This window comes from Anomaloglossus baeobatrachus, chromosome 8 (assembly GCF_048569485.1).
Source record: "Anomaloglossus baeobatrachus isolate aAnoBae1 chromosome 8, aAnoBae1.hap1, whole genome shotgun sequence".
Classification (NCBI taxonomy): Eukaryota; Metazoa; Chordata; class Amphibia; order Anura; family Aromobatidae; genus Anomaloglossus; species Anomaloglossus baeobatrachus.
Genome location: NC_134360.1, coordinates 223,497,021 through 223,785,378, shown reverse-complemented (window position 1 = coordinate 223,785,378; position 288,358 = coordinate 223,497,021). Strand labels below are relative to the sequence as shown.

General features: G+C 47.7%; 1 protein-coding gene and 1 long non-coding RNA gene across 2 annotated transcripts; one reads left to right on the top strand and one right to left on the bottom strand.

Annotated features, from left to right (window-relative positions):
• Nucleotides 1-54,843: 54,843 nt before the first annotated feature.
• Nucleotides 54,844-196,469, bottom strand: LOC142249454 (vitellogenin-1-like). The gene is made up of 35 exons (XM_075321114.1): nt 196,424-196,469; nt 196,244-196,264; nt 187,600-187,751; nt 182,314-182,565; nt 166,826-166,987; nt 166,576-166,724; nt 164,503-164,656; nt 161,427-161,584; nt 153,139-153,298; nt 150,519-150,644; nt 141,593-141,811; nt 136,267-136,484; nt 133,440-133,537; nt 130,739-130,863; nt 130,549-130,656; nt 115,377-115,496; nt 113,901-114,084; nt 112,438-112,528; nt 111,976-112,161; nt 108,097-108,244; nt 94,906-95,119; nt 92,099-92,282; nt 87,393-89,805; nt 87,209-87,265; nt 86,577-86,681; nt 84,898-85,098; nt 83,021-83,163; nt 82,797-82,935; nt 79,877-80,009; nt 73,654-73,843; nt 71,274-71,371; nt 67,445-67,539; nt 66,963-67,122; nt 65,056-65,214; nt 54,844-55,113 (listed from the first exon to the last, which is right to left on the bottom strand). Exons 1-35 carry the CDS (start codon nt 196,467-196,469, stop codon nt 54,995-54,997), a joined length of 7,287 nt encoding a protein of 2,428 aa, XP_075177229.1. The 3' UTR covers nt 54,844-54,994.
• A 48,300-nt stretch (nt 196,470-244,769) lies between these two features.
• On the top strand, nt 244,770-253,771 carry LOC142249453 (uncharacterized). Its single transcript, XR_012725054.1, has 3 exons — nt 244,770-244,857; nt 244,980-245,067; nt 253,598-253,771. It is a non-coding gene; the product is annotated as an uncharacterized LOC142249453 (long non-coding RNA).
• The last annotated feature ends 34,587 nt before the right edge of the window (nt 253,772-288,358 follow it).

Below are 288,358 nucleotides of genomic sequence, written 5' to 3'. Positions count from 1 at the left end.
TCTGGATAAATTGGCACAGAAACTGAAAGCACATAATAATATTATTCAGAAACTTTGTGGATCCTCATGGGGCTCGGCAACATCTGTTTTGAGAACATCTACTCTTGCCCTGGTGTACTCTGCTGCAGAATACTGTGCTCCAGCATGGTTAAATAGCTGTCATGTAAACTTAATTGACACACAGCTGAACAACTCTTTGCGTATAATATCTGGTGCTATTAGACCTACACCTGTTCACTGGTTACCTGTGCTGAGTCATATCGCACCCGCAAATCTAAGAAGACAAAAGCTCTTACTTAAAGAGTACACTAAAGTAGTGAATAATGAAAAACTTCCAATACACCAAAATATCAGAGATGTTACAATACAACGATTGAAATCAAGACATCCACCCATCCGAACTGCAATCACCTTGCATGAACAAGACTTCAATTTAGAGGAGAAATGGTGAGAACTTTGGGTCAATGTAGTAGAAGGTGATCCCCAAATGTTACCTAATTTACAAAACCCTCCACCGGGCTTCAATCTACCGAGGAAAACATGGCTTACTCTAAATCGTATCAGAACAAACTTTGGCGTCTGTGCAGATTTTATGTATAAGTGGGGAAAATATGACTCTCCGACCTGTGACTGTGGAGCAGATCGTCAAACTATCCAGCACATTGTTGAGGAGTGCCCCCTGAGATCCTACCATGGTGACAAGAAGGATTTCTATATTGTAAATGATAACGCTATTGCATATATAGAAAATCTTGATATTCAAATTTGATTTTTATCCTTTTGATATTTTTCAATCACTGTCTATTGTCTGGTGTTTATTTTTATATGATGGTAAGATATACGTTCATACGATTAAATAAAAATCACTTTTTCTTGTTTTTATCTTCACAGTTCTTGTCCCTCCTTTTTTCTTGTTTTTATCCTCACAGTTCTCATCCCTCCTATTTACCACTTTTTCTTGTTTTTATCTTCACAGTTCTCGTCCCTCCTTCTTGTCACCTTTTTCTTGTTTTTATCTTCACAGTTCTCCTCTCTCCTTCTTGTCACCTTATTTCTAGTTTTTGTCTTCACAGTTCTCGTCTCTCCGTCTTGTCACCTTTTTCATGTTTTTATCTTCACAGTTCTCATCTCTGCTGCTTGAGATTTAAAGCAAAATTAGCAAAATCCAGTTTTTACTTTAAAATAATAAAAAAAAATCCCTACATACTCAAAATTGAAAATAAAAACTTCTTATCTCCCCTGATGCTTTTATGGAAACACTTTCCTAGTCCTCTGCCATCTCTGCCTTCTAGACGCATGATGGCTGCAGACAATCACAGGCTGCAGCAGTCATGTGACTTCTTGTCATCGCTATAAGGGGATACAGAGATTGTGGAAGACCAGGATAGTATTTGACACTGAAGCAGCACAGGATTTGTATGGAGCAGATTTTGTGGTTTTTTTTTTCAATTTTAGGCACTCAACTTTTTTACGTAGAAATTTTTATTCAAAAATCTACATAAACGTCTGTACAGTTTTGTTCTTATTTTTCATGTCGATTTCCCCAGCTTTTTTCTTTGCATTTCCTGGAAAAATGCGACACATCTGAGCCGACCCTACCATCCAGTATGATTTCTGCCCCTTCCTTACTGACCATTGACCAGCATGGGGCTGGATATATCACCTACTCCCATGTTTACAGTCTATCGTGCTGCTATCCTTCTTTATTTAGGCTTCTAGTAGCACAATAGCGCTAACACATCACCTATTGCATCCCCACCCTCTAATAGTAATGAGATGACTCTGCTGACTCTGTCTCAGTCTACACAGCAAAGCTGAAAACTGAATTACAGAACCTTGAAATGTCATTTTATCGCTAAGCTGTAGCGATTTGTATAAAAACTGGAATATTTTTTTTCTGTACGGAAATTCATCCAAATTTTAAGAGAACGCCAAAAGCTGCCAATAATATGTCGTATTTTTTTTCCACAACCGTTAAATTGCTCTATTACTGAACACAATTTCCGCTCCTATTTTCGGTGGAATGTTTTACTGTCCATGGCTCACCTTCCCATCAGTTTCTCTTATTTTCTAACCCCGAGGATATTTTTGTACATAACCTTCTACAAAGATGCCAACGAATATTTCCCGAAACATCAGCGTAAATGAAGTGTAATCTGCTGCAGAGATCGCCAAAGTCGGATGCCAGCGACATCACAATTAGCCAGTGATAACAGATCGGGCCGCTCAGTCTAATTACCGGCTAAACATTCGTGTTTGATGTTCGGGACACAACGCCAAGAAGCATCCGAGCTGCGCCGCGTATCACATCCTTTTCTTTAGAAATGAGCCGTTCCATAGAACACGATGTATCCAGAAGTCCTTCAAGAAGAAGTCGGGTCACGTAAATAAGACATAAAAATGAGTCTTTAATTGTGTTTATCTTTATTACAAACATTTAGGTTTTAACCGTCGAGAGCGATCATGGAGGTTGTATACGTCGTAACTTATTCTGCACCGCTTAGATTTAGTATCCACCATATCTCACTGCATGAAAAGTAAAAAAAGGAAGTATCTTTGTGCAAAAGATTAAACATTTCTTATTGTTTTATTTACATTTAATATTTCCATGGTAATAGAAAACAGCTACGTAGTCAGATGTCGTCCATCGTTCCTCCATTTCTTGATATCTGTACCATGTGCGGTCAGCAGGAGTGGAGCACGATGGCAAAGGATGTGCCCCGAACAACATTACATCACCTTACAGATGCCTTGCTATATTTGCCATTTGTGATGCTAGACACTACAAGCAGTATGAATAGAAGGGTAGTCAAACAGGCCAGGATCATAAGCCAAAAAGTAACGTATAAGATTCAGAGAGCAGACAGACGTGGTCAGGAAGAGGTCCGAGGTCAGAAGCCGGGAGGTAACATATAAGGTCCAGGAAGCAGGTAGAGACGTGGTCAGGAAGAGGTCCGATGTCAGAAGCCGGGAGGTAACATATAAGGTCCAGGGAGCAGACAGAGATGTGGTCAGGAAGAGGCCCGAGGTCAGAAGCCGGGAGGTAACGTATAAGGTTCAGGGTGCAGACAGAGACGTGGTCAGGAAGAGGTCCAAGTTCCGAAACCTGGAGGTAATGTATAAGGTTTAGTGAGTAGACAGAGACATGGTCAGGAAGAGGTCCGAGGTCAGAAACCAGGAAGTAACATATAAGGTTCAGGGAGTAGACAGAGACGTGGTCAGGAAGAGGTCCAAGGTCAGAAGCCAAGATCAGAACACTTACACCAGACAGGAGCCAAGAGTACACTGAGAAAACGGGAAGTTCAGACAGAGCAAGCCCACCAAAGAAACAGCGCAATCACCAGGAACGAGGCGCATCTGTGAAGGCACTTCCCAGAACCAGCGTGGACCCTAGTGCTGAAAGACAACCTGTCAGCAAATGCACAAGACACATAGCAGAGCATTTTCAAATGCAAAATGCTCCGCAAACAGAGCCATGACAAAAGCATTCCAAATACAAAATGCACCGCACAGCAGAACCGTGACAAAAGCATTCCAAATGCAAAATTTTCAGTGACACCATGCCCAGTATTGTTTGGAAATATCTTGTGTCCAGGGTTGGCCGTAGCCTGAGTGGTGCCCTGTGCAAATTTGTCCTTATGGTGCAAAAACTTACTTTACTTTTAACGAACGAGAGCTGGTTGTCTTTATCATCTTCCTTCATGCCTGAAGTAAGGAACATTATATTTTACTATTATACGGAGAGCGCAGGCGGTGGTGGATGCGCTTTGTAGTGGTGTAGACTCAGGGATGGGGAAGCACAGAGTCGGGGGGAGGAATAGCCATCTAATGACACTGGCTGTGCAAAGTCTTGGACTGGATTCTGGAAACCAGGACAGTGGATGTGGGGTCTGGAGTCCCACCGGAGTATTCCTGATTCCTGATGGTGGTGGAGCAGGTGGCGTGGACATGGGAGGTAATGAGGACGCAGAGTGCTTTGCTGGACCCAGTATTCTCCTGCCTCTCTGTGGGGGCAGAATGAAGCAGCCACCGAGTGTCCGAGTGATGTGCTGGCGAGACCCGAGAGACTGCAGAGCAAACTGTGCAGCAGATGGAGGAGAGGACGTGTGGCCTCCAGCCTCAGAGCCTCCTCTGAGGGAAGACTTTCACGTTGCATCCTTGTTACCTCCTTAAGTTACTCCACCATTGGCTTTTCCAGTTGGACACCTATTTTGTCCCCAAAATTCAAGGGTCTAGCCAACCTCGGGATCTGCCTGCACATGGACCTTGTTTGTAGTCCGCCGCTCTGGAGACACATTGGTCTGCAGAGAAGCTGAAGGAACGTAGCTGCAGAAACAGCGCCACAACTGCCCGCAGGTTATACACGGTAATGCAGCTCAGTCCAATTCATTTTAGTGGGGTTGAGCTGTAATTCCAGACACGACCCATGGACAGGTGGGGCAATGTTTGTAAAAGAAACCAACCAGGTTTGTCAATTTCTCTACAATCCTATTAAAGGGGATGTGCAGGGCTTAGATATTAATGACCTATTCTTAGGCGCAGTCATTAATATAAGATCAGTCGGGGCTACAGTCTCTGAAAGTCCATAGCGTACAGGACGGATCAGCACAGCGCCACACAGTGTGTGATGGCCGTTCTCAGTACTGCAGCTCAGCTGCCATTGAAGTGAATGTGATCGGAGCTGCAGAGCGGCCTCTACACAGCTGCGGTTTCCCTGCTCCGTACACTGCGCACATCCAGCCGCCGTCAGAGCTGCCAGCGGCTGATTGATCGGGCTGCAGGGCATCGGACCACCACCCATCTGATATTGATGATCGAGTCTAAGGAAAGGTCATCGATATCCAAGTCCCGGACAATTTAATTGTTTTCCCTCTGAGGAGACGCACTGACAGGCGAAAAGGTCAAAGAGAAATGAAAAACCTCAAGCGAAAACTATAGTTTAAGGGAAAGAGGGAAAGAGATCCAGAAGAATATGAAGACGCCCGAAGAATAAAAAAATGTTTCATTGTCTCATTGTATGAGAAAAGGGATTGTGGCAGAAAATTATCATCTGATCATCTGAGCTCAATCAAATATGAACGATCCGGGGGCCGCACAGCTCGGATGTGAACGATCCGGGGGCCGCACAGCTCAGATATGAACGATCCGGGGGCCGCACAGCTCGGATGTGAACGATCCAGGGGCCGCACCCTTTGAAATGTAGTTTGCAGCCTTCTTGTAATTTCAGATTTTCTTGTGTGGGAGCGACCCTCCCAGTAATACATGCTGAATGTAAGGTTTGCGTGTATAGGATTGGTATTCATTTATTTGCTCTAATATATCTGCACAGCTTCATTCCTGCACTGATTTCCCTTTCTATATGAGGAATCTCTTCTCCCTTGTGCTGAGTGATATTCTCATGCAGTCTTGACTGTTTTCTTTTTCTAAACTTATAAACACCCTCGTCTTTGAGTCCTCTCCCTCCCTTGTTCCTTCATAAATATTGCATGATTTGCCCTCCCTTATAACGTAGATGCTTTCCTCCCTCTCCAAAGTGTGGTCTGCGCTGTTCAATTTCCTCTACTTTTCAGCAAGAAAGCAAACTGCATCTCCAGGGTGAATCCACCTTTACTAACCCCAATGTGTCTGCACAGCTTCATTCCTGCACTGATTACTATAAATTTCATCATTTTAAACTTTACTCTGAATGCAGTTAATGTCTGTTTATCACATTATTGTTTATACCTGCTGTCATAACCATTTATTACAGTTTTCCAATGTGTCCGTAAAAAATATTGTCTGTCTGTGATTTTTTGATGAGATGTCCATAAAAAAAGTATGCAAATTGTCTCTTCAGGGAGGAAGGAGGCGAATTCTAGTGCCACCTACTGAAGGTGGGGCAATCACCCCGAAACACCGCATCTGTGAAATTGGGGTTCTGATCTGGTATAAATCCTAAGTCATATGAAAAGGCTCGTTAAAGGCCACTTGTGACTTTTAGGATCGCTACCTCCAATAGGTGGCGCTAGAGTTATTTCCCAGAGGAGCATTGCCGCTAAAAGTCTCCTCACTGGCAGCCAGATTGGTTTGTCAGTCGCCACAAGCAGAAATGTTTTCCCCTTTAACCCCAGAAAAAAGTAAAAAGTCAACTTGGAAACCAACTGATCTCATGTTTGACTCCTGCTTGCCAGATATCAGAAGGTATTATGCATTGAGTCATTGTCTTCAGCCACCAGGAATTGTTCTCAGCCACCAGGCATTGTGCTCGATCACCAGGGATTATGTTCGGCCACCAGGCATTGTCCATAGCCACCAGGCAGTGTGCTCAGCTACCAGGCATTGGGCTCAGCTACCAGGCATTGTGCTCGGCCACTGGGCATTGTGATCAACCAGCAGGCATTGTGCTTGGCCACCAGGCATTGTGCTCGGCCACCAGGCATTATGTTCGACCAACAGGCATTGTCCATAGCCACCAGGCATTCTGCTCAGCTACCAGGTATTGTGCTCAGCCACCATGCATTGGTCTCGCCACCAGGCATTGTGCTCAGCCACCAGGCATTGTGTTCGGCCACCAGGCATTGTGCTCGGCCACAAGACATTGTTATCGACTAGCAGACATTGTGCTCGGCCACCAGGCATTGTGCTCGACCACCAGACATTGTGCTCGGCCACCAGGCATTATGTTCGACCACCAGGCATTGTCCATAGCCACCAGGCATTCTGCTCAGCTACCAGGCATTGTACTCAGCCACGAGGCATTGTGCTCGGCCACCAGGCATTGTGCTCGGCCACCAGGCATTGTCCTTAGCCTCCAGGCATTGTGTTCGGCCACCAGGCACTGTGCTCAGCCACCAGGCATTGTGCTTGGCCTCCAGGCATTGTGCTCGGCCACCAGGCATTGTGCTCAGCCACCAGGCATTGTGCTCGGCCACTAGGCATTGTGCTCGTCCACCAGGTATTGTGCTCAGCCACCAGGCATTGTGCTGGGCCACTAGGCATTGTGCTCGTCCACCAGGTATTGTGCTCAGCCACCAGGCATTGTGCTCGGCCACTAGGCATTGTGCTCGTCCACCAGGTATTGTGCTCGGCCACCAGACATTGTGCTCGGCCACCAGATAGTCTGCTCGGTCACCAGACATTGTGCTCGGTCACCAGACATTGTGCTCGGCCACCAGACATTGTGCTCGCCACCAGGCATTGTGCTCAGCCACCAGACATTGTACTTGGCCACTAGGCATTGTGCTCGGCCACCAGGTATTGTGCTCGGCCACCAGACATTGTGCTCGGCCACCAGATAGTGTGCTCGGTCACCAGACATTGTGCTCGGCCACCAGACATTGTGCTCGCCACCAGGTATTGTGCACAAGCTATATTTTATTTAATAGGACAGCTGCAGACTCCGGATGTGTATGTGAGGGGCACTGAGTGACCTTTTTGAGAGGTTATTGAATTTATTATACACACTGTATGCAGTGAGCTCCTGAGCTCCCCCTGGTGGTGCCAAAGTATGTCTTTTTTAGCTATGTACTGACGTTTTCTCTGTAGTGAGCAAAACATAAGACACAAATCAGGTTTATTTTGCCGTCTCTTCTCTTCGGGGATCAGAATAAACCGTTCATTGCTTTGTCCGGGGGCGGCGCGGCTGATCGCCTGTACTCTGTATTACGGGGGCCTCATTTTCTGCTGATCCATCCCGCAGTTAGAAGCCGGCGTGCGTCCGGCCAACGACAGCGCACACTGTGAGGTACAATATTTGGGTAAATTGCAGTCATTTTTGCGCCTTTTGTCCGCTCGTGTCTCGGCATTACCGGGCGCTGTGTTTTTGTTGTTTCTTTTCCTATTTTTTATTTTCTGGAGATTCTTCTCATTTTTCTTTTCTTTTACCAGGAATACTTTTATCTGATGATGGCTCATGGAGGATGACAATTTTATCTTTATATGGGAAATGAAGCTAAGTTGTTGTAGAAGATCTTGTCTTTTATGTTCCTTCATAAATCAGACGGCACTCTCCCTCCGAGGAACAGATACAACAAAGCACAGAACTGAACTCCCTCCTAAGTACAGCAAAGATTTCATTCGTTTTTTTTGTATTAAAGGCATGGCCGGCGAGTTTATATGATCTGACTGTAAAGCCTCTGCAAACCAAGACGGCAGAAATCTGAGCGGATTACTTTCTATATCTTTTTATATTTTTATTTTTTACAATAAAGATCTCCCAATTTCCTGCACTTTTCCTAAGACCCCAACACTGGTGGCTGTGTCACGGGCAGAGGAGGGGACGCTGCGCTCACCCACTGCTCGGGTCCGGCTGCTGCTGCTCGGTGGTGGCTCGAGCGGTGGGCCGGATCCCGGCGACTCGACCGGCGTTCCTCGCCCGTGAGTGAAAGGGGGGTGGTGTGTGGTTTGGGGATATTGTCCGTGACACCACCCACGGTTGTGGTGAAGTTGTGACACCACCGCTGCTCTGGACGGGGATCCCAGGAGCGATGACAGGGAGCAGCTTGGATGTTGGCTCTCCCCTCCGTGGGTAGGGGGTTGGTTGTCCCGGAGCCCGGTGAGGGTTGGGGATGACAGGCGGGTTACGGGGCCTGATGAGGTGCAGGGTCGCGGGGGCAGCGCTGTGCCGCACGGCACGGTGGTACTCACTCAGCCAGTAATTTACACGGAGTCTCTGGTCAAACAAACGGCTGGATAGACGGGTCCCACAGACGGCTGCGGTTGTTCTCCTCCGGTAGGTTGATGGTGACTGCCTTTCCCTACACCTGTGTTGTGTTTACGGTTTCAATGGCTTCCCACCGGAAACCCGCTCCCCAGCTTGGATGGATGCTGAGGGAGCCCCTTTTGCCCGCAGGCACTGGCCCTGGGAACTGTAGCCTTGGCGGTGACTGTGTTTCCTTTTACGGTGTGAGCTGTTGCCTTCAATCGGGTCTTGACTGCTGGGAAACCCCGGAGGTTCCCTTCGCTAACAGTTTTGACCGGTTTTACGGCGACTCCTAGCCTGGTCGGGGTCCGTAGGCCCTGCCAAATGGTGCTGGCTGCTCTTCACTCCCCGATCCGGTACCGGCGGGCCACCGCCCGTCCCCGGTCCTTACGGTTCACTCCAATCAGCCTCTCCTGCAGACGGTCACCACCGTCTGCCAACCTTGCTGTATGTGCCCGGGCCACACACCCGGACACAGTCAGGCTGCTCCTCTACCACTTCACTTCTCTAACTCCAAAACTCATCTGCCTACTTTTCCCGCCTCCAGGACTGTGAACTCCTCGGTGGGCGGGACCAACCGCCTGGCCCACCCCCTGGTGTGGACATCAGCCCCTGGAGGAAGGCAACAAGGATTTGTGTTTGACCTAGGTGTGCAAGCCGGGGTGTGGGGTGTGTTGGTGTAGTACCTGTGACGTCCTGGCTTGTCCAGGGCGCCACAGCTGCAGGGAGCAAGAACTTTATCAGTTTAAGCAGATCTGTCACCATATTTTTTTGTGACATAAACATAAAATATTGTATTGATCTTTTAGACCTGAGGAGGCTGGTGTGTTTACTTTAAAAAATGTTAGTAAGTGTAAACTCAATTTCCACCAAGCTCGGCTGATTGAGAGCTCCTCGTGCTCCTTCTCTCTCGCCTATCCTCCACCTACCTATCCTGATTGACAGGTCTTCAGTGTCCCTCTTCCCGGCTGCTGAATTTCTACCCATGTACTGTATAACGCATGTAATCCGCAGATAACTGTACCAATAAAGCTTTGTCAAAGCCAAATACCAGGATGTTAAAAAACAAAGCCGCTTTATTTAAAAAATTACACCAAAAAGAGACAAAATCCACAAAAATGTAATAAACAGCGCGCTCAAAAATGGAATGAAAAAGACAAAAGTAACAGAATTTACATAATAAGTACAGAATATCTGCAACATTGAACTCCAACCACTCATTGTGGGAATGTAGCTGCAGCCAGGCTTTAGTGGGGAGATGGAATACGCTCATCCATTCTGATATGCAATAATTAAGTAAGTACACCTGCCTCATTAGGTCTAAGAGATCTACTTAACAATGGATGCAGGTTGGATTGTGAAATCTGGTGACCGTTCTGCTGAAATTCTAAATCTTAGAACTGGAACTTTACATCAGTAAATATTTGATGACATTAATAAGCACAGAGCCAAAAATAGAGTTTTTCATTTATAAAGCAGTTCAACCTAGAAATGCAAAAAGAAGCATGTAAAATAATAGCATTTGCCTGGTTTCTTAGAGACCCCTATGGTTGCAGCTACTACATGAACCTTTCAGCCTTACAGTGAAGAATCCATACTCTTACTGCGAATCAATACTCTTACTGCTCTTATCCATAGTCTTACTGCTCTTATAGTGAAGAATCCATAGCCTTCCTGCTCTTATAGTGAAGAATCCATAGTCTTACTGCTTTTATAATGAAGAATCCATAGTCTTACTTCTCTTACAGTGAAAAATCCATAGTCTTACTGCTTTTAGAGTGAAGAATCCATAGTCTTACTGCTCTTACAGTGAAAAATCCATAGTCTTACTGCTTTTAGAGTGAAGAATCCATAGTCTTACTGCTCTTACAGTGAAGAATCCATAGTCTTACTGCTCTTATAGTGAAGAATCCATAGCCTTCCTGCTCTTATAGTGAAGAATCCATAGCCTTCCTGCTCTTACAATGAAAAATCCATAGTCTTACTGCTTTTATAATGAAGAATCCATAGTCTTACTTCTCTTACAGTGAAAAATCCATAGTCTTACTGCTTTTAGAGTGAAGAATCCATAGTCTTACTGCTCTTACAGTGAAAAATCCATAGTCTTACTGCTTTTAGAATGAATAATCCATAGTCTTACTGCTCTTACAGTGAAAAATCCATAGTCTTACTGCTTTTAGAGTGAAGAATCCATAGTCTTACTGCTCTTACAGTGAAACATCCATAGTCTTACTGCTTTTAGAGTGAATAATCCATAGTCTTACTACTCTTACAGTGAAAAATCCATAGTCTTACTGCTTTTAGAGTGAAGAATTCATAGTCTTACTGCTCTTACAGTAAAAAAATCCATAGTCTTAATGCTCTTACAATGAAGAATCCATAGTCTCACTGCTCTTACAGTGAAGAATCCATAGTCTTACTGCTTTTAGAGTGAAGAATCCATAGTCTTACTGCTCTTACAGTAAAGAATCAATAGTCTTACTGCTCTTACAGTAAAGAATACATAGTCTTACTACTCTTACAGTGAAAATCCATAGTCTTACTGCTTTTAGAGTGAAGAATCCATAGTCTTACTGCTCTTACAGTAAAGAATCCATAGTCTTACTGCTCTTACAGTAAAGAATACATAGTCTTACTGCTCTTACAGTAAATAATCCATAGTCTTACTGCTCTTACAGTAAAAAATCATCCATAGTCTTACTGCTCTTACAGTAAAGAATCCATAGTATTACTGCTCTCACCCTCTGCCCTCCATGATAATGGTGGAGAGCACCCACTATGTCAGGTTCAAAGCCAAGATGGTCCCTCAGTACTGTTCATCACCAACCGGGGGGCACTGGATGGAATTGAAGGGGATTCCTGATATTACAATAATTGATCATCTCCTAATAATACCACATCTCCTTAATACTCCTAGAAAACCCCTTTAAGAAACTTTACTTGATATTGATCTATAGTAAATGACGTCCTGGCTAATTTCACATAGAAGGACTTCATTGATATCATGATCCTTTTAATTCTTGGTAAAATTCTACTTCATTTACTAATAATAAACCATTTAAGAGAAGCGGAAGAGACGTTTGTGGGGTCGCGCCTCTTACTGACGTCCCCTGCACTCTCCATCTCCGTCTCGCATCCTTTCATTAGTTTGTGCCTTTTCACTTTGACTCTGAGCCAGAAAAGATCTTAAGTAATAAATGTATCGAAATGTAACAACAAGATGAAAAGAATGTAAACACTGCAGTGAAGCGGTCAATAAAGACTCCATCATTGTTATTAAGTAGCTGGAATATCCTGCAGACATTTCCTTTTCTTTCTCTTTTTTTTTTTTCCTAATAAATTCCTGAAAGAATCTTAAAAATGCAAAAATGTACAGAAAAATGTAGGATAAAGCGTAGGAGCAAATCGGGGAATTTGGTATGACTTTACACAGATTTAAATGATTAATATTATTATTATTATTTATTATTATTATTATTATTATTATATAATTTATTATTATTATTATTTTATTATTATTTATTATTTATTATTATTATTTTATTATTTTATTATTTATTAAATTATTTACAGAACAATGCAATTTATATTAATCAACTGTTAATGGAAGAATATGGAATTTCCAGGTAAAGGATGTTGCACAATTTGCTGTAGATTTAACCCCTTACCGTATATTATCAGCCCTTCTTATATATGTAAAAAGGAGGACAGCAGAACAATTACAAATCTAAATGTTAAAAGACACAAGTTCATAGAGATCAACCTATAACTTAACATATTCATCCAGATTAAGATAAAAACTCCATGAGGCAAATACTAATTGTTCCATATTAGAAAAAAATCCTTCACAGCTTCAGATACGGCAATCAGACGCGTTCTCTGGACCGATTCCCAGCTCCAGAGTCTAATACCCATAATATTTATCATAATAATCATTATATTTTTCAAGAAAGGCATACAGGCCTTTCTTGAAAAAATAGTAAAGTCTTCACAGTATCACTGCTCACACAGTAAAGAATCCATAGGGTCACTGCTCTTACATGAAGAATCAATAGTTTCACCGCTCTTAGGCCAGGGCCCCACTTTGCGTTTCCACCTGCGTTTTTGGTGCTTTTTAGGTCCGTTTTGAGAAGCACCTTTTTCATGCCAAAAGGCATGCGTTTTGATTTCCCAGCAAAGTCTATGGAAAATGGTGATTATCAGACCCCACTTTGCGTTTCTAAACGCTGCGTTTAATTTGCATATTTTGTGGCAAAAACCATGCGTTCAAAGAAGCCACATATCAATTGTTTTTGCCATTTTGGGTGCGTTTTGCTAACATTGAAGTCAATGAGAAATGGCAAAAACCAAGATTCCAGCAAATTCCTGCGTTTTACCTGCTTTTCCAGTGCAGAAAACATGCGTTTTGGACTTCAAAATAATGATTTCATATGTCCCTTTACACACGCACATAGTCCGGCAATTAAAAATAAGAATTTAAATAAATTATTGCAATTTTTCCATTAAATATCATATTACCGCTATAATTTCATTAAATTAATCTATTTTCATTATTTTTCACAAAAATATAGATTTGTTTCTTTTTTTCCAATTTTTTCATTGAGTTTGACTATTTAAACTTTATTTAGCAGTGTCATGATGTTCAAAACGCATCTATGAAAACGCAGGTGGAAAAGCAGGTAAAAAGCTGAAAACGCATCTAAAACGCGGTAAATACGCATGAGTTTTCAGCGCTAAATTTCTGAAAAAGGCAACTTTGGTCAAATCAATTAAGCCCAAAACGTGCGTTTAGAACTGCAAGTAGGAGAACGCAAAGTGGGGCCCTAGCCTTACAGTGAAGAACCATAGTCTTATTGCTCTCACAGGAAATAATACATAGTTTCACTGCTCTTACAATGTACAATGCATAGCCTAAAGGGGGCTTTACACGCTACGATATCGTTAATGTTTTATCGTCGGGGTCACGTTGTTAGTGACGCACATCCGGCGTCATTAACGATATCGCAGCGTGTGACACTTACCTGCGACCTTAAGCAACCTCAAAACTGGTGAAAATCGTTCACCATGGAGAGGTCGTCCCAAACTCAAAAATCGGTAAGGGTTGTTTTTCGTTGGGGTTCGTCGCTCCTGCGGCAGCACACATCGCTATGTGTGACACCGCAGGAGCGAGGAACGTCTCCTTACCTGCCGCCGGCCACAATGCGGAAGGGAAAGGTGGGCGGGATGTTTACATCACGCTCAGCTCCGCCCCTCCGCTTTGATTGGCTGGACGCTTAGTGACGTTGCGGTGATGTTGCTGTGATGCCGAACGTCCCTCCCCCTTGAGGGAGGGATTGTTTGGCAGTCACAGCGACGCCACCGACCAGGTAAGTGCCTGCGTCGCTGCCGTAGCGATAATGTTCGCTGCGGCAGCGATCACATGATTTTGCTTGTACGACGGGGGCGGGTGCTTACACGCTCGATATCGCTAGCAATTGCTAGCAATATCGTCCGCGTGTAAAGCCCCCTTTACTGCTCTTCCAGTGAAGAATCCTTAGTCTCACTGCTCTTCAAGTGAAGAATCCATAATCTCACTGCTCACAATTTAAACAATCCATAGTCTCACTGCTCTAACAGTAAACAATCCATAGTCTCACTCTCACTGCTATTCCAGTGAAAAATGCCTAGTCTGACAACTCTAAGGCGGCCTTTGTACGTTGCGACATCGCAAGCCGATGCTGCGATGTCGCACGCGATAGTCCCCGCCCCCGTCGCAGGTACGATATCTTGTGATAGCTGCCTTAGCGAAAATTATCGCTACGCCAGCTTCACATGCACTCACCTGCCCTGTGACCGTCGCTCTGGCCGGCGACCCACCTCCTTCCTAAGGGGACGGGTCGTGCGGCGTCATAGCGACGTCACACGGCAGGCGGCCAATAGCGGTGGAGGGGCAGAGATGAGCAGGATGTAAACATCCCACCCACCTCCTTCCTTCCGTAGAGCCGCCGGCGGCAGGTAAGGAGATGTTCCTCGCTCCTGCGGCTTCACACACAGCGATGTGTGCTGCCACAGGAACGAGGAACAGCATCGTACCTGTCGCAGCAGCATAATTATGAAAAAGTCGGAGCCTGCACCGATGATACGATAACGACGCTTTTGCGCTCGTTAATCGTATTGTGACGCCCTGGGCAAGCCAGGGGTCACAGGTCACAACATCACATGCACCCCACATTCCCGGCAGGTACATCTAGGCTAACCTAAAATCCTTGTTGCCTTCCTCCAGGGGCTGATGTCCACACCAGGGGGTGGGCCAGGCGGTTGGCTCCGCCCACCGAGGAGTTCACAGCCCTGGTGGCGGGAAAACCAGGCAGTCAAGCTAGGGAATTGAAGGAGTGAACAGTGAAGTGGTAGAGGAGCAAAGGAGAGGAGCTTGAGTGAAGAAGTAAAAAGGAACAGTTAAGAAAGCCTGAAGTTGGTCCGGGTGTGTGCCCCGGACTGAGATAGCAAGGTCAGCAGACGGCGGTGATAGTCTGCAGGGGGACTGCTCGGAGGTTGCTGGAAGGACCGCGGACGGGTGGTGACCCGGCGGTACCGGAGCAGTATACGAAGAACAGTCAGCACCATGGCAGGGGCCTTTCGGATCCCGGCAAGGCTAGGAGTCGCCATAATTTGCCAAATCCGTCAGTGAAGGGGACCTCTGTCTCCTAACAACCAAGTCCCGATTGAAGGCAACAGTCCGACCGTTAAGGGGAGACACCGCCACCGCCAAGGCACCAGTTTCCCAGGGCCAGCGCCTGCGGGCAAAAGAGGGGCTCCTCCGGCCCATATCCAAGCCGGGGAGCGGGTAACCGGTGGGAACCCATCGCTACCAAAAAGACTTTACATAGGTGCAGGGAAGAGACCGTCACCGCTAACTGCAGGGAACATCAGCACCGTAACCGTCCGAGGGACCCGTCCAACCAGCCGTTTGTTTACCGAGAACTGTGTCGTGTTTACTGGCTGAGTGAGCACCTCCGTGCCGTGCGGCACAGCGCTGCCCCTGCGCACCTGCACCTCCACAGGCCCCATACCCGCCTGTCCACCATACCAACCCCATCACTGGGCCCCGGGAACACCAAACCCCCTACCCACGGAGGGGCAAATCAACAACTGGCTGCTCCATACCATCACTCCCGAGCTCCCCAGACAGAGCAGCGGTGGTGTCCACTTAATCACCACAACCGTGGGTGATGTCACGGACAATAAACTATCCCAAAACCCAATCCCCTTTCACTCACGGGCGAGGAGCGCCGCTCGAGTCCCCGGGATCCGGCCCATCGCTCGAGCCACCGAGCAGCAGCAGGCCGCAGCAGCCGCAGCCAGTGGGAGAGCGCGACGTCCCCTCCTCCGCCCGCGACAACTTGGCGTCACGAACAGGATCTTACCGCTCTGCCGTTGGGTAGAGGTGCGCCTTGTGACCGCCGGAGGTATCCGGCCGGAAAATTTCAGAAGTCGCCATCTTTGGCGCGAAAAGCTCCCGCTCGAGCGTCTTCTCGAGTAGTAGAGGCGCGACGGCCAAAACCCCGCCCCGATAGAGGAGGGGCCTAAAAGAGGCTGAAGGAGACGGAATGGCGGCTAGCTGCATGTAGCCGCGGCTATAAAAGCAGAGACGCCAGGACTCTGCAGCAATACTGGGTTCCTGGAAGGCACGATTGCCAAGATGTACAACCCAACTCCCAACGAGGAAGCCCCCGCGCCCGGCACGGCGACGTGGTTGAGGGACCGGACCGTCCCGCTGAGTAACCGTCTGCAGGCCCACATGCAACTCCTCCTGGAGGAGTGGGAGACCGACATGGCGGACGTGGTGGCTGCTATGCGGAGACACGAGGTGGAAGAGGATTTGGAGGAGCGGGTAAGAGACCCACGCCCCTGTATTCCCGAGGGATCGGCCATTGAAGCTGAGGGGCCCGGCCTGCCTCCGCTCACCCTGCCTCTCGCCCCGCTACCCGCGTTAGCTGCTGCCGCCCCACCACTAGGCCCGCTACCTGCCCAACTGGTAGCGATACCCTGCCAATCCGCCCCGGCGGACCAACCGGCTGCAGACACTCAGGACGTTCCCGAATCGTTCCTGGGGGAACCGCTGGAACTGCGGCCCTGTAATGAAAGTGTGCCCGAAGCCCCGGCAGTGATGGTGCCAGACCCCGAGCCCGGGACCGTGGCATGGATGAAAGCCCGGGTGATTCAATTCCACCAACGTCAGCAGGATCAGATCTTCAGGATGATGGAGCAGTGGACCAACGAGGTGGAGATGCTGATTGCAACTGCCCCGATGTACGGAGGGGGAACAGATGTAGCAGAACCGACTGGTGACCCACGTCCCTATGTCCTACCAGGACCGGCCGCTGCGGCTGAGGGGCCCGGCCTAGTCTCGACCTATGCATCATCCTTGCCGTTACTTCTGGGGTGCCTCAGTGTAAACTCGCCTGACCTGCTGCCCCGTGCTACTGCAGAGGGATCTGATGTGCTAGATGCTGGAGGCCAGGAGACTGCGGCAGCTGGCGGTAACCCGCCTGGCGCAGGAACAAGAGATGATGACTCCGGCCCCAGCCCCGGGTCCGTTGCTGAGTTTGAAGAGGCAAGTGAGCGTTCCCGCTATGTAGGAGACCCCGTGGTTTTCCATACCCCGCGTACCAGTGGAAATGGGTACCGGGTATCCCTGTCACAGCAGGCATGTCAGTGCATGTTTGATATGCTGGTGGCGGAGGATGGGTCCGCCTCAGCAGAAGAATCTGAGTAAGGCAGCGGAGCACCATTGCACTGTCCCCGTTGGGACCACCAGTGTGTTTGAAAGTTGTTGCAAAAATGATAAGTAAATGGAACCGAAGCTTCACCTGATTGCACTGTGATTTGAAACCGGCCGTTGCCGGCACCGTTGTCCCCGTGGGGACCGTTTGAAAAATTTGCATAGAGAACTTTCTATGGATAAGCCCGTGAACTTGCAGGGCAACCACAGACGCTAGTGGCTTGTAAATAAGTTGTGTTACCGTTACCGTTTCCGCATTTACCGCCTCCGGAGAGGCAGGTTGGAGGGAGGGCCCACAGCAGAGCAGGCTGGGGCCCAGCCACCACAGGAACCGGTGGCTACCCTCTGGAGGGGAAGGACAGATCCCGCTCAGGTAACTTGTGCTGGACTGGGGTCAAGGGGTGCTGCCTGGGCTTTAGGGGCAGCATCAGGGCCAGGTTACTTGGGTGGGAGAGAGCGGAGACCGTAACCGTTAACCGTTTTAATGTTTGCAACGTTTAAGAACCGAACCTCCCAATGTGGGATGATGTCATAACTTGTATATATGTTACCGTTTTTGTCTTACAGAAAAACAAAAGGAAAATAAAACCGGTGTTGGATGGGCAGCCCGAGGACGGTCTGCGTTTTGCTAAGGGGGAATGTGACGCCCTGGGCAAGCCAGGGGTCACAGGTCACAACATCACATGCACCCCACATTCCCGGTAGGTACATCTAGGCTAACCTAAAATCCTTGTTGCCTTCCTCCAGGGGCTGATGTCCACACCAGGGGGTGGGCCAGGCGGTTGGCTCCGCCCACCGAGGAGTTCACAGCCCTGGAGGCGGGAAAACCAGGCAGTCAAGCTAGGGAAGTGAAGGAGTGAACAGTGAAGTGGTAGAGGAGCAATGGAGAGGAGCTTGAGTGAAGAAGTAAAAAGGAACAGTTAAGAAAGCCTGAAGTTGGTCCGGGTGTGTGCCCCGGACTGAGATAGCAAGGTCAGCAGACGGCGGTGATAGTCTGCAGGGGGACTGCTCGGAGGTTGCTGGAAGGACCGCGGACGGGTGGTGACCCGGCGGTACCGGAGCAGTATACGAAGAACAGTCAGCACCATGGCAGGGGCCTTTCGGATCCCGGCAAGGCTAGGAGTCGCCATAATTTGCCAAATCCGTCAGTGAAGGGGACCTCTGTCACCTAACAACCAAGTCCCGATTGAAGGCAACAGTCCGACCGTTAAGGGGAGACACCGCCACCGCCAAGGCACCAGTTTCCCAGGGCCAGCGCCTGCGGGCAAGAGAGGGGCTCCTCCGGCCCATATCCAAGCCGGGGAGCGGGTAACCGGTGGGAACCCATCGCTACCAAAAAGACTTTACATAGGTGCAGGGAAGAGACCGTCACCGCTAACTGCAGGGAACATCAGCACCGTAACCGTCCGAGGGACCCGTCCAACCAGCCGTTTTTTTACCGAGAACTGTGTCGTGTTTACTGGCTGAGTGAGTACCTCCGTGCCGTGCGGCACAGCGCTGCCCCTGCGCCCCTGCACCTCCACAGGCCCCATACCCGCCTGTCCACCATACCAACCCCATCACTGGGCCCCGGGAACACCAAACCCCCTACCCACGGAGGGGCAAATCAACAACTGGCTGCTCCATACCATCACTCCCGGGCTCCCCAGACAGAGCAGCGGTGGTGTCCACTTAATCACCACAACCGTGGGTGGCGTCACGGACAATAAACTATCCCAAAACCCAATCTGGCGACTCATATTGCAGGGTGGGGTGCGGATTCCACCATCAGAGCGTCTTTCTATGGTCTGTGGTCTTGTTTTACGTGGTTGTGATGACACGGAGCTGTATTTCCCTATAAGATGGATGGTTTATGGCTGGATGACTAACGAACCAACCCCGGCCCCTAGAATCCTAGAAATATATTGAGTCTTGTATACTCAGTACTAACACATGGCTGCAGGATATAAATGTAGATAAACGCTGGTCCTGTCATCAGGGTCCATGAAATAAGGGTCTCAAAGCAAAATGGGCAAAAAGGGAAAAGGCTCTGGGTATCTCTATCATTTATGTCTCCACCTCTGGCTCCAGTAGTTCTCTCTACATTTGCTCCCTGGAATCACATCTTAATCTGACATGATTTCGGTACTATTACCTGGGTACTATCTGGCTGTATTATGCTTATTGCACTTCTTTTGGCACAAAATTGTGGAACCATTTGGATAGAGTAAGGCAGCAGAAAGTATCATGGAGGTGCAGCTGAAGTCAACCTCTTTCCATAGCAAATTTTAAAGAATTACTTCGCTCCAGATCGGTTACGTGCAACAGTCTGAGAGTGTTACGTCACCGCCGGAGTCTGCTCCAGCAACTTCTGCTCCGATCACCAGGCGACGCCGTGTTCCTGCCGTGGATGGTGCTGGTGGTAGGAGAGGAGTCGATGCCAGCGGCATCGGTGGGCGCAGGCTCCAGTCATCCACTGGGCTGGTTTATCTTGGGATCTGCAGTACCGCTGGCTGACTATAGGTGGCATGTGTCTTCCAGCTGAAGTTGCCACCGTTCGGCTACAGCCAATGGGAAGACACCACAGCCTTCTTATTCTCCCTCCTGTCACATGACCACTGCCAGAGATAGTTCTGATTCTGGCTCCTGTTACGTCCTATTCTGTTTGGTGATTCCTGTGTGCTGACTACTGCGTGTTTTCTGACTACCCTCCTGCCTGCTGTTTTTGTACCTCGCTGCCCGATCCGGATTTGACCTCTGCTACGTTTTCTGATTACGTGCTTGCCTGCCGACTCTGTCCCTGTTCCGCAATTCCTGTTTGACCCTGCCTGACTACTACTCTCATCAGACTGCAGCCTTCCACAGGTAGTGATCACCAGAGCCCTGTGTAATTACAAATCCCTGTATAGGGGTTAAAGGTTTTCAGGGTTCTGGGGGTCCTGCTTGGTGAGTGGCTTCCCTCTAGCCTCCCCATTACAGCCCATCTGAGTCTGTGGATGCAGGCAGGCGTTACAGAAAGCGTCTCATGGCTTCTCTATTAAATATGACCAGGGTTTCTGCAAGAACCTGAACCTCCTCCGATCTAAAATATAGAGACGTGGAAGTACCAGCCACCTGAGTGTCACGCTAGGTACGGGAGAGTACTAAGCGAATGGCAAAAGGGAAGGGAAACCCTCTGTCTAGGGAAGGGGGAGATGGGGACCCCTGACCAAACCTACTGCTGGTCCCTGGGGTTCCTCACCACCCTAGATAGGTGCTGCACCTATGTGCCAAGCCAGATACCTGACCCTAGGTATCCCTAGTGCTGGGCCCTAAATAGGAAATGGATGGGATGAGATCTTCATCAACTCCACAAATCACTATAGACGACACAAGGAGGATAAGCATGAACTACTTATCTACAGATGACTCAGGTAGAAGTTCAGCAGAGTTTTCTGCAACGATACAACAGAGGAGTACAAGGCACCTGCTTGCAACCAGGGCTTGAATGAACTGAAAATATCACCAGCATCAGTTCAAGGAAGGAAGGGGTATTTAAGCACCAAGATAATGCTGATAATTAGCAGCTGAGTGATAGGCGAGCTCCTGCTGGGTCCAAAAGGGGGGGGGGGATAAATCCAGCAGGAAAGTTACCTATACCAATGAATATTGACAGCAGGAATAATGGAAAGTCAGGGAGCATTCTGCACAGCCAAACACTGTGACCTTCTATTGCCAGAAACCACATGACTGTCACCCGTGACACTGAGATCCATGATTGCCCTGTTCCAAATGCATTCTAGGGGTCTTCTAACTTTTTTAATGTTTCAATGTTATTTTTTTTTAAAGTTTGCAAACCCAAAGTATTGTATTGTTGGGTAGACCTCCAGAGGGTCTCTCTCTCAGGGTCTCAGAGGAGGATTCCAAATCAGAACTGCGCAGATGAATCAGGAGAAATGACCGCACAGAGACATGTCTCTATCCAGGAGAAGCTCAATGCTCTTCTGACCCTTTTATTCAAAACATAGCATATATATACAGCTTACTCAATACATCCACGTTTGTTGTGAATGTCAGTTATGCTTTTGCTGCTGTGAGGCTCCCTCTTGTGGCCAGGAATGGTTTGGACAGAGACCAGGTGTGTTGAGCAATGGGCATTTCCATTGCTAACTCTCTGCCTATTTAAACCATGGTCTGCTGGCAGGTTGAGCCGGATGTCATTTGTTCTTTGTTCACCAGCCAGCTTCATCCTGCCCCAGGCCACATCTACCCCAGATAAGTGCTTTGGCTCTTTATTTGTTGTTTTGTTCTTTTTGCTCTTATCTGAGTTTGTCATTTGCTGTGGTTGTTTTCAGTTTATTTGCATGCAGGGATCTTCCCTCTCAGTTGCTTAGCAGGGAAGCTCCCTGCAGCTTTGTTTGAAGTATTGCTCCTATAAGCCCATGTGTTTGTTGCTTCTTGAATTTGTAATGGTTCCTGCTTTCTGTTCATTTATATGATAAGAGCGCCTGGTATAGGACGGAGTTCAGATCTAGTGATCTGAGGGCTTTTTGTACTATCAGGAATTTGGATTTTTGTAGGGTTTTTCTCTGGCCACCATCAGCCCCTTTCCTATCCTGTCCTATTTAGTCAGTAGGGCCTCACCTTTGCTAATCCTATCATCTATCTGGGTATTGTGTTTTCCTATATCACCGCAGTCTTTGAATGTGGGGGGCTTGTTATTCTTTATCTGTTTTCTGAGGCAGAGAGTTATTCATCTTTCCTTCCTTTAGGATAGCTAGTCCTCCGGCTGGGTTTGCGGTGCATAGGATGTTAGTTCACCCCTCAGCTACTTCTAGTGTTGATGGTTAGTAAGGGGATGGCGGCCAGATTAGTTGCCAATGCTCTTGTCACCTTTTTACCAAAGATTTATGGTGATCTTCCATGGTTCCGGATCATAACACACGTTATCTATTAACCAAACAGCTAGCCGGGCATAGTTCATTCCTTGTTGAACAGTCTTAGCAACATTCGTTAGCAAAACATTCAAGTGTGTTTAGACATAGATGAGAGTCTATGAATAGAACAATGTCTGTTACTTATTTGAAACTACACTTGAATATCTCTTCTATTCATGAATGTCAGTCCTTATTCTCTTCTATCCATGAATGTCAGTCACTTATTTGAAATCACAGATAAGCATTCCTCTATGAACAGAAGAATGCTAGTTACCTATCTGAAATCACAGATAAGTATCTCTTCCATTCATGAATGTCAGTTACTTATTCATGAACTAAAACTTATTCTACTTAGCCCTAAGCATAATTTGTTTTGGTTATACATTCCGTTAATATTTCAATTAGGTATATATGGAGAAGCAATACATAAAGCATTCAAAGGACAGATTATCTTATTATTATACTGGACAAACGATTCATAGCCTAGACCGTCACAGTATCTACAGTATATCCATATTGTATGTGCAGAGTGTAAAGTTCAGAGTGTTTCACAGTCTCTAAAAATATCACCACTAAGAAACCCAACCAAAACCATGGCCACCATCCAGTCCATCGCGAACAGAAATAGGTGAGAACGTTGGACCCTCCATATGGCAATTATTATTTTGCAACATTTTGACACATTTTTGGCACCAATGGGCTGATAATGTCTTGTGTATCCATTTGTCGATGCCACATCTGAAGTCATCTGGTTTCTGAGATGTGAAGTGGTCGCATTTCTTACCTTTGGTAATAAGTCACCTGATTTACAAGACGTTTTTACGTGTTCTTCCGTACTTGTAGATTAAATCTACCCGCGCTCGGCATGAGGAGCTCATAAACATGGATGGATATAATAAATTGAAGCCTGACATATTGCCGCTCCCCTATATACACTGCCGTCTATTTGGCTCCGTACGTTGTGGGATGTCACCACATGGGGTTGATTAAAAGAGTCTAAGTAGGACGAATTTACAGCCTATTTTATGTATTAGGGCCTCACGGAAAGCACATAATTTATACAAATGATGATAGGATGGCATTTATAAACGTATTTACTGAGTATTGAGAACGCCGTTAAATCGCTGCTGACTGCAGACGGCTCAATATGACCTTCACAAGCTGCAAACTATCTGAAAACTCACCATCTGCTTTGGTTTATCCTATCTATCCCCCATCGTCATGAATTACTTGCATATTTCGTGCTACTTTTAATTTTTCTGTGTCCCTTTTCCAAAAATTAATGTCACGAGTGTATTCCTCCCTGCTGAGATGTTGGGGGGATCAGGGATCAGAAGGTCTCAGCGTTTGATTGATTGCAGTTTATCCATTGTAGAATTCGCTCATCGTTTTTCCTGATTAGGAACATATTTAATTCCATTTGGTGGCGAAGGAGTTAAGGTCTCTTTTCTATCATACTGAGATTGACTTGTAGCTGTTAATCTCGGCTGCAACCACTCCTTTCCACTATATAAACCCATGCCTCACTCTCTCCTATGCTGGCTATAGCTCACTCTATACCTGACCACTTTGAAGTATTCTGGCTCTGGAGAAGCTGAGGTGTCATTTCTGTTGCAGATGAGAAGTTTCCTGTTTGAGTAGCTGTGGAGAACTATTTGTTATGTCTTTCCCCTGTATGTCTTACCTTCCTCATGTTATTTTATTGAAGTGGCAAGACTGGCGTCTCACTGGCCTTCTCACTAGTCAGGGTGAGTTCAGGGCCAGCGAGGAGCTAGGCATGTGACGGCACACTGTGGGTAGGACTTTTCTTGGACATTAGGGAGTGCAGGGATTAGTATTAGGAGAGTATTAGGAGACAACCTTACTCCTCTCTCCCTAGTGTCAGGGCTATCTGTTGTATTACTTCCCTGGTGTACGCTTTGTGTTGCGTTGGGGGTCCTCTCATACCCGGCAATTAATGAACGCTGTCGATCTTTAGATTTTATGGAGGAAAGCAAACGCAAACTATACAGTGGGCCCTAAAATTAGTGACAATTGGTGGCACATCGACGATTTGTAACTATTTGCATGGAATATGGATGTCCTGCAATTGTAGCAAATGTTCATGTCAGGTCCTGGAAGTATCACACTAGTATTCCAGAGACTGTCAGCAAATATGGAAAAATACTCATCCAGATTGTTACTTCTCTGTCCTGGCTCCGGCATTGGGCTCCGATTCCATCATCCTGCCAGTGTGCTAGTGTCCGTCAGGTTTCTATAACGCCATCATCTAAGACGGGCTCTGGCGGCTGTGCGCTGCCTGAGTATTGCGGGAGCTGCACTCACTGCTGCCATGTGCTGTCCAGTAGTCCAGTCACTGGTTCTACCCAGCTCTGCTACAACACAGTGCCTGACTGTCTACTCAGCTCTACTGTTCCCTAATGCTATCCACATATCTAGCTCTGCTACAACACAGTGCCTGACTGTCTACTCAGCTCTGCTGTTCCCTAATGATATCCACACATCTAGCTCTGCTACAATACTGTGCCTGTCTACTCAGCTCTGCTGTTCCCTACTAATATCTACACATCTAGCTCTGCTACAATACTGTGCCTGTCTACTCAACTCTGCTGTTCCCTACTAATATCTACACATCTAGCTCTACTACAACACAGTGCCTGACTGTCTACTCAGCTCTGCTGTTCTCTACTGATATCCACATATCTACAACATAGTGCCTGACTGTCTACTCAGCTCTGATGTTCCCTAATGATATCCACACATCTAGCTCTGCTACAACACAGTGCCTAACGTCTACTCAGCTCTGCTGTTCCCTAATGATATCCACACATCTAGCTCTGCTACAATACTGTGCCTGACTGTCTACTCAGCTCTGCTGTTCCCTAATGATATCCACACATCTAGCTCTGCTACAACACAGTGCCTAACGTCTACTCAGCTCTGCTGTTCCCTAATGATATCCACACATCTAGCTCTGCTACAATACTGTGCCTGACTGTCTACTCAGCTCTGCTGTTCCCTAATGATATCCACACATCTAGCTCTGCTACAATACTGTGCCTGTCTACTCAGCTCTGCTGTTCCCTACTAATATCTACACATCTAGCTCTACTACAACACAGTGCCTGACTGTCTACTCAGCTCTGCTGTTCTCTACTGATATCCACATATCTACAACATAGTGCCTGACTGTCTACTCAGCTCTGATGTTCCCTAATGATATCCACACATCTAGCTCTGCTACAACACAGTGCCTGACTGTCTACTCAGCTCTGCTGTTCCCTACTAATATCTACACATCTAGCTCTACTACAACAAGGTGCCTGATAGTAATCTCAAACCCACAGCTGAGCCAAAGTGTCTGTCCAGCTCAACTCTGCTGACCCCTACTGCTATCCACACATCCATCTCAGCTATAACACAGTGTCTGACTGTCTACTCAGCTCTGCTGTTCCAGAGAGTTGTTATAAGGCACCTGAACTTTACTCATCTCCACTGTTTCTGAGTACCACATGCACATCCAGCTGTTATAACAAGGTGTCTGATTATCCACTCAGCTCTGCTTTACTGTGTCCTAACTGCTCTTCCCGCTCTGCTACAAAAAGACACTTGATTACCTTCTCAGCTCTGCTGCTCCCATGTGCTACCTGCATATACAGATCTGCTGCAACAAGGTATCTGATTGTCTTCTCAACTCTGCTGTTCCTGTGTCCTATACGCACACTCAACAATACTGCCTCAAGCTCCCTGCCTACTCATCTCTACTGATATCAGGTGATGTTTGCACACTCAGCTCTGCTGCATCCAGCACTTTAAGCTTTGCTAAGCCACGTGCCGTCCTGCATATCCAGCACCATTGCTTCTCATTTATCCATGTGCCGTTTACCTAGTCCAGCTTTGCTGTATCAGCGCCTCTGGTCCATGCTGCTCACCCTGACCTTCCTCCATCTTCATCCATCTTCCTCCATCTTCATCCGCCTTCTTCCATCTTCCTCTGTCTTCTTCCATCTTCTCCATCTTCCTCCATCTCCCTCCGTCTTCATCCATCTTCATCTGTCTTCCTCCATCTTCATCCATCTTCCATCGTCTTCCTCCATCTTCATCCGTCTTCCTCCGTCTTCCTCCATCTTCCTCCACCTTCCTCCGTCTTCCTCCATCTTCCTCCACCTTCCTCCGTCTTCCTCCGTCTTTTCCTCCACCTTCATCGATCTTCCTCCGTCTTCCTCCATCTTCATCCGTCTTCCTCCGTCTTCCTCCGTCTTCCTCCATCTCCCTCCGTCTTCCTCCACCTTCCTCCGTCTTCCTCCATCTCCCTCCATCTTCCACCACCTTCCTCCGTCTTCCTCCATCTTCCTCCGTCTTTTCCTCCGTCTTCCGCCGTCTTCCTCCGTCTTCCTCCACCTTCCTCCGTCTTCCTCCATTTTCCTCCGTCTTTTCCTCCACCTTCATCCGTCTTCCTCCGTCTTCCTCCATCTTCCTCCGTCTTCCTCCATCATCCTCCGTCTTTTCCTCCACCTTCATCCGTCTTCCTCCATCTTCCTCCGTCTTTTCCTCCACCTTTACCCGTCTCTCTCCGTCTTCCACCGTCTTCCTCCATCTTCATCCTCCTTCCTCCATCTACCTCCATTTTCCTCCGTCTTCCTCCAGTCTTGCTTGTTATTGATCACTCTTTCGCTGCTGATTTGTAGATATTCATTGATGGCTGTGACAGTTTTCTGATGGGTTTATATATAGAGAGTTGTATTTTCTTATAGTTTAGGCTCCAAGCTGCTCGGTAAATTGTGTGTAATTTCCTGACTTGAGTATGAAGTCGATAGTGACCTCTGCAGTGAGAAATTACAGAATATATTGATCTCGAAGTATTAAGAGTGATGTCCAATCAATGTGTCGGGAGATCGTTATCACTTTACCGTCTCTGTAATTATACGGTGTATGATGTGTTGTGCAGGACATTAATAATCTGATACAATACTTTCCTATAGCGGTTTGGGTTGATCATCAATATCAAATTTTTCATCATCAATTTGATGGGGTCACAGGACACCGCCAGCAGCACAGCGCCATGTATGTGTAGTGGCCGTGAATGGTACTGCAAGCGCTCGACTGTTCTCTTTTATGTGTAAGGAAGGATAGATCATGAGATGAGCGAATCGTCACCATTTTTATGATTTGTAGAAGGCTGATGAAGGGGTGAAAAAAAAAATGAATTCCTAAGCGTTCACCGCTGCCTCAGTCCCCAGGATGGAGTCACCTGCGCGGAGGACCAGGCAACGACGTCTGCGCAGCGGCACAAGGACAAGTGAGCGGAGAGGTATTATTCATCCCCCCCCCTAAGTTTATTATTTAATGGGGTCTGGAGAGACCACAGAACATAAAAAGACAAATCTTAATCACACTGGATAAATTCGATACGGATCGCATTTCCTGTCCAAATTCAAGAAAATTTGCCAAATTTGACCTTTGACCTATCCGATCATCACAAATCCTGAATATTAAGCTCCAGGAAATCCACTGTAATGAATGAAGCGCACGACATCAGCGCCAGATTTATTTAGGGCGGATGGTTCCGGAATTCTGACTCATAACTTAGTAAATGAAGTTGTAAATCGTGAGCTTTATTTGTTTCATTCTTTTCATTCTTTTTATTCTTTTAAGTTGTTTCCAAAAATTCCTGAAATCTGTAGATCACGCCCTGCGATCTCACACTGGTCCAAACGACGTGATAATGGATTCCTGCATCTCCAGACTCCTCGTATCTTTTCTTCAACGTCTTCCCATCACTCGATCTTCCTGACAATCAGTTTTTCAGTCTTATAGCAGCTTATTCCTTCTGACATTGCACCAGCGTCGGCCGGGAGCTATTGTTCACCTGTGATATGGACTGATACTTTACTATCAATCCCATCCACCATGTCATTAATAAAAACATTAAAAAGGATTGGTGCTAGCACAGATCCCTGCGGTCCCCACTGCTCCCAGTACAGATCCCTGCAGTCCCCACTGCTCCCAGTACAGATCCCTGCAGTCCCCACTGCTCCCAGTACAGATCCCTGCAGTCCCTACTGCTCCCAGTACAGATCCCTGCGGTCCCCACTGCTCCCAGTACAGATCCCTGTGGTCCCCACTGCTCCCAGTACAGATCCCTGCAGTCCCCACTGCTCCCAGTACAGATCCCTGCAGTCCCCACTGCTCCCAGTACAGATCCCTGCAGTCCCCACTGCTCCCAGTACAGATCCCTGCAGTCCCTACTGCTCCCAGTACAGATCCCTGCAGTCCCCACTGCTCCCAGTACAGATCCCTGCGGTCCCCACTGCTCCCAGTACAGATCCCTGTGGTCCCCACTGCTCCCAGTACAGATCCCTGCAGTCCCCACTGCTCCCAGTACAGATCCCTGCAGTCCCTACTGCTCCCAGTACAGATCCCTGCAGTCCCTACTGCTCCCAGTACAGATCCCTGCGGTCCCCACTGCTCCCAGTACAGATCCCTGTGGTCCCCACTGCTCCCAGTACAGATCCCTGCAGTCCCCACTGCTCCCAGTACAGATCACTGCAGTCCCCACTGCTCCCAGTACAGATCCCTGCAGTCCCTACTGCTCCCAGTACAGATCCCTGCGGTCCCTACTGCTCCCAGTACAGATCCCTGCGGTCCCCACTGCTCCCAGTACAGATCCCTGTGGTCCCCACTGCTCCCAGTACAGATCCCTGCAGTCCCCACTGCTCCCAGTACAGATCCCTGCAGTCCCCACTGCTCCCAGTACAGATCCCTGCAGTCCCTACTGCTCCCAGTACAGATTCCTGTGGTCCCCACTGCTCCCAGTACAGATCCCTGCGGTCCCCACTGCTCCCAGTACAGATCCCTGCAGTCCCCACTGCTCCCAGTACAGATCCCTGCAGTCCCTACTGCTCCCAGTACAGATTCCTGTGGTCCCCACTGCTCCCAGTACAGATCCCTGCGGTCCCCACTGCACCCAGTACAGATCCCTGCAGTCCCCACTGCTCCCAGTACAGATCCCTGCAGTCCCTACTGCTCCCAGTACAGATTCCTGTGGTCCCCACTGCTCCCAGTACAGATTCCTGCAGTCCCCACTGCTCCCAGTACACATCCCTGCAGTCCCCACTGCTCCCAGTACAGATCCTTGTTGTCCCTACTGCTCCCAGTACAGATTCCTGCAGTCCCCACTGCTCCCAGTACACATCCCTGCAGTCCCCACTGCTCCCAGTACAGATCCTTGTTGTCCCTACTGCTCCCAGTACAGATCCCTGCAGTCCCCACTGCTCCCAGTACAGATCCCTGCGGTTCCCACTGCTCCCAGTACAGATCCCTGCAGACCCCAGTGCTTCCAGTACAGATCCCTGTGGTCTCCACTTCTTCCAGTACAGATCCCTGCGGTCCCCACTGATCCCAGTACAGATCCCTGTGGTCCCCACTGCGCCCACTACAGATCCCTGCGGTCCCCGCTTCTCCCAGTACAGATCCCTGTGGTCCCCACTGCTCCCAGTACAGATCCCTGCAGACCCCAGTGCTTCCAGTACAGATCCCTGTGGTCTCCACTTCTTCCAGTACAGATCCCTGTGGTCCCCACTGATCCCAGTACAGATCCCTGTGATCCCCACTGCGCCCACTACAGATCCCTGCGGTCCCTGCTTCTCCCAGTACAGATCCATGAGGTCCCCACTGCTTCCAGTATAGATCCCTGCAGACACCAGTGCTTCCAGTACAGATCCCTGTGGTCTCCACTTCTTCCAGTACAGATCCCTGTGGTCCCCACTGCTCCCAGTACAGATCCCTGTGGTCCCCACTGCTCCCACTACAGATCCCTGCGGTCCCCGCTTCTCCCAGTACAGATCCTTGTTGTCCCCACTGCTCCCAGTATAGATCCCTGTGGTCACCACTGCTCCCAGTATAGATCCCTGTGGTCCCCACTGCTCTCAGTATAGATCCCTGTGGTCCCCGTTTCTCCCAGTACAGATCCTTGTTGTCCCCGCTTCTCCCAGTACAGATCCCTGTGGTCCCCACTGCTCCCAGTATAGATCCCTGTGGTCCCCACTGCTCCCAGTATAGATCCCTGTGGTCACCACTGCTCCCAGTATAGATCCCTGTGGTCCCCACTGCTCTCAGTACAGATCCCTGTGGTCCCCGTTTCTCCCAGTACAGATCCTTGTTGTCCCCGCTTCTCCCAGTACAGATCCCTGTGGTCCCCACTGCTCCCAGTATAGATCCCTGTGGTCCCCACTGCTCCCAGTATAGATCCCTGTGGTCCCCACTGCTCCCAGTACAGATCCTTGTTGTCCCCACTGCTCCCAGTATAGATCCCTGTGGTCACCACTGCTCCCAGTATAGATCCCTGTGGTCCCCACTGCTCTCAGTATAGATCCCTGTGGTCCCCGTTTCTCCCAGTACAGATCCTTGTTGTCCCCACTGCTCCCAGTATAGATCCCTGTGGTCCCCACTGCTCCCAGTATAGATCCCTGTGGTCCCCACTGCTCCCAGTATAGATCCCTGTGTTCCTCACTGCTCCCAGTACAGATCCTTGCGGTCCTCACTTCTGGCTATAGCCCATTAGAGTTTGTACCTTTGTAGCAGTTTTATCTCTCACCCTGATATATAGATTGTTCTCTTCATTCTCTGGATATCGGCTTTTATTGCAGCGACATTTCCATTTATTGCGCTGATATTTGTGCAGCCATTGTTCTAACGTTCCTGGACGTTTTACAGATTGTACCTGGGAGATAATGGAGATCGCGCCATCGTTCTATGTCTCCTTCTCACCTTCGTAATTACGACACTTGAATTGTAAAATAAATGATCTGGGACATGACTGTGGACAAAATATCGATACGTCCATTACTATCGCTCCATGGAGGGGTCTCCAGGGGTCTGTGGGGGTCTCCTTTATTTTGCCGGACAGTTGTCTTTTGCACATTACATTCTGTATAATGGCCTCATAAGGAGCTTTATATTCCGTTATCTTTTATATCTAACAATCACTTTATGGACATTTTTACTGCAATATTCAGATCCCGATAAAATATTCATGACAATTTATTTTAGCACACAAAGTAAACGTTCGGTTCAGACGTCCGTGCCTGTGGCGTTCACCCATCCTAATTCCAGACCCGGTGTTTTTTTCCTTACAAGCAGAATTAATTAGCTGCATAAAATCCCCCACAGTCACTAAGTGCTGCACTGATCTATAGGGGCTGGAGCATTAAAGGCACGGAAGCCGCGAACATCGATTGGCTTAAAGGGAGACTCCAGTATACGCAGAACTGCATGACACCACTGAAGGAGAGTGATAGCCTGGGGAGAAGTGGCTTTGTGGAAAACATTTAATTCAAGCATTACTTCAAGGTGACATTTTTTCCATCAATTCCTTTTCCTTGAAAAAAGGCATAGAATTAGTCTATGTGCACACAGTGCATTTTTTTATGCGTTTTTGATGCATTTTTTTGTACAGCAGGTGGGGGGTGGCAGGATAGTTAAAGGTTTAAGAAAACGTACCTCCCGATGTGGGAAGATGTGTGGTTGTAATGTGTTAATTTTTTCTTTTCCCGCTAAAATAAATGTCAGCGGACGGGCTGTATTCAACCAAGGGGGAGTGTGACGCCCTGGTAAAACCAGGTAATCACAGAAAGAGTTAATCCTCCTTGGCAGCTACACAATCCCCACACAGATGTACAGCAGCAGGCAGCAGCAGGCCCTACTCACCCCCTCCACAGGAAAAGGGAGGGGGCGAGAGGAGTTAAGGAAGTGACAGAGCAGAATTTAGTTGAGTTGTGCTGTAGCCAATGGAAAGCTGACAGGGGAGGCTCGCAGCTCCCCGGAGAAAGTGGTAGCTGGGGTTGGAGCCCTGGACTACCGGACTAGGTGGCTGTGAGGGCCACAGGCGACGGAGATCCGGCAGCGGGGAACCTGAGGTGACCGGGACAGGGTTGTAGCCCGCCGGTGCCGGGAGAGGGACCCAATCCGGAGGCCGTTCAAACAGACTAGTCCAGACAAGAGAGAGAGACAGACAGAGAGTGTGGAAGGAAGGGCCCTTGGCTGTACATCTGGGTGTGGGACCCAAAGACACTCGCCAACGGTGACTGGCCATTTGGCAAGTTGGTTTACAAAGGACTCTGTGTTTTCTGACCACACACATCAGTCTAGCTTCATCCAACACCAAACAACCGAACTGTGAGTTTCCTGCTCCCTGCAATCCCTGTCACCACCACAACTCCCAATTGGGCCCCGGGACTACAACTCCCCTACCCGTGGGGGGGATCCCACCTTGCTGCCCCACACCATCAGTCCCGGGCATGGTCCCCAGAGGCGGTGCCACCATCTCATCACCGCAACCCATGGGTGGCGTCACAGACAATTTCCCTTGTAAATAAACCCTTTTTCACTTGTGGGCGACGGACGGCTGCGTGAGCCCCGGATCCAGCTGCCACTCCAGCCACAGCCACCGCCCAGATCCGAGTGCCTCGAGTGGCCCCCCGGTTGTGATCTGTCCCCCGCCCGCGACAAAAGCATGAAAAGAAGCATGAAAAGAAGCATGAAAAGAAGAACGAAAAGAAGCATGAAAAGAAGCATGAAAGTATGAAAAGAAGCATGAAAAGAAGCATGAAAGCATGAAAAGAAGCATGAAAAGAAGCATGAAGCATGAAAAGAAGAACGAAAAGATGCATGAAAAGAAGCATGAAGTATGAAAAGAAGCATGAAAAGAAGCATGAAAGCATGAAAAGAAGAATGAAAAGATGCATGAAAAGAAGCATGAAAGCATGAAAAGAAGAATGAAAAGAAGCATGAAGAAAGCATGAAAAAAAAGCACAAAAAAGCAGCTTTTTTTCCTGCCAAGACATGCTTTATTTGTGCTAATGTGTTACCCAGAGGATTCCATTCTCACAAGTTTATGGATTAGGATTTTGGACAGGATCCAGTTTGGGTCATTATATACATACTTGTATGTTTTGTTTATGTTGTTTATCTTTTTATTCCCTGTAGTTACATGCAAAAATCTTTTACTAAAAATAATATTGAAACAATGGATCCCCTATTCTGTGAGTCTATGAATATTCTGCGTTTTCTCTCTTCGATCTCCAACTAAATTTTATAACATTCGCTGATTTACAGTTTTGAGAGAACCTGTTCACGTCCGATTCTCATCCATTTATAATTGAACCAATACATAAAGAAAAAAAAAGACAATGGATGTTACAAATGGAGCAAATAAAAACCCTAACCTTGATTTCGGAATAGCGACTGTTTTTCATCCATTTGTAACGGATCTTTTTTTACTAACAGCGTCTCCATCACCTCTAGTGTTCTGGGCACGCAGGGACCTAAAAACGGATCCATCAACAGGCGACCGTCCGCTATGACTCATTTTACAAAGACTCCAAGGTTAAAAATAAACCAGATCCAGTTGCTATTTGTTTATTTTTCTTTGGCAAAACAAAAAAAGTTGTGGAGGCTACTTTTTGTTTTTGTTACGGCTGAAAAATTGAGAGAAGAAAGAACGGAAGATGTTTTATGACATTTCAGATCTCATTCAAATGAATGGATCTTGTATCAGATCATTTGTGTTAAACAAGTGGATAAAATAAAAGATCTGTGGACGCTGTGAAGCGACAGGAGGCGCCAAAAGCTGCGTAAAGCCGCGCATCGGTAAAAAGGTAGAATGTGCAATAAAGACCCCTGTGGATCCAGTGATGAAGATGTGACGCTTCCTTCATTCCAAACCATGCACCCAAATGAGCAGAGGAAATATTTTTGCAAACCTGTGCAGATTTGCAGAATCTTGACAAAAGTGGATGACCATATTGGTGTGACGGTGCGCTCCGGGAAATTACCGTATTGGTGTGACGGTGCGCTCCGGGAAATTACCGTATTGGTGTGACGGTGCGCTCCGGGAAATTACCGTATTGGTGTGACGGTGCGCTACGGGAAATTACCGTATTGGTGTGACGGTGCGCTAAGGGAGAATGATACACATGTGCCATAAGAGGACAATATGAGCGTATAGGTGCAGAAGTAATATTACATTGATGGCGCCATGCTCTGTAAATATCTGGGGATGGCAGAAGAAAGCCTGCGCTTGTGAGCCACAGTTAGATTGGACAATGGCGCCCTCTAGTGGGAAGAACATAAACTGTCTGTTTTTAGAGATACATATTCTTCAGGAGTAAATTGAAACTTATGAATAAGGATTCGTAACATTAAAAATGTGATGAATATTAGAATATTATTAGTGATAGTATGCAACGGAGACCATTCTTTATACCCATTTGCTGCATTTATCTAGGAGTTTGTGATTTCTTGTGAACTGAACTGTTAAAATGTTGCAAATCATAGGAACAAGGAATTAAGCATTTTTTTATCTCTAAATACTCTTAAAAATGTTGCCGACTATAACTGTAAAAATTGCTCTTTGGAGAAATGTTTTACGCACAGATGGGCCGAATCCATGAACTAATGTGCGGGACTTTAATAGTCTTACTGCAAATAAAAGCAAATGACTCCAGCAAAACTGAGTGATGTCCTCCCCTCGTGCCTTATTGGGTATTTTACCCTTGACATGCAATAGGATTCGGCTGTAGGAGGAGGTGACGTTATATCCAGCGGCTCGCGCTGCTTGTAGGATATAATGTCTCCGAAGGTTAAATCTGTGTTGTCTTCTGTTTGGAGTTCGCTTTCATACATCGCAGTGAACACAATTTACAAGACCAAATACAGTATTATAAGTTAATAATTGCAACAAATCCATAAAAATTGGATACTCGGATGATATGATTTTTTTTGCCCCCCCCCCCCTTTGACTTGAATAGGTGATTCTCCCGCAAAATACTGCGACACCTGCAATAATGGGTAGAAAGCCCCTGTGCTGCACTACAACTGATCCACCAGGAAACAACAAGCAAGAAGCCCCTGTGCTGCACTACAACTAATCCATCTGGAAACAATAGGTAAGAAGCCCCTGTGCTGCACTACAACAGATCCACCTGTAAATAATAGGTAAGAATCCCCTGTGCTGCACTGTAACAGATCCACCTGGAAACAATAAGCAAGAAGGCCCTGTCCTGCACTACAACTGATCCACTGGGATGCAATAAGGAAGAATTCTCCACCTGCAAACAATAGGTAAGAATCCCTTGTGCTGCACTACAGCAGATTCACCTGGAAACAATAGGTAAGAAGCCCCTGTGCTGCACTACAACAGATCCACCTGGAAACAATAGGTAAGAATCCCCTGTGCTGCACTACAACTGATCCACCTGGAAACAATAGGTAAGAATCCCCTGTGCTGCACTACAACAGATCCACATGGAAACAATAGGTAAGAAGCCCCTGTGCTGCGCTACAACAGATCCACCTGGAAACAATAGGCAAGAAGCCCCTGTGCTGCACTGTAACAGATCCACCTGGAAACAATAAGCAAGAAGGCCCTGCGCTGCACTACAACTGATCCACCTGGAAACAATAGGTAAGAATCCCCTGTGCTGCACTACAACAGATCCACATGGAAACAATAGGTAAGAAGCCCCTGTGCTGCGCTACAACAGATCCACCTGGAAACAATAGGCAAGAAGCCCCTGTGCTGCACTACAACTGATCCACTGGAATGCAATAAGCAAGAATTCTCCACCTGGAAACAATAGGTAAGAATCCCTTGTGCTGCACTACAGCAGATTCACCTGGAAACAATAGGTAAGAAGCCCCTGTGCTGCACTGTAACAGATCCACCTGGAAACAATAAGCAAGAAGGCCCTGCGCTGCACTACAACTGATCCACCTGGAATAAATAGGTAAGAAGCCCCTGTGCTGCACTGTAACAGATCCACCTGGAAACAATAGGCAAGAAGGCCCTGTGCTGCACTACAACAGATCCAACTGGAAACAATAGGTAAGAAGCCCCTGTGCTGCACTGTAACAGATCCACCTGGAAACAATAGGCAAGAAGGCCCTGTGCTGCACTACAACAGATCCAACTGGAAACAATAGGTAAGAAGCCCCTGTGCTGCACTACAACAGATCCACCTGGAAACAATAGGTAAGAAGCCCCTGTGCTGCACTACAACAGATCCACTTGGAAACAATAGGTAAGAAGCCCCTGTGCTGCACCGCAATCCTCTGCTAATCCAGTGCAGGTGACTTCCAGCCGGTCTCCAGAGCACGGTGGGGCCACGGATTCTTGGATCTCCATCATCCCTCTGCAGAGACAGAACATGGCAGCGCCAGGAGACCACAAAGAAGGTATGATAATGATGTACTTGCCAACATTTTCAGACTCCTGGGAGGTCAATGTCACGGTTCCCTGAAAAATGCCCACAGGAAAATTGCCCACAGGAAAAATGCCCACAGGAAAATTGCCCACAGGAAAAATGCCCACAGGAAAATTGCCCACACGGAAAATTGCCCGCATGGAAAATTGCCCACACGGAAAATTGCCCGCATGGAAAATTGCCAATTGCAGCATCACAAAGTTTCAGATCTATCTATGATATTTGAGGTGCAAGGTGAGGATGTTCACATAATAGGTCATCAACTTGTGATTTACAGTTGACCTAGTGCAAAACTGCAAAAATGCTGGAGATCTGTGGTTTGTAGCAGTCTGTCATTATCAGCGATAGATAGATACAGTCTGCTCTCGTCTCTCACTGATTCTGCCTAAGGGTATGTGCGCACGTTGCTTTTTACCTGCTTTTTACCTGCTTTTTTGCTGCTTTTTCTTCTGCGCTGTTTAATGCCAAAATGGATGTGTTCTTCTATTCAAGCAAAGTCTATGGGAATTTGGGTTTCTTGTTCACACTATGTTGTTCAAAATGCTGCCTTTTTGTGGGAGAACTTTGGTCAAAAACTCAGCTTTTCAAAGAAGCAACATGTCAATTGTTTTTGCCATTTGGGTTTTGCACTGCAAAGCTGAGTTTTTGACCAAAGTTCTGCCACAAAAAGGCAGCATTTTGAACAACATAGTGTGAACAAGAAACCCAAATTCCCATAGACTTTGCTTGAATAGAAGAACACATCCATTTTGGCATTAAACAGCGCAGAAGAAAAAGCAGCAAAAAAGCAGGTAAAAAGCAGGTAAAAAGCAACGTGCGCACATACCCTTAGGCTACTTTCACACATCCGGCTTGAGCCGTGCGGCTCAATCCGGCTGTGAAACCTATGCAACGGATGCGGCGAAAACACCGCATCCTTTGCATAAGTTTTTACATGCGGCCCGTCCGTTTTTTTCCGGTTGCGGCACGCTACTGAGCATGCGCAGTGGAAAAAACCGCATGCGGCGTCCGGATGCGTTTTTTCCACATCGCGCCGCATCCGGAGTCCATAGGCATGCATTGAAAATGCGCCGCTGCGGCGCGATGCGGCTATTTTTGCCGGAGCAAAAAACGTTGCAGGGAACGTTCTATCCGGCCGCCGCATCGGCTAAATCTGCCGCATGCGGCAAAAACCGGACCGAACGCAAGCCCCTGCGGCACAATACGGCACTAATGTAAGTCTATGCAAAAAAAAACGCAACCGGCGGCAAAAAAAACGGTTGCGGTTTTTCTGCAGAGCGCCGTATTGTGCCGCAGAGCAAAAACCGGATGTGTGAAAGTAGCCTTACTCCTTCCACCAGCCCAAAACAGCAGCACATGCAGAACCAGCAGCAGTGTGATCCAGAGGAGCAATCACTACTATCTGTGCTGTCAAAAGTATCACTGTATTATTTGTTGAGTTACATGTGACTGCAGGTCACATCTAATACATTATCATCTCAGGGGAGCCCATCAAAAGCAGGGTGCTGCTGGCAGAGATAGGCTACTTTCACACTTGCGTTCATCGCAATCCGCCACTATGGAAAATAGCGCAGTCCGTTAACGGACTGCGCTATTCTCCATAGACTTATATTGACAACGCACTGTGACGCAGTGTCTGTGTTTCATCCGCTGGCCGACACTGAGTCGTTATTTTGACTGAGCACCGGGAGGAGGGAACGCAGCATGTAGCGTTTTTGGTGTCGTTTAAACAACTCACCTTGGCGGATTCCGTTGGAATCCGCCAAAGTGTCTAATGATCGTCTATGGTGGCGAATTCCGCCGCTATGCGCTAAGCAGCGGAATCCGCTGATGGATTCCATCACATTCTACTGAGCATATGTACCGTCCCGGGGCTTGGCCGGCTGCCGAGACGCTCGGATCCGGGCTCATCGGTCGGTGGCTCGAGCTCCTCCCGGACCCGGGGGTCACATCACTCTGAAGGGATGCTGACACTACGTGAGGGGTGGTGTTCGGTGGGGAGGTCCACGGCCGAGGCCGCGGTTGTTTTTGGGGGTTAAGTTCGTGACGCCACCTACGGGTTGTGGTGAATGGATGGACACCACCGCTGCCGTTGACTAGGCTCCCGGGGATGGTGTTGCACAGCTTGGTGTTGACCCCTCCATGGGTAGGGGGTGATGGTCCCGGGGGCCCGAGGTGCTGAGGAGGGGGGATGCGTGCTGGCTTGTTGGTGTGATAAGGTGCGCGGCCCGAGGGAACTGTTGTACTCACTATTACAGACACACTGGAGTCTGGTAAACCAAACAAGATGGTGGACGATGCCCGCGGGCGGCTGCGCTTCTCCCCTTTTTTCAGGTTGGTGGTTTCCGCCTTTCTCCTGCACCTCACTTTTAGTAGAATGGTGACTCCTATGCCTGAGCAACAGTAGTCCGCTCCCCAGCTTTGTGTGTGCCAGTAGAGCCCGTTTGCCCGCAGACACTGGCCCGTGGGATCTCGATGCCTGGGCGGTGGCTTTCTATCCCTCTGGTTGGGCTGTTGTCTTCAGTCGGGTCTTGGGTGGGAAAGGACCTAAAGCCCAATCAGTGAATTCAACTCGGTCCAGTGGCTTCTGGGCCTCATACTGGGTCTGAGTACCCCTCCTGGTGCTCTGGTTTCCAATTGGTTCCCCGGTTCGTTACCGGCGGGCCACTACCCGGTCCCGGTTCCTTACGGTTCCACCGGCTGTAATCCCTGCTCCTGTAGGCGGCCACCACCGTCTGCCCCCTGGCCACAGGGTATCCGGGCTCCAACCCAGATCCCTGACAGACGTGCACACTTTGCTACCACTCTCCTCCACTCCTGTCACTGAACTCTCTGTTTTTCCCGCCTCAGGCTCTCCGAACTCCTCGGTGGGCGTGGCCAACCACCTGGCTCCACCCCCCGGTGTGAACGTCAAGTCCTGAGAGGGGTGACTCAAGGTTTTAAGGTTGGCTGCTGATACCTTTTTAGGGGAAGGTGTTTGTGCAAGGGCCTACCTGTGACTACCTGGCTAATCCAGGGCATCACACATGCTAAGCATGTCCAGCAGAACGATCTAAATTGTTTAAAATCACTCCTGGTCTCTCTATCGCTCTCTGTCGGTTGGTCTCTCCCTCTCACCCCCTCTCTCATAGTCACCAATCATGGGCGCGGCGCTGCACAGCTGTCACCATGCTCTGGTGGCTTCTCCTCTTTTGAAAATGTCGGCCGTTCATTATTCCATCTCGTATTCCCTGCTTCCCCCGCCCACCGGTGCCTATGATTGGTTGCAGTCAGATGCGCCCCCACGCTGAGTGACAGCTGTCTCACTGCAACCAATCACAGCCGCCGGTGGGCGGGTCTATATCATGCAGTACAATAAATAAATAATTTAAAAAAAACGGCGTGCGGTCCCCCCCAATTTTGATACCAGCCAAGGTAAAGCCACACGGCTGAAGGCTGGTATTCTCAGGATGGGGAGCCCCACATTATGGGGAGCCCCCCAGCCTAAAAATATCAGCCAGCAGCCGCTCGAAATTGCCGCATCCATTAGATGCGACAGTCCCGGGACTCTACCCAGCTCATCCCAAATTGCCCTGGTGCGGTGGCAATCGGGGTAATTAGGAGTTAATTGCAGCCCATAGCTGCCACTAAGTCCTAGGTTAATCATGGCAGGCGTCTTTGAGAAACCCCCCCATGATTAACCTGTAAGTGAAAGTAAATAAACACATACACCCAAAAAAATCCTTTATTTGAAATAAAAGACAAAAATACACCCTTTTTCACCACTTTATTAAAATCCCCAAATCCCCCTCCAGATCCGACGTGATCCACAGAGGTCCCATGACGCTTTCAGCTCTGCTACATGAAGCTGACAGGAGCGGCCACAGACCATTACCGCTCTCTGTCAGCTCCACACAGCAACTGAAGTGAATCGCGCTGTCAGCGGGGATGTCACTGAGGTAGTGCTGGTGTGTGCATTAATGATGGGGGCGGTAGTACCTGCGTGTGTGCGATGATGATGGGGGCGGTAGTGCCGGTGTGTGCGGTGATGATGGGTGCAGTAGTGCCGGGGTGTGCGGCGGTGATCATGGGGGTAGTAGTGCCGGGGTGTGTGCAGTGATGATGGGTGCGTTAGTGCCTGCGTGTGTGCGGTGATGATGGGAGTGGTAGTGCCAGGGTGGGGGCGGTGATGATGGGTGCAGTAGTGCCGGGGTGTGTGGTGATGATGGGGGCGGTAGTGCCTGCGTGTGTGTGGTGATGATGGGGGCGGTAGTGCCTGCGTGTGTGCGGTGATGATGGGGGCGGTAGTGCCTGTGTGTGTGCGGTGATGATAGTGGCGGTAGTGCCGGGGTGTGTGCGGTGATGATGGGGGCGGTAGTGCCTGCATGTGTGCGGTGATGATGGGGGCGGTAGTGCCTGTGTGTGTGCGGTGATGATGGGGGTGGTAGTGCCTGTGTGTGTGCGGTGATGATGGGGGCTCTCTCTCCGGCTAAAGAAAACTAATGCAATGTGTTATTACACAGGAATCTGTTGCCTTTATTATCACACTATTTACAACGCATCCGTCACATGCGTCACACAACGCATTGTCACGGATGCCAAACAACGCAATTGTGAAAGTAGCCATAGCTGGTCCTGAAAGCCCCAAAGGCACAGCAGAGAGGTTAGACTTTGTCGCTTGTACCACCTTGTGTTCGTGCTGGGAATGTATGATATGTTTTTGCAGTGGTGTAACTAGAGTCCAATGGGCCCCAGTGTGAAATTTGGACCTGCCCCCCCCCCACTCACACATGTTCTCACATGTACGGGCCCTTGTAGTGTTCTAACTTCTATCAAGACTTATGAACTGCCTCCCCTCCCCCTTCATTATGTAGTAATGTCCTCTGTCCTGGTATATATGCCCATCATCCTGGTGAATATGTCCTCATCCTGGTGTATATGACCCAATGCTGGTATATGAGGTCCTCATCCTGGTATGTATGGTCCACGTTGTCTCCATCCTGGTATATATGTTCCCATCCTGAGTTACATGGTCCCCAATCCCTAGTGGGCATTCATGTCTGTTGGCAATTTTCTGTGGACATTTTTCACATATCATGTGAACATCCTCACCTTGCACCTCAAATATCATAGATCTGAAACTTTCTGATGCAGCAAATGGCAATTTTCCATGTGGGCAATTTTCCGTGTGGGCAATTTTCCGTGTGGGCAATTTTCCGTGTGGGCAATTTTCCGTGTGGGCAATTTTCCGTGTGGGCAATTTTCTATGTGGGCAATTTTCCGTGTGGGCAATTTTCTATGTGGGCAATTTTCCGTGTGGGCAATTTTCCTGTGGGCATTTTTCCTGTGGGCATTTTTCCTGTGGGCAATATTCCTGTGGGCAATATTCATGTGGGCATTTTTCCTGTGGGCAATTTTCCTGTGGGCATTTTTCTGGTCACCCAATGTCACATAGCACGTGTGCACAATCCCCCCTTCCCTCAACAAAATACCAGATGTACGTAAGACCCCTCATATGGGAAGGCTGACGGGTCTGCTCAACAATACTGACACTTTATAAAAAGTCACAATTGATAAATCTGTGAAAAACATGTAGGAACCCAAATCATAACAAATGTAAAAAATGTCGAATACATAAAAATAAACTATAAAAAAGCCATAAATTAATAGATGAATATGGAGTAAATCAACAATCAAAAAACACCAAAAACTGGACAAAAAATGGTGCAACTGCAATAATGAATCAGGACCAGAATCTGCAAATGAAGACCCTCGGTGCTGGTTTCTGGTGCCCAGAAGTTTGGCCAAGTATTCAAGGAGTCCTGGGGTCTCTCCTTTTTCCGCGATCCCCCTTGACTCTCTGGGAATAATGACAAGTGTAATGTATTCATGATGGAGTCTGTGGCATCTTCTGCCCCCAATGCCATTAACAATTTATATGATTGGTGGTCCTCCTATATACGTTTTCCTTTGTATCCCCCCAGACTCCAGATCCCCAGTGCCGCTGTGGCATTTGCACTTCTTATAGTCTTGCCCTGTGTATTACTGCAGTGGGTTCTGTAGGAGAGCTGGCCTGGGCTCAGTTATGGATGGAAGTGTCGGAGCAAATAATATTGGCTCTGGTATGTAGATACTGCAGTTTACACCCCCTCCCCCAATCCTCGAGGTCCCAAAGTCCCCAGTGTGAATATCTTGATAGTGAGCATGTGCGACCACCAATTGTATATGTGGCGCCCCAGGACCTGGTCGCCACAACAGCATTGCCCTCCCAAAGGGTTAATGCTGAGCCTGGAGGTAATTGGGAGGTCCATTGGCCAGCAAGTTTAACATCCAACGCAGTTCTCCCTCCGGCCAGCAGGGGGAGCTCTGAACCTGGAATTCCAGGGAGCATTCCTTAAGTCTGACCTGAGGGAGGAAGTAGTGTTCAGTCTGTAGAGAGAAGTGAAAGGAAGCAGACGCAGAGTGTGCTGTCCTGTGGATCTGGGGCCTAGAGCTGGAACAGCTTGGCCCAGGGAAGCAGGGGTAGCAGAGAGGCAGAGAAGAGACTCGGACATCGGAGTCTGTGGCCACCAGGGCTTAAAATACTCCCTGGTAGCCGAATCCGAAGGGCAGGAGAGCTGCAAGCACCTGGCCCATAAACAGCCCGAAGGTACAGCTGCAGCATCAGGGCCCGGTGTGGACTCCAGCAGAGAAGCACCAGAGAGGGCCTGCGCAGCCTGCTACAGAGGGAAAGGGACGCACCAACAGTCCCAGCAGCACAGAGGGCCATTGCTGGATCCAGAGAAGCAGGGTCCTATCGTAGTAAAGAAAGGAACAGGAGTAGGCCTCATACTCAGCTGGCCAGAAAGATCACCCCAAGTACTTCCAGGCCGACCGGATCCCCTTCACCACCTGTGACGGTCTCCCAGGATTGGACTGTTCCTAAAGTAAAAGAGGAGAAGGTAAAGAGACTGTTGTTTGTGCCTGGTTCTTTCATTGCCTGTCGGCCCTGCACCGTGTTATCCACACAACACCATAGACTTCCACGAGCACTAACCGTGTCCCCGGGGCTCCGCTCCACCTGTGGGGAGCAGTACCACCATTGCTGCCGTATCATCACCCCGGAGGCATCACACAGCAGCGGCGGCTTAATAGACGCAGACCACAGGTGGCGTCACGAAACAAATACTTTAATTGCTCCCAAGTCACCAGCCATATTTATCTGACACCCACCAGGGCCACGGAGTCGGGCCCCGCCACCACTGACGTCCCCCGGACTAGTCCGGCCCGGCACCGGGTGTCCCATAGCCCTGGGGTGGGCGAGTCATATATCCAATGATCGGAGCAGTGGTCGCCCATGCTCACTACTGCTCCATCCACACAAGGACTTTTGGGACCCTGGTACTCAGATTGTTACCCCTCTCCCAGTAGTCAGACCCCTAGTGAATAATCATATATCACCTATACTGTGAAAAATTGATACATATTCATTAATTTATTCCTTTCCTTTAAAAAGGGTTATTCCTCAAAATTTAAGTTATTCCTTATTTTTTGGGATAGGAGATAACTTGAGGATTGCTGGGGGTCCGATCACTGGGATCCTGATCTGAGAGCTCTACCGTTCAGTCCTAAATGCAGTGGGGATGCACAAGCTCGAGCTCCATCCATTCATTGTCTATGAGACTGCTGAGATGAGAGGTCTTCTATTTGTGACAGTCCCATAGACAATGAATGGATGGAGGTTGAGATTGTGCCTCTCTGTTCCATTCAGGGCGGGGTTCTTGGGTTCACTGAGTCTCACTGAGCTCTTTGAGTTAAATTGGAAAACAGTCAAAGGAAGAAGTGAGAAGTTTCCCACCCCCGACTGGAACTTGGGTCGATGTTTCCTTCCATCCTATAAAAGCCAAAATTCCTCCCTTCAGTATTTCTTCTTGTGCATAAGTCCTAAAACTGATGGGACATTAATGGTGAAGTCACATACACCCCCCCCCTCCTCTGCTGTATATTGTGACTTATTTAAGGTGTCGGTCACCCCCATCTTTCACTGTATATTGTGACTTATTGGAGGCATCGGTTTCCCCCCCATCCTCTGCTATATATATTGTGACTCTTTTGAGGTGTCGGTCACCCCCATCCTCCACTGTATATTGGGACTTATTTGAGGTGTCGGTCGCCCCCCCCATCCTCCACTGTATATTGTGACTTATTGGAGGCGTCGGTGGCCCCCCCCTCCTCTGCTATAGATTGTGACTTATTTGAGGTGTCAGTTGCCCCCCTATCCTCTGCCGTATATTGTGACTTATTTGAGGTGTCGGTCGCCCCCCCTTCCACCACTATATATATTGGGAGTTATTTGTGGTGTCGATCATCCCCCATCCTCTGCTATATATTGTGACTTATTTGAGGTGTTGGTCGCCCCCCTCATCCTCCACTATATATATTGTGACTTAGTTGAGGTGTTGGTCCCCGCCCCATCCTCTACTATATATATTGTGACTTATTTGAGGTGTCAGTCGCCCCCCTCATCCTCCGCTATATATATTGTGATATATTTGAGGCGTCAGTCACCCCCCCATACTCCACTATATATATTGTGACTTATTTGTGGTGTCGGTCACCCCCCCATCCTCCGCTATATATATTGTGACTTATTTGAGGTGTCGGAGATCCCCCCATCCTCCGCTATATATTGTGACTTATTTTGTGGTGTCGGTGCCCCCCCATCCTCTCCTATATATTGTGACTTATTTTGTGGTGTCGGTCACCCCCCATCCTCTCCTATATATTGTGACTTATTTGAGGTGTCGGTCACCCCCCATCCTCCGCTGTATATTCTGACTTAGTTGAGGTGTCGGTCGCCCCCCATCCTCCGCTATATATTGTGACTTATTTGAGGCGTCAATCGACCCCCCCATCCTCTGCTGTATATTGTGACTTATTTGAGGCGTCGGTGGCCCCCCCATCCTCTCCTATATATTGTGACTTATTTGAGGTGTCGGTCACCCCCCATCCTCCACTGTATATTGTGACTTATTTGAGGTGTCGGTCACCCCCCATCCTCCACTGTATATTGTGATTTATTTGAGGTGTCGGTCACCCCCCATCCTCCACTGTATATTGGGACTTAGTTGAGGTGTCGGTCACCCCCCATCCTCCACTGTATATTGGGACTTATTTGAGGTATCGGTTATCCCCCATCCTCCGCTGTATATTGTGACTTAGTTGAGGTGTCGGTCACCCCCCCTCCCCTCCACTGTATATTGTGACTTAGTTGAGGTGTCGGTCGCCCCCCCTCTCCCCTCCACTGTATATTGTGACTTATTTGAGGTGTCGGTCACCCCCCCATCCTCCGCTGTATATTGTGACTTATTTGAGGTGTCGGTCACCCCCCCATCCTCCGCTGTATATTGTGACTTAGTTGAGGTGTCAGTCGCCCCCCCCCTCCCCTCCACTGTATATTGTGAATTATTTGTGGTGTCGGTCGCCCCCCCATCCTCCGCTGTATATTGTGACTTATAGGAGGCGTCGGTCGCCCCCCCATCCTCCGCTGTATATTGTGACTTATTTGTGGTGTCGGTCGCCCCCCCATCCTCCGCTATATATTGTGACTTATTTGAGGCGTCGGTGACTCTAAAGCTGAAAGAAATGGTGAAATATAATATAATGTTCCAGCGTCTGACAAAATAGCAAAACCGTGTGACCTTTGTGTAATGTATTCGGAGCCGGATGTGGATTGATCGGCAGGAATCCATTCACTGTCGCATTACACCCACCGCTCTGCCTTTCTCTCGGTCACTGTATATATCGAAGTGTTTGGCAAATAAATGGCCCCTGAGCGTAAAAAAAATGAATATTTAGAAATGTAGAAATTACCCAGTTACAGTTTGGCTTCTTTTATGAATGTTCCTTTTATAGAAATGGCAGCGGATGAATGTTTCCAATACACAAGAAAGAAGGAAACGGACAAAACTGATTATCCGCCTCTCGCCATAAAGGGCGCACACATCCAGAAAACTGACGTCAGCAAATCTCAGATCAGCGGAGCCCTGCAGGAGCGAGAGTGGGTGCACAATACCGGAGAAATCCAGGGGATGCAGGGGTGTACGGGACAAACCACTGCAATCAAGATGACCCCCCCATTATTAATAAGATTATTAGTAACATGTCCAAACTTTCTGCTGTTTGTGATCATTGAAAGAAGAGCAAAGTATATATCTAAACATGATTAATATAGCAAGAAATTCTCCAAATTCAGCACAAAATGCCACTGTTACTGAATATTCACCGCTTCCTGACCGGCATCTTTAGTAGTTAGTACAGCCCCACTGGCTGTTAGAACCTGCTTCGCTTCTGGCTGTTGTAACCTGCTGTCCTTCTGGCTGTTAGGATTGGCTGCCCCTCTGGTTGTTATGACCAGCTGCCCCTCTGGCTGTTAGGACCTGCTGCCTTTCTGGCTTTTAGGACCTACTTTACCTCTGGCTGATAGGACCTGCTGCACCACTGGCTGTTATGACCTGTTGCCCCTCTGGTTGTTAGGACCTGCTGCCTCTCTGGCTGACAGGACCTGCTGCCTCTCTGGCTGACAGGACCTGCTGCCTCTCTGGCTGACAGGACCTGCTGCCCCTCTAGCTGATAGGACCTGCTGCCCCTCTGGCTGATAGGACCTGCTGCCCCTCTGGCTGTTATGACCTGCTGTCCCTCTAGCTGTTATGATCTGCTGCACCTCTAGCTGTTATGACCTGTTGCCCCTCTGGTTGATAGGATCTGTTGTTTCCCTCTGGCTGATAGGACCTGTTGCCCCTCTGGCTGTTATAACTTGCTGCCCCTTGGGTTGTTAGGACCTGCTGTTCCATCGGCTGTTAGGACCTGCTGCCCCTTTAGCTGTTAGGTCCTGCTGCCCCTCTGGCTGGTAGGACCTGCTTCCCCTCTGGCTGTTAGAACCTGCTGCCCCTCTGCCTGTTAGGACCTGCTGTTCTCTGCCTGTTAGGACCTGCTGCCCCACTAGCTCTCACGACTTGTCAAAGCTGTCAATGGTTGCCACCTGATACCTGAGCAGGCAGTGCAGGACCCTGGTTGTGAAGAGGTAAAATAATTGGTAAAAGTGAAATTTTGTGCTGAATTTGGAGACAGCTCTTGTAGTTATTTTGGAGGAGGGGTTGTAATTTTTATTAACTTATGGAACTTCTGCAGACTGGTAAATCCTGGTGCTCGGCGGGTGCAGCTCCTGTGTCAGAGAGGTGTCAGGTGAAGTTGGGCTGTAGCTGCACTCTTACCAGGTTGTTATTATATTGGCCATATTGCCTGTATAATTTTGCATTGTATAGCTCTACAATCCATTGCATTTGATTCCCAGGTCACAACACTGTCAGGAAAATGACCACCATTGAGATTTGTGCTTCTAGGTCTGACAAGGCTTCTGTTCAGTGCACTTGTCATGTTCCAGGCCTGACATGGTGTTATACAGAGGTTTTTACAAACATCGTTAACTGTCATGATGTCATCGGAATGTGTTCAGACTACAGATTCTGACAGTCTGCCTAATAACTTCTCTGATGTCTGTGATCAGTGCAGGCAGATTGGTAGTTCATAGGCAGGCTAGCAAGAGTTAATCTCTGTTAGTCTGCTTGTTAGTCTCCTTTGATCACATGCTATGGTGGAGCCAATCACACCTGCTCTTCTCCTATATACACTGGCTGATCCTTCCACTCATGCCAGCTATAGTTTATCTTAGCTGGTCTGATGAGGTGTTGTGATCCAGACAATCTGGTGGTTGTTATACTGTTTTTTTTGTGTTTGTGGATTTAACCCTTGTTGTCTTTTGTCGCTACCTTCCTGCTCTTGCTTTTCTCCCGAGTCTCTCATTGTTTGTTACTGTGTGTGTGCAGCGTGTCAGAGTTTTGGTTTCTCCCTGTCTAATTTATTTGTGTTTCCATCTCACACCTGCCCTTTCCTTCCCTGGTGGGAGGGGGGATTCAGGAGCCTAGCCAAACATGAGACTCAGGCATCTTCACCATTAGGGGTAACCCTAAGGTTAGGGATAGCCTAGGGACCCCTGGCGTGAGGGACAGCATAGGAACCCATGTCCCCTGCTATTCTACAGTCACATTGTGACTTATGTTTAGTGCACTTGTCCATATTTTTCTTAGCCGTTCATTTTCCAGCCATGCATTCAGTGTGTGCTGCGCATCTGACAAAAGTTATTGTGGCGTCACCATACTGGATAACGTCTGCTGCATTGTCCAGGGGAATGGAGAGGCCGGGCCGACAGTGTGAGTGACAGATGGACTATACATTGGGGCTGGGTTCCTCCTCGACATTTTCAGTAACCGAGAGTCTGTATAAGTAAAGGCCTATGTAGTGAGCAAAGAGCCCTATCTCCGAGCAGAGTCCGGCAGGTTGATGCTTCTTGACGTCTTTGCTGCATCAGGTTACAGAGCTGAGATTGCTGCTGTGACTGTCCAGGGTGGAGGAGACCGGCTGCCCGTAATGGAGGTGACTGAGGGTGTCCCCGAGAGAGGAGATGGGAAGCAGGGAAGGAGGGTGGGTGCATACTGCCTGGAGAAGGTGCAATTGAGCCCTACTGCCACCGGTGTGTAAGCTGCATCACTGAGGGGGCACAACTCCACACAAAACCTGCCGTATACCGGGAACACCCCACAAGAACTGCTGTCTACTGGGAACACTCCACAAGACCAGCCGGATACCAGAAACACCGCACAAGACCTGTCGTATACCGGAAACACCCCACAAGACCTGTCGTATACCGGGAACACCCCACAAGACCTGTCGTATACCGGGAACACCCCACAAGACCTGTCATATACCGTAAACACCCCACAAGACCTGTCGTATACCGGAAACACCCCACAAGACCTGCTGCATACTGGGGACACCCCACAAGACCTGGTATATACTGCAAACACCCCACAAGACTTGCCGTATACCAGGGACACCCCACAAGACCAGCCATATACTGGAAATGCCACGCAAGAACTGTCGTACATTGGAAACACCCCACAAGACCTGCTGTATACTGGGAACACCCCACAAGACCTGCCGTATACCAGGAACACCCCACAAGACCTGCCGTATACCAGGAACATCCCACAAGACCTGCCGTATACCGGGAACACCCCACAAGACCTGCCGTATCCCGGGAACACCTCACAAGACCTGCCGTATACCAGGAACACCCCAAAAGACCTGCCGTATACTGGGAACACCCCACAAGACCTGCCGTATACCGGGAATACCCCACAAGACCTGCCGTATACCGGGAACACCCCACAAGACCTGCCGTATACCGGGAACACCCCACAAGACCTGCCATATACTGGGAACACCCCACAAGACCTGCTGTCCTGTATAATTTCTGCCTAGTCATCTAAACATCACTATTTGCCCTTTATCAGTATTTTTGATCCTTAAATTTGCCCATTTTTCCTCCTTCCAACACTTTAGTAACTCTTCGGCCTTATATGTTCCCCCTGACAGGCGATGTCCCCGGTTAATCTTTCCGCTGATCTGTATGTGCTATACAGAGAAACTCATCAGGAATGACTCCTCTCACATTTGACTTTCAGGTCATTGACTAATGACCTAAAGTGAAGAATTGAATAGATCGTTCTCATGTATCAATGTGCGCACAATGTAGAAATGATACAAACACTTGGCCACAATGCTAGACCTTCTCCGTACACACTGATCACTGATTGTACTTGTTGCACTCGATACATTGTATCCAACACTTTTTAAATTAAATTTCAAAATTACATTCCGCAACTAAAATAACTGACGATCTTCGAAGCCGCTTAATTATTTATCTGCCCTCTGGTATAAGAAAAACAAATATATACCGAGGCTCCGCATATTCGCCTAGGCGGGAAAGTAAAAAGAAAAGAAATACACTTGATATCTCGTCAGCGAGGGGTAGAAATTGTCAAAACTGTGATCCGCATACAAAGAAAAAAATAACACATAATGCATATGGAGGCTGCGAGCTGTGCTAAGCCGGCGGAGCCCTCCCCCTCCCCCGTCCATGTAATGCATCTGTAATTCTGTATATTCTTGAGATATGACAGCGGTATAATCCGTACCCCCCGCCGAGGAGAAGCAGCCGGGCTGCAACGTTCTGCCTCCGAGATATACAGACACATTACACTTGTCACTGCTATGAGAATCATTTGCAAACTGCCAGTTGTAAGAATTGAACTGTAACCAAACTGTGCGCCCGCTGTGAGCTACAGATGTGTGAAAATAAAAGAAGGCTTGCATCGGAGGCATTCTCCCGCTAACGCTAATGTTCCGTAACAAACTTGCTGTACCGGGTGACAGCGGGCGATGGATCGCGGCGCACAAACTTGTAACATATTACATCATTTGAATTTTTCTTCCACTTGCAATGAGAGGCCGGTATTAAATGTTAAGTAATCACGGAGGCGCTACAAGATTTCAATTACCGACCTTCTGTCAGGTTACCTGATGTTTATTGTACCCCGTGATAAAGAAATGCAGACACCGCCACAGACCTGAGGTTCCATCAATTCATTGGACTGGAATGTTTTTGTGTGCAGCAGAGGTGAGTGTGCGCGATGTAGAGATGCTGGGTATGTCATTAGACATATCATGATAAACATAAAAACCCAACTGACAAACAAAATGAAAAAAAGCTACAAAACTGAGTGTCATTTGCTAACTTGTTTCTGCATACCATGAGGAAAGTAGCTTGTTCCCACTCGGGGTGCTGTTGCATTCTAGTAAGTGTTTTATCTCACCCCCCCTGAGCTGGAGTTACAGCTACACAGCTTAATTCTGCTGTATGTGGTCCTTAATCAGCAGTTTTCTAGTAAATATTTAATCTCACACCAGTGCTGGATTCACAGCTACAATGCTCAGTGTAATATCCCAAAAGATGCTACATTCTAGTAAGTGTTTTATCTCACTCCAGGGATGGATTGACACCTATATGATGCCAATGTATGTAAAGAGCTGTGGAATTAATAGCGCTATATAAATGAATAAATATGATTATTATTATTATTATTATTATATTATACAGTTTAGTATTGCTGTATAATATCCCTCATGCTCTTGAAGTTTTCTAGGAAGTGTTTTCTCACCCCAATGAAGTATTGACCGCCACACTGATCATTCCTGCTTTATGCTGTCATTAATACTGCCGCTGGCATTTTTTAAAGGGAACCTGTCACCACGTTTTTGGCCTATAAGCTGCGGCCACCACCACCGGGTTCTTATATACAGCATTCTAACATGCTGTATATAAGAGCCCAGGCCGGGGGTAGAACATAAAAAAACACTTTATAATACTTACCTAACGGTCACGCTGTGGGCCTTATGGGCGTCTCCGTTGTCCAGTTCCGGCGCCGCCTCTTTCGGCCATCTTTGTTCTCCTTCTCTAGCCGCGGCGCATGATGGGTCCGATGTCATACACACTCGCCGGCATTCAGGTCCTGAGCAGGGCAGATCAAAGTATTGTATTGCACAAGCGCGGGACCGGCGAGTGTGTATAACGTAGCCGCGTCATGCACACAGGCTTCAGAAAGAAGACGAAGATGGCCGAAAGAGGAGGCGCCGGCACCAGACAACGGAATCGCGCATAAGGCCCACCGCGCGACCGTTAGGTAAGTATTATAAAGTGTTTTTTATGTTCTCACAGCAGCCTGGGCTTTTATATGCAGCATGTTAGAATGCTGTATATAAGAGCCCGATGGTGGTGGCCGCAGCTTATACGTCAAAAAAGTGGTGACAGGTTTCCTTTAATCTCACACCAGTGCTGGATTCACAGCTACAATGCTCAGCGCTGCTGTGCAATTTCCCAAAAGATGCTACATTCTAGTAAGTGTTTTATCTCACTCCAGGGATGGATTCACACCTATATGATGCCAATGTATGTAAAGAGCTGTGGAATTAATAGTGCTTTATAAATGAATAAATATTATTATTATTATTGTTATTATTATTATATTATACTATACAATTTAGTATTGCTGTATAATATCCCTCATGTTCTTGCAGCTTACTAGGAAGTGTTTTCTCACCCCAATGAAGTATTGACCACCACACTGATCATTCCTGCTTTATGCTGTCATTGATGCTGCCGCTGGCATTTTTTAAGCTCACCCCAAAGCTGATTGAAATCCACACTGAGCAGTATGGCTGTGTTTTATGTCACCCTAGGACTGAATTAATAGCGGTAATGCTCAGTACTGTTGTATAATGTCCACCATACTGCTATTGCTTTTTAATACGTGTGTTATCTCATCTTGGTGCTATATTCACAACTACATTGCTTAGTACTGCTGTATAATGCCCATAGTATTTCTGCTAGTAAGTGTGGTATATCACTCCTGTGCTGGATTCACAGCTACACTACTCAGTACAGCTGTATAATGTCCTCCATGCAGCTGTTCACAAGTAAGTGTTCATCTCACTCCAGTTTTGAATTCACAGCTGCTCAGCTCAGTACTGGTGTATAATGTCCTCCATGTAGCTGTTCACTAGTGTTTATCTCTCTCCAGTGCTGGATTCACAGCTACACTACTCAGTATGGCTGTATAATGTCCTCCATGTAGCTGTTCACTAGTGTTTATCTCTTTCCAGTGCTGGATTCACAGCTACACTACTCAGTACGGCTGTATAATGTCCTCTCTGCAGCTGCTCATTAGTGTTTATCTCTCTCCAGTGCTGGATTCACAGCTACATTGCTCAGTACGGCTGTATAATGTCCTCTCTGCAGCTGCTCATTAGTGTTTATCTCTCTCCAGTGCTGGATTCACAGCTACACTACTCAGTACGGCTGTATAATGTCCTCTCTGCAGCTGCTCATTAGTGTTTATCTCTCTCCAGTGCTGGATTCACAGCTACATTGCTCAGTACTGCTGTATAATGTCCTCCATGCAGCTGTTCACTAGTAAGTGTTTATCTCACTCCAGTTCTGAATTCACAGCTTCCCAGCTCAGTACTGCTGTATAATGTCCTACATGCAGTTGTTCACTAGTGTTTACCTCTCTCCAGTGCTGGATTCACAGCTACACTGCTCAGTACTGCTGTATAATGTCTTCCATGTGTCTTTTCACTAGTAAGTGTTTATCTCACTCCAGTGCTGGATTCACAGCTGCCCTGCTCAGTACGGCTGTACAATATTCTCCATGCTGCAGCTGCTTCTGAACATGTGCAATGTATAGACAGGAGAGCAGGTATCCCTCTCTGTGTGTGCTGTATATGGAGACATCAGAGCACTAAAGGGTGCTTTACACTCTGCGACATCGCTAGCGATCTCGTTAGCGATGTGACACGCCAGATCGCAGATACAATTTGCCAAGATCGCACATAGGTCGTTTTTTTTAGTGCCGGTCACATGTGCGATCTCGGCAAATCGTATCTGCGATCTGGCGTGTCAAATCACTAACGAGATCGCTAGCGATGTCGCTGTGGGTAAAGCACCCTTTAGGGGTACTTTGCACACTACGACATCGCAAACAGATGCTTGCGATGCCGAGCACGATAGTCCCCGCCCCCGTCGCAGCAGCAATATCTTGTGATTGCTGCCGTAGCGAACATTATCGCTACGGCAGCTTCACATGGACTCACCTGCCCTGCGACGTCGCTCTGGCAGGGGAACCACCTCTTTACTAAGGGGGCGGGTCGTGCGGCGTCACAGCGCTGTCACACGGCAGGCAGCCAATAGAAGCGGAGGGGCGGAGATAAGCGGGACGTAAACATCCCGCCCACCTCCTTCCTTCCGCATAGGCGGCCAGGACGCAGGTAGGAGATGTTCCTCGCTCCTGCGGCTTCATACACAGCGAAGTGTGCTGCCGCAGGAACGAGGAGCAACATCGGACCGTCGCTGCCGCGTAATTATAGAAATGTCGGACACTGCACCGATGATACGATTACGACGCTTTTGCGCTCGTTAATCGTATCATAAAGGATTTACACACTACGATATTGACAGCGACGCCGGATGGGCGTCACTTTCGATTTGACCCCACCGACATCGCACCTGCGATGCCGTAGTGTGCAAAGTACCCCTAAGTCTGCACCCACCAGCTCAGAGACAACTGAAAACTAGAGATAGAGGCTGAGTGGGGAAACTGTTGAACAATGCAGAATGCAAGTCATATAAAGACCAGAGCCAGTGACATCCCTCATGTACACACAACATATTATCCTAAACAGTCACCTGAAATGAGGGCTTGAAGCAATGACGGAGTCTCTACCAGGTGTCAATTACTGACCTTTTGTCAGGTTACTTGATGTTTATTGTTCTATGTGATACACAGAAATCTACAAACCTGGCGGCCGAGACTAACAAAGACCTGATTTTCCATGAATCAATTGGATTCTACTCGTTATCTTCTGATAAGCGTTTCCGGAGAGATAAATGACGCACTCGGCTCTGCTACATGTGTGCAGGTTATTTTTCAGCACATGTTTCGGTGCACGCACAGCTGGTGTGAGCCTCCACCTCTTTCATGAGGTCCTCGGATGACACTTTGGGGTCTGCTCTCCAGTCCGCCAGCCTCACTGCTGAATCTACCAAAGGAAACACAGGACACAATGTATCAGCATCCAGAGGATGGGAAGCGCTTACTGTACATTGTATATGTACTGCCTCTGCAGCAGTCGGACTGCTCAGATCGGGGGTTTGCTGTGGCTCGAGGGTCACCGGACTTGGGGCTCAGCGGCCACTCAAATTAAAAAGGGGGTATTTACAGGGGAATAGTTTGTGACGCCACCCGTGGTTCGCGGTAAGGGGAGTACCGCCGCTGCTGATGGGAGTACCCAGGGGAGATGGAGTGGGGCAGCCAGATGACGTTCCCTCCACGGGTAGGGGAGGCCCCGGGACTCTGGAGGATGGTTGGTGGATGGTGCAGGCTCCAAAACGGACAGGCAGGATGCAGGGAGGGCAGTGTACTCACTCACTGTGAAGATGTTAGTGCGACCAATAAGCAGACTCTGACACAGAAGTAAACCAAGTCTCTGGGTATCACTGCCGCTTTGGGGAGCCGTCCGGGTGTCCGTCCCCACTAGTATTGCTTAGTGGTCCGGAGACTGCCTCCATGCACAATTGTGTGGATGTTCCTAGGTGACCCGTCGGCCTGAAGCTGTCAAGGTCCCGCTCCCTTTATTTAGTGGAGCAATGCTCTTGATGGCTGGCACTTGGGATCTCAGTGGGCCGCATAAGCTGGAAAGCCCTATCCCCCTCGTTGTGTTGGGGCGTTCGATCTCTGAGCTCTTGGGGAAAGTTCATAAAGAGACTATCCTCCACAGGTTAATTATCAGGTTGCGTGAAACTACACCCTGATCTAGGGTCCTGTATCCCGCCGTGCTCGGTACCGGACCGGTTATTGTGCTTGCTGGTGCCGGCCGTTCTCCAAAACTAAGTCAGTACACCCTTTCCAATACCCTGCGACCGGGTCTCCGACTCCTCTGGTCCCAGACCACCGTCTGCGACCCAACCAAGGTAACACAGGGAGCTTCAACTCCCTCAGCTCCTCACTCTGTGAGGGCTACTACTGAACTGACTTCCTTCCCTCCCACCAGTCTGCCTGAACCCCAGGCGGGTGGCCCTATTCCAGCTAGACAACCCACTGGTGTGCCTGACAGGGTGTGGTGTGGGGTGTGGTTAGCATTTGAGTGCTGATGAGAGCAATACCAGTGTGTAGGCACCCAGAACCATGGAGGGTGGGTTGTGCACCATGAGAGATGAGAGTGCAGTTCCCTGTGACACCCTGATAGAGTCAGGGGCGTCACATATACAAGTAGGTCCACGCAGGTCATTACAGGTTATTACAGGTGAGGGTACTGGTGCAGATCCGGGATGCCAACATTTAACTATGTAAGTGCCAGAGTAGAAGCCCGAGCAGCCCTAAGGAACCCATCAAGAAGGCTCTCCTTTTATGTCCCTGATCATCCATTCTGCCTCACTGTGATGGATAAAAATTATGGGGGAGATGATGATCCCCTCCGGTCAGTGACCAGAGGCGGCTAACGGGCTGGAGACCAATGAGACGCGGTCACCTCGGACCGGGACGTCTTGACACAGATCTGCTCCCTCCTGTGTGGGGACTAAAGAAACTCCAGAGAGAAAATCATTTTAATTGAAGGAGAATTCTGAATTTTAAATGAAAATAAAGTTTCATTTTTCATCAGTTTATGGTAAATTTTTATGCCCAAACAGGATGTGCCCCTTCCCCGGACAGGTCTGCTTTAGGAAATGGTTTTATTATGCATAATATGACATTTCCAAAGGATCTTTTCTTAAAGCTCTGCTGTTCCTCTGTTATCCCTCCTGGAAATATGTGTATATATATATATATATATATATATATATATATATATATATATATATATATATATATATATATATATATATATATATATATATATATATATATATATATATATATATATATATATATATATATATAAAAAATGAAAAATAGCAAGCAATCTGGGTGTATAAACTGTCAGGGGTTCTGTCCCTTCACACCCAATTTTGAAGGAGAATGTTGAAGCCGGTTGTAAATTTATGCACACACTTCCAGGAGGAATAACAGAGGTATGACACAACACAGACTTAGAAAAGTGATGTAGTAGAAAAGAAATGTCAGAAATGGACAGATCCTTCAGTTTTAGGGGTCCTATGCAGGGGCATAACGATGCAGCCATCGAGACCGGGCCCGGGGGACAGATGGCTCGCAGGCCCCAGCACCTGTTTCAGCTGGATGTGCGTCTGATGGCCCACATCCAGCTGAAATACATTGCAGCACAGAGACTCGTTGTGTCCCTGCAGTGAGATGTGCTGGCCGCCAATTAAGGCCTCTTTCACACGTACGTGCCTCCGGTACGTGTTTGGCAGTTTTCTCACGTACCGGAGACACGTACACACGTAGACCTAGGTATTCCTATGGTTTTGGACACATTAGTATTTGCGCACGGAACGTGTGTCCGTTCCGTACTTACGTGTATCCGTGTGTTTCTCACGCCGACATGTCCGTTTTCTCTTCGGCATCACGGGTGTCACACGTAATGCAAACGGACCACACGGATGTGTTCCGTGTGACACGCACCGGAGAGAAGACATGTGTCTGTGAGAAAAAAAAACAAAACTTTCCTCACCTTCTCCAGCCCTGCAGTCTCTGCCGCTGCTGTCACTTGCTGCCAACCGCCGCTCATTATGCTCATTGCATATTCACTTCACTGCGGCCGGAAGCAGCAGCAACGGGGAGTCGCGGGACCGGAGACCGAAGATCAGCACCACGGACAGCGACGCCAGGGACAGGTGAGCAGAAAGTTCCCGTTCTCCGTGTGTTATCACGGATAACACACGGAGAACACACGTAGCCCATAAACACGGTTCACGGAGGGCAAAACGCACCTCTGACGCGTCCGTGAAAAATGTGCGTGGTTTTTCACGGATGTGTGAAAGAGGCCTAAGGCTGTGAATATTCACTGCTCCCCACACCCATAATACAAGGTGCAGGGAGCAGAAAATATGCCGGCAGCTGACCACGCACAGCGGGCGCACAGTGACGTCATATGTTGTGCCACTTACACACTCTGGTCAGTTGCGGCATGTGATCATCGAAGGAGGACATCGGGGGAGCTGGAGGATAGTGAGTTTAGTAATTTATTTTTTTACTGTGTGCAGCGGCCGGGGTTATCATATGTACCACGATACAACCAGGATGGGGACATAAACCAGGCTGGGGCCATTATGGGGACATACTGTATAAACCAAGCTGGGACCATTATCAAGACATGTATATCAGTATAGGGCCATTATGGGGACATGTATACCAGGATGGGGCAATTGTGGGGACATGTATACCAGGATGAGGCTATTATGGGGACATGTATACCAGGATGAGGCTATTATGGGGACATGTATACCATAATGGGGTCATTATGGAGAAATGTATACCAGGATGGGGCCATTATCGGGACATGTATACCAGGATGGGGCCATTTTAGGGACATGTATACCAGGATGGGGCCATGATGCGTACATCTACACCAGGATGGGGACATCTATACCAGTATGGAGCCATTATGGGGACATTTATACCAGGATTTGGCCATGATGCAGTTATACACCATTATGTGGCCATAATGGGGACATATAACAGGATGGGGCCATGATGGGGACATATATAACTGGATGAGGCTATATATACCAGGATCGGCCATGATAGGGACATATATTCCAGGATGGGGCCATGATTGGGATATATATAACAGGATGGAGCCATATATACCAGGATATAGCCATGATGAGGTCATACACCAGGATGGGGGACATATTTACAAGGAAGTGGCCTAGGATGGAGGCTATTAGTACAGAATGGGGGTCAGGACTACACAATTAAGGGGGAGGAGGTGCAATTTGTATGGGATTTAAAATGCTACACTGCCCTATACATCTGACCAATATGTGAGGGGGCCCAGGCTCAAACTTTGCACTGGGTCCCATCGGACTCTAGTTACGCCACTGGTCCTGTGGTGATGGTCCTGTGGGCAATGTGTTCACTACACAGATACAATGTAGCATTTAGTGATACAGAACGACATTCTATATTCTGTTTAGATTTTTGCAGTATAAATATTTCTTGCCCTGTGGTTATATTTTGTGTCACTTTTCGTGTTTTTCATTGTTTTCATCTCTATTTTTCTTTCTTTTGACTTTACAATGAACAGTCCCGGCAGGCACCGCACTATTCCTAGGGGAGATTATATCCTCAGAGGCGCCCCCGTCTACACGCCCGTGCACACACTTTTCATGAGGAATGATCTATAGGTGGATTATGTACAGAACCGAGTGCAGCGCATCAATCAGTCATGGCCAAAATAGCACAAATATTAATAATCTATAGCCGGTGTGGAGCGACAGCAGGAGCTATCAGAGGGATCAATAATCCCCGGTGACAGCTGACCTTATTTTCTTGGCTCTGAAGAGGCTTAGAGGGAATATATTTAGTATATGAGAGTTAGTGAGACAAATCGCTGCTGGCACTGAGCACATTACTGGCTCCATATCATCAGCACATCGGCCGGTGACTCCATGCACGGAGGCTGTAGACGCGGAGACACATTCCTAACTGGGATTATTGCAATTTTTTGGAAAATGCGCTCAACTTTTTTTTTTATTATTTACATTTTTTATGCTTCTTTTCCTTTAAGATATGTAAATCTGTCCTCGCACCCAGCACCGTGCAGCCGTGAATCACTGCGGGCTCCGCGCGCTGCACTCCTGTCCCAGTTTTTACACTTGAATACACTTGTATGTACCATAAACTCCTGTATATCTATCTCTTCTATGGGAAAATAATAAAATCACTGATCCCGACCTGTGGAGCGGGCACGCCAGGGGACCACACCAAACTATAGGGTATGCTGATCTGCCCATGTATCTGTGGTATGGATATAGGGGTGTCGATGGTGGCGTAACTAAAGTTTGATGGGCATCACCGCAAAATTTGAACCTGGGCCTCCCCCCACATCCCCACTCGCCTCTTCCCCCTTGGGGTACAGGATAATAACACTGACACTCGGCTCTTTCCCTCAGCACCCAGCTTTCCTATGTTCTGATATATATCTTTTCCTCCCCACCCAGCTTTCCTATGCTCAAATATCCCTCTTTCCCTCAGCACCCAGTTTATCTATGCTCAAATATCCCTCTTTCCCTCAGCACCCAGTTTATCTATGCTCAAATATCCCTCTTTCCCTCAGCACCCAGCTTTCACATGCTCTGCTATACATATTTCCCTCAGCACCCAGCTTTCACATGCTCTGCTATACATTTTTCCCTCAGCACTCAGCTTTCACATACTTTGCTATAAATCTTTCACTCAGCACTCAGCTTTCCCATGATCCAATATCAATGGCAAGCTTAGTGCTGAGGGAAAGATGTATCACAGAGCATGGGATAGCTGGGTTCTCAGAACATATGAAAGCAGGGTGCTAAGGGAAAGAGGAATATCAGAGCATTGGAAGGCTGAGTACTGAGGGGAAAATGTATAGCAGAGCATGGAAAAGCTGGGTGCTGAGGGAAAGGTGTATAACAGAGCATGGGAAAGCTGGGTACTGCGGGAAAAAGCGTCTTTCCCTCAGCACACAACTTTGCCATCCCATACTTGCATCTTTGTCGTCCATCCTCTTATATATATGAAGCAGGGATCACTGCGCTGCGATTAAAGAAAATGAATATTCCCTTCTCTCCCCACCCATAAGCCCGCCCACTTCTCAGCAGCGGCTTCAGTGGAAAGAGGTGGGTGGGATTATGGACTTGGAGAGCAGTGAATATGCAACTTCATAAGCAGCGGGTACACATGTTAGCTGCAGAGCAGGCTGCTGCCTCCTGTTGTCCCGCGCCACCGTAATTTGCAGTGTAGGAACCGGAGGGGTCTCAGTGCTGTAATATATTTCAGCTGGATGTGCGTACTGGGATACACATCCAGCTGAAGCAAGCACTGGGGTCTGTTGGACCCCTGAACTACTGGACCCCTGCAACCACAATCGTTCTGCCCCTGGTGTCACCCCTATGAATGGTTTTACGCACACTACGAGACAGTGCTCCCCTGCATGCTATGTTTTATGGACTAGCCAGCAGAGTTGGCGCTCCCCTGTAATGTGTAGTTGGTCTAACCCTGCCCAAAAAGTGCGGGAAACAGAGAAAAAGCAGAAGAGTTTAGGGTGAGAACAGGAGAAATCGGGTCGACTCAGAGAGTGAAAGAGAGGAGACGCTGCCTGAGAAGTGTCCGGGAACGATGGATTGGGAAGATGCATGGTGCCGGCTGCAAGAGAGACTGCGAGGTAGACTGCGAGAAAGCCCTGGTAGCCTCCGAGTACCGGATGGAGTGGCTACTAGGGTCGGCGATTCTAAACGAGACAGAAGACGTTATATGGTGGACCCAAGAGACCTTGGGTCTGTGAAAGAGGAAGCAGAGTTCCCCGTCTTGCCACGAGAAGTGCGCACCAAGGAGCATCACAGCACAGAGCTCCCGGGACTGGACTGGTTCCCTCGCAACAGTATTGTGAGTCTTTTACCGGTGTGCACACCCAGTAGAGGATAGCGTAGGCCTCAATAGCCAGAGAGTGGTATGTGTGCGTTCCAAGTAGAAGAGGCCAGTCAGGATTGTAAGTGCTGCGCAGTTGTGAATATATACCGCTCTCTGAGTTAACCGTGGTATATCTACTTGTAATAGCTGGAGCAGCATGTTGTTTGTGCGGCCCAGTTCCCTTGTTTCTGTATCCTCGTCTTGGGTACCGTAATTGAACTCTACACAGCGGTGGTTCCTCGGCCATCGCTTCAAGTGGCGCTGCGAGCAGGGTACCGCTACCATGATGGAGCAAACAGACCGCAACGGCGAGAATGCTATCGCTAATGCTGACTCTAATGTTAATGGGGGCGCAGTAGGCAATGGTGGAACCCCTGCAAGGACCCTTCCAATGGGCTATCCAAATTTGGGCTACCCAAATTTGATGGTAATAATATGACTCAAACTGGGTGTCTGCAGAGCACCATTAAGGTCTATGGTGATACAGCTAAAGGCCTTCCTTGGGCTCATGGGATATTACTTTGTCAAGGACTTTGCAAAGTTAGCAGGTACCCTGAATGAGTTGCTGAGGGCGATGGCCAGAGTGCCGAAGAATCGAAGTATCCCTGTGCTCAGAAACAGGATGAGGCCTTCCAGGCTATGATGGATGCTCTCTCATCAGCCTCGATTCTGGCTGGTCTGGACTTTGACGAACTGTTCCTCCTGTACACGGATGGCAGCCTCCTTGGGTTGTCCACAGTCCTGTCCCGGGTGCAAGATGGACACAAGAGAGTTATCACGTACACTAGTAGGTCCCAATGGGACATTGAAAAGAATCTCCATAATTGTAGCTTCTTCCGGCTAGAGCTCACCCTAGTGGGTCATGTCTGAGAAGTTTGTGGGATTTCTGACATAGGCCAAGATCCTGGTCCGTACAAAAAATAATCTCCTGGCACACCTTGAAAATGTCAAGCTGCGGGCCCTGGAACAATAGTGGGTGGCTCGCCTGGCGAAGTCTGACTTTACCATCCACTATTAATCTGCTACTGAGAATGCCAATGCAGATAGTCGGTTAAGAGAGACAATGGTGACTCTATTCGGGGACCTCGATGAGTGCCTATAAGAGGACGAAACCCCATTCTTCTGTAAGTTTATACCGCCAGTGGTAGAGACTCTCTCAAGTAGAGAGAGCTGTGTACTGCCCTGGTCCCTGAGAGAGATCAATGAACAGCGGGGACATGCCCAAGATGAAGATGGGGGGACTACGCAAATGTAACGCTGGGTAACCTAGCAGCAGAAGCCCAACAATGAAGAAAGGGACAACCTCAACGCCGAGCTGAAGAACGTCCTGCACCAGTAGGATAAATCAGAGATCCAAGAGACAGTACTGTACCGCAAGAGGCAGCAACCGAAAGATTACAAGGTGAGGTGGCAGGTGGTCATTCTTGGGAGTATGGCTCATGAAATAGCCAAGGAAGCTCACGAATTTGCGGCCCACTTTGGACCAGGAGGTCGCCCTTATGAACGGTTTAAGCGCGTTATGACTTTAAGAGACGGTGCTCCCCTGCATGCTGTGTTTTGTGGACTAGCCGGAAAAGTTGACGCTCCCCTCTGTACTGTGCAGTTGGACTAACCCTGCTGAATAAGTGCAGGAAACGGAGAAAGAGAAAGTGCGGAAGAAGAGTTAAGGGCGAGAACAGGAAAAGTCATGTCGCCTGAGAGAGTGAAAGAGAAGAGATGCTATGGAGGTAGTATGGAGGCGCCATGTATCTGTATTATAGAGGCTCTCTGTATCTGTGGTATAGAGGCACCGTGTATCTATATTATGGAGGCTCTCTGTATCTATATTATGGAGGCTCTCTGTATTTGCGGTATAGAGGCACCGTGTATCTACGGTACGGAGGTGCTCTGTATCTGAGGTACGGAGGCGCTCTGTATCTGAGGTACGGAGGCGCTCTGTATCTGAGGTATGTAGGCACACTGTATCTGAGGTGCGGAGGCGCTCTGTATCTGAGGTACGGAGGCGCTCTGTATCTGAGGTACGGAGGCGCTCTGTTTCTGAGGTACGGAGGCGCTCTGTTTCTGAGGTACGGAGGCGCTCTGTATCTGAGGTACGGAGGCGCTCTGTATCTGAGGTACGGAGGCGCTCTGTATCTGAGGTACGGAGGCGCTCTGTCTCTGAGGTACGGAGGCGCTCTGTCTCTGAGGTACGGAGGCGCTCTGTATCTGAGGTACGGAGGCGCTCTGTATCTGAGGTACGGAGGCGCTCTGTATCTGAGGTACGGAGGCGCTCTGTATCTGAGGTACGGAGGCGCTCTGTATCTGAGGTACGGAGGCGCTCTGTTTCTGAGGTACGGAGGCGCTCTGTATCTGAGGTACGGAGGCGCTCTGTATCTGAGGTACGGAGGCGCTCTGTATCTGAGGTACGGAGGCGCTCTGTATCTGAGGTACGGAGGCGCTCTGTATCTGAGGTACGGAGGCGCTCTGTATCTGAGGTACGGAGGCGCTCTGTATCTGAGGTACGGAGGCGCTCTGTATCTGAGGTAGGGAGGCGCTCTGTATCTGAGGTACGGTGGCACTCTGTATCTGAGGTACAGAGGCGCTCTGTATCTGAGGTACGGTGGCACTCTGTATCTGAGGTACGGAGGCGTTCTGTATCTGAGGTATGGAGGCGCTCTGTATCTGAGGTACAGAGGCGCTCTGTATCTGAGGTACGGTGGCACTCTGTATCTGAGGTACGGAGGCGTTCTGTATCTGAGGTATGGAGGCGCTCTGTATCTGAGGTACGGAGGCGCTCTGTATCTGAGGTACGGAGGCGTTCTGTATGTGAGGTATGGAGGTGCTCTGTATCTGAGGTATGGAGGTGACCTGTATCTGAGGTACGGAGGCGCTCTGCATCCGAGGTACGGAGGTGCTCTGTATCTGAGGTACGGAGGTGCTCTGTATCTGAGGTACGGAGGCGCAGTATATCTGAGGTACGGAGGCGCAGTATATCTGAGGTACGGAGGTGCTCTGTATCTGAGGTTCGGAGGCGCAGTATATCTGAGGTACGGAGGCGCAGTATATCTGAGGTACGGAGGTGCTCTGTATCTGAGGTTCGGAGGTGCTCTGTATCTGAGGTATGAAGGTGCTCTGTATCTGAGGTATGGAGGCGCTGTATATCTGAGGTACGGAGGCGCTCTGTATTTGCGGTATGGAGACGCTCTGTATCTGAGGTACGGAGGTGCTTTGTATCTGAGGTATGGAGACGCTATGACTGGCTGTACCATGGGTTCCTGGATAGCGCTCTTTGACAGTACCGGCACAAGCCCGTTATTGGGCACGGAGCTCAGCTGTGATGGGGTAGATCATTGAGATTTATTCCCCACATGGAATACTGAGAGATGTCAGCTCTGAAGCCGGCAGAATTGTGAATGCAGCTATTATAGCCGTGTACCTGTAGGAAGGCAGTGAAACGCCACCGTTATCGGCATTGTTGTTGCTGGATGACATCCCTCCACACATTTTAATACCGGCTCCATCGAATAACAAGTTGACTGACGTTCCTCGATGCGCTCATTTTCCAACATGATATATTGCCGCTCGAGTGCACAACCTACAAGACAATAAATATGAGCCTGGGGGGGAAATATCAGATGTTATCCATGCTTTATGGATGGGATCAGGGTTGACATTTTTGTTATTTCCGCTCTTCATAATGATTATTTTTGGTGGATTTTATTACTCGTGTCATTTATAAGGTGACTTAGTGGTGCTTTCTGCATTTCTGTGTGCAGAGTTACTCTGCGATACCATTGTGCATCTCTGCCTTGGACTCTGACAAACTAAGCCATGCGATGTCACTGGATAACTCCGCTATGTCACCGGATTACTCCGCTATGTCACCGGATTACTCCGCTACGTCACCGGATAACTCCGCTACGTCACCGGATAACTCCGCTATGTCATTGGATAACTCCGCTATGTCACCGGATAACTCCGCTATGTCACCGGATAACGCCGCTATGTCACCAAATAACCCTGCTATGTCACCGAATAACGCCGCTATGTCATCGAATAACGCTGCTATGTCACCGGATAACTCCGCTATGTCACCGGATAACTCCGCTATGTCACCGGATAACGCCGCTACGTCACCGGATAACGCCGCTATGTCACCGGATAACGCTGCTATGTCACCGGATAACGCTGCTATGTCACCGGATAACTCTGCTATGTCACCGGATAACTCTGCTATGTCACCGGATAACTCTGCTAAGTCACCGGATAACTCTGCTATGTCACCGGATAACTCCGCTATGTCACCGGATAACTCCGCTATGTCACCGGATAACTCCGCTATGTCACCGGATAACTCCGCTATGTCACCGGATAACGCCGCTATGTCACCAAATAACCCTGCTATGTCACCGAATAACGCCGCTATGTCACCGAATAACGCTGCTATGTCACCGGATAACTCCGCTATGTCACCGGATAACTCCGCTATGTCACCGGATAACTCCGCTATGTCACTGGATAACTCTGCTATGTCATTGGATAACCCTGCTATGTCACCGGATAACTCCGCTATGTCACCGGATAACTCCGCTATGTCACCGGATAACTCCGCTATGTCACCGGATAACTCCGCTATGTCACCGGATAACTCCGCTATGTCACTGGATAACTCCGCTATGTCACTGGATAACTCCGCTATGTCACATCACTGGATACCTCTGCTATGTCATTGGATAACCCTGCTATGTCACCGGATTATTCCGTTATGTCACCGGATAACTCCGCTATGTCACCGGATTACTCAGCTATGTCATCGGATAACTCCGCTATGTCACTGAATAACTACGCTATGTCACTGGATAACACCACCATGTCACTGGATAACTCCGTCATGTCACTGGATAACTCCGCTACACCACTGGCCAGCTATGCTTGGACTCTGTAACAAAGCCAACTATCCTATATTGCTGGATATCTCTGCTACACTGCCAACTGTTTCTGCCTGGTCTCAGTGAAACTTTGCTACCTCACTACCTCTAGCTCTGTTACCTCACTACCTCTGCTACATCAAACTTTGCCATACCCTTTTCCAGTTCAGCCAGGATTCTATGACAAACCCAGCTGTGCTATAACACTGAGGAACTCTGCCTAACCACTGTGCCAGCTTTGCTTTAGACTTTACTGTGCTACACCGCTGACTCTGCCTTTGACTCTGTGACAAACCAAGCTTTGCTATGTCACTGGATATCTCTTTGCTTTTCCAGGTGTTTGTTATAAGCCCATCTCTGCTACATTGTTGGGGAACTCCGCTGTACAATATTCCTCCCCGATGATCGGTCTTACTTGATCCACATGAGTTTCTCGGCAATGTCCATGAATGAACCAACCCATTACAGCTCCTGGCCGTTTCACGGTTCGGCTTTTGGAAGTCATTCATTTTGGAGTGATCGGCATTCCCACAAAGGCCACAAGTCCGGCCGTGCATCAGTGCGGAAATCTGCACCTGAAACAGGATTGTAATATAGGGCAATAGAATCAGAAACGTGCGTCGTCTTTGTAATCAAGCTTTAATATCTCTTTGTTATTTTTCACTTTTGAGCTGTGTATAAAAATCTCCCATTTCTGCAGAGAAACTGCCAAAAAGCTGCTGTTGACTGATCTCATAAAGGCTAAATAGTGATGTATATGATCGGAGAGTGTTCAACACAGCAACAAAGCAAAAAAAGATACAAAGACGGCACTCACTTCTGAAACATTGGGATACTTCATGCAGGACAGTCCGAAACCTAAAAGGCGACTATTTTGGTGATTTCGGTATTACGTACCTTGGCTGTTCGTCCATTGAATGACACCAGCTCCACGCCGTTCTTTGGCGCTTTTATTGTCACAGTTGTTGCGTTCTTGTGAATTCTGATACAATCTGAAACAAGTATGATTTCATACTTAAAATTTTCATAGTCAATTAGTGAATGTGTCCATGATCCAAGCGGGAGCGGACAGAAGTGACCACTACGATCACCATATAACATGTGCTATGGGATTACTGTCATATGGAACTGGCCTTGGTTTTATTGGTTGTAGTGTATTCACAGTTTGGAATTAGTTTGTCCCCAACAATTGCAGTCTGTCTGAAATCATCCCAAGAATATGGAGTGCTGAGACGTCCGCTGATCCCTCAATATACTGTTCAGAAGGGCTGAGGTCGGGAATCAGAAGATCTCAGCTCCTGCATGACCATGGGCACAGAGTGGTGCACGGGGTAATTAAATAATAATGAGTTATTATGCATATTTTTTCTCATAATATAACTCTATTTACAGGCCATTAGCTTGTAAGTATAGAAGATGCCCTCATCCCTTAGAGTAAGTTTGAAGAACTTCTGGACCAAGCATCTGACATGGTTAAATCAAAACTGTCTGACAACTCAGTGCTATTCTTTATCTGGCATTTAAGCAACGGTCTGAAATTAGGCATAGAGAATGTATATGCATTACATTAGGTCAAAGGTCAACTAGCCTGGTTTTGGAAAACCAGTTCTGCGCAGGACACTATGTTTGCAGATTTAGGACCACGTGACGCAATGACTTAATGTATGGGCTAAAAATGAGAATGAGTCATATTGGGTTTTTGAAGACATGTTTAAAGCCATGTAAAGACACAAGTGAGGAAAGGAGGGTGTGGTGAAATGTATTTAAGCTGGACAACAGTTCAAGGAGTTTAGAATGCCGACCATTCTCAACCAGATGGAAGACTGCCTGCCGTGACATCACAGCTATGTAAGATAATGGACTTTTTCAATATCGTTTTCTCTCTTAACTCAATTCTAATTAAGCCCAGCATTATTTTTCTGTAATGATTTTTAACCTTTATTGAATAAACCCACATATGGTTTGCACCTCTATTTCTCTTCAATCATTATATACTGGCTAAGCATAATATACGTCAATCCTATTTTTAACAATAATAGACTCTACTTGCTAGTCACTACATGGACAAGCCGTGAGGCGGGAAGTCAACCATTCCAGGGTCAGATACCAGGAGAGCATGTCAAGAATTAAGGAGATAGACAGAGGTGTAGTCAGGTCACGGTCCAGAGTCAGAATATCAGAAGGATAGAAGATCAGATAAAAGGGACAAGGTAAACAGAAGGTCAGATGAGGTCCAAGGTCTGGCAGCAGTAGATCAGAACACAGAGCGCAGATAAACAAGGCCAACAAGCACCACTGAGCAAAATGCTACAACTGGCAGTGTTTTGAGGTTTACTGCTCAGCTAAGTAGCTGGGCAATCACAGGGACCACCTGAAGGAACTTAGCATCTCCCAGTATCAGCTTGGAGGATTAAGCGGTCACTCAACACACCGACACCTCAGCACGCCCCAGCACCAGATTGGAGGACTGAGCTGTCACCCAACACACTGACACCTCAGCACGTCCCAGCATCAGATTGAAGGACTGAGCTGTCTCCCAACACACCGACACCTCAGCACGTCCCAGCATCAGATTGGAGGACTGAGCTGTCACTCAACACACTGACACCTCAGCACTCCCCAGCATCAGATTGGAGGACTGAGCTGTCACTCAACACACCGACACCTCAGCACGCCCCAGCACCAGATTGGAGGACTGAGCTGTCACCCAACACACCGACACCTCAGCACGTCCCAGCACCAGATTGGAGGACTGAGCTGTCACCCAACACACTGACACCTCAGCACTCCCCAGCTCCAGATTGGAGGACTCAGCTGTCACTCAACACACCGACACCTCAGCACGTCCCAGCACCAGATTGGAGGACTGAGCTGTCACCCAACACACCGACACCTCAGCACTCCCCAGCTCCAGATTGGAGGACTCAGCTGTCACTCAACACACCGACACCTCAGCACGCCCCAGCACCAGATTGGAGGACTCAGCTGTCACCCAACACACTGACACCTCAGCACTCCCCAGCTCCAGATTGGAGGACTCAGCTGTCACTCAACACACCGACATCTCAGCACGCCCTCATTCCACAGCACAGCAAACAGTCTCTCATAGCGTCCAAGACCCACTGAGCGGAGGAAACATGACACTGCTAAGCCCATAAACCACTATACGCACTCTTATGCAGGAGCTGAGCATTTCTGACTCTGGAGTGAACCCCTACAACTTGCAGAAAACTTTAATGCGTTTTCTCAATTCCTTAAGTAAAAACTGCAATTTGCTGGGAAAAATGCACCTTTACAATTCACCTCTTACTAAATCCTCTTGGTTCTCAAGGATGGAGATATTTTCTTTTCTTTTACAGTTTGGTTCCCGGCCACCTCTACAGTCATATAAAGGTGGCCAGTTTCCTAGGCAGAGAGAACGCGCTTACAGGCTATTTACAGCTTGTAAGTGCTGCTCTGAAGCTAACTGAATTCATGGATCCGGACATATTCAGTGGCTCCGCTCTCCTCCGCCGCTGCAGAAGCAAAGCAGCACGGGAGAGTGCACAGCAAACACCAGGGGAAATGAGGTATTACACAATGTCCATTGATATCAATGGGAAATCTGTGTAATGTAGGGGACGGGTCCTCTACAGAGATTTACACGCTCCATAACCTCTCTCCACTGTGGCCAACTGATGAGAAACCTGAACAGGGAATACTTTTTTTTTTTAGTATTTTGGCATCCATCCTAAAAATATATCCGCTAGCATACTGACCCATATATTTTGCAATTGGGCAACTAAGATGGAGAAGATGTCAGGGAGGTCCTCTATCTGGTACAAAACAAATGACATATCTTGGCAATGGTGGCTGAAGCTAGACAGTAAAATTAAGATTTGTGATATTTAAAGGGGTGGTCCCATGAAAAGTATTTATCAGTAGAGATGACAAATAGATTTGCAGGGCCCTGGTCTAAGGGCCACATCACAAGTCCATGCATGCCAGAAGGGAGCCAAGTAAGCCGTCGCCTATGTGCTGGACTTCCCAATCCTTTGTCTGATTTGTAGACCCAGCGCTGAGTGTCATCATTGTGATATGATGTCACATCGAGTGTCATAATCAGAAGAGGGGCTGGGGATGGCAGCTGGTAGGAGGCAGTTGGAAAGGCTTTTGTCCGGTGGTCATTTACTACTGATGTGGTGGCTCTATTTTCACCTACCTACTGATTGTTGAGAGCTGAACTGATTCCAAGAACAGGGGTCTTGGAGCCCCTGTGCGAGTGCAGTGGTAGTGAGCATGTGCGGCCACTGTTCCATTCACAATCTATAGTAGTACCGGTTGCACACGCTCACTACCACTCCACTGACACCGGGGGCTCAGGGGTGGTCCACCTATGTCAACCTGGATTGTAAACGTACACTGCTGACTTGATGCCATTGTACGAGAGCGTCACACAGTCTCCGTGCTCTCGGGAGCTGACAGTATGACGATGGCTAATGTAAGTCCATATCCTCAGGATTCAGCTACTGTTCCATTTCGAGAACTCACAGAAGAGGAAAGTTAACGCTGGGAGATACAATGAATGTTTCATGAGATAAAATGGTCATGTCAATGTGATGGTCCTCCATTCGTCACACTTTTATCCCAATATTACTGCTCAGTGATTCAATCTGCCGCCTTTTATGCGCGGCGCCGTCGGAGCTAAGCTTCGTGCTCTGTTATCGTGACCCCGGCATTATTGTACCTTTTTCATTTGTATACGTGTCATTCTTTAATAGCAGCCACATTCCATTCAGCAGAACGCGGAATTCTTCTGGAGGGTCGGAATAGATAATAATATCACTAAGAAATAATACAGAAACCAGAGCATTAACCGGAGAGAAAAGCCGATTCATCCACATGATATGCAAGGAACAATTCCTTATTATTCGGGGTCAAAGGGAAAAGCACAAACCCTCAGCAAAGAACCCAAAGATGAACCTCAATCACTGCAGCTGTGATAATTAGAAATGAGCGATTCTTTTGAAATACAATTACATTACCCTCAATGATTTTTCACAGAAAATTAGTTCGATTCACTACAAATTTGATTGCCCTGAAAAGACATGTACGACGCTATTCTCTATTCCTTACACACTAATCTTCTTCCTGGCTCTGCTGTCACACACAATCTGTACAGTTTCTTCAGTGTTTTCTATCTGTATGGCTAAGCTGTGATCTGTGACGTCCTGGCTGCTGCATTCCCTGCCTCGCTTTTATAGTGGCTACACTAATACTAATTTGGGTCCTTAGACGTTAAAGAGCCATAAGCTCTAAAATATCTTGATGGGCATTACATTTTTCCTGTTGTATGTTCCTCTTCTTTTAGGCTATCCTCACATCACATTTGCCCGTATGTTCAGTGCCCGCATCGAGGTTTACCTCTGTATACCATGGAATTCAGGTCAAGAGCATGGTAACCACCTCTAAACGTTTGTTTTTTGGGGTTCTGGGTGTAAGGATGGCTTTGCGTGCTGCGATATCGGTAACAATGTGTTACCGATGCTGCAGCGATAGTCCCCGCCCCTGTCGCAGGTGCGATATCTAGTGATAGCTGGCGTAGCGAATATTATCGCTACGCCACCTTCACATGCACTCACCTGTCCTGCGACGTCGCTCTGGCCGGCGACCCGCCTCCTTGTTAAGGGGGCGGGTTCTTGCGGCGTCACAGCGACGTCACACGGCAGGAGGCCAACAGGAGCAGAGGGGCGGAGATGAGCAGGATGTAAACATCCCGCCCACCTCCTTCCTTCCGCATAGCCGACGGGAGCCGAAGGACGCAGGTAGGAGATGTTCCTCACTCCTGCGGCTTCACACACAGCGATGTGTGGTGCCGCAGGAACGAGGAACAACATCATAACATCGGTCATATCCAAATTATGGAAATGACCGATGCTACACCGATGATACGATTACAACGATTTTGCGCTCGTTAATCGTATCAAAAAGGCTTTACACACTACGATATTACCTGCGATGTCGCAACGTGCAAAGCCACCCTTAGACCCCCAATGATCTGACCTTGATCCTAAAGCAAGGTCATCGATATATATGTCCTACAAAACCATTTTAAGTCATTAAAAGGGTTCTCCACCCCTGGTGAAGTCTTTGACAAGTGCTGTACGTTACTTAACCCTAATGGTGTGTAATGCTCATACTGTAAGAATTCAGCTGCATTTGCCGGTTCAGCAGTCATACGAGGACTGCAAGTATTTCTATTGAGACTAGTATGCAAAACAAAGAACCATGTAATAGATCCAAACCCTAAGTGGATTACACACAGTTAGGATCCGGCAGACTCCAGCGCTTACTGAAGATTTCACCATGGGTGGAAAAGCCCTTTCAATTCCTAAAAAATCATAGGGTTAAAGGGAACCTGTCCCAAGATTTGGCCCCTATAAGCTATGGCCACCACCAGTGGGCTCTTATATACAGCATTCCAACATGCTGTATATAAAAGCCCAGGCCACTGTGTAGAACATAGAAATCACTTTATAATACTCACCTAGAAGGTCGCTGCGGATTAGTTGCGTCATATGGGTGTCTACGTTCTCCGGTGCCGGCGCCTACTGTTTCGCCCATCTTCGTCCTCCTTCTGAAGCCTGTGTGCATGATGTGTCCTACATCATACACACTCGTCGGTCCTGCGCAGGCGCACTACAATACTTTGATCTGCCCTGCTCAGGACCTCAATGCCGGCGAGTGTGGATGACATAGGACGCGTCATGCACCAGGGCTTCAAAAGAAGGACAACAAAGATGTCCAAAAGAGGAGGCGCTGGCACCGGAGAACGGAGACGTCCATAAGACCCAACTCCACCGCAGCAACCGTTTAGGAGAGTATTATAAAGTCATTTTTACGTTCTACACAGCGGCCTGGGCTGTTATATACCTCAGCTTATGGGCCCCAAAACTGGTGACAGGTTCCCTTTAAGAATAGTGGTTGACATTTGGACACAGAGTCCCTATTACAAGGACGGACCACGATAATGAAGGGGCAGAGCGTGTTACACAGCGTCGTTCTACCGTGCGGATTGGCAGAATAACCTTTTCCGGCCGCTCAGGTTCATTAGTAAAACAACTTACTAGGATCCGAGCTTCACATTCATTTCAAAGGTGGAAAATGCTGGACCCGTTTTTTTCATGGCGATGAAGAATCTTAGTTGATCGGTGCAGTCCTGTGCGATCACCGCGTAGCAATGTGAAGGGGACAGCGAGCAGCCCAGGGTCCTTCCATCAAAGGTGACAAGGTCCTTCAGATCCACTTCACATTCTGCTGCAGAAGGAACAAAACATCATAAACAGAAAACACTGAATACAGACAAGAAGCTGTAAAGTACGAAGACAAGAAACATGACAACTTCTGAACAAAGCTACATGGTGCAGAAATCTGGTACAGATATTTCAGCACCAAATTTGCATCTCCTGACAGAATACCACAGTGAAACGACATAAAAAACGTTTTTTGTGCATTTTTTGACAAGAGATGCAAATTTGGTGCTGAAATTTTCACATGAAATTCCTGCACCAAATGTGCATCTCCTGGAAAATATAGCATCAAAACCACATCACATTTATATGCGTTTTTTTTGCCAGAAGATGCAGATTTGGTGCAGGAATTTGGTGTGTAAATTTCAACACCGTATCTACATCACTTGGCAAAAAAACATGTTTTTTCTACCAGCAGATGCAGGTCTCATGGAACTCAGTTCACGTGAGGTGGGGTTACTAAATTTAATGAGGTCACCTGAGGTCAGTTTACCAGCGGTCACATGTGGGGTACCGTGGGAACCTCCAGCTGTGACCACTGGTAAACTGAGTGATGTCACCACTCACAGCTGCGGCTCACTCAGTCTCTGCCTGAAGCCACAGTCTGTGGACATGTTTTGTGCCCGCTCGCTGTGACTTCAGTATGTAGCAGAGCCAGGATCGTCATGGCACCTTGTGTGGATTATGTCGGAACTGAGAGTTTGGGGTTAATAAATTGGAGACAGAGGGTGTTTTTTTTGTATTTTATTTCAAATAAAGGATTTTTTCGGTGTTTGTGTTTATTTCTTTTTCACTTACATTATTAGTAATAGACCCTCCCCATTACTAATCTAAGGCTTAGTGGCAGCTGTGAGCTGTCATTAACCCCTTAAATTATGCTGATTGCCCTGGTGCAGTGGTAATCAGGATGAGCTGGGTAAAGTGATGGGATTGTCGCTTCTAATGGATGCCGCAATTCTGGGTGGCTGCAGGCTACTATTTTTAAGCTGGGGGGAGCCCAATAACCATGGACCCCCCAGCCTGAGAATACCATCCCCCAGCTGTCAGCTTTCTCATGGCTGGGTATCAAAATTGGGGGGACCCAACGCTGTTTTTTTAAAAAAAACATCCTATTTTGATACACAGCCAAAATAAGTGCACGGCTGGTGGCTGCAGCCTATAGTCTTATGCTTTATCTGTGCTGAGTATCACAATATAGGGGGACCCTATGCCAATTTGTTTTATTTATTTACTTATTTTTACACTACTATAGAGATGCAATCAGAATGGGGGATTCCAAGCAACCACAGACACTGTCACACAGGTTGAGGGCATGGTCTGACTGCAACCAATCACATGCCAGGACTTACGGTGGGCGGAGGAAGCAGTGAATATGTATGAGGGTAATGAGCGGACCTGGAAGTAGTGTTAGGGGTATTTTGCACGTTGCAACATCGCACCTGCGATATCGTCGGGGTCACATCTGAAGTGACGCACATCCAGCGCCGGTAACTATGTCGCAATGTGTAAAGCCTAGGAGAGATGAACGAGCGTGAAACAGTCCAAAATTGGTGATCTGTGTCACGTCGTTCATTTTCAGAATGTCGGTGCGTCCGCAGGTACGATGTTATTTGTCGTTCCTGCAGCTCCACACATCGCTGTGTGTGAAGCCGCAGGAGCGCCAAACATCTTCTTATCTGCGCCCGGCGTCCACCGGCTATGCGGAAGGGAGAAGGTGGGCGGGATGTTTACATCCCGCTCATCTCCGCCCCTCCGCTGCTATTGGCCGCCTGCTGTGTGATGTCGCTATGACGCCGCATGACCCGCCCCCTTAGGAAGGAGGCGGGTCGCCGGCCAGAGCGACGTCGCAGGGCCGGTAAGTGCATGTGAAGCTGCCGTAGCGATAATGTTCGCTACGGCAGCTATTACCAGATATCGCATGTGCGATGGTGGCAGGGACTATTGCGCTCGGCATCGCTAGCATTGGCTAGCAATGTCGCAGCGTGCAAAGTACCCCTTACAGCTGCGCGGAGAATTGGTAAGTATAACGCTCCTGCTTATCCCTATTTTCTTTCTTTTGACTTTATTTATTTTTTAATTTTCCGGATGGCTGAATCCGAATAGCTACATGGAGACCCCTGACAACTTCATGTTCAGGGTCTGTGCACAGACACTAGATATCCGGTACAGACCCCGATGTTTACCGTCCGGGTTCACCCATCAGTAATTGTATTTATTGAGTTAGTAGTGGAGACTACACAGGGACAGATTCCAAAAGAACACTTTTGTATTTTTGTTCTGGAAATTTTGGGTAACATTTTCTAAGCACTTGATATTTTCTCATATACAGTATATATATCTTACAAAGTCACAAAATCTCCTTTGCTACCAAGAAACCTAAACTGATATCCTATAATGTCATTAGGTGGCAGTAGAAGCAAATGGAGAGAATCCCTCCGACTTTACCTTTATAAAAATTCCGTTTTTATCATTCGCTAGGTATTTAATGATACAAAGCTGCAGGTCTCAGCAAGACAAACCGGAAGGACTCTTATTTAACCCAGTACATCCATATCAACATTTAACCGTTTGCTAGTGTCTGGCCGTGCCGCAGACATTGTGCGGGGGGGAAAGGGGGGGACAACGACATATCCAGCCGATGTGCTCTGATATAAACCTCTGTTCATACTTTGCTTTTTCCTTTTGTTCACACTTCCACTAATATCTTAGGAAAGTGTTTGAGGATTTAATGACTAATTACAAGAGGGAGAGAACTTGTGCACCAGGCGCTAAATCTATGGTGTCGTGTGCACCGCTGTGATATATATCATGGTTTCTTCTTTGTTTAAACTTTAGATAGAACCAGTAAATGTGTCCATTGTACATACTAGAAGATCACCGCTTGCTGTCATCCAATGGGAACCATCCTACCTGACTTCCCGTGGATAACATATGTCCTGAGATGTGACGGACACACAGGACATCTATGAAATCTGGAAGTTGTATCGAGCAGGGTAACTGTGCTTCCATCACTCAGGACAAATTGTATCCACTTAGACTAAATGATACAGTTATTTTAATGTCATCAATAGAGTTGTTGAACATTTTAATTATTTCCTTCACCATGGTCCTGCTTCAGATGATTTTGGTGGAGCCTGGGGTCAGCCAGGTCTATCCACTGCTGAAGGGGTACTAATGTGCTCCTGTTGCGGCAGGGGCGAGAGGCTAAACCAGCCGTATAGGACAACACTCAGGAAGGTACAGGAATGCCTTATAGCTAAGGAAAGGAGGGAAGTGGTGACCCCTGACAACAACCTGCAGCTCACCGTCACTGTCCTCACCAGCCCTATACAGGTTCAGCACCTGTCGTCAAGCTGGAATCCATGGAGCCCTATTTCGCCCTGGCAAATGGGCCCTAAGTATGGATGGAGGGTATGAGCTCTTCGTCAACACCACACTCACTAAAGGAAAACACAAGGGAACAATACAGGGGAAACACAACTGCAATCACCAGAGCCCTGGTAGATAGCAAAGACAAACACTTATCTGAGCTGCAGCAACCTCAGGAGTCTGGAGCAACAGAAGACAACTTCTCCACAGCTCTGTCAGGAACAAACTATAAAAGGCACCCAAATATCCCCAGGGTGAGGCTTATAAAGGATGTCAGAGACTGGCAACAGAAATGAAAAACTGACAGATTTCCAGGGTCCTAGAGTCCGCTGCTGTAGAAACAGGGAACTGTCCGATAACAACACAAGCTGCCAATCTCTGGGATTTTCTTACACTCACTGCCACAGACCTTGACACATCTATGACAGCCGCATGGCAGCTCTTCAAAATAATGGCCAATAATGTAATACTGTACAATGTCAACTTTGGTGGGAGAAAACAAGACTCCCCTCTGTGAAAGCCAATATGAAGCCCATGGACACGAGTTGTCTCTATTAGACATCCCCTTTAATGTTCTGTTCTCACAACAGATAAAAATCTTGTATTTATTTCTGCAGAAATCTGAGATTAACCTTTGGTTTTCTGCACTGAATTCAGAGAGCTGCACAAGGATTTTCCACATTTTCGTTTAAAACCACTTTGTGAACGTGTCCGAGGTTAATGGTCACACAGGACACTGGAGTGGATCCTCGTCAAAATCCAAAAACTCTTAGAAAACTCCTTTTTATGTGAAATCCCATTTGCTGTTCATAGTTGGAGTCTTTTTGAGCTTTTTTTTAAGTGGCTTTGATAATTGCCTGATGTATTAAAAAAATGCGCATTACTTGTATGAATGGATCTTGATGGAATCCGTTCCAAACCTGGCGCTGTCCAATTAAAAGGATGAAAAACACTTCCAGAAAGTAAAAAAGCTTTTCCAAACTCTTCTAAACTAAACTCCACATAGAGAGGATTTCCAGAATCAATTTCCACTTCAAAAATTAGGGGTTTTTTTTAAACTTTTTAAATATCTCTGTGTGAACAAAGGCCAAGGCCACATTCACACATCAGTATTTATGATTCAGTGTTTATTGCTAAAGTGCGGAGTTGACCTTCTGTTGTAGGAGTTGGGTGAACTACGTCCACTCCTACGGGGAAGTGCTATTGTAATGTAAGTGTAATGTATATACGAGTGTATTGTATTGAATGTAGAATGTTCTTTTGAGCGCGCTGCTGCATCAGTGATGTAGCAGAGCTGGACTGGCGCGGCAGTCGGTGCCATCTAGAGACCACAAGTGTCATATGTTTAGGTCAAGTAATGTCTTTGATAATATTTATATGTAGAAACACTGTGAATAATGTGTAATGTATAATGGCAGATGCTGGCCCCTCATGCTTTGTCAGACGGGAGACATAGTGTAGAGAGTCACGAGTACTGCAGATAAAGGGTTATAGATTGGATAGATAAAGGATAGATAAAGGATAAAGATAAAGTATTAATAATAGAGGATATTTTACTGTAGTGTAACTAGGGAGCAAGTGTGCAGGAGTGGGGTGTCAGTGGCAGTTAGTGAGTTTGTTAGGATAGAGCAGGAACAGGTGCAAATAGCCAAGTATTCACCACAGAGACAAGGAGGGAGGAGTGAGCAGAGAAGGATCTGGAAAGTAGGACAGTTGGTCAGTGAAGCTGAAGAGGTCCAAGTGAGTGGACAGGGCCAAGGGCTAGGGCATCTACGGGACAGCAGAAATTCTCCCAGGTGTCGAGACCTCACCCTGCGGATGGACTGTAGAGTGTCCTGAGATTGGTGGGACGTTGGGGTATAGAGACCGACGGTGGTAACCTGAACTGGTCAGGAGCTGGTACGTCGTTCAAGGGCCCGAGTGAGACACGCAAGTCGCAAGGAAAGGTTACGGGGGAGGAAGTACATATTGGACTCGGCTTCTGGAGAATAGTAGCCTAGAGCGAGTGACAGTCAAGTACAAAATCCCAGGGAGAGCGGCGGCAGCATGAGAGGGCCTGTTCGACCGAGATAATGGAGAAGTGGTGAACCAAAATAAATCTGCTCCTGAGTGTTTACAAAGAGACTTGTGTGCGAATTGTGTCGTCCTCCCCGTCTACGATGAGGACCAGCAATGAAGATGGAGGAAGCACCGGACGTTATTGTAAGTGCCGCACGCCCCAACGGGACAGACAAAGTGTGAGAAGCCAGTTCCCCTCGGCCGGGATAGGGCTCCTCGCTTCACCGTGTTTTGGAAACACTCCTGGTTTTATCAAAAAAATACTGATGTGTGAATGAGGCCTTCAGACGATTTTTGATCCGTGTGGTTTTAATTGTTTTCTTTCTTTAGGTCCTAGAAGAAGGAAATCTTCCTTTGTTTTTGGAGTTTTATATTTTGCTGTTATTTGGATTCGCTCGCTCTAAAGTCCTCACATTAAATAACATATTTCACCTTTATGGCTCATATCCGGAGTCCGTTACTTTTACGATTCTGTCCTTTTATTTCAGTACTTTTGGTGATTTGACAATAAATTCCCGGACGCAGCAGTTTTCAGACCCCCTGACTGCTCATCACCGGCCCGCGTTTACACCAGATTTTATGATTTAATATTATAAGGATAAGCGCGTTTTACCTTCTTGGGTGCCGCCGACCACGGATGATACTTTGGGAAGATTTGTGAGTTCAATTAGACGAAGGTGTCTGGGCCAGCGAGTGCCAAGTGAGAGCTCCCACGGGACGGGCACGGCCTGTTTGTAAAATGTCAGCTGAAAGAACAAGAAAACATCAGTTATTAGGTGATAATTCATAAAAATATTTCATGGTTTCAGAAATTCTGCCGCTGTGATGATCCGGTGACTGAGAGCTCCGATCCCATAGGAAACTGATAAAAGGGAAAGAGGACAAGAACATCTATGAAGGATGAGGGAATCCATTCAATGTGAATTCGAGATTAGTTTTAGGAAATTTGCACAATATGCAACTTGACTTGCGTAAAAATAGCTTAAAAAAAAAATTCAATTTCCATTTTATACTTTTCAAAAAATTGTATAAGCCAGAGAAAGCTCAGAAGCATCGGTAGGAGCTTTCCCATCACATGGTACAGCGCAGCCAATCAGGAGGGACTATAATAGCCTGTATAAAAGCAGCAGCAGGGAAGGCAGCAGCCAATTTCTAGTGACTCTGGATAGTGAGAGGACGTCACAGTTCAGTGTAGAAAAGGAGAGAAAGTCATAAACACCGAATAAACTGTACAGATTGTGTGTGACAGCGCCGCAGTGAAGAACAATTACCAACCATTTACCCATAGAAAGATATGGTGAGGTCACTTGGACATTACTAAGACTGTGTTTGTGATTTATTTACAGAAAAAATGAATCATCAGAGAATGCAAATCTATCTATTATATACTGTATCTATTTTATATTATAATCTATCTAACATCAATCTATTATCTATAAATCTATTATTTATCTATTATGTATTATCTATCTATCTATCTACCTATCTATCCATTATCTATCTATTATATATCTATCATTTATTTATCATCTATCTACCGTATCTATTGCCACGAGGTACTATGGGGATAGAGGGAAACTGGACCCCTAAGTTGACCCTCAGACTAGGAAGCCCTGTGCTATGCTTATTCTCAGAGATACCCCTAATGGTGGGTGTGCCGCCCCCACGTCAGTAGCAGCCGGGCTGCTCGGATCCGGATCCGCATTGTGGCTCGAGGGATTCTCCGGACCCGGGGGTCACACGGACACTTTGAATAAAAGGGGACGTATTTGTACGGGATTTGCCGTACGCAGTCTGTGACGCCACCCACGGTGTGTGGTGAAGTGTGGCACCACCGCTGCTGTTGTGGGGAACCCGGGGGCGATGGGATGGCAGCTGGTTGTTAACCCCTCCGTGGGTAGGGATGGTTGCCCCTGGGCCCGGTGACTCGGTGCAGGGGACGGTGATGGCAGGGGCCGGCGAGTTTACTCACAATTAAATGAATCAGACAAGTCCAATAGTTAACCAAGGTGCTGGTGGCCGGCCGCCGCGGCCGGGTGTATTCTGGTCCCTCACCCAGGGTGATAGTCTGTGTCACTTTCCTCTGCACTGTGTTTTTGGTGTGGTGGACTTCCCGGTGTGGAACACGGGAGTCCGCTCCTGGTACTTCTGTTGGGAGCCTTGCCCGCTGACGCTGACCCGTGGGATCTACCGGGCCCTGGCGGATGCCCTATCCCTCTCGGTGGGTGGTTGTCTCCTTTTGGGACTTTGGTTGGGACAGGACCTATAATCCTGCCCTCAATTGCTTAATTAGCTAGGCTGTTGGTTCCAGTCCTGGCTTCAGGGTCCAAGTACCCCCTCTGTGCACGGTTTCCGGGTCGGTTCTCCAGTGTCGGTACCGGCGGGCTCCAACTCTGCCCCGGTCCACCTCGGATCTCCGGCTGCCATCTTCCCGTCTCCTGACAGACACGGACCACCGTCTGCCACCTAGCTAATACGCCGGGGCTCCAACCCCGATGCCTCTGCTCTCTGTGCTTGAGCTTCAGACTCTCAACTACTCCACTCCACTTGAACTACAACTTCAGACTCTGAACTCTTAACTTAGACTACTGCTTTTCCCACCCCGGGATCTCTAGACCCCTAGGTGGGCGTTCTCCATCCGCCTGGTCCCGCCCACTGGTGTACCTTTCCTACCCTGGGGGGATGACTAGGATTTGGTTGGAAAGGTTTAACCCTGTGAGGGAAGGTGTTGTGCGGGGGCCTACACTGTGTGACCACCTGGCGGCGCCAGGGAGTCACATGGGGATGTCTGAGTCTCCTTCTTGGCCCTGCTCCTGACCCTGATCTTATACCCTCTCCCCCAGGGAGAGGCAGGACAGGAGTGAGATTTAACCCACAGAAATAGACAGACAGGGGAAACCAAAACTCGGTCACACAGCATGCTCACATAGAGGTATAAGACGACAAGAGATTAGGAGGAAAACAAGAGCAGGGAGGAAACAACAAGACAACAGGTAACTCCACAACAACACTAGGCACAGGCTACTCTCTCTCCAGAAGGTCTGGGACACTACAACTCACAGACTAACACAGCAGAAACTATAGTTGTCGTGGGTGGAAGATCTCTTCCAACCTAACTATGAGAGGAGCAGATGTGATAGACTTCCTTTCAACAGGTGATCCCAGAGCCTAACAAGCAGGCTAGCAGAGGTTATGGCTGAGCACACAGCTGGTCAATGCCCGAGTCTGCCTGTGTAGATCAGAAACACCAGAGATACCATCGGACAAAATGTCACACTCTGCATTGTGAACAGAGCCTGACGCCGCCATGACAGTCAGCAATTTTTGTGTAAAACTCCATGTGACATCTATGGTACAAATTGAAAATTGAGGCCTCCATACAATTGCTAATTGTCCATGAGATATAGTCCAAAAAGGAAAAAAAAGCCCATATATTCTTCATACAGACAGATCAGTCCCTGCCTCATCATTCAAGTATACATGGAAACCAAGACACACAATGTGAACAGCGGCTGAGACGTGCGGCTCCTTACCTTTGGTGTCTTCAGGATGGTATCATATGTGTCCGGAGTGCTGGCGGCCACCCGCACTGTGACCTGGTGGGATGGGTTAGACTGGCGCAGTTCTGAGAACCCCATACTATAAGCCACACCGGGTACAAAGCCCATGAGACTGCAGGAATACAGAAATGTCTGCAGTTAGTACTATGACCATGTAGGCATCTGTCTAATACCAGAGGCGGAGGAATGACCGTCACCTGTGAGCCGCGCTCCTCAGCCAGGACGGTAGCTTCTTCCACTGCCATGAGAGCTGCACGGCTGGAGAGCCGGAGAGGGTCCCCGTGGAGACCTTACCTACAACCTTATAGTCATGGCAATTCTCACCCCATCTCAGCATTGCCTGGAAGTCATCAGAATAAAGACATTTAGGAGGTAAAATCTTAGAACGACAATAATAAGGATTATCCTATGTGTCTGTCTCTTTAAATCAGACCATTATATGTTCATTGATAATGAGTTTTCTTTCTATAGTGTTGCGGGCGGGGGCCGCTGCCGCTTGTCTCGGGGGGCCTGCTCGGATCCGGGTTCGCTGCTGCGGCTCGAGTGGTGACCGCACGCAGGCTCTCACGGCCGCCCGTCCACACAAGCGTCAAAAAGGGGGTATTTACAGGGGATTTGTTGTGTCTGTGACGCCACCTGTGGGTTGCGGTGAGGGAAGGTGGCACCGCCGCTGCCAGGTGATGGGGCGCCTGGGGCTGATGGAGCGGGGCAGCGAGATGGGATCCCCTCCACGGGTAGGGGAGGTGTAGTCCTGGGGCCCGCGGATTGAACACAGGAGTGATGGCTGCTGGAGCTGGCGCGCTGGGCTGGACCAGGGGACAATGGTGTACTCCAGTTGAGTAACTTCACACAAGTCCAGTAGTAAACCAAGTTGTCAGTGGCCGGCTGCCTCAGGAGGGTGCATTCGGGTCCCGCACCCAGATAAATGAACAGGTATCCCTTCCTCCTGCACGCTGTTTGTTTTTCCTTTTGGACGACTTCGCATGGAATGGAGAAGTCCACTTCCGGTTTTGTATGTGTTGGGAGTTGTGGGCCGCGACAGCTGACCCTTGGGATTTCAGTGGGTTCTGACGGACACTCTATACCCCACGTTGGGCTTCCATTACGCTCTATCTGGGCAGTTAGTGGGACAAAGTCTGGAACCTTGTCCAGGGCTGGTTAATTGGAGAGGGGCTTGCAACCTACCTCGCCCTAGGGTTCAGGCACCCCGACTGTGCCCGGCCTCCGGACCGGATTCCCGCTGTCGGCACCGGTGGGCTACAACCCTGCCCCGGTCCACTTTAGGTCTCCCGCGACCGAATCTCCGTCGCCTGTGGCCCTGTTCACTATCTGCCACCTAGCCGGGCAGTCCAAGGGCTACTACCCTGGACTACACTGCTGTCAGCTCTCCACACTTCAACTGTCAACTCTCATTTCTCATCTACTGTGATCCCGCCTCTCACCCCTAGGTGGGCGTTCTCATCTGCCTGATCCCGCCCACTGGTGTGCCCTTATTATCATGAGGGGGTGACTAGGGTTTAAAGGCTTTGTGTTATGCCTAGATGTGGGTTTCTGGTGGTAACAAGGAGGATGTACACTTTTGTGACTACCTGGTTTTGTCAGGGCGTCACAATAGAACATGACGCATTCGAGATGAGTAACAAATTGAGCCCGAATCCGGCTCCCCAGCCCTCGACTGACCCATCTAGGTCGGCCCTTCTATTATATAGGATCTAGGGAGATTCAGGGAGGTGAAATGTCCATAAATCTCTACTGGAATCAGTGCTGATGCTGCAGTAATTATAGGACTCCATTAGGGGACATGTTCTGCCTAAAGTTTCAAAAGCAACTTGTAACCTAGGACAATGTCTATAATACATCTATCATCTATCCATTATGTATCCATGTATCATCTCTCAGCAGGGAGGAAGTAAAGGACTGCAGTAATGTCCATCTCCTTCTACTCTGTAATGAATGGCGCGTGCAGTCTGCACTTGATTCTCAATGAGAAACTTGGATTTTCTAAGGATTGGACCTTAAGGAACCCGCTTTGAAACAAAACCTCCATTATATTTTTCCCGTACAACTTTCTTACCGAAGCTTTGTGGAATCCAGACACAGAGGCGTCTACACACGTCTTCCAGAGGCTTTTGTGGTTCAGAGGGACTGTGACGACTTGTGCTTTGGACCTTATCGGATCTATGTAAGCCGTGGTCTGGATTCCTTGGTGCTGGGCATCACTCGTGATAGATTTTACCAGAAAAACGAAGTTAGGATGCATTGCACCAGATAAGTTCTGCAAAAAAAGCCTCAATTAAGATAAAATAGAAATAAAAAAATTAGTTAAAAACGAAAGTTTTGATTAATATTTAGAATCCAGAGTAACGTTTCCATAACTGAGTTATTATTCAATAGCACCGAGAACACAGAACAATGGATCATTACTTGGTCCAAAAGTAAGGTTTACGGGTTTATAAGATGTTCTCTGCGGCGCTGTTCTTCCTTCATGCCTAACTTTAGGGTTACATTGTGACAATGAAATTGCACATTGTGATATCACGTCTAATAATTTCCTCTGGTGTCGCATTGTGACCTGCAACATCGAGTTGCAAATGTTTCTAAATGAGTTGGGTTTTGGGTCACCGGCCATAGACTTCAATGACTTGTCCCAACCTGGCTACTTTATGTGACTACAAAATCACAGCAAGTTGCACCGATATTTTTGTCGAGCGACTTTTTTGAAAATTTCTGTTGTGCACCAAATGTGTAGCCCGCCCCAAGCCTCATGTGCTGCTCACCATGAAAGCAGGGCTGATGACCGGTCAAGCAATGATGGCGAAGATTAGCAAATCTGGCAAAAACGTGATATATGGACTAAAACAATAACTGGGGTGTAAAATGGCAGTGAGAACACAGACCAAGCAAATGTCTTGTAAAAGGTGAACGGGGCCCCCGTGATAGATCTATACTATGTTTTATGCTTTTACTATGTACTGTTGAATATTATAATACATGTGTTGATGTTCGGGTGTTTTCAGAGAAGAATAGGCTATTCTTCCAGATGTAGTAGAGGTGTGCTGGTCTATCAGGTTACCAAATGCTGCCATCTAGCGGTTGGGTTAGCTGGGGGGAAGTGAGTTTTAGGATCGATGGTAGATAAGACAGGGTTAAATAGTAAAGGGAGGAGTGACAGTTGGCAGGGGGTATGATTAGGAGGGGAGATCCACAGGACGTCAATGGAGAAGTGGATTCAGAGTGAGAGGATGTGGCCTTCGTGCTAGGGACAGTCAAGGAACTTCAGGAGGTCCGGATCCTACAGCTCACCCCAACGAGCTTAGAGAGTCGTCCAGCCACAGAAGCCATCGGGCCCAGAAGCGGAAGAGGGTGCGCGGAATAAAGAGGAAGGAGGCGAAGATTCTGGAGTTTTCAGGACTAGGTCCAAGATAACGGGGGACAGGATGCATAGTAGTACCCCAGAGAGAGAGAAAGGAAGGCCATGTCTGTCATAACAGTGTGAGGAAGAAAAGTGAACAAAACTGGTTGGCCAGGTGAACTCATTGCTTGTCTTACTATCTGATGGTGACAACGACTGGCAGCAGGGGTGATGGACCTAGGCTCAAAGCAGCAAGTAAGTGCAACTGCACCACGCCCGAAGTCATGTCCGCACCCAGAACCTCCTTGGCGAAGGAGGGCAGCATCCAAGTGGCTCAGACCCGGCTCCTTCTTCAGTCCTGCTCAGGAAAATAATGTGAGGGTAATAATATGAAACCAAACCTCATATGGCAATGGGTTCATTCCACTGCTGCTGCTGCTTTCTTCACTGCTGCTGCTTTCTCCACTGCTGCTGCTTTCTCCACTGCTGCTGCTTCTCTGTGACTTCTATAAAGCAATGTAAACAAATGCTGAATTAGAAACATCAAGTTTTTTTTAAATTATTTTCCTACACATCAGTGACTGTAGAGGCGGTAACACACTGGGGGGCTCTTTCCAAATCAATAGGTGAAGAACAGCTGAGCAATCTAGAGACCAGCTTAAGGGGACACCTATCCTTCAGAATGATGGGTTCCCCATGGGTATCTCATTAGATGACATGTTCCCTTTAACAATACATTAATGATCACATCAATTTCTCTGTATATGTAACAGACACAATAGAGGAGTTTTCTGGCATAAAATAGTTGAGGTTGCATTTGCACAAAAATGTTGGGATATATTGCCAAATTTCTAAAAAAAAATGGCCAGTGCTTCACAATTTCTCCCAGCAAATATTTTTCCTGTGACCTTCACCAATCAATGATCCACCGAGCAGCCGATCTATCATTTACCCGTCGTATCCATTACATCTCTTATATTGCATCAAAACATGTGAATATTCCAAATCTCATCCATTATTATGAATTACTTACCAGAAGAGAAGATGTCGACCAAAACTTGGCAGAGTAAATTTGAGGGGCAAAAAGTTCCTGGAAAATTAGGGGTGAAAATAGAATAAAAATATACAATAAAGAAAGAATAAAAATCACGATCATAATGATATAGACAAAAATAAGAAGAAAAATATCAAGTCTAATCCAGAGCAGTGATTGTTACCGTGTAGTGCGGAGACTCTTTCGGAGAGGAGTCGTACTCGATTTCCATGCGGTTTTTCCCACCACAGTCCGTACAGTTCGTAACATCTGCAGACTTAGTGTTGCTTTTTCTTATAGTTTTCCAGTGATGTTTATCTGGATGTTTTTTGTCACTTTCATGCCTTTGATGTACACCAGGGTTCTCTCTACTACTTTCTATGGGTGTCTTTTTGCTCTTTGCTTGTTTGTTGTGATGTCTCTTTTGACTTGAGCTTTCACTAATACTTGGCCGCTGTTTTCTTGGATCCTTTCTTGGGTTGTGCTCTTGTATACTTTGACTGCTGCTCTCACTACTACTGCTGCTACTACTACTCTTTGCATGCTTTCCCTTGCTTTTCTTGGTCCTCTGGACACCTTCACTACTTTGAAATTTGCATTTTTTCTCATCACCTTTGATCGTGCCATGTTCTTTAGAATGATGACATTCAGAGTCATGGTTGCCTTTCTGAGGGATTTGGTCTTGTTTAGCATTTTGTTCCTTGTGATCATCTTCCTTAGGTGTTTGCCAACAAGTACAATGCTCTTTGTCACCGGTTGATTCATGATCAGCACCTTCTTGATGGTCTTCCTGGTGGTTATCCTCTTCTGTTTCACTTCGAGCTTTATGCTGCTGTTTTACATTTTTTCCCTCATGCTTATCTTTGTGATGATGGCCCTCTTGATCTTCTTTTCCTTGTTGGGACTTGTTTGAAGGTTTGTGGTCTTCTGCCTCATCTCTTTGCCCTTCTTTCTGTTTTTTAGGATGATCCTGATGGTCATCTCCGTCCTGCCCATTCTTGTTTTTGCGTCCTTGGTGACGTGGTTGATGATGGTCTTCATCTTGGGCATCTTTATGAGCTTCATGTTGGCTTTTGTGGCTACCCTCATGTGCTACTGCCTTATGTTCTTCATGGTCAATGCTTTTGCGTTGAGATGTTTGGTCTTCTGCTTCATCTCTTTGCCCTTCTTTCTGTTTTTTAGGATAATCCTGATGGTCATCTCCTTCTTGCCTGTTCTTGTTTTTGCGTCCTTGTAGACCTGGTTGATGATGATCTTCATCTTGGACATCCTTATGAGCTTCATGTCGGCTTTTGTGGCTACCCTCATGTGCTACTGCCTTATGTTCTTCATGGTCAATGCTTTTGCGTTGAGGTTTTTGGTCTTCTGCCTCATCTCTTTGCCCTTCTTTCTGGTTTTTAGGATGATCCTCATGGTCATCTTCTTCCTGCCAGTTCTTGTTTTTGCGTCCTTGGTGACCTGGTTGATAATGGTCTTCATCTTGGGCATCCTTATGAGCTTCATGTCGGCTTTTGTGGCTACCCTCATGTGCTACTGCCTTATGTTCTTCATGGTCATGGCTTTTGCGTTGAGGTTTTTGGTTTTCTACCTCATCTCTTTGACCTTCTTTCTGTTTTTTAGGATGATCCTGATGGTCATCTCCTTGCTGCTCATTCTTGTTTTTGCGTCCTTGGTGACGTGGTTGATAATGGTCTTCATCTTGGGCATCCGATTGAGCTTCATGTTGGCTTTTGTGGCTACCCTCATGTGCTACTGCCTTATGCTCTTCATGGTCATGGCTTTTGTGTTGTGGTTTTTGGTTTTCTACCTCATCTCTTTGACCTTCTTTCTGTTTTTTAGGATGATCCTGATGGTCAACTCCTTGCTGCTCGTTCTTGTTTTTGCGTCCTTGGTGACCTGGTTGATAATGGTCTTCATCTTGGGCATCCGATTGAGCTTCATGTCGACTTTTGTGGCTACTTTCATGTGCTACTGCCTTATGGTCTTCACGTTCATGGTTTTTGTGTTGATGTTTTTGGTCTTCTGCCTCATCTCTTTGCTCTTCTTTCTGGTTTCTAGGTTGATGCTTATGTTCTTCTCCTTCCTGCCAACTGTTCCTTTCATGTCCATCACTGTGGTCTGCACGAGGATTGCTCTTATCCTGTGAGTCCTTATGAGGCTTCTTGTTTTCTCCAGGTTTTTGTTTTTTTTTGTTGTTAATTTCATATATTTCTGCTTTATCTGCATCATATTCATGGCCCTTTTGGTGCTTTTCATCTTCTACTTGCCCATGTGGCTTCTTGTTATGCTTTTGTTTTTCTTCCGTTCGACACTTGCAATGGACTTTCACGTCTCTTTCTTTGTTCTGATGACCTTTGTGGTCATGAACCTCGTCTGTTTCATGATGTCTTCTTGGATTTTTGGGTGTTTTTTGTGATTTATGTTGGTCTTTGTGATGCCGTTTGTTTTCTTGCTTCTTATGTTGTTTATGCGTTTTTTCATGGTGGGGTTTCTGTGCAGATTTAGCAGCTGATGAAGAATCAATTAAAGTGTCAGTAGTGTTTTCGGAACTTAGTGGCCTATCCGTAGACCGTGGACTTGTGTTGTTCCACCATTCACTCTGGTAGAAAAAAATGAAGATAATGTGAAATTAAACATTGCTGAGGTTTTACATTTGTGCTCTTATGATAAATACAGTAATATTTTTGAATTAAGCATTTATGAGACCCAACAAATTATAAATTAAGAACAAAACACCGGGTCATAGGGAAGGAGCGTTCTGCTAGATGGGCCAAGAAAGAGCCCTGGGAGTGCAAGGACTAAACCGAAATTTACATACTTTCTTTATCCCTCTTATGTGCATTCCTTGACATCAGGAGAATAGTTGAGGACTAGAGTGACACTCCAAACCGTGGAGGTGCTATTGTGGGGGTTGAGACCTTGGCTGAGACGTTTGTCACCAGCTGCGGCAACTGTTTGCTGAATCGGGGTTGGATCTTTAGCGGGAGGTTGTATGGAGGACACCCCGGCCTCGGAGAGGAAAACCGACCAGCAGTCTTGTATAGTTATTCAGTCTGAACGATGTAACATTTGGTCACACTATGGCGGTAAGTAATTACACTAATGGTTATGATGCGAAACATTTGCACTTTAGCATCACTTTGCACAATAGAAATGGACAAAATTCATGGACTGATCCATGATCGTGTAAATCTTTGACCCCTATTGATCAGGACTGAAGTTTTGGATGCCAGTCTTGAGTAACTGTTTGCTGGAGAAAGATGCGCCAAATTCTTAAAGAGGCGCGTGCTTCTCATTGAGTTTGGTGCATCTTTCAGCTGTTGCGTGCCACCGCTCTGCTCAGACACTAATGTAAAAAAAGCTCCCAATTTGTGAAAATTTTGCACAACTACAAACAGTAGTATAAACTGCTTCAATAATCAGCCTCGTTGTCTTGGAAAAAATGAAGAGGCCAATGCATAAAGGCTGGAGTTGTTCACGCCAATCTCAATAAAGGATGCCCTGGAGTAAGGTGTATAAATTTGTTAAAGGGAATCTGTCACCACTTTGACTTTTTTAAATTATTACTATATTCAGACAGGTTGTATAACGCTGACAATAGTCTGACCTTTACGTCTCCTATCAGATGCCTTGTTGTGGAAATATCATCTTGTATCACTTTATGTAAATGAGCTTTTCCAGGCTATGGGGCGGATGCTGCCTGGAAGATAACTCCGCCTCTAGAGATTATTTTAAATAAAAGGGGCGTTACCGGTGTGATGAGTGACGGCCGCTCTCTGCTCTCTGTGCAGAGCTGTGTGTGATTATATCTGACACTTCTGCAGTCTCCTCTCCGCTTCAGCCTCCAGCTCGCAGGCAGACAGGGCTGCAACATTGCTGCAATGAAGCAGAGCTCAGAGAACTGCAAAAATGTGTTTGAAAGAAGACAAATTCCATTTCTCCTGTTCTGTGTCAGTTACTTGTGTCACACTGGTAACGTCCCTTTTATTTATAATAAGCTCTGGAGGCGGAGTTATCTTCCAGGCAGCATCCGCCCCATAGCCTGGAAGAGCTCATTTACATAAAGTGATAAAAGATGATATTTCAACAACAAGGCAGTGATAGGAGACATAAAGGTAAGACTATTGTCAGCATTCTACAACCTGTATGCCCATATTAACAGTGTAAAAAGGTCGAAGTGGTGACAGATTCCCTTTAAGAGACCAGACCATGGCTCTACTGAGATTTTTTGCCATTGTGGTGGAATTTATGAAGAATTTGCAGTCACGTTTGGCCGCTCCACCTCCAGACTTAAGGTGCGTTCACATCAGTGGTATTTTGTCGCACTGCCGGATCCATCAGAACTCCAGTACAGTGCGATGCAATTCAATGGCATCGCGGCACGCTCCGGTCACATGTGACCGGAGCATGTGACCGGAGCTTGCCGCGATGCCATTGAACTGTATTGCACTGTACTGGAGTGTGCCGGATCCGGCAGTGCGGCGACATTCCGCTGATGTGAGAGCACCGTAAGCTCCGTTACTTTTCAAAGTGTTGGAAGGGTTGTCCGGGACCGGCGTAAAATTGCCAAAAGTTGCAACATTTTTGCACAATTATGACTTGTACAAAAATGCTGTAAAGGTTCAAGTGCTGTTATTCCAGAATTCTGGGGAAACGGTGGGATCTATGGTCCCCGTGTGTCTGGGGTTATTGGCTGCTCCCCTGGATCCACAGATTCCCCGCTATCTGCGTCCCTGTTAGTCTCGGTCGCGGTGTTTGTTTCTGGCCTCGTAGCTTCATTTGTTTGCTGTACTCTATTATTTTCCTGTACATTATGCATTCGGTCTTTTTCGGGATTTTCGCCCCCCCTGTGCTCACACATCACATCCACTCCTTCTTACCTCCTTCAACGTTCCTTCGCTGCTGCTGAGAATCTTCTTCAGCTTTGATAGAGCCATGTGGTCCATTGGGTTTTCCGTCTGGCGCGTTTCCCCGTCAGTTCTCCGTACATTTACTGAACGCACCATTTTCATTGCCGCCCCAGGCCCTGCTTGAAATTCTATTTGTATTTTCTCGACCGAAGCATCCGCGTGCGCTAAAACCGAAAAAAAAAGAGGAGCACTTACCAGTTTAATTATTGAAGAGCCTGAAATTCAATACACCTTTGTGCGGGTCTGTTCGGCATAAAAGCAAATCTCTGGAAAATAAGGCCTCGCGTCCTGCGCGGCTGCGCGGCTTTCTGCACTTTCTCACTCACTAAACTTTGCTGTAATTACTTTGCGACTCGTTATCTCGCATTTAATTGCAGTGTATTAAGCAAATGGATTTATTACTAATTTTGCTATTTAAGTCTCGTAGCTTCAGCTCTTCTTATAGCGTGTAGGACACAAGGTAAATCAATAATATAAAGTCAGCTCTGCTACATCTGCTACATTGTTTTCACACTAGGCAAATGCTGAAAAATCAGAGCCAAAGCGCAGGTTTTTTTGGTTCCTTCTGGCGCTCATCATCTGGGGAAGCTGCTGTAATGCCGCTCCCCAGGCACACCCCTGCTTAAGTGTGGTACTCATGGGTGGAGCCTGACTCAAGGATTCTCCTGCATACCTCCTTCTTATCGTCCATCATCCTCGGCGCATCTTCTGATTAGAGCCCCGATGTGATGTCATGCAAACGGATCGCTGTAACGATGACTATGATGAGCGCCATAATCAGAAGAGGCGCTGCGGAGGTATCAGGTGGGAGGTTTGCAGGGCCATGGTCCGGCGGCTATGGATTACCAATGTGGCTCCCGGACCAGGGTCCTGCAAACCGTATTGCTGAACTTTAGTCCTTAAGGAAATATAAAAGCAGGTAAGTGCAGACCTTCCCTGAACTATGTATTCAGAATTAACCTGGCAGATTTCTTAACATGTCTAATTTAGTAAATGTTTGCATTCCACATAAAGTCACAATTCTAGAGCATCAGTTTAGAACTTTTGTGCTGTCCCTCTGTTACTCCTCCTGGACAAGTTAGAATATATTTCTATTCTTTCTTGTGAATAGGATGTGTCTCTATATATTCTGACATTGTGCAATGAGAGCTGACACTGCTACAGTATTTACAGGCACACTGACACATTTCCAGGAGGAGTAACAGAGGAACACCACTAAGAAAAGATGTTCCAGATAGATTCCCTGTAATACTCATTCTAACAGCATGGTTACTCATTGGTTAGCACTATATGGTGGCTCAGTGGTTAGCACTCTACCATATATTTGGTGGCACAGTGGCTAGCACTGTATGGTGGCTCAGGTGTATGGTGGCTCAGTGGTTAGCACTGTACTTTATATTGGGTGGCACAGTGGCTCTATGGTTAACACTGTATGGTGGTTCAGTGGTTAGCACTCTATGGTGGCTCAGTGGTTAGCACTGTACTATATATTTGGCGGCACATGGGCTCAGTGGTTAGCACTGCATGGTGGCTCAGTAGTTAGCACTATACTATATAATTGGTGGAATGGTGGCTCAGTGGTTAGCACTGCATGGTGGCTCAGTGATTAGCACTGTACTATATATTTGGTGGTACGGTGGATCTGTGGTTAGCACTGTATTGTGGTTCAGTAGTTACCAGTATACTATATATTGAGCGACACATGGGCTCTGTAGTTAGCAGCACTATACTATATATTGGACGGCACGGGGGATCAGTGGTTAGCACTGTATGGTGGCTTAGTGGATAGCACTATACTATATATTTGGTGGCATGGTGGCTAAGTGGTTAGCACTGTATGGTGGCTCAGTGGTTAGCACTGTACTATATATTGGGTGGTACAGTGGATCTATGGTTAGCACTGTATGGTGGTTCAGTACTTACCACTATACTATATATTAAGCGACACGTGGGCTCAGTGGTTTGCAGCACTATACTATATATTGGACGGCACGTGGGCTCAGTGGTTAGCGCTGTATGGTGGCTCAGTGGTTAGCATTGTACTACATATTTGGTGGCACAATGGCTCAGTGGTTAGCACTATATGGTGGCTCAGTGGTTAGCACTGTACTATATATTGGGAGGTACGGTGAATCTTTGGTTAGCACTATATGGTGGTTCACTAGTTACCACTATACTATATATTGAGCGACATGTGGGCTCAGTGGTTAGCAGCACTATACTATATATTAGATGGCACGGGGGCTCAGTGGTTAGCACTGCATGGTGGCTCAGTAGTTAGCACTATACTATATATTGGGTGGCACGGTGGCTCAGTGGTTAGCACTGTATGGTGGCTCAGTGGTTAGCACTGTACTATATATTGGGTGGTACAGTGGATCTGTGGTTAGCATGGTATGGTGGTTCAGTAGTTACCGCTATACTATATATTGCGCGACACATGGGCTTAGTGGTTAGCTGCACTATACTATATATTGGACGGCACGGGGGCTCAGTGGTTAGCACTGCATGGTGGCTCAGTAGTTAGCACTATACTATATATTGGGTGACATGGTGGCTCAGTGGTTAGTACAGCAGTCTTGCAGCGCTGGGGTCCTGGGTTCAAATCCCACCAAAGACAACATCTGCAAGGAGTTTGTAGATTCACCTCGTGTTTCCTCCAACACTGCAAAGACATACTGATAGGGAATGTAGATTGTGAGCCCCAATGGGGACAGTGATGTATGTATGTAAAGTGCTGGGGAATTAATAGTGTTATATAAGTAAATATTATTTTTAATAAATTACCTGGTTTAATTGTGACCTTGACAGCATGCTCCCCAATCACATGATAAAGGGGGCAGTTTCGGGCAGATGCGGCCGTCAAGCTTTTCTTCTCCAAGCAAACCTGGAAGCCAAAATGACTTGTCCGCGCACACGTGGAATAGTCCGGGGAGTCTGCGGGGCTGCGCGGGTGATCGGACGCCTTCTCTCTGCTCAGAACTTCTGCAGAAAACTTTCCCTGCGAGTTGATGGGAGAGACGTCATTATTATCTGCAGGTATCAATGTGGCATTAAATATGTTTTGAATGAAACCTGCTACTTTTTAAATGAAATCCTTCTTGAATTCCGCTCGGGATCCCCCGCCGATACTTTGTGTTTCTGTGTTAGTGAGATCTGGGTGATTTTTTCTTGCTAAGTGCTTTTCAGTTTCTGGTTCCTCACAAGTCTATTATTATTCCCAGGAGAAAAGTGAAGGTTTTGTTCATGGAGATTGACTGAAAATATGTTTTAAAAAAAACCAAAAAACTTTTGAGATATAAACCTTTGTGGTGGCCACACGCGGCCCGTGCCGGAATTAAATGGCCGCCCGCTGCTCCCTTCCCGAGCGCTCTGCGGCAAAACGTCTCCCAAACCCTATACCACACCTCATATCATTATCATTTACCAGAACAAGATATTGGGATGTTACTGTCACATAAATCGGCTCCGCCGCGCTGCGACCGCTCAACGGTGAAGACTCACAACCCAGCAATCATTAGTCCTTACACTTTCAACTTTATTATTAATTTTTCTTATTTCTTTCTTCATTTTTCAACCTTTTTGTTTAATTATTTTTATTTTACGTTTTATTTTCTTTTTTTTTTATTAACATTTTATTCTTTTTTTCTCCTTTTATTTTTTTTTTATTTATTATTAATTTACTGTTTGTGATGGAAAAAGTTCCTTAAAGGAGTTTTCCCAAGAACAAAGTTAATTTTAATCAATAGATCTTGTAATAATAATAATTTCCACAACTGCATGTTGTATAAAATGTTCCTGTGCTGAGACAATCTTATATATGTGTCCTTGCTGTGTACTGTGTAATGACCGTGTCTGACAGTACAGGGGCATGGTCTGATCATATCACATCTCCTGGGCCGGGGAGGATGCAGAAGAGTATATAGATAATACAGCACCGGATCACAGATTATTCTTTCTGTGACGTAAAACATTTTTTAAAAATAGGCAGGGTATAGAAATAGGGTATAAAATAGGCTTTACCTCACACAAAGAATAATTTGCGATCCCATGCTGTCTGTATACTCCTCTGTGTCCCCCTGGCTGTAATGTCTGTATACTCCTCTGTGTCCTCTTCGGCTGTAATGTCTGTATACTCTTCTGCGTCCTCCTCGGCTGTAATGTCTGTATACTCTTCTGTGTCCTCCCCGGCTGTAATGTCTGTATACTCCTCTGCAGCCTCCCTGGCTGTAATGTCTGTATACTCTTCTGTATCTCCCTGGCTGTAATGTCTATATACTCTTCTGTGTCCTCCCCGGCTGTAATGTCTGTATACTCTTCTGTATCTCCCTGGCTGTAATGTCTATATACTCTTCTGCGTCCTCCCTGGCTGTAATGTCTGTATACTCTTCTGTATCTCCCCGGCTGTAATGTCTGTATACTCTTCTGTATCTCCCTGGCTGTAATGTCTGTATACTCTTCTGGGTCCTCTTCGGCTGTAATGTCTGTATACTCTTCTGTATCTCCCCGGCTGTAATGTCTGTATACTCTTCTGTATCTCCCTGGCTGTAATGTCTGTATACTCTTCTGTATCTCCCCGGCTGTAATGTCTGTATACTCTTCTGTATCTCCCCGGCTGTAATGTCTGTATACTCTTCTGTATCTCCCTGGCTGTAATGTCTGTATACTCTTCTGCGTCCTCCCCGGCTGTAATGTCTGTATACTCTTCTATATCTCCCCGGCTGTAATGTCTGTATACTCTTCTATATCTCCCCGGCTGTAATGTCTGTATACTCTTCTGTATCTCCCTGGCTGTAATGTCTGTATACTCTTCTGTATCTCCCCGGCTGTAATGTCTGTATACTCTTCTGTATCTCCCCAGGTGTAATGTCTGTATACTCTTCTGTATCTCCCCGATTGTAATGTCTGTATACTCTTCTGTATCTCCCCAGGTGTAATGTGTGTATACTCTTCTGTATCTCCCCGGCTGTAATGTCTGTATACTCTTCTGTATCTCTCTGGCTGTAATGTCTGTATACTCTTCTGTATCTCCCTGGCTGTAATGTCTGTATACTCTTCTGTATCTCTCTGGCTGTAATGTCTGTATACTCTTCTGTATCTCCCCGATTGTAATGTCTGTATACTCTTCTGTATCTCTCTGGCTGTAATGTCTGTATACTCTTCTGTATCTCCCTGGCTGTAATGTCTGTATACTCTTCTGTATCTCCCTGGCTGTAATGTCTGTATACTCTTCTGTATCTCCCTGGCTGTAATGTCTGTATACTCTTCTGTATCTCCCCGGCTGTAATGTCTGTATACTCTTCTGTATCTCCCTGGCTGTAATGTCTGTATACTCTTCTGTATCTCCCCGATTGTAATGTCTGTATACTCTTCTGTATCTCCCCGGCTGTAATGTCTGTATACTCTTCTGTATCTCTCTGGCTGTAATGTCTGTATACTCTTCTGTATCTCCCCGATTGTAATGTCTGTATACTCTTCTGTATCTCCCTGGCTGTAATGTCTGTATACTCTTCTGTATCTCCCTGGCTGTAATGTTTGTATACTCTTCTGTATCTCTCTGGCTGTAATGTCTGTATACTCTTCTGTATCTCCCTGGCTGTAATGTCTGTATACTCTTCTGTATCTCCCTGGCTGTAATGTCTGTATACTCTTCTGTATCTCCCCGGCTGTAATGTCTGTATACTCTTCTGTATCTCTCTGGCTGTAATGTCTGTATACTCTTCTGTATCTCCCTGGCTGTAATGTCTGTATACTCTTCTGTATCTCCCTGGCTGTAATGTCTGTATACTCTTCTGTGTCCTCCCTGGCTGTAATGTCTGTATACTCTTCTGTATCTCCCCGGCTGTAATGTCTGTATACTCTTCTGTATCTCCCCGGCTGTAATGTCTGTATACTCTTCTGTATCTCCCTGGCTGTAATGTCTGTATACTCTTCTATATCTTCCCGGCTGTAATGTCTGTATACTCTTCTGTATCTCCCTGGCTGTAATGTCTGTATACTCTTCTGTATCTCCCTGGCTGTAATGTCTGTATACTCTTCTATATCTTCCTGGCTGTAATGTCTATATACTCTTCTGTATCTCCCTGGCTGTAATGTCTATATACTCTTCTGTATCTCCCCGGCTGTAATGTCTATATACTCTTCTGTATCTCCCTGGCTGTAATGTCTGTATACTCTTCTGTATCTCCCTGGCTGTAATGTCTGTATACTCTTCTGTATCTCCCTGGCTGTAATGTCTGTATACTCTTCTGTATCTCCCTGGCTGTAATGTCTGTATACTCTTCTGTATCTCCCCGGCTGTAATGTCTGTATACTCTTCTGTATCTCCCTGGCTGTAATGTCTGTATACTCTTCTGTATCTCTCTGGCTGTAATGTCTGTATACTCTTCTGTATCTCCCTGGCTGTAATGTCTGTATACTCTTCTGTATCTCCCTGGCTGTAATGTCTATATACTCTTCTGTATCTCCCTGGCTGTAATGTCTATATACTCTTCTGTATCTCCCTGGCTGTAATGTTTGTATACTCTTCTATATCTTCCTGGCTGTAATGTCTATATACTCTTCTGTATCTCCCTGGCTGTAATGTCTATATACTCTTCTGTATCTCCCTGGCTGTAATGTCTGTATACTCTTCTATATCTTCCTGGCTGTAATGTCTGTATACTCTTCTGTATCTCCCTGGCTGTAATGTCTGTATACTCTTCTGTATCTCCCCGGCTGTAATGTTTGTATACTCTTCTGTATCTCCCTGGCTGTAATGTCTGTATACTCTTCTGTATCTCCCTGGCTGTAATGTCTGTATACTCTTCTGTATCTCCCTGGCTGTAATGTCTGTATACTCTTCTGTATCTCCCTGGCTGTAATGTCTGTATACTCTTCTGTATCTCCCTGGCTGTAATGTCTGTATACTCTTCTGCGTCCTCCCTGGCTGTAATGTCTGTATACTCTTCTATATCTTCCCGGCTGTAATGTCTGTATACTCTTCTGTATCTCTCTGGCTGTAATGTCTGTATACTCTTCTGTATCTCCCTGGCTGTAATGTCTATATACTCTTCTGCACACCAGTGACTATGTAAGGGGAATACATGGAATAGCAGAAACTGCTGTGTGAATACTGACTTGAAAAATCCAATAGCTACATGTAAGAGTGAAAATGTGAAAAATGGAATCTGCATTACTGCCATGAACATATGAATCAAGAGAAATTTAGCTACTGAATTGATCAATGCAGAAGAGCCCCAACACTACGCCAAAGTATTTCTCTACGTTGGGGTCCCTAGCTTGTGTGTGTCCTCTCATGCAGTTAAAAAACTTAACGTGTATGGGAAGCTGAGACCCAGGCTATATATGCGTATGATATGGATTGGCAATAGGTGTGGTTGGGGAGGGTTCACAAACGAAAAACTACTAACAAATAAGGAATAACGTTTGGAACACCATTCTAAGTCTGAACGGGGTGCAAAAACCTAAAAAAACATCACTTGATCAATTCAGTAGCTAAATTTCTCTTGATTCATATGTTCATGGCAGTAATGCAGATTCCATTTTTCACATTTTCACTTTTACACATAGCTATTGGATTTTTCAAGTCAGTATTCACACAGCAGTTTCTGCTATTCCATGTATTCCCCTTGCATAGTCACTGGTGTGCATACCTTATCTCCCCATAGTGATGTTTTTTTAGGTTTTTTGCACTCAGTTCAGACTTAGAATGGTGTTCCAAACGTTATTCGTTATTGTTAGTAGTTTTTCGTTTGTGAACCCTCCCCACCACACCTATTGCCAATCCATACAATACGCATACATAGCCTGGGTCTCAGCGTCCCATACACGGTAAGTTTTTTAACTGCATGAGAGGACACACACAAGCTGGGGACCCCAACGTAGAGAAATACTTTGGCGTAGTGTTGGGGCTCTATTGCATTGATCAATTCAGTAGCTAAATTTCTCTTGATTCATATGTTCATGGCAGTAATGCAGGTTCCATTTTCCACATTTTCACTCTTACATATAGCTATTGGATTTTTCAAGTCAGTATTCACACAGCAGTTTCTGCTATTCCATGTATTCCCCTTACATAGTCACTGGTGTGCTTACCTTATCTCCCCATATATACTCTTCTGTGTCCTCCCTGGCTGTAATGTCTGTATACTCTTCTGTATCTCCCTGGCTGTAATGTCTGTATACTCTTCTGTGTCCTCCCTGGCTGTAATGTCTGTATACTCTTCTGTATCTCCCTGGCTGTAATGTCTGTATACTCTTCTGTATCTCCCTGGCTGTAATGTCTGTATACTCTTCTGTATCTCCCTGGCTGTAATGTCTGTATACTCTTCTGTGTCCTCCCTGGCTGTAATGTCTGTATACTCTTCTGTATCTCCCTGGCTGTAATGTCTGTATACTCTTCTGTGTCCTCCCTGGCTGTAATGTCTGTATACTCTTCTGTATCTCCCTGGCTGTAATGTCTGTATACTCTTCTGTGTCCTCCCTGGCTGTAATGTCTGTATACTCTTCTATATCTTCCCGGCTGTAATGTTTGTATACTCTTCTGTATCTCTCTGGCTGTAATGTCTGTATACTCTTCTGTGTCCTCCCTGGCTGTAATGTCTGTATACTCTTCTGTATCTCCCTGGCTGTAATGTCTGTATACTCTTCTGTGTCCTCCCTGGCTGTAATGTCTGTATACTCTTCTGTATCTCCCTGGCTGTAATGTCTGTATACTCTTCTGTGTCCTCCCTGGCTGTAATGTCTGTATACTCTTCTATATCTTCCCGGCTGTAATGTTTGTATACTCTTCTGTATCTCTCTGGCTGTAATGTCTGTATACTCTTCTGTATCTCCCTGGCTGTAATGTCTGTATACTCTTCTGTATCTCCCCGGCTGTAATGTCTGTATACTCTTCTGTATCTCTCTGGCTGTAATGTCTGTATACTCTTCTGTATCTCCCTGGCTGTAATGTCTGTATACTCTTCTGTATCTCCCCGGCTGTAATGTCTGTATACTCTTCTATATCTTCCCGGCTGTAATGTCTGTATACTCTTCTGTGTCCTCCCCGGCTGTAATGTCTGTATACTCTTCTATATCTTCCCGGCTGTAATGTCTGTATACTCTTCTGTATCTCTCTGGCTGTAATGTCTGTATACTCTTCTATATCTTCCCGGCTGTAATGTCTGTATACTCTTCTATATCTTCCCGGCTGTAATGTCTGTATACTCTTCTGTATCTCTCTGGCTGTAATGTCTGTATACTCTTCTATATCTTCCCGGCTGTAATGTCTGTATACTCTTCTGTATCTCCCTGGCTGTAATGTCTGTATACTCTTCTATATCTTCCCGGCTGTAATGTCTGTATACTCTTCTGTGTCCTCCCTGGCTGTAATGTCTGTATACTCTTCTGTATCTCCCCGATTGTAATGTCTGTATACTCTTCTGTATCTCCCTGGCTGTAATGTCTGTATACTCTTCTGTATCTCCCTGGCTGTAATGTCTGTATACTCTTCTGTATCTCCCTGGCTGTAATGTCTGTATACTCTTCTGTGTCCTCCCTGGCTGTAATGTCTGTATACTCTTCTGTATCTCCCTGGCTGTAATGTCTGTATACTCTTCTGTATCTCCCTGGCTGTAATGTCTGTATACTCTTCTGTATCTCCCTGGCTGTAATGTCTGTATACTCTTCTGTGTCCTCCCTGGCTGTAATGTCTGTATACTCTTCTATATCTTCCCGGCTGTAATGTTTGTATACTCTTCTGTATCTCTCTGGCTGTAATGTCTGTATACTCTTCTGTATCTCCCTGGCTGTAATGTCTGTATACTCTTCTGTATCTCCCCGGCTGTAATGTCTGTATACTCTTCTGTATCTCTCTGGCTGTAATGTCTGTATACTCTTCTGTATCTCCCTGGCTGTAATGTCTGTATACTCTTCTGTATCTCCCCGGCTGTAATGTCTGTATACTCTTCTATATCTTCCCGGCTGTAATGTCTGTATACTCTTCTGTGTCCTCCCCGGCTGTAATGTCTGTATACTCTTCTATATCTTCCCGGCTGTAATGTCTGTATACTCTTCTGTATCTCTCTGGCTGTAATGTCTGTATACTCTTCTATATCTTCCCGGCTGTAATGTCTGTATACTCTTCTATATCTTCCCGGCTGTAATGTCTGTATACTCTTCTGTATCTCTCTGGCTGTAATGTCTGTATACTCTTCTATATCTTCCCGGCTGTAATGTCTGTATACTCTTCTGTATCTCTCTGGCTGTAATGTCTGTATACTCTTCTATATCTTCCCGGCTGTAATGTCTGTATACTCTTCTGTGTCCTCCCTGGCTGTAATGTCTGTATACTCTTCTGTATCTCCCTGGCTGTAATGTCTGTATACTCTTCTATATCTTCCCGGCTGTAATGTCTGTATACTCTTCTGTATCTCCCCGGCTGTAATGTCTGTATACTCTTCTGTATCTCCCTGGCTGTAATGTCTGTATACTCTTCTGTGTCCTCCCCGGCTGTAATGTCTGTATACTCTTCTGTGTCCTCCCCGGCTGTAATGTCTGTATACTCTTCTGCGGCCTCCCCGGCTGTAATGTCTGTATACTCTTCTGTGTCCTCCCCGGCTGTAATGTCTGTATACTCTTCTGCGGCCTCCCCGGCTGTAATGTCTGTATACTCTTCTGTGTCCTCCCCGGCTGTAATGTCTGTATACTCTTCTGCGGCCTCCCCGGCTGTAATGTCTGTATACTGTTCTGCGGCCTCCCTGGCTGTAATGTCTGTATACTCTTCTGTATCTCCCCGGCTGTAATGTCTATATACTCTTCTGCGTCCTCCCCGGCAGTAATGTCTGTATACTCTTCTGCGTCCTCCCCGGCAGTAATGTCTGTATACTCTTCTGTATCTCCCTGGCTGTAATGTCTGTATACTCTTCTGTATCTCCCTGGCTGTAATGTCTGTATACTCTTCTGCGTCCTCCCCGGCAGTAATGTCTGTATACTCTTCTGCGTCCTCCCCGGCTGTAATGTCTGTATACTCTTCTGTATCTCCCTGGCTGTAATGTCTGTATACTCTTCTGTATCTCCCTGGCTGTAATGTCTGTATACTCTTCTGTATCTCCCTGGCTGTAATGTCTGTATACTCTTCTGTATCTCCCTGGCTGTAATGTCTGTATACTCTTCTGTATCTCCCTGGCTGTAATGTCTGTATACTCTTCTGTATCTCCCTGGCTGTAATGTCTGTATACTCTTCTGTATCTCCCCGGCTGTAATGTGTGTATACTCTTCTGTGTCCTCCCTGAGCCAGAAGATGTGGTATGATCAGACAATGTCCCTGTACGGTCAGACACGGCCATTACACAGTACACAGCAGGGACACAAATATAAGATTATCTCAGCACAGGAACATTTTATATAACATCCAATTGTGGAAATTATTATTACCCAAGATCTATTGATTAAACTCAACTTTGTTCATGGAAACCCCTTTAATTCTGGAGTATATGGGATAATCCCCCTAATATTACCTCCGTCTCTGCTAGCTCACAGGTGTTAGATGGCACAGTGTGAATGTACGCCTATAGGACATTTATAGTTTGGGCATGCTCATAGACACAATCCTGGAGGAGATTTTAGTTTATCAGCCGGAGATTAGCCTATCTATACCTTCTCAAAAATCAGTGCAAAAGGAAAAAATGTAACATTTTTGCTGAAATAATGAATGATCTGTTTTGTTGAACGTCTTCTCTCTGTAATGTTGGGTTAATTCCATCTCTGCTTCCTTTTATATAGTGATTATTCCATTTATTACTTTTTGGGAAATTTTTGGAAAGTTGAATTTATTGGACCTTTGTCCATTACTCTTATTATCTATATATAATTGCCTTATTCTGTCTGTCTGTCTTGCTCCAAAATTGTGTCGTTACAGTGACAGTGTCGTTACAGGGACAACTGTCGGATTGGCCGCTGGGCTCGGCCTGGCCCCGCCCCCCCACGGATTGGCCGCTCGCCTCGGCCTGGCTCCGCCCCCCACATGGATTGGCCGCTCGCCCCGGCCCTCCGCACGCATCGCCCGCTCCAGCGTACACCGGCTCCCGGTACACATGTGCAGGGAGCCGGCATACGCTGACACCTCGCCCGCTCGGCCCCGCCCCTGGCACGCGTTGGCACGCTCGGCCCCACCCCCAGTGGACAGAACTTTGCGATGCTGGGATCGTAATAAAAAGGTTTTAAAAAAAAGTAAATTATATATATATATATATGTATATATAGATATATATATATGTGTGTGTGTATATATATATGTATATATATGTGTGTATATATATATATACATATACATATATATATATATATATATATATATATATATATATTTATATATGTATGTATATATTCTGTCTGTCTGTCTGTCTGTCTGTCTATCTGTCTGTCTATCTGTCTGTCTGTCATGCTCCGAAATTGTGTCCTTACGGTGACACAAAGCTGATTGGCCGCTGGGCTCGCCATGGCCCCGCCCCCCCACACGGATTGGCCTCTCGCCCCGGCTTTCTGCAGGCCCCGCCCCCCTCACGCAATGCACGCTCGCTCTGGCCCAACTGACACGGAGCCCCGATTCCCAGGTGAGTACACACACACATCAGATCACACTCACTCTCACACTCACTGTCACACACACCTCACACATCACAACATGCTGGGATATCTCTTGCTTCTACACCGGCTCCGTCAGGATCCCAGCAGCGCCAGACATAACCTTGCGATGCTGGGATCTTCACGGAGGCCGTGAAAGCTGGTAACCATTATACACATCGGGTAACTAAGGTCCCTTAGTTACCCGATGTGTATCATAGTTACCAGTGTACACCGGCTCCCACTCACTCTCACACACACCTCACACACACATCACATCGCATCCACACATCAAGGTCCTGCAGCGGCGGAAAATACAGACACATAACAGCACACACATAACAGCACACACATACACACAAATCAGATCACACTCACACACACCTCACACATCACATCGCATCCACATACTCACAACATCCTGGGATATCGCTTGCTTCTCGGCCTCGATACTGTGCTGTTGTGATCTTCCAGGACCTGCCGGAGGATCACATGGCCAGAAGCATGTGATATCCCCGGATGTTGTGAGTATAAGCGCGTATGTGCGATATCGTCAGTGTCTGTGTGTGTGAGTGGATGCGATCGGGTGTGTGTGAGTGGATGCGATCGGGTGTGTGTGAGTGGATGCGATCGGGTGTGTGTGAGTGGATGCGATCGGGTGTGTGTGAGTGGATGCGATCGGGTGTGTGTGAGTGGATGCGATCGGGTGTGTGTGAGTGGATGCGATCGGGTGTGTGTGAGTGGATGCGATCGGGTGTGTGAGTGTCGGCAGAGGAGCACGGCGTGCTGGAGGAGGCTGGGAGCAGAGAGGCTGATCATGGGGAAGGCTGGGAGGAGAGAGGCTGATGCTGGGGGAGGCTGGGAGGGGGAGGCTGGGACGAGGGAGGCTGATGCTGGTGGAGGCTGATGCTTGGGGAGGCTGATGCTGGGGGAGGCTGGAAGGAGAGAGGCTAATGCTGGTGGAGGCTGATGCTTGGGGAGGCTGATGCTGGGGGAGACTGGGAGGGGAAGGCTGATGCTGAGGGAGGCTGGGAGGAAGGAGGCTGGGAGGAGAGAGGCTGATCCTGGGGAAGGCTGGGAACGGGAGGCTGATGCTGAGGGAGGCTGGAAGGAGAGAGGCTGATGCTGGGGGAGGCTGGAAGGAGAGAGGCTGATGCTGGTGGAGGCTGATGCTTGGGGAGGCTGATGCTGGGGGAGACTGGGAGCGGAAGGCTGATGCTGAGGGAGGCTGGGAGAGGGAGGCTGGGAGGAAGGAGGCTGGGAGGAGAGAGGCTGATCCTGGGGAAGGCTGGGAAGGGGAGGCTGATGCTGGGGGAGGCTGGAAGGAGAGAGGCTGGAAGGAGAGAGGCTGATGCTGGTGGAGGCTGATGCATGGGGAGGCTGATGCTGGGGGAGACTGGGAGCAGAAGGCTGATGCTGAGGGAGGCTGGGAGGAAGGAGGCTGGGAGGAAGGAGGCTGGGAGGAGAGAGGCTGATCCTGGGGAAGGCTGGGAAGGGGAGGCTGATGCTGAGGGAAGCTGGAAGGAGAGAGGCTGATGCTGGGGGAGGCTGGAAGGAGAGAGGCTGAGGCTGGGAGGAGAGAGGCTGATGCTGGGGAAGGCTGATGCTGAGGGAGGCTGGGAGGGGAAAGCTGATGCTGGGGAAGGCTGGGAGGACGGAGGCTGGGAGGAGAGAGGCTGATCCTGGGGAAGGCTGTTAGAGGGAGGCTGATGCTGGAGGAGGCTGGAAGGAGAGAGGCTGATGCTGGCGGAGGCTGATGCTGGGGAGGCTGGGAGAGGGAGGCTGATGCTGAGGGAGGCTGGGAGGAGGGAGGCTGGGAGAGGTAGGCTGAGAGAAGAGAGGCTGATGCACACACACACACACACACACACACACACACACGCGCGCGCACTGCACAACACACCACACACACACACACACACACTGGGAACCACAAACAACTGCCCTACACAGACACCCACACACACAGACAACGCTGCACACACACAACACCCAACACACAAACACCGCGGCACACACAAATATACGCACATACCGCACAACACACACATTGCACAAAACATACCTCCCCCCAAAACACACCACACACACACAAACCGCGCAACACACACACAACGCTACAGACACACAGCGCTCCACAAACAACACAACACACGCAACACACATACAACACCGCTCTCACCCCCCGTCACACCCAGACAACACCCAGAACATGTACAGCGCCTACACAAACACTTGGTAACTACAGACAACAACATCTCTCTCTATATATATATATATATATATAACAAAAATCATACATGAACTACACAATACGTAAATTCTAGAATACCCGATGCGTAGAATCGGGCCACCTTCTAGTATATATATATATATATATTTATATATGTATGTATATATATATATATATATATATATATATATATATATATATATATATATATATATATATATATATATATATATTTATATATATAATATTGAAAAAACAAAAACCATAAAAGTTTAAAAACTGCAAAACCTAAATTATTTAAACAAACCGTATGATAAATCCCGTTGTTTTTTAATCAATCCGCACCAGCAAAAAATGTAAAAAAAAAAAAAAGCTGTCATTTAATAAAATATGGCTCCTGGAAGAAGAGGAGAAAAAATTAAAAGTGGAAAAATGACCGCTACAGAAAGGGCTAAAGGGCTATTTCCATGTCAGATGTTCTTGTAAATATTTAATGGATGTGGATCCCACGGATGTATTGGAATGGGGCTCCCCATGAATGGGGCGGTGTTCGTGCCTGCAAACTCTCCCCTTTCACTTCAATGGGGTTTCAAGAAAGGAAAAGTCATACCACACTTTCTCTTCTATTTTCAGACTCCCCCATAGCAGTGAATGGAGAGACCGGCACTTGCACAAATACTTTGAGATTGGGTCTCATTCTTGAGATGGGTCCCAGAGTCAGGACTCGCCTTTATGCCTCTGCTGCGGGTGCTGAGCTGGGATCACTCCTTTAAGGCTGCGGTTATGTGCAGAGAAGATATGGGAAAACCAAGTGCAAAATTTAATAAATGAAGCCCCCTTGAGTCGATGGCACCATTACAAATCATGAGCGATTGCTGTCGGCGGTCCTCTGTCAGCGCTCACTGGGTACTTCATCCCCAGCATTGGCGAGTTCTCAATCACGCAGATAGGTAGAAACACGACGTAAAAAAATTTGCTTTGCTCTTCATCGCCGGCCGCCTTCAGCCCAGTCTGAGCAATATACATAGGATTAACTGCTGGCAAGACGGAAAAATGCGGGAGCCTATAATTCTCTATGAGACGGAGCGAATCCCAATGGTGAAAAGTACATTTCTGGGATGATAGTGAATTTTCTTTACCTCGGTCCTCGGCGCGTCCCCCGCTGACACATCTCGCGGATTGAAGGTCTCTTTCAGTACATTTGGTTCTGTTCCAGCAGATACTACTGGAGTCATTTTAGCAGCAGCTAAATCCTCTGAATTTCTTGTTACAGCGAACGCCTTTGACCTGAACATAAAACATTGCGTCACAGATCTCACAGAAATATTTGCAAGATTTTGTAGCAAACAAGAATTCTGCTGTTTGTTCGGTTCATGGAGTTTTTTGAGCTTTTTGAAGGTGATTGCATTATTATAAGTAGTAATTAGAGATGAGCCAATCAATCAATGAAAAACGGATTTGTGTTGAATTTTAGGAAATTCACTGGACCCTGAAAATGTGAACAATTTGGAAATTCAATCCATGCAAATTCCTCCCCAAAAAATGACCACAGAATGTAGACAGGGAAGGCTCGTATAACCCTGTGCACGGCATGACAGGATTTCACATAACGCTATCACATCACATACAATAAGGGTATGTTCACACTTCCGTTGTTTTGCTTACGTCAGGTCCGTCGTCTTTTAGGCTAAGTTCACATTTCCGTTGTTTTGTATCAGTCACATGCGTCGCTTGACGCATGTGACTGATGCGCTGTACAACGCATGACAAAGAACAGAATTCTTTGTCGGATTCCGTTGTGTGCGGGGGGCGGAGTTCGGGGGGGGGGGGAGGGGAGCCGAGCGGGGCCGTGGCACTGAGGACGTCAGTGCCGCAGGGACTGCAGGACAGGTGAGTGAGTGTGTGTGTGTGTGTGTGTATACACATGCTGAATGCGGGATGGGGCGGAGCCGAGCGGGGGGGCGGGGCCAGGCGCTGAGGATGGCAGTGGCAGTGCTGCGGTCTGCATGGCTGGGGACAGGTGAGTGTGTGTGTGTGAGTGTGTGTGTGTGTGTGTGTGTGTACATGCGGAGTGCGGGAGGGGGCGGAGCCGAGCGGGGGGCGGGGCCAGACGAGGGTGTCAGTGGCAGTGCTTGTCTGCATGGCTGGGGACAGGTGTGTGTGTGTGTGTGTGTACATACATGTGCGGAGTGCGGGAGGGGGCTGGGCCGAGCGGGGAAGTGTCGGCCTCCCTGCACACGTAACCAGACTAAATATCGGGTAACAGCAAAGCACCCGATGTTTACCTTGGTTACCCGATATTTACCTTGGTTACGGGCCTACACCGCTTAGCGCTGGCTCCTTGCACCGTAACCAGGGTAAATATCGGGTAACCAACCAAAGCTGGTGACGTGTGCAGGGAGCCAGAGAGCATGCGCAGCGAAATCCGACGGATCGCGCTGCTCAAAAAACGTTACATGCTGCGTTCCTCCCGCCCGGCGGTCAGTCGTTCCACGACTGATCAGTCGGGCGGAGGGTGCAACGCAGCATCATCAGTCACAATCCGCTGCTCATACAAGTCTATGGGAGCAACGGAATCCGCTAAACGGATTCCGTTGTTTACAAGAGCAGCGGATTGTGACTGATACATTTTAGCGGAAATGTGAACTTAGCCTAAGATGTCAACTGATGCAACGGATGTGTTATTTCACAGGATTCCGTTCACAGGAATCCTGTGAAAAAACTGATCCGTCACGTCCGTTACATCCGTTGTGCGTCCGTTTTTTGATGGATCCGTCATGATCCTTTTGTGTTTAGGACAGCTTAATGGGAGTGCCAAACATGCTGGGCATGCTCAGTAGAACATGATGGAATCCAGCACTGGATTCCGTCGTGTGACAGATTACAGCGGAATCCAGCACCATAGACATCCATTATAGCTGTTAATGGATGGCGACGGAATCCCGTGGAGTCCGTTTTTTTTCCCGCATCAAAAAACATTACATTTAGCATTGCTCCCACCTGACGGTCAGTCACTAAACGACTGATCTGTCTCGAGCGGATGCAACACAGGGCCATCAGTCACAATCCGTCGCTAATAGAAGTCTATGGGGAAAAATGGATTCCTGCAAAATATTTTGCAGGATACCGTAATTCCTCAAGGCAACGGATTGCGACGGAAGCAAAACAACGGAAGTGTGAACATAGCCTTAGTAGCGGAGCCTGTATAAAAGCCATGGCAAGGAATGCAAGAGCCATTGTGGGATAAATCTGGATAGAGAGAGGACGTCACATCTCACAGCTATACAGATAAAGTGAGAAAGCCATAAAACGCTGAGCACACATTACAGACAGTGTGCGACAGCACGACAGTGAAGAGTGTTACTTATAACCATAAATCTTGTGGTGCCCTAGATATTACTAAGGCTTGTATGGGTTTGGATACACTCCTAGGAGACCTCAGAGTCTTACACACGTTTTCCATGGCACATGGAGGCTTTGTGATACTTGAGAATTAATTCACTGCAAATCAAATATTTTTGATACATTCGACATTGCCGGCAAATTCGAATTTCAAAGGATTCACTCATCTCTAATATTAATGTCTTGATATTGGACTTATTTTGTTTTTTTTTATACAAATGAGCATAAAAAAATAACCAAAGTGGAAACCATTGCAAAAGTTAGAAAGTATGAGAACCCTCAAACATTCCAAAATCATGAAGATTATTATGAAATTGGTCCAGTTCGGACCCCTCTCTATTCTCAGCTCATGTAAACGCCTCCACCTCTCTAGGAAGGTTTCCCATATTATTTTACAATATACAATAAGGAGTTTATAACAATGAACCCATAAAATCTGTGCAATCTAGAAAGGTTTTATAGCATATTGCAAGTGTCACGGTCGTCTTTCTATTTTTGGTGACTAGTGTCGGATTTAGAATTAGTATCCCTAATTTCCATCTTGGACTCTATATTTAAACATGTTTTCATTTCTTTCAGTACTTCATGGGTTAATGTCAGTTTGGTTGTCCAGCAGTTCCTAGCTTAGTCTGTCAGTCGCAGCTACTTTGTAACCATGCCCCTTCAGGTTTAAGTAGTTGGTGTTTCCCAGCATTCCTTGCTGAAAATACAAACTCATTGTTCTCTGGCCACCTTGTAGGAAGGTTCTGCTGTGGAGGTTTCCTGTACTCACGCTTTGTTCCTTTTTTGTTGCTATTTCCCTGTTTGTCTTATTTTACCTGGTGTCTTGTTAGTGCAGAGGTGGGTCCAGTGAACCTCACCTGCCCCTCATTAGTCAGGGCATCTATAGGGTCTTCTGAGGGTATCAGGTTCCTGCTTGGCGACAGTTGCGGAGACTGTTTAGGGACTGGTGAGGAGAGTAGGGACAGCTTCAGGTGAGCATAGGAGGTATCCCACCAACCCCTCTAACTAATTCCAGGGCCCCCGGTGATATTGTGTCCCCGGTGTCCCCTTGGTTTTTTGCTGTGCATCCGACGCCCGTAGGTCTGAACACCCCCGCCACACTTGTCATACCTGGCAAGTGTGAGATCAACCCCGTGGTTACTGTATCCACATCATAAACATTAAAATCTTGGGGAATGTTAAGAAACGGATCTACAACTTCTCAGAAAGGTGGATGTTGGGGACATTTTTACAAGGTCCATTTCCCAATGAAATCCCCCCCCAAAATTGGACAGTGTGAGTGTGTAAATATCAACATTGTGTCTATAGACTCTATAAATCAATCTGCTCCTAGAGACACCTATACAGAGGGATCACAATTAAAGGGAAAAAGTCAACCGAAATGTGTTAGAACTTTCCATCCTCGGGTGGATCTCTTCTTTAATTTCGAACATACAATATGTCTAAAAAAACCTCAACGTCGTAAACAGTCTCAATTGAATATCTACAATCATTTTCTGTTCACAGCTACCATGCAGACCTATATTGGTCCATGGGGGACAGACTCCGACCCCTCTTCTTCCTCACCTACAGACTTATTTCAGTTTGGTGGCTTCGACATTATTGATACTGACCTTATGGACAAAACTTCGTTCTCTTGTTGAATTGGAAAATAGTCTATTTTGAAATGATTTTGCTCAATATTCACAGCGGCCTCAACGTTTCCTGGAAGAACCATGTTGAGTTGGGTTCGGAGCTCCATTCCCGCCTGGATGAGATCGGTGTTCACACCAAACATAACCACTATGTCCTTAGTCATGCTGAAAGATGGGGAGAAAAAAGTATAAAATTCTAATTTTATTTCCATTTTTTAGTAGTGGATCCCCGATTGTCTCCATTATTCATACCACAGCTTCTAAGGAATCCCTAGATCTGAGAGCACCAGGGGTTTAATTATGACCACAGCCTCATTGATTGGCCTAAAAGTCGTGGAAGTTGTATCCGGGCCACCCCTCTACTCATAAATGGCTGGCACCGAAGACCCCAATGATATAGATTTACCACTACAATACATGGAGTAGAATATTGTGCCGCACCTTAGAGAAAATTTGGATTTCAGGTTCATGTTAGATTGAAGTAGCTGGATGAAACTTGGGTCTTTCGGTTCAGGAATGATGTGGGCTTGAACTGTCAATTAGAAGAAACCTTTAATTAAAGGTTATGGAAAAAAATGAGTTTGCAATTGAATTCCTTCATTTTAAGACCTCCTTAATATGCAGTTTGCAATGTGCTCCTGGTTTAAGACTTGCCTCTACAAGGAGTAGCTCTCTCAGTAATACATGCTGGGTTTCAGTGTCCAGAGTTGTGTTGTCTTCACTAGTTCTCATGTATCAGCACAGCTTCATTCCTGGACTGATTTCTCCTTCTGATACATTTCTGTTTCATTATATCTCATCTCACTGTGCAGAAGTTGGCACTGACCCTGCCCGTGATCCCCCCCACCCCCGCAGACCCGGCTTCTCTCACTACAATGATGTTGCCTTCGTAATCTTTCTTCATCTCTTGAAGACTCTGTCTGGGTTTCTCCCCTCTATGTCTACACAGTCTACAATAATTCAGATCCTGGGCCCCGCTCTTTCTTTCTAAAGGGGCCCATCCACCTTCAATAGCTATTGAATGAACCCACGTACGTCTGACGACTAATCCCCCTTTCTTGTATCCTTGTGTTTTCAATAGAGAGAAGGAAGTAAATTGCTGCTAAAATCCCTGAGGGTGAAAGGATTGAAAGTTGAAATTTAACAACCCAAACTTTTTTTCCCCACTGACATCTGAGATCGGTGGAAAGTCAAACACATAAGAGAGTCCGCTAATCCCATTCACTTGTAATTGTATCACAGAAAGATGGGAGGGGAAAAGAGAGGGAAGACCAATGTCAAACCAACTGTCAGCAGCAGCAGCAGCACAGCCAGCTATGTAGAGGAGTTGCTCAGTTTCTACACCAGCAAAACAGTACACAATTTTTAAGTAAGACTGTCCAGAAATATGTCTAATTTTGTGTAAAATAAAATGGGAAAGGCGTCCATGAATTTTTACAGATTTTCTTATTTTATTGTAAAAGTTAAAGCATTTTTATTTATTAAATTAATTATTCAATGATTGACACGGTTGGGACCCCCATTGTGCTACACATGTTCCTGACAGGTGGTCGTCTAAGACATTGATTGATTATCCAATGATGTAAAGAAATCAAAACGATACAATCTAGTGATGGATACATATGAGAATGTCACATTGGTGAAGTCTGGGATCTTGGACCACCACTGATTTTAGAGTATATGGCAGTAATGGAGGAACAACATCCCTCCTTGGGTCCAAGAGAGACCTCCTCATGGACCCCGGCTCATCGCTGTACACTGTTATATGCCCATTGATTTCACTTGGTGCCATCCATTGCTTTATTTCTATAATTTCCAGACATATTGCCAAGTGCAGAGGTTGCCACTGTTATATCAGCCATTGGGGGTCCCAACATCATCAATGCCAAAGTGACTGACTCTACCTTGTAGCTGAGCCCTGGTCACCGATGAGTAGTACAGACTGGTTTCCAGTGGGAGACCCACGCAGGTGGGGACAACAAGACGATTTTCACTTGATAATAAAGGTTTTGACCAATTTATATCCATCCCATCCCGCAGAGCGTTCACGGCCGACCGCAGGGCAGCGTATTTATTACTGGGAAGAAACTACATAGCAGAAACAAATTGATACATGCACAATTTACAGAAATTGCAAATATCATATAACAGGGGAGTGGGGAATTAAAAGTGTTCCCAGGACTTCAGTCCTGAAGTAGACAATGTACAGAGCCATAAAAGCACAGCCTTAGGGTATGTGCGCACGTTGCTTTTTACCTGCTTTTTACCTGCTTTTTTGCTGCTTTTTCTTCTGCGCTGTTTAATGCCAAAATGGATGTGTTCTTCTATTCAAGCAAAGTCTATGGGAATTTGGGTTTCTTGTTCACACTATGTTGTTCAAAATGCTGCCTTTTTGAGGCAGAACTTTGGTCAAAAACTCAGCTTTTCAAAGAAGCAACATGTCAATTGTTTTTGCCATTTGGGTTTTGCACTGCAAAGCTGAGTTTTTGACCAAAGTTCTGCCACAAAAAGGCAGCATTTTGAACAACATAGTGTGAACAAGAAACCCAAATTCCCATAGACTTTGCTTGAATAGAAGAACACATCCATTTTGGCATTAAACAGCGCAGAAGAAAAAGCAGCAAAAAAGCAGGTAAAAAGCAGGTAAAAAGCAACGTGCGCACATACCCTTATGCTGGGGTATTGCAGCTCAGTTCCCATTGACTTTAATAGGAGCTGAGCTGCAGTACTCATAATGACCACTATAGAGGCTTAGGAGCTTTACTGGTCTGGCTCTGTACACCATTTATATCCACACGACTCTTCCATATCCCCCTTGCAAATTCTGCCCTGATTTCTCAACTTTCTCACTACATCTCCTGTGTCGTCTCTCCTCCGACAGACTTTGGGTCATCACCTCTCTTGAAACAACCACTGACTCTCCTGACTACACCTTGCTCCTGTTATTTTTTACATTGTGAGAGAGTGGACTAGGGTCAGCGCTGCGCCGACATCAGCCAGACGTATTGTGCTGTCAGATCTACATCATTAGCAACAGGACAGCCGGCTATGTGTAGGAGTTACACAGTCTCTACCACTGTGGATATTTATTTAATAAAGAATATTTAGAATATTCCCTAACTTTTTACTACACATGAACAAAAAAAATTCTGTAAGTAGTTATAGGTTGGTTTATGTTAAAAGGAAAGTTCAATTTTAATTTTTCATTTCTTTATGTACTTCCTTGATTGAATGAAAAGTGTTTTATGACTTTTTACTAAAAAATAAAGTTTTTGTGAACATTATGTGGCACGTTTTGGCTCATTGTGAGGATCAGATGGACAAAGCTTTTGGCTGCAGGTTTTTAGGTTGTAATACGCACCACACATTATTAAACTTACTTTGAATATGTTCTCCAGGGAGTTCTTGTTTATCACATGGTAGAAAATCTCTTGTCCCAACAACCGCAGGTAAACTGTTGCCAGCGGCTCGCCGGAAGAAAGTGGTTTCCAGTCATGTAACTGTAAGAAAACAACATTTTTAGTGCAACTTTTTTTTCACTTAAAAAAATGTTTAAAAACTGTATAAGACAAAGATTGTGCCACATTTACATGGAGAACCCAAATCAATATATGACCCCCTAGAACAGTGCTCCCCACTATGATTCGGTAACTTATTCAGTAGCGGGCCCAAAAATTATTGACATGGTGGCAAGAAGACTTGTCCAAAAAATATTCCATCCGAGTGCAGTCTGATGATTTTCACGGACCCATAGACCAGTATTGCCGATTTTGATGTGGCACTTGGATCAAAATCAGACATGTCATTGAGTGGTCCTAGGTAAGTTCAACCCCATAGAATAACATGGATACAAGGGCGATCTGTGAAAACCACGGACACAACTCGTCTGATTTCAATGGTCGTGTGCATGAGCCTTAAAGGGAATCTGTCACCACTTTGACCTTTCATCACTGTTAATATGGGCATACAGGTTATAGAATGCTGACAATAGTCTTACCTCTATGACTCATATCAGATGCCTTGCTGCGGAGAAATCAGCTTTTATCACTTTATGTAAATGAGCTCTTCCAGGCTATGGGGCAAATGCTGCCTGCTAGATAACTCCGCCTCCAGAGATTATTATAAATAAAAGAGGTGTTACCAGTGTGACACAAGTAACTGACACAGAACAGGAGAAATGGAATTTGTCTTCTTTCAAACACATTTTCTGCAGTTCTCTGAGCTCTGCTTTATTGCAGCAATGTTGCAGCCCTGTCTGCCTGCGAGCTGGAGGCTGAAGTCGAGAGGAGACTGCAGAAGTGTCAGATATAATCACACACAGCTCTGCAGAGAGAGCGGCCATCACTCATCACACTGGTAACGCCCCTTTTATGTATAATATTCTCTGGACGCGGAGTTACCTTCCAGGCAGCATACGCCCCATAGCCTGGAAGACTCATTTACATACAGTGATAAAAGATGACTTCTCCACAATAAGGCATCTGATATGAGACAGACAGGTATGACTTTTTTCAGCATCCTATTACCTGTATGTCCATATTAACAGTGTAAAAAGATCAACGTGGTGACAGATTCCCTTTAAGGAGAATCGGTAGCTTATTAGAGCTGGTGGATGGGGGGCCCTTGGACTCAGGTTGGCTCCTTTTTCATTGGAAGATTTCTACAAACAATGCAATGTTGTCCCCCAGAAGGGTGAAGATCTGGGGCAAACATATCATTGGTGCAACAAGACGGGCCCAGAAGGTCAGGGGCCCATTTCTACCTGCAAAGAAGGTGCAATTTTGCATTTTTATGAGCTTTTGGACTGCAAAGAGCCCATATATTCTTCTTGCACAGGGAATCTATTCTGTCCGTGTCCAACAGTGGTGAAGATGGACCTGGTGGTACACATGTTCTTCTTATGACAACAGGTATGGGGAAGAATGAGGTTAAAAAGTTTAAGGTTCTTGTATTCCAGTTTGGAGCCCACACTGCGAGCGAGAGGCCAGAAGATCCCATAATACGCAATGATTTCCTCCAAGATGCAAATTATACTGTTATCACTGTTATTATTTCATCACGTATAAACTTCAATTATTTAATTTTTCACAAAGAGTTTTATTTTGAGCCCTGTGAGCGGTAATGACCTGACGCTGGCAGATATTATATATATATATTTTTTTTTACATTTTTGACAGCTTCTTCTAAGTCGCTGTAAATTATAGTAACAAAATGATATTGGAACAGGAAAATAATTCTTAAAGTAAAAGCAAAAGTAATTCCTGTGGAGTCTGTGCGGCTGATTGTGGAGTGATATGGAGAGCGGGGCATGACTGTGTGAAGCCCCGCAAGTATTGTGTCGGTGCATTACCTTCAGGGACTCCACGCAGCTGGATCCTGTCACAGGTAGGAAATCTTCTATCTAGGATTGTCGTGACGCCACTCTCAGAATTGCGGTCAGTGGGGACCGCCACTGCAGATTAAGGGACGCCTGGGGCTGATGGTGGGTGCAGTCAGTTGTAATGGCCTCCTGAGAGTGAGGCAAGCCCCAGGACCCTGTGTAGGTGTGTGGAACCACAAGGCGCAGAATAACTCAACACAAGCAGAATGTCTTTCAGGGGTTTTACTCACTGATGATGGCAGGGTGAGTAACCCGGGCGTAGCTGGGATGAACCAGGCTGGAACCAGGTGTCCTTCAGGCTGACTGATGAGGGTGGCTACCGACTCGCCTTCCTTAGCCCTTTACGTTTTGGGGTAACCCCGACTTTTAGTCCCTATGGGGGTCACCCAGGGAAGTTACTGGCGCCTCTCTCCCCTTCTTTTTGGCCCGTTTGCTTGTAGCCTGGACCAGATCACTCCAGCTGCTTGCCTCCTGTGAACTATGGGCCCTAACTGTGGCTACGTGGCTGCGGACTCTGTAGTGTTGTCTTGGGGGTGTAAAGTGCCCCCTCATGCAGGTTTGGCAAGGGAAAGGTGGATCTATCCCTGCACTGGGACCTGCTACCCGTTGGGCCTGGTATCTCCCTGACAGTCTCCTTACTTTCCACTCCGTTGCTCTATCTTTAGCTGTGTGTGGATTTCGGGCAGCACTCCCAGGTGACCGTTCTCCCCCGTCGGTAGTCACTGCGCGGACGCTGTTAGACTGCCACAGCTCCAGGGTCTGCTCCTCACGTCTGCTTTCCCTGAGCTGCACACTAAACCGGCTCACTCGTGGGACCTGCACTGCTGCTCCTGTCTGAGCTCCACTTCCATGCTCCTCACTCCTCCACACTCTGCTTCAGACTGCTCCTCTCCTCCTCCTTCCTCTTTTCCCTTTTGTGCCTGCCTACGCCACCTAGCAACCAGGCTCTCTACCACACCCCTTGAGTGGAGATGGAGGCTTCGCCCCCTCCACCCCTCAAGTGGAGATGGAGGCTTCGCCCCCTCCTGGGATCCCCTGGGGTCCTCTCAAAGGTACATGTGTGAGACCTGATCACTATGCGCCTGTGTAGTCACACCTCGGTCAGCCTTCTGGATTACCTGTGTAGTACTGTCCCCAGCATGGGTGCAGTACTCAGTGGTGCCTGACCAGGTCAGGGGCGCCACATTCCCCCTTAGTTATCACCAGCACGTCCTCGGGCTGCAAGACAACATTTTAAAATGCGTAAAACATTAAAACATGGTAAAACGTTTTAAAACCATCAGGTACCATACATCACCACCCTCCACCCACAAGTCCGTTAACCCACCCTAAACCCTCTCAGGCGGCAGGTCACCGGTTTCTTTTGGTAACCATCTGCCTCTCCCGTTGGCCGCGCCTTCAGCCACTTCTGGCAGGATGTAGAGGCGGCTTTCATGGTCTGGTGGTTTCAGGGTATACCTGGCCTGGTGGAGCCGCGCCTTCAGCCTCTTCTGGCAGGATGTAGAGGCGGCCTCCACAGTTGGTGCTGACCAGGTACCCTCTTTGTGGTGGAGAGCCAGGCCCCATAAACAGGCATGCTCCCTGGTTGCAGGTGAGCCAGGCCCCTAAACAGGCTGGCTCTGGTGGTGGTACCTCTGGGGTAACTATTTACACTGCGAGAGTTTGTGGCTATAGCCAGTTCATAGCCTTAAGGTTCATGGGTTTCTCACATTAGTTCATGTGGGCACATTTCTTGAACATGTAAACGTTGCAAAACTTCAAACTTTAACTTCTGTACTTTACTTTACTTGCTTTACACAGATTCCTCCTCACCAGGGCTTGGGCCTGTAGGGCTGCGGCACCTGTTGCTTTCTCCATCTCTGTCATCATCTGTAGTGGTCTCATCAATGGGTTCTTTGTCTTTTCTTTCCTCTTCTTCTGTGTCTGTTTCTTTTGCAGGTTTACTGTAGGGACTTCTGGGACATGGTGTAACATCCAGTGCGTACCATCCGCATTCTCCTTGGTGCATGGTGAATTCCACTGAGTCTCCCATCTGTAAGTTTCTTCCTGGATGTCCTCTAGGCAAATGGGCTCTAACGTCCCTTCTGTTTACAAAGATACCTTCTTTCATGCCAGGTGCAACTATGAAACCATATCCACTCTTCAAGCTGAAGTCTTCCACAACTCCACGACAAAGTGGGCCTCTGACCTGTGATTTGGCTCTTCTTAAAGACCGTTTCTCTTCCAAGTCTCTGGCTGTTACTTCATCCTTCCTATTCGGAGATTGCTGTGCAGGGGAAAACTTTGTTCTGCTGCGGCGCCGTGTCTTGCGGGCTGGATTCTGCTGGGTTGCTACTTCACTGCTTGCAGGCTCCCAGGTGAGGTTTCTGGACAAATCTTCCTCAGCGGAGGGTGTCGGGCTCTCTTCATCCCAGCGGGAATATGGCAACATCTCTGGCTCTGGGCATGGATCCACTGCTGATGGCTCCGGGGTCAACTTCTCAGCCTTTTGTTCTCCTCTCCCCCTTAGTTCTTCTGAGCACTCCTGTTGTGGCAGCGCTGGGGATGGGTGTTCATCAGCCGGCCAGGGCAGTGGACTTTTTGGCGTGGATATTGCCGGAATCTTCCTGGGGGTGTGCGGAGGGAGCAGATACCGGTCCACCATCTCCTGTGGGAACTGGGCCTCTAGATCAGCCTTCAGCTTCCAGTATTCGGGGTCCTCCCCTAGCAGGGACTTCCTAGCAGGGACTTCCTTAGACTGGGGAGCGGTGTCTGCTCTGGCCTTGCAGGCCGGGGTAAACAGTGGTACAGTCTTGTCTTGGCGGGCCGCGCCCTGCATGGCGGCGGCCTGGTCTTGACGGGCCGCGCCTGACATGGCGGCGGCCTGGATCAGCGTCGCTGTCGCAGTCTCAATCAGGGTCGCAGCTGGAGTCTTAGCGGGCATCGCTACTGCGGCCGGTTCTTGGCGGGCCGGGCAGGGCATCGCTGCGGCGGCCTGAATTGGTGTCGCAGCTGCGATGGGATCTGTGCAGGCTGGACTGGGCGTCGCTGCAGCGATCTGGGCTTGGCGGGCCGCACCTGACGTGGCTGCGGCCTGGTTCAGCACCTCACTTGCGGCGCGGACGAGCGTCGCGGCTGCGGTGGGGTCTTGGCGGGCCTAGCATGGCGGCGGCCTGGGTCAGCGTCGCACCTGCGGCGTGGAGGAGGGTTGCGGTGGCAGCCGGATCTTTGCGGGCCGGGCAGGGCATCGCTGCGGCGGCCTGGGCTTGGCGGGCCGCACCTGGCGTGGCTGCGGCCTGGTTCAGCGTCGCCGCGCCGGGCATCTCATCAGGGACCGCGGGCGTGGAAACAGGGGTCGGGGCACTCGCGCTGGCAGTGGCAACACAGGACTCACCCATCGGTAGCATCATCGGGGTCTGAGTCGTCGCCGCTCGGTCTGGCACTCGTCGTGCGGTTCTTCTCTCGTAGGCCTGAACCGCTGCAGCCATCTCCAGAAGCTCCGTGCGTCCCTCGCTGATCTGCCGTATAACCCTGGCCTCCAGTTGGTCGCAGAACTGGGCAAGCTCTTGATACCACCAGGCAGCGGAGCCTGGCTCTGGGTCTCTGCATCCAGACGCCATTTCCTCTGCGTCTCCTTCTTTTAACAGCAGGCTTCTGGCTCCCTTTCTGTCCCGACGTCTCTGAACGCCTCCGCTCTCATCACTTGCGAGACCAGGACTCTGCAGGGGATCTCTGGGTAGCCACACCTCTTCGTGGGCGGTAACTTCTCCCAGCGCGGGCTGCTGTTGTTTTTCAGCGCGCTTTTCATGGTGGCAATATGGCGGCGCTTCCAATTTTCCAAGCGGACCGCCCAGGCACATGGTCACCTGTCTGAACAGGTCTAGTCCTTATCCTGTTCGTGACGCCAGATGTGAAGCCCCGCAAGTATTGTGTCGGTGCATTACCTTCAGGGACTCCACGCAGCTGGATCCTGTCACAGGTAGGAAATCTTCTATCTAGGATTGTCGTGACGCCACTCTCAGAATTGCGGTCAGTGGGGACCGCCACTGCAGATTAAGGGACGCCTGGGGCTGATGGTGGGTGCAGTCAGTTGTAATGGCCTCCTGAGAGTGAGGCAAGCCCCAGGACCCTGTGTAGGTGTGTGGAACTGTGAAGCCCCACAAGTGCAGTGTCGGTGCATTACCTTCAGGGACTCCACTCGGCTGGATCTTGTCACAGGTAGGGAGATCTTCTTTTAGGATTGTCGTGACGCCACTCTCAGAATTGCGGTCAGTGGGGACCGCCACTGCAGATTAAGGGATGCCTGGGGCTGATGGTGGGTGCAGTCAGTTGTAATAGCCTCCTGAGAGTGAGGCAAGCCCCAGGGCCCTGTGTGAGTGTGTAGAACCACAAGGCGCAGAATAACTCAACACAAGCAGAATGTCTTTCAGGGGTTTTACTCACTGATGGTGGCAGGGTGAGTAACCCTGGCGTAGCTGGGATGAACCAGGCTGGAACCAGGTATCCTTCAGGCTGACTGATGAGGGTGGCTACCGACTCGCCCTCCTTAGCCCTTCTGTGGTTTGTGGTAACCCCGACTTTTAGTCCCTATGGGGGTCACCCAGGGAAGTAGCTGCTCCCCTCGTTTGTTTGCCGTTTGCTTGTCGCCTGGACCAGATCACTCCAGCTGCTTGCCTCCTGTGAACTATGGGCCCTAACTGTGGCTACGTGGCTGCGGTCTTTGGGGTGTTGTGGCATGGGCTTTGAGGGCCCCACACCGGCAGGTTTAGCAAGGAAAGGTGGATCTATCCCCGCACCGGGATCTGCCGCCCGTTTGGGCCTGGTACTCCCTGACAGTCTCCGTACTTTCCACTACGCGGCTCTCTCTCCAGCTGTGTGTGGTGTTCGGGCAGCACTACCAGGTGACCGTTCTCCCCCGTCGGTAGTCACTGCGCGGACGCTGTTAGACTGCAACAGCCCCAGGGGTCTGCTCCTCACGTCTGCTTTCCCTGAGCTGCACACTAAACCGGCTCACTTGAGGGACCTGCACTGCTGCTCCTGTCTCAGCTCCACTTCATGCTCCTCACTCCTCCACACTCTGCTTCAGACTGTCCTTCTCCTCCTCCTCTTTTCCCTCTTGTGCCTGCCTACGTCACCTAGCAACCAGGCTCTCCACCACACCCCTTGAGTGGAGATGGAGGCTTCGCCCCCTCCACTCTTCCAGTGGAGGTGAAGGCTTTGCCCCCTCCTGGGATCCCCAGGGGTCCTCTCAAAGGTACATGTGTGAGACCTGATCACTATGCGCCTGTGTAGTCACACCTTGGTCAGCCTTCTGGATTACCTGTATTGTACTGTCCCCAGCATGGGTGCAGTACTCAGTGGTGCCTGACCAGGTCAGGGGCGCCACAGAACCACAAGGCGCAGAATAACTCAACACAAGCAGAATGTCTTTCAGGGGTTTTACTCACTGATGATGGCAGGGTGAGTAACCCGGGCGTAGCTGGGATGAACCAGGCTGGAACCAGGTGTCCTTCAGGCTGACTGATGAGGGTGGCTACCGACTCGCCTTCCTTAGCCCTTTACGTTTTGGGGTAACCCCGACTTTTAGTCCCTATGGGGGTCACCCAGGGAAGTTACTGGCGCCTCTCTCCCCTTCTTTTTGGCCCGTTTGCTTGTAGCCTGGACCAGATCACTCCAGCTGCTTGCCTCCTGTGAACTATGGGCCCTAACTGTGGCTACGTGGCTGCGGACTCTGTAGTGTTGTCTTGGGGGTGTAAAGTGCCCCCTCATGCAGGTTTGGCAAGGGAAAGGTGGATCTATCCCTGCACTGGGACCTGCTACCCGTTGGGCCTGGTATCTCCCTGACAGTCTCCTTACTTTCCACTCCGTTGCTCTATCTTTAGCTGTGTGTGGATTTCGGGCAGCACTCCCAGGTGACCGTTCTCCCCCGTCGGTAGTCACTGCGCGGACGCTGTTAGACTGCCACAGCTCCAGGGTCTGCTCCTCACGTCTGCTTTCCCTGAGCTGCACACTAAACCGGCTCACTCGTGGGACCTGCACTGCTGCTCCTGTCTGAGCTCCACTTCCATGCTCCTCACTCCTCCACACTCTGCTTCAGACTGCCCCTCTCCTCCTCCTTCCTCTTTTCCCTTTTGTGCCTGCCTACGCCACCTAGCAACCAGGCTCTCTACCACACCCCTTGAGTGGAGATGGAGGCTTCGCCCCCTCCACCCCTCAAGTGGAGATGGAGGCTTCGCCCCCTCCTGGGATCCCCTGGGGTCCTCTCAAAGGTACATGTGTGAGACCTGATCACTATGCGCCTGTGTAGTCACACCTCGGTCAGCCTTCTGGATTACCTGTGTAGTACTGTCCCCAGCATGGGTGCAGTACTCAGTGGTGCCTGACCAGGTCAGGGGCGCCACAACTGTAATGCAGGATCACCACTCAGAAATACGGTCACATTGTATTTAGCGGGGAATTTGGTATAGATTGTTATTTGTCAGAAAGATAAGGAACGGCGGGTCACGGGGGATGCGATCGCTGCAGAAGGGTTTCCTAAGGGCACAGACGGAGCAGAAGGAACACAGAGTCGGCCGATGGAGGGACAAAGCAGTAGGAATGATAAGGAACGTGCGTTATGGGGGTGCAATCGCTGCAGAAGGGTTTCCTCAGGATATGGACAGAGCAGAAGGAACACAGAGTCGGCCGATGGAGGGACAAAGCAGTAGGAATGATAAGGAACGTGCGTTATGGGGGTGCAATCGCTGCAGAAGGGTTTCCTCAGGATATGGACAGAGCAGAAGGAACACAGAGTCGGCCGATGGAGGGATAAAGCAGTAGGAATGATAAGGAACGTGCGTCATGGGGGTGCAATCGCTGCAGAAGGGTTTCCTCAGGATATGGACAGAGCAGAAGGAACACAGAGTCGGCCGATGGAGGGACAAAGCAGTAGGAATGATAAGGAATGTGCGTCATGGGGGTGCGATCGCTGCAGAAGGGTTTCCTAGGGACACAGACGGAGCAGAAGGAACACAGAGTCGGCCAATGGAGGGACAAAGCAGTAGGAATGATAAGGAACGAGCGTCATATGGGGGTGTGATCGCTGCAGAAGGGTTTCCTAAGGACACAGACGGAGCAGTAGGAACACAGAGTTGGCCAATGGATGGCGGGACAAAGCGTCCAATAACCATTTCCATTCTACTTGGATCTGGCTTGTCCTCCTCGCAACGCCCGGATGATGGCGCTTTTCATCCTTCTTTCCATGTAGAAAGAAAAGTTTTCAACCAACTAGAGATGAGCGACTTGATTCGTATGACCCTGGTCCAGTAGCCACATCAGTATCCTGGGGATCCTGTGAGCAGCCCCCGTCTGCCGACATCCCCGGCTCCTGTCCGGCCTGACACATGTGATATGATGCCAGGTCAGCTAATCAAAGGAGGCACCGGGAGGTCGGAGGTGGATCCCAGGTCTCCCACTGACCAAATATATTCACTGACTAAGTTATTGCTTCCCCCTTTGTAGACCCTTGAGTTACTAAAAAAAACCAGAGACTTGTCTAAAGAAACATAATGTATGTAGCCGGGATCTGCTCAGCTGCGGGACAGTTGGGTTATTATAAGGAATTGGAGGAATACTTATCCCTGTCATTTCTTTTTTCCTGGTCCCTTAAAGGGGTTGTCCACTACTTTTACACTGATGGTCTATCCTAAGGATAGATCATCAATGTCTGATCGGCCAGAGTCCAAAACCTTGCACCCCCTCCGATCAGTTGTTCTCGGTGGCGCTGCCGGAAGCAGGAAATGCTCAGTACCAGAGCTGCCCCGTCAACTGATAGCGGCTGCACATCCACCTTTCCATCTGGAAATTGAGGATAAAAATAGCATGCACCATTACTCCAGCACAATCTTTGGACTTGTAGAATCAGTATCGCTTGGATGCCTCTATAACCCTTGTCTGGTACCATGAAAAAAAGTCACTAGTTGTACCAATCTTCATGGGTTCACATTGACCCCATGGCACCAGGCAAGGATCTAGGATTAGGGATGATCGAATATTTAAAATATTCGGCTTCGCGAATATTTGCTGAATAGCTCGCCGCTATTCAACTATTCGCGAATATTCGATGCGCAATATAAGTCTATGGAAAACACGCATAACAACAATTCGGAACTATTCAGGCTTCCCATAGACTTACATTGCTCATCGAATATTCGCATAGCGGCAAACTATTCGTCGGATTTCGCGACGCCAAATATTTGAGGTATTCGATCATCCCTATTTAGGATATTTTGGGCTTAACATATCCGTGTAGGGCTCACTACTAGGAGACCCCAGCATGGGATCGTTGTTCTGTCGCGGGCGGGAAGGGGGGCCGTTGCACTCACCGCGCTCGGGTCCGGCTCTGGGCTGCTGCTTGCTCGCCGCTGCTCGGTGGCTCGAGCGGTGGGCCGGATCCGGAGACTCGAGCGGCGCTCCTCGCCCGTGAGTGAAAGGGGTGGTTTGGGGTTGGAGGGTATGGTCCGTGACGCCACCCACGGTTTGTGGTGAGGTTGGGACACCACCGCTGCTCTGGACGGGGATCCCGGGAGCGATGACAGGGAGCAGCCGAGATGTTTCTCTCCCCTCCGTGGGTAGGGGGATTTGGTGGTCCCGGGGCCCGGTGAGGTGTCGGGGGAGGCAGGGTTGGCGAGGTGCAGGGTCGTGGGGACAGCGCGGTGCCTGACGGCACGGTGATACTCAGCCAATGATGAATACAGAGTCTCCGGTAAAACAAACGGCTGGATGAATGGGTCCCGCAGCCGGCTGCGGTGGTTACTCCCGGACGGGTGGTGGTGGCTGCCTTTCCCTGCACCTGTTGTGTGTCTTCGGTCCCGATGGCTTCCCACCGGTAACCTGCTCCCCAGCTTGGATGTGTGCCGGAGGAGCACCTTTTGCCGGCAGGCTCTGGCCCTGGGAATTCTAGCTGTGGCGGTAGCTGTATTTCCCTTTCTCGGTTTGGACGGTTGCCTTCTATCGGGTCTTTGCTGCTAGGAAACCCCGGAGGTTCCAGTCGCTAACGGATTTGACCGGTTTAACGGCAACTCCAAGCCTGGTCGGGGTCCGTAGGCCCTGCTGGTTTGTGCTGGCTTCTCTTCGCTCCCCGGTTCGGTACCGGCAGGCCACCGCCCGTCCCCGGTCCTACGGTTCCGCGTCGATCGGCCTCTCCTGCAGACGGCCACCACCATCTGCCAACCTTGCTCTTGGTGCCCGGGCCACGTACCCGGACACGGTCAGATTGCTCCTCAACTGCTACTTCCCTCCTTCTCCTTCACTCTCCCTAACTTTTCTGACTTCCTTTCCCGCCTCCAGGACTGTGAACTCCTCTGTGGGTGGGGCCAACCGCCTGGCTCCGCCCCACCTGGTGTAGATATCAGCCCCTGGAGGGAGGCAACAAGGATTTGTGTGTGACTGATGTGCCTATCTCGGGGTGTGGGGTGTGTTGTTGCAGTACCTGTGACAACCTGGCTTGTCCAGGGCGCCACATTCCCCCTTAGTTAAATGCAGACCGTCCGCGGGCTGCCCGTCCATCACCGGTTTTATTTTTGTTAACTGTAGAAAATGGTAGAAAACATGTAAACATTCAAACATAAGCATTTTTATCAATCTTCCCTTACGGGAGGCACGGTACTTAAACATTGCTAACGGTAGTCATTTTTATTAAAACATACGGCTCCCGCTCTCTCCCACCCAAACAACCTGGCCCTGATGCTGCCCCTAAGAAGTGGGCAGCACTCCTTGACCCCAGTCCAGAACCAAGCTGCCCGAGCGGGTACGGGTACGGTATTTCATACCCTACGGTCACTTCAGGGGACCCACGTCCATGGGGAACCCCTGACCCCCGGAGGATCGCCACCGGTTACAGTAGTGGCGGGCCTGGGCCATCTCTTTCCTCCAGGCCCATCCTCCAAATCAGCCTCTCCGGAGGCGGTCACGGAATTAAGCCAACATTTATTTACATTCCACAAGTTTGTGGTTGCCCTGCAAGTTCTCGGGCTTGTCCGTAAGCAGTTCCTTACGCACGGTTGCAAAAGGTCCCTACGGGGACTAGTTGCCGGCAACGGCCGGTTCAATCACGGTTGACAATCAGGTTACAGTTCGGTTGATTACTTTTCATTTACTCACATAACGGTGCTGATGGTCCCAACGGGGACAATTGTGCAACGGAGGGACCGCTGCCTTACTCCGACTCTTCTGCTGAGGTGGCCTCACCCTCCGCTACCAATATTTCAAACATGCGGTGGCAGGCCTGTTGGGAAAGGGGCGCACGGTATCCATTTCCACCGGTGCGCGGGCTATAGAAAACTACCGGTCCACCGTCGTGGCGAAGGTTTTCACCCGCTTCCTCGGACTCTGAAACTGGCTCTGTATCAGGTCCGGAGTCACTATCATCCGTTCCTGCGCCAGGCGGGTTGCCGCCAGCTGCCACAGTCTCCGGGCTCGCCACTCTTTTGGCTACCGCTACGAGGGGGCGCAAGCCAGACGGACCAGCAGCGGCGGGGCGCGCGGGCAGGGAAGACGGAGGCAGTATGGGGGCCAGGGGCAGACCGGGTCCCTAAGCCGCAGCGGCCGGTCCCTCAGGGACACAGGGGCGTGGGTCACTCACCAGCTCCTCCATCATGGCCTCCATCCCGTACACCCGGGTGACCGCAGCTACCTCCTCCACCTCCGCGGTCCACTGCTCCATCAGAAAGCAGATCTGATTCTGGTAGCGCTGGCAGATCCCCGCAGTTCGGGCCCTGAGCCATGCCGCTGTTTCGGGCACCGGCTCCGTCTCTGCGTAGCTGGACGGGGCGGACATGTTGGCAGCGGTACCTTCCAGGAACCAAATATATGGCCGCAGAGTCCTGGCGTCCCTGCTTTTATAGCCGCGGTTTACATGCGGCCGGACGCCATCCATCCCCCTTAGTCTTTTTTCCGGCACCTCCTCTACAGGGGCGGAGTTTCGGCTTTCGCGCCTCCATTGCTCGAGAAGACGCTCGAGCGGGAAGATCTTCGCGCCCAAGATGGCGGCTTCTGAAATTTTTCGGCCGGACACCTCCGGCGGGACACAAGGCGCACTTCTACCAGCCGGTAGAACGGTAAGATCCTGTTCGTGACGCCAAGTTGTCGCGGGCGGGGAGGGGGGCCGCTGTGCTCACCGCGCTCGGGTCCGGCTCTGGGCTGCTGCTTGCTCGCCGCTGCTCGGTGGTTCGAGCGGTGGGCCGGATCCGGGGACTCGAGCGGCGCTCCTCGCCCGTGAGTGAAAGGTGTGGTTTGGGGTTGGAGGGTATGGTCCGTGACGCCACCCACGGTTTGTGGTGAGGTTGGGACACCACCGCTGCTCTGGACGGGGATCCCGGGAGCGATGGCAGGGAGCAGCCGAGATGTTTCTCTCCCCTCCGTGGGTAGGGGGATTTGGTGGTCCCGGGGCCCGGTGAGGTGTCGGGGGAGGCAGGGTTGGCGAGGTGCAGGGTCGTGGGGGCAGCGCGGTGCCTGACAGCACGGTGGTAATCACTCAGCCAATGATGAATACAGAGTCTCCGGTAAAACAAACGGCTGGATGGATGGGTCCCGCAGCTGGCTGCGGTGGTTACTCCCGGACGGGTGGTGGTGGCTGCCTTTCCCTGCACCTGTTGTGTGTCTTTGGTCCCGATGGCTTCCCACCGGTAACCCGCTCCCCAGCTTGGATGTGTGCCGGAGGAGCCCCTTTTGCCCGCAGGCTCTGGCCCTGGGAATTCTAGCTGTGGTGGTAGCTGTATATCCCTTTCTCGGATGGACGGTTGCCTTCTATCGGGTCTTTTTCACGCGCTGCACTGAAAAAGACCGCTGCTAGGAAACCCCGGAGGTTCCAGTCGCTAACAGATTTGACCGGTTTAATGGCGACTCCAAGCCTGGTCGGGTTCCGTAGGCCCTGCCGGTTTGTGCTGGCTTCTCTTCGCTCCCCGGTTCGGTACCGGCAGGCCACCGCCCGTCCCCGGTCCTACGGTTCCGCGACGATCGGCCTCTCCTGCAGACGGCCACCACCGTCTGCCAACCTTGCTCTTGGTGCCCGGGCCACGGACCCGGACACAGTCAGATTGCTCCTCAACTGCTACTTCCGTCCTTCTCCTTCACTCTCCCTAACTTTTCTGACTTCCTTTCCCGCCTCCAGGAGTGTGAACTCCTCAGTGGGTGGGGCCAACCGCCTGGCTCCACCCCACCTGGTGTGGACATCAGCCTCTGGAGGGAGGCAACAAGGATTTGTGTGTGACTGATGTGCCTATCTCGGGGTGTGGGGTGTGTTGTTGCAGTACCTGTAACGACCTGGCTTGTCCAGGGCGCCACAGTTCCTTGTCCCAGGAGGAGTTAAGTGGATGGAGCTGATTTGCATGCACTCTGCCCCATCCTTTAAGGGTACTTTACACGCTGTGATATCAGTTCCGATATCGCTAGCGAGCGTACCCGCCCCCGTCGGTTGTGCATCACGGGCAAATCGCTGCCCGTGGTGCACAACATCGCTAACACCCGTCACACGGACTTAACTTCCCTGTGATGTCGCTCTGGTCGGCGAACCGCCTCCTTTCTAAGGGGGCGGTTCGTGCGGTGTCACAGCGACGTCACACGGCAGCCGTCCAATAGCAAAGGAGGGGCGGAGATGAGCGGCTGGAACATGTCGCCCACCTCCTTCCTTCCTCATTGGCGGTGGACGCAGGTAAGAAGATGTTCGTTGCTCCTGTGGTGTCACACATAGCGATGTGTGATGCCGCAGGGACGAGGAACAACATCGCTACGTACGAGACAACGATTTTTGGTAAATGAATGACCTCTCATATACCAACGATTTTTGTCTCTTTTGCGATCGTTTAAGGTTGCTCCTGCCTGTCACAGGCTGCGATGTCGCTACCGGCGCCGGATGTGCGTCACAAACACCGTGACCCCGATGATATATCGTTAACGATGTCGCAGCATGTAAATGGCCCTTTAGTCTATAGCTAAGGCAAAGACAGGTGACTGCATCTTACAGACACATAGACCTCTTCCCGTGAAATTATTGGTAAGAATGGGAGAAGAACAGAGGACACAATCCCGTATTCAGTGGTGGTCTCCAGCCTGATCCATCATCATCTGGTGAAGGAGCGATAACCCTGTTACATTTTATTTTGATACATTTTGCGTCGTCCTGCTTAGTCCACATTATTTATGAGAAACATTCTTACCTTTCTGAGCATTTCCATAATTTTCTTCAGATTTTGAAGTTCGCTTTGCGAGGAGAACAAATGCCGGTTCATTAATAATTCCTGAAGTCCTTCGGCGTGATAGCCAATCTATATGTCACAATGAAATGCAAACATTCAGCCGCAAAATAATGGGTTTTTCTCTTGGTAGATGAACAAAGACGATTCTTACCTCTAACAGATCAGTGAAGCCCCCCATGAAGTAGGTTTTGAGTCTTCCGAGAGCGGCTATGGGAAGAACGTCAGCAGGGTTGTGTATTATGTTCAATGTGCTTTCAATCCCAGACATGAGGGAATCTGAGGTCAGAAAAGTAAAGAAACAAATAAATAACAAAAAGGAAAGTTTGTTATTGAAACAAAAAAAACAATCAATAAACATAAATAAATGAAAAGCCGTCAGTTCTGCACTTAACAGTTCACCTTATAGCAAATTAGAGAACAAAATGGTAGATTTCACAGTCCTCCATTCATACAGGTAGAAATCTGCAGCAAAAGTCCAATTGGAGTGGCTCCCTATATATAAAGGTGACGTATATACCCATTCAGAATGAGTATATAGAGTCCAGAGTGTTTATTTATTCTACAGTAACTGAAGGTTTTTCTTCCTTGGTTAACTTTCTTCCTAAAAAAGTGCCACCCCAGTCTACATTTTTTTTAATGGCCTTCAGCTCGATTTCAAGCCATGGTGACCTGATTGATGAATGCTCTGTAGGAAGATCGATCATGTGCAGCCTAGATAGGTCCACCAGGGTCTTCTCTGCCTAGATAGGTCCACCAGGGTCTTCTCTGCCATTATCTTGACAGTATCAAGCTATCGTGTTGCTGGTCTTCCTCTTTGCCTTGTTCCTTCTATTCTTCCGTCCATGATGTCCTTCTCCAGTGATTACTCTCATCGTATCATGTGTAGACGAGTCATAGCTTGGTTATCTTTGCTTCGAGTGACATGTCTGGTTGATTTGTTCCACAATTGATTTGTTTGCTCTTCTTGCCATCCATGTTGTTGATAACATCCTATTTTGAAGACGTTGATTCGTCTTCTGTCTTGTTTTTTCATTATCCAGGTTTCACATCCATATGTGACTACAGAAAAGACCAAACTATGTACGAGTTGACACTAGACTATGTACGAGCTGTGTCTTCATCACCAATGAAATGTTTCTCAATTTGAGGGCCTTGTCCATTGACTTCATTGTTGATTTGTCCATAGCAATTCTCCTATTGACTTCCGGTGTTATCGATGCATCTTGACTGATGATTGATCCAAGTAGATTGAAGTCCTTTACAACTTCCAGTTCATCGTCGTCCATCTCCCGTGTCCAAGTCGCACCTGGTAGTAGTCAATATCTTTGTCTTTTTTGTATGGATTAAGGGTATGTGCGCACGTTGCGTACTGCCCAGCACCGTAAAAGGTACACTTCAGAGCGCAGCTGAAAAGCTCCGTTCTGAAGCGCATGGTGCCGGCGAGAACGTGCGCTCTGCCTGCAGCTCCTGCCATAGACAGAGCAGGAGCTGCCGGCAAAGCGCACGGAAGAAGTGACATGTCACTTCTTTTTGCGCAGCGCTTCGGCAGTAGCCGAAGCGCTGCGCACTAAAACGCCACGTGCGCACGGCCCCTGCACAATCTCCATAGACTGTGCAGGGGACGCAGGACGCATGCAGTTACGCTGCGCTGCAAAGCGCAGCGTAACTGCATGAATTTACGCAACGTGCGGACATAGCCTAATAGTCCCATGTTTGAGCTTTCCATCTTGACCTCAGTAATACGTTCTTCATTCCATCTATGATTGTTGCTATCAATGTTGTATTGTCTGCATATTAAAGATTGTTGATGATTCGTCCAGCAATTTTGATTATTTGATAAGGAAAAAAATATTGGTAATATTGTTTTTTAGAAGATATATTTAACACAAAAAGTTGCTTTAAGCAATCTGTCAGTAGGCTCAACCCTCCTCAGCCATCTATATGGGCAGCAGGTCAGAGAAAGCTGACTAAAAGGACACTTGATATCTGCGAACCGACGTCTTATTCTAGATAAACCCATGTTTTTCTTACAAGTAAATGAGCTTCATGTGAACCTACAGGCCCTTACAGACAGATTAGGAGGGTGGATCCCACCGACAGATTCCCTTTAGGCCTCTTTCACACGTACGTGCCTACGGTACGTGTTAGGTCAGTTTTCTCATGTACCGGAGACACGGGCACACGTAGACCCATTAAAATCAATGGGTCTGCGCTCACATGCGTGTTCTGCGATGGACCGTGTGCACGTGTGGAGCATACGTGTGTTAGTGTGCTCCACACGTCAACATGTCTGTTTTTCTCCGTCATCACGGGTGTCACATGGAACGCAAACGGACCACACGGAGGTGTTCCGTGTGACACGCGCCGCAGAAAACACACTTGTTTGAGAAAATAATAAAGAAAACACACGTGTTTGAGAAAATAATAAAAAAAACTTTACTCACCTTCTCCAGCCCTGCTGTCTCTGCCGCTGCTGTCACTTGCTTCCGACTCCCGCTCATTATGCTCATTGCATATTCACTTCACTGTGGCCGGAAGCAGCAGCAATGGGGAGTCGGCAGGACCGGAGACCGAAGATCAGAACCACTGACAGCGAAGCCAGGGACAGGTGAGCAGAAAGTTCCCGTTCTCCGTGTGTTATCACGGATAACACACGGAGAACACACGTGAGCCATAAACACGGCTCACGGAGGGCAAAACGCACCTTTGACACGTCCGTGAAAAACGTGCGTGGTTTTTCACGGACATGTGAGAGAGGCCTTAAACAGAAGACGGTTTCTGTTCCTGATGACACCTTCCCTTTTAGGAAGATCAGTAAAGGCTTTTCAAAATCTACTGATTTTTTTTGTTACCTGTAAATGTGTCATACTGAAATCGACCACGAAATTCATTTCTTGTCACTTCATATTTGGACTTCAGGATTTCGACGGCCATGTTGCAGACCGCAGCCCTGTTAATACAAGCGTGTCATCAGTGCAGAGCTACTATCCACTCAGGTACAAATAAAGAAGTAGTTTGTAAGCAGGATAGTAATGATCGTGGTGCCAGGGATTGCGACCGGGCCCAGAGATGCAGGGGGCCCGATGACCCCAGCACCTGTTTCAGCTGGATGTGCGTCCGAGGGCACGCATCCAGCTGAAATACATCGCTCCACAGAGACCTGTCGGGTCCCTGCACTGCGATGTGCTGGCCGCCAATGAAGGCTCTGAATATTCACTGATCCCCACACCCATAATCCTGGGCATGGGGAGCAGCGAATATTCTGACAATGCTGACAGCACTGTAAGTGGGCACACATGACAGTGACATCATGTGCTGCGCCGTTTGCATGCTGGTCAGTTGCCAGCATGCCAGCGTTGGAGGAGGACACAGGGTGAGTGTAATAATTTAGATTTTTTCTTTAACTGAGTACAGCATGTGGGGGGATCATAATTACCAGGATGTGGACATAAACCAGAATGGGGCTATATACCAGGATGTGGACATAATTGGGACATATATCAGGATGGGGCTATATACAAGGATGGGGCTATATACCAGGATGTGGCCAGGATGGGGACATATATCAGGATGGGGCTATATTCCAGGATGGGGCTATATACCAGGATGTGGCCATATACTAGTATGGAGCTATATACCAGAGTGGAGGCATGAAATTTTCATATATACCAGGAAGGGGACATGATGGAGCCATATATACCAGGATGGGGCCATATATACCAGGATGGGCCATAATGGGGAAATATATACCAGGATGGAGCCATGATAGAGTCGCATACACAGGCATTTTGCCATGATGGGGTCATACACCAGGATGGGGGACATATTTACCAGGATGGGGGGACATTAGTACAGGATGGGTGATCATTACTACACAATGAAGGGGAGGGGGGAGCAACTCATATGTCTTTATAGAATTTTGAATGCTACAATGGCCCAAATTTGGTGAGGCCCAGATCGAACGTTGCATTGGGGCCCATCAAATTCTATTTACGCCACTGTTTATAAGGCTGCCTCAACTTTTGGTATTTTCCAAGTTGTCATCAAATTCCCATTGGTTGATATTAACGAACATGACACTAACAATATATATAAATTATCCTGTGGAAGGATAAATGCTAAATGTGTCCTTCTTTATCTTTTGTTTTGGCTCAAGAAACCCCAAGATGAGAATGATGAGATGAACACTGTCAGTGATGTTTATGCTATATTTGTCTATAGGTGGCCGCCAAGTGGTTGTGATGGAAGTTGCAGCCTGTTGTGTGTTCTGCTACCCTAGAAGTGAATGCTCCTCGTGCTGATCTCTATTGATGTCTAAAAGTTTGTAGAAACTATAAACAGGAAACTTAATTATGCAAAATGGGTTCAGCCAAAACATATCCGGGGCCACACGGGGATCTACTGCAATCCTCGCATGACACTCGGCTTGCGCTGGCAGCACAGCAGGGGCCGAGTGTCATGCGAGTGTCACTGTGACTGAGGTTCGATCATGCAATCGGACCTCAGCTGCGGGGGGTGGGCCGGCTCTGAGGAGGGGAGGCACTGAGGAGGGGCGGGCCGGCGCTGAGGAGGGGAGGGAGGGATTTATCTCCCTCTCTCCACCGTTGCCGGCTATTACCATTCTCGCACTGCACTCGCGGTACACCGGTGTACTGCGAGTGCAGTGCGATTTTCTCTCGCCCCATAGACTTAACCATAGACTTGAATGGGTGTGAGAGAATCAAGACTCGCATTACAATCGCAGCATGCTGCAATTGTTTTCTCGGTTCGATTAGGGCTGAGAAAATAATCGCTCATGGGTGCTGGGACATAGAGTAATATTGGTCCAAGTGGAATGCGATAAAACATCGCATTCCACTCGCTCCGATTTTCATGCCGTGTGTCTTAGGCCATAGCCGGAACGTCTTCTATTCTTTATGGCTTTTTCAAAAATATTAAAACCTTTTTAAGAAGTATTGAATAAAGGCCCTGTCACACGCAGCGACGTATCTAATGATATATCGCCGGGGTCACGGATTCCGTGACGCACATCCGGCATCGTTAGCGACGTCGTTGCGTGTGACAGCAACGAGTGAGTGTTAACGAGGGAAAATACTCACCTTATCGTCCATCGTTGACACGTCGTTCATTTTCAAAATATCGTTGATTGTAGAGGTCTCCGGTTCTTCGTCATTCCCGAGGCAGCACACATCGCTATGTGTGACATCTCGGGAGTGACGAACTGCAGCTTACCTGCGGCCGCCGGGAATGCGGAAGGAAGGAGGTGGGCGGGATGTTACGTCCCGCTCATCTCCGCCCCTCTGCTTCTATTGGGCGGCTGCATGTGACGTCGCTGTGACGCCGCACAAACCGCCCTCTTAGAAAGGAGGCGGTTCACCGGACACAGCGACGTCGCAGGGCAGGTAAGTCCCGTGTGACGGCTCCTAACGATGTTGTGCGCCATGGGCAGCGATTTGCCCATGACGCACAACTGACGGGGGCTTACACCGCCAATATCGCTAGCGTTATCGCTGCGTGTAACACCCCCTTTAGAAAGTATCTAAGACTCATGATAAAGCAGTTTCTTTTGACTTTTCACTTTCTCAGAATCTTATTTCTCCTTAGTCACATGTAACGGCCGCTCCCCGGTAAATGTGAGATACAGTATAAGACCCGCTGAGCGCCTCGGGACAAACTTACACATCTTGAAGATCAGGTGTGACACTTTTACTCTGTCGCTTCATTAAATAATACACAAAGCTGCCCACATTCATGTCAGTCTCTTTCATCAGAGACTTGGCCACGGTCATCACCACAGTAGCCGCAGGATTGTTGTTCATGACGAGCCCCGCGGCGAGCATCCGGATTACCGGGTGTTGCTGCGAGTCCATATACAACTGTAGGCAAATATCCGAAACCTAAATGGAAGAATTGTCAAAATAAACAGGATTTCTTTAACATGCGTTGGACACATTTCACCAAGTAGATGTATCGAAACAAGTTAATTTGTTTGTGAGATGCTGTGGGCCGGATTTATCACGGGGCGCAGTAGGACGGAGCCCACGGGTGGCAGCGGATCAGAGGCTGCTCGTTTCCAGCACAGCGGGGACTTAGAACTTATTTTCTTTCACTGGCAAAGAAAAATGAGTAGAAGGAATGAGATCAACTGATTCTAAGCTAAAGTCTGCTGCGATGAATTGTATCGGACAGTCACACTGTATTCTGCTCTGTAAAGGGATTAAAAAACTAAAAAAGACAAATGTAAAGGAGCCGGGATCTGCATGGAGACGAGATAAATGAGCAAACATTGCACGCTCCAATCCCTGCCATCCTGGCCACAAGCGGACAACACCGAAAAGCACGTATACACCTCTCCGGTGCCGGTGGCGTCCCAGCCGTGTCGGCACTCGCTCTCCCACGGCTCACGGCAGGTTGTTACGTCACCCAATAAGTCACGGCTTCACTGTTCATCCCTCATCTGAAATCTTAGGAAATCAAAGTCTCCGTTTTGACCAATCATTCCTAAAAATGGTCCCATTTTTTAAATCTGACCTTCTGTATGTGTATTCCTTAAGAAAACATTAAGCCAAGGAATATGTGTCCATTTGTATAATGCTTATTGTAGGGGACATTATGTGATGGGGTTTGTACATGGGGTCTAGCGGCCGAATATATACAGGGTGGTCCAAAAGTAGGTGGACAGTGTGTGTAATAGGGGTACCAAACATGGTGTAAAGTGAAACTGACTCAGTTGCCCTTAGCAACCAATCAGATTCCACTTTTCACTCTTCACAGACTCTTTGGAAAATGAAAGGTGGAATCTGATTGGTTGCTAAGGGCAACTGAGTCAGTTTCACTTTACACCATGTTTGATAACCCTATTACACATGCTGTCCACCTACTTTTGGACCACCCTGTATATAGGGTTGATTGGTTTGATGACACTTTTTCTAGAGTCTATGATGTCCCTGGTGTCATTTAGTATCTTCATCTATCAATGTCTGATGTGTCTCATGCAGACGCCAAGGGGCCACCTGTGCTCCTAAGGCCGAAAACACACATCCGTTAAAACCACGCCCGTGTAAAACGGGCCGTTTTTCGGGTCCGTTTTCCGTTTTTTAGGTCAGTTTTTATGGTATGTTTGGCCTGCGTGTGTATCCTGTATGCTAGCCGTATGTGCGTGTGGAATGTCCGTGTGTGCGTGAGTGAAAAAACTGACGTGTGTGTGTTGTCCGTGTGAAATGTTCCGTGTGGTGTGTGATGCACAATGTCGTTGATACATGACGGCAAACAGCAGACAGAGTAGTGCGATGAGAATGAACTCGGGTGAACTTCACCCGATTTCATTGTCATGCCGCGGCTCTGTCTGTGTGCCGTGTACTGATTAGCGGTCACCTGTGAAGGATTCACCGGTGACCGCTAATCCCCCGAGTGACTGAAGTGTCCCCCCCTCTCTCATACTCACCGATCCCCGATCACCGGCGCTGCACGGCATTCACACTGCTCCGGCGGCTTTTTCTAAGTTGAAAAAGCCGGCCGCTCATTAAACAATCTCGTATTCCCTGCTTTCCCCGCCCACCGGCGCCTATGATTGGTTGCAGTGAGACACGCCCCCACGCTGAGTGACAGGTGTCTCACTGCACCCAATCACAGCAGCCGGTAGGCTTGTCACTACGGAGTAGAGAAATAAATAAATAATTTAAAAAACCGGCGTGCGGTCCCCCCCAAATTTAATACCAGCCAGATAAAGCCATACGGCTGAAGGCTGGTATTCTCAGGATGGGGAGCCCCACGTTATGGGGAGCCCCCCAGCCTAACAATATCAGTCAGCAGTCGCCCAGAATGGCCGCATACATTAGATGCGACTGTTCTGGGACAGTAAGTCCTAGATTAATCATGTCAGGCGTCTCCCCGAGATACCTTCCATGATTAATCTGTAAATTACAGTTAAAAAACACACACACCTGAAAAATCCTTTATTAGAAATAAAAAACACTAACAAAGTCCCTCATCACCAATTTATTAACCCCGACAAAGCCCTCCATGTCCGGCGTAATCCACGGACCTCCAGCGTCGCATCCAGCTCTGCTGCATGCCCTTGACAGGAGCAGCAGAAGACACCGCCGCTCCTGTCACCTCCATGCAGCTAATGAAGGCAATAGCGCGATCAGCTGAGCTGTCACTGAGGTTACCTGGATCCAGCGGTGGATGCAGCGGTGGCCGTGGGTAACCTCAGTGGCAGCTCAGCTGATCACGCTACTCACCGCCGCTCCTGTCAGCTCCACGCAGCAACTGTGGTGAGTAGCGCGATTAGCTGAGCTGTCACTGAGGTTAATCGCGGCCACCGCTGGATCCACCGCTGGATCCAGGTAACCTCAGTGACAGCTCAGCTGATCGCGATACTCACCTCATTTGTTGCGTGGAGGTGACAGGAGCGGTGGTGTCTTCTGCTGCTCCTGTCACCTGCATGCAGCAGAGCTGGATGCGACGCTGGAGGTCCGTGGATTACGCCGGACATGGAGGGCTTTGTCGGGGTTAATAAATTGGTGATGAGGGACTTTGTTAGTGTTTTTTATTTCTAATAAAGGATTTTTCGGGGGGGTGTATTTTTTAACTGTAATTTACAGATTAATCATGGAAGGAATCTCGGGGAGACGCCTGACATGATTAATCTAGGATTTAGTGGCAGCTATGGGCTGCCATTAACTCCTTATTACCCCGATTTGCCAACGCACCAGGGCAAATCGGGACGAGCCGGGTACAGTCCCAGAACTGTCGCATATAATGTATGTGGCAATTCTGGGCGGCTGCTGACTGATATTGTTAGGCTGGGGGCTCCCCATAACGTGGGGCTCCCCATCCTGAGAAAACCAGCCTTCAGCCGTATGGCTTTATCTGGCTGGTATTAAATTTGGGGGGGACCGCACGCCGTTTTTTTTTAATTATTTATTTATTTCTATACTCCATAGTGACACGCCCACCGTCTGCTGTGATTGGGTGCAGTCAGACACCTGTCACTCAGCATGTGGGCGTGTCTCACTGCAACCAATCATAGGCACCGGTGGCCGGGGAAAGCAGGGAATACAAGATTGATTAATGAGCGGCCGGCTTTTTCAAAATAGTAAAAGCCGCCGGAGCTTTTATAACAGCCGTGCAGCGCCGCGCCGGGGATCGGGGAACGGTAAGTATGAGAGAGGGGGGGAACTGACCGACAGACAGCGAGAGGGACAGATAACACAGAGAGACCGACCGACAGACATAGAGAGAGACCGACGGACTGAGGGAGAGAACGAAACAAAAAAAGAAAAAAGACCGACATCACATGAAAAAAGCACAAAACGTACAGGGAGCAAATAGAGATGCGTCCGTGTCACTCGGACGTGCGCACAGACCCATTGACTTTCATTGGGTCCGTGCTGCGTGTTGCGTGCTGAAAACGGACATGCTTCCGTGCAAAACGGAGACACAAACGTAGCACGCACACGGACCTTAATGAAAAACGCACATGTGTCCTCAAACATTAAATAACATTGGTGCACGTTTGGCCGTGTCTCCGGTATATACGGAAACGGACAAAACACGCACGTGTTTCACGGATGTGTGTTTCAGGCCTAAGACATAGTTGCATAGGTTGAAAAAACCCCCATCCATCTTATTCACCCTTCCGCCACCAATTATATTTTTTGTTTTTAAGTCATGTATAACCGACAATGTTGTGTGTACTGAGGACATTTTTATTATTATTATTATTTATTATTATAGCGCCATTTATTCCATGGCGCGTTACAAGTGAAAGAGGGTATACGTACAACAATCATTAACAGTACAAAACAGACTGGTACAGGAGGAAAGAGGACCCTGCCCTAAATCATCCAGCCCATACGGGCAGCCTCCATTACTCATCATACGGGCAGCCTCCATTACTCATCATACGGGCGGCCTCCATTACTCATCATACGGGCGGCCTCCATTACTCATCATACGGGCGGCCTCCATTACTCATCATACGGGCGGCCTCCATTCCTCATCATACGGGCGGCCTCCATTCCTCATCATACGGACGGCCTCCATTACTCATCATACGGGCGGCCTCCATTACTCATTATATGGGCGACCTCCATTACTGATCATAAGGGCGGCCTCCATTACTCATCATACGGGTGGCTTCCATTACGCATCATACAGGCAGCCTCCATTACTTATCATACAGGCAGCCTCCATTACTCATGATACGGGCGACCTCCATTACTCATCATACGGGTGGCCTATATTACTCATCATACAGGCAGCCTCCATTACTCATCATACGGGCGGCCTCCATTACTCACCATACAGGCGACCTCCATTCCTCATCATATGGGCCGGCCTCCATTACTCATCATACGGGCGGCCTCCATTCTTTGCAATAATCTAGTTGCTGCCTTTGAACTGACTCTAACTTCTGAATGTCCTTTTTAAAATGTGGAGCCAAAAGCTAGATCCCATATTCCAGATGTGGCCTTACAAGTGATTTATAGAAGGGTAACAATACGTTGGGATCACGGGATTAAATCTCTCTTTTTATACATCCTAAAATCTTGTTTGCTTTTGCAGCTGCTGCCTGACATTGAGTGCTGCTGCTCAGTTACTTGTACCCAGAATCCCCCAAATTTTTTTCCTGTTCTGTAGTCCGGAGGTTACTTCCATTTAATGTATACGCAGCTATAGGATTACTCCGTCCTAGGTGCATTACTTTACATTTATCAACATTAAATCTCCTCTGTCCAGTGTCTGCCCATTCTGACATCTTATCCATATAATTTTGTAATATTGTACTATCAAGGTCAGTTTTTAATATCCTACATAGTTTGGTGTCATCAGCAAAGACTGACACTTTACTATCAATCCCATCCACAAGGTTGAGGAACATAGTTATATAGTTACATAGGTTGAAAAAAGACCGAGGTCCATCTAATTCAACCTTCTCTAAAACAGTCAGCAGCTCGTTTCCGTGACCTATGGCGGCCGGTATGTAGGGCTTGTGTACCTTGGTGGGATGCTTCTTTGCAATGATTTTCAAGGACATTACAGCAGCGGTCTGGACTGGCAGTGAAAGGGTGGAAGCCAAGGACGAGAATCCCGGAATATACTTCATGATTCGTTTCAAAGTAACGACTTGTCCGGCATTTCCAAGACACTTCAGGGCGAGGATGATGTGTTCTTGGTGCATAGCCTCCGTTGCTTCAGACAGGAGATCATAAAGAGGCTAAAAAACAAGAATACAGAAAGTTCCTGATATCGATTGTGAGTTATAGGACAATGTAATGAATACAGATGAACGCGTCAGCGGAAATCATTCAATCTAGTTTTTTATGTTAAACATATTTTACTTTTTTTTTTCAATTTTCATTTTCTAGGTTTACTATTTACATAACACTATCCTAGAATCCCTCTAGAAGTTTTCCCTCTGACCCAGTGGCGTACCACCGATATCAGCAAACAAAGCGGCCGCTTGGGTTCCCGTCAGTCGAAAGGGTCCTGTGCCAGTGCCGCTGATGGATCCCCCCGCCTGTTACACTGTATCGGCATTCAACATTCTCCCTCTGCGACTGATGTCTCAGTGCAACGGGCTCGATGATGTCACAACAACGCGCCCCCTGTGCCGAGACGAGGAAAGCTGCAGAACGCTCACCACGGAGACCGGAGCAGCGGATGAACGGTGGGAGGTGAAGATTTAGTTTATAATGTTAATCATGGAATACACTGGTGGCCATAATACTATACAGATGACTATGGGGGTGCATTATAATATATGGAGGACTATTGGTGGTCATTATACTATATGAAGGACTATGTGGTGTGCATTATTCTATATGGAGCACTATGGGGTGCATTATACTATATGGGGAAATATAGGGGGTGCAATATACTAGATGGAGGACTATGGGGTGCATTATATTATATGCAGTACTATTGGGGGTCATTATATTATATGATGACCATAGGGAGGTATTATTCTATATGGAGGACTATGGAGTGCATTATACTATATGGAGGAGTATGAGGTGCATTATGCTACATGGAGGACTATGGAGTGCATTTTATACTATATGGAGGACTATGGAGATGCAAAATTCTCTATAGAGGACTATGGGAGTGCATAATTCTATATGGAGGACTATGGGGTGCAATATATCACATGGAAGACTGTGGGGTGCATTATACCATATGGAGGACTATGGAGTGTATTTTATTATATGAAGGACTATTATTATTTATTATTATTATTTATTTATAGAGCACCATTAATTCCATGGTGCTGTACATGAGAAGGGGGTTACATACAAAATACGTATACAAGTTACAGTAGACAGACTAGTACAGAGGGAAGAGGGCCCTACCCTTGCGGGCTTACATTCTATAGGATTATGGGGAGGAGACAATAGGTGGGGTGTAGGTCAGGCGGCAGCTCCGCACGGTGGTCGGGCGGCAGCTCCGCACGGTGGTCGGGCGGCAGCTCCGCACGGTGGTCGGGCGGCAGCTCCGCACGGTGGTCGGGCGGCAGCTGCGCACGGTGGTCGGGCGGCAGCTCCGCACGGTGGTCGGGCGGCAGCTCCGCACGGTGGTCGGGCGGCAGCGAGTTCATTGTAGATTGTAGGCATTTCTGAACAGGTGCGTTTTCAGGTTCCGTTTGAAGTTTGCAAGGGTAGGGGATAGTCTGACGTGTTGAGGCAGCGAGTTCCAGGAGACTGGGGATGCTCGGGAGAAGTCTTGGAGTCGGTTGTGTGAGGAGCGAATGAGAGAGGAGGAGAGGAGGAGATCTTGGGAGGACCGGAGGTGACGTGTTGGAGTGTAGTGGGAGAGTAGTTCGGAGATGTACGGAGGGGAAAGATTATGCACAGCTTTGTAGGTCAGTGTTAGAAGTTTGAATTGGATACGGTGGAAGATTGGAAGCCAGTGGAGGGACATGCAGAGGGGAGAAGCGGGGTGGTATTGAGGAGAGAGGTGGATAAGTCGGGCAGCAGAGTTAAGGATGGACTGGAGAGGGGCAAGCGTGTTGGCAGGGAGGCCACAGAGGAGGATGTTACAGTAGTCGAGGCGGGAGATTATGAGGGCATGCACTAGCATTTTAGTAGATTGCAAATTGAGGAAAGGGCGGATTCTGGAAATATTTTTGAGTTGAAGACGGCAGGAGGTGGTGAGGGATTGGATGTGTGGTATGAAGGATAAGGCAGAGTCAAAGGTCACTCCGAGGCAGCGAACTTTGGGTACTGGCGAGAGCGTGGTGTTATTTATTGTAATAGATAGATCAGGTGGAGAGTGTAGGTGAGACGGAGGAAAGATGATTAGTTCAGTTTTGGCCACATTGAGCTTTAGGAAGCGAGAGGAGAAGAAGGAGGATATAGCAGATAGACATTTCGGGATTTTGGACAGCAGAGATGTGGCATCTGGGCCAGAGAGGTAGATCTGGGTGTCGTCGGTATATAGGTGGTATTGGAAGCCATGGGACTTTATGAGTTGTCCCAGGCCAAATGTGTAGATAGAGAAAAGTAGGGGTCCTAGGACAGAGCCTTGAGGGACGCCAACAGAGAGATGGTGGGATGAAGAGGTTGTGTGGGAGTGGGAGACACTAAAAGTGCGATTTGAGAGGTATGAAGAGATCCAAGAGAGGGCAAGATCTCTGACACCAAGGGAAGAGAGGGTCTGTAATAGGAGGGAGTGGTCAACGGTATCGAAGGCTGAGGACAGGTCTAGGAGTAGGAGTATAGAGAAGTGCTTGTTCGCTTTGGCAGTAAGCAAGTCATTTGTGATTTTAGTCAGGGCAGTTTCGGTGGAGTGATGTGGACGGAAGCCGGACTGTAGGTTGTCAAAGAGAGCGTTAGAGGAGAGGTGGGAGGAAAGTTCAGCATGGACATGCTGTTCCAGGAGTTTTGAGGCAAGTGGGAGTAGTGATATGGGGCGGTAGCTGGTAGTAGAGGTTGGATCGAGGGAAGGTTTCTTTAGGATAGGTGTGACTGTTGCATGTTTAAAGGCAGAGGGGAAGGTTCCAGTCGTTAAAGATAGGTTGAAGAGATGGGTTAAGGCTGGAATAAGGATGGTGGTGAGGTTGGGAAGGAGGTGGGATGGCATGGGGTCAAGTGCGCAGGTGGTGAGGTGCGCTTTTGAGAGCAGACGTGCAAGCTCTCCTTCGGTGATGGTGGGGAGGAAGTTTATGGGGGAGGGGCAGTGGTCAGCTACATGAAGGGGTTGTGGTGGCTGAGCAGAGAAGACTTGCCTTATTAGGTCGATTTTTTCTTGGAAATAGGTGGCAAAGTCTTCTGCAGAAATGAGGGAGGTTGGAGGGGGCGGTGGTGGGCGAAGGAGGGAGTTGAAAGTGTTGAATAGCTGTTTGGGGTTGTGTGTTAGAGAGGATATGAGGTTTCTGAAGTAATCGTGTTTAGCGGAGGTGAGGACTGAACGAAATGTGTGAATTGCATTTTTGAATGTGGTGAAGTCTTCCTGGGAGTGCGTTTTCTTCCACCGCCGCTCTGCAGCCCTAGACCTTTGCCTAAGTTTTTTAGTGAGGCTGTTGTGCCAGGGCTGTCTATTGATTCGTCTCACTCTGCCATGCACAAGGGGAGCGACTGAATCAATAGCTGATGTGAGGGTGGTGTTGTAGAAAGTGGTGGCGCTGTCTGTGTCGTGGAGGGACGATATGGAGGACAGTGGGAGGATAGAGTCGGCGAGGGTGTGCATGTTGAGGTGTGCAAGGTTTCTGCGGGGATGTGCTAGGTGCTGGACAGGGGGGGTAGGTGAGGAGGACAGGGCTGAAAAGGTCAGAAGATGGTGGTCAGATAGGGGGAGGGGGGAAGTTGTGAAGTCAGAAAGGGGACAGAGGCGGGTGAAGATAAGGTCTAGTGTGTGTCCATCTTTGTGGGTGGCAGAGGTGGACCACTGAGTTAAGCCAAAAGACGAAGCAAGGGAGAGGAGTTTGGAAGCAGCTTGTTGGCGAGTGTCAGTGGGGATGTTGAAGTCACCCATGATGATGGTGGGAATGTCAGCAGAGAGAAAGTGTAGAAGCCAGGCAGAGAAGTGGTCGAGGAAGGCAGTGGTGGCGCCCGGGGGTCTGTATATGACAGCCACTTGGAGGTTGGAGGGAGAATAGATTCGGACAGAGTGCACTTCAAAGGAAGGCAGGTCGAGGGAGGGTAGAGGTGGGATTGTGGTGAAGTTGTAGTTGTTAGAAAGAAGGAGGCCCACTCCTCCACCTTGTCTATTGCCAGGGCGAGGAGTGTGGGAGAAGTGCAGGCCACCGTAGCATAGTGCAGCTGGGGAGGCAGAGTTGGATGGTGTCAGCCATGTTTCGGTGATGCCTAGAAAGGATAGATTGCTAGACTATGGGGTGCATTATACTATATGGAGGACTATGGGATGCATTATACCATATGGAGGACTATGGGGTGCATTATACTATATGGAGGACTATGGGGTGCATTATACTATATGGAGGACTATGGGGTGCATTATACTATATGGAGGACTATGGAGTGCATTGTGGGCATGTGAGCAGTAGGTGAGCTTTTATCACCACCAATTATTTCCTGCAGGAGAGAGTTGGTGGCACATGAGAAGCAGGTGAGCTGTGATCACCCCCAATTATCTCCTACAGGAGAGCATTGTGGGCTTGTGAGGAGCAGGTGAGCTGTGATCACCATCAATTATCTCCTACAGGAGAGCATTGTGGGCATGTAAGGACCAGGTGAGCTGTGATCACCACCGATTATCTCCTACAGGAAAGCATGGTGGGCATGCCATGTATCCTGTGCTGAGGTCAGTGTGTAGTGTGGGGGAGGAGGTGTGCTGTGATAACCACCAATTTTCATATATAGGAGAGTATTATGGGCATGCTCTGTGACTGTTACAAAGCTTCTATATATGTGAGAAGCTTCTGCAGGAATGAAGTGCACAGCGGCCCTCCTAGTTGTCTGGCCATCCAGGGTACTACACCCAAACTACACAGTTACAAAGCTTCTATATATGTTAAAGGCAGGAATGAAGTGCGCAGTGCCCCTCCTAGTCGTCTGGCCATGAAGGTACTACATACAAACCAGACTGTTACAAAGATTTTATATATGTGAGAGGTTTCTGCAGGAATGAAGTGCACAGCACCCCCTAGATATATGGCCATACAGGGTACTACACCCAAACTACACAGTTACTAAGCTTTTAAATATTTATGAGAGGCTTCTGCAGGAAAGAAGTGCACAGTGCCCCTCCTAGTCATCTGGCCATGCAGGGTACTACACCCAAACTACACAATTACCAAGCTTCTATATATGTGAGAGGCTTCTGCAGGGATGAAGTGCACAGCGCCCCTCTTAGTCGTCTGGCCATGCAGGGTACTACGCCCAAACTACACAGTTACAAAGCTTCTACATATGTGAGAGGCTCCTGCAGGGATGAAGTGCACAGCGCCCTCCTAGTCGTCTGGCCATGCAGGGTACTACACCCAAACTACACAATTACCAAGCTTCTCTATATGTGAGAGGCTTCTGCAGGAATGAAGTGCACAGCGCCCCTCCTAGTCGTCTGGCCATGCAGGGTACTACACCCAAACTACACAGTTACAAAGCTTCTCTATATGTGAGAGTCTTCTGCAGGGATGAAGTGCACAGCGCCCCCCTAGTCGTCTGGCCATGCAGGGTACTACACCCAAACTACACCGTTACTAAGCTTTTATATATTTAAGAGAGTCTTCTGCAGGGATGAAGTGCACAGCGCCCTCCTAGTCGTCTGGCCATGCAGGGTACTACACCCAAACTACACAGTTACAAAGCTTCTATATATGTGAGAGGCTTCTGCAGGGATGAAGTGCACAGCGCCCCCCTAGTCGTCTGGCCATGCAGGGTACTACACCCAAACTACACAGTTACTAAGCTTTTATATATTTATGAGAGTCTTCTGCAGGGATGAAGTGCGCAGCGGCCGGGCCCTGACATTCAATATTCCTTTATCTCCCCGGGATGAAGCAATTTGAATACAGAATACAGCAGCTCTGAAGTCACCGGAAATCTATGACCGAGCAGAAATTAAATAATACATTTTTTTGCAGATAGTGAATTAAAGCTGACATTCTCATTTCTGGCCGCATTATGCCGTCTAATCGCGCGGCGCTCTCCTTTGTAAACGCATTAGCGTCAATGAGACATGATATGATTACATTGTGGGTGGGACGCCGCGCTCACTTTGGCTGCGCCGTTCGGCCGACTCGGTGAATTCAGATACAACACGTTCACTTCCAGATAAAGCTGATGTTTTCTCTCCAGTCTGGGCATTGTACGGCGCCGTCTCCCCGGCACGCAGTCATTTCATTTCCAATGCTAAACTTTATTATGGCGGCGGAAACTGACAAATATTTCCGATAACGAAAAAAGAAGGAAATAGGAAAGTCGACTTCATTTTGATTTTTTTTTGTACCTGCACCAGATTGCATACATCAGTCTATTTCAACCCATTGAGGGGTTATACAGTAAAAAGTATCTTTTAACCCTTTAACAACTGAGTGATTTTTTTGCACATTTGTTTTTTTTTCCTCCTCTAAGAGCCATATCTATTTTAAATTTTCCATCTCCAAAGCTGTAAATAATTAACAACAGCGATCAGAGCTCGGCTCCGGTTGCTGCTGGACAGATGCCTCCACTCCGGAGCTTCCTCAATACACTATGACCCCAGCCCTGACCTAGAGGTGCATTGTTTTGTGCTAAGGGGTTAATTCCGTTTTTTAACATTTTGCACTTTTTTTGCAGTTGAACACATATTAAAGGGGTTCTCACTTTGGGGACTGTCTTCTTAAAGGGTTCCTTGACAATCATCAGATCATAAGTGTCCCCCTGTTGGGACCCCCATTGATCAGATTAAAGAATCCTGGCAGTAAATGATTACTTTTTCTGCAGTGCCCTCACAGCGAACTTCAATATTATTTTGAGTTTACGTGATACCAATACTAAGTAACAAGTATTTGTGAAAAATGAATATTCACCTCCTTCACTCACCTATATTCCCGCCAATCCGTCTGTGCCATCGTGAGTGATTCAGTCAGACTGCTATATTACTGCCTGAGGATCCTGAATCACTGACGCTGGCACAGAGGGGTGGGTGGGATTATGTGTAGGGGAAGGGGGTGAATATTTATTTTCCATTAACTGGTGGCACAATCACTGACGACAATAAAAAAAATAAGATATCCCCTGAAAATAAGCCCTAGCGCATCTTTTGGAGCCACAGATAATGTAAGACCCTGTGTTATTTTTGGAAAAACATACAATCAGGGGGCTGAATACAAATGCACGTTACAATTTTCAGATTAATATTTTTAAAATATTTTTGAAACCATTTATCATTTCCTTTACAGTTCAAATGCTTGTACTTGGTGTCTGTATCACATAAAATCCCAAGAAAATGCATTTAAGTTTGTGAGTGTAATGTGTGAAAATGTGGAAAAGTTCACGGGGTATGAATACTTTTTCAAGGCGCTATATGTTGCAAGTGCATTCTCTGTAGGGCTGAGGCTACAGCACAGTGTAGTGGGACGGGCAACACTCACTATGTGCAGCTGCGGCAACACAGCCTCGTGTAAGTGAATGTAGTTGCGCTATGATGGCTGGAGTACCGCGATCGCATAAGTCAATTCGTAAAAAGTCAGAACCAGTTGGATATTATGTGTCCTGCTTACTGCAATAACCTAAAGGTCCCAATGAGATCTGACTTGGCTGCATTACATGGCTCAGAGCCATCTTTGGCTGCGTGACCTTTGTAGCAGCCAAAGTCACCATCAGGCCCCATCCTACTCCTCACAACAACAAGCTTTAGAAAAACTGATGAGGTCAGTTCTGGTGGTAAATAGACAACAATGTTAAAAGCGTACCCTGTTTCCCTGAAAATAAGCCCTACCCCAAACATAAGCTCTAGTTACGTACCATTCTATAATAGTATCCTAAAATAGGGCTTGGGCCACCTTTTCAGGATATGTAACTTTTTGGTGTACGTTGCCCCGCTGTGTTGCTGTAAGCCCCGGCAGTTTATAGTCAATGGATGTTTAATGGAAAATGAATATTCACATCTAAACCTCACCCACCCCTCCACCGGCATCAGTGATTTGAACATGCATTAATGGAAAATGAATATTCATCCCCTTCCCCCGCCCATATTCCTACCCACCCCTCCACCGGCGTCAGTGACTTGAACGTGCATTATTGGCAAATGAATATTCAGCTCCTTCCCCCACTCATATTCCCACCCACCCCTCTTCTGGCGACAGTGTATGTAATGTGTGTTAATGGCAAATGAATATTCACCCCCATCCCCCGCCCATATTCCCGCACACCCCTCTGTGCCGGCATCAGTGGTTTGATCGTGTGTTAATGGCCAATGAATATTCACCCCCATCTCCCACCCATATTCCCGCCCACCCCTCTGTGGCAGCGACAGTAATTTGAACGTGTATTAATGGAAAATAAATATTCACAACCTTCCGTGGCCCATATTCCCGCCCACCCCTCTATGCCAGCATCTGTGATTTGAATGTGTATTAATGGAAAGTGAATATTCACCCCCATCCCCCACGCATATTCCTGCGCACCCTTCCCTCTGTGCCAGCCACAGTGATTGTAATGTGTGTTAGTGTTAATTGCAAATGTACAGTATATCCACCTCTCGGTGGCGGTGTCACAGAGGGCTGGGAGGTATCATGGGCAGTAGAAGGGGGTGAATGTTAATTTCCATTAACACACGTTTCATTTACTGATGCCAGCGCAGAGGGGTGAGCAGGTGTAGGGAGTGAATATTCATTTTTCATTAATGGGCTACACAATCACTGATGCCAATATAAAATGTAAGACATCCCCTGAAAATAAGTCCTAGCACATCTTTTGTAGCCAAAAATAATATATGACCCCGTCTTATTTTTGGGTATCATTAGAAATTATGGTCATTACCCGCAAAGCGTCTTCTGGGCATAAATCCTTTGTGCTGCAGAACTTATATACCAATGATCCATAGGCAAGATGAGCCACTTTCCGGAGTAAAGGACGATGTTCAGACTTCACAACCTCCAATAAAGACTGGAACAGATAAAAACGGCATTATGGGACATCTACTGGAAAAGCAATGAGAGATGAGAGCGAGGAAAAATATTATCATGAAATCATCCTAAAAGAAGATAAGTTATGACATATTTAATACTGTGATAAATAAGCATTGTCACAGCCCAAAATGACCCATCAACTGAAGAAGATGGACAGGACTATGGCTACTTAGATGGGAAAGAGGCTAGCTGCGGGATGACCTGATTATTGGCAGCAAATATTCAAATGCTGCTAAAATCCATCCTGCTCAACACAAGACAAGCTGCCCGTACACTGAGGTATCAGGTCACACAGCCTATGAATGTCTACAGAGGAGGAAAACATTTTTTCCATTGTATTTTGAGAGTTATAGTTTTTGGGTTTTTTTCACTTTCTTGCTAAGTTTGAGGATGGGACATTAACTTTTACTAGTGTGATTACTGGTTTAATGTATTGCAATATATTATACCTGTCTCTGTTACACTGACAGAACGCCTGTTAGACCATGCTCCTGGCATGGTCTAACAGGCATGCCGTTGCCAGCTAACCCAGTGGTTTTCATTTGACCTTGGGTTATCAAGCTACCATCCAACCCCCATAATCACATCGCTTGAGACCCGATCGGGTGGGAGAAAGAGCGCAGTCCCTCTCACAGCCTCCTAAATACTGCGGTCACTATTGAATGCGGTATTTAGGGGGTTAAACAGGCAGGGGCAGCACAAGGGCCATTCATGGCTGTGACAGCTAGAGCTCAGCTATCACTTATGCCATGCTCCGGATGGTGATCATGCAGGCACAGCTCCTGTGCCCGCGCGGTCGCCCTGATGTATGATTACATCGTGAACCCCCTAGTTGACCACAATGTAAAATTAAGACAAATGTCATAAAGGGGTTAGAGAGGAGTCGGACTTTTCACCAAATATTTAATGTCGAAATGGACACACAATATATTAGCGGCTGCAGAGCGGAATAAAACTTGTCTATTTTGCCTCTTCATTGTGGAAATAACAGCAACAACATAACTTGGCACCTAATGAGTTATTGGGGATTATCAGAAAGATTTCACTGGGGGCGTGTCCTTCTCCTTTTATGATGCTGACCAATCCAAAGCAGGAAAGAAGAAAACGCCACCACAAAAGCTCAGAGCAGGATTTTCAGCATGTGAGATGTAATGGTTCAGTCCTGATCTCCTGGTCTAACCTCCTGCATGATTATAAAGCACAGATGACTAATAACCTTCAGATAAGGTCCCTGTGTATGTGTGTGTGGTGGGGACAGCTGAGTTTAACCGTGCCATATTACAAACTCTCCTCTTCTCATAGCCCTGTCACCTCTGCTGTACTGTCCCTCTCCTCACATTGCCCTTCAGAGATGTGTCTGTAGTCACACTTATTCCTGCTTTTCCTTGAGCAACTTGAAATCGCTTTGTGAGCAATTTTTCACACATGATTATGACACAATGCTCTGATCTCCCTGCAGAGGGAGTACTACTTGCTTGAGCACAGGGGCATAAGTGTGAGGGAGGGGCAGTGAAGCAGAGGTGACTGTGCTATGTGAGGAGAGCTGATATAAAAGTTAGTAATATGACACAGCTAAACTCAGCCACTGACTCATGCAGGAGGTTAGACCAGGAGACCAGAACTGTCTGGCATTATATGTCTCACACACACTGAGAAACCTGCTCTAAGCTATGGAATGGGTGTGTTTTTCTTCTTCCAGACTGTTGCCGCCTGCTTATGATTGGTCAGCATCGTACAGGGAGAAGAAGTACACACCCCCAGTGAAAAGTCTGATAACTCGTTTGGTGCCGAATCTTTGCATGTTAATATCTCCGCAATAAAGAGGTGAAATCTTAAAAAGAAAAAAAACAAAAAATACTCCATGTTTAGCCCTTACTACATTGGGTGTCCAGTGATGTTTGCATGTATGGCTTGTGACTTCATGAATTGTTGGATGTCATCACTGCAGGACCGGCAGGGACCCCGGGAGCAATATCACTGCTGATTCAATGGGTAAGGATGCGTTTTTCACTCTTTGTTCTTAGCCAATTCTTGGATAACCCTTTAATGCTATCAGATTTGCAGACACAAACTTTGGCGCTGATCCGTGCCGGTCCCCGCAATAGTCACGCACCCTGCCTCCATGGTAAGTTGTCTTACACTGGAAGGACCAGGATGCTGTGTAGTGGGGTAAACACGCAATTCTTCATCTTTAGTGTGAAGACTTGACAACTGCTCCGACCTCATTTTTGGATCGGAACGACACAGTTGTCACTTGTGCGGTGTCTCCCGGGGCATCTGCATTGCAGTTTATTGCAGCTGTGTTTATTCTGCAGAAGGAGAAGCAATTTTACCATTTAATTGACCCCGTTCCATCATTTTATCTTCTGTCAGTGACGCTATAATTCAGCCGCGGGAAGAAAGCAGAGAGAACTGCAAAGTGTGACTTTCAAGAGTTCCATTTAGATGAACTATGACATGATGTTCAGTACCTTCGCTTCTGCTATGGCTTCCCGATCCGCTTTAATTAAATGTAAAGCCAGCGGTACAGCCTGTGCGGCTTCAAACTCACTCACTTCTCCCAGCTTCACCTTTAAAAACCTTAGTGACAAATGATTACCGATGGAAGGAACAGCATCTAAGAACCATCGCCTGGAAACAAAAGACAAAGAATATCACACTGAAAAAATAGAGTAAAATCCCTTACAATGCACCTGGATGTGACCGCACCGGTGCCGGATTATCCCACATTCCGGATTATTACTCCACGTAACAACAGCCAACCTTCAAAGTCAATAAGATCCCGGTAATCAGAGTCATTTCCCAGTTACATCTCTTTTTAGTCTTTGCTTTTGTTTTTTTTACATTCCATGTTTTATTTAATTTGAACGGATTGCCTCAAAAAATTCAATTGGTAAAAATAAGGAATTGTTGCAAATTTTGCTTCTTTTAAATATTCTCTCTGTTCTCAAGAATGGTGGATTACCAATGTATGTAAAGCACGGTGGAATTAATAGCACTATATAAATGAATACAATTATTATTATTTTATTATTATTTTATTTAATAGTTTACAGTGCCTTGTGAAAGTATTCGGCCCACTTGAATTTTTCAAACTTTTCCTACATTTCAGGCTTCAAACATAAAGATAAAAAAAAATTAATTTATGGTGAAGAATCAACAAGTGGGACACAATTGTGAAGTTGGACGGAATGTATTGCTTATTTTAAACTTTTTAAAAAATTACCGTAATAAACTGAAAATTGGGGCGTGCAATATTATTCATCCCCTTTACTTTCAGTGCAGCAAACTCACTCCAGAAGTTCATTGAGGATCTCTCAATGATCCAATGTTGTCCTAAATGACTGATGATGATAAATATAATCCCCTGTGTGTAATCAAGTCTCCGTATAAATGCAGCTGCTCTGTGATAGTCTCAGTGTTCTGTTTAAAGCACAGAGAGCATCATGAAGACCAAGGAACACAACAGGCAGGTCTGTGATACTGTTGTGGAGAAGTTTAAAGCCGGATTTGGCTACAAAAAGATTTTCACAACTTTAAACATGCCAAGGAGCACTGTTGAAGCGATCATATTGAAACGGAAGCAGTATCGTACCATTACAAATCTACCAAGACCCGGCCGTCCATCCAAACTATCATCTCAAACAAGGAGAAGACTGATCAGAGATGCAGCCAAGAGGTCCATGATCACTCTGGATGAACTGCAGAGATCTACAGCTGAGGTGGGAGAGTCTGTCCATAGGACAACAATCAGTCGTACACTGCACAAATCTGGCCTTTATGGAAGAGTGGCAAGGAGAAAGCCATTTCTCAAAGATATCCATAAAAAGTGTTGTTTAAAGTTTGCCACAAGCCACCTGGGAGACACCAAACATGTGGAAGAAGGTGCTCTGGTCAGATTAAACTAAAATTGAACTTTTTGGGCACAATGCCAAATGATATGTTTGGCATAAAAGCAACACATCTCATCACCCTCAACACACCATCCCCACTGTCAAACATGGTGGTGGCAGCATCATGGTTTGGGCATGCTTTTATTCAGCAGGGACAGGGAAGATGGTTAAAATGATGGGAAGATGGATGGAGCCAAATATAGGACCATTCTTGAAGAAAACCTGTTGGAGTCTGCAAAAGACCTGAGACTGGGACGGAGATTTGTCTTCCAACAAGACAATGATCCAAAACATAAAGCAAAATTTACAATGGAATGGTTCACAAATAAACGTATCCAGGTGTTAGAATGGCCAAGTCACAGTCCAGACCTGAACCCAATCGAGAATCTATGGAAAGAGCTGAAAACTGCTGTTCACAAACGCCTCCATCCAACCTCACTCAGCTCCAGCTGTTTACAAAGGAAGAATGGGCGAGAATTTCAGTCTCTCGATGTGCAAAACTGATAGAGACATACCCCAAGCGACTGCAGCTGTAATCGCAGCAAAAGGGGGCGCTACAAAGTATTAACTTAAAGGGGACGAATAATATTGCACGCCCCAATTTTCAGTTATTTATTTTTTATAAAAGTTTAAAATAAGCAATAAATTTAGTTAAACTTCACAATTGTGTCCCACTTGTTGTTGATTCTTCACCATAAAATTAACATTATTATACTTATGTTTGAAGCCTGAAATGTGGGGAAAGGTTGAAAAATTCAAAGGGGCTGAATACTTTCGCAGGGCACTGTATAGCTTGTTGGTAAGATTTCTGACCACCTCTGCAGTCTGCAATCACAGGGCTCCGCTTTAGGCTGTGTTCACATGTCCTGAAATCTTCTGTTATCAGATCCATTAGATCCGTTAGAGATCAATTTGCAAAAAAATTCTGCAAACACAACTTTTTTGTCCGTTGTTAAAGGGAACCAAACATCAGGATTTTCGTGTATAAGCTGCAGCCAGTGCAGTACTGGCACTATCATGCACAGTGTGTACATACCATCAGGGGGCAGCTCGGGTGTTTAGGCAGTGAATTACAACTTTATAAAGTTTGAAATTTCGTGCACTTTTTGATTGACGTGTGCACCTCTGCAGATAATGTCCGGGCGTGTTATGCAGGAGTTCCCCGCCCCCCCACCAGCCTGTTCCTCCCTCTCTCCTGATGTCCGGGCGGGTTATGCACGTGTTCCCCGCCCCCCCGCGCCGCCTGTTCCTCCCTCCCTCTGGCTGTATGTAAATATCTAATCTTCAGAAACATGGCGCCGGAGTGGGCCTCTGCGCATAGCGCTTAATCCCGGCGCCATGTTTCTGAAGCCCCCGCATTACACAACTTGGTGTCTGAGAGGGCGGCGCCACAGCGATGTCACACCGGCTGGTGTGTTGGCCCGGTGTCCTGGGGCGGCACGATACAGGAGCAGCAGGTCAGCTGTTCTGTCCTGTTCTAATTGCGCGCGCTCCCGCGGTCACAACGGGCTGTGAAGAAACGAGGGCGCATGCGCCGCCCTCTCAGACACCAAGTTGTGTAATGCGGGGGCTTCAGAAACATGGCGCCGGAGATAAGCGCTATGCGCAGAGGCCCACTCCGGCGCCATGTTTCTGAAGATTAGATATTTACATACAGCCAGAGGGAGGGAGGGAGGAACAGGCGGCGCGGGAGGGGCGGGGAACACGTGCATAACCCGCCCGGACATCAGGAGAGAGGGAGGAACAGGCTGGTGGGGGGGCGGGGAACTCCTGCATAACCCGCCCGGACATTATCTGCAGAGGTGCACACGTCAATCAAAAATTGCACGAAATTTCAAACTTTATACCGTTGTATTTCACTGCCTAAACACCCGAGCTGCCCCCTGATGGTATGTACACACTGTGCATGATAGTGCCAGTACTGCACTGGCTGCACCTTATACACGAAAATCCTGATGTTTGGTTCCCTTTAAATAATGGAAGTCGGCCGGATCTATTTTTAACATGTGGCATCTATGGACAATGGATCCGATAACAGATTGCTATTTATCGTCCATTTGTAATGGATCCGTTAAGAAAATAACAAATTCGTTACAAATGCAAGTAGATGGCTAAATAGCAATCAGTTACCGGATCCGTTGTCCATAGTCTTCCATGTTAAAAAATGGATCCCTCAGAAATCAGTTTCCCAACGGATCTGTTCTAACGGATGATTACAGGACATGTCAACTTAGCCGTAGGCCCTGTACACACGGTGCAGTTTTTGACGCGTTTTTGGTGCAGTTTGTTGTCCTAAACTGCATGCATTTCCTTCCCCAGCAAAGTCTATGAGAATTCAGAAAGACTGTGCGCGCGTTGCTTCTTTTTTCCTTGCAGTTTTGGTTGTAGAAAAAAGCGGCAGCATGTCAATTATTTCTGCGTTTTTGACCTGCGTTTTTCCATTGAATATAGTGAAAAGTTGTATGGCCAAAACGTGGCAAAAACGTATGTGGTTTTTTATGCATTATACGGCCAAAGGTACGTTTTTCTGCCAGAGGGTGCGTTTTTCACTGAAGAAACAAAGCTGAAGCGTGTGCACATAGCCTTAAGCTGTTTTTTTCCTAGCTAATAATGAGGTGTGTATTACATGTAACTTTGCTATTTGCAACAATTTAACTGACCCTTCTTTTATTAAGTGGCCACCTCTGGTGATGGCTTATTTCCCATTAGAAAAAGGATCAGGCATGTAAAAATACAACATGCCCAATCCTTCTTTCCTCCAACACCTACTATATAGTTAAAGAGTTAAAGTATTTTATGAGATAGAGACAGAGAACCTGATTCCAATTATGTGTCACTTATTAGCCTGTGTTTTGCTGTTTCAGTAAAATCAGTGTTTTATCAGAAGGAGATTATCACTACAGGACTAGATGTCTCGTGCTCCTGGTGCTACCATATCCCCAACACTGATTTAGCAGGTTCTGTAAATATACAATGTACATAGAAAGCCATCAATAAGTCATGTGGGAGGGGTTGTACACAACTCAGCATTCTGTACTCTGCTAGATCTACAGCAGAGAAAACTCTGATTCTGTGACAACAGCTGCACCCACTAAACAAAGTGATACATCGCTGAAATCATGCTCTCAGCCCCTACATGATGGAACTCTCAGATTACATAGCAAAAATCTGCTGACAGACCCCTTTTAACCATCCCATGCGTCTTAGACAGACAATCTTGACATTTTTAGTTTAATTTTATAGCAATTATAAACATTTTAGTAAAAACTTTATGGAATCTTTCAAGAACAGATTGATAAAAGACATAGTAGTTGGGAAATTTAAGAAAAATATGATGAGCATTAATGCACAGACATGGCAGAAGATGTTATCCAACACAATGGAGAATATAAAGCCGCCAATTAGGGATGAGCCAATCTGTTTCAATTCAAATTCGCCATTTTTTTGTTTAAACTTGTTTTCCAACAATTTGTAAGCACTGTACTTGCCCCAAAAAAATGCATCCTCTGAGGTCCCCTAGGACTGAATCCAACCCCTTTAAAATGTTTTAACATAAACACAGCCTCAGTAATGTCGCAGTGGCCTCCCCATTTATAGCAATGGGTAACCGGATTGCAGCTGTTCTTCACATGTGATGTCACACACTATCTGTATTTGGAGTTTTATAGCTCCTTTCCAAATCTCTATTCCTGAACTATGAGCTGTGACGTTCTCTCACTATCCAGATTCACCCTATAATGGCTGCTGCATTCCCTGCCTTGGCTTTTATACAGGTTATAATAGTCCTTCCTGATTGGCTGCTCTAGACCATATGATGAGATCACTGCAAGCCATAATGGGATAGTCTGCTGGCTTAAGGTGAACCTTGTCTGGCTGGTGGAACATTCGGCAACGCGTAAATGGTCAATTTTCACAATGAATCACAAATTATTCAAATTTGCTGAATTCTGCAAATTCCTAAAATTTTTTAATGTATTTGATTCACCCATCTCTACTGTCTATAGATGAAAAAAATAGAAGAAAATGGTCTCTTTATTTAAGTAAGATTTGCCCCGAAACAAGAAAAGGTCAAGGGTCAAGGTCATTCGAATGCATGATTCTAATTTATGCAATTTTGGTCATCTAAAATGGAAACAAAATACATCATTAGATATAATAGAAGCAACATCAAGGGTTACAGGTGATGAATAGTAAAATATTCGGGTTTGGATTATTTGTAACAAATTCCAAAGTTCTATTCCAGAATTCGTCACAAATAAGGAACCTAATGCAACTGAATGGGGAACCTGAGAGTTTTTCTGGGAAATCTTCAAGACAAATTCTCGGGTTTCCCAGAGACTTGGCATTAGATTCATTATTCGTGACGAATACTGGAATAGTACTAGATATTCTGTACGAAAAATCCAAGCCCGAATATTTTCCTTTTCGCTCATCACTAGTTGTTACATTTTTTTTTCCTATTATCTTATTATCTATTGAATAAATATCGCTAAAGCCCAAAAACGTTTCTTCAAAGGCCTGGAATATACTGTACAGACTAAAAGTTTGGACACACCTTCTCATTCAAAGAGTTTTCTTTATTTTTATGACTCTGAAAATTGTAGATTCACATTGAAGACATCAAAACTATGAATTAACACATGTGGAATGAAATACTTAACAAAAAAGTGTGAAACAACTGAAAATATGTCTTATATTCTAGGTTCTTCAAAATAGCCACCTTTTGCTTTGATTATTTATAATGCAAACCGGATGGAATAGCATTCCGTTACAAGAATTGAAAAATTGAAGGCATACAGAACCAGCATGGCTACCACAGCATCTTGCAGCGGCGTGCTATTCCATCCGGTTTGCGTTTAGTTGGACCATCATTTATTTTTCAACAGGACAATGACCCCAAACACACCTCCAGGCTGTGTAAGGGCTATTTGACTAGGAAGGAGAGTGATGGGGTGCTACGCCAGATGACCTGGTCTCCACAGTCACCAGACCTGAACCCAATCGAGATGGTTTGGGGTGAGCTGGACCGCAGAGTGAAGGTAAAAGGGCCAACAAGTGCTAAGCATCTCTGGGAACTCCTTCAAGACTGTTGGAGAACCATTTCCGGTGACTACCTCTTGAAGCTCATCAAGAGAATGCCAAGAGCGCACAAAGCAGTAATGAAAGCAAAAGGTGGCTACTGTGGAGAACCTAGAATATAAGACATATTTTCAGTTGTTTCACACTTTTTTGTTAAGTATTTCATTCCACATGTGTTAATTCATAGTTTTGATGCCTTCAATGTGAATCTACAATTTTCAGAGTCATGAAAATAAAGAAAACTCTTTGAATGAGGTGTGTCCAAACTTTTGGTCTGTACTGTAGATTTTAAGAAAATAATCTAAAACATATAATACACGGTTTGGTGTAAACTAAATCAGTCAAGGGGTTATAATAAGATCTTGCTTTTTCCAGAAACAGCGCCACTCCAGTCAACTGGCTGAGCCTGGTATTGCAACTCATGAATGTTTCAGTCTGAGACCTTTATATAAGAGCAGCAACACGTGTTCAAAAGCAGAACTGTACGTTGTGAGATCGGGGAGCTGGACCCATGACCAGGGCACAATATGAGTTTAGGGGCGCGAGCGGTGACCTCAGGGCCAGATCTCGTCTGTGCTGCATCGTCTTGGGAGATGTGAGACTTGCACAGGAAAGTTGGGGCCAAGCTACATTGTGGCTCCACTTTCTAGGGTCCTATAAGATATCTTTAGGGGACAGAATAACTTCTCTTATAAGTGACTTCACAAAATTGGAAAATCTCTAAAGGCTGCTTTACACGAGTCGATATATTGTGCGATGCATCGTTGGGGTCACGGATTTTGTGATGCACTTCCGTCATTCGTAACGACATCTCCTCATGTGACAGCTCCTTGCGAGTCCAACCGATGCCTAATCGTTTGAAATTCGGCCATCGTGTACTCATCGTTTAATTGCATAAAATCGTTCAGTTTAGTCTTAATGAACGACACATTGCAAAGTGTGACACCGTGTAATCGGCCATCCTCGTAGTTGTTTGTGACGTCAGTTAACGTTCAGGGCGTATTTGTGGTTTTAAATAATCACGCCTAATCTAATCGGATTGGTTGTAGCAGATGCGTTTTGATTGGTTATTACTGTTATAAAATACGGAGCTGTAGTCATGATGTGTGAACATTCAGCCTTGGCGTCATGCACAGTGTTTTATAGTGCATTACTCCTAATTTTTCTTACGTTTGTTTGTTCGCTGGATTTTCCGCCCTCACTCCTTGTATACCTTTTTTGTGGTAAGTTGTTATATGCCAATCTTTCCTTTTTGGATCAATATCGACATTAACCAGACCACAAACAACAAACAAGAATGATGCTAAGGACACACGAGGCAACAAAGACAGACGCAGAAGAGAAACTATATATATGGGATCTAACCAATCAACCACATTAGCAGAACTGGATTGAGCAGGTCAGAAGAATTCAGGGCGTGCAACAATCCAGACAACGTCACGGAGGGCTGTATAGTTTGCCTAATTACGCCCATACAAAAGACAGATTGACCAAAGGAAAACATGTGTGAAGCCTTTTGGACGTCCGCCATGGCCAATCAATATATCGATGAGCGCTTTGTGGTCGTTTGACAACACTCAACGTGTGACACATGGACAAATACCTATCAGCGATACAAAAAAAAAAAAAAAAAAGACTTTGCCAAATAAATCGCACGATGGATTGACTCGTGTAAAGCAGCCTTTAGTCTTGATGGATGATCCCACACAAGTCGTGGTGGTCAATAGAAGAACATGGACAAGCCTCTTATCCATTTTACCCCCTGATACAAACGTTCCTCCGGTTACCTGTAGTGACTCCTTCCTGAAAACTGTTTCCATAAGTTCACAATACTTTCATAGTTTAACGTTCGCAAAAGTTTCACCAAGTCCACGAACTTCTGTGGTGAGGCCTTAGATAGTGGTCCCACATCGTGCTGCACCAGATGGTGCAGAAGGTCAGTGATCTGTGAGGAAGAAGGGAAACGTCTAAGATATTACATGGTCATCGTGTATAAGAGCCAACGGCATTGACCACAGTGCAGATACCGTCATTCACATCCATCACACCGATGGATATGGCATTCACCACACTCTGCAGATACCTCCATTCACACCCAACATCACCCCTGATGGATTCGGTATTCACCACTCTCTGGAGATACCGGCATTCACACCCATCACCACCCCCGATGGATATGGCATTCACCACACACTGCAGATACCATCGTTCACACCCATCATCACCCCCGATGGATACCGTATTCACCGCACTCTGCAGATACCATCGTTCACACCCTTCACCCTGATGGATACGGCATTCACCACCCTCTGCAGATACCGTCGTTCACTCCCATCATTACCCCCCAATGCATACCGCATTCACCAGTCACCACGCTCTGTAGATGCCGTCGTTCACACCCAACATCACCCCCGATGGATACGGCATTCACCACGCTCTGCAGATACCATCGTTCATACCCAACATCACCCCTGATGGATATTGCATTCACCGCACTCTGTAGATACCGTCATTCACACCCAACATCACCCCCGATGGATACAACATTTACCACGCTCTGCAGATACCATCGTTCACACCCATCACCATCCCCGATGGATACGGCATTCACCACGCTCTGCAGATACTATAATTCACACCCAACATCACCCCCGATAGATAGGGCATTCACCACTCTCCACAGATACCGTCGTTCACATCCATCATCACCCCTGATGGATACGGCATACACCACGCTCTGTAGATATCGTCGTTCACACCCACCACCACCCCCGATGGATCTGTGCATCAGTTTTCTAGATCTGTTCACTTTTGCACTGTGGGTAAAACCCAATAATCATCTTCATTCTTGCCTAACAATAATGAGTTGACCCTGCTGCCGTGTCCTCGCCCTCCGAACCAGAAAACAGCTGCAATGTCTTATTCCGATTGGAACATGAAAGAGCATTTTCCGATACATTGATATTTTCTGGCCCTTGAAGACAAGTCTACATGATCTCGATGAGCTTCTATCTCCAGTGGGCGCAGGTTACCAGTCACTCCCGTGCCCTGAGGATGCCGTAGGCTAGAAGCCCCTCTGCTACATGTGATGAGCCCATTTGGTAGGCATGTATATGGGGAATGGGACCGATATTACATTGGGAGCTTTTTGTGTCCTCAACCTCTTGGTGAAACAATACTCAGGTGAAATCGATTTTACGTTGTCCGTTCCTTTATTTCAAATTGTGTCTCTGCACTTAGCTGAGCAAACATGGTGGGAAATGCTCCTGGGATAAATGTTAAAGGGAATCTGTCACCACTTTGACCTTTTTACACTGTTAATATGGGCATACAGGTTATAGAATGCTGACAATAGTGTTACCTTTATGTCTCCTATCAGATGCCTTGTTGTGGATAAATCATCTTTTATCACTTTATGTAAATGAGCTCTTCCAGGCTATGGGGCGGATGCTGCCTGGAATATAACTCCGCCTCCAGAGATTATTATAAATAAAAGGGGCGTTACCAGTGTGACACAAGTAACTGACACAGATCAGGAGAAATTAAATTTGTCTTATTTCTGACACATTTTCTGCAGTTCTCTGAGCTCTGCTTCATTGCAGCAATGTTGCAGCCCTGTCTGCCTGCGAGCTAGAGGCTGAAGCGGAGAGGAGACTGCAGAAGTGTCAGTTATAATCACACACAGTTTCCCAGTAGTCTGTTTTCTTTCCCCCTTTTATTTTGTTTTCCTTTGTGCACTTGTAGTGGCACCTTTGTGTATGATTGCTGTATGTACGAGTAGTCTTTTTATCCTGTCCGTATTTGGTTGTGGGGTTTGTGTTTACGGTCCCGCTTCACCCCTCGGGTGGCGATGTGGGAGGGGAATTACATTAGGGCTAGGACAGGAGTCAGGAACACGCTGGTGGCTCAGACCTCATCAGGCTAGGACAGGAGTCAGGAACACGCTGGTGGCTCAGACTTCATCAGGCTAGCACAGGAGTCAGGAACACGCTGGTGGCTCAGACCTCATCAGGCTAGCACAGGAGTCAGGAACACGCTGGTGGCTCAGACCTCATCAGGCTAGGACAGGAGTCAGGAACACGCTAATGGCTCAGACCTCATCAGGCTAGGACAGGAGTCAGGAACACGCTGGTGGCTCAGACCTCATCAGGCTAGCACAGGAGTCAGGAACATGCTGGTGGCTCAGACCTCATTACCATCAAGCCTACCTCTGAGCTGAGGGACAGTACAAGGTACACAGTCTGAGGATCAGGTTAGGTGTCCCGGTCCTGTCATCCGATCCCCGTGATAATTTCATTATTTGTAGTTACTTTGGTTTGGTGTAAATCATTTTCATAGCTATTTTATGGGCATCGTTAATGATCAGGGACACATCTGAGCTTGTTTGAGGCACCTGAGCACAATGTGGCACATGATTAATTCAGATCCACCGACAACACTTTTTAATAATATCACCATTTAATGCCAGAAGCGATGCAACAAGCAGAGTGTCCATGTAATAGTGCCACCCAGTAACAAAGTAATAATACTAACATAATACTGAATGTAAATTTGTGATCTTTGACCCTTTTGGATGGAGATGAAATTTCCTACTGATGAAGGTCTCGGGGCATTTGCCCTTTTTGGCCCCTAATAGTAATTTATAATCATTTTTTGGCAGAGATGATCACTATCTTTCTATCATTATGTTGCGGTACATTTTATTCTTCACAATGATGTCACTTATAGCAGCCACATCAGAGCCCAGACGAGCCACAAGGACACTTTACACAGATGCCAATTATATCTTTTTTTTATGGCTTTCTAAAATGCAGAGTATATGGGAATACAAAGAAGCGTCGGCGTCTCCCGGCAGTCACGTACCTGGATCTCTGTGTTTTTTGTTCTTAACAAGTGAATAGGAGTTTGAATCAGTTTCCTCTCAAAGTGATAGCGCAGTGACTCTTTGGTAATATAGTCATTATTCTCCGGGGTCGAATGAATCTGCTCTTGAACTGCTTGTAACACAAGTCTCTGCCTGCGAACGGTAACAATGATATGAATCATGTACGGTATTATATGGGAATTTGTACACCTTGAATAAAACAAGCTCCTCGGCTGCACAGTGGTGGATTTGCTTCTTTGTTAGAGACTCTGTATTTTCCATTTAAATCTAGGTGCGCGCTTTATTCTTCAGTGCTATCTAGGGCAGGATTTATCCAAAGAGCTCTGCGCAGAATTAATCTTAGATTTTTACTAAACTGGGTTAAAGTAAAGTCTGGCACTCGGATATTTTTGCTTGAATATTGACTTTGTGGTTGGTCTCATTTGCTATTTATTCATGTTCAGCAAAGTGCATAATATTGAAGGGGTATTCCGAATGACAATGGCCGGAGGCGGACGGGAAGAGCTTCCATAATCTCATCCGTCTGTGGCCTAAAAGGTGCACGTCAGGGCTGAGCAAAAAGATTGGCAGAGCCCATTGACGAGATCAGAGCCCGGAGAACCTCCTCATCTCTGCTACCATTCTGTCCCTTCCGATATGATGTCTGGCAGGACATCATTATTGCAGCATGATGTCATTGTAGCGGCATGCCGTCACTGTTACAGCATGACGTTATTTTTGTGGCATGACATCATTGTTGCGGCATGACGTCATTGTTGCAGCATCATGTTATTGTTGCGGCATGATGGCATTGTCGTGGCATGATTTCATTATTGCGGCATGACGTCATTGTTGTGGCATGAAGTCTTTGTTGCGGCATGACGTCATTGTCGCGGCATGACGTCATTGTCGCGGCATGATGTCATTGTTGCAGCATGATATGATTGTTGCAGCATGATGTCATTGTTGCGGCATGACGTCATTGTTGCGGCATGATGTCATTGTTGCGGCATGACGTCATTGCTGCAGCATGATTTAATGGTTGCAGCATGATGTGATTGTTGCGGCATGATGTGATTGTTGCGGCAAGACGTCATTGTTGTGGCATGACATCATTGTAGCAGCATGACGTCATTGTTGTGGTATGAGGTCATTGTTGTGGCATGATGGCATGGTTATGGCATGACTTCATTATTGCGGTATGATGTCATTGTTGTGGCATGACATCATTATTGCGGCATGACGTCATTGTTGTGGCATGACATCATTATTGCGGCATGACGTCATTGTTGCGGCATGAAGTCATTGTTGCAGCATGATGTCACTGTTGCAGCATGACGTCACTGTTGCAGCATGACGTTATTTTTGTGGCATGATGTAATTTTTGTGATATGACATCATTGTTGCGGCATGATGTAATTTTTGCAGCATGATGTCATTGTTGCAGAATGACGTCACTGTTACAGCATGACATCTTTGTTGTAGCATGATGTCATTGTTGTGGCATGACTTCATTGGTGCAGCATGATGTCTTTGTTGCGACATGAAGAAGAAGAGGCGCTTGGAAAGCCCGCAGGCAGGATGAGGGTTCGGGTTGGGCAGTCACGGACTACTGATATGGCAGCTGGATCAGGTATAGTTTGCTTTTTACGTATCATGGACTCAGACCATGTTGCTAAAATGAGAAGGGGCCACCCTTGGTATATTTGGTATACATTTTCCATCCAAGGCCGCCCTCTCTATATTATCTCCCCAGGATAGACAGAAAAAACACCAGAGCCTTCTGTCCTGGATGACATGCCCCAGCACCATAATGGGCAGCCCACTGTGCTTTGGGGGTAACTCTCTTAGTGACCTCCATGGGGAAAATGTAAGTTCAAAACACTTTGACCAGTGACAACAGCTGAAAATTGGGGTTTAGGCAAGCCAGATCCATAATAATTGGATGATCACTAGACATCCGGCTGTCTTCACGATCATCCTAAATATTAGGGTAAAAATGCGTCTTCTATGTCCACAAAAATCAGTACACCTTGGGATCATCATTAAAAGGCTGTAACCATAGCCCCTACCTTGCTTCAAACACCAAGGAGCCATCAATTTCATTAAACGGCGTGAACTGGTGGACTTCCCGCACGTTCGCCTCCAGTAAACGGCCTCCCATCTCCGTACCCTTCACCTTATAATTATAAGTCGCTGCCGCGCGGGAATTTTTGTTTCTCTCAAGGAAAAAGGTGAAAACACAAATGTCATTAAAAAAATAATAAAATTTTGAAAAAAAAAATACATGAAATGTGTCAAATGGAATGACATTGATCCTACCTGCTGACATCTGGCACAAGGGTGGAAATAGGCATTGCCGACGAGCATCTGTGCTCGGTTCTCGCAGTCATTTAGGTCTGTTGATTTGGTAATGAGCAGCTGATTTGCTCTTTGGTCTTCTTGAATCAAGTAGTTGTTATAGCAAAAGCCTCCAATGCCGTTCTGTCATAGGAAAGAATAAATTACATCAATTTCACATTGACCCTCTACATAGAAATGTCCTACTCACCAAAGACGTCGTCTATATACCTGCCCCAGAAGCAATGTCTACACTAAACATATCAGTGTCCAGATATTATCATTCAGATAATTACAGCTTGTTATGATTAATATGGATTAATATTAGATTACTTCAAGGGAATCAGATGTCCTAATCTTCAAATCAACTTATTATGTCCTACATATTTTTAAGAATCCTTGAGAGTTTTTGTTTTTTTTTTTACATTTTTCTGAGCATTATTTATATTTTAGAAAATGATGCAATGTTGCAGTTTTTAATTTGGCCACTGAGTCTCCAATAGACTGACACTTTGTGTTATAGAGAACAATTCTTATCACTCATCTCATCATCACAGGCAGGATAATAATGGCAAATAATATAGATTCGGACAGTTACATTATGCAATATTACAGCTCACCTCTTCCACCTCCTGTTTAATGACTTATAACACCTCTAAATACAGTAGATAACACAGGATCACAATAGGTGATGTTACAGCTCACCCCCTCCTCCTCCAGGACAATGTCTGATAACACCTCTATATACAGTAGATAACACAGGTTCCACCATTCACAATAGGTGATGTCATAGATCACCCCTTGCACACGTCACAGACTGCCACCAACACTATCCCATACAAGTCAATGAGTCCAGTGTAGAGATGAACGATGTGCTACATATGATAGTTGGATTCATCAGTTACCTGAATTCACAAGCAGCGAGTTCGTCATAAAGAGTCACTGCCTCGTGTGTTACAATAAATAATACTAACCATTATAGATACACTACAGTTCAAAAGTTTGGGGTCACCCAGACAATTTTGTCTTTTTCATGAAAAATCACACTTTTATTTATCAAATGAGTTGCATAATGAATAGAAAATATTGTCCAGACAGTGACGAGGTTAGAAATAATGATTTTTACTTGAAATAATAATTTTCTCCTCACACTTTGCTTTCGGCACAGAATGCTCCTTTGCAGCAATTCCAGCTTTGCAGACCTTTGGCATTCTAGCTGTTAATTTGCGGGGGTAATCTGGAGATATTTCCCCCATGCTTCCCCCCTCCCACAAGTTGGATTGGCTTGATGGGCACTGTTTGCGCACCATACGGTCAAGCTGCTCCCACAACAGCTCAATAGGGTTGAGATCTGGTGACGGGGCGGGCCACTCCATTACAGATAGAATACAAGCTGCCTGCTTCTTCCCTGAATAGTTCATGCATAATTTGGAGGAGTGCTTTGGGTCATTGTCCTGTTGTAGGATGAAATTGGCTACAATCAAGCGCTGTCCATAGGGTATTATGGCATGGCAATGCAAAATGGAGTCAAAGCCTTCCTTATTCAAAATCTCTTTTACCTTGTACATATCTCCCACTTTACCAGCACCAAAGCAACCCCAGACCATCACATTATCTCCACCATGCTTGACAGAGGGCGTCAGCCACTCTTCCAGCATCTTTTCAGCAGTTCTGCGTCTCACAAATGTTCTTCTGTGTGATCCAAACACCTCAAACTTTGATTCATCTGTCCATAACACTTTTTTCCAATCTTTCTCTGTCCAATGTCTGTGTTCTTTTGCCCATATTAATCTTTTACTTTTATTAGCCCGTCTCAGATATGGCTTTTTCTTTGCCACTCTGCCCTGAAGACCGGCATTCCGGAGTCGCCTCTTCACTGTAGACGTTGACACTGGCGTTTTGCGATACTATGTAATGAAGCTGCCAGTTGAGGACCTGTGAGGCATCGATTTCTCAAACTAGAGACTCTCATGCACGTGTCTTGTTGCTCAGTTGTGCAGCGCGGCTTCCCACTTCTCTTTCTACTCTGGCTAGAGCCTGTTTGTGCTCTCCTCTGAAGGGAGTAGTACACATCGTTGTAGGAAATCTTCAGTTTCTTGGCAATTTCTCTCATGGAATATCCTTCATTTGTAACAACAACAATAGACTGTTGAGTTTCACATGAAAGTTCTCTTTTTCTGGCCATTTTAAGAGTTTAATGGAACCAACTTATGTAATGCTCCAGATTCTCAACTAGCTCAAAGGAAGGTCAGTTTTATAGCTTCTCTAATCAGAAAAACTGTTTTCAGCTGTGCTAACATACCTGCACAAGGGTTTTCAAGGGATTTCTAAACATCCATTAGCCTTCTAACACAGTTAGCAAACACAATGTACCATTAGAACACTGAAGTGGTGGTTGTTGGAAATGGGCTTCTATACACCTATGTAGATATTGCATTGAAGCTAGAATAGTCAAGCCCAATTAATAGTCACGTGTCAGCTCACAATGTAGATGGTGATGGCTCACCATGTTGCTGGTGAGGGCTCACAATGTAGCTGGTGAGGGCTCACAATGTAGATGGTGAAGGCTCACCATGTAGCAGGTCGCACAGGTTGGCGCAGACTTGCTGTTACAGAGTTGTCCTTTAGCTCTGGAATAGCAATAAAACGACAGACACTTGTATAACACACAAAAGTAATTTGACCTTAATATAAAAGTTGAAAGTCATAGTAAGAAAAAAAATTCACAATAATAAAAAAAAAAAAACAAAAAAAAAACAGATCTAAAATCGCAATAAACCCTAATGTTTACAAATTTGGGCGATGCAGTTTGGGAATTCAAGAGTTAAGAAACTTCCCAGCCAAGGTTATCAGTCTGAATTGACCCTGGCCTCCCTGCAGAATAGCAAACTCTTTATTGTTCATGAAAAAGCAGCACCAGCGGATCATCAGTCTGGACAGGATTGGAGAGTTTAGCCTAAGGCCTGGAAGCCAGAGCCCCTGGCAAGTGCTATTTCAATGGGGCAGTCATCACTGGGCCTCCTCCCGGGAATACAGCACCGATATCCTTGAACACCGGACAGAATATTGAGTCCCTTTTGTCTGAATTTCGAGACTACACAAAGTTGTGGGCTGTTTGCTAATAAACTATTAATACAAAAAGTTTCAGTTTCCGTCAGTTAACTACATGCCCTGGAGTTTCGGGATCTGATGGACCAAGTACCGGACCTCGTCATATTCATTCACAGAGCTGATCATCTGAAGGGTGAATGTAAGGAGGTTTCATGGACTGAGAGTCGTTACTAGTGCAGTAAAGTCATTTCACCTTCATGTAATGGACATAGTATTGCTCGCTCATCACTAGTACATAGCACCCGAGCATGGTAGTGCCCGCTCATCACTAGTTACGACTACCGAGCACATGAGCATGGTAGTGCTCACTAGTTACAAGTACTGATCCCCCGACCAGGGTAGTGCTCGCTCATCACTAGTTACGAGTACAGAGCACCCGAGCATGGTAGTGCTCACTCATCACTAGTTATAAGCACCGAGCCCCCAAGCATTGTATTGCTCACTTATCACTAGTTACGCGTACCGAGCACCCGAGTATGGTAGTGCTCGCTCATCACTAGTTACGAGTACCAAGCATGGTAGTGCTCACTCATCACTAGTTACGAGTACCGAGCACCTCAGCATGGCTAGGAGGATGGAGAACATGGTCTCCAACATTGTAGATCATGAGGCCAGGAGGGTGCAGAACACAGCTTCTGGTACCGTAGAGCGTGAGGCCAGGACAGTGGAGAATATGGCCTCCGACATCACCGATCATGAGCCCAGGAGAGTGGAGAACACGGCCTCCGGCATTGTAGAGCATGACACCAGGACCGTGGAGAACACGGTCTCTGATATTATAGAGCGTGCGGCCAGGAATGTAGAGAACATGGCCTCCAGCATCATAGAGTGTGAGCCCAGGAGGGTGGAGAACATGGCCTCCAATATCATAGAGCGTGAGGCCAGGAGGGAGGAGAACATGGCCTCCGGCATTGTAGAGCATGAGGCCTGGAGTGTGGAGAACATGTCCTCTGGTATCGTACAGCGTGAGGCCAGGAGGGTGGGGAACACGGCCTCTGGCATTTTAACACGTGAAACCAGGAAGGTGGAAAACATGGCCTCCGGCATCATAGAGCATGAGGCTAGGAGGGTGGAGAACACATCCTTTGACATCATAGAGCGTGATCCTGGAGGATGGGGATCACGGCCTCTGACATTATAGACCATGAGGCCAGGAGGGTGGAGAACATAGCCTCTGACATCATAGAGTGTCAGACCAAGACGGTGGGGAACTTGGCCTTTGGCATCATAGACTGTGGGGCCAGGAGGGTGGAAAACACTTCCTCTGACATCATAGAGTGTGATCCAGGAGGATTGGGAAACACTGCCTCTGACATCATAGAGCATGAGACCAGGAGGGTGGAGAACCTGGCCTCTGACATCATAGAGCATAAGGCCAAGAGGGTGGAGAACATGACCTTTGGCATCATAGAGGGTGAAGCCAAGAGGGTGGAGAACACGTAATCTGACATCATGGAGCGTGAGGCCAGGAGGGTGGAGAACATGTAATCTGACATCATAGAGCGTGAGCCCAGGAGGGTGGAGAACATGGCCTTTGGCATCGTAGAGCGTGAAGTTGTTGCTTTCAATTTGTGAGGTTTATTTAAAAAAAGTTTATTCCAAAAATATATTTACCACAATTGATTCTTTGCACTTTATTTTAATCTTTAATTCAGCTTTGTTTTTTTCTACCTGCAAGGTTCTGGCCTATAGAAGAGTATTTGTACATATCACAACACATTATGGCTGTAAAGAAGTGACCAGTAATCAGGTCTCCGGCAGAGAAAAATCTCTCAAGTGCAAAGGAAAAGCCTGTGGCTCACTGTTCCGGTTTCTGCCTCCCATGCAATAAGTCATGAGGTTGAATCCTAGCAGTAACGAACTGCAAGCACCTTGAGGATTAGATGATGGGTAGGAGCCCTCCCTTTATGGTTGGAGGAACATTTTTTGGGGAGATGAGTAATGAAGAACAGAAGACCCCAACTGATCAGAGAGTGGTGGCGCCAGAAAAGCTGTTCAGATCAACTCCGACAAGTTTCGCGACTGACTCCTTCGCCCATAGGCCCTTGTGTGGATGGATATGTGCCGTGAACCCCTGCCCCCATTCCCTCCTGCCCCCTTATGCTCAATATTTACCCCTTTAGCTGCCTGCATATCACAGTGCGCTGCGTTGCGGGCAACAGCCAAGTTTCTTTCTTCCCAGACCTCAGTTGTCCATGATACAGATATAACTTGGTGCCATAAATGAGTGTCCTTCCGTCTTCCATTCATCACACCGCATCAAGGTTTCCGCTCTATCCCCCCCTGTATTTGTGTTACAATCCCTTTCTCCCGTAAAGGCGTCTTTGTAGCTTTTTGAGTTCTTTTGTTCATGTATTATACTTCATTTACAATATCCCAACTCTATTCCGACACTTTTAAGGCACCAGAACACACGACGCTCCATTCAGCCGTCCTCGGCACATCTCATCCAGGCGTCCTTGTGAACTTTCAATGCGTTTTTTCCATCTTTTATTAGTGAGGGAACAGAATGTTATTGAGATCTGCACTGTGACCCGAACACAAAGCCGTCTGTAGATGTAATTATGAAGAGGAGAGCTTCATACAGAACATCACCTCTCCGCGTAATGATATGTTGCTTGGTTAATCATTACTCATTTCTATCGGTCAACTCTGTAGACATAATCGGCCAAAAGTATTGAGCCCAAGGCAGACAAAAGAGGCCTAAAAACAAAACATGTATCAGCATGAATCCAATGGATAGGCAACAATGTTACCAATGGTGTCGCCGATCCAGTGGCTACAAGATTCCCAGGGAGCATCTTGCAAGATCAGGAGATATCGGGGACATCGGTCATTGTTTTTGTGCCGTGCACTGACGTGGCCGTTAACATTGTGAGAATTTTTTGCCAAAGTGTTTGTAAGTAGAGTTTAAGAATATGGATGATTGAATATCACAAATATTCGGCAATATTCGGCTTCGCGAATATCCAACGAATAGGTCGCCGCTATGCGAATATTCGATGCGCAATGTAAGTCTATGGGAAGGCCGAATAGTTGCTATTCGGCAACTATTCGGGTTTCCCATAGACTTACATTGCGCATCAAATATTTGCAAATAGTCAAATAGAGGCGACCTATTTGGCGAATATGGGCGTTGCCGAATATTTGGGGTATTCGATCATCCCTATTTAGGAACAAACAAAAAGTGGGAGTTTAGAGAATGTGGGTGCATTGAGGCGTATGATGGGCTGTAATGAGATCACTGTCACGCTCCCCAGTCCCCGGCGCCGCCTGCCACTCACCGCTCTGGTCCCCGGTCCTCCTGCCGGCAGTTGCTCCTCTCACTCCCCCTCCTCTGCGTCCTCCGTGCCTCCCGTCCACCTGCGATCCAGGACACCATGTCTGGCTCTCCTGCATCTCCTTCACAGTATCCTGTACTGGCCTCCAGCACCCGGGCCTCGCGCATGCGCATTAGGGTGCGCGCGCGCTCAATCACCTTGTCTTAAAGGGCCAGCGTCCCGGGAACAGAATATGACAAGATACAGGTACAGGGTATGTAAGACTTCCCTTTTCTGGTGGGCGGTGCCTGTTCAACGTGTTCCCATAGCTAGGTGCTCAGGTCCCCTTGTGCTTTGTCTGACCATTAACACTGTCTCGTCCGCAGAGTCCGTCCGCTGGTCCTGACGACTGGTTCTCCAGGAGGTGTCCCGGTGACCGTCTGCTGAGGATCCCGCCATCTTCCGTCAGCCTATACCCGTCACCGATCCCCGACTCTACCTGGTACATCCGCCTGCACGTCTCACTGGACCCGGACCCCGTCTGCTGTTCCTACCTGGTACCTGAACCCGGTTCCAGTCATCCGTCCTGCCTACGGTGCCTTTGGACTCAGAGACATTCCCTGCAGACCCCTGAAGGACTCGTACCCCCAGTGTTCTGGCTACCGTGCATCAAGGCCCTCTGGCGGGGTGACCGGATAGTCCCTGTATAAAGGTTAGCTCCGGGTTGCCTCACTGGGGGAGTCCGGTGCACGGCCCAGTGAATCCACCACGTTACAATCACCAACAAGGATGTTACAATCACCAACAAGGACGTTACAATCACCAACAAGCCCAACTTTGTAAAAACCTACATGACTTTGTGATACTCTAACAGGAGATGTTTACGCTATACGTGGCTTTATGTGGCTGGGCAGTGGTTGTGATGTCAGTTTAGGTAGTATGTATCCAAAATGTAACAAGAGGAATTAGATTCTTTATCATATTTGGGTGGAAATAAGTCTTCTAACCCCATAAATGACTTTCCACCATATGTCAACATTGACTATGGACGTTCACGTGTGGTATGTTGACCAAATGGCGTTCCCACAAAGATTTTATATACACGTGAGCTTCTGTCTCCATTGGATGGTTATTCCCATTAATGTATACCACTAGATAAGCAAGAAAGCGCGAATGGAGGGGGAGGGGAATAGCTATGTGAATAAACTGTAGCCTCTATTAGTTATATTTATTATATTTTATTATTATTATTTATACCTAATAAAGGCGATATTTTATTCCCATAACTAATCCCCATTCTCCCCTTCCTCCATGATTTCCCACAGAGGTGTCGGTACATATCCGCCCGTGTGTGCCGCCATGTTATCGAGCCTTAATAGACTATATTTGATTTAGATAAGTTGCAACAAAATTTGATTTGCAAAATTTGCTCACATTTGGGTGGTAAATTGTTGGTAACAGCTATTACTTATTTTCTGGGGTCTCCTTAAACTCCAGAGCGTAATAAACGGAGGGGCTCAAAAATAAAAACATTACACCGACCTGGTGTAACAGGTGACAGACAGTCATGTGGTTTCTGGCAATGGAAGGTCGCAGCGTTTGGCTGCGCAAAATGCTCCTTGACTTTCTATGGTTTCTGCTGTCAGTATTCATTGGTAATAATAATAATAATTGTATTCATTTATATAGCGCTATTAATTCCACAGCGCTTTACATACATTGGCAACACTGACCCCATTGGGGCTCACAATCTAGAGTCCCTATCTGTATGTCTTTGGAGTGTGGGAGGAAATCGGAGAACCCGGAGGAAACCCACGCAAACACGGGGAGAACATTCAGACTCCTTGCAGATGGTGTCCTTGGTGGGATTTGAACCCAGGACCCCAGCGCTGCAAGACTGCTGTACTAACCACTGAGCCACCATGTCACCCAATATATAGTAGAGTGCTAACCACTGAGCCACCATGCCGCCCTTTTGGATCCAGCAGAGCTCTCCTTCCATCCAGCTGCTGACTATCAGTATTCTCCATGTGCTTAAATACTCCCATGTTCCCTGGACTGGTGCTGGTGATATTTTCAGTTCATTCAGCTCTGGTTGCAAGCAGGTGGCTTGTACTCATCTGTGATATCGTTGCTGAAACTTTGCTGAACTTCTAACTGAGTCATCTGTAGATAAGTAGTTCATGTATTTCCTCCTTGTGTCTTCCTTTAGTGTTTAGTGGGGTTGATGAAGAGCTCATCTCACCAGTTCCCTATTTAGGGCCCAGCATTAGGGATACCTAGGGTCATGTAACCGGCTCAGCACATAGGTGTGGATCCTATCTAGGGTGGTGAGGGACCATAGGGACCCGCGGTAGATTTGGTCATGGGTCACCATCACCCCCTTCCCTAGACACAGGGTTTCCCTTCTTTTTCGCAGTTCGCTTGGTACTTCCTCGTACCTAGCGTGACACCTGGCCCCTCACTTATACTGGTGCCATACCTCCCCACCCAGTCATCCACTGGCTCACTTCCTCCTTTCGCCTCCATCTTCAGTCTTCTTCACTCTTTGACGCCTTATGCAATGTTGTGTCAGGGAAAGGGGCGCTAAAGAATGAAGATGACAGAGAAGACCACAACCGGAGGGAGACAGTGAGCGGAAGACCGGGGGAAGAACTATAACCCTAGAACAGGTGAGCGGCCGGGAGACTAGGATGAGTTTTCTTTATAACTCTTTTTTGGACAACTTTTAACGCTTTTTTTTCCATTTTGCCCAAAATAATCTGGTTCTGGGTAATTTAGTGATGTTGTAAGCAGACTTTAGGGTACTTTACACGCTGCGATATCGGTACCAATATCGCTAGCGAGCGTACTCGCCCCTGTCGGTTGTGCGACAGGGGCAAATCGCTGTCGTGGCGCACAACATTGCTTAGACCCGTCACACGCACTTACCTGCCCTGTGACATCGCTCTGGCCGGGGAACTGCTTCCTTTCTAAGGGGGCGGTTCGTGCGGAGTCACAGCGACCTCACACGGCAGCCGTCCAATAGCAGAGGAGGGGTGGAGATGAGCGGGACGTAACATCCCGCCCACCTCCTTCCTTCCTCATTGCCGGTGGAGGCAGGTAAGGAGAGGTTCCTCGCTCCTGCGGTGTCACAGGAACAATGAACAACATCGTACCTGTGGCAGCAACGATGTTAAGGAAAGGAGCGACGTGTCAACGAGCAACGATTTTTCCCATTTTTGCGCTCGTTGATCACTCATTTGTGTTACACGCTCGATGTCGCTACCGGTGCCGGATGTGCGTCACTAACGACGTGACCCCGACGATATATCGTTAGCGGTGTCGCAGCGTGTAAAGCCCCCTTTACTCTGTCACATATGGGTTTGCTGACTTCCTCTGGTGATATCTGGGTTTAGCTCCTGGTTTCTTGGCACGTTGCGCCTCCTTGTTGATGCCCCTTGATGCCGGGGACATGTCGTCTGTCACCATGTCTCAGGGATTGTCTTTACTCTTAGAGATGTTCCGGTGAAAGGAGCAGAGTCTTCTGCCTCGTACTTTATTACCGTGCTCTCTGTGTAGTCATGAAAGGAAACATGATCAGGACCTGCGCTGGCAATCACGTCTCCTTGGAATAACAATAGTCCCTTCATGTGCGTCTTATCGTATACATATTGCACCGCGCACAATGCGTGAACCTCGCCGTTCTGCTCCTCACAAAGTCCTCGCGTTCCATTCATCATCTCTCCAGGTTCCTCTGCCCTATGATGACCCCGTTCTTACAAGTACGACTTTCTTGTGTAGCGGATGAAAGCTCCTTGCCCGGAAACTCAAGGATGGACCTCTGCACTCGCCATGGAGTCATCCATCTCACGTCTTATGCTGATGTGAAGATCAGACCCCGATTTACACGACCCATTCTCATTTCCATATTTCAGTCTCTCAAGACGAAGCCTTTTTTTTTCTTCGGCGATCATTCACATTCTGCTGATAACATCTGTCTCGGAGCAGTCACAAATCCTTCTTTATGAAGAGCTGTCTCGCTTATGTGTCAATGTTTTCTTGCGGCGAAGGTTCATATATTCACAGCGGCGTATTGCCACCCTCATTAACCAGCATGTGTTCCCCCGCTTCTCGTAATCACCCCATATGGCGCACCACAACTGCTTCCCAAGGGGCTCCATCAGCCTCGCTGCTCCACAAATGAGTCAAGTTCCAAAGATGGCCACAATATTCCCGGGTGATTTATGAAAATTTAAAGGGATCATCCCATTTAGGATTGTTCATAGTCAAAACCAGTGGCTCAGTGGTTAGCACTGCAGTCTTGTGGTGACTCAGTGGTTAGCACTGCTGTCTTGTGTTGACTCAGTGGTTAGCACTGCAGTCTTGTGCTGACTCAGTGGTTAGCACTGCAGTCTTGTGGTGACTCAGTGGTTAGCACTGCAGTCTTGTGTTGACTCAGTGGTTAGCACTGCAGTCTTGTGTTGACTCAGTGGTTAGCACTGCAGTCTTGTGGTGACTCAGTGGTTAGCACTGCAGTCTTGTGTTGACTCAGTGGTTAGCACTGCAGTCTTGTGTTGACTCAGTGGTTAGCACTGCAGTCTTGTGGTGACTCAGTGGTTAGCACTGCAGTCTTGTGGTGACTCAGTGGTTAGCACTGCAGTCTTGTGTTGACTCAGTGGTTAGCACTGCAGTCTTGTGGTGACTCAGTGGTTAGCACTGCAGTCTTGTGGTGACTCAGTGGTTAGCACTGCAGTCTTGCAGCGCTGGGGTCCTGGGTTCAATTCCCACCAAGGACACCATCTGCAAGGAGTTTGTATGTTCTCCCCGTGTTTGCGTGGGTTTCCTCCGGATTCTCCGGTTTCCTCCCACATTCCAAAGACATACAGATAGGGAATTTAGATTGTGAGCCCCAATGGGGACAGTGTTGCCAATGTATGTAAAGCGCTGTGGAATTAACAGCGCTATATAAATGAATAAATGTTATATATATTATATAAAACCCCTTTATGACTGTTTGTTACAACGATCCCTGAAAAATAAGCGAATCCCATCACGTTCTGCAGCTGAGACCTCCACTGATTAGCTGCAATCTGTGCTCAATTTCTCTGCAGCGCCTCCACAGGGGAAATGAAGCATTACACATCCGCTACAGAAAACAACCAGCAGTCCATGGAATGTATGACAACGACCATAAATGACAATGACACCAAATATAAGTATTGATTGGCTGCAGCGTTTACATCTCATTGCTGGAGCAGAAAGACAGAGGGAGAAACGGGGGATCGGTAAGATCAGAAATGTAAGAACCAATAACGCCGACCAGCCTGCTATCTCCTTTATATACCGTAATCCCCTCTATCAGCCCCGCCGACACATAAGCAGCAACCTGCAAGATGAATAAGGAGCGGCTGGGAACACTGGTATGGAGTCCAGGAGCTTCAAGTTGAAGGAAAGGTCAGGATTTTGTAATAATTCATGATTTTTTTTTCTACAGGTGTTATCAGTCATTGTACAGGAGGAGGAGGAGGTGAGCTGTGACATCACCTATTGTGAATCATGGATCCTGTGTTATCTACTGTTTATAGAGGTGTTATAAGTCATTATACAGTAGGGGAGGAGGTGAGCTGTGACATCACCTATTTTAAATGGTGGATCCTGTGTTATTTACTGTATATAGAGGTGTTATCAGTCATTATACAGGAGGGGGCGGAGGTGAGCTGTGGCATCACTTATTGTGAATGGTGGATCCTGTGTTATCTACTGTATATAGAGGTGTTATCAGTCATTATACAGGAAAAGAGGAGGTGAGCTGTGACATCACCTATTGTGAATGATGGATCCTGTGCTATTAGGTGTATAAAGGTGTTTTCAGTCGGCGTACAGCAGGGGGAGGAGGTGAGCTGTGATATCACCTATTGTGAATGGTGGATCCTGTGTTATCTGTGATATATCAGTCCCCGTGCGGAGCTGCCGCCCCACCACCGTGCGGAGCTGCCGCCCCACCTACACTACACGTACTGTCTCATCCCCAAAATCCTATAGAATGTAAGCCCGCAAGGGCAGGGCCCTCTTCCCTCTGTACTAGTCTGTCTATTGTAACTTGTATATGTATTCTGTATGTAACCCCCTTCTCATGTACAGCACCATGGAATCAATGGTGCTCTATAAATAAATAATAATAATAAAATAATAATATTTAGAGGTGTTATCAGTGATTGTACAGGAGGAGGTGAGCTGAGATATCACGTATTGTGAATGGTGGATCCTGTATTATCAGGTGTATAGAGCTGTTATCAGTCAGTGTACAGAAGGGGGAGGAGGTGAGCTGTGACATCACCTATTATGAATGTTGGATCCTGTGTTATCTGTGGTATATAGAGGTGTTATCAGTCATCATAAAGGAGGGGAGGAGGTGAGCTGTGATATCACCTATTGTGAAATGGATGGATCCTGTGTTATCAGGTGTATAGAGGTGTTATCAGTCAGTGTACAGCATGGGGAGGAGGTGAGCTGTGACATCACCTATTGCGATCCTGTGTTATCAGCTATATAGAGCTCCCACCTGTCATTGTAATCCTGCCTCTGATGATAAGGAGCCTGCTGAAAACTTTCCTTGAAATGACAGGACTTATGAGTATAAAATAGCCCTTGTGGCCATTGTAAAAAATACAATATTACTCATTTTACTTTTATCAATACAGATCATAATATTAAAATTTGGACAATACTTCATTTTCTGGTGATACTGTCTCTTTAAAGATCTAATTAACCTTTTAAATATAATGAATTATATTTTCCCTTTACTCCACCTATTAGATGTCATCCTCCCCCCTTCAAAAAAATAAAAACTTAAAAAATATATAAAAATGCAAAATGTGTCAGTGTTAGTGATGAGCGAGCACTACCATGCACGAGTGCTCTGCATTGCTGACGAGCAATTAGATGCTCGGATGGGTGCGACTCGAGTACCTGAGTATAATGGAAGTCAATGGGGAATGCAAGCATTTTTCCAAAAGATCTTCCATTATACTTGCTGCTCTAGTTGCACCCATCTGAGAGTCCGACTGCTCATTTCGAGTACCGAGCACCCGAGCATGGTAGTGCCCGCTCATCACTAGTACACAGCACCCGAGCATGGTAGTGCCCGCTCATCACTAGTTACGAATACTGAGCACCTGAGCATGGTAGTGCCCGCTCATCACTAGTACACAGCACCCGAGCATGGTAGTGCCCGCTCATCACTAGTTACGAATACTGAGCACCCGAGCATGGTAGTGCCCGCTCATCACTAGTTACCAGTACTGAGCACCCGAGCATGGTAGTGCTCGCTCATCACTAGTTACGAGTACCGAGCATGGTAGTGCTCGCTCATCACTAGTTACGAATACTGAGCACCCGAGCATGGTAGTGCCCGCTCATCACTAGTACACAGCACCCGAGCATGGTAATGCCCGCTCATCACTAGTTACGAATAGTGAGCACCCGAGCATGGTAGTGCCCGCTCATCACTAGTTACCAGTACTGAGCACCCGAGCATGGTAGTGCTCGCTCATCACTAGTTACGAATACTGAGCACCCGAGCATGGTTGTGCCCGCTCATCACTAGTACACAGCACCCGAGCATGGTAGTGCCTGCTCATCACTAGTTACGAATACTGAGCACCCGAGCATGGTAGTGCCCGCTCATCACTAGTTACCAGTACAGAGCACTGGAGCATGGTAGTGCCCGCTCATCACTAGTTACGAGTACAGAGCACCTGAGCATGGTAGTGCCCGCTCATCACTTTTTACCAGTACAGAGCACTGGAGCATGGTAGTGTCCGCTCATCACTAGTTACGAGTACAGAGCACCCGAGCATGGTGGTGCCCACTCATCACTAGTTACGAATACTGAGCACCCGAGCATGGTAGTGCCCGCTCATCACTAGTTACGAGTACTGAGCACCTGAGCATGGTAGTGCCCGCTCATCACTAGTTACGAGTACTGAGCACCCGAGCATGGTAGTGCCCGCTCATCACTAGTTACCAGTACTGAGCACCCGAGCATGGTAGTGCCCGCTCATCACTAGTTACCAGTACAGAGCACCCGAGCATGGTAGTGCCCGCTCATCACTAGTACACAGCACCCGAGCATGGTAGTGCCCGCTCATCACTAGTTACGAGTACTGAGCACCCAAGCATGGTAGTGCCCGCTCAACACTAGTTACGAGTACTGAGCACCTGAGCATGGTAGTGCCTGGTCATCACTAGTTATGAGTACTGAGCACCCGTGCATGGTAGTGCTCGCTCATCACTAGTTACGAGTACTGAGCACCTGAGCATGGTAGTGCCCGCTCATCACTAGTTACGAGTACTGAGCACCCGAGCATGGTAGTGCCTGGTCATCACTAGTTACGAGTACTGAGCACCTGAGCATGGTAGTGCCCGCTCATCACTAGTTACGAGTACTGAGCACCCGAGCATGGTAGTGCCTGGTCATCACTAGTTATGAGTACTGAGCACCCGAGCATGGTAGTGCCCGCTCATCACTAGTTACGAGTACTGAGCACCTGAGCATGGTAGTGCCCGCTCATCACTAGTTACGAGTACTGAGCACCCGAGCATGGTAGTGCCCGCTCATCACTAGTTACGAGTACTGAGCACCCGAGCATGGTAGTGCCTGGTCATCACTAGTTACGAGTACTGAGCACCTGAGCATGGTAGTGCCCGCTCATCACTAGTTACGAGTACTGAGCACCCGAGCATGGTAGTGCCTGCTCATCACTAGTTACGAGTACTGAGCACCCGAGCATGGTAGTGCTCGATCATCACTAGTTACGAGTACTGAGCACCCGAGCATGGTAGTGCCTGGTCATCACTAGTTATGAGTACTGAGCACCTGAGCATGGTAGTGCCCGCTCATCACTAGTTACGAGTACTGAGCACCCGAGCATGGTAGTGCCTGGTCATCACTAGTTATGAGTACCGAGCACCCAAGCATGGTGGTGCCCACTCATCACTAGTTACCAGTACTGAGCACCCGAGCATGGTGGTGCTCACTCATCACTAGTTATGAGTACTGAGCACCCGAGCATGGTAGTGCCCGCTCATCACTAGTCAGTGCACTTTTGAGCTCACCTCTTGCAATATGTAGGCGTTCTGGGATTTCCGGATGGAGAGCTGCAGAATGTTCACGATGCCCCTCAGAATATTGACGGTTGTCTCCGATAATCCGTTCGGTATGTGCAGATCACCAACCTGACCGCGGTTGTACTCAAACCTGATTGGTTCAGCCAGCTGTTTTTCCAACAATCTTGTCAGTTTACTGGAACTCGTAAACTTATCTGTCGGCCAGACACCGTTATATTCCTGAATTTCAATTTTACGAATCTAGAAAAAGAAATAAAATGTTAAATTAAAAACAAACATTTGTAAATAAAACATTTTTAGTCTTTTTGTAACTATTGAGGAGACGCAATGTTCTGCAAAAAATTGGTTAAAAGCCGTCATTGGTTAGAATGAATTCCCAATGTAGGAATTATTTTCTAGAAATCTGGAAGTATTTTCCAGCTAGTAAATGTGGACAGACAGCGCCATATATCCAGCCCGGCCCCGGGCACCAGCAGAGCCGGCTCTGCTCAATAACCAGCATACGTATGGTGCATAAGCAGAGAACAGCCGCGCGCTGGGATTTTTACTATTAAAACTGGCTGCCAGGTAACATGAAGTCATTCAGCCTTAATACTTTACACATTTGTATCCAGCGAGGCTCCTGGCAGAACAGAACATTGCCGCGGTATTGGTCTTACGTGCTTTCAGTTCTTACTAATGTTGTGCACAAGTCGATCAGAGGGATAAAGGAGAAAAAAAGTGGTTTTTTTTTTCTTGAAACAGCGCCACACCTGTCTAGTGGCTGTATGTGGTATTGCAGCTTAGCATCATTAAACAGTTTTACCAAATTATTGATATTACTGTCTGATCCTTCAGTGGGGTCCATCATTTGTCATCGCCATCATCACTTTTTTTGCAGACCCTACAGCAGGCAAATGTGTACAGAGCTGGGACAGAAGAGCGCCCTGCACTGTGTAGTGGCCGTTCTTGGTACTGCAGATCAGCTTCTACAGAAGTGAATGTGGTCTGAGCTGCAATAGCCCAGAACAGGCCCAGAATGGTGTAAAATACTGCAGTCTTGGCTCTCGACTTGCTTTACTTTTGGCTACAGTGGGAACTGCACACAGCTGATCATGCGGTGATCGGATGGTGAACGCCTACCAATGTGAAATTGATCATCAAATCTAAGGAACAGTGATCAATACACTGTATAAGACCCCCGGACCCCTTTAATGGAGTTGAGCTACAATAGCAGATGCATTCTGTGGACAGGCGTGGGGCAGTTTTATAGAATAAGAAGCTATGCTTTTCTAATTTTCTAATTCTGTACAACATCTTAAACAACATATGTATTTTAACGAATAATTAATAAGGAAAAATGTTAAATATATTTTTGAAATGGTCAGAGGTTTCTTTTCCTGATAAAAAGCTGCAAATCCTTTATGCATATGTAATCATAAAGAACCATCATAGGTGCTTAATAAATTCAGTGTTGATCTCAAAAAGACCCCCATTGACAAATAAATAGTATACACCTGCCCCTAAGAGTCAAAACACTTTCTATACTACCCTCCCTTGAGAAAGTCCAACGCAGGACGAAACGCGCGTCGGGCAGCAGGCAAGCGAATTCCTCGGACTCTGCACATAGGTAATGCACATATATATCCATTCTTTATAACATATTAATTGCAGCACTCACACTTTAGAGCACTATGCACTTCACTTTATATTTTTTTGATGGCTGTGTATAAGGAATATTTATGAGAAACAGTTTGTAGGCTTATTAGGCTATACATTTATTCATATTTGAAATTACTTTATTTATATTTTTTGTATATTTTTTCTACCTGTTTATTGTAGTCCCGCTGGTATTTATATTTGCATATACTGCCTCTTGAATTTCCCTATCTATTATTGAATATTTTTGCTCCTCTATTGTATTTAATAGTGACAGTCTATTTTTTAATATTTATACAAATAAAAAATATATATATTTTATTTCATGGTGTTTTAACTCTTAGGGGCAGGTATATACTACTTATCTGTCCATGGGGGTCTTTTTGAGATAAACAAATCCTTTATAGAGCAATAAAGGGAAATTATAAAATTCTGAACACCGGCATCCACCACTAGAGGGAGCTGAACAGCCTGCTGCAGACAGGACTTCAAGAAAACCATTCCCAGTGATGTCCCACTAGTGGTGACTATGTCCGGTGATTTATCGGTCAGTGTTTATCTGTGGGGCACCTTAGGTCATGGTGCTCAGTTTATACATTTGGCAGCTCTTTGTGCATCCACTTTCTGTACATTTTTTATATGACACAGATGAAGTTACCATTTAATTACTGAGCAGTTTCCCTTTAAGAAAACGCTCACACTAGCGAATAAAAAAAATGGTCCAATTTTCATCCAGAAAAGTAGAATGATGTTTTTCTCGCCTCTCATCCATATGACGTGCAGCGTTTTTTTTCTCAGCAGCTATTATTCTACAATCATTTATAGAGTTCTGTGCTGCAAAATGGTGATGTGTCCATGTTCTCTTCTACTACAGATTCTCTCATCTCTGAGCATCACAGACTTGGCGCTATCTTGGATCTCCTCATACTTAACCAACCGAACGTTCAGCGTCTCCCACTCTCACACCACTTCCTCATCTCGCCCCCTATCTGTCGGGGTCCCCCAAGGTTCAGTTCTTGGACCCCTGCTGTTCTCCATTTACACCTTCGGCCTGGGACAGCTCATAGAGTCCCACGGCTTTCAGTATCATCTCTACGCTGATGATACGCAGATCTACCTCTCTGGACCTGACATCACCTTCCTACTAACCAGAATCCCACAATGTCTGGCTGCTATTTCATCCTATTTCTCTGCTCGATTCTTAAAATTGAACATGGACAAAACAGAATTCATTGTCTTTCCTCCTCATCACTCAACTCCCCCACCTGACATATCCATCAATGTCAATGGCTGCTCACTTTCCCCAGTGCCACGTGCTCTCTGCCTGGGAGTAATCCTAGACTCTGATCTCTCCTTCAAGCCACACATCCAAGCTCTCTTCACCTGCTGCCGCCTCCAACTCAAAAATATTTCCCGGATCCGTACATTCCTTTCTCTGCCAATCCCTTCACTGGCTTCCCATTGCCCAACGACTCCAGTTCAAAACACTAACCATGACCTACAAAGCCATCCACAACCTGTCTCCTCCCTACATCTGTGACCTAGTCTCCCGGTACTTACCTGCACGTAACCTTCGATCCTCACAAGATCTCCTTCTCTACTCCCCTCTCATCTCCTCTTCTCACCATCGCATCCAAGATTTCTCCTGTGCCTCACCCATACTCTGGAATGCTCTGCCTCAACACATCAGACTACCTTGACAAGCTTCAAAAGAAACCTGAAGACCCACCTCTTCTGACAAGCCGACAACCTGCCGTAACCCTCAGTCTGATACAGCGCCGCACAATCAGTTCTACCCTCACCTACTGTATCCTAAGCTATCCCTTGTAGACTGTGAGCCCTCGTGGGCAGGGACCTCCGTCCTCCTGTAGACTGTGAGCCCTCGTGGGCAGGGACCTCCGTCCTCCTGTAGACTATGAGCCCTCGTGGGCAGGGACCTCCGTCCTCCTGTAGACTGTGAGCCCTCGTGGGCAGGGACCTCCGTCCTCCTGTAGACTATGAGCCCTCGCGGGCAGGGTCCTCTCTCCTCCTGTAGACTGTGAGCCCTCGTGGGCAGGGACCTCCGTCCTCCTGTAGACTGTGAGCCCTCGTGGGCAGGGACCTCCGTCCTCCTGTAGACTATGAGCCCTCGCGGGCAGGGTCCTCTCTCCTCCTGTAGACTATGAGCCCTCGTGGGCAGGGACCTCCGTCCTCCTGTAGACTATGAGCCCTCGTGGGCAGGGACCTCCGTCCTCCTGTAGACTGTGAGCCCTCGCGGGCAGGGTCCTCTCTCCTCCTGTAGACTGTGAGCCCTCGTGGGCAGGGACCTCCGTCCTCCTGTAGACTGTGAGCCCTCGTGGGCAGGAACCTCTCTCCTCCTGTACCTGTCTGTGCCTTGTATTGTTTATGATTATTGTACTTGTCCCTATTATGTACACCCCTTTCACATGTAAAGCGCCATGGAATAAATGGCGCTATAATAAAAAAAAATAATAATAATAATAATAAACAAATGGGACTAGGATGGTCTGTGTGTCTCCCATTTTTTTTCTCGCACCCATTAACGAGTCTCACCTGATTTATGTGGCCACTCGCATCTTGCTGAGATTTTATCTTCAGGCCAAATACAGCTGAGAAAAAACTCGCAGATCAGCACTGACTTATTGAATAATATTGGTCGGAGCGCAGTCCCTTTTGTTCTCGCATTGCACTTGTCCAAGATTTACGCCAGTGTGAGTGAGGTCTATATTGGGTTTGTTCAGAATGACAATGATTCCCAAAGATGGTGAATAACTCACATACATACATATACACACATACACTCACACATACAATATACACATGCAGACATATACACACATATACACACATACACAAACACATATACATACACATGCACATATAGAGACATACTCAGACATACACATTGATACCCACATTCACATACACTCAAATACACACACCCACACATACACGCACATACACACCCACACCCACACCCACATACATACACACCCACATATACACACACTCTCACTCACACAAACATACATAGAAATACATGAATACAGATATGTGCACAAGCTTACATATACTCACATACACACATACGTACACATACATACAGTCACACACATACACATATACATACTTACATACATACACATATCCACACATACGTACATGCACTTTCACACACACATATATATATATATATATATATATATATATATATATATACACACACAGTATATATAGATAAATATATACACATACATACCCGCTTTACACTATGTGCAGAAGTTCAGATTTCAGCATTGCAATTACGGTTTGTGGCCGTGACAGCGGATGATTGAATAATAAATGATGAAATTATAGTCTGCTGTTCAGTTTCTCGGCGATTGCATTGATCCAATAAAGGTTTGTTGTTCAGTTCAAATTATTTTCCTTTGTGTTGCCGAGCAGAAAGCAGAACAAATCCTTTAAGTCCATGACTGGTTGATAACTATCTGGCATATGTTTGAAATTGCATCAAGAGCACTTCCTAAAATAATAGATGTAATTGCATCCTGCTCAGGCAAGCAAAGCAGAAAATTAAAGTTTTCTCTGCTCGCATAGTTGAACAAAATGAGAAACTTGTGTTTGTCTTTTCTGTACCTTTAGGCTCCGCAGCCTGGGGGTCGCCCCGCTGATCTCCGCCCGGCATCTCAGCTTCACTCCTGACTTTGCAAAGCCTTGTTCTTGGAGACCACTCAACACCAGACCCTCATAGTCATACATATACGTCTTACCCCCCGCAAAATCCAACTCTGAAAAAGAAATAAAAGATTAGATTAGGGGGATCCGTCATCAGTCCGTTTTCTTTGCTACAATCTCTGCTGAAACCCTAAACTACCCCCTCCCGTCCATTATTATAGAATTCGTCATATTTAAAGGGGATTTCCTGACAACTTTTTCCACGACCGATCACTTTTCTACTTTTCTGCTGATGTTGCTTTTAATTGCATATTTCGACCAAAAAACAGCAATTCTGACTTTTCAGGCATTTTTGCTTTTCTTTTTTCTTTTTTTTTTGCATTACTCCAATTATATGGGTTATATAATTATATAATATTATTATTATTTATCATTATAGCGTGATTTAGTCCATGGCGCTTTACATATGAAAGGGGTATACATAATAGGGACAAGTCCAAAAATCATAAACAATACAAGGCACAGACTGGTATAGGAGGAGAGAGGTCCCTGCCCGCGAGGGCTCACAGTCTACAGAAGGAGAGAGGTCCCTGCCTACGAGGGCTCACAGTCTACAGGAGGAGAGAGGACCCTGCCCACAAGGGCTCACAGTCTACAGGAGGAGAGAGGACCCCGCCCATGAGGGCTAACAGTCTACAGGAGGAGGGAGGACCCTGCCCGCGAGCGCTCACAGTCTACAGGAGGAGAGAGGACCCCGCCCACGAGAATTCACAGTCTACAGGAGGAGAGAGGACCCTGCCCATGAGGATTCACAGTCTACAGGAGGAGAGAGGACCCTGCCCACGAGGGTTCACAGCTACAGGAGGAAAGAGGACCCTGCCTGCGAGGGCTAACAGTCTACAATTTCACGCTTTGTTAAGTTGAATTTTACAGGAATGTTAAACCTGAATATGGTGTTTTTTTGTTTTAACTGGGAATAAGGGAGGTGATTTGAATGTTTTCTTTTTTAAACTTTTCACTACTTTTTAAGGCTATTTTCTTAAGAAAAAAACGGACCCTCTTAAAGAATCCCGCACCCGCGGTAAAAAAAGACACACCAAAACCGCAGCGAAATCCCGCGGATTTTGTGCAGATTTGCCGCAGATTTACTGCGGATTTTCCGCCAGTTGGTCCCTGCAAATTGTTACCATTATATATGGCAAAAACCGCAGGTACCTGTGGGAAAGAAGTGACATGCCCATTAATTCCACGGGTTTAAAAAAATGCAGTGTGGGCAAAGCAATTTTTAATACCCATAGGATTTGCTGGGGAAATACTGCAGCAATGTAAGGCTATGTGCCCACAGGAGATTAAACCTGCGGATTTATCTGCGGAAAATCCGCGGATTTTCTGGATTTTCCAGATAAATCCGCAGGTTTCAGCATGTACAGACACTCCCCATGTTATCCTATGGGACATGGTGAGTGCTGTGTTCATGCTGTGGATACGTGTGGCTGCGGAACATGCTGCGGATGTCCCACAGCCGCACGTAATTGTATATTAATTCTTTCTGCGGAATTACCTGCGGAAATCCCGCCTCTCCACTATGGAGATATGGCCGGGACTTCCGCAGGTAATCCCCATGAATGTCCGCAGGTTTACCTCAGCTATTTCGGGGAGCTACTGCGGGAAACCTGCGGCTGTACCTGCGGATATATCCGCAGGTGTGAGCTCCCGTGGACACATAGCCTTAGACACATTTTCTGCAGCAATCCCGCGGCAAATCCACGGCAAAATCTGCGGTAAATCCGCAGCGTGCGCACAGGGCCTAAATTTTTTTTTTATAGACACTTGAACCTGCGAGAATTTGACCTCTTGTTCCATATGTTGTAATGCTGTAGTGTTGCATTTTGTGGACATTTTCCTATGAAGACCCAAGCACGGACGAGATATCAGACAGGTGGGACCGATAGGCACCTTTACTGGGTCACTGGAATGCGCTGTCAGTGATTGACAGCAGCTTTTAAGGTGATAAATGTCAGTGATCGGTGGCAGCGCCGGTGTCGGTTGTATTACACAGCCATATACTGTAGCTGTCCCCAGCAGGCGCAGTGGATGTGTGGAACGGTTTAGAAAAGAGGAGAAAATTGGGCCGGGTATAGGGGCAGCGAGCATTAGGGGCAGTTACTGGGGCATTTTTTCAGGAGCCTTCTTGACCTAGTGTGAGATATTGAAAGTATAAATACACGGGCATGGAGCTTTTTTTTCTATCCATGGTGCAAATTTTCTTTTTTTGGCAGAATTTCTCATACATCCTCAATTCCATGGCTTTAATTTTTCAACTTTTTTTCCTTTAAGCATCTTTGACCAGCTCGGACTGGCCAGCAGGAGGACCGGAGAATCCCCCGGTGGGCCCCTCTTTGCAGTAGAATGTCACTTAGCCTCCAATATAATCAGTAATTGGCACATTTGTTTCACTATGTATAGATGATGGAAGCGGCTCATCATTTATTTTATAAACTAGCAGTATATTATTATAAAGATAACTTTGTGAAGGTAATATTTGTAGCTGATCAGTGGCCCCCAGAGACAGTGTTACTGGTGGGCCCCTGCCGCCCCAGTCTGACACTGATCTCTGATCATGCAGCTTTATGGAGGAAACGGTGGTCCCTCAGACAAGAGGTCTAGAAGTATTATGCCCCCAAAAATACACTAAAGAGGGTCTATAAATAGAAGAACTACCATAGATATTCGAGGGCTAGATCACTAATGTGGCTGAAGTGACATAAAGTAAGGAAAACATATTCTTATAGGAATAAAAACCAATAAAAAAAAATCAATAAAATTTGGAAAATAAACTAAAAATGAGATTAAAAATATAAAATTACATAAATATAAAAAAATAACAAGAAATAAAATAAAAACATTAAAAATATGAAAACAATATAAAATATAACAAATAAATTACTAATATAAAATATGAAAAATATGAAAAATGTAATGTAAAAAAATATAAGTCTAAAAAAAAAAAAAATAAATAAATAAAAAATAAAATAATAATAATAAAAAAAAAATTAATAATAACTGCTAGCTCTGTGTCATTTTCCAGTATTCGTCTACATGAGGTGGAAGTGACGGCGAGGTCGGATATTATCGTATGTCGCTTGGGTTGGATTTCATAGTATTGATTAGGCCGGACTCAGATCAGGAGCTCACTGAGTAACCCGGTGTGATCCCCAGGACCTTACAATCCGCACAGAGGTCTGTATGTTCCAATCCCCGCCATATCATATTGATTAATAATCAGGTCAATTGATAGTTTATACCTCATAGCCTGCAGCCGCTGATAAAACATTCTAGAATGACATAAATGTGTTATAAATGAACAACTTAAAGGGAGTGTGCGGCTGAGACGGAGTATACACCAAGCACATCGCATTTTTTTTTGGGGGGGGGACACCTCTGCAAAAAAATCACAGCTTTAATGTTCCAGTCGCCCCCTCTGTTCTGCAGAAACTGGAGTAAAATCATTTAATTACAGTGCCTGGTGCACCTGGGTGTGGCCAAAGGGTTCAGTGCACTGCTCTGCCCAGTCCAGACCCCGCCTCCTCACTGCTGATTGACAGCTGATTGGCCTGAGCTTTGTCTGCAGACACACCAGCACTCAATCACCAGAGAGGGAGGCGGGGCATGCAGAGCATCATGGCCACACCCAGGTGCACCGAACACCTAATTAGCATATCAGATGAAACTTTAGTTTCTGCAGAGCGGAGGCAGCGATTAGAAGAATAAAGCTAGGATTTTTATAAATGCAATGTGTTTAGATTAGGGACAGTTTGGACTGACACTCTCCCCTTAATCCTCGCCAATTAGTCTTTTTTTAAATTAATTGTCCTTATTCTGCACCGTCATGTTCTTACAGCTACAGAATGAACAATATAGGGGGGTCCCGTGCTGTACAGGGTGGGGCGGGGGCCGAGGGTGTCATGACAGCCTAGCACACGCTCTAATGACTGGGTGTTAGAGGGACACCTCGAGCCTTTTGATCCCCATGATCTACAGTAAGTGCATCTGATAAAGGAGTTTCCCGCCATTGAGTATAATGCCAAAACAACATGTTTAATTAAAAAAAGTTATGGCTTCTGAAATACAGAGGCATAAACCATGGTAGTCACTAATGTATTAAAGGGATTGTATAGGAATAGAAAAAAACACGACTGCTAACTATCCAAACAGCGCCACCTCTGTCCACAGGTTGTGTCTGGTATTGCAGCTCATTAAAGAATGTACGTCTGGAACTCCAATGGTGTGAACAAGGTGCAAAACTCAAAAACATATAACTATACAATAAGGTAAAGAGTTTCACACCAGTCACAATGTATAGGGAAAAAATGAAAAGCAGAACTGCTATGGAAATACTAGATTGAAAAATACAATGAACTATCTGAAAAATTGAAATAACTTGAAAATGGAATATGCATAACTGCTATGAATAATAGGAATACAAGAGATGTTTAGCCATTGTAATGATCAATGCAAAAGAGCCCCAAACCACGCCAAGGTAATCTTTTTTTTGGACTCCCTAACTTATGTGTAACCTCACCTTAAGTTAAAAAACTTGCTCTGTATGGAAAGCAAAGGACCGAACTATATATGTGAAATGAAACATACAGAGCAAGTTTTTTTTAACTGCAGGTGAGGTTACACATATGTTAGGGACCCCAAAAATAGAGATTACCTTAGCGTGGTTTAGGGCTCTTTTGCATTGATCATTACAATGGCTAAACATCTCTTATATTCTTATTATTCATAGCAGTGATGCATATTCCATTTTCAATTTTTTTCCAATTTTTCAGAAAGTTCATTAGATTTTTCAGTCCAGTAATCCCATAGCAGTTCTGCTTTCCATTATTTCCCCATACATTGTGACTAGTGTATAGCTCTTTACCTTATTGTATAGTTATATGTTTTTGAGTTTTGCACCATGTTCACACCATTGGAGTTTCAGATGTTCATTCTTTAATTAGTATGCACTTTCTGTCTGAGAACCCTGCCCCACCCATAGCCATGTGTTTCATTTCACATATATAGCTTGGTCCTTTCCTTCCCATACAGAGCAAGTTTTTTAACTGCAGGTGAGGTTACACATAAGTTAGGGACCCCAAAAATAGAGATTACCTTGGCGTGGTTTTAGGGCTCTTTTGCATTGATCAATACAATGGTTAAACATGTCTTGTATTCTAGTGGATATGCATATTCCATTTTCAGGTTTTCACAATTTTTCAGATAGTTCATTGTATTTTTCATTCTAGTATTCCCATAGCAGTTCTGGTATTGCAGCTCAGCCCCATTCACTTTAATGGAGTGGGACCGCAATACCAGACACAACCTGCAGACAGGGGTGGCGCTGTTTTTAAGAAAAAACAGACAGGACAACCCCAATTGGAACGTATAATCATTTTCTTTAAAACTTCAGACGTTTCAGATAATTCAGTAAAATTCCTTAAATTCAACAAATGAAACATCCAGAATATTTCATAGAATAAAACTGTAATATAAAGTAGATCCAGACAAGGACCTTCTGCTATAGCATTAGCTTGTAATTCCTTGTTTCAGCCAGACGGTGGCGCTGCTGCGATATACTTCATTTAGGGTTTCACCCTCTAAAAAGTCAATATAACGGCTACATTGTGACCAGTCACTGACCCCCGGACCCCACATACAGCACATGATTACAAAGACATTATTAATATCTGGACGGATCTGGGGATGTTTATGTTCCATGGGTCTGACAACATTTTTGTGCAAATGTCCAGTTCCCCCGTATTGAGTTTTTGCATGCAAGAAATTTTTGTGCAAATGTTCGAACTGCATGCAACATTTTAAGGCTATGTGCGCACGTAGCGTAATTACATGCATTTACGCTGCGTATTGCATTGCAGTGTAAATGCTTGCATCCTGCGTCCCCAGCACAATCTATGAAGATTGTGCATGAGATGTGCGCACGTTGCTTTGTGTAACGCAGCGATTTGGGTGCTAAAATTTTACCCAAATCCGTGTGTTCATAAAAGCAGCATGTCAATTAATTTGTGCGCTTTGGTTGCAGTTCCTGCTCTGTCAATGGTGGGGGCAGCAGCCATAGCGCATGAAATCGGCATCTATTCTGCTGAACCACTACATCCATTATGCAGTGTTTCTGCAGCGATTTGAAGCGCACATGTGCTGTCAAATCGCTGCAGAATATTCAGCAGTTACGTGCGCATGAGCCCTTACTGTGTGCAACATTTTAACTGTGTGCAACATTTTAACAGGTGATGTAACTTTTTGCTCCAAAAAGTCAAACAATACAAATAAAGAATATTTCTTTTATTTTGCACAAAATTCATGAACTTTCCTGCAGCATTTTGAAGAATTTGGCATTAAAACCAGCAATAAATTCCACAAGACAAAAAACATTTTAGGCTAAGAACGCACTTTGCGTTTTTACCTGTGTTTCCGCAGCGTTTTGAGCTGCAGCGTTTTCATGCCAAAAGGCATGCGTTGTGATTTCACAGCAAAGTCAATGGAAAATGGTGATTTTCAGACCGCACTTTGCGTTTCTAAACGCTGCGTTTAATTTGCATATTTTGTGGCAAAACAATGCGTTCAAAGAAGCAGCATGTCAATTGTTTTTGCCATTTTGGGTGCGTTTTGCTAACATTGAAGTCAATGACAAATGGCAAAAAACAATATTGCAGCAAATTCCTGCATTTTACCTGCTTTTCCAGTGCAGAAAACATGCTTTTTGGACTTCAAAATAATGATTTCATATGTCCCTTTACACACACACATAGTCCAACAAATAAATTTACGATAAATATGCATTTATTGCTATTTTAGCGATAAAATGCATATTACCGCTATAATTTTATTAAATATATCTATTTTCATTATTTTTCCCATTAATATAGATTTGATCCTTTTTCTTTCTCTATTTTCATTCTGTTTGACTGTTTAAACTTTATTAAGCAGTTTCTTGATGTTAAAAACGCATCTGTCAAAACGCAGGTGAAAACGCATGTAAAAAGCGCTAAAAACGCATCTAAAACGCGGTAAATACGCATGCGTTTTCAGCGCTAAAGTTCTGAAAAAGGCAACTTTGGTCAAATCAATTAAGCTCAAAACGTGCGTTTAGAACTGCAAGTAGATGAACGCAAAGTGCATTCTCACCCTTAACTGCGTGCAACATTTTAACTATTTGCAACATTTTAACTACGTGCAACATTTTAACAGGTGATGTAACTTTTTGCTCCAAAAGGGCAAAGAATACAAATAAAGAATATTTCTTTTATTTTGCACAAAATTCATGAACTTTCCTGCAGCATTTTGAAGAATTTGGCATTAAAACCAGCAATAAATTCCACAAGACAAAAAACATTTTAACTGCGTGCAACATTTTAACTGCATTCACATTTTAACAATTTGCAACATTTTAACTGCGTGCAACATTTTAAGTGCGTGCAACATTTTAACTATTTGCAACATTTTAACTGCGTGCAACATTTTAACTATTTGCAACATTTTAACTGTGTGCAACAGTTTAACTATGTGCAACATTTTAACTGCGTGCAACATTTTAACTATGTGCAATATTTTAACTGCATTCACATTTTAACTATGTGCAATATTTTAACTGCGTGCAACATTTTAACTATGTGCAATATTTTAACTGCGTGCAACATTTTAACTATGTGCAATATTTTAACTGCGTGCAACATTTTAACTATGTGCAATATTTTAACTGCATTCACATTTTAACTATTTGCAATATTTTAACTATGTGCAACATTTGAACAGGTGATGCAACTTTTTGCTCCAAAAAGGCAAAGAATCCAAAAAAAAGAATATTTCTCTTATTTTGCACAAAATTCATGAACTTTCCTGCAGCATTTTGAAGAATTTGGCATTAAAACCGGAAATAAATTCCCCAAGACAAAAAAGAAAAGTGATGTAAACCCCCCCCAGAATTGCTGAATCAAGACAATGATCGCACTGGGATTTTTTTTGTCTTGTTTTTGGCATTTTTCACCTGAAACCTTTTTCTTCTTTTAATTTGTGCATTTTTTTTTAAAGCCAAATTTTTTATTTTTTTTTCAATCTTTGCCTTTGTTTGGGATTTCCAGATGTTTTTTTCCGTTTCTTTAAGTGCAACTTTTTATAAAGTAGTAGATTTTTTGCACAAATGGACCCCAGCCCACTGCCCTGGAGTGATTTTATATACGGCTTAACCCATCCTACAATCCCAAATTTTGCATCATTTTAGTAAAACATTTGACATTTTGCAGAAAAAGTTGCAAGAAATGTTAAAAGCAAAAAATGAGCATTTTTGATTTTGCACAAGCTTCATGAACCGCGAGCGCCAGTTTGAAAATTTTGCAACAGTAAAAACATCGATAAATATTACAAGATAAAAAAAGAGAAAAGTGACTTTTTTTTGCTAATGATGATGAATGGGTGCCTCATTTTCTGTATGTGGCCACCCAGTGGTCGTGATGGACATTGCAGCTGATCGAAGGTTTCACCATTATTTTGCCATAATGTATTAATAAAAGTATCAATATTGAAAATAAAACAGCCAGATACTTACCATACTGCAGATGGGGGCTGCCTGTAAGAATAAACACAGGACATGAATTGTTACTTGTCCCTTTTGTTTTGGCTACTGATATATTCTAGAACTTCATTAAATGACTTTGGACAATCCACAGTAATTAGGATTTTCTGGATTTATCTAGATTATATTAATAAGAGACAATTCTTCACCTACCAGCCGCAGCCAAAGCAACACTCAGGGCCAGTATGATGCCCAACATGGCGACGAGTGACTGAGGTCAGCCCAGAGCGGATGCTTTTATATGACCGGTCATCTGGGTCATGTGAATGTTATTGGACTTTTAAACTGATGAACAAGCAAGATCTTGTACCAGCCGGGATCTGAGCAAATAGCTGAGGAACATCGGCTGCACAGCTGGGACAGTTACATTTCATTAGAGACATTTACAGTTGAAATCAAACTTATTCTTCCAATTGTGAATTCACTTTATTACCAAAATGTACAAACGTTCTGCTGTATGCAACAAAAGAATAAAACAAGAACATCCTATGAACCGCTGATCAATTGGCCCAAAAAGTCCCAGTCTTGTTCCATTTCTCCACAGAAGAGAATCCTGGAATCTCTGTGACTTATTACTATGGCACTGAGCGTTTTACATGTAACATATTGTGCTTTTGGGTCAGCAGAGGTGACGTCTTGGGGTTCGGATGTGGAGACCATCAGCATTTAGTAAGCTCCTTCCTGTGTAAACTGAACTCGCAGTCTTTGCTGCCACCAGATCTCACTTTAGATCTTCCACAGTTACTTAAGGGTTTTTGACCACCAGTCTCCTCATGAATCTGGGGACTGTTGACTTACCCCTTCTCCCTTCTGCCCGTCCTAGTTGTACAGCCGATGGCAGTTTCCTCCTTATGCCCATCCTGGATGTGCAGCTGGTGACAGTTTCCTCTTTCTGCCACGTCCTAGTAGTGCAGCCAGTGACAGTTTCCTTCTTTGACCTTCTGCCCATCCTCGCATTGCAGCTGGTGACAGTTTCCTTCTTCGACCACGTAATGGTTGTGCAGCCAGTGAACATTTCTTCCTTTGATCACGTCTTAGTTGTTGAGCTGGTGACAGTTTCCCCCTTTGGCCACATCCTGATTGTGCAGCCATTGACAGTTTCTTTCTTCTTCGGCCACGTCCTGGTTATGCAGCCAGTGATGGTTTCCTCCTTCGGCCAAGTCCTGGTAGCACAGTCAGTGATGGTTTCCTCCTTTGGCCAAGTCCTGGTAGCACAGTCAGTGATGGTTTCCTCCTTTGGCCACAGCCTATTAGTGCAGCCAGTGACAGTTTCCTCCTTTGGCCACATCCTGGTTGTGCAGCCAATGACAGTTTCCTCCATCGGCCATGTCCTGGTTGTGCACCTGATTACTGTTTCTTCCTTCAGCCACGTCCTGGTAGTGCAGCCAGTGACAGTTTCCTCCTTTGGCCACGTCCTGGTTGTGCAGCCAATGACAGTTTCCTACTTTGGCCACGTCCTGGTTGTGCAGCCAATGACAGTTTCCTCCTTTGGCCACGTCCTGGTTGTGCAGCCAGTGACAGTTTCCTCCTTTGGCCACGTCCTGGTTGTGCAGCCAGTGACAGTTTCCTTCTTTGGCCGTGTCCTGGTTGTGCAGCTGCTGACAGTTTACTACTTTGGCCACGTCCTGGTTGTGCAGCTGGTGTTTGTGTATGAACTCTGCTTCCAGCCGTGTCCCAATCAATGATGTCTTCTCTCGACTTTTGGATTTGTGCTAATGTAGCAGGTGTTTTAACCTACTCGTTGCTGGGCCGGGGATGCAGATCCTCTGCGTCGTCACAGGGTGGCCTGGCCCGGTTCCGTTGCCCTAAGATGTACAGGAGGGAGGAAAGGCGGTGTACGGGTGGAAGGATGGAGGATGGGGTGGTAGTGACAGTTAGGAAAGTCTTTTAAGATCGTGATGCCACCTGTGGTACGTGGCCAGGCATGAGCCGCTGCTGTGAGTGCTGCTCTCCGGGGCTGATGGTGAGGGTCACAGCTGGGAGGGTGTTGCTCCCCACAGGTGGAGCAGTGTTACCCCGGGGAGGATGACAGAGGTCAGACGGGTGTGGTGGTAGTTACTGATGGTGCCACAGCGCTGGGCGCCGGCGCCAGTAAAGGAGAGGCAGAGACAGAGGCTGTGGTTCCAGGCCTTTTACTCACAAGTAGTGCAGGCGCTGCCCCAGAGTACTGGTCTCTGCCACGATAGGCTGCAGCCGATTCCGGATAGTCGGCGGTCACTGCCGGTGCCCGTGAAAGTCTTTTAGTGAAATGTCCCTCGGTTGCTATCCAGAACCCGGGCCGAGCCTCCTGCTCCAAGCCATGGGCCCACGAAGAGAGAGGAACACTAACTCCAGTTGTCAGTGCTAGATGTTATCCCAAGCTGTGCCGGGAAAGTCTGCTCTAAAGCCTGCTTTACACGTTGCAATTTCGCATACGATATCATATGCGATTTGCAACGCCCCATCGTATGTGTGGCTTGTTCAATTTGTTGACCGTGCCGCACAAACAATTAACCCCCGTCACACGTACTTACCCGTCCATACGACCTCGATGTGGGTGGCGAACGTCCACTTCCTGGAGTGGGAGGGACATTCGGCGTCACAGCGACGTCACGCGGCAGCCGGCCAATAGAAGCGGAGGGGCGGAGCTGAGCGGGACGTAAACATCCCGCCCACCTCCTTTCTTCCGAATTGTGGGCCGGGAGCTGCAGGACGTAGGTAAGATCTGTTCATCGTTCCCGGGGTGTCACACACTGCAATGTGCGCTACCCCGGGTACGATGAACAACCTGACGTGCAATTCTAGAGAAAGGTACGATGTGTATGCGATCAATGTTTTACCGTTCAATCGCACGTACCTGTCACACACTGCAATGTACCTTACGATGCCGGATGTGCGTCACTTACGATGTGACCCTGCCGACACATTGTAAGATACATTGCAGCGTGTAAAGCGGGCTTTAGTGTGTTCGTAGCGCCCACTTCTACCCCATGTGGTGCCCGGCTCCAGTGGTTGTCCTAGCGACTGGGAAAGTTCCATGCTTTGTGATGGCTGGCTCCCCTGTCTGCACTAGTCCAACCCCTTGTGAGTAAGTAAGCACATTACTGTTGTATGTGTGTGTTTTTGTGAAGGCACCGGCAGGTTAACCCCCTCCTGACCCGGGATGGATATTACCCCTGAAATGAGGTGTAATACCCTGTGGCGCCTGAAGCCCAGGGGTGCCACACTAAAGGGTGCTTTACACGCTGCGACATCGCTAACAATATATCGTCGGGGTCACGGTGTTTGTGACGCACATCCGGCGTCGTTAGCGACGTCGCAGCATGTAACACCTCTGAGCGACCTAAAACGTTCGCAAAAGAGGTAAAAATCATTGGTATTGAAGAGGTCGCTCCTACACCAAAAATCGTTGACAGGTGTGTAGCGAGGTTGTTTGTAGTGCCTGCGGCAGCACACTTCGCTATGTATCACACCACAGGAACGAGGCAACTCACCGTACCTGCGTCCCGCCGGCAATAAGGAAGGAAGGAGGTGGGCGGGATGTTTTGCCCGCTCATCTCTGCCCCTCCTCTGCTATTGGGCGGCCACTTAGTGACGTCGCTGTGACGCCGAACGAACCACCCCCTTAGAAAGGAGACGGTTCGCCGGTCACAGCGACATTGCTAGGCAGGTAAGTATGTGTGACGGGTGTAAGCGATGTTGTGCGCCACGGGCAGCGATTTGCCCGTGTCGCACAACTGACGGGGGTGGGTACGGTCACTAGCGATATCGTTACCGATATCGCAGCGTGTAAAGTACCCTTAAGATTCCTCAGGAATGCTGCTAGAAGCTGGTGTCTGTCTATGGTTCTTATCTGCAGCAGGTTATAACAGCCAGAGGGAGCTCTACTAAGAACTGAATACGCCGGTCGTGAAGGCGATGAAGAATGGGAGACAATTGTGGAGACACTTGTGATATTAGTTGTTCTCAGCCATTTTCATGCTTCTTGTTTTAATCTTTGCTTTTTTTTTTTGCAAACTGCAGAAAGTACCGTATGTACAAACCAAATCCAAAATAGGGGCTGCATGTTTGTAATCTATGCCGGTATAACAAAAGGAAAGATAGAAATGGGTAAGTGACCCTTAAAGGGGCCTTAAAGGGATTGAACAGGATTACAAACCATTTGTGTCATTTCTAATGCTGGTGTGTAGTAATGGAAGCTTCCTGACACCCTTATACATAACCCCTGTGTTTTTTGAGTGACGTCCTGGACATAAAAGATCCATAAATATATAACGTTTTAGCAGTGTTAAATATTATTGTTTTGTATAATGACGATATTTCAGTAAAGTGGACGTTCCAGCGCCCGGGCGGCTCAGCCCCTACAATCAATCACTGCCTTAAGGCTGAAAACAGATCATTATGGTAATTACTAGCAGATCCATATGTGTGGAGCTCACCGTGACGGGCGCGCGCTGAAGCCTGACCACGATACACTACAAAGAGCGCTGTCCATGTCACAGCAGCACGTATGGACCTTGATGCACTTATCCGGTGCCGGACTCACATCACCATAAAGCCGGTGAAATTATACGTTGGGTTTAGAAGGACGGACTCCGGTTCGTGGTTGTGTCATTGATAGATTTATGCCTTCTGAAACCATTTTTAATCCCCTCCAAAAAAAATTAAATCTACAATGTGTGTGCTGGGGTCTGCACATGGGGGGGGGGGGGCTCAGAAGCTGAGCTCGCTCTATTCAGGGTATACACATAGTCAGCATTGTCTGATCTATCCTCGCTGGGGCACGGAGGCTCGTGTGACTGCCATCTTGGTAGTCTAGTGAAGCTCAGCCCCTGGCTGGGCTTCATATAGTCTCCACCTTCACTGTACACTCTCATACTGACATACTGCAGCATATAGAGCAAGCAATCACAGGCTCAAGTCCTCCAAGGGCTTGAAAGACGAGTTTGGGTATATGATTATATTATTGTTTTCTTTATTATTGTAAAAATTATTTGAAGAATATATTAATTAAGATCGCCCCCATATTCCCCTGTTAAAAATAATGAAAGAAGCTTCCTGAAGAAAGAACGTACATTCTTATAACTGCTTTAGGTTTATGAACCAGGAAGTGGTTAAAGAAGTGATGTAACATGGTGACGTGTGCACAGACTGGCCCACAGCTGAGCCGGAGAGTCCCCCGGTGGGCCTGTCATCACTTATTGAGCAGTAGTTGACGGCAATTGTTGATTCCCTATGTACAGACACGCAGCATCTCATCATTCACTTAACAAACTACTCAGTTTATTATTATTTAGAAGCAAATTTAAATTTTTGCATGAGAGTAATGTAATATTGGCACGTGGCCCCGATAGTCAATGTTACCGGTGAGCTCCAGTCCTACACTACTGGTGAGCTCCAGTCCAACACTACCGGTGAGCTTCAGTCCTACACTACCAGTGAGCCCCAGTCCTACACTAATGTTGAGCCCTAGTCCTACACTACCGGTGAGCTCCAGTCCTACACTACTGGTGAGCTCCAGTCCTACACTACTGGTGAGCTTCAGTCCCACACTACCAGTGAGCCCCAGTCCTACACTAATGTTGAGCCCTAGTCCTACACTACTGGTGAGCTCCAGTCCTACACTACTGGTGAGCTCCAGTCCTACACTACTGGTGAGCTCCAGACCTATACTACTGGTGAACTCCAGTCTTATACTACTGGTGAGCCCCTGTCCTACATTACCGGTGAGCTCCAGTCCTACACTACCAGTGAGCCACAGTCATACACTACCGGTGAGCCCCAGTACTACACTACCAGAGAGCCCCAGACCTATACTACTGGTTTGCTCCAGTCCTACACTACCAGTGAGCTCCAGTCCTACACCACTGGTGAGCTCCAGTCTTACACTACAAGTGAGCTCCAGTCCTACACAACCGGTGAGCTCCAGTCCTACACCACTGGTGAGCTCCAGTCTTACACTACAAGTGAGCTCCAGTCCTACACTACTGATGAGCCCCAGTAGTACACTACCGGTGAGCCCCAGTCCTACACTAATGTTGAGCTCCAGTTCAATACTACCGGTGAGCCCCAGACATACACTACTGGTGAGCCCCAGTCCTACACTACCGGTGAGCTCCAATCCTACACTACCAGTGAGCCCCAGTCCTACACTACCGGTGAGCTCCAGTCCTACACCACTGGTGAGCTCCAGTCTTACACTATCAGTGAGCTCCTGTCTTACACTACTTGTGAGCTCCAGTCCTACACTACCGGTGAGCCCCAGTCCTATACTAATGTTGAGCTCCAGTTCTATACTACCGTTGAGCCCCAGTCCTACACTACCAGTGAGCTCCAGTCCTACACTACCGGTGAGCCCCAGTCCTATACTAATGTTGAGCTCCAGTTCTATACTATCGTTGAGCCCCAGTCCTACACTACCAGTGAGCTCCAGTCCTACACCACTAGTGAGCTCTAGTCTTACACTACCAGTGAGCTCCAGTCCTACACTACCGGTGAGCTCCAGTCCTCCACTACCGGTGAGCTCCAGTCCTACACTACCGGTGAGCCCCAGTCCTACACTACCGGTGATCCCCAGTCATACACTACCGGTGAGCCCCAGTCCTACACTACCGGTGAGCCACAGTCCTACACTACCGGTGAGCCACAGTCATACACTACCGGTGAGCCCCAGTCATACACTACTGGTTGGCCCCAGTCCTACACTGCCTGTGCATAGCAGGCTGCTTTGACATTGCTGTGCACTATGCGCATTTTATGGCGGGTGTATTTGTGCAGTTTTTAAGAAGCTGTGTACAAATACCCTCAGAGATTTTCGGCTGCGAAAACTCAGCGAAAAAACTGACTGTGAACACAGCCTAAGAAGCAATATTAGGAAGTCAGACTGCAAATACCCTGCATCCGCAGACACATCTCATCTCATAAGAGCTCATCAGCGCACAATTGGATCCAGCGCCGTCTCCTACCCAACATGGCACCTATTAGAATTATTGTAAGGTGGCGTAAGAGCCCTCTGCTATAAATAACGGAGAAGAGATCCTTGTCGCAGATGGTTTACTGATGACAAATACTGCACCGCCGTCCGTGGTAGTGATGCGCCCGGCGCTTCTAAGGGGCTGTTGTACCTTGGGCAAAGCAGAAAGCCGGCTAATAAATAGCGCAGACTATGGAGTCATGGTAAAGAGGCTTTTTCAGAGGCAGATAATAATGCATTATTTCCAAGGAGAGGAAAAGAAGCAGTCAGTGTAACACAATGGAAAGAATGACGGCGGGCCAGATTAAGCCTGACTGCAATGAGGAGGATGTTTTGATTGCATCGGCTGCTTTTAGCATAAATGGAGCATAGAAACAGCCTGATTAACATGATTAGGACAACTGCGTCTCTTGCTTGATTTTATAGTTCAAGCACAAGGCTGCGCTGATGATTTTGAAATGCTATATGGCTGGAATAGTTTGCTTTCTGCTCTCGAGTTATTTAATTCTGCTGATGTGACTCTTTATCTGGTGAAATCTCTCAGCTTTAATGCGCAATGTTCTATCTAAATTATAAGGACTTGTGTGTGCGGCGACTGGTACAGGACGAGAGCTGAGATCGGGACACAGGAGATCGGGAGACAGAGCGAAGATCGGGAGACAGAGCGGAGATCGGGAGACAGAGTGGAGATCGGGAGACAGAGCGGAGATCGGAACACTGAGCGGAGATCAGGAGACTGAGCGGAGATCGAGAGACAGAGCGGAGATCGGGAGACAGAGTGGAAATCGGAAGACTGAGCGGAGATCGGGAGACAGAGTGGAGATCGGAAGACTGAGCGGGGATCGGGACACTGAGCGGAGATCGAGAGACAGTGCGGAGATCGGGAGATAGAGCGGAGATCAGGACATCGGCAGACAGAGCAGAGTTCGGGAGATAGAGAGGAGATCGGGAGACTGAGCGGAGATCGGGAGACTGAGCGGAGATCGGGAGACTGAGCGGAGATCGGGAGACTGAGCGGAGATCGGGAGACTGAGCGGAGATCGGGAGACAGAGAGAAGATCGGGAGACTGAGCGGAGATCGGGAGATAGAGAGAAGATCGGGAGACTGAGCGGAGATCGGGAGATAGAGAGGAGATCGGGAGACTGAGCGGAGATCGGAAGACTGAGCGGAGATCGGGAGACTGAGCGGAGATCGGGAGACTGAGCGGAGATCGGGAGATAGAGAGAAGATCGGGAGACTGAGCGGAGATCGGGAGATAGAGAGGAGATCGGGAGACTGAGCGGAGATCGGAAGACTGAGCGGGGATCGGGACACTGAGCGGAGATCGAGAGACAGAGCGGAGATCGGGACACAGAGTGGAGATCGAGAGACAGTGCGAAGATCGGGAGATAGAGCGGAGATCAGAGAGGAGATCGGGACATCGGCAGACAGAGCAGAGATCGGGAGATAGAGAGGAGATCAGGAGACTGAGCGGAGATCGGGAGATAGAGAGGAGATCGGGAGACTGAGCGGAGATCGGGAGACTGAGCGGAGATCGGGAGACTGAGCGGAGATCGGGAGACTGAGCGGAGATCGGGAGATAGAGAGGAGATTGGGAGACTGAGCGGAGATTGGGAGATAGAGAGGAGATCGGGAGACTGAGCGGAGATCGGGAGACAGACTGGAGATCAGGAGACAAGCGGAGATTGGAAGACAGAGGAGATTGGGAAACAGAGTGGAGATTGGGAGGCAGCAGAGATCGGGAGACAGTGGATATCGGGAGACAGAGAGGAGATCAGGAGATAGTGAGACAGAGCAGATATTGGGAGATAGGGAGACTGAGTGGAGGTTGGGAGGCTGAGCAGAGGTCAGGAGACAGCGGAGATTGGGACATCGGGAGGCAGAGCGGAGATCGGGAGACAGACCGGGGATTGGGAGACAGACCGGAGATCGGGAGACAGACCGGAGATTGGGAGAAAGACCGGAGATTGGGAGACAGACCGGAGATTGGGAGACAGACCGGAGATTGGGAGACAGACCGGAGATTGGGAGACAGACCGGAGATTGTGAGAAAGACCGGAGATTGGGAGACAGAGCAGAGATTGGGAGACAGAGCAGAGATTGGGAGACAGAGTGGAGATTGGGAGACAGAGTGGAGATTGGGAGACAGAGCGGAGATTGGGAGACAGAGTGGAGATTGGGAGACAGAGCGGAGAAATCGAGAGACAGAGCGGAGATCGAGAGACAGTGCGAAGATCGGGAGATAGAGCGGAGATCAGAGAGGAGATCGGGACATCGGCAGACAGAGCAGAGATCGGGAGATAGAGAGGAGATCGGGAGACTGAGCGGAGATCGGGAGATAGAGAGGAGATCGGGAGACTGAGCGGAGATCGGGAGACTGAGCGGAGATCGGGAGACTGAGCGGAGATCGGGAGACTGAGCGGAGATCGGGAGACTGAGCGGAGATCGGGAGATAGAGAGGAGATTGGGAGACTGAGCGGAGATTGGGAGATAGAGAGGAGATCGGGAGACTGAGCGGAGATCGGGAGACAGACTGGAGATCAGGAGACAAGCGGAGATTGGAAGACAGAGGAGATTGGGAAACAGAGTGGAGATTGGGAGGCAGCAGAGATCGGGAGACAGTGGATATCGGGAGACAGAGAGGAGATCAGGAGATAGTGAGACAGAGCAGATATTGGGAGATAGGGAGACTGAGTGGAGGTTGGGAGGCTGAGCAGAGGTCAGGAGACAGCGGAGATTGGGACATCGGGAGACAGACCGGAGATCGGGAGACAGACCGGAGATTGGGAGAAAGACCGGAGATTGGGAGACAGACCAGAGATTGGGAGACAGACCGGAGATTGGGAGACAGACCGGAGATTGGGAGACAGACCGGAGATTGTGAGAAAGACCGGAGATTGGGAGACAGAGCAGAGATCGGGAGACAGAGCGGAGATTGGGAGACAGAGTGGAGATTGGGAGACAGAGCGGAGATTGGGAGACAGAGTGGAGATTGGGAGACAGAGCGGAGAAATCGAGAGACAGAGCGGAGATCGGGAGACAGAGAAGATTGGGACATCTGGAGACAGAGCGGAGATCAGGAGTCAGAGCGGAGATCAGGATATCAGAAGACAGAGCGGAGATCAGGAGACAGTGAAGGTCGGGAGACAGAGCAGAGATGGGGAGACTCGTGTGCACCCATTCTATACAACTAACAATCAGTGCAAGGGAGGAGCTGAGCTGACGAAATTCGAGTTCAGTAGTTTGTTAGAAAATAGCAAATTGCTTTGATCTTATTCAAGGTAAATGAACTATCCTTATCAACCTTAGATGTTTCTCCAAAACCTCCAAAAAATTAAACATTGAGTGAAACCCCCCCCGTCTCGTGGCTGTGATGAAGTTGTGCCGCCGCGCCCTGCGTCCTGTTTGCTGTGAGACACTGAGATGATGAGCCCCATGACGTGCGAGGGCAACGGTGCCGGATAAAGATGACGGAAGAGACCACATAGAAATACACATGACGAGACACATGACCGGCAGAGAGCGCATTTATTGATATATGATTTACTTCCACTATTTAAGAAAGTGGACCCCATCCAGGCCTAAAAGAGAATATGTTATCAGAAAAGAACAATTTTGAGTTAGATGTTTATTTTTTTTTTTTTTATTTGGCAATATTAATTTTCCCCGCCACAATCTGTATTACAATAAAAAATTGAAATCTTGAAAGACTCACCCCAGTCACTGCTTCTATTTTACACTGTAATTCCTGCGGCTTCAGGAATCCACATGTAGATTAGAAGAAATTAACAAACTCAGCTTCGATATTGTACAAGAGGAGGAGGAGGTGAGTTGTTGCACCACCTAATGTGAAAGGGGGATCCTGTGTTATCAACTGCATATAGAAGTGTAATCAGTCATTGTACAGGAGGAGGAGGTGAGCTGTGACATCACCTATTGTGAATGGTAGATGGTAGATCCTGTGTTATCAGCTGTATATAGAGCTGTTATCAGTCATTGTACAGGAGTGGGGAGGAGGTGAGCTGTGATATCAGGTGTTGTGAATGGTGAATCCCGTGTTATCAGCTGTATATAGAGGTGTTATCAGTCATTGTACAGGAGAGGGAGTAGGTGAGCTGTGATTTCAGATATTGTGAATGGTGGATCCTGTGTTATCTGCTGTATATAGAGGTGTTATCAGTCATTGTACAGGAGGAGGAGGTGAGCTGTGACATCACCTATTGTGAATGGTGGATCCTGTCTTAGCTGTATATAGAGGTGTTATTACTCATTGTACAGGAGGAGGAGGTGAGCTGTGATATCAGTTTTTGTGAATGGTGGATCCTGTGTTAACTGCTGTATATAGAGGTGTTATCAGTCATTGTACAGGAGGAGGTAGGCTGTGACATCACCTACTGTGAATGGTGGATCCTGTGTTATCAGCTGTATATAGAGGTGTTATCAGTCCCTGTACAGGAGGAGGAGGAGGTGAGCTGTGACATCACCTATTGTGAATGGTGAATCCTGTGTTATCAGCTGAATATGGAGCTGTTATCAGTCATTGTAATTCTGCATAAGAAGATAGAGAAGTTAGTTTGAGTCCAAAAATCTAAAATATCCCCAATGACCAGTGTGAAAATTGGTAGATTACAAATTATGGTTTTTAATAAGGATTGTGATATGGAAATTGAAAGAAGAATTGAATACAAATAAAAGACAGGGGAAAAAATAGGTAAAAAATCTGCAAAAAATAGGCAAAAAAAAGTTGCAAATACAATTATGGAGCAGGGACTCCATATCATTACCGGCTTACTGCATTTTAAAGGTACAGTGCCACCCAGCGTCCACTACAGCCACCCAGCGTCCACTACAGCAGCGGGCGAATAGGTGGCCATAACAGCTCCTGGGGGACTGGCCCGGTGTAATGCCTGATTGGAGCCACAGACTCAGACTGGCTGTAAGGGGAGTCTAGAGAAAAGCAGCTATCAAAGCAGGACCCCAAGAACTCTGCAACCCTTTAACCCCTATAAAGGGATTTGGAATTACACAGAGCCCCAGAGATCACTACCTGTGGTAGGCTGCAGTCCATGTTCATCAGAGAGGGTCAAAAACCAGGAAATGCTAAACAGGAACAGAATCGGCAGGCAAGGGCGTAGTGAGGAGACAAAGCAGAGGTCAAATCCGGAACTGGCAGCAAGGTACAAAAACGACAGGCAGGAGGGTAGTCAAACAACAAGCAAAGGTCAGCGCACAGTAGTGATGTGTCGGTCGCGAACGATCTGACACAAAGATCCGGCTCCCTGCTGTGACCGACAGGAGGCGGATCACCAGTGTGAGCCACTCAAATCTCTAAGCGGCTCTTTTCGCCGCCAAAACCCTGCCCACCCTCGGCTAAACTCCGCCTACTCAGCAATCTAATTGGCCGCTTGTAAGTGGGCGGGGTTTAGCCGCGGGTGTGCGGGGCTTTGGCAGAGTTACTATAATCTTAAATATGTGTTCACCTGGGGTGAACACATATTTAACAAGGAGCCAAGAACGATCTGAAAGAGTCATGGGAACCGGATCACCAAAAAGACCCGGACTGCCCATCACTAGCGCACAGGAATCAAAATGCAAACAGCACATGAGCCAGGAGTACAGAACTATCTCTGACAGTGGTCATATGACAGGAGGAGGAATAAGAAGGGTGTGGTGTCTTCCCATTGGCTGCAGGTGAATGTTGGCAACTTCAGCTGGAAGACACACACCACCTACAGTCAGCCAGTGGTACTGCAGGTTCTAGGGAAACCCAGCCTAGAGGATGAGCGGTAGTGATGGGCAGTACGGCTCTTTTTGGTGATCCGGTTCCCATGACTCCGCTCACCAAAAAGAGCCGGCTCATTCGGATCGTTCTTGGCTCCTTATTATATATGTGTTCACCCCAGGTGAACACATATTTAAGATTATAATGACGCCACTGAAACCACGCCCACCCGCGGCTAAACCCCGTCCACTTACAAGGGACCAATTCAATCATGGAGTGGGGGGGGTTTAGACACAGGTGGGCGGGGTTTCAGCGGCAAAAAGAGCCGTTTAGCAATTTTAGTGGCTCACTTTGGTGATCCGGCTCCTGTCGTTCACAGCAGGGAGCCAGATCTTTGTGTCGGATCGTTCGCGACCGACATCACTAATGAGCGGAGCCTGTGCTCCACAGAGCCACGGGCACCGATTCCTCTCCCATCACCAGCACTATCTATGGTGGGAACATGGCGTCGTCTGGCGATCGGAACAGAAGTCGCAGGAGCGGACTCCAGTGGGGACGTGACACCCGGTGACAGGTTCCCCTCTGCTGCCACCTGCCCCTGTAATGAAGCCTCTGCTCGCCGGTGATGGTGTTACCGGCTCGTTTCTCCGTGATTGACACTGATGAGCTGAGTCTTTAGGGCTAGAAGTTCATTTATTTTCATGTTTTTCCTTTTATTAGGTCCAGATGTGCAGTAAGATTCACGTTCTGAAACTCATCTAAAGCGGATTCCACAAAAGCCGTCAGGATCCATAGACAAGTGCCGGAGAGGCTGCACCGCCGCCGAGGAGGAGGCTCTGCCCGCACAATATTCCAATTTCATTCCACCATCTCCTCAGATCTGTGACATTATGTAAAACCAATTTTATGTCAGATCAGAATAGTTAGGAGAACGTGCGAATGTTTAAGGAACAAATAGGGGGATTATTGGAGGAGCGTGTGGGGCCGCGCCGATCTTACTACACGAAAAGCCTTCATGAGATATTAATGTGACGCCCCTGGACTATCTGGTCGTCACAGGGTATTGCACAATCTGCCCTCCTGTGCAATATCCACCTCCTTCCTGGTTATGGGTCCCCAACTACATGGTGTTGCCTATATCAGCTAATTAAAATCCTAGGTACACTCTGCACCTCATCCACCAGACACACCAGTGGAATAGGGTCGCCCACTTGGGGGGTTGGTTAGGGGAGGTCAGGAGTGTCAAGAGAGAGAGAAGTGTGTTAGAAGTGAAGGAGAGAGGAGGTCGGGAGCAGGGCTCCTAGGAATGCAATTTAGGTAGCAGACAGTGGTCTTGGTCTAGTAGGAGTTAGACCCCTGGTCGCAGGGGAACGTGGCAAGGGGCAAGGAACTGTTGATGAGGACAGCCGGCGGCCTTGCACCATCACCGGGCTGGGACCAGGACACAACGGGGTACGTGGACCCTAGGTCAGGGAGTAGCTTCAGGCAACCTGACAATTTACCTGACGAAAACGGAGCCTTCAAGATCCGCTCTCCACCCGCTCCCAAATCAGGGTACTAGCGCAACGAGGGGGATAGGATTTTCCACAAAAACAGTCCAGGAAATCCCAAGCGTGAACCCTGAGTGCAAGCTCCCACACTTAGCCATAGTGGGGAGCAGGATCCGACTAGTTCCATACTACCGGGACCAACAGAGAAGTAAACTTAGTGCCAGGAGGCAGGTCACGGATCACCAGGCAGCACCATTGGGGATGGGACCCGAACTAGCTCCCCTCAGCGGCAGCGGTATCCAGAACTTTGGTTTATCCAGTTGTCGGTGTCAGCTTAATGTACTGAGTGAGTACGCAAGTGACCCCTTCACTCCCCATGGCACTCCTCAACCACCATCACCGAGTTCCGGGGCATCCCCCCTACCCGTGGAGGGTTCTAACACCTGGCTGCCCCACTCCACATTACCACATACCACGGGTGGTGTCACAAACTCTAACACAATATCCTGTAAATACCCCCTTCATTTGAGTGGCTGCACGACCCCCAGGTCCGGAGACCCCTCGAGCCACCGCGGATCTGGATCCGAGCAGCCCCCACTGCTGACATGCGGGCGGCACATTAATACAGAGCGGAAGAAAACAGCCCCAGCATCTCCAGAGAGAAGAGCACTGACAACGAGGACAGCAGAGTACATGGGGCGCCCCCAATATACATAGATAAAGGGGCTCTCTGGGGCCAGGAGATGTACGGGGTCAGTTGCAATATTGGCTTATAGGGTCATTTCCAACATTACACTATAAGGTCATTTCCAACATTACACTATAGGGTCAGTTCCAACATTACACTATAGGGTCAGTTCCAACATTGTGCTATAGGATCAGTTCCAACATTGCGCTATAGAGTCAAATCCAACATTGACTATAGGGTCAGTTCCAACATTGACTATAGGGTCAGTTCCAACATTGACTATAGGGTCAGTTCCAACATTGCGCTATAGGATCAGTTCCAACATTGACTATAGGGTCAGTTCCAACATTGATATAGGGTCAGTTACAACCTTATATAGATAACATATGGAGACATGACCGGGTAAAATGTCATCAATTAAAGTCTATGAGTCAGTGAAGAAATCAGACGACGCTCGGATGCTGTCCTGTGCCGTCTGTGAGCTGCCCGTTTCCATGTTTGTTTGCTAGGAATCATTTGAAAAAACGTATTGCGGTCCATTCATCAAGCCTGGCACAGTGCACCCTCGCCCCATACAGGCCTCGAAGGGGTAGAAGGTACCGAATTCATTAAGAGCACACGCCAATAAAATAATTCAGCTCCTCTCTATGGCGCTGTGCTCCACCGTGCGCTGAAATGCTTCTACGGTCACAGCACAGAGTTGTGCAAACCTCTGGGTGTGACAACATGGACTCTGTCAATGCCTAGCATGGGTTAAGTTTCTTAAAATTCAGCCACACATGATGATAGTTTGTTTATAAATGGGGAATAAGTCCCTCATTGTTTCTACAGGACTTTAGGAGTCTAGTGTTAAAGTTTTTGTTGAGTCATGTAATTGCCTTGGCCAGTGAAGGTCAGATACCCAGACCAATCAATTATGCGAACCTCCCATTGTATTACTATGTGTATTGCTAGATGTGATGTAACTTAGCTGTCTCTCCCTCATCTCTGCCAGAGATCATTACTACTAGGGATATTTTGTATACAGCTTAAAATCTAGCCAATAAGATCTCAGTCTTATCCATCAATCGTGAAGACCCCAATGGTCTGAATGGAGAGCTCAGGGATATAAAAAGGAGGACTGTCCATTGCCCGGGTAGACTCTTGCTACATGATACCAATCTAGGATCTGCGGTCCGATTGGCGAGCCATAACCGAACCTGGATTATAATACTATATGGACTTCAACATCGAATGCAAGGATTCGGCTGAGATATGAAGGACTAGCTAAGGAAGGAATCCAGCCTGGGACAATCCAGTCACCTGGCTACAGACTTTGCGATCCTCAGACAGCTTCCTAAATCTGGCGTTATTCTATTCACGGTGGGTGCCCGCTGAAAGCGGGGTGCTGCTGGTCTGGAGTAAGTAGCCCTGGAAGCTCTGAGGCACGGACATTCTAATTCCTGGTGAGGCAGCGGAAGGGGGAGAAACTGTGGCCAGTTACATTCTGTGGTTTTGCTGGTTATGTGCCATATGCCGTTAATTGTTTCGGGATCCAATAAAGTCTTAATATTGTGATTCCCTCACCCTGTGATGTCTGAGTAGTGTTCCGCCCACGCTTAAGGAGGTCGGCGTTCAGTTGGGATGAGACCTGGGTCATGCTGTCTTTCTAAAGGCGGGCGGGCCAGCGGACGAGAGCACCCACTGACCCCCACACTGGCGACGTTCAGAACTTTTACACCACTTTGATGAATCAGCCCCAAAGTACAAAAAAAGAGATGAAACTAATGGTAAAAAATGAGACGCAGAACAAACACTGATGAACGTCTGATCCAAAATACTGATGAACAATGCTCCGTTCTTAGCACCAGAAAAATCACTGAATGAGCACTGAGGCGACATTTCCACATCAGCGTGACACGTCCGTACACTTCGGATTTTTCTTGTACATCGCATTGACCCATAGAGTTTCATTGAGCTGTTTATGCATCAGTGTAAAAAACGGATCAGTATCTCCGGTCCATGAGACTCCGAGCAGCTCCTGCTCTCATCCGCACTGCGAAACGTGGCCATTAAAGTCTATGGGGAACCGATAGACACGGATGAAACGAGGAGGACGCATTGTAGGTCAGTTCTCCATCCGAGTTTTATCTGTTTTTAACTGATACATTGTTAAGAGTCAATGAATTAAAAAGGCCGGAGAGACCCGACCCAGAGAAAAGCGAAGGAATGAGAAAAAACTGATACATTAGTCGGATTCCTGAGAAAATATCCATCCATTTCTATCGGAAATTAGGTGCGAGCCTAGATTAGGTCGGGGTCACAGGATCATATTCTCTCCATTGGGCCCCTTCACACATCCGTGTTTCCAGTATGTGCGACATCTGTTTTCACACGTACCGGAGACACGGGCACACGTTGACCCATTAAAATTAATGGGTTTGCGCACACGTGCGTGTTTTCACATGGACCCTGTGTCCATGTGGAGCATATGTGTGTCCATGTGCTCCACACGTAGACATGTCCAGCTTCGTCCAGCAGCACGGGTGTCGCACAGACCGCACGGATGTGATCCGTGTGACATCAATGTGACACGTTCCAGAGAAAACCACGTTTCTGTGAAATAAAATGAATTTATACACTCACTTTCTCCAGCGCTGCTGTCACTTGCTTCTGACCCCTGCTCATTATGCTCATCGAATATTCACTGTACTGAGGACCGAAAGCAGCAGCACCGGAGACTTCAGGGTCGAAGACTGCAGAGCGGAAGTCATCAGCACCATGGACAGCAGTGCCAGGGACAGGGGAGCATAAAGTTCCTGTTCTCCATGTGTTATCATAGATAGCACACGGAGAACACTCATGTGCCAATGTGCCGCCCCCATGTCAGCAGCCGGGCTGCTCGGATCCGGATCTGCGGTGGCTCGAGGGGCGTCCGGACCCGGGGGTCGTGCGGCCACTCAAATGATGGGGGTATTTACAGGGGATTATATTTAGAGTTCGTGACGCCACCCGTGGTATGTGGTAATATGGAGTACCACCGCTGCAGTTGGGAGTACCCGGGGGCAATGGAGTGGGGCAGCCAGGTGTTGGAACCCTCCACGGTTAGGGGGAATTCCCCCGGGACTCGGTGATGGTGTTTGGGGATTGCCGTTGGGAGTAAAGGGGTCACTTGCGTACTCACTCAGTCCATAAAGCTGACACATACAACTGGATAAACCAAAGTTCTGAACACCGCTGCCGCTGAGGGGAGCTTAGTTCGGGTCCCGTCCCCAATGGTGCTGCCTGATGATCCGTGACCTGCCTCCTGGCACTAAGTTCACTTGTCAGTTGGTCCCAGTAGTACAGAACTAGTCAGGTCCCGCTCTCCACTATGGCTAAGTGTGGGGGCTTGCTCTCAGGGGTCACGCTTGGGATTTTCTGGACCGTTTTAGTGTAAAGTCCTATCCCCCTCGTTGCGCTAGTACCCCGATTTTGGAGCGGGTGGAGAGCGGATCTTGAAGGCTCCGTTCTTGTCGGGTAAATTGTCAGGTTGCCGGAAGCTACTCCTTGACTTAGGGTCCACGTACCCCGTCGTGCCCTGGTCCCAGCCTGGTGATGGTACAAGGCCGCCGGCTGTCCTCGTTGACAGTTCCTTGCCCCTTGTCACGATCCCCTGAGACATGGAGTACAGCTCCTACTAGGCCCAGACCACTGTCTGCTACCTTGATAGCTTCATAGGAGCCCAGCTCCTGACCTCCTCTCTCCTTCACTTCCTATACTTCACTCTCCCTTTCCGACTCTCCTGACACTCCTGACCTCCCCTAACCAACCCCCCAAGTGGGCGATCCTATTCCACTCAGGTCGTCCACTGCTGTGTCTGGTGGGTGTAGTGCAGAGTGTACCTAGGATTTTATTAGCTGTTGTAGGCAACACCATGTAGTTGGGGACCCAAAACCAAGAAGTAGGCGGATATTGCACGGGAGGGCAGATTGTGCAATACCCTGTGACGACCTGATAGTCCAGGATGTTACACCAACATCACGGCACACGGAGGGACATACGCATCTTTTACACATCCATGGAAAACGTGTGTGGTTTTTCACGGGCGTGTGACAGAGGCCTTGAGCAGAATTTATTCAGATTGGGATCCATTGTTTTTGGATGTGGAGCATGCTCAGTTTTCACCATTCTGTCAGTCCGTAGTATCATCCAAGTGCGGTTTGATCTTATTTCACGGACCCATAGACTTGAGTGGATGAGTGTGGTCCGATTCTTGGAAGATATTTTTTTCCTCGGACCCCTTGGGGCATGTCCACTGGCTCATTGAATAACATTGGTGCCATATGATGTTTTGTCGGATCACACTCGTCTGCACCAGCCCTGACACCGAGGCTTCCTGGAGAAGTGACCGGGGAGCGCTGGATCACTGGCAGCTGGACATTTTCCCTTATTTGCAGCCATAAATCATACAGAACATTCTAAAATTTCACTAACAGTTTTTTTGGGGAATTATCACTGCAGTTTCTTTATACACTTTTGCTGCTGTTTTTTTTTAGCAGTTTCTTAAGCCAAATTCAGAAGTGAGTAAATGAGGAATGGGAAGAATAAAGGAAGAATAAATAGTTCTCCCTCCTGTCAGATCCAAAAAGTTGCTTCAAAATCTGCAAAAAACCTGCAATAACATCTTCTTGAAAGAAATGGAAGACATAGTGCAGGGAGACGCAACGCTCAGGCTTTTCTGGTAGTGGTCACTGGAGGAGAACTCCAGGAATCTATGTAATATATGGACGGCTGCAAAGATACAGAGAAGAGATCTGTTCTGGCTCTTAAGGATGGTCCTCTGGGACAAACACCATCTTTGCTTTCGTTTTCCTTATGGGGAAAGATGAGCGGGATTTTCTGTTTTAATGTTCATTTGCAACATTTCGATGCTCTGGATATAAAGAGAGGAGAGGACTCCACTGCAAATGCAGTGATATGGGGCCGCGTCCTATAATGCATAGGAATTTGTAGCTTGTCCCCAGGCTCTGTGTTTATTCTCAACCCTTGCATGAGGGGCTGCTGATAAGTCTTTGGCTTTACCCAGAAAGAAACAAGATAGGATAATGACACTTTACATTTATTCCATATACTCTCCACTGATGACAACACACATCTTACATCGGTATTCCAAGTTCTGTAAGCCTAGCAAAAAGAAGAATTTCTGTTGTGCCTCAAACCAGGCATTCGTAGCAGCCATGGCATCAGAAATGGTGTAAAATTTGGTACCCTTGAGGTGTTTCTTCAGGTTTGGCAACAGATGATAGTCGGAGGGAGCTAGTTATGGTGAATAAGGTGGGTGGTCAACCAGCTGGAGGCCCAGCTCTGCCAGTATTGCCGTGATCGCTTATGCAATGTGAGTGGAGGCGTAGTCTTGCAGGAACAAGATTCCTTTGGACAGCTTGCCGCACCTTTTTGCCTTCAGAGCTGCCTTCAATTGGTCCAAACGTTCAGTGTAATACCTTGCATTGATGGTGGAACCCTTTTGAAGGTAGTCCACTAGCAGCACGCCCTCCTTATCCCAGAACACAGACGCCATCACCTTAGGGGCTGATTTTTGCACCCTGAACCTCTTTGGACGAGGAGAACCACTGTGCCTCCACTCTTTTGACTGCTCCTTGTTTTCAGGGTCATACAAATAAATCCTGGTTTCATCCATAGTGACTAGTTGCTCCAGGAAGTTCTTATCAGTCCGGAAACGCTGACAAATGGATCGGGAAGTTTTCACTCTCATGCTTCTCTGATCTGTTGTCAAACATTTGGGGACCCACTTTGCAGATCGCTTCCTCATGTCCAAATGTTCATGGATAATGACACAAACACGGGAAATCCCCATGATGTCTGCGATCGCTTTAACTGAAATTCGTGGATTCTCCAGTATGAGGTTTTGCACAGCATCGACGATCTCTGGAACAACAACCACTCTCGGTCGTCCAGGACGTTCCTCATCATTGGTGCTGAAGTGGCCCGTGATAAATTTGGCAACCCAGTTCTTAACTGTGGAATATGAAGGGCATTGATCCCCCAATGTCTGCGACATATCACCATGAATATCCTTCGTGGACTTTCTTTGCAGAAACAAAAATTTTATCCCTCCTCTGCTCTCAGTTGCTGTGAATATCGCATTAGACTCTGCCATTTTGTTTTCCCGCGTGCGTAGAACACTGTTGCCATAAGCAACAAACACAACATTTTGAAAACATATATTAGACACATAAGGCTTTCATGTGATGTAACGTAACATTCGTTGCCATAGAAACAAAAAAAGATCACAAAGCCCCTCGTACATTGGGGTACAGTGCTCGGCCTCCTCTACGGGGGCTTCTGTCTGCATTGCTGACCCCGCCGGTATCGTGCACACTGACACATTGTTCTCTTGGCCACCGCTGACCCTTCTTGGCATCGTGTCCTCTCTTTTGTGAATGTTTTTACCTAAATATCCACATCCATGTGCCAAAATATCAAGTTTTTTTATATTTTCAAAGCAAACTGACAAATGTTATAACGTTGTCTTTATATGTTTGTTTTTCGCGTGCACATTTATATCCAGAATCTATTAACACCTTTCATTAATGCGACCCATCACGACTCTAATGAAACAGAAGAACCTTCATAGAAATCGGCACAAAGTGAAATGACTGATACAAAGGATTGTTTTCAGCAGAGTAAATTATAGCGGCTCCGATGTTATAATATTCATTTAGGGCAGAATGACATTAGGTCACTGGACAAATAAGATAAGGGATTGGTAAGTCCCATAAGTAGTAAATAGCGGGATAGCAGGGATTGTGACTGCCAACATAAGCAATACTCCCCTAATAATTAACTTCACCTTTCTGGCTGCCAGTGTTTCCTTGTGACAATTGGAGCGCTTTCATTTCTGCCCCAGATTTATGGCCGAGAGGAAAAAACCCTTCAAACAATACAGGTAAATTAGTGCCGCTGATGTGCGGAGTCATCGCACCCCTCATGTGCACGGGCGAGTCTCTGCAGAGCGATCAGCCTATGGTAACACGAGCCGGATGTTACCAAATAATTGCAGTATTATTAGCCGATATGACGATGGCAGCAGTGGACGAGGGGGCTGCTCCTGCTGGGGAAAGTGACCTATGCTTTTATATGGTTAGATATCACCTGAAGCAAAGTGACCATTCGGGAGTTGGGGCTGCGCCCGCTGCAGAAACAGGACTAGAAGACGAGCATGATTTAGAAACCCTCCTTGGAGCGTCACTTTTATTTCCCTCACTCTTCTGATGCGGAGACATCTGTATCACGTCTGAAGAGTGTGGTGTGGTTCTTGCACAGGGGCCCGTATATTGCTCTTTCACAGGGGCCCATATGTTATTCCTGCACAGGGGCCATATATTGTTCCTGCACAGGGATCCATATATTGTTCTGCACAGGGATCCATATATTGTTCTGCACAGGGCCCATATAATGTTCTGCACAGGGGCCCATATAATGTTCTGCACAGGGGCCCATATATTATTCTGCACAGGGGCCCTATATTGTTCTTGCACAGGGCCCATATATTGTTCGGCACAGGGCCCATATATTGTTCTGCACAGGGGGCCCTATATTGTTCCTGCACAGGGTCCATATATTGTTCTGGGGTCCATATATTGTTCTTGCACAGGTGCCCGTATATTGTTCTTGCACAGGGGCCAATATATTGTTCCTGCACAGGGGCCCATATATTGTTCCTGCACAGGGGCCCATATATTGTTCTGCACAGGGGCCCATATATTGTTCCTGCACAGGGGCCCATATATTGTTCTGCACAGGGGCCCATATATTGTTCCTGCACAGGGGCCCATATATTGTTCCTGTGGCGCCCCTGACCTGGTCAGGCACCACTGAGTACTGCACCCATGCTGGGGATAGTACAATACAGGTAATCCAGAAGGCTGACCGAGGTGTGACTACACAGGCGCATAGTGATCAGGTCTCACACATGTACCTATGAGAGGACCCCTGGGGATCCCAGGAGGGGGAAAAGCCTTCACCTTCACTGGAATAGTGGAGGGGGCCAAAAGCCTCCATCTCCTCTCAAGGGGTGTGGTAAGAGAATCTGGTTGCTAGGTGGCGTAGGCAGGCACAAAAGGGAAAAGAGAAGGAGGAGTAAACAGTCTGCAGCAGAGTGTGGAGGAGTGAGGAGCAGAAAAGTGAAGCTCTGACAGGAGCAGCAGTGAAGGTCCCAGATGTGAGCCGGTTCAGAGCAGAGTCCAGGGAGCTCCGAGGAGAGCTGACCCCTTCCCCTGGGCTGCTGGAGTCTGACAGCGTCCGCGCAGTGGCTACCGACGGGGGAGAACGGTCACCTAGGAGTGCTATCCGAAACCCATCTCCAGCTAGAGAGAGAGCACAGAGTGGGAAATAAGGAGACTGCTAGGGAGAACCAGGCCCAAACGGGCGGCAGATCCCGGAGCGGGGATAGATCCACCTTTCCCTGCTAAACCTGCCGGTGTGGGGCCCTCAAAGCCCACACCACAACACCTAAAAGCCGCAGCCACGTAGCCACAGTTAGGGCCCACAGTTCACAGGAGGCAAGCAGCTGGAGTGATCTGGCCCAGGCAACAAGCAAACGGCAAACGAAGGGGAGAGAGGCTTCAGCAACTTCCCTGGGTGACCCCCATAGGGACTAAAAGTCGGGGTTACCCCAAACCACCAAGGGCTAAGGAAGGCGAGTTGGTAGTCACCATCAGAAGTCAGCCTGAAGGATACCTGGTTCCAGCCTGGTTCATCCCAGCTACGCCCGGGTTACTCACCCTGCCACCTGAAGTGAGTAAAACCCCTGAAAGACATCCTGCGTGTGTGGAGTTATTCTGCGCCTTGTGGTACTACGCACCTACACAGGGCCCTGGGGCTTGCCTCACTCTCAGGAGGCTATTCCAACTAACTGCACTTACCATCAGCCCCAGGCGTCCCTCAACCTGCAGTGGCGGTCCCCACTGACCGCAATACTGAGAGTGGCGTCACGACAGATAGAAGATCTCCTACCAGTGACAAGATCCAGCCGAGTGGAGTCCCTGAAGGTAATGCACCGACACTGCACTTGTGGGGCTTCACATCTGGCGTCACGAACAGGATAAGGACTAGACCTGTTCAGACAGGTGACCATGTGCCTGGGCGGTCCGCTGGGAAAATTGGAAGCGCCGCCATATTGCCACCATGAAAAGCGCGCTGAAAAACAACAGCAGCCCGCGCTGGGAGAAGTTGCCGCCCACGAAGAGGTGTGGCTACCCAGAGATCCCCTGCAGAGTTCTGACCTCGCTTGTGAAGAGAGCGGAAGCGTCCAGAGACGGCGGAACGGAAAAGAAGCCAGAAGTCTGCTGCTAGAGGAGATGGCGTCTGAATGCAGAAACCCAGAGCCAGGCTCCGCTGCCTGGTGGTGTCGGGAGCTCGCCGAGTTCTGCGATCAACTGGAGGCCAGGGTCGGAAGGCTGATCAGAGAGGGACGTGCGGAGTTCCTGGGAATGACCGTGGCGGTTCAGGCCTATGAAGAGAGAGCCGCGCGCCGAGTGCCAGACCGGGCGGTGACGACTCAGACCCCGATGCTGCCACCGATGGGTGAGTCCAGTGATGCCCCTGCCAGCGCGAGTGCCCCGACCCCTGCTGCCACGTCCGCGGTCCCTGAAGAGGCGTCCGGCGCGGCAACGCTGAAGCAGGCCGCAGCCACGCCAGGTGCAGCCCGCCAAGCTCAGGCCGCCGCAGCGATGCCCTGCTCGGCCCACCAAGACCCGGTCCCTGCAGCGACGCCCAGTCCGGCCCGCAGGGAACCGGCTGCCACCGCGACCCTCATCCGCGCCGCAGGTGTGACGCTGACCCAGGCCGCCGCCATGTTAGGCCCGGCCCGCCGAGACCCTACCGCAGCCGCAACGCTCGTCCGCGCCGCAAGTGAGGTGCTGAACCAGGCCGCAGCCCCGTCAGGTGCGGCCCGCCAAGCCCAGATCGCTGCAGCGACGCCCAGCCCAGCCTGCAAAGACCCCATCGCAGCTGCGACGCCGATCCAAGCTGCGCCAGAAACGCCCATCCAGGCCGCCGCCATGCCAGGCGCGGCCCGCCAAGACCAGGCCGCCGCCATACCAGGCGCGGCCCGCCAAGATAAGATTGCATCACCATTTACCCCGGCCTGCAAGGCCAGAGCAGACACCGCTCCCCAGTCCAAAGAGGTCCCTGCTGGAAAGCCCACGCTGGGGGAGGACCCCGCATACTGGCAGCTGAAGGCTGACATGGAGGCCAAGTTTCCACAATGGTTGGTGGACCAGTACATACTCCCTCCGCATACCCCCAAGACGACTCCTGCAGCAATCATGCCAAAAAGATCCCTGCCTGGGCCTGCTGAAGAAAGTCCATCCCCAGCACTGCCACCAAAGGAGTGCTCCGAAGAACTAAGGGGGAGGGGAGGCCAGGAAGCTGAGGAGCTGACTCAGGAGCCACCAGCAGTGGATCCATGCCCAGAGCCGGAGATGTTGCCATATTCTCGCTGGGATGAAGAGGAAGATTTATCCAGCAACCTCACCTGGGAGCCTGCCAGCAGTGAAGCAGCCACCCAGCAGAATCAAGCCCGCAAGACACGGCGCCGTAGCCGAAACCAGTTGTCACCTGCTCCGCCATCCCCAGAGCAAAGAGATGACATAACGGCCAGAGACCTAGAAGAAAAACGGTTCCTGAGAAGAGCCAAAGCACAGGTCAGAGGACCCCTTTGTAGAGGAATTGTGGAAGACTTTAGCCTGAAGTCAGGATACGGGTTCATCGTTGCACCTGGTATCAAAGAAGGCATTTTTGTCAATAGGAGAGACGTCAGAGCTAATTTGCCCAGAGGACATCCTGGAAGGAACCTGAGAATGGGAGACACAGTGCAGTTTACCATGCATCAAGGCGAAAGAGGCTGGTACGCGCTAGATGTAGCACCATGTCCTAAAGAAGAAGAAAGGAAAGACAGCGATAAAGAAAGAAAAGACAAAGAACCTACTGACGAGACTACCACAGATGAAGAAAGAGGTCAAGGAAGCAACAGGTGCCGCAGCCCTACAGGCCCAAGCCCTGGTGAGGAGGAGTCTGCATAAGTTCAAGTAAAGCAAGTTACCAATTTGAAAAGTTTGTTTTTGCAACGTTTTACAAGTTTAAGAATGTGCCCACATAAACTGATGTGAGAAATGAACCTTAAGGCTATGAACTGGCTATAGCCACAAACTCTCGCAGTGTAAATAGTTACACCAGAGGGCACCACCACCACCAGAGTCAGCCTGTTTAGGGGCTTGGCTCGTCTGCAACCAGGGGGCCCGTCCGTATATAGGGCCTTGGCTTACCTGCGACCAGAGAGCATGCCTGTTTATGGGGCCTGGCTCTCCACCACAAAGAGGGTACCTGGTCAGCACCAACTGTGGAGGCCGCCTCTGGATCCTGCCAGAAGTGGCTGAAGGCGCGGATCCACCAGGCCAGGTATACCCTGAAGACCACCAGACCATGAAAGCCGCCTCTACATCCTGCCAGAAGTGGCTGAAGGCGCGGCCAACGTGAGAGGGTTTTGGGTGGGTTAACGGACTTGTGGGTGGAGGGTGGTGATGTATGGTACCTGGTGCTTTTAAAAATGTTTTACATGTTTTAATGTTTTATGCATTTTAAAATGTTGTCTTGCAGCCCGAGGACGTGCTGGTGATAACTAAGGGGGAATGTGGCGCCCCTGACCTGGTCAGGCACCACTGAGTACTGCACCCATGCTGGGGACAGTACAATACAGGTAATCCAGAAGGCTGACCGAGGTGTGACTACACAGGCGCATAGTGATCAGGTCTCACACATGTACCTATGAGAGGACCCCTGGGGATCCCAGGAGGGGGAAAAGCCTTCACCTTCACTGGAATAGTGGAGGGGGCCAAAAGCCTCCATCTCCTCTCAAGGGGTGTGGTAAGAGAATCTGGTTGCTAGGTGGCGTAGGCAGGCACAAAAGGGAAAAGAGAAGGAGGAGTAAACAGTCTGCAGCAGAGTGTGGAGGAGTGAGGAGCAGAAAAGTGAAGCTCTGACAGGAGCAGCAGTGAAGGTCCCAGATGTGAGCCGGTTCAGAGCAGAGTCCAGGGAGCTCCGAGGAGAGCTGACCCCTTCCCCTGGGCTGCTGGAGTCTGACAGCGTCCGCGCAGTGGCTACCGACGGGGGAGAACGGTCACCTAGGAGTGCTATCCGAAACCCATCTCCAGCTAGAGAGAGAGCACAGAGTGGGAAGTAAGGAGACTGCTAGGGAGAACCAGGCCCAAACGGGCGGCAGATCCCGGAGCGGGGATAGATCCACCTTTCCCTGCTAAACCTGCCGGTGTGGGGCCCTCAAAGCCCACACCACAACACCTAAAAGCCGCAGCCACGTAGCCACAGTTAGGGCCCACAGTTCACAGGAGGCAAGCAGCTGGAGTGATCTGGCCCAGGCAACAAGCAAACGGCAAACGAAGGGGAGAGAGGCTTCAGCAACTTCCCTGGGTGACCCCCATAGGGACTAAAAGTCGGGGTTACCCCAAACCACCAAGGGCTAAGGAAGGCGAGTTGGTAGTCACCATCAGAAGTCAGCCTGAAGGATACCTGGTTCCAGCCTGGTTCATCCCAGCTACGCCCGGGTTACTCACCCTGCCACCTGAAGTGAGTAAAACCCCTGAAAGACATCCTGCGTGTGTGGAGTTATTCTGCGCCTTGTGGTTCTACACATCTACACAGGGCCCTGGGGCTTGCCTCACTCTCAGGAGGCTATTCCAACTAACTGCACTTACCATCAGCCCCAGGCGTCCCTCAACCTGCAGTGGCGGTCCCCACTGACCGCAATACTGAGAGTGGCGTCACGACAAATAGAAGATTTCCTACCAGTGACAAGATCCAGCCGAGTGGAGTCCCTGAAGGTAATGCACCGACACAACACCTGTGGGGCTTCACATTCCTGCACAGGGGCCCGTATATTGTTCTGCACAGGGGCCCATATATTGTTCCTGCACAGGGGCCCATATATTGTTCTTGCACAGGGGCCCATATATTGTTCCTGCACAGGGGCCCATATATTGTTCTTGCACAGGTGCCCGTATATTGTTCTTGCACAGGGGCCCATTTATTGTTCCTGCACAGGGGCCCATATATTGTTCTTGCACAGGGTCCATATATTGTTCCTGCACAGGGTCCATATATTGTACCTGCACAGGGGCCCATATATTGTTCTTGCACAGGAGCCCATATATTGTTCCTGCACAGGGTCCATATATTGTTCCTGCACAGGGTCCATATATTGTTCCTGTACAGGGTCCATATATTGTTCTTGCACAGGTGCCCATATATTGTTCTTGCACAGGGGCCCATATATTGTTCCTGCACAGGGTCCATATATTGTACCTGCACAGGGGCCCATATATTGTTCCTGCACAGGGGCCTATATATTGTTTCTGCACAGGGGCCCATATATTGTTCTGCACAGGGATCCATATATTGTTCTGCACAGGGGCCCATATATTGTTCCTGCACAGGGGCCCATATATTGTTCCTGCACAGGGGCCCATATATTCTGCACAGGGGCCCATATATTGTTCCTGCACAGGGGCCCATATATTGTTCCTGCACAGGGGCCCAGATATTGTTCCTGCACAGGGGTCCATATATTGTTCCTGCACAGTACCCATATATTGTTCTTGCACAGGGATCCATATATTGTTCTGCACAGGGTCCATATATTGTTCTTGCACAGGGGCCCATATATTGTTCTTGCACAGGGGCCCATATATTGTTCTGCACAGGTGCCCATATATTGTTATTTCACAGGGGCCCATATATTGTACCTGCACAGGGGCCCATATATTGTACCTGCACAGGGACCCATATATTGTTCCTGCACAGGGGCCCATATATTGTTCTGCACAGGTGCCTATATATTGTTCTTTCACAGGTGCCCGTATATTGTTCCTGCACAGGGGCCCGTATATTGCTCTTTCAGATGTGCCCATATATTGTTCCTGCACAGGAGCCCGTATATTGTTCCTTCACAGGGGCCCGTATATTGTTCTTGCACAGGGGCCCATATATTGTTCCTGCACAGGGGCCCGTATATTGTTCCTGCACAGGGGCCCATATATTGTTCCTGCACAGGGGCCCATATATTGTTCCTGCACAGGGCCCATATATTGTTCCTGCACAGGGGCCCATATATTGTTCTGCACAGGGGCCCATATATTGTTCTGCACAGGGGCCCATATATTGTTCTGCACAGGTGCCTATATATTGTTCTTTCACAGGTGCCTGTATATTGTTCCTGCCCAGGGGCCCGTATATTGCTCTTTCAGATGTGCCCATATATTGTTCCTGCACAGGAGCCCGTATATTGTTCCTTCACAGGGGCCCGTATATTGTTCTTGCACAGGGGCCCATATATTGTTCCTGCACAGGGGCCCGTATATTGTTCCTGCACAGGGGCCCATATATTGTTCCTGCACAGGGGCCCATATATTGTTCCTGCACAGGGGCCCATATATTGTTCCTGCACAGGGGCCCATATATTGTTCTGCACAGGGGCCCATATATTGTTCTTGCACAGGGGCCCATATATTGTTCTGCACAGGGGCCCATATATTGTTCCTGCACAGGGGCCCATATATTGTTCTGCACAGGGGCCCATATATTGTTCCTTCACAGGGGCCCATATATTGTTCTGCACAGGGGCCCATATATTGTTCCTGCACAGGGGCCCATATATTGTTCCTGCACAGGGGCCCGTATATTCTGCACAGGGGCCCATATATTGTTCCTGCACAGGGGCCCATATATTGTTCCTGCACAGAGGCCCAGATATTGTTCCTGCACAGGTGCCCATATATTGTTCCTGCACAGGGATCCATATATTGTTCTGCACAGGGTCCATATATTGTTCTTGCACAGGGGCCCATATATTGCTCTTGCACAGGGGCCCATATATTGTTCCTGCACAGGGATCCATATATTGTTCTGCACAGGGTCCATATATTGTTCTTGCACAGGGGCCCATATATTGTTCTTGCACAGGGGCCCATATATTGCTCTTGCACAGGGGCCCATATATTGCTCTTGCACAGGGATCCATATATTGTTCTGCACAGGGTCCATATATTGTTCTTGCACAGGGGCCCATATATTGTTCTTGCACAGGGGCCCATATATTGTTCTGCACAGGTGCCCATATATTGTTCTTTCACAGGGGCCCATATATTGTACCTGCACAGGGACCCATATATTGTTCCTGCACAGGGGCCCATATATTGTTCTGCACAGGTGCCAATATATTGTTCCTGCACAGGGGCCCGTATATTGCTCTTTCAGATGTGCCCATATATTGTTCCTGCACAGGAGCCCGTATATTGTTCCTTCACAGGGGCCTGTATATTGTTCTTGCACAGGGGCCCATATATTGTTCCTGCACAGGGGCCCATATATTGTTCCTGCACAGGGGCCCAGATATTGTTCCTGAACAGGGGTCCATATATTGTTCCTGCACAGTGCCCATATATTGTTCCTGCACAGGGATCCATATATTGTTCTGCACAGGGGCCCAGATATTGTTCCTGCACAGGGGCCCATATATTGTTCCTGCACAGGGGCCCATATATTGTTCCTGCACAGGGATCCATATATTGTTCTTGCACAGGGGTCCATATAGTGTTCTTGCACAGGGGTCCATATATTGTTCTTGCACAGGGGCCCATATATCGTTCTTGCACAGGGGCCCATATATTGTTCTGCACAGGTGCCCATATATTGTTATTTCACAGGGGCCCATATATTGTTCCTGCACAGGGGCCCATATATTGTTCCTGCACAGGGGCCCATATATTGTTCCTGCACAGGGGCCTATATATTGTTCTTTCACAGGTGCCCGTATATTGTTCCTGCCCAGGGGCCCGTATATTGCTCTTTCAGATGTGCCCATATATTGTTCCTGCACAGGAGCCCGTATATTGTTCCTTCACAGGGGCCCGTATATTGTTCTTGCACAGGGGCCCATATATTGTTCTTGCACAGGAGCCCATATATTGTTCCTGCACAGGGGCCCATATATTGTTCCTGCACAGGGGCCCATATATTGTTCCTGCACAGGGGCCCATATATTGTTCCTGCACAGGGGCCCATATATTGTTCTGCACAGGGGCCCATATATTGTTCCTGCACAGGGGCCCATATATTGTTCTGCACAGGGGCCCATATATTGTTCTGCACAGGGGCCCATATATTGTTCCTGCACAGGGGCCCATATATTGTTCCTGCACAGGGGCCCATATATTGTTCCTGCACAGGGGCCCATATATTGTTCCTGCACAGGGGCCCATATATTCTGCACAGGGGCCCATATATTGTTCCTGCACAGGGGCCCATATATTGTTCCTGCACAGTGCCCATATATTGTTCCTGCACAGGGGCCCATATATTGTTCTTGCACAGGGGCCCATATATTGTTCTGCACAGCGCCCATATATTGTTCTTGCACAGGGGCCCATATATTGTTCTTGCACAGGGGCCCATATATTGTTCTGCACAGGTGCCCATATATTGTTCTTTCACAGGGGCCCATATATTGTACCTGCACAGGGACCCATATATTGTTCCTGCACAGGGACCCATATATTGTTCCTGCACAGGGGCCCGTATATTGCTCTTTCAGATGTGCCCATATATTGTTCCTGCACAGGAGACCGTATATTGTTCCTTCACAGGGGCCCGTATATTGTTCTTGCACAGGGGCCCATATATTGTTCCTGCACAGGGGCCCATATATTGTTCCTGCACAGGGGCCCATATATTGTTCCTGCACAGGGGCCATATATTGTTCCTGCACAGCGCCCATATATTGTTCCTGGACAGGGGCCCATATATTGTTCCTGCACAGCGCCCATATATTGTTCTGCACAGGGGCCCATATATTGTTCTTGCACAGGGGCCCATATATTGTTCCTGCACAGCGCCCATATATTGTTCTGCACAGGGGCCCATATATTGTTCTTGCACAGGGGCCCATATATTGTTCCTGCACAGGGGCCCATATATTGTTCCTGCACAGGGACCCATATATTGTTCTTGCACAGGGGCCCATATATTTTTCCTGCACAGGGGCCCAGATATTGTTCTTGCACAGGGGCCCATATATTGTTCTTGCACAGGAGCCCATATATTGTTCCTGCACAGGGGCCCAGTTATTGTTCTTGCACAGAGGCCCATATATTGTTCCTGCACAGCGCCCATATATTGTTCCTGCACAGCGCCCATATATTTTTCCTGCACAGGGGCCCATATATTGTTCCTGCACAGGGCCCATATATTTTTCCTGCACAGGGGCCCAGATATTGTTCTTGCACAGGGGCCCATATATATTGTTCCTGCACACGGCCCCATATATTGTTCCTGCACAGGGGCCCATATATTGTTCTTGCACAGGAGCCCATATATTTTTCTTGCATAGGGGCCCATATATTTTTCTTGCACAGGGGCCCAGATATTGTTCTTGCACAGGGGCCCATATATTGTTCCTGCACAGGGGCCCATATATTGTTCCTGCACAGGGGCCCATATATTGTTCCTGCACAGGGGCCCATATTTTGTTCCTGCACAGGGGCCCGTATATTGCTCTTTCAGATGTGCCCATATATTGTTCTTGCACAGGGGCCCATATATTGTTCTTGCACAAGGCCCTTATATTGTTCTCCTCAGGGCCCATATATTGTTCTGCACAGGGCCCATATATTGTTCCTGCACAGGGGCCATATATTGTTCCTGCACAGTGCCCATATATTGTTCTTGCACCGGGGTCCATATATTGTTCTGCACAGGGGCCCATATATTGTTCTGCACAGGGGTCTATATATTGTTCTTGCACAGGGGCCCATATGTTGTTCCTGCACAGGGGCCCTTATATTGTTCCTGCACAGGGGCCCATATATTGTTCCTGCACAGGGGCCCATATATTGTTCCTGCACAGGGGTCCATATATTGTTCCTGCACAGGGGCCATATATTGTTCCTGCACAGGGGCCCATATATTGTTCTTGCACCGGGCTCCATATATTGTTCTGCACAGGGCCCATATATTGTTCTGAACAGGGGCCATATATTGTTCCTGCACAGGGGTCCATATATTGTTCTTGCACAGGGGCCCATATATTGTTCTTGCACAGGGGCCATATATTGTTCTTGCACAGGGGTCCATATATTGCTCTTGCACAGGGGCCATATATTGTTCTGCACAGGGCCCATATATTGTTCTGCACAGGGGCCATATATTGTTCCTGCACAGGGGCCCATATATTGTTCTTGCACCGGGGTCCATATATTGTTCTGCACAGGGCCCATATATTGTTCTGCACAGGGGCCATATATTGTTCCTGCACAGGGGCCCAGATATTGTTCCTGCACAGGGGTCCATATATTGTTCCTGCACAGGGCCCATATATTGTTCCTGCACAGGGGTCCATATATTGTTCTTGCACAGGGGCCATATATTGTTCTTGCACAGGGGCCCATATATTGTTCCTGCACAGGGGTCCATATATTGTTCTGCACAGGGGCCCATATATTGTTCCTGCACAGGGGCCCATATATTGTTCCTGCACAGGGGCCCATATATTGTTCCTGCACAGGGGTCCATATATTGTTCCTGCACAGGGGTCCATATATTGTACCTGCACAGGGGGTCCATATATTGTTCCTGCACAGGGGCCCGTATATTGTTCTGCACAGGGGCCCATATATTGTTCTTGCACAGGGGCCCATATATTGTTCCTGCACAGGGGCCCATATATTGTTCCTGCACAGGGGTCCATATATTGTTCCTGCACAGGTGCCCGTATATTGTTCTGCACAGGGGTCCATATATTGTTCCTGCACAGGGGCCCATATATTGTTCCTGCACAGGGGACCATATATCGTTCTTTCACATGGGCCCATATATTGTACCTGCACAGGGGCCCATATATTGTTCTTTCACAGGTGCCCGTATATTGTTCCTGCACAGGGGCCCGTATATTGCTTTTTCAGATGTGCCCATATATTGTTCCTGCACAGGAGCCCGTACATTGTTCCTGCACAGGGGCCGGTATTTTGTTCTTGCACAGGGCCCGCACATTGTTCCTGCACAGGGGTCCATATATTGTTCTGCACAGGGGCCCGTATTTTGTTCTTGCACAGGGCCCGTACATTGTTCCTGCACAGGGGTCCATATATTGTTCTGCACAGGGGCCCATATATTGTTCTTGCACCGGGGTCCATATATTGTTCTGCACAGGGCCCATATATTGTTCTGCACAGGGGCCCATATATTGTTCTTGCACAGGGGCCCATATATTGTTCTTGCACAGGGGCCCATATATTGTTCTTGCACAGGGGCCCATATATTGTTCCTGCACAGGGGCCCATATATTGTTCTTGCACAGGGGCCCATATATTGTTCTTGCACAGGGGCCCATATATTGTTCTTGCACAGGGGCCCATATATTGTTCCTGCACAGGGGCCCATATATTGTTCCTGCACAGGGGCCCATATATTGTTCTTGCACAGGGGCCCATATATTGTTCTTGCACAGGGGCCCATATATTGTTCCTGCACAGGGGCCCATATATTGTTCTTGCACAGGGGCCCATATATTGTTCTTGCACAGGGACCATATATTGTTCTTGCACAGGGGCCCATATATTGTTCTTGCACAGGGACCATATATTGTTCTTGCACAGGGGCCCATATATTGTTCCTGCACAGGGGCCCATATATTGTTCTTGCACAGGGGCCCATATATTGTTCTTGCACAGGGGCCCATATATTGTTCTGCACAGGGGCCCATATATTGTTCTGCACAGGGGCCCATATATTGTTCTGCACAGGGGCCCATATATTGTTCTTTCACACGTGCTCATATACTGTCTGTACACAGAGGCCCGTACATTGTTTTCAAACAGGGGCCCATATATTGTTCCTGCACAGGGGCCATATATTGTTCCTGCACAGGGGCCCATATATTGTTCCTGCACAGGGGCCCATATATTGTTCCTGCACAGGGGTCCATATATTGTTCCTGCACAGGGGCCCATATATTGTTCCTGCACAGGGGTCCATATATTGTACCTGCACAGGGGGTCCATATATTGTTCCTGCACAGGGGCCCGTATATTGTTCTGCACAGGGGCCCATATATTGTTCTTGCACAGGGGCCCATATATTGTTCCTGCACAGGGGCCCATATATTGTTCCTGCACAGGGGCCCATATATTGTTCCTGCACAGGGGCCCATATATTGTTCCTGCACAGGGGTCCATATATTGTTCCTGCACAGGGGCCCATATATTGTTCCTGCACAGGGGTCCATATATTGTACCTGCACAGGGGGTCCATATATTGTTCCTGCACAGGGGCCCGTATATTGTTCTGCACAGGGACCCATATATTGTTCTTGCACAGGGGCCCATATATTGTTCCTGCACAGGGGCCCATATATTGTTCCTGCACAGGGGTCCATATATTGTTCCTGCACAGGGGCCCATATATTGTTCCTGCACAGGGGCCCATATATTGTTCTTGCACAGGTGCCCGTATATTGTTCTGCACAGGGGTCCATATATTGTTCCTGCACAGGGGCCCATATATTGTTCTTTCACAGGTGCCCGTATATTGTTCCTGCACAGGGGCCCGTATATTGCTCTTTCAGATGTGCCCATATATTGTTCCTGCACAGGAGCCCGTACATTGTTCCTGCACAGGGGCCCGTATTTTGTTCTTGCACAGTGCCCGTACATTGTTCCTGCACAGGGGTCCATATATTGTTCTGCACAGGGGCCCGTATTTTGTTCTTGCACAGGGCCCGTACATTGTTCCTGCACAGGGGTCCATATATTGTTCTGCACAGGGGCCCATATATTGTTCTTGCACCGGGGTCCATATATTGTTCTGCACAGAGCCCATATATTGTTCTGCACAGGGGCCCATATATTGTTCTTGCACAGGGGCCCATATATTGTTCTTGCACAGGGGCCCATATATTGTTCTTGCACAGGGGCCCATATATTGTTCCTGTACAGGGTCCATATATTGTTCTTGCACAGGGGCCCATATATTGTTCTTGCACAGGGGCCCATATATTGTTCTTGCACAGGGACCATATATTGTTCTTGCACAGGGGCCCATATATTGTTCTTGCACAGGGGCCCATATATTGTTCTTGCACAGGGACCATATATTGTTCTTGCACAGGGGCCCATATATTGTTCTTGCACAGGGGCCCATATGTTGTTCTTGCACAGGGGCCCATATATTGTTCTTGCACAGGGGCCCATATATTGTTCTGCACAGGGGCCCATATATTGTTCTGCACAGGGGCCCATATATTGTTCTGCACAGGGGCCCATATATTGTTCTTTCACACGTGCTCATATACTGTCTGTACACAGAGGCCCGTACATTGTTTTCAAACAGGGCCCATATATTGTTCTTGCACAGGGGCCATATATTGTTCCTGTACAGCGCCCATATATTGTTCCTGCACAGGGGCCCATATATTGTTCTTGCACAGGGGCCCATATAATCTTCCTGTACAGGGGCCATATATTGTTCCTGCACAGGGGCCATATATTGTTCCTGCACAGGGGCCATATATTGTTCCTGCACAGGGGCCTGTATATTGTTCCTGCACAGGGGCCTGTATATTGTTCCTGCACAGGGGCCTGTATATTGTTCCTGCACAGGGGCCCATATATTGTTCCTGCACAGGGGCCATATATTGTTCCTGCACAGGGGCCTGTATATTGTTCCTGCACAGGGGCCCATATATTGTTCCTGCACAGGGGCCTGTATATTGTTCCTGCACAGGGGCCTGTATATTGTTCCTGCACAGGGGCCATATATTGTTCCTGCACAGGGGCCCATATATTGTTCTTGCACAGGGGCCTGTATATTGTTCCTGCACAGGGGCCATATATTGTTCCTGCACAGGGGCCTGTATATTGTTCTGCACAGGGGCCATATATTGTTCTTGCACAGGGGCCTGTATATTGTTCCTGCACAGGGGCCTGTATATTGTTCCTGCACAGGGGCCATATATTGTTCCTGCACAGGGGCCCATATATTGTTCTTGCACAGGGGCCCATATATTGTTCTTGCACAGGGGCCCATATATTGTTCCTGCACAGGGGCCCATATATTGTTCCTGCACAGGGGCCCATATATTGTTCTTGCACAGGGGCCCATATATTGTTCCTGCACAGGGGCCCAAATATTGTTCCTGCACAGGGGCCCGTACATTGTTCCTGCACAGGGGCCATATATTGTTCCTGCACAGGGGCCCGTACATTGTTCCTGCACAGGGGCCCATATATTGTTCCTGCACAGGGGCCCGTACATTGTTCCTGCACAGGGGCCATATATTGTTCCTGCACAGGGGCCCATATATTGTTCCTGCACAGGGGCCCGTACATTGTTCCTGCACAGGGGCCATATATTGTTCCTGCACAGGAGCCTGTATATTGTTCCTGCACAGGGGCCCATATATTGTTCCTGCACAGGAGCCTGTATATTGTTCCTGCACAGGGGCCCATATATTGTTCCTGCACAGGAGCCTGTATATTGTTCCTGCACAGGGCCCGTACATTGTTCCTGCACAGGGGCCATATATTGTTCCTGCACAGGAGCCTGTATATTGTTCCTGCACAGGGGCCTGTATATTGTTCCTGCACAGGGGCCCGTACATTGTTCCTGCACAGGGGCCCATATATTGTTTCCGCTGTCTGTGTCCGTCAGTGATGTTAAGGCTCTAAACAAGTTACAAAATCTCCTTTGCGGCATCATCCGGGGAAGGATCCGATCTGACGGCAGAAAACGTCTTCATAAGCCTTGAAGATTTTCCCTTTTCCCCCCTGATATTGTGATTGACAACCTCCGCGGCGTCTGTCGTCCCATAAATCACAGCCTTAATGCTCGGCCCAACGTGGCTTTTGTTTGGATGAAATTGCCTGTACCGGGATTTTCTTCTTCATCAATGTCAGGAGCGCGGTGATTAATAACTTCTCCTGAAATGCAAAGTGGTTTTCACGCACAATTATAATAATTCATTTCTGGAAGGATCATGTGTCGCCATGAAAATAATTTATATCCCTTGTTTACTTGAGGTTCCCTGGTTGTCAGCGCCAAAGTGCCGGCCTCAGCTATTTTTCTTGTGCCAACAAGGTCTTGCCTTACCGCTGCCGTCGCCCCCGGAGCAGCGCTCCCTGGATCTAAAAATGAAGAATTACCGGTAAATATCAGACCTCGGTCTATCGCTTTGTGCCGAAATGTTTTTGGCGACTTTTTTTTAGTTCTAGATCAATCTGGCTGACAACTTTCCATTGTAGCTCCACATTGATTGTCACAGGCTTCTGAGTAGTAATTGATTTCCAAAACGGAAAATACCCAAACTTTATTCTCCGATACAGGACCAGCTCCACTGAAAATGGATACAAAGACTTCATGTGCAAATGTTTTCATCTTTTATTGGGACTCTTTCTCCCACTTTTGTAAAAATGTTTCATTGTGTTCCATTCACCTCCAGCCGCCACCTGCTTGGAAGCCGCCTGAGGATAGGGCCTGCAGGACCAACACACATTTAGCATCGATCCCTTTGCAGCCCTAGACCGTCACAAATTATAAAACTAATCCCCTGACTGTAGACCACCAAGAAAAGTGGCAACTTTTCCCTTTGTCCTTTGGGTTTTTGCCCCATTTTCTATAAAAACATCCCTATACATTTTTTTTCCCGACATTGGCAATATGTACTATGGTTTTTTTTTTTTGCTTTTCATTTAAGAGAAGGAGAAAATTAAGGGGCTAAAATGCATATTTACTGGTGAGAAATCCTAATATCACAGATCTCGGAGTGATTGAAGGAATCGCCTTCCTGAATGACATGTTTTATCCCATAAGCCACCTAATAATCTCCATCAGAAGTGATGATTTGTATATTGCAGCCGCTCCTTCCTCAGATGTATAATGTTAGTGCTGACTTCACAAACGCAGAACTCCTCCATATTGGAGAGAAGGACGCAGGACGGGCGGGTAATGACTGGAACAGATTGTAATGGACCCGTCTAACCAAGGCTGGAATCAAAATTACAGAGACAGCAGAAACAAGTTATGCTGAAAAACAGAATCATCTTTTTTCTTTCTTTTCCGTCATATATTTAATTATACTAAATATTAAGTCCTTTATTGTGTGTTCTGTCTGTGGCAGGCAGGGGGCGCTGTTGTCCTGTGCAATCTACTGTCTGTTATATTATACAGTATATCACTTCATATTCTGCCTGTGTATAATGCTCCACATTATAAAACGCCTGTGCGAGAAAATCTCACTCTATCTATCTATATATTATCTATCTATTCATCTATCTATTATCTATTATTTATCTATTATCTATGTATCTATTATCTATCTATCTATTATCTATCTATCATCTATCTATCTATCTATCTATCCCTCTATCTATCCCTCTATCTATCTATATATTATCTATTTATCTATCTATCTATTATCTATTATCTATTTATCTATTATCTATGTATCTATTATCTATCTATTATCTATCTATCATCTATTTATCTATTATCTATCTATTATCTATCTATCTATATATTATCTATTTATCTATCTATTATCTATCTATCTATATATTATCTATTTATCTATCTATTATCTATTATCTATATATTATCTATCTATTATCTATCTATTATCTAACAATCTATTATCTATCTATTATCTATCTATCATCTATCTATTCATCTATCTATTATCTATCTATTATCTATCATCTATTATCTATTATCTATTTATCTATTATCTATCTATCTTTCTATCTATTATCTATCTATTATCTATCTATTATCGATTATCTATCTATTATCTATTACCTATCTATCTATATATCTATCCATTTTTCCTTTCACCAACCTTTCTGGTTTTGTCTGCTTGCTCTTTTACAGACAGGAGAGTAAAGGGGGCTTTACACGCAACGAGATGTCGTTGGGGTCACGGAATTCGTGACGCACATCCGGCCTCGTTAGCGACGTCGTTGCGTGTGAAATGTACGAACGACCGCGAACAATCAAAAATACTCACCTTATCGTTGACACGTCGTTCAAATCCCAAATATTGTTGATGGTGCTGGATGCAGGTTATTTGTCGTTCCTGAGGCAGCACACATCGCTACGTGTGACACCCCAGGAACGACGAACAACACTGTACCTGCGTCCTTTGGCAACGATTTGGGCGTGACTTTCCTGCGGCTGCTCTCCGCCCCTCCGCTTCTATTGGACGCCTGCCGTGTGACATTGTTGTGACGCCGCACGAACCGCCCCCTTAGAAAAGAGGCAGTTCGCCGGCCACAGCGACGTCGCTAGGCAGGTAAGTATAGTGTGACGGGTACTAGCGATATTGTGCACCATGGGTAGCGATTTGCCCATGGCGCACAAATGACGGGGGCGGGTGCTTTCACGAGCGACATCGCTAGTGATGTCGCTGTCTGTAAAGCAGCCTTTAGAGCCAAGAAACAAAAAACACTAAAACCTGGCCACACTTCCAGAACAGAGATAAAGTCCCGCACCCACTTCCTGTATAGGCACAAGGATATGTAGCGCCCCACGGGGCAGGTGTTTTAACCTACTCGTTGCCGAGCCGTGGGTGCAGATCCTCTGCATCGTCATGGGGTGGCCTGGCCCAGTTCCGTTGCCCCGAGGCGTATAGGAAGGAGGGTTGGAGGATGGAGGTAGTAGTCGAAGGTTAAGAAAGTCTTTTAAGGTGATTGTGACGCCACCTGTGGTACGTGGCCAGGGATGGGGCCGTTGCTGCAGGGTCTCTCACTAGGGCAGATGTTAGGTGCTGCTGGGATGGTGTCGCTCTCCACAGGTGGAGCGGGATTACCCCGGGGAGGATGGTGGTAGTCCCAATTGGTGCCGCAGCGCTGGGCGCCGGTAAAGGAGAGGCAGAAACAGGGGCTTCGGTTCCAGGTCTTTTTACTCACAAGTCTTTCAGGCGCTGCCCCAGAGTACTGTTCTCTGCCACGATGGGCTCCAGCCAATCCCGGATCCATTGGCGGTCACCGCCGGTGCCCGTGAAAGTCTTTAGTGAAGTGTCCCTCCGTTGCTATCTCGAACCCAGGCCGAGCCTCATGCTCCAAGCCATGGGCCCATGAAGAGAGAGGAACACTAACTCCAGTTGTCAATGCTAGATGTTATCCCAAGCTGTGCCCAGGAAGGTTCTGCTCTAAGGGGTACTTTGCACACTACGACATCGCAGGTGCGATGTCGGTGGGGTCAAATTGAAAGTGACGCACATCCGGCATCGCAGGTGTCATCGTAGTGTGTAAAGCCTAGATGATACGATTAACGAGCACAAAAGCGTCGTAATCGTATCACCAGTGTAGCGTCGGTGTAATCCATAATTACGCTGACGCGATGGTCCGATGTTGTTCCTCGCTCCAGCAGCAGCACACATCGCTGTGTGTGAAGCCGCAGGAGCGAGGAACAACTCCTACCGGCGTCACCGCGGCTCCCATAGGATATGCGGAAGGGAGAAGGTGGGCGGGATGTTTACATCCCGCTCATCTCCGCCCCTCCGCTCCCATTGGCCGCCTGCCGTGTGACGTCGCAGTGACGCTGTACGACACGCCCCCTTAATAAGGAGGCGGGTCACCGACCAGAGCGACGTCCCAGGACAGGTAAGTCCATGTGAAGCTGCCGTAGCGATAATGTTCGCTACAGCAGCTATCACAAGGATATCGCAGCTGTGACGGGGGCGGGGACTATCGCGCTCGGCATCGCAGCATTGGCTTGCGATGTCGCAGCGTGCAAAGTACCCCTAAGTGTGATGGTTGCACCCACTTCTACCCCATGTGGTGCCTGCCCCCAGTGGTTGTCCTAGCGACCGGGGAAGTCCCATGCTTTGTGATGGCTGGCTACCCTGTCTGCCCTAGCCCAACCCCCTGCGAGTAAACACCTGCTGTTATTTGCGTGTGTTTTGTGAAGGCACTGGCAGGTTAACCCCCTCCTGACCCCGGTATAGATATTACCCCTGAAAAGTGGTGTAATACCCTGTGGCGCCTGAAGCCCAGGGGCGCCACATATCCACCACCCTCACTTCCTGTATAGGAACAAAGATCCACCCCCACTTCCTGTATAGTAACAAAGATCCACCCCCACTTCCTGTATAGGAACAAAGATCCACCCCCACTTCCTGTATAGGAACAAAGATCCACCCCCACTTCCTGTATAAAATCAAACTACCACCACTTTCTATAGAGATCAAAACACCCACCCAATTTCCTTTAGAGAGAAAAATACCCATTCACACTTTCTATAGATAGACAATGACCCTCCCCCACTTCCTGTAGTGAGAACAGCCATCCATATTTCCTTTAGAGACCAACCCCCACTTTTTGCACAGAGACAAATACCAACCTCCACTTCCTGTAAATAGATAAAGACCCGCCTAACTTCCTGTAGAGAGCAGGACCCATCCACAACTTCATGTAGAGACTAAGCACCACTCCCATTTCCTTTAGCGACCTGCCCCCACTTCCTGTAGGGAGACAAAGACCTGCCTCCACTTCCTGTAGACAGCAGGACCCATCAACAACTTCCTATAGAGTATGCCTCGCCCCATTTCCTTTGGCGACATGCCCCCACTTCCTGTAGAGAGATGGCGCCACCCCCATTTCTTTTAGTGACCTGCCCACACTTCCTGTAATCCAGCATGGTATTTCTGCTCATGGCTGGTGTTTCGATGTTGCGATGCTTAGTCCGGCTGCAGATCTTCTGGCCTGAGCTCATTCGTCCCCTCTTAGGCGTACATGTGACTGTGGTGTTTGGGTCACAAAACTTGCGGCCGGACTGGCCACGACAGACAGATGTGTATATCCTGCTGTAGAATGATTTTCTGACCGTGTTGTGTGTGCAGAGGGTTTGAAGCTCTGTGTCTGAATCATCATCGAGTTTTGCCCCTATTTATGTAGTCTTGCCGGATGGTCACTGAAGGCTATCGTGTGCCCCAATATTAGGTGCAGACTTCTCTCTCCTCACATTGTGGCGCCTGTTAGTGGATGATTCAGCCGGGAGGTGCGGGGTGAGCAGCGCTTGTTTGTAGTCTCTTCTTCCACTTAAGATCAAGCTTTTCCCTCTCTAACAAAGAGGAAGACTCAGTTCAGAGCCTTCACCTAACGGGGCCGATAGTCAGAGACCACACTTACCGTCCATGGAGTCCTGATTATTTAGTGCTCACAATGAGGCAGAGTTGTGTGATGTCTGTGCTTCGACTCTACCCAGACCTTTATACTGCCGGTGCGGTCAACTCGGCTCGAACAAAAACGCCTTTATTCCGAAGGCTGAGAGACAGCGAGGACAATGCATGGTATAGAAATCTCACATGCGGCAGGGATCGCTAAAAAACGACATTCTGAAGGAGGGTTTGTGGATTCATCAAAAGGCTTCATGGCTTACAGTGCAATCAATTAGATGCAGCATGGAGGCTGCAAAATCAGCTTCGGGCCGAATTCACATGCAGCATTATTCCCTGCGTGGGGTAACGTAATGCTACAGACCCCACCTAAGGATTTGCATGCAAGATTCGATGGCGGAGGCCTTTCTTAACTTTTCACCTGGCTCTAATGATATGAAGTTAAGTGACACAAGATGACCAGCTTCTTCACATGAATTACCCCCCCCCCCCCAATTTTATGATACTCAGTAGTGAGATGCTTATTTTACATGTGTTCAGGTTTTAGTTGGATAATACAGATGGTAATACGAGTATATCAAGTTTATACTGTAAGACATTGGAGACCTTAGCAAAAGTCACAAAAACCTAAGAAAGACTCTTTAAATAGATTAGATAAAGATATTTAAATGGTGCCTGAACTTTCAGTGGGGACAAGTCTATCTCTCCCTACAGCAAGTGGAGGTGGGTATTTATCTCTCTACAAGAAGTGAGGGTGAGTCCTTTACACTACAGGAATTGAAGATGAGTCCTTGTCTCTACAGGAAGTGAGGGTGAGGCCTTGGCTCTACAGGAAGTAAGGGTGAGTCCTTGTCTCTACAAGAAGTAAGGGTGAGTCCTTGTCTCTACAAGAAGTAAGGGTGAGTCCTTGTCTTTACAAGACGTGAAGGTGAGTCCTTGTCTCTACAAGAAGTAAGGGTGAGTCCTTGTCTCTACAGGAAGTAAGGGTGAGTCCTCGTCTCTACAAGAAGTGAGGGTGAGTTCTTGTCTCTACAGGAAGTGGGGTGAGTCCTTGTCTCTACAGGAAGTGGGGTGAGTCCTTGTCTCTACAGGAAGTGGGGTGAGTCCTTATCTCTACAGGAAGTGAGAGTGTGTCCTTATCTCTACAGGAAGTGGGGTGAGTCCTTGTCTCTACAGGAACTGAGGGTGAGTCCTTGTCTCTACAGGAAGTAAGGGTGAGTTCTTTACACTACAGGAATTGAAGAGGAGTCCTTGTCTCTACAGGAAGTGAGGGTGAGTCCTTGTCTCTGCAGGAAGTGGGGTGAGTCCTTGTCTCTACAGGAACTGAGGGTGAGTCCTTGTCTCTACAGGAAGTAAGGGTGAGTTCTTTACACTACAGGAATTGAAGAGGAGTCCTTGTCTCTACAGGAAGTGAGGGTGTGTCCTTGTCTCTACAGGAAGTGGGGTGAGTCCTTGTCTCTACAGGAACTGAGGGTGAGTCCTTGTCTCTACAGGAAGTAAGGGTGAGTCCTTGTCTCTACAGGAAGTAAGGGTGAGTCCTTGTCTCTACAAGAACTGAGGGTGAGTCCTTGTCTCTACAACAGGAAGGGGGGTGAGTCCCTGTCTCTACAGGAAGTGAGGGTGGGTCTCTGTCTCTAAAGGAAGTAAGGTTGAGTCCTTGTCTCTATAGGAAGTGAGGGTGAGCACATGTCTCTACAGGAAGTGGGGGTGAGACTTTTTCTCTACAGGAAGTAAGGGTGAGTCCTTGCCTTTTGAAGAAGTGGGGGTGAGTCCTTGTCGGTATAGGAAGTAGAGATGTGTCCTTGTCTGTACAGGAAGTAGTGTCAGTTCTCGTCTTTAAAAGATGTGGGGGTTAGTTCTCATCTGTACAGTAATTGGGGGTAAGTCCTTGTGTCTACAGGAAGTGGGGGTGAGTCCTTATCTGTACAGGAAGTAGAGATGCGTCCTTGTCTCTACAGGAAGTTGGGATCAGTTCTTGTTCCTACAGAATGTGGGGGTTAGTTCTTTTCTGTACAGGAAATGGAGGTGTTTGACTATCTAAACTGGCAGTGGATGTGAGACCTTGTCACTACAGGAAGTGAGGGTGAGTCCTTTTCTCTACAGTAAGTAGGGGTGAGTCCGGGCCTCTTAAGGATGTGAGGGTGAGTCATTGTCTGTACAGGAAGTAGATGTGCCTTGTCTCTACAGGAAGTGAGGGTGACTTTTTTCTCTACAGCATGTGGGGGTGAGTCCTTGTCTCTACAGGAAGTGAGGATAAGTCCTAGTCTCTACAGGAAGTGGAGGCGAGTCCTTTTCTCTACAGGAAGTGGAGGTGAGTCCTTTTCTCTACAGGAAGTGGGGGTGAGTCCTAGTCTCTACAACAAGTGGGGGTGAGTCCTAGTCTCTACAGGAAGTGGAGGTGAGTCCTTTTCTCTACAGGAAATGGGGGTGAGTCCTAGTCTCTACAGGAATTGGAGGTGAGTCCTTGTCTCCACAGAAAGTACTGGGAATTAAGGGAAATGAAGCTCCAGCACCTATAGTGTTGGCAGAAAGCAGATAAAGAGATACCACCTACTCAAAAGAGTGAATGCCGAATTAAAGAGAATCAGGTCAGTTCCTTCACACATTAGACTATTGTTTGCACTATAATCAGATTTGATTTATTTTGGGGAAGGAAGGCCATGCGTTTCATCAGGGTTTGTTCAGAAAGTTGGTTGGATAGAGCTAATTTATAGGCATTGATGGTAAGTTTTGGAGTTTATGCGTGGCACGTGCTCTTTAAATACACAGCGTACTCCGGCCGTCTATTGCTCATCTCTTTGACCAGCAATATTAGGTTAATGTCAGGTATTTACTGGCCTACATGCGGCACTAATGTAAGTAATAGCGCAGTAAAAGGTCGAGGCGTATGTGCCTCGTGCCTCCGAGATCCTCGCGTAAATCTAAATGTGCGCCGCGTCGTTAGTGTTTCTCTCCAGTTTCCATCCCAGTCAGTTATTAAGCAAAGGATTTCTATAATTAGTGGTATAAAAGCCCTGATGGACAAGATGCGGAGGTTTATGTAGGGAGACAGCTGATGTATGAGTAAGTACATTATATTTAGAGTCAATGGCCAGCAGAGAATGCATTATGTTTTCCAGGCTAATGAACTGCTTCATTAAGAACGTGTCCCTAATTCTCTTGGCTAGACCGCGCCGTTCTTCTTAATAGCAACATGGCTCGGTGCCCTGCTTTGAGTTAAAGACGCCACTTCTTATAGAACTCAGGCTTCCTAAGGAAAAAAAGCTTCTGTTTTCTACAATATAAATCTGCCCTTGGAAATTAAAAAAAATCAAAAATCAGCTTTTTAATTATTTTTCCAGATGTAGCGCCACCCTTGTCCGCAGGCTGCATCCGGTATTGCAGCCCAGTTCCAGGATATTCCTCCATGTTTTTTCCCTAATATTTTATGTCATTTTACTGTATGTTCCTTTAGAAACACCTGTGCAGAGAAAAACTCATTTCACTCGATTGCATTTAACATGCACAATTTCAGTCGCCGCAGGAGCTCAATGCTGCTAAATTTGTTTTGGGTTTTTTTTTTAACAAAAAATTTCATCTTTGCAAAAAACAATTGTTTTACGCAAAGATCTTGCAAGGAGCGTAATTAAGAGCGTTATAATGGCTCTCATTTTAGAGAAAAATACTTTATTTGCTAAAAGCAAAAACTTAAAGCGCACCAATCACCAAGATTCTCCTTTATTACAAAGCCTAAAGCCAGTGCTATACTCGCACTATCAGGCTGATTCTATACTTACCTTTAGTGGTCAGCTAGGATGTATAGTTTCTGAAACACAAGCAAGTAAAGTTTTTAAAATGAGCAGCTTTTTGAATGGCAGCAGCTGCCGATCAGCTGATAGCTGGGGTGGGTATTCATAGTGATTCCCACCCCCTGTCTGTCCGTCCTCCCGCTATCTTTTATTTATGCTAATTCTATTATAAAATCGTTTTACTAACTGACTAGAAGGACCTGTGCCTATGTCATACCCATGTGACCAGAAGGGCGGGGCCTCAGCCAACAGAAAAATAATATTGCTTCCTGGTATCAGCTATGTTGGCTGAGGCCCCGCCCCTTCTGGTCACATGGGTATGACATCAGCACAGGTCCTTCTAGTCACTTAGTAAAACGCTTCTATAATAGATTTAGCATAAACAACAGATAGGGGGAGGACAGACAGGCAGGGGGACAGGAATCATTATGAATAACCACCCCAGCTATCAGCTGATCAGGAGCTGAGCTGTTGCCAATCAAAAAGATGGTCATTTTACAAACTTTACTTACTTGTGTTTCAAAACCTAAACATCCGAGCTGACAACTAAAGGTATGTATAGAATCAGCCTGACATAATATAGTCTAATAATAAAGTATAATAACCACTGATTTTCGACACCCTGCTCATAGTACTTGTTGGCTTCCTCTTCTAGCAATGATTGGCATATAAACGCTGCAGCCAATCGCATTGATGTCCATCCTCACTGAAATAAAAAGGCTGGAGATCGTCTGGAGACCTGGGTGGCACCACGGGAGGAATAGTTGAGGATGCTTTATTAATTTAGACTCTGCTGGGCCATGTATTAATAAAAAATGTTGGACAAACACTTTAAGATGACCAGTAAGGAAGTTATCATATGTGAATAAAGCCATAACCAGGGAAATTGTTGAGTTTTTAGTGATTTTCTGGCTTCAAACATCTGAATTGAACCCATGAATAGACGGCTTTCCTAGCAACCCGTGGCTACAGAAGGTTTCTCCACAACTATGCCGAACATAGCTCCATTGATTTAAATGGACACTGTGTAATGCTTTCTCTTACCTGCGGGGGTGCTGCAGAGAAATTGAACACCTGTTGCTAGGCTCCTCCAGAGGCCACTAGAGGTCAATTAAGGCTTGGCTGTGGGATCGGCTTATTTTGGCAAAAGGCTTGTAAGAATTGAAGAGATTGAAAGTGGTCTTATTAAAGGGGCAGTCTGTTATGTACCGCTACATCTCACATTGTGGGGGTTATTAGGGGTGAGGGGTTTGTAACCTGGAAACAAATGTTATAAATTTATCTGGACATTTGCTGTCAGTGCCGTATATCCTGCGATCAGGGATGAGAGGTGATCCGCCCTATGCTTGAGGAGCCACAAATAATGGCTGTGTGTGTATTTCAATCTGTATAACATGTATTGCCAGTTGTAATGAGATTCTATTTTTTCTGCTGTTCACTACATACACACATTTGCCCACACTCCCTTGCTGGGGCTGTTTACCACATACACACATTTGCCCACACTCCCTTACTGGGGCTGTTCACCTGGCTTGTGTGCGCTCCCTAAAAGGAGAAAGGGGAGGAGCCTAGTTGTGAGGTAACTTCAGAGAGTGGCAGTTGGAGTCGGTGTGAGGTGAAGTGAGGAGGTAACATGGAGACGTCCTGTCCTGAGGTGACTGGTGAAATCTCTGGACGGGCAGCTACACATTGTAGGGGGTGTCAGTCCCTAGGCCACCAGGACTTCCAAGGTCAGTGGCAAACTGAGAGACTGCTACTAGCCTTTTCATAAGGAGCAGTGACATTGCCCAAAGAGCTCAGCAACGTGATTGAGTCTGGAAATGTCTAGAATAAACAATACGTTTTCCTATAGGATTCAAGTCGCCGCTCGCTGGAAGGGATTAAAGATCCAGAGTTTTCTTGTCTTGAAAATCCCAGGATTTCAAGACACCTTTTCCCAGGTAGGGAAGTAGCGGAAGGAGGAATACACGACCACCACACAGCAGAGAAGCCAAACTCTCATTGGGGCAGGTCAGGCCACCATCATTGTGAAGGCTGTAAGGAATGTTCCGGACTGTTCTGCAGAGCGTCAGTAAAAGGACAGAAAATCAGCAAATGACTAAAATTTAACTCTTAATAATTGCTCATAAAATGTTAACATCTCAACGGTCACACAAATACCACAAAGCTCCTAGGGAGGTAATTGTTAAAGAAATAATGACTGTCCCAAGGGCCATAAGTCATTATTTTAGGCCATTCCAAAAGTCTTGGCCAAAATCTGCCTAGGACGCCACTAATTCAAAAAAACACAAAAAACAAAACAGACGTAAACAAAAAAAATGTATTATTTCAATCTCTGGAGGATAGACAGTGGTCTTCCCATACCACAAAAAAGAAAAGAGAAAAACACAATATCTAATATATAAAGCTCAGCGTGTGTATGTGTGTATGTGTGTGTACGTCCACTAAAAGAATTTGCACCGTCGCATTTACAATCACGAAATTTTGCACAGACGCCTCATGTGACTCAGGGAATGTCATAGACTATGTTTGGGCGGGAAAATTTAACCCCACGCTTTCCAGTTACTCTGCAAAAATCCTGCAGCCATTAAACTGAATGGAGCTGGGAGCTGCAGGCTATAAATAGCAACTGTCAGTGGTTGCTATAGGAACAAAATAAACTGTTAGTATAACAAGATTATGTGTGAGGTAAAAAGATGTCGGTGGTGAGGCGGATAGAGAAAGACAGAAAAAGACAGACAGAGACAGCCGGGGAAAGAGACAGACAGGGAAAGAGACAGACCTGGAAAAAGACAGACGGGCAAAGAGACAGATGGACAAAGAGACAGACGGGCAAAGAGATAGACAGGCAAAGAGATAGACGGGCAAAGAGATAGCCCTGTTAAGAGACAGACCGGGAAAGAGACAGACCGGGAAAGAGACAGACCGGGAAAGAGACAGACCGGGAAAGAGACAGACCGGGAAAGAAACAGCCCAGGAGAGAGACAGCCCTGGAAAGAGATAGCACTGGAAAGAGATAGCACTGGAAAGAGACAGCCCTGGAAAGAGATAGACGGGCAAAGAGATAGACGGGCAAAGAGATAGACGGGCAAAGAGATAGACGGGCAAAGAGACAGCCCTGAAAAGAGACAGCTGGAAAGAGACAGACCTGGAAAGAGACAGCCGGGCAAAGAGACAGACATGGAAAGAGACAGACCTGGAAAGAGACAGACCTGGAAAGAGACAGACGGGCAAAGAGACAGACGGGCAAAGAGACAGACGAGCAAAGAGACAGACGGGCAAAGAAATAGATGGGCAAAGAGATAGATGGGCAAAGAGACAGCCCTTTTAAGAGACAGACCGGGAAAGAAACAGACCGGGAAAGAGACAGACCGGGAAAGAGACAGACCGGGAAAGAGACAGACCGGGAAAGAAACAACCCTGGAGAGAGACAGCCTTGGAAAGAGACAGCCCTGGAAAGAGACAGACGGGCAAAGAGACAAACGGGCAAAAAGACAAACGGGCAAAGAGATAGATGGGCAAAGAGATAGACGGGCAAAGAGATAGACGGGCAAAGAGATAGATGGGAAAAGAGACGGGCAAAGAGACAGACCAGGAAAGAGACAGACCGGGAAAGAGACAGACCGGGAAAGAGACAGACCGGGCAAAGAGACAGACCAGGCAAAGAGACAGACGGGCAAAGAGACAGATTGCCAAAGAGACAGCCCTGGAAAGAGACAGCCCTGAAAAGAGGCAGCCGGGCAAAGAGACAGCCGGGCAAAGAGACAGCCGCGCAAAGAGACAGCCGGGCAAAGAGACAGCCGGGCAAAGAGACAGACGGGCAAAGAGACAGACTGGCAAAGAGACAGACGGGCAAAGAGACAGACGGGAAAAGAGACAGACAGGCAAAGAGACAGAGAGAGACAGACAGATACAGAGATTGAGACAGACTGATGCAAATACAGACAGAGAGATAGAAACAAACAGACAAGGAAAGAGACAGACAGCGAGCCAGACAGACAACAACACAGACAGAGACTGGGAGAGAGACAGCGAGACAGTTACTATCCCGGGCAACGCCCGGGTACTACAGCCAGTACTCAAATAAAATGCATTCTTTAATAGTGATAGTGGTCAACTATGTAAGAAATTGAGGAAAAAAATAGAGCGGTCTCACCGGGTCCGTATGAGCCAGGGTGTATGGATATCTCCACGAGGACGAGGTCCTCCAGTTATCACAGATGGAGCTAAGCCTAACAAACTCTGAGGAGTTTACACCACTTAGTAGCACCCATAGACTCCCGTCCTTACAAGGGAAGGTCCACAGCTGGTTCTGCTAAACTACACCTCTATAATGACCCTACATTAATTTTTTTTTTTATGGCGGGGATGGGACACAGGAAAAATAGTGGTTGTTGCGGTTCAAGTATTGAGACATAGCCAACTGCATGAGGTTGTAGAAAGCCTCAGTGTCCGCAGGGCAAGTAATTTCCAGGGCAAGTAATCTGGAAATATGCCCATTAAGTGCTTCTGAATGTGTGATGACAGGTGCAGGGTGGCAGGCATCAGTGTCGGCATCCTGGAAGGAGGACTGGCAAGCACATAGCACAGGGGAAGAGGCAGTGGTGTTACACCGATTGTGGACCTAGCCGTTTGGCCCACCTAGTGGGGTGCTTTGTTGACATGTGCCTGAGGATGCAGGTGGTAGTCAAATTCGAGTGGTCAGGCCAATGCTTAGCATGGTCCGGCGCAAGATGCAAATGACCATTCTTAAATCGCCCACACTATCTTGAAAAAAGAACCAGACTGGGGAACACACAACTCCTGGCCTATGCACATGTCATGTGTGGGTGCTATGGAAAAGACTTGCCACCTTCTCCCTTTGGCCACCTCACTGCTTCTTTGAGCCTGTTGCAGTGCTGCGGATCCCTCCCCTTCAGCACTGCTGTCCTTGCTCTGCGTGCCGCCTTCCCAGGTTAGGTCAGGGATTTCATCACCCACCACCTCGTCTTCCACTTCCTCTTTCTGGTCCTCCTGACTTGTTTACTAAACAACATCACTTTTTGGCAACTGTGTCTCATCATCATCTACCTCTTGAGACACTAATTGCCATTTCCCACTGTCACCTTCTGACCATGGCTGCTCAAGTATTTGGGCATCACTATACACAATCTCCTCATGTCCCCCTTGAAACATGCAGGGTGAGAGACCATAATCAATAAATGAAAATGTTAAGAGCTCCTCGGAGTGTCCGAGTGTGGGATCACTTGTCTCTGCCATGGTGGGCAAAAGGAAAATCATGGTGAGGATTATGTGGTCCGGACTCTTGGTTAGTGACTCTGAACTATTTGAAAGGTAGGGTGGTTTTTGGAAAGAGACTGGAAGTATTATCTGCCATCCAACCCACCACCTGCTCGCACTGTTTTGGCTCAAGAATGGTATACTACTCCCCCCTGCAAAGTGGGGCAGGAAGCCAGGCCTGAGTGTGTTTCTTGTGCTGCAGCATCAGACACAGTTTCACTAGGCCCACTGCCTCTGCGTGCACCTGTGTCGCCCTGGACAAGCCAGGGGACACAGATAACAACACACACACACCCCCACCCCCAGCAGTTCACAGCAGACATCCCCAGTGAAACTTGATTCCTTTTCTCAGGCTCAGAATGACACACCAGGTGGGCGGAGTGAGGAGATGGGACGCCCACCCAGGGGTTAGCTGGCTTGAGGCAGGAAACAAGCCGAGTCTAGTCCTAGGAGAGGACGAGTGAAGGTCTGCAGAGAGGCAGACGGAGCCAGGGGCCTAGGTTGGAGCCTAGGGCCTCGCACTGAGAGTCCGGCAGACGCTAAGTGCCGTCTGCAGGGAGCCGGGGAGACAGCTGGTGGAACCGAAGGTAGCCGGGGCTGGGCAGTGGCCCACCGGTACGGAACCGGGGAGCCAGCTGGACGCCGGAGTGCAGGAGAAGGGTGCACGGAAGTGGAAGAAGGACTTACACCATCAAACTGGGTCAGGGGAGAAACAACAACCGCAGCCGTCTGAGGGTACCCGTCCATCCAGCCGAGTGTTTTACTAAAAACTGTGTCAACGTCTCAGGCTGAGTGAGTACCACAGTGCCGCAAGGCACAGCGCTGCCCCCGCGTCCCTGCGCCCACCAGGCCCTGCACCTCACAAACCATCACCTGGCCCCGGGATCACCAACCCCTGCCCACGGAGGGGCAACACAACATCTGGCTGCTCCGCACCACCATCCCCGGGATCCCCGCATTGAGCAGCGGTGGTGAAATCACCACAACCGTGGGTGGCGTCACGAACTATAACAATCCCCGCACCCAACAAACCCCCTTTCACTCACGGGCGAGGAGTGCTGCTCGAGGAAACCCCCGGGATCCGGCCTACGGCTCGAGCCACCACTGAGCAGCCGGACCCGAGCAGAAGGGGTGAGCGCGGTGTGCTGACACCCTCCTCCCCGTCCGCGACAACTTGGCGTCACGAACAGGATCCTACCGCTCTGCCGTTTGGTAGAGGTGCGCCTTGTTACCGCCGGAGGTGTCCGGCCGAAAATTTTGTAAAACCGCCATCTTGGGCGCGAAAATTTCCCGCTTGAGCGTCTTCCCCGAGCAGGAAAGGCGCGAAAGTGGAGCCCCGCCCCCTGAAGCAGGAAGTGCTAAAAAGAAGCTAAGGGGGACGGGATGGCGTCCGGCCGCATGTGAACCGCGGCTGTGGAAGCAGGGACGCCAGGACTCTGCCAGCATTTGGTTCCTGGAAGAGGCCGCCGCAGTGATGCACCGACCCGTTACCTCCGTTACCGGTAGCGTTGCTCGCAGCGTCTGTGGGGGTGGACCCAGACCTGGGGTCCCCAGGCCTCAGCTTTGTCACCACCCTGCCACCGGCCCCGGCAGTCCGCCCGGCCGCGACGGAGATGACGACGGCTCCGGCAGTCCGCCCGGCCGCAACGGCAGCGAAGTACCGGTCCAGTTGACCAATCTGGAGCCGTTCCTGGACTGGGGTCAAGGGGTGCTGCCTGGGTTTTAGGGGCAGCACCAAGGCTAGGTTATTTGGGTGGGTGACTGAAGAACCGTTACCATGTTATTATTAAAAGTGTTGGACTGTTAAAGCAACGTTAAAGTAATGTGCATCCCGTTTTGGGAGGGTTGAAAATGCTTGTGTTAATGTTTTTATCTTTTGCAGTTTAAAAGAAAAATAAAACCGGTGATGGACGGGCAGCCCGAGGACGGTCTGCATTTTGCTAAGGGGGAATGTGTCGCCCTGGACAAGCCAGGGGACACAGATAACAACACACACACACCCCCACCCCCAGCAGTTTCACAGCAGACATCCCCAGTGAAACTTGATTCCTTTTCTCAGGCTCAGACTGACACACCAGGTGGGCGGAGTGAGGAGATGGGACGCCCACCCAGGGGTTAGCTGGCTTGAGGCAGGAAACAAGCCGAGTCTAGTCCTAGGAGAGGACGAGTGAAGGTCTGCAGAGAGGCAGACGGAGCCAGGGGCCTAGGTTGGAGCCTAGGGCCTCGCACTGAGAGTCCGGCAGACGCTAAGTGCCGTCTGCAGGGAGCCGGGGAGATAGCTGGTGGAACCGAAGGTAGCCGGGGCTGGGCAGTGGCCCACCGGTACGGAACCGGGGAGCCAGCTGGACGCCGGAGTGCAGGAGAAGGGTGCACGGAAGTGGAAGAAGGACTTACACCATCAAACTGGGTCAGGGGAGAAACAACAACCGCAGCCGTCTGAGGGTACCCGTCCATCCAGCCGAGTGTTTTACTAAAAACTGTGTCAACGTCTCAGGCTGAGTGAGTACCACAGTGCCGCAAGGCACAGCGCTGCCCCCGCGTCCCTGCGCCCACCAGGCCCTGCACCTCACAAACCATCACCGGGCCCCGGGATCACCAACCCCTGCCCACGGAGGGGCAACACAACACCCGGCTGCTCCGCACCACCATCCCCGGGATCCCCGCATTGAGCAGCGGTGGTGAAATCACCACAACCGTGGGTGGCGTCACGAACTATAACAATCCCCGCACCCAACAAACCCCCTTTCACTCACGGGCGAGGAGTGCCGCTCGAGGAAACCCCCGGGATCCGGCCTACGGCTCGAGCCACCACTGAGCAGCCGGACCCAAGCAGAAGGGGTGAGCGCGGTGTGCTGACACCCTCCTCCCCGCTCGCGACACACCATAAGCAGCAAGTCCACTTCCCCGTCCCTTACCGCACACCTTGTGCATATTAAATTAGGTAGATATTTTATATGACTGACAACTTTCCGCTACTAATAGGGAAAAGAAAATATGTAGCCCTGAAAAGGACTTTTGTTTTAAGGTTGCAGCAGCAGTATAAGTAAAGAAAGACTGTAAGGCAATAAACCATGCTTATATGCCTCTAATCCAAAACTATCCCTGCTCCATTAGCTATCCCTACACTGAATGCAGGTAACAGTGGTTTTACTAAAGAAAGGACTGTAAATAGCCCTGAAAAGAACTTTTGTTTTAATGGTGCAGCAGCAGTATAAGAATAGAAGGACTGTAAGGCAATAAACCATGCCTATATGCCTCTAATCCAAAACTATCCCTGCTCCACAAACTATCCTTACTATGACTGCAGGTAACATTGGTTTTACTAAAGAAAGGACAGTATATATCCCTTAAAAGGACTTTTGTTTTAATGGTGCAGCAGCAATATACAATTACAGCAATAGCAATTAAACCCTGCCTATATGCCTGCTCTAATCTAAGCTCTCTCTCCTACAATAACTCTCCCCATACTGCTTCCAGAGGACAGTGCGCCGAGCATCCTTCCTCCGGGTGTTATACAAACCCGAAGATGCGATGCAGCTGGCCACTCACTGTAATGCGAGTAGCCAACATGGCAGCAACATTACCATGTATGCCAGGCAATCCCCACATGTTGATTGGCTGTCTAAAAGCAGCAAAACATGCAGGGTGTGGATACTTGATTGGGTAACGAGCATACCCAAGCATCTCAATGCTTGATAGCATATCAAGCAGTGTTGAGCACGCTCGCTCAGCACTAATGTTTGTACCACAAGTGCCCATTTGTAGCAACCTAGTGGTTGTGATGTGAATTGCAGAATTTTTCTATTATGTTGTACAATGTACTAGCTGTAATACCCGGGCATTGACCAGGATAATAACTGTCTCTCTGTCTCTCTCCCAGTCGCTGGCTGTTTTTCTCTTTCTGTCTCGGTTTGTCTCTGTCTCTCTCTGTCTGTTTGTCTCTGTGTCTGTATGTGTGTCTCTCTGTGTGTCTGTCTGTCTTTATCCATGTGTGTCTCTGTCTCTATCCATGTTTGTCTGTCTGTGTCTATCTCTCTGTCTGTCTGTCTATCTCTCTGTCTGTCTCTTTGTTTGTCTCTATCTCTCTGTGTCTGTCTGTCAGTCTCTTTCCCTGTCTGTCTCTTTCCAGGTCTGTCTCGTTCCTCGTCTGTTTCTTTCCACGTCTGTCGCTTTCTAGGTCTATCTCATTCCAGGTCTGTCTCTTTCCCCGTCTGTCCCTTTCCCTGTCTGTCTCTGTATGTCTTTATATATCTCTTTCCCTGTCTGTCTCTTTCCCTGTCTGTCTGTCTCTGTCTGTTTGTCTCTGTCTGTTTGTCTCTGTCTGTCTGCCTTTTTTACCTGTCTATCTCTGTATGTCTGTCTCTCTCCCTGTCTGCTTCTGTCTGTCTGTCTCTTTCCCCGTATGTTTTTCTGTCTGTCTCTTTCTGTCTCTCTGGATTTTTTTCCCTATCTGTCTCTGTCTCTTTACCTGTCTGTCTGTCTCTGTCTGTCTCTCTGTCTGTCTCTCTCTCAGTCTGTCTCTATCTGTCTCTCCACTGATATCATATTACCTCACACATAAGCTTCTTATACTAACAATTTCCTTTGCTCCTATAGCAACCAATCACAGCTTTCACTTTAATGGAGGCAGGTTTTTTGGAGAGTAACTGTAAAGAGCGGGGCTACATTTTCTTGTCAAAACACGTTTCCTGAGTCACATGAGGCATCTGTGCAAAATTTTGTGATTGTAAATGCGACAATACGGATTCCTTTAGCACACACACACACACACACACACACAAACACATACATACACTAAGCTTTATAAATTAGATTGTTTGGATTGTGAGAAATGATAGTCCTTTTGTGGATTTGTGGGAAGGCACGAGTGGGCCCATCGATAGGATGGGAATTTCATAAGGTCCATGTGTGACCTCTACACCTGGTGGAGGTGGAGGACACGGTGTAGATGGTATTTTTTATTCTTATGACCTCTGATCTCCGGGTCGGATGCTTGTTGATCACGCTGGGATACTGTGGGAGTTTATTATACGCTGGATAATTCAATGTGCCGTCCTGATGATGAGCTCCTCCGCGGGCTCCATCCTCGGATCTACTCAGGAAGCAGAAACATCTTTATTAAGCATGATCTGTGGTTGTTGATTAAATTGACCTTTTTAATTCAATGTTTTTTTATATCTTGAATTAAAGGGTAGGATGAAGAAATTACAAGAACAGCAAATACTAAGTCGATAGGATATTAAGTTTACAGCTGAGCGCTAATCACCTTATACTGAAGTAGGAGAAGAAGCCAAAGAGCGCTGGAGGATCTTACAAGACGGCTCACAGGTGTCCCCGGGATACAGAATATCACCGCATGTTACATCGTCTTCTATTAATATAATATATAATATGTGGGTCTTACTAAATGTTCCTGGTTTTAGGCAATGGCTAAATGGCCAATTTCCCTGCCCCAATTTACTACAGGTCCATAGAGGCAAACTAGAAGCACCCACAACATTTAGAGGATGGTACAACAGGTATAATAGACCTGAGGAAGCTGGTGTACCTATTTTGAATACATTTCACAATGTATTTATTTTAAATCAAAGAGTGCAAAAGAGTAAAAAAAATGAGTTCAAGTGTATTTAGTCTGTTTCCACAGTGGCAGCTTACACTGAGCAACGTGACATCTCATCAGCAGCGGCAGGGAGGGGGGACACTGAGGAACTGTTAATCACGCTAAGTGGGCAAAGATTCAGCAGCAGCAGGCAGGAGGGACACTGATGAGCTGTCAATCAGGCTAAATGGGCAGAGATTCAGCAGCGGCAGGGAGTAGGGACACTGATGAGCTGTCAATCAGGCTAAGTGGGCAGAGATTCAGCAGCGGCAGGGAGGAGGGACACTGATGAGCTGTCAATCAGGCTAAGTGGGCAGAGATTCAGCAGCGGCAGGCAGGAGGGACACTGATGAGCTGTCAATCAGGCTAAATGGGCAGAGATTCAGCAGCGGCAGAGAGGAGGTACACTGATGAGCTGTCAATCAGGCTAAGTGGGCAGAGATTCAGCAGCGGCAGGGAGTAGGGACACTGATGAGCTGTCAATCAGGCTAAGTGGGCGGAGATTCAGCAGCGGCAGGGAGGAGGGACACTGATGAGCTGTCAATCAGGCTAAGTGGGCAGAGATTCAGCAGTGGCAGGGAGGAGGGACACTGATGAGCTGTCAATCAGGCTAAGTGGGCAGAGATTCAGCAGCGGCAGGCAGGAGGGACACTGATGAGCTGTCAATCAGGCTAAATGGGCAGAGATTCAGCAGCGGCAGGCAGGAGGGACACTGATGAGCTGTCAATCAGGCTAAATGGGCAGAGATTCAGCAGCGGCAGAGAGGAGGTACACTGATGAGCTGTCAATCAGGCTAAGTGGGCAGAGATTCAGCAGCGGCAGGGAGGAGGGACACTGATGAGCTGTCAATCAGGCTAAGTGGGCAGAGATTCAGCAGCGGCAGGGAGGAGGGACACTGATGAGCTCTCAATCAGGCTAAGTGGGCGGAGATTCAGCAGCGGCAGGGAGGAGGGACACTGATGAGCTGTCAATCAGGCTAAGTGGGCAAAGATTCAGCAGTGGCAGGGAGGAGGGACACTGATAAGCTCTCAATCAGGCTAAGTGGGCAGAGATTCAGCAGCGGCAGGGAGGAGGGACACTGATGAGCTCTCAATCAGGCTAAGTGGGCGGAGATTCAGCAGCGGCAGGGAGGAGGGACACTGATGAGCTGTCAATCAGGCTAAGTGGGCAAAGATTCAGCAGCGGCAGGGAGGAGGGACACTGATGAGCAGTCAATCAGGCTAAGTGGGCAAAGATTCAGCAGCGGCAGGGAGGAGGGACACTGATGAGCTGTTAATAACGCTAAGTGGGCAGAGATTCAGCAGTGGCAGGGAGAAGGGATAATGATGAGCTGTCAATCACGCTAAGTGGCCAGAGATTCAGCAGCGGCAGGGAGAAGGGACACTGAGCAGTTGTCAATCAGGCTAGGTGGGTGGAGTTCCAGCAGTGGCAGGGAGGAGTGACCCTGAGGAGCTGTCAATCAGGCTAAGGAGGTAGAGATTCAGTAGCAGCAGTGAGGAAGAGGAATGACACTGAGGAGCTGTCAATCAGGCTAAGTTGACAGAGATTCAGTAATGGAAGGGAGGAGGAGGAGGAGGAGGAAGAACACTGAGGAACTTCCAATCAGGATAGCTCGGTAGAGATTTAGTAGCAGGAAGGAAGCACATGAAGTGCTGTCAATGACGGTAGGTGTCTGAAGTTTCAGCAGCGGCAGGAAGGAAGAACACTGAGGAGCTGTCACTCAGGCTAGCTCAGTAGAGATTTAGCAGCAGGAAGGAGGTGCATGAAGTGCTGTCAATCAGGCTAAGTGGGCAGAGATTCGGCAGGGACAAAGAAGAGGAGGAGGAACACTGAGGAGCTGTCAATGACGCTAGTTGGGTGAAGTTCCAGCAGCGGCAGGGAGGAGGGACACTGAAGAGCTGTCACTCAGGCTAGCTCAGTAGAGATGAAGGAGACGCATGAAGTGCTGTCAATCAGGCTAAGTAAGCAGAGATTCAGCAGGGGCAAGGAAGAGAAGGAGGAGGAGGAACACTGAGTAGCTGTAAATGAGGCTAGGTGGGTGGAGTTCCAGCAGCAGCAGGGAGGATGGACACTGATGAGCTGTCAATCAGGCTAAGTGTGCTGAGATTCGGCAGCAGCAGGGAACAGGAGGAGGAACACCGAGGAGCTTCCAATCAGGCTTGCCTGGTAGTGATTTAGTATGAGGAAGGAGGCGCATGAAGGGCTGTCAATTAGGCTAGCTGGGTGGCATTTCAGCAGCGGCAGGAAGGGGGAGCACTGAGGAGCTGTCACTCAGGCTAGGTAAGTAGAGATTGAAATACAACTTAAAAAGATTTCCATCTAAATATACCAGCCTCATCAGGTCTAAAAATGTTTTATTTAATAATGTATGCAGATTGTATGTTGAAATTAGTGACAGATTTTCGAGCCATTATCATGCATAAATTTGCGAAAGCAGTCGCCAAAAATGTCACTTTGCAGACCTGTGCGGTGTAGGCACCATACATGAATTTCAAAGTAATGTTTCATTTCCCCTGCGCATGTGCCACGTGGAGATGAAACACTCAGTTATATTGAGGACGCTCCTAACGGAGAGGTGGGCATCCCCTAGATTTCCTGTTTTTCGATGGACAGGATACTTTAATAGCGCTCGGTATCAGGTTCCTTCACAGCAGGAGGCCTGGGTTACGTCTAGATGGTGGCATCTCAGGCTTCCGTTGGGGCTGATATTGGAGAATATTCATACTGTCATATCTGTCCGAAAGAAGGAAAATCAAAATCAGACACGAGCTGCGCTCCCTGAGATTCCCCCGTATCCAGCGCCACTCCTTCGCTTTACCTTAGTCTTTCGTATACGTTAAAACCTTTTAGTAAACCAAACGCAGAGGCTCACAGATATTGATCATAAATACTGTACATTTTTTTCTCTACTTAATATTGACTACTTAAGTGCATTGCCGCCAGAGAGCCTGCGCCATACCATCATAGGAACGTTATCATTGGTAATTAAGTATTCAGTGCAGCCGAGCAGCCCAGAGTCGCCAGGTAGGTACTATGTCTAATTCTAATCGGTGATGTTTGATGCGGGGAGAATCTATTACATCCCGATGAAATATTCATACTGATAACGTTCTATCTTGTGCTGATCATTTTTACTCTCACATAGATTGTTCTTGTCAGATTTGCTTGGTAAGGGAAGTTTCAGCAAAACTTTTCTCTATTCTACAACTTCTATATGTGCAAAAAGTGCCGCCTGTAATGCCCAGTATTGTGTGATATTGTACCGCCCCATGGGGCAGGTGGTTAACCTACTCATTGCCGGGCCGTTTCGGGTCAGGTCAGGCGTTGTCATGGGGTGACCTTGCCCGGTTCCGTTGCCCCGAAGCAAGTGTGGCGCCCTGGACTAGCCAGGTCGTCACAGGTAACACTCACACACCCCCACCCCCACCAGACAGTAACATTAGCCAAACACAAAACCCTTGTTACCTCCCTCCAGGGTTTGATGTCCACACAAGGTGGGGCGGAGCCAAGCGGTTGGCCCCACCCACCGAGGAGTTCACAGGCCTGGAGGCGGGAAAAGCTGACAGTTAGAGTTTGGAGGTGAAAGTGAGAGGAGTCAAGTGAAGGGTGTCTGGGTTTGTGGCCCAGGCACTAACAACAAGGTTGGCAGACGGTGGTGGCCGTCTGCAGGAGTGGTGAATCAGCGCGGAACCGTAGGACCGGGGTCGGGCGTTGGCCCGCCGGTACCGACCGGGGAGCGAAGTGAAGCCAGCACACACAGGCAGGGCCATCGGACCCAGACTAGGCTTGGAGTCGCCGTCAACAGTCAAATCCGAGTGTGACAGGAACCCCAGGGGTTTCCTAACAACCAAAGACCCGTCAGAAGGCAACCGCCCACAGCGTGAGGGTATACAGCTACCGCCTAATGCTAGAGACCCAAGGGCCAGTGCCTGCAGGCAAACGGGCTCCTCCGGCATCCATACACCGGGGAGCGGACTACCGTTGGGGATCCACCGTAGTCAAACAAGTACACAAAGGTGCAGGGAAAGACAGCCGCCATCACCTGTCCGGGGAGAGACACTGTAGCCGGCTGCGGGACCCGTCCATCCAGCCGTTTGGTTTACCGAGGACTTTGTGCATCTCTTACTGAGTGAGTACACCCGTGCCGTCCAGCACCACGCCGCACTGTCCCTGCAACCCTGCACCTCACCTACCCTGCCTCCCCGTCACACCACCGGGCCCCGGGACCACCGACCCCTACCCACAGAGGGGGGAAACAATATCCCAGCTGCTCCCTACCATCGCTCCCGGGATCTCCGTCACCAGCAGCGGTGGTGCCTATCTTCACCACAACCCATGGGTGGCATCACGGACTAAATCCCCCAAAACCAACCACCCCTTTCACTCACGGGCGAGGAGCGCCGCTCGAGTCTCCGGATCCGGCCCACCGCTCGAGCCACCGAGCAGCAGCAGCCGCAGCAGCGCCGGACCCGAGCGTTAGCGAGCGCAGCAGCGGCGGCGTCCTCCCCGCCCGCGACACGTGCAGTGAATGGTGAGGGAAGTGGGGAATTTGGGAGAGTTTGTCGTGATGCCACATATGGTATGCGGCCAGGGAGTAGCAGATGTGATGCCCTGGACCCCAGGGGTCACAGGTAATTACATCAACCACATACACTCCCCCCCATCCCCTGTGAGGTCACACACATGTCACCCGAAAGGGAGACCTGATGCCTCCCTCAGGGCTAGTAGAGCACACCAGGTGGGCGAAGTCAGGCGTAAAGGCACGCCCACCAAGGAGACTACTGTCCTGGGGCAGGAAGTTCAAACAGATACGTTTGGAGTTGACAGTGAGTGGTAGTGGAGCAACTGTCAGGGACTAGGGTAGGAGCCTGGGCCCCTTGGAAACGTCAGGCAGGCAGACAGTGGTGACCGTCTGCAGGAGTACCGGTACAGCAACCGGCGGAACCGTACGGACCGGGCCTGGGTTGGAGCCCGCCGGTCCTGAACCGGGGAGTCAACCGTGTACCGGAGCACCAGAAACCGGGTACTCAGACCCCGTCCTAGTTTAGAAGCCACTGAGTATAGGCAAACTGACTGATTGCTGGCTGGACCTCACGGGTTCATCCACACCCAAAGTCCCGAAAGAAGGCAAAAGCCTACCGAGACTGGGTGAGCACCACCGCCAAGGGCCAAACACCCGACGGGCCAGCGCCTGCGGGCAACAGAGGGCTCCTCTGGCAGCTCAACGCCTGGGAGCGGGCTACCACTGCTCAGGCAGGGGAGCCGAAACACAACATTCAGAGGTGCACGGGAAAAGGGGCCACAATCAACCCCACAGGGGACACCTGCAGCCGGCCGCGGGAACCGACCACATCCGAACTTTGGTTTACCAGTGACTCAGAGTGTGAATCAATCGTGAGTACTGTACACCAGTGCCATCCGGGCACGTATTACACCGCGGCACGGCACCCTGCACCCCAACAACAACATCAGCGCTCCAAGTTCCCAACCGCACTGGGGCCCCGGGACACACCGCCCCTACCCACGGAGGGGCTAACATCTAGGCTGCAGCCGCAACACTGATCCCGGATGAGCCCGCCTTCACTCCAGCCGCTGCGGTGGTGCATCCCGTCACCACGACCCGTGGGTGGCGTCACGACCCGTTGGACGACAGCGCGGCCCTCCCCGGCTGCGCGCATCGTCCCACACCACCACCCCGCTACCTCTCCCTTCTAACAGAGCGACGTGGCCCCCGGTCCGGAGGCGCTCGTGCCACCGACAACCCGAGCCCGGAGCTGGAGCGGCTCGGCCCGAGCAAGCGGAGGAAGCGGCCGGGCCCCTCTCAGGGCGAAACACATCCACTGAAGAATTCCTCACCGGTGCAGGTGTTATGGCAGCCGGGATGGTGTTGCTCCCCACAGGCGGAGCAGGCACCGGGTGGATGATGAGGGATTTAACGGTCGTTGGCACCTAAGCGCTGGGCGGCGGCGCCGGTAAGGACAAGCCAACACAGTCCCTGTGGGTTCAAGGCGTAGTTTACTCACAGCCCAGTAGTACTGGTCCCTGCCGTGATGGGCTCAGGTCGATCCCGGATCCGCAGGAGGTCAGAACCGGTGCAGTAGTCTGCGGGCACTTCCTTCCTGCGCTTTATAGTGCGGGTGCCTGTGGCTTGAAGCACTTAGAGTCCCTTATGCTTCCGTAGTAGGTAGAGTACTATTCCCTATGCCAGTAGCGTGAATCCCTTTGAGTCTGACCATGATCAAGGCCCCGGAATCGTAGGTGCCACTTGGCTCTGGAAATTTGTGTGTTCGGAGGAGCATGGAACCTCTCCGTCCGGCAGAATCTGGTGATGCAACATGGAATTACACCATCCTAGGGTTCTGCACCCTGAACAGCGCTGGTTCTGGGGCAACTGACATGGTATCCTCCACAGTGACCATTAAACTCCTATGTCTTACAATTTTTCGACTTTGTAAAGTGATTTACACCAGAATGCTGGCAAACCTTTTTTGCTAAATCAGTGGGTTTTTCTTTATAAAATGGTCTGCATTCTGCATTCAATAACTTTGGGGGGTAGAGAAAAGGAAGTATTGTTTCTCCTTTTGGAGAGCCAAATGGCAAGAAGGAAATATACAATTAGATCAACTGAAGAAGAAACTAAAGGTGGTGTCACACACAGCGACGACGACAACGACGTCGCTGCTACGTTACAATTTTCTGTGACGTAGCAGCGTCGTCCCGTCGCTGTCGCTGTGTGTGACATCCAGCAACGAGCTGGCCCCTGCTGTGAGGTCGCCGCTCGTTGCTGAACATCCAGCTTCATTTTTTGGTCGTCGCTCTCCCGCTGTGACGCACACATCGCTGTGTGTGACAGCGAGAGAGCGACGAAATGAAGCGAGCAGGGAGCAGGAGCGGCATCTGGCAGCTGTGGTAAGCTGTAACCAGGGTAAACATCGGGTAACCAAGGGAAGACCTTTCCCTGGTTACCCGATATTTACATTCGTTACCAGCATCCGCCGCTCTCACTGCCAGTGCCGGCTCCCTGCTCTCTGCACATGTAGCTGCAGTACACATCGGGTAATTAACCCGATGTGTACTGTAGCTAGGAGTGCAGGGAGCCAGCACTAAGCAGTATGTGCGGCTCCCTGCTCTCTGCACATGTAGCACAGCGACGCGTGTCGTTATGATCGCTGCTGCGTCTGCTGTGTTTGACAGTTAGCAACGATCATAACAGCGACTTACAAGGTCGCTGTTGCGTCACAGACAATGGTGACGTAACAGCGACGTCGTTGTCGCTGTCGCTATGTGTGAACTCAGCTTAATCCGTCTGTCTGTGATTACGATCTTGTAAGTCAATGTCTGACCCATGAAAATGTCTCAAAAGGGTTTTTCACTATTTGTTAAAAATTACCTGTGAGAGTGTGGATGTGATGCCTGCAGTGTCTCCTCCCGTCCACCAGAGGGGGTTCTGCTCAGGCTGAGAAAAAGACTGTGTGGAAGGAAAGTGAAAGAGAGCAGAATATAGGGAAGGCCGCAGTATGCAGACGTGTGGTGGCCGGCTCTCATGTTGCTGGGCTGATGTACTAGGATTGATAAGTCCTTTGGAGAATAAACCCCACATCAGGAGAGCAAATATTGCTGCCGGATGGAGAACTGTATCCAAAAAGACATCCCCAGGTGTTGCCGGCTCATAACCCTTCTGCTTATCCTGTTCCTTAGGTGACTTTGTTCGGTGACTGTCAGTCACCGAAGAACCCATAACTCCTTTGAGAATTGCGAGAACTTTCGTCTATCTGATACCCCTGGACTGATCATGTGGTACTGTAAGTCCTGAGCTTGGGCCCCGCGCACATGTTTTTTTAGCGGGAAGTGTGTACACATAATACTCAGTTTTGGCGCCAACTGATTTAGACAGACCGCAGCCATTTATACAGGCTGTACTTGATTGCATGCAGAGATTACAGTTATACAAAGTATTTGGAACCCAGGTAGCCTCTTACTGTGTATGTGTATGAAGGGAAATGGGAGGATAGTTATGTTTGCTAGCCATTGTGCTGATCCAGCGACAGGTCCTGTTGTACACCCAGTGATTTTCCCTTCATTCTTAGACCAGAGGTTTCGTCCTAACATTATTTGGATTTTCTATTAGGTAAATTGTTCCATAGTCCCTGATACATGGAAAGTGTCGCTGGGGCAGCACAGCAGTCTCTCGATCTCTCGTGGCCGTGTGTATGTATATTTTGTTGTGGTAAACTCAGTGTTATATGTTACTTGATGCACATCCATTTGTCTGGACTCATTCCTAGTCTGTGACCAGCTGTATTCTGATAGTAAGCCTCCGGTTCACATTCCAATGAGATACCATCCTGAAAAAAGCATACAAGATGCCATACTGTGGCACCCCTGAGGCTTCAGTCGCCACAGGGTATTGCACCTCACTAGAGGTGCAGTATTCATCTCGGATATGGAGGAGGTCATCGCCGGTAAAACCATCACAATCCACCAAAACACACAGCTAGATGCACTCTCAGTGGGACTGGGGTAGGGTAGAGACATTGGAGGGTGGCCATCACTAATGTAGTGGACCCTCTGCTCACTAGTTCAGGAACCCGGGGGGAGGAGCTAAAAACCGGGGAGCAAAGTGATACACACACACTTAGGACTCCGTCACACTCACTTGCCTCCGGTACGTGTTTGACAGTTTTTTCAGGTACCGGAGGCACATACACACATGGAACAATGTTTTCCTAATGTATTGGACTTAGGGCGGCTTTGCACGTTGCGATATTGCACGTGCGATGTCGGTGGGGTCAAATCGAAAGTGACGCACATCCGGCGTCGCAGTCGATATCGCAACGTGTAAAACCTTTTTGATACGATGAACGAGCGCAAAAGCGTCGTTATCGTATCATCGCTGCAGCCTCCGACATTTCCATAATGCCGGTGCAGCGACAGGTACGATGTTGTTCCTCGCTCCTGCGGCAGCACACATCGCTGTGTGTGAAGCCGCAGGAGCGAGGAACTTCAACTTACCTGCCGCCGGCTGCAATGAGAAGGACGGAGGTGGGCGGGATGTCACTGTGACGCCGCACGACCCGCCCCCTAAGGAAGGAGGCAGGTCGCCGGCCAGAGGGACGTCGCACGGCAGGTATGTGCGTGTAAAGCTGCCGTAGCGATAATAATCGCTACGGCAGCTTTCACTAGATATCGAACGTGCGACGGGGGCGGGACTATCGCTGCAGCATCGGTAACACATTGTTACCGATGTTGCAACGTGCAAAGCCCGCCTTACGTGTGTCCGTGAGTTTTTCACGCTGACATGTCCGTTTTTCTCCGGCATCACGGGTGTCACACGGCCCGCACCCATACCACACGGATGTAGTGTAAGTGCAGTCCCGTGTGACACGCGCCGGAGAAAAACATGTCATTATTTTAAAATTAAAAAAACAAATACTCACCTCCTTCTTACCTGCAGAATCTTCCGATGCAAACAGTTCCTGCCGTCCGGCGCTCATTATGAGCGTGTAAAGGAGGTGGGCGTGATGTCCCGGGCGCTGATCTCCCCCCCTCCGCTCGGCCGGAAGCAGCATCAGCGGGGAGTGGGCGGGGCTGGAGCCGAAGATCAGAACCTTGGACAGCAGCGAGGACCAGTATGCAAATTACCGGTTCTCCGTGTGTTATCGCGGATAGCACACGAAGAACACACGTGGACCGCACGTACCGGAGACATGTACTTACCTCACACAACACGCAGGGAAAATACGTGTCTCGCGGCACGTGCGTGATTTTCACGTGAGTGTGACGGAGGCCTTACAAAGACTCTAGTCCAGGACAGGAAACAAGTGAGAGGTAGGAGGACACGGTCGCTAAGGGGAGAGCTGATAGCTCCCTCAGGACTGGTGCCCACCTCTGGGTGCGGAGCCTTAGGCTGTTGGGCACTGCAAGTCCCGCCAGCAGAATCCGCCGGGCAGAGGATTTCAAGTCTTCTGGCCCACACATAGCACCGTGGCAAAGTAGCATATAGAGCCCGGAGTCGTGACCATAGGGCAGCTCCATCTACGGATTCGCGCTGCGTGCTACACGGGGCGGGGAATGGAACAACCCCAAGGACTCGGGTCCCAGCGTAGCTTCAAGCCGCAGGGACTCGCACAACATGGCGCAGGGAGGAAGGGCTCACTGACTGAAGCACCGATTCTGACCTCCGAACTATCCGGAATCGGTTGGGGCCCATGACAGTGGAGGCCGGCAGTCCAAAGGTAGTGACATCTCAGTGAGTAAAAGAACTTGAACTGCAACCCCTGTGTCGTCTAATCCTTCCCACGCCCCGCGTTTCTGAATTAGAGTGGACTACTACTCCCCACATCCTCCCCAGGATTTAAGCTCTGCCTGTGGAGAGCTACACCATCTGAGCTGCGTTATCATCCACCCCGGAGAAGGCCTCTCACACCGGCGGCTAATACCTGGCCACACACCACAGGTGTCGTCAGAAATAACTACAATCCTCATCAGTCCCATCTCCCCTTTATTGACACCGACAAGGGGACTCACAAACCGGGCCTGGCCACTGTGACACCCCAAACTGGCCCGGTGAAGAGTAACCCCCAAGACCTCTTGGGCGCATCAATACTCAACCCCAGAATCCATCCTGACTGATTGGGTGCAAGGTCCGGTTACTGCTGTCGTACACAGTAAAATTTCTACTGCAGGTGTGCAGGGGGTAATGCGGGAGCAAATTGTCAGGCTTCCACCAGGGGGCGCAGAAGGAGAATGGAGATAGAACTCCAAAGAGCAGTTAGGCTAAAGTCCACAAGGGGGCACACGCACCAATGAAATGGTAGTCAGCAAAAAGTCTTAACCAGGAAGTCATGTCTGAACAAGGGAGTGAGCAAGCCATAAACAGGTGGAAGCACGAGGGTCAGGAGCCAAGAGGTCACATCAGAAGCCAAAAAGGGGAAGCAGAGCCGTGGTCAGTAAACGTTACTGAGGTCAGAGGCCGGGAGAGCAAGTAAGTAGAAAAGAGAGGGAGAGAACCAAGACACAGAATGGGACCAAGGTCTGGGAGACAGGCCAGATAAACAGTACAAGGGAAATGGAGGTCAGGGAGAGGTAATCTAGGTAGTGGGACAGGTCAGGGCTAACTCACAAGAACCGGTTACGCACGCTGCAGAGCATGAACTATCACTAGTGGTGTTCCAGAGGACTCCTCACCATAATAACGCGATGTGAGTCCTGGAACGAGGCACAACAGAACAGACCCCTTCCACCTGACTTAACCCTCGTAGAGTCATGACACAAATATAGATTTTTCAAATTATTTTTTCACCATGGAATCTTATTGGTAATTTTTAATAATCAGCTAGAAGGCATGACTAGTGACATGAGCCACTTGCAGGCATCTCATCCAGCCAACCCTCCTGGCTTTATTCTGATCTGCAACAAGGACCCTAAAAACCTGAGAGTCCTGTTTGGGGTCTCTATATGGGTCATTGACTTTCAGGGCAGTTGGCAATAATTCGCTCTACAGAGTTTCGTCCTTCGGAAGCAGGGATAACTTTTCCTACGTAACTCCTTTAGGTCCGGTCATCTCTCCAGTTTTTGCTTCTTGAATGCAGAAGCCGATGGCCACCTCACCAGACCAGACAGATGTTAGGACCACCCGGGGATAGATGCAAGTCCTAGAGACTTCACACATGTGACAAATACTAAGAAAGTCCTGGATCCTAAGACGTAAAAAACGCCAAAGTATGTCAGAAGAAGCAGGGAATGAACATCTCATGTTAGTAAGACTCAAGGCTGCTTTACACCAGACAATCTATCGTGCGATAGATCGTCGGGATCACGGTTTTTGTGACGCACATCCGGCATCGCTGGCGATGCCGGCCTGTGTGACACCTCCTAGCGACGCAGTATCGCTCACAAATCGTGAGTCGTGTACTGCTCGCTAGGTTCCATAATATCGTTTACTTTAATTGACCATCGTTTCCGTGGTAGCACACGCCGCTCCGTGTGACACCACGGGAACGATGAGCAGCTCACCTGCCTCCCGCGGCCGCCGCCGGCTCTATGTGGAAGGAAGGAGGTGGGCGGGATGTTTACGTCCCGCTCATCTCCGCCCCTCCGCTTCTATTGGCCGGCGGCCGTGTGACGTCGCTGTGACGCCAAACGTCCCTCCCACTCCAGGAAGTGGACGTTCGCCGCCCACAGCGAGGTCGCACGAGAGGTAAGTATGTGTGACGGGAGTTACTAACTTTGTGCGACACGGGCAGCGATTTGCCCGTGACGCAAAAAGGATGGGGGCGGGTACGATCGATTGTGAAATCGCACAATCGGTCGTACCGTGTAAAGCAGGCTTCAGTGTTTCATGAAGCTTTTCTGCTTTTTCTTCTATTTATCTGACCAAAATATACTATTTTAATTAACATTCAATAAAACTCAAAATGGAAAAGGTATTTTTGGCTAAAATCTAATAAAACTAGAAATATTCTCCATGGAGTCACAAGCAAGGCCAGTGCTTATTTCTACAAACCAAGGGAAAACAGCGGAGTGGCCGGAACGATGAGCGCAGAAAGGCAAGAAAAATACAATCAATGGAGACAGATGAATCTTCTGCAATGATGTCTCCCCTTGAATCTATTCAGATGACTGAAATGACAACAGCAACGGGGGAAGAGTGTGCTGCTCTTGTAGGAGGCAGTGACCTATCCAATCATAGCAGCAGGGAAGAGTGTGCTGCCTCCTCCTCTAGTACGGCTGCCCCTTGCTCCAGTACGGCTGCCCCCTGCTCCAGTACAACTGCCCCTTGCTCCAGTACAGAAGCCCCTTGCTCCAGTACAGAAGCCCCTTGCTCCAGTACAGAAGCCACTGTTCCAGTACAGCTGCCCCTTGCTCCAGTATGGATGCCCCCTGCTCCAGTATGGCTGCCACTTGCTCCAGTACAGCTGCCCCTTGCTCCATTACAGCTGCCCCTTGCTCCATTACAGAAGCCCCTGATCCAGTACAGCTGCCCCTGCTCCAGTACAGCTGCCCCTTGCTCCAGTATGGCTCCCCACTGCTCCAGTACAGCTGCCCCTTGCTCCAGTACAGAAGCCCCTGCTCCAGCACAGCTGCCCCTTGCTCCAGTACAGCTGCCCCCTGCTCCAGTACAGCTGCCCCTTGCTCCATTACAGCTGCCCCTTGCTCCATTACAGCTGCCCCTTGCTCCATTACAGCTGCCCCTTGCTCCAGTACAGCTGCCCCCTGCTCCAGTACAGCTACCCCTTGGTCCAGTACAGCTGTCCTCTGCTTCAGTAGAGCTGCCCCCTGATCCAGTATGGCTACCCCTTGTGCACCAGTACAGCTGTCACCCGCTCCAGAGCCCCACTAGCCTTTCATTGCTATCAGACTATCCTCAGGTGACTACTGCAGCCAATCATTAGCCTTAGTGGTGATGTAACACATGTTTCTTTTGTGGCCAGTGATTGGCTGCCCTGGTCATCTGAGGATAGTTTGAACAACATCAGTGCAGGTCAGACGACCAGAAAAGGTTCCCAGTAACATGAGATTGCCTTGCCGTGGCTACTGGGCAGATAGAGAAATGGCCTTTTCTATATGCTAAATATCTGAATTTTTTCTTTGATTTCCTTTAGCAGTAATTTATATCTGTATTGTTACATTCATGGTTTGCATTCTTTAGCATTTCACAGTGCAGCTGTCTTTTTTTTCTCATCGTATTTCATGATCAGTTACGCCCCTGTTCACACTGCATGTTAGGGAGTCCAGATGACCAGAAAGGCAGCGCCGGTACAGAGGGGGATATATCAGGTCTATATATGTTATTTTGACATCTCCATGCCTCCTCTGCTTTCTCTTTATGACAAATCTTGGACAACCCCTTTAAATTACTATTTTTGTTTAAATCAGTCCTTTTTTGAGCGTGCTTGGCGGAAAATAATTGATTGACAGAAAGTAATTTTCACAACAAGTCCCGGGGATCAAAGTCAATAACATCTTACATTTTATGTTTCATTTTTGTATCTTTTTTTTATTTTTAAATGTTTCCTTTTTTTTTCCCCTTCATTTTTTCTATAATTGACTTTATGAAAGGACAAATGGTCTCAATTATATAGTATTGTGTCTGGAATAGTTTTGACATTTCCGTGGTGGAAGAGATACAACAAAATAGAGACTTGTCATTTTCAAATACATTTCAATATCAACCTTCTAGATCCAACGTACTTATCTTCTAAAAAAATGAATATGCCACTTCTGCAGACTTCTTTGTGAATTATTCATAGACGACTCGTATAAAAAAAAAGGCAAAAAAAATCGTCAGAAATCAGAGCAGGCGGTGTTTATCTTTCTATGGCGAGAATCTTCAGTTGAGCAGACTGTATATATGTGTTAATAATGGAATAAAGACCTCAGAGGGGGACGGCGCGGCTTCTTTATGTTTAAGTCTACATGTGTACACACATTCCCCCAAGACGTCGTCTGCACAAATCTTCCCCAATCTCCTGTGACTCTTATTGTTCATTCCATTAATTCACTATTTGCATTGCGCAAGATCGGGATTAGTCTCTCAGATTTTAAGAACAGGCTGAACTTTGCTTTGTATTCATTCGCTTTTCTTCTAATGAATTCATACCGACCACCACCGAGCCATAGCCGAGATTTCCTGCCCACCAGGAGTAAAAATCCGGTTACATCCCCACCAGGATCTCCATCATTACTAAAAGGGCCAACAGTGTAAGCAAAGAGGAGCAAGATGACATCAAAACAATTGAATTTGCTACAAGATTGATTGCACATAAAAAAAAAAATTAAAAATAGGAAAAAAGCAAAATCTATGTACCCACAGGGCTTTTTTTTCAGCACACAAAAAAGCATGTTTTGGCAAGGAAAAAAAAGCTGCTTTTTTTTGCTTCTTTTCATGCTTTTTTGCTTCTTCTCATGATTTTATTAATGCACCTTTTCATGCTTCTTTTTATGCTTCTTTTCATCCTTACATGCTTTTTTTAATACTTCTTTTCATGCTTCTTTTTCATGCTTCTTTTTCATGCTTTTTTCATGCTTCTTTTCATGCTTTCATACTTTTTTTCCTGCTTGTTTTCATGTTTTGATGCTTTTTTCATGCTTCTTTTTCATGCTTTTCAAGCTTTCATGCTTTTTTCATGCTTCTTTTCATGCTTTTCATTCTTCTTTTCATGCTTTCATACCTTTTTTCATGCTTCTTTTCATGCTTTTTTTCATGCTTTCATGCTTTTTTCATGCTTCTTTTCATTCTTCTTTTCATGCTTTCATGCTTGTTTTCATGCTTCTTTTCAAGCTTTCATGCTTCTTTTCATGTTTTTTTCATGCTTCTTTTCATGCTTTTCATTCTACTTTTCATGCTTTCATGCCTTTTTTCATGCTTCTTTTCATGCTTCTTTTCATGCATTCATGCTTTTTTTCATGCTTCTTTTTCATGCTTCTTTTCATGCTTTATTTCATGTTATTTTCATGCTTCTTTTCATGCTTTTTTTCATGCTTTTTTTTCATGCTTCATCTTATCTATTGATATAGGGAAAAAAAGCAAGAAAAAAGCAGAAGCAATTGACAAGTTGCTTCTTTTTTCAGCAACAAAAAAGCAAGAAAAAAAGAAGCAACGTGTGCACAGCTAGTCAGGATTCTCAGACTTTGCTGGGATGATTTTTCCTTACTTTTTATTGATTAAAAAAGCAAGGGAAAAAGCATGAAAAAAAGCCCTGTCGTCACAAGGCCAAACATGATCCGCTGGAGTGACGCAGACTGGTGGACTGTCAGACACTATTCTTTTTAGCTATGTTCACAGTTGTAGTTTTTGCTTTAATTTTTTTTTCAGCAGTAAAACCTGATTTCTTGGCATTGAAAAAGCTGTGTTTTTTGCTCCATTTTTCTGTGTTATTTGCTTACAGTACATGTTTAATTATAACTAGTTTCATTCACCACAAAAGAAGGAAAAACGCAGATGCATTATTTCACTATTATTGCTTTCGATTGTGAAAAACCAGCAAAAATTATGAAAAAATTGATGTTTTAAAAACGCAGCAGTTTTCCATTTCCATCGGGGAAAAAAAAAACAAATGTGTGTGTGTGTGTGTGTGTGTGTGTGTGTGTGTGTGCGTGCGTGCGCGCGCAGGAGATTTCTGAAATTTCATAGGTTTTTCTGGGACTGTAAAAGACAGCTTTTTATTCGCATTTATTTGAATAAAACCAATGAAAAAACATCCAAAATAACGCATCAAACAGATATGAATGAATCTGGTGAACCAAATTATGTTAAAATTCGCTATCTCTCACACAACAGAAGTATTTTTCTAATTGCTGAACGTTTTTCAATTCTTCCAAAATTTCTAGAAGGCTACTTAAAAATAGAAGCAAACAACTGCTACTAAATCTAAATCCTCCCAAAATGTAGCACTTCCATACAGTTTTACAGGATTGTATAGAAGGAAGACCCTGGTGATAGGGAGAAGGGGGGCACCTCCTGCAACTCCCCAGAGTCTGTACGCTAAATTTCGTAACGTTCCTATAAAGGTCCTTCCCCCTGTCGCCATCACAAGTCTAGGCCCTCGTGGGCCCTGATAGATTTTCCTGATGAAGAAGTAAGGACACACTTCGAAACGCGTAGAATAAAACCACCTATACTTCAGTATTTTTGGATTTGTGTCATTCCTGCAGCAGCGCAGAAATAGTTCCACTTTTATTCAGTTCTTGATCTATACTTGTGTGCCTTGAACTCACCCTGGCTAGTGAGAAGGCCGGCAAAAGCACTAGTCTCATCACTACAGAAATACAACACAAGGTAAGGGAGACCGACAGAGGGAAAATGACACTAAAAGGTAAACTCTACAAGTTTCTTCAATGCAGCAAAACACCATCGCTGCAATAGTCACAACTCTTCAGCTTCTTCCAGAGACAGGGTCTTTCCAAAGGGGTCAGTATAAGAATTAGATGCTATAACCGGCATCAGATGATAAAACACGTGACTTTTTATAGAGAAGGGGAGTGATCACAAAAGAGCTGCACCTGAGATTAAGCCTAGAAAGAACAACCAGATTGGAAAGAGTTCTTGACCCCTACAGCACTAAAATAAACTAGATACTTTCAAATACCAGTTGTAGCCCTGTGAACAATATGGTGTTGTGTCCTCTAGGTACCAGGCTCACCAGAGGTCTCCCCAGAGCAGTACACACTCATGACAGGTTTTGTAAGATGTGTGGTATGAAAAGGACTATGGCTACAGTGGTAAATATTTCTTCAGTTGCTATACACAATCCATATATTCTAACAGGAACGCTTAAATAGCACAAGTACATATTGCTGCTTTGGCGCCTTTATCTCAGTTAATAATAATATAGAATAATTACATTTTTTGATTGTAGAATACGTTTTCTGCAGGTGGAATATTTGTGTCTCATGATGCTTAGTTCAGGTGTCATATAAGGGGATACAATCAGATCACTGGCACCATATATTTCATTACAAATTTTGAAGAGGATTTTAGGGAGTCACTGATACGGGTATAATGTACAGGAGAGGGTACAGTCTGTACTCAGCGCAGCAGCATGCAGGTCACAGGCAATGTGCAAGCTCCAGGCCATATTGTCTACCGTGGAAAGCTTCAAGAGGAACCTCAAGACCCACCTCTTCCACCAAGCCTACAACCTACAATAGAATTCAGTCCAGTACACCACTGCGCAACTGTGACGCCCTGGGCAAGCCAGGGGTCACAGGTCACAACACCACACACACCCCACATCCCTGCAGAAAAACCAAACCAAGGTCAGAACACAAATCCTTGTTGCCTTCCTCCAGGGGCTGATGTCCACACCAGGGGGTGGGCCAGGCGGTTGGCTCCGCCCACCGAGGAGTTCACAGCTCTGGAGGCGGGAAAACCAGGCAGATTAGGTTTGGAGTTGAAGGAGTAAACAGTGCCCTGAGACAGCAAGGTTGGCAGACGGCGGTGACCGTCTGCAGGAGAGACTGCTCGGAGGTTGCCGAAAGGGCCGTGGACAGGTGGTGGCCCGGCGGTACCGGAGCGGTATACAAAGAACAGTCAGCACCAGTGGCAGGGGCCTTTTGGATCCCGGCAAGGCTAGGAGTCGCCATAATTTGCCAAATCCGTCAGTGAAGGGGACCTCCGGGTCTCCCAGCAGCAAAGTCCCGATTGAAGGCAACAGTCCGACCGTGAAGGGGAGACACCGCCACCGCCAAGGCACCAGTTTCCCAGGGCCAGCACCTGCGGGCAAGAGAGGGGCTCCTCCGGCTGACATCCAAGCTGGGGAGCGGGTTACCGGTGGGAATCCATCGCTACCAAAGAACCGTACTTAGGTGCAGGGAAGTGACCATCACCGCTAACTGCAGGAAACATCAGCACCGTAGCCGTCCGAGGGACCCGTCCAACCAGCCGTTTGTTTACCGTGAACTGTGTCATCATCCTTGGGCTGAGTGAGTACCTCCGTGCCGTACGGCACAGCGCTACCCCTGCGTCCCTGCACCTCCACAGGCCCCATAACCCGCCTGTCCACCATTCCAACCCCATCACTGGGCCCCGGGACCACTAAACCCTCCTACCCACGGAGGGGCAAATCAACAACTGGCTGCTCCATACCACCACTCCCAGGCTCCCCAGACAGAGCAGCGGTGGTGTCCACACAATCACCACAACCGTGGGTGGCGTCACGGACAATAAAGTATCCCAACAACCAAACCCCCTTTCACTCACGGGCGAGGAGCGCCGCTCGAGTCCCCGGGATCCGGCCCATCGCTCGAGCCACCGAGCAGCAGCAGGCCGCAGCGGCAGCCGGACCCGAGCAGTTGGAGAGCGCAGCGTCCCCTCCTCCGCCCGCGACACAACCAGCTCTGTCCTCACCTATTGTACCATCACCCACTCCTGTAGACTGTGAGCCCTCGTGAGCAGGATCCTCTTTGCTCCTGTTTTGTACTGTTAATGATTGTTGTACGTATACCCTCTTTCACTTGTAAAGCGCCACTGCTCGGGTCCGGCTGCCGCGGCCTGCTGCTGCTCGGTGGCTCGAGCGATGGGCCGGATCCCGGGGACTCTAGCGGCGCTCCTCGCCCGTGAGTGAAAGGGGTTTGGTTGTGGGGATTGTTTATTGTCCGTGACGCCACCCACGGTTGTGGTGATTATGTGTACACCACCGCTGCTCTGGCTGGGGATCCCGGGAGTGATGGTATGGAGCAGCCAGTTGTTGTTTTGCCCCTCCGTGGGTAGGGGTTGGTGATCCCGGGGCCCAGTGATGTGGTGCTGGATGGTGGACAGGCGGGCTATGGGGCCTGTGGAGGTGCAGGGGCGCAGGGGCAGCGCTGTGCCGCCCGGCACGGTGGTACTCACTCAGCCCAAGGAAGCACACAGAGTCTCTGCTGAAACAAACGGCTGGATGGACGGGTCCCACAGGCGGCTGCGGTGTTTTTCCCCTGACCCCAGGTTGTTAGTGTAAGTCCTTTCCTTCGCCTCTGTGCACACTCTTCCTGCTCTCCGGTTTCCAGCTGGCTCCCCGATTCAGTACCGGGGGGCCACCGCCCAGCCCCGGCTACCTGCGGTTCCACCAACTGGCTCCCCGGCTCCCTGCAGACGGCCACTACCGTCTGCCTGACTTTCTGCACAGGGGCCCTAGGCTCCAACCTAGGCCCCAGTCTGCGTCTGCCTCTCTGCAGACTTCCTCTCTCCTTCACTCCTGAACTTGTCTCTGCCAGTGCCTGCTTCCTCCCTCAGGCCAGCTAAACTCCTCGGTGGGCGTCTCCATCTCCTGACTCCGCCCACCTGGTGTGTCTGTCTGAGCCCAAGGAAGAAACCAGGTCTCACTGGGGTTGTCTGTGTGAACTGCTGGGGGTGCGGGTGTGTGTGTTGTTACCTGTGTCCCCTGGCTTGTCCAGGGCGACACACGGGCAATGTGCAAACTCCAGTCCAAAGTACTCAGCCACAAACATGGGTATAATGACTAAAAAAAGGCGCAGGATAGGCTACAGTCTGTGCTCAGCACAGCAGCGCACATGGCACAGGAGAGGCTATAGACTGTGCTCAGCATAGCAGCACACATGGCACAGGAGAGGCTACAGTCTGTGTTCAGTGTCGCGGGCGGAGGAGGGGACGCTGCGCTCTCCCACTGCTCGGGTCCGGCCGCTGCTGCTGCTGCGGCTGCCGCTGCTCGGTGGTGGCTCGAGCGGTGGGCCGGATCCTGGGGACTCGAGCGGTGTTCCTCGCCCCTGAGTGAAAAGGGGGGATTGATGGTGGGGATTTGATTATTGTCCGTGACGCCACCCACGGTTGTGGTGATAATAGTGACACCACCTCTGCTCTGGATGGGGATCCCGGGAGCGGTGACAGGGAGCAGCTTGGTTGTTAATTCTCCCCTCCGTGGGTAGGGGGTTGGTTGTCCCGGGGCCCGGTGATGGGGTAGGGATGGATGGCAGGCGGGTTACGGGGCCTGGTGAGGTGCAGGGTCGGTGGGGGAACGCTGTGCCGTACGGCACGGTGGTACTCACTCAGCCAATGATGAGGACACAGTTCTCGGTAAAACACTCGGCTGGATGGACGGGTCCCACAGACGGCTGCGGTGTTGTTTCTCCCGGCAGGTTGATGGTGACTGCCTTTCCCTGCACCTATGTACGGTAGATGGTTCCGATGGGTTCCCACCGGTAACCCGCTCCCCAGCTTGGATGTGGGCTGGAGGAGCCCCTTTTTGCCCACAGGCGCTGGCCCTGAGAAACGGTTGCCTTGGCGGTGGCGGTGTCTCCCTCTGTTGGTTGGACTGTTGCCTTCTGTCGGGACATGGCTGTTTGGAAACCCAGGAGGTCCCCTTCACTAACGGATTTGGCAAATTCACGGCGACTCCTAGCCTTGCCGGGGTCCGCAAGCCCCTGCCAGATGGTGCTGACTTCTCTTCGTGTACCGGTCCGGTACCGCCGGGCCACCGCCCGTCCACGGTCCTTACGGTAACTCTGATAGGCCACTCCTGCAGACGGTCACCACCGTCTGCCAACCTTGCTGTCCCGCCCGGGCCACACACCCGGACGCTGTCAGTCAGTTGCTCCACTACTACACTTTCCTCCTTCCACTTTCACCTCCCTAGCTTAACTGTCTGTTTTTCCCACCTTCAGGACTGTGAACTCCTCGGTGGGCGGGACCAACCGCCTGGCCCACCCCCTGGTGTGATCATCAGCCCCTGGAGGAAGGCAACAAGGGTTTTCGTCTGACTTCGGTGTGCCTGACCGGGAGTGTGTAGGTGTTGTGCTCTGTGGCCCCTGGCTTGTCCAGGGCGCCACACTCAGCACAGCAGCACACATGGCACAGGAGAGGCTATAGACTGTGCTCAGCACAGCAGTACACAAGGCACAGGAGAGGCTACAGGCTGCGCTCAGCACTGCAGTACACAAGGCACAGGAGAGGCTACAGTCTGTGCTCAGCACAGCAGCACACATGGCACAGGAGAGGCTACAAACTGTGCTCAGCACAGCAGCACACAAGGGACAGGAGAGGCTACAGGCTGCGCTCAGCACAGCAGCGCACATGGCAAAGGAGAGGCTACAGACTGCGCTCAGCACAGCAGCACACAAGGGACAGGAGAGGCTACAGGCTGTGCTCAGCACAGCAGCGCACATGGCACAGGAAAGGCTACATACTGCGCTCAGCACAGCAGCACACAAGGGACAGGAGAGGCTACAGACTGTGCTCAGCACAGCAGCACACAAGGCACAGGAGAGGCTACAGACTGTGCTCAGCACAGCAGCACACAAGGCACAGGAGAGGCTACAGACTGCTCAGCACAGCAGCACACAAGGCACAGGAGAGGCTACAGACTGCTCAGCACAGCAGCACACATGGCACAGGAGAGGCTACAGACTGCTCAGCACAGCAGCACATAAGTCACAGGAGAGGCTACAGACTGCGCTCAGCACAGCAGCACACATGGCAAAGGATAGGCTACAGACTGCTCAGCACAGCAGTACACATGGCAAAGGATAGGCTACAGACTGCTCAGCACAGCAGCACACAAGGCACAGGAGAGGCTACAGACTGCGCTCAGCACAGCAGCACACAAGGCACAGGAGAGGCTACAGACTGCTCAGCTCAGCAGCACACAAGGCACAGGAGAGGCTACAGACTGCTCAGCTCAGCACAGCAGCACACAAGGCACAGGAGAGGCTACAGACTGTGCTCAGCACAGCAGCACACATGGCACAGGAGAGGCTACAGACTGCCCAGCACAGCAGCACACATGGCACAGGAGAGGCTACAGACTGCGCTCAGCACAGCAGCACACAGGGCACAGGAGAGGCTACAGACTGTGCTCAGCACAGCAGCACACAAGGCACAGGAGAGGCTACAGACTGCCCAGCACAGCAGCACACATGGCACAGGAGAGGCTACAGACTGTGCTCAGCACAGCAGCACACATGGCACAGGAGAGGCTACAGACTGCCCAGCACAGCAGCACACATGGCACAGGAGAGGCTACAGGCTGCGCTCAGCACAGCAGCACACATGGCACAGGAGAGGCTACTGGCTGCGCTCAGCACAGCAGCACACATGGCACAGGAGAGGCTACAGACTGCCCAGCACAGCAGCACACATGGCACAGGAGAGGCTACAGACTGCGCTCAGCACAGCAGCACACAAGGCACAGGAGAGGCTACAGACTGCCCAGCACAGCAGCACACATGGCACAGGAGAGGCTACAGACTGTGCTCAGCACAGCAGCACACATGGCACAGGAGAGGCTACAGACTGCGCTCAGCACAGCAGCACACAAGGCACAGGAGAGGCTACAGACTGCTCAGCACAGCAGCACATAAGTCACAGGAGAGGCTACAGACTGCGCTCAGCACAGCAGCACACATGGCAAAGGATAGGCTACAGACTGCTCAGCACAGCAGCACACAAGGCACAGGAGAGGCTACAGACTGCTCAGCTCAGCAGCACACAAGGCACAGGAGAGGCTACAGACTGCTCAGCTCAGCAGCACACAAGGCACAGGAGAGGCTACAGACTGCGCTCAGCACAGCAGCACACAGGGCACAGGAGAGGCTACAGACTGCGCTCAGCACAGCAGCACACAGGGCACAGGAGAGGCTACAGACTGCGCTCAGCACAGCAGCACACATGGCACAGGAGAGGCTACAGACTGCGCTCAGCACAGCAGCACACATGGCACAGGAGAGGGCACAGGAGAGAGTTTTTTTTGCCTGAAACTAAAGGCATCTGCATAAAGTACATAAACTCTGCAAGAACCAAAGAGCCTTGTTAACACTCATGTATGGGTGTGTGACCAGGGGGCAACAAATACATTCTCAGGAATAGCGCCACTCTCTTTGCTGGGCTATTTGGGGCACTGCAGCCCAATCCTATTCAAGTGAATGGGTCTGACCTTCCTTACCATCTATGGACAGGAGAGGCGCTGTTTACTAAAGAAAAGCCAGCTATTAATAATTGCAGAGATATCCTTAAATTTTCTATTTAAAGGATGAATTCACCCGAAGTGTCTGATCATTTAGCTAAAGACGGAGCAGAAATATAGACCTGATCTTCAATATATTAAGTCAAATGTAACGCACAATTTCCATTTGCTCCTCTTTCACGGACTCGACCCCTGTGGACATCATTTGTCTATTTGGATGTCAGCAAAAACCTGTTCCCAAATAATAATACATGAATATATTTCTGGGCGAGTTTCTATAAATTCCCAGCGTACGGATCGCTTGACAGCTGTTATCTTGCCCTTGTGGAGGCTGACGGAGAGCGGCGGAACAATTCAGGAGGACATCGTAGAGGTAACGTTCAGGAAGTAGAAGCCGCCATGGAAGAAAGAGCCGCGATATTACGAGGAAGGAACGCTTAAAGGTTCCAAAACCTCAATCTACAAGAGAAAGAGACTTTGATTAAAAAAAACTGGAATAGTTTCACTGTAAGCAGAGGACAATTTCTCACCCTGTTAAGCAGGTAATGGAAATTATATAGATGTCAACAGAGCAGTTATAATCGACGCCTCTTCATATGGGAAAGGTCTCTACAAAAACCAGAAGAAGGAAAACTCATTACATGGTCAGTGGCAAAGAACCCGAAAAATGAGGAAAAGCCGCCTTTCTCAAGGTGTTACTGGCAGCTATGTGGTGAGAGCAATCACTATACTGTATATACGTACACAGTGCCTTGAAAAAGTATTCATACCTCCGTGAATTGTGCCTCATTTTATCAAATTACACCGTGTGCAGAATTATTAGGCAAGTTGTATTTTAGAGGATTTTTTTTATTATTGATCAACAACAACTATGTTCTCAATCAACTCAAAAGACTCATACATATCAATGCTTAATATTTTTGGAAGTTGGAGTGGGTTTTTTTTTTAGATTTGGCTATCTTAGGAGGATATCTGTTGGTGCAGGTAACTATTACTGTGCAGAATTATTAGGCAACTAAATAAAAACTAAATATATTCCCCTCTCACTTGTTTATTTTCACCAGGTAAACCAATATAACTGCACAAAATTTAGAAATAAACATTTCTGACATCCAGAAACAAAACCCAAAAAAATTGGTGACCGATATAGCCCCCTTTCTTTCTGATGACGCTCAGCAGCCGACCATCCATAGATTCTGTCATTGCTTGATCTGCTTACGATCCACATTGAGTGCAGCAGCCACCACAGCCTTCAGAAACTGCTCCGAGAGGTGGACTGTTTTCCCTCCTTGTAGATCTTAGGGACCACATGTTCTCTATGGGGTTCAGATCAGGTGAACAAGGAGGCCATGTCTTATTTTTCCTCTTTTAGGCTCTGTGCGCACTAGTGCGTTTTACCCGCGGATTTACCCGCGGATTTGCCACGGAAATTTCTTGAGAAATGTCTGCAATCTTTGTGCAGACATTTCCCAGCAAATTCTATGAGAAAAAAAAATAGCTGTGCGCACTGTGCGGATTTTTCTCAAGAAATTTCCTTGAGAAGAATTTCTCGAGAAAATTTCTTGAGAAAATGAGCATGTCAATTCTTTTCCGCAGGTACCCTGCGGATTTCGGCAGTACAGCCTGCAAAATCCGCAGGGAACCACCCGCGGGAAAATCGCGGCAAATTCGCGGCTATTCCGCGGCAAATCCGCATGCTGATTTGGTGCGGATTTTTTCCGGAGGTCCGGAAATCTTTCACTCCCAGAAGTTTCTCAAGAAATTTTCTTGAGAAACTTCACATTTCTAGTGCGCACATAGCCTTAGACCTCTACAGGCCAGCCACGCTGTGGAGTAGTTGGATGCATGTGATGGAGCATTGTCCTGCATGAAAATCATGTTTTTCTTGAACATTATCGACTTCTTCCTGTACCACTGCTTGAAGAAGTTGTCTTCCAGAAACTGGCAGTAGGTCTGGGAGTTGAGCTTCACTCCATCCTCAACCTGAAAAGGTCCCACAAGTTCATCTTTGATGATACCAGCCCATACCAGTACCCCACCTCCACCTAGCAGGCGTCTGAGCCGGAGTGGAGCTCTCTGCCCTTTACTGATCCAGCCTCTGGCCCATCCATCTGGCCCATCAAGAGTCACTCTCATTTCATCAGTCCATAAAACCTTTGACAAATCAGTCTTAAGATATTTCTTGGCCCAGTCTTGAAGTTTTATCTTATGTTTCTTGTTCAGAGGTGGTGGTTTTTCAGCCTTCCTTACCTTGGCCATGTCCCTGAGTATGGCACACCTTGTGCTTTTTGATAGTCCAGTAACGTTGCAGCTCTGAAATATGGCCAAACTGGTGGCAAATGTCATCTTGGCAGCTTCACGCTTGATTTTCCTCAATTCATGGGCAGTTATTTTGCTCCTTTTTTGCCCAACACGCTTCTTGCGACCCTGTTGGCTATTTGCCATGAAACGCTTGATTGTTCGGTGATCACACATCAAATGTTTGGCAATTTCAAGACCGCTGCATCCCTCTGCAAGACATCTCACAATTTTGGACTTTTCAGAGCCCGACAAATCTCTCTTCTGACCCATTTTGCCAAAGGAAAGGAAGTTGCCTAATAATTAAGCACACCTTATATAGGGTGTTGATGTCATACACCGCACCCCTCCTCATTACAGAGACGCACATCACCTGATTTACTTAATTGGTAGTTGGCTCTCAGCCTATACAGCTTGGAGTAGGACAACATGTATAAAAAGTATCATGTGAGCAAAATACTCATTTGCCTAATAATTCTGCACACAGTGTAAGTACAAGTATTTGTGAAGTGTAAAGGAATTGATACATGGTGTTTCAAATATTTACAAAATATAAATCTGAAATGTTGAAGTACATTTGTATTCAGCCCCTGGAGTCAGTACTTTGTAGGATCACCATTTGCTGCAATTACTGCTGCAAGTCTTTTGGGGAATATCTCTATCGGATCAGCACATCCTGAGTCACAATTTTCCAATTTATATTTTGAAAATATTTAGAAATTCAGTGTCATTTTCTTTACACTTCACAAATACTTGTAATTAGTGCTGGTATCACAAAAAAATCCAATAAAATACATTTAAGTTTGTGGGTGTAACGTGAAAAAATGTGAAAAGTTCAAGGGGTAGGAATACTTTTTCAATGCACTATACATAGAGTATATATTTATAGCATGTGAAATACGTATTGAACACATCATCAGTTTTCTAAGTAAATATGTTTCTAAAGGTGCTATTGACATGATTTTTCCTCCAGATGTCAGTAACAACCCATCCAATCCGTGTAGTCAAAGAAATCAAACCATAGATGTCCATAAATTTAGTGATGTATAATAATGAGAAATAACATTTTTAAATTTGTTTATACTTTGTACAAAACCCTTTTTTTGGTGATGAAGCTTCCAGACGCCTCCTGTATGGAGACGCTAGTTGCCTGCATTGCTCAGGTGGGATTTTGGGTCATTCTTCCACACACACTCCTCCCATCCTGAAGGTCCCGGCTCCTTCTACAGTATGACCTCTGAGCTTTAGTTTTTTCCAGACATTTCTATTGGACTCAGCTCCGGTGATCGGCTCGGCCATTCTAGTAGCTTTATTTTCTTTCCTTGGCCGTGTGTTTGGGATCATTGTCTTGTGAAATGTCTTCCCGCATTTCATCTGGTAGATAGCAGCAGATTTTTGTCAGGAATGTCTCGGTACATTTGTCCATTCATCCTTCCTTCAATTATATAAAGTTTGCTAGTCACGTATGCTGAAAAACAGCCGCACACCATGATGTTCCCAGCTCCACACTTCACTGTTGGTGTTTTTGGGGTGATTTGCCTTTTGGTCTTCAAACATGGTGTGTATTATGGCCTCCAAAGAGTTCAGTTTTGGTCTCATCTGACCAGACTATATTCTCCAGTAATTCACAGGCTTGTGCAAATGTTGTCGAGTGAACTTTAAATGCTCTTGAACCTGCTTTATGTTCAGTAATGGAGTCTTGCGTGGTGAGCGTGTCTACAGGAGCGTGCATACAGACCATGGAGGGGGAGTGCATACAGGCCATGGAGGGAGAGTGCATACAGACCATGGAGGGGGACTGCATACAGGCCATGGAGGGGGAGTGCATACAGGCCATTGAGGGGGAGTGCATACAGGCCATGGAGGGGGAGTGCATACAGGCCATGGAGGGGGAGTGCATACAGGCCATGGAGGGGGAGTGCATACAGGCCATGGAGGGGGAGTGCATACAGGCCATTGAGGGGGAGTGCATACAGGCCATGGAGGGGGAGTGCATACAGGCCATGGAGGGGGAGTGCATACAGGCCATGGAGGGGGAGTGCATACAGGCCATGGAGGGGGAGTGCATACAGACCATGGAGGGGGAGTGCATACAGACCATGGAGGGGGAGTGCATACAGGCCATGGAGGGAGAGTGCATACAGGCCATGGAGGGGGACTGCATACAGGCCATGGAGGGGGAGTGCATACAGGCCATGGAGGGGGAGTGCATACAGGCCATGGAGGGGGAGTGCATACAGGCCATGGAGGGGGAGTGCATACAGGCCATGGAGGGGGAGTGCATACAGGCCATGGAGGGGGAGTGCATACAGGCCATGGAGGGGGAGTGCATACAGGCCATTGAGGGGGAGTGCATACAGGCCATTGAGGGGGAGTGCATACAGGCCATGGAGGGGGGTGGATACAGGCCATTGAGGGGGAGTGCATACAGGCCATTGAGGGGGAATGTATACAGGCCATGGAGGGGGAGTGCATACAGGCCATGGAGGGGGAGTGCATACAGGCCATGGAGGGGGAGTGAATACAGGCCATGGAGGGGGAGTGCATACAGGCCATGGAGGGGGAGTGTATTACTTATTATCTGTAAAACAATTGTCCCTGCTGATTCTAGGTCTTTATGTAGCTCTCCATAGGTGTTCTTGGCTCTTGGACAACTCTTCTGATAATTGTTTTCACTCCCCTGTCTGAAATCTTGCGGGGAGCATCTGGTCATTGAAATTATGTCCTTTCCACCTCTGGATTATGGAAACAACATAATCCATATACTAAACAACCCACATACACACAACATACTCCATACATGTATATACACAACATACAGTACACTCGAGTTTACATCTGATTTTGTCAGATTTTATGGGGGGAATAGTATTATATGCAGCATCATTCTTCTACCAGACACTTCTCATATGTCTTAAGATTTTGTCTTGGTTTCTGAATTAATGTGGAGCCATAGTGGCCGATCGCTGATGCTTACGAGTCTGTAATGTCCAGAGTTGTATCTTGACCTTCCATTACTTTGCTGCCTTACCCGTATATATCTACACACCCCATCCCAGACAGGACGGCTTGTTGGATCCTCACTATCATTTGTTGGATCCCTACGACTTGTTGGATCCCCACTATCACTTGTTGGATCCCCACTATCATTTACCCCCTTTATCTACACCCCTGCAGAGACAATAAAGTCTGCAACATTGTTTCTTTTCTTTGATTATTGTATATTGTGTATGAATACATCCTATACGTATAGCTATTGGTAATATCACAGCCCGGTCTTTAATGTTCCATGTTTTCGTGCCGCAGTCTGGAGGTAATGATGAACATACCCGGCAAACACATTAATATGAGAAGAGAATCTCATCAGTCGGCAGCCGCGCGCCCGTCCCGGCTCCTCTCATCCTCGCAGACGTCATCGAGTTAATAAGCAGGAGAGAGGAACTTAAAGCGAGCCACATGCAAATCCTCTCAGTGAAATTCTCACTTTTGCTTCACATCCATCGCCAGTGCAGATATTTCCCAGGAGGTTTTTCCACTGTATTACAAATCTTGCTGAGTTCAAGAGATAAGGAACCGGCATAAGCAACTCATAATTATATCCAGCTATTTGACTAGTTATTTTGATGGTTACTGATTCTGTGCTATGAGCCTCGTAATGAAAGGAATGGAAATATGATTAGATTAGAATAAAACTTGGCGAAGATAAAAAAAAGCAGCATTGTCATTAGAATAATACAGAATCCGGCTGCAACACAAATTATTACAATATTCTTAGATGTTAGAAACGTTGACACGGGGCACAAAGTCTCCCCGACCTAGTTATGCCCCAATTATGCCCACAGTCCGTGTGACCGCCGCCGAGACCTGGAGTTGGCAAGAGTCTCAAATTGAAAACAAACTGTTAAAAATTTCAGAAAACGATCCAAGCAAATTATTTTTTTGTCATTTGCCTATAAAAGATTGGGGTTATGTAAACCCTTCCAAAAAGGGTCTGATTTCGGATGTCCTCTTCTCTCGGAGTAGAGTGTCTCTAAAAATCTGTTTGGAGGACAAAGCTTGTTAATGCATTAAATGTATCAAATTTAGTGGGCACCATGCAATGCACTATTTCACCAGCAGTGGCGCTGTGGGGACATTGGTTACTTTCTGCTGTAATGCCCTGCTCTTTACATTTATAGAGTAGCCAAAAAAATATGAAGGATACTGAATGCTAGCAAAGTGTTTCCACCGTGCACACCTTGATTAGCTCCCATCGCTGAGTGTCATGGCGGCGTCAGGATCTGTGGAAACTACAGATTCTGGCACTCTGACTGATAACAGACATCAGAAAAGTTATCAGCGCAGGGAGACTCGGGAGTCAGCCCACAGACTTGTAGTTCATAGACAGGCTAGCAATAGTTAATCTTTGCTGGTCTGCTTGTTAGTCTCTTTTGATCACATGCTGTGGAGGAGCCAGACACCTTTGCTTCCCTCCCATATATGCTGTCTGGACACTTCCTTTAATGCCAGCTATAGCCTCTCTATACTGGTTTGGTGAGGTGTTGTGGTCCAGACATACGGTTGGTTGTAGCACTTCAGTAGTGGTGTTAAATCTTTTTGTACTTTTGTTGCTGCCTTTCTCCTCTTCCTTTTCTCCTTAGTCTCTTTCCATTTATTCTTGTGAGTTTCGGTGTGTCTGAGTTTTGTTTTTTCCCGTCTGTCTTTATCTGTGTTGCCATCACACTCCTGCCTTTTCATTTCCTGTAGGGGACAGATTATTTCTGGTCAGGAAAATAATAAGACATGGGACTCCGGCATCTCCACCATCAGTGGTTATCCAGAGGTTAGGGATAACCTAGGGTCCCCTAGTGTGAGGGATGGCATAAGAGCCCTTGTCCCTCTCTATCCTACCATCACATCATGACACATAATGCCATAAAAGCAGTTGAAATTTCCTCTCGATTTGGCTGAGCCCATGCACGTTATGTAATATTTGCCAGCACTATATGTGCTGGCACTTCTTTTCACTCACTGGAAGGCACACACCTGCATCGTCTTGCTTGTGGAGCACCACTTCCTGTAGCCACAGGGTAACTTTTTAGCAGTTTTTTGGACAATTTTTTATAAGAAAAAGGTTATTTTAAAATCTTTTTTGGGCATGGAGAACATACGGGAATACAATGCCAATGCATGCAGTCACTCAAGTTAGGAAGTTACTTACATTTATAGGGTACTATTGAAAAAAACATTTGACATGTCAGAAATTATGTGAAAAGTTTTGATCAGTGGGGGTCCGAGTGCTGAGACCCCCATGGACAGCTCCATAGAGCATAATGAGATTGATGTGCCCCCTTGCTTCTGATTGGCTCCGCTCAGCTCCTTTCTCCAAGGAGAGGTGATCAGAGGGCAATTTGCCTTTGCTCCATCAGCACTCAGACCCAACTACTCAAAAAATTAGACATCTCTATGATATGCTGAAAGGTATACAAAATAATAGGAAAAAAATAGATGAATGGAGCTTCACATTTCACATATAAAGAAGACCTGTCAGATACTCAAAGAAATTGACTTAAGTATCTTGTAAAAGTTCCCGGATTCTGCTGGACACCGCCTTAGAGAAGTCTGTGAAAAAATCCCGGGTTGGTCTGCAAAGCAGAGATTTCACATATTGCGCTTCAAAAGCAACAAATGTCAATATTTGCAATGGAGCGACGCAGGGCAAAACGGAAAAAAGTGGGAGAATCAGCGGAGCTTAATTTTTTGGAGCAAATAAAAGATCCTCTTTAATTCAATGGACGTTCCAAGTAATGCATTGGCATGAAAGTTTCACCAAAGCCTATGCATCCGTAGATGTCCTGGCTAAAAGATGAGGGTCTTGTACGAGACGACCAATCTTCTCTATTCACTCCAAATAGAGTTTTTGAAAATGCATTATCTCCAGTGCGTCTCCAACCACATCAGAGACTCGTGCTATGCTTTATCTTCCCTGCGGAGGGGCTATAAGTTGGACATTTGTTGTGGCCCCCAGGACAGTCAAAGGGGGCTTCCAATTGCAGCACTATTACAACGGGAGGAAGAATTTTTTTTTTAACTTATTCTAAGATTTTGTTTAGGGGTCCACATACAATTCCTTATCAACATTAGCTTAATTCCAAAAATAGATAGAGCCTGTTATTTTTCACAAGGCTCAACCATATGCAAATCATCTTTAGATCTGACAGTTATGGCAGCTACATAACATTATCATTGCAGACGCTTGTGGACTCGTTAATTACCATGGGTGCCGGTGCAATATCTCAGTGGCCATCACAGGATCATTGGCCATCACAGGATCATTGGCCATCACAGGATCATTGGCCATCACAGGATCATTGGGCATCACAGGATCATTGGGCATCACAGAAGCAGTGGCCATCACAGAAGCAGTGGCCATCACAGAAGCAGTGGCCATCACAGGATTAGTGGCCATCACAGAACCAGTGGCCATCACAGAACCAGTGGCTATCACAGAACCAGTGGCTATCACAGAAGCTGAGACCATCACAGAAGCAGTGGCCATCACAGAACCAGTAGCCATTACAGGATCAGTGGCCATCACAGAAGCAGTGGCCATCACAGAAGCAGTGGCCATCACAGGATTAGTGGCCATCACAGAACCAGTGGCCATCACAGAACCAGTGGCCATCCCAGAACCAGTGGCCATCACAGAAGCTTAGACCATCACAGAAGCAGTGGCCATCACAGAAGCTTAGACCATCACAGAAGCAGTGGCCATCACAGAACCAGTAGCCATTACAGGATCAGTGGCCATCACAGAAGCAGTGGCCATCACAGGTTTATTGGCTACTACAGAAGTAGTTGTCACCACAAAGCCATCACACAAGCAGTGGCCATCACAGGATCAGTGGCCATCACAGGATCAGTGGCCATCACAGGATCAGTGGCCATCACAGAAGCAGTGACACTTCTGTCCGTCTTCTCCACCTTGTATTTTTTCTATAGGTTGTCTATTGAGGGATTTGTCCCCTATAGATGTCCACTGAAGACAGTGGGACGATAGCTTCCCACTGTCAGTCATCTTCTTTAACATTTCTTTTGCAGTAACGTGCCGCGCTGGAGTGGGATAAATCGGAGCTCAGGCAGAATACCGCACACCGCATCCCGGGCATCATTCAGATAAAACATTGGTCATGATGAGGACTTTGCAGTGGGAAAAAGCTAAAATCACGTCATTCACAAGAGCCGAGGTCTCAAGAGGATGTAATTTTAGACACTTTGATTAACATCGAGAAAGAAAAAAAAAAAAAACAACAGGAAAGGAAATAAAAAGAATCTCTGGCAGCGGAGACATTTCCAAATGTAACACTGCTCATAAGAACGGTTCAATATTACAAGAACAAATGATGGATGGGAACAGATAACGCCTTGTGTCTGTAATCTTCATACAAGCCATATCTGGAACAACAAACTATTTCCAGGCATAAGGATTCTCTATGGTTCATGCAGTGAACCCCATAAAACTGCAAAAATTTGTAGAACCGCACTAAATCTACACATTCAGCAATCGCTGCTAAGGCAAGGTGTGAACTCCTCGATTCTGGATCGGATATTTGCCTGATGTTTATTGAGGCTACTAATGATAATCCTGAGCCTCAGTGGTGTCACTTTACGCTTATGGGCCCCAATTCAAACGCTCAAATAGGGCCCCAACTACTGGAGGTCTATCATAGTAATAGTCTTTTAATATGGGCCAAAGGGACCTTTTGAGCTCCAGTAATCTCCAGGTTTGCCGGATGCGATTGTAGCCCCTGCACCCACTATAGTTACCCCCCTGCTGCGTAACAATAAACGTTTTATGGCTCAACAGCCCCATGAGGTTGTGTCATGGAGGTCACCACTAAGAGACTGCGCCTGAATAATCAGGACCTGGAAAGATCTGTCATTGCAAACCTGCTGAGACTGTGAGCAGCGGCAAGATGGAGCTAAGTATAAAGCTGGAAGGACAGCGAGTGATGCAGTTTTGTCCTGATGAAGACGTCTGTGTACATCGAAACGCGTTGGCCAATAAACTGTTCTTTACATCTCCCATTTCAAGCTCATCACCAGATTCCTGGCAGCGCAGAGTTAATTGTTCTCCGTTTCTGTACATAATTGGCTAGATGTCTCTGCAGAAGTGACATCACAGTGATGGGTCTGATGATGTCATTAGTGGCAGTATAGGGCTCTGAGTGGCAGTTAGGTAGTTCCTGGGGAGATGGAAGGCTGTTGCCACAGGCTGCTCACATGGTGGGGCTCGTCAGCAGCAACCGCCACTCTTAGCTATAGGGGCTTATGAGTTTGGGAATAGATGGGGACGGCGCTGTAAATGTGAGAGGGGAAATGTGTCTTTTATGCAAGGTGACTCAGTGGTTAGCACTGTACGGTGGCTCAGTGGTTAGCAAGGCGGCTCATTGGTCAACTGTATGATGGCTCAGTGGTCAGCACTGTATGGCGGCTCAGTGGTGAGCAAGGTGGCTCAGTGGTCAGCACTGTATGATGGCTCAGTGGTCAGCACTGTACAGTGGCTCAGTGGTCAGCACTGTATGGTGACAGTTGTTAGCACTGTACGGTGGCTCGGTGGTTAGCACTGTACGGTGGCTCAGTGGTTAGCAAGGCGGCTCATTGGTCAACTGTATGATG

What these genes read in the sequence shown, in the direction of transcription:
- LOC142249454 (XM_075321114.1), bottom strand. Translation starts at nt 196,469, where the DNA reads ATGTTGGGCATCATACTGGCCCTGAGTGTTGCTTTGGCTGCGGCTG. An exon ending in CAGCCCCCATCTGCAGTATG is followed by an intron (nt 187,752 to 196,243) that starts GTAAGTATCTGG and finishes TTTCTTTTTCAG; the next exon opens with AGTTGGATTTTGCGGGGGGT. An exon ending in CTGAGGAGCGCGGCTCACAG is followed by an intron (nt 82,936 to 83,020) that starts GTGACGGTCATT and finishes GTATTCCTGCAG; the next exon opens with TCTCATGGGCTTTGTACCCG.